Source organism: Panicum hallii, chromosome 7 (assembly GCF_002211085.1).
Source record: "Panicum hallii strain FIL2 chromosome 7, PHallii_v3.1, whole genome shotgun sequence".
In the NCBI taxonomy this organism is placed as follows: domain Eukaryota; kingdom Viridiplantae; phylum Streptophyta; class Magnoliopsida; order Poales; family Poaceae; genus Panicum; species Panicum hallii.
This window is the reverse complement of record NC_038048.1, coordinates 36,039,652-36,310,451: the sequence shown is the minus strand read 5'-3', so window position 1 is coordinate 36,310,451 and position 270,800 is coordinate 36,039,652. Positions and strand designations below refer to the sequence as shown.

General features: G+C 47.6%; 42 protein-coding genes, 1 long non-coding RNA gene, 1 other non-coding gene and 4 pseudogenes across 72 annotated transcripts; 24 read left to right on the top strand and 24 right to left on the bottom strand.

Moving 5' to 3' along the window:
* LOC112899184 overlaps window positions 1–786 on the bottom strand; it is a 1,488-nt pseudogene extending 702 nt beyond the window's left edge.
* Window positions 787–2,262: 1,476 nt separating this feature from the next.
* Window positions 2,263–3,844, bottom strand: LOC112899183 (basic 7S globulin-like). The gene has a single exon (XM_025967544.1). The coding sequence runs from the start codon at window positions 3,824–3,826 to the stop codon at window positions 2,528–2,530; it is 1,299 nt and encodes a 432-aa protein (XP_025823329.1). The 5' UTR covers window positions 3,827–3,844; the 3' UTR covers window positions 2,263–2,527.
* A 3,832-nt stretch (window positions 3,845–7,676) lies between these two features.
* LOC112899182 (basic 7S globulin-like) lies at window positions 7,677–9,238 on the bottom strand. The gene has a single exon (XM_025967543.1). The coding sequence runs from the start codon at window positions 9,194–9,196 to the stop codon at window positions 7,898–7,900; it is 1,299 nt and encodes a 432-aa protein (XP_025823328.1). The 5' UTR covers window positions 9,197–9,238; the 3' UTR covers window positions 7,677–7,897.
* Window positions 9,239–9,757: 519 nt separating this feature from the next.
* Window positions 9,758–15,961, bottom strand: LOC112899185 (deoxymugineic acid synthase 1-D-like). Of its 6 annotated transcripts, none has more exons than XM_025967549.1 (7): window positions 15,732–15,961; window positions 15,255–15,304; window positions 14,725–15,175; window positions 13,944–14,187; window positions 11,324–11,500; window positions 10,653–10,949; window positions 9,758–10,041 (listed from the first exon to the last, which is right to left on the bottom strand). In XM_025967549.1, exons 3-6 carry the CDS (start codon window positions 15,156–15,158, stop codon window positions 10,722–10,724), a joined length of 1,083 nt encoding a protein of 360 aa, XP_025823334.1. In that variant the 5' UTR covers window positions 15,159–15,175; window positions 15,255–15,304; window positions 15,732–15,961; the 3' UTR covers window positions 9,758–10,041; window positions 10,653–10,721. The 6 variants fall into 6 exon arrangements, with proteins under 6 accessions (XP_025823334.1, XP_025823332.1, XP_025823331.1 ...); XM_025967547.1 differs by lacking the exon at window positions 15,255–15,304 and adding an exon at window positions 10,382–10,567; XM_025967546.1 differs by lacking the exon at window positions 15,255–15,304 and having other exon boundaries at window positions 10,382–10,949.
* Window positions 15,962–18,743: 2,782 nt separating this feature from the next.
* LOC112900278 (glutamate decarboxylase-like) lies at window positions 18,744–21,356 on the top strand. Its single transcript, XM_025969082.1, has 7 exons — window positions 18,744–18,864; window positions 18,979–19,183; window positions 19,277–19,477; window positions 19,597–19,811; window positions 19,895–20,148; window positions 20,258–20,310; window positions 20,723–21,356. Exons 1-7 carry the CDS (start codon window positions 18,776–18,778, stop codon window positions 21,152–21,154), a joined length of 1,449 nt encoding a protein of 482 aa, XP_025824867.1. The 5' UTR covers window positions 18,744–18,775; the 3' UTR covers window positions 21,155–21,356.
* A 1,545-nt stretch (window positions 21,357–22,901) lies between these two features.
* Window positions 22,902–27,371, bottom strand: LOC112900116 (putative lipoxygenase 5). Of its 2 annotated transcripts, none has more exons than XM_025968857.1 (7): window positions 26,761–27,371; window positions 25,772–26,311; window positions 25,237–25,560; window positions 25,025–25,110; window positions 24,471–24,883; window positions 24,106–24,372; window positions 22,902–23,949 (listed from the first exon to the last, which is right to left on the bottom strand). In XM_025968857.1, exons 1-7 carry the CDS (start codon window positions 27,152–27,154, stop codon window positions 23,196–23,198), a joined length of 2,778 nt encoding a protein of 925 aa, XP_025824642.1. In that variant the 5' UTR covers window positions 27,155–27,371; the 3' UTR covers window positions 22,902–23,195. The 2 variants fall into 2 exon arrangements, with proteins under 2 accessions (XP_025824642.1, XP_025824643.1); XM_025968858.1 differs by having other exon boundaries at window positions 25,772–26,308; window positions 26,761–27,370.
* Window positions 27,372–39,390: 12,019 nt separating this feature from the next.
* Window positions 39,391–41,514, bottom strand: LOC112901609 (pentatricopeptide repeat-containing protein At1g09900-like). Its single transcript, XM_025970558.1, has one exon. It carries the CDS (start codon window positions 41,432–41,434, stop codon window positions 39,647–39,649), a length of 1,788 nt encoding a protein of 595 aa, XP_025826343.1. The 5' UTR covers window positions 41,435–41,514; the 3' UTR covers window positions 39,391–39,646.
* A 366-nt stretch (window positions 41,515–41,880) lies between these two features.
* LOC112901705 (peptidyl-prolyl cis-trans isomerase FKBP53) lies at window positions 41,881–45,720 on the bottom strand. Its single transcript, XM_025970669.1, has 12 exons — window positions 45,498–45,720; window positions 45,344–45,417; window positions 45,021–45,238; window positions 44,711–44,816; window positions 44,535–44,631; window positions 43,574–43,871; window positions 43,261–43,479; window positions 42,936–43,158; window positions 42,607–42,691; window positions 42,481–42,522; window positions 42,350–42,398; window positions 41,881–42,269 (listed from the first exon to the last, which is right to left on the bottom strand). Exons 1-12 carry the CDS (start codon window positions 45,511–45,513, stop codon window positions 42,191–42,193), a joined length of 1,506 nt encoding a protein of 501 aa, XP_025826454.1. The 5' UTR covers window positions 45,514–45,720; the 3' UTR covers window positions 41,881–42,190.
* A 41,395-nt stretch (window positions 45,721–87,115) lies between these two features.
* LOC112900353 (myc-associated zinc finger protein) lies at window positions 87,116–88,167 on the top strand. Its single transcript, XM_025969179.1, has one exon. The coding sequence runs from the start codon at window positions 87,311–87,313 to the stop codon at window positions 87,716–87,718; it is 408 nt and encodes a 135-aa protein (XP_025824964.1). The 5' UTR covers window positions 87,116–87,310; the 3' UTR covers window positions 87,719–88,167.
* A 2,539-nt stretch (window positions 88,168–90,706) lies between these two features.
* Window positions 90,707–93,751, top strand: LOC112899118 (probable signal peptidase complex subunit 2). Its single transcript, XM_025967466.1, has 5 exons — window positions 90,707–90,902; window positions 91,024–91,175; window positions 91,303–91,384; window positions 92,538–92,680; window positions 93,427–93,751. The coding sequence occupies exons 1-5, from the start codon at window positions 90,795–90,797 to the stop codon at window positions 93,518–93,520; spliced, it is 579 nt and encodes a 192-aa protein (XP_025823251.1). The 5' UTR covers window positions 90,707–90,794; the 3' UTR covers window positions 93,521–93,751.
* A 211-nt stretch (window positions 93,752–93,962) lies between these two features.
* LOC112899117 lies at window positions 93,963–96,209 on the bottom strand. The gene is made up of 4 exons (XM_025967465.1): window positions 95,933–96,209; window positions 95,434–95,586; window positions 94,430–94,605; window positions 93,963–94,250 (listed from the first exon to the last, which is right to left on the bottom strand). The coding sequence occupies exons 1-4, from the start codon at window positions 96,089–96,091 to the stop codon at window positions 94,148–94,150; spliced, it is 591 nt and encodes a 196-aa protein (XP_025823250.1). The 5' UTR covers window positions 96,092–96,209; the 3' UTR covers window positions 93,963–94,147.
* A 2,093-nt stretch (window positions 96,210–98,302) lies between these two features.
* LOC112899114 (pentatricopeptide repeat-containing protein At2g06000-like) lies at window positions 98,303–106,575 on the top strand. Of its 14 annotated transcripts, none has more exons than XM_025967460.1 (6): window positions 98,303–100,209; window positions 100,480–100,973; window positions 104,523–104,593; window positions 104,694–104,766; window positions 105,209–105,504; window positions 105,761–106,575. In XM_025967460.1, the coding sequence occupies exon 1, from the start codon at window positions 98,442–98,444 to the stop codon at window positions 100,101–100,103; it is 1,662 nt and encodes a 553-aa protein (XP_025823245.1). In that variant the 5' UTR covers window positions 98,303–98,441; the 3' UTR covers window positions 100,104–100,209; window positions 100,480–100,973; window positions 104,523–104,593; window positions 104,694–104,766; window positions 105,209–105,504; window positions 105,761–106,575. The 14 variants fall into 14 exon arrangements, with proteins under 14 accessions (XP_025823245.1, XP_025823247.1, XP_025823241.1 ...); XM_025967462.1 differs by having other exon boundaries at window positions 100,480–100,634; window positions 105,761–106,574; XM_025967456.1 differs by lacking the exons at window positions 105,209–105,504; window positions 105,761–106,575 and adding exons at window positions 102,319–102,355; window positions 103,683–103,785 and having other exon boundaries at window positions 103,884–104,593; window positions 104,694–104,739.
* Window positions 102,444–103,931, bottom strand: LOC112899116 (protein LURP-one-related 6). Its single transcript, XM_025967464.1, has 3 exons — window positions 103,675–103,931; window positions 103,065–103,307; window positions 102,444–102,703 (listed from the first exon to the last, which is right to left on the bottom strand). The coding sequence occupies exons 1-3, from the start codon at window positions 103,897–103,899 to the stop codon at window positions 102,572–102,574; spliced, it is 600 nt and encodes a 199-aa protein (XP_025823249.1). The 5' UTR covers window positions 103,900–103,931; the 3' UTR covers window positions 102,444–102,571.
* A 4,508-nt stretch (window positions 106,576–111,083) lies between the features above and the next one.
* LOC112901254 lies at window positions 111,084–111,993 on the top strand. Its single transcript, XM_025970123.1, has one exon. The coding sequence runs from the start codon at window positions 111,198–111,200 to the stop codon at window positions 111,537–111,539; it is 342 nt and encodes a 113-aa protein (XP_025825908.1). The 5' UTR covers window positions 111,084–111,197; the 3' UTR covers window positions 111,540–111,993.
* Window positions 111,994–113,310: 1,317 nt separating this feature from the next.
* On the bottom strand, window positions 113,311–116,767 carry LOC112901660 (sm-like protein LSM1B). Its single transcript, XM_025970619.1, has 5 exons — window positions 116,475–116,767; window positions 114,959–115,027; window positions 114,753–114,868; window positions 114,603–114,665; window positions 113,311–113,587 (listed from the first exon to the last, which is right to left on the bottom strand). Exons 1-5 carry the CDS (start codon window positions 116,533–116,535, stop codon window positions 113,510–113,512), a joined length of 387 nt encoding a protein of 128 aa, XP_025826404.1. The 5' UTR covers window positions 116,536–116,767; the 3' UTR covers window positions 113,311–113,509.
* Window positions 116,768–118,503: 1,736 nt separating this feature from the next.
* LOC112898725 (3-oxoacyl-[acyl-carrier-protein] synthase I, chloroplastic) lies at window positions 118,504–122,399 on the top strand. Its single transcript, XM_025967002.1, has 7 exons — window positions 118,504–119,106; window positions 119,830–120,261; window positions 120,483–120,656; window positions 120,968–121,081; window positions 121,182–121,283; window positions 121,742–121,808; window positions 122,053–122,399. The coding sequence occupies exons 1-7, from the start codon at window positions 118,675–118,677 to the stop codon at window positions 122,118–122,120; spliced, it is 1,389 nt and encodes a 462-aa protein (XP_025822787.1). The 5' UTR covers window positions 118,504–118,674; the 3' UTR covers window positions 122,121–122,399.
* Window positions 122,400–123,289: 890 nt separating this feature from the next.
* On the top strand, window positions 123,290–125,105 carry LOC112899981 (trihelix transcription factor ASIL2-like). The gene has a single exon (XM_025968670.1). The coding sequence runs from the start codon at window positions 123,623–123,625 to the stop codon at window positions 124,841–124,843; it is 1,221 nt and encodes a 406-aa protein (XP_025824455.1). The 5' UTR covers window positions 123,290–123,622; the 3' UTR covers window positions 124,844–125,105.
* Window positions 125,106–126,076: 971 nt separating this feature from the next.
* Window positions 126,077–126,149, bottom strand: TRNAA-CGC. The gene has a single exon. It is a non-coding gene; the product is annotated as a tRNA-Ala (tRNA).
* Window positions 126,150–126,417: 268 nt separating this feature from the next.
* Window positions 126,418–130,119, bottom strand: LOC112900067 (kinetochore protein SPC24 homolog). The gene is made up of 5 exons (XM_025968795.1): window positions 129,667–130,119; window positions 128,584–128,725; window positions 128,392–128,493; window positions 127,924–127,997; window positions 126,418–126,823 (listed from the first exon to the last, which is right to left on the bottom strand). The coding sequence occupies exons 1-5, from the start codon at window positions 129,845–129,847 to the stop codon at window positions 126,726–126,728; spliced, it is 597 nt and encodes a 198-aa protein (XP_025824580.1). The 5' UTR covers window positions 129,848–130,119; the 3' UTR covers window positions 126,418–126,725.
* A 338-nt stretch (window positions 130,120–130,457) lies between these two features.
* Window positions 130,458–131,256, bottom strand: LOC112901309. The gene has a single exon (XM_025970192.1). It carries the CDS (start codon window positions 131,188–131,190, stop codon window positions 130,633–130,635), a length of 558 nt encoding a protein of 185 aa, XP_025825977.1. The 5' UTR covers window positions 131,191–131,256; the 3' UTR covers window positions 130,458–130,632.
* A 1,322-nt stretch (window positions 131,257–132,578) lies between these two features.
* On the top strand, window positions 132,579–133,389 carry LOC112900434. Its single transcript, XM_025969295.1, has 2 exons — window positions 132,579–132,812; window positions 132,965–133,389. The coding sequence occupies exons 1-2, from the start codon at window positions 132,595–132,597 to the stop codon at window positions 133,170–133,172; spliced, it is 426 nt and encodes a 141-aa protein (XP_025825080.1). The 5' UTR covers window positions 132,579–132,594; the 3' UTR covers window positions 133,173–133,389.
* A 1,660-nt stretch (window positions 133,390–135,049) lies between these two features.
* On the top strand, window positions 135,050–136,909 carry LOC112900717 (scarecrow-like protein 33). Its single transcript, XM_025969536.1, has one exon. The coding sequence runs from the start codon at window positions 135,050–135,052 to the stop codon at window positions 136,907–136,909; it is 1,860 nt and encodes a 619-aa protein (XP_025825321.1).
* Window positions 136,910–137,825: 916 nt separating this feature from the next.
* LOC112901263 (scarecrow-like protein 33) lies at window positions 137,826–140,775 on the top strand. The gene is made up of 2 exons (XM_025970136.1): window positions 137,826–140,013; window positions 140,647–140,775. Exons 1-2 carry the CDS (start codon window positions 138,102–138,104, stop codon window positions 140,682–140,684), a joined length of 1,950 nt encoding a protein of 649 aa, XP_025825921.1. The 5' UTR covers window positions 137,826–138,101; the 3' UTR covers window positions 140,685–140,775.
* Window positions 140,776–145,295: 4,520 nt separating this feature from the next.
* On the bottom strand, window positions 145,296–146,284 carry LOC112900213 (23.2 kDa heat shock protein-like). The gene has a single exon (XM_025968994.1). The coding sequence runs from the start codon at window positions 146,104–146,106 to the stop codon at window positions 145,471–145,473; it is 636 nt and encodes a 211-aa protein (XP_025824779.1). The 5' UTR covers window positions 146,107–146,284; the 3' UTR covers window positions 145,296–145,470.
* Window positions 146,285–154,690: 8,406 nt separating this feature from the next.
* On the top strand, window positions 154,691–157,929 carry LOC112899260 (potassium channel KOR2-like). The gene is made up of 11 exons (XM_025967663.1): window positions 154,691–154,896; window positions 155,027–155,090; window positions 155,191–155,530; window positions 155,620–155,915; window positions 156,017–156,097; window positions 156,196–156,294; window positions 156,435–156,656; window positions 156,724–156,912; window positions 157,164–157,239; window positions 157,367–157,661; window positions 157,771–157,929. The coding sequence occupies exons 1-11, from the start codon at window positions 154,865–154,867 to the stop codon at window positions 157,865–157,867; spliced, it is 1,791 nt and encodes a 596-aa protein (XP_025823448.1). The 5' UTR covers window positions 154,691–154,864; the 3' UTR covers window positions 157,868–157,929.
* LOC112899261 lies at window positions 155,005–157,501 on the bottom strand. Of its 2 annotated transcripts, none has more exons than XR_003230022.1 (4): window positions 157,361–157,501; window positions 156,035–157,205; window positions 155,778–155,927; window positions 155,005–155,705 (listed from the first exon to the last, which is right to left on the bottom strand). It is a non-coding gene; the product is annotated as an uncharacterized LOC112899261 (long non-coding RNA). The 2 variants fall into 2 exon arrangements; XR_003230023.1 differs by having other exon boundaries at window positions 155,005–155,701.
* A 152-nt stretch (window positions 157,930–158,081) lies between the features above and the next one.
* Window positions 158,082–163,767, bottom strand: LOC112899258 (translation initiation factor IF-2). Of its 2 annotated transcripts, XM_025967661.1 has the most exons (7): window positions 163,498–163,767; window positions 163,302–163,392; window positions 163,131–163,197; window positions 161,589–161,919; window positions 159,956–160,990; window positions 159,687–159,836; window positions 158,082–158,958 (listed from the first exon to the last, which is right to left on the bottom strand). In XM_025967661.1, exons 1-7 carry the CDS (start codon window positions 163,522–163,524, stop codon window positions 158,524–158,526), a joined length of 2,136 nt encoding a protein of 711 aa, XP_025823446.1. In that variant the 5' UTR covers window positions 163,525–163,767; the 3' UTR covers window positions 158,082–158,523. The 2 variants fall into 2 exon arrangements, with proteins under 2 accessions (XP_025823446.1, XP_025823447.1); XM_025967662.1 differs by lacking the exon at window positions 163,498–163,767 and having other exon boundaries at window positions 161,589–161,905; window positions 163,302–163,361.
* A 1,083-nt stretch (window positions 163,768–164,850) lies between these two features.
* LOC112898959 (PHD finger protein ALFIN-LIKE 7-like) lies at window positions 164,851–167,720 on the bottom strand. Its single transcript, XM_025967286.1, has 5 exons — window positions 167,343–167,720; window positions 167,205–167,237; window positions 166,314–166,542; window positions 165,513–165,630; window positions 164,851–165,419 (listed from the first exon to the last, which is right to left on the bottom strand). The coding sequence occupies exons 1-5, from the start codon at window positions 167,449–167,451 to the stop codon at window positions 165,144–165,146; spliced, it is 765 nt and encodes a 254-aa protein (XP_025823071.1). The 5' UTR covers window positions 167,452–167,720; the 3' UTR covers window positions 164,851–165,143.
* A 170-nt stretch (window positions 167,721–167,890) lies between these two features.
* Window positions 167,891–172,810, bottom strand: LOC112898958 (ferric reduction oxidase 7, chloroplastic-like). Of its 2 annotated transcripts, XM_025967284.1 has the most exons (9): window positions 172,373–172,810; window positions 172,174–172,264; window positions 171,191–171,388; window positions 170,272–170,506; window positions 169,638–169,965; window positions 169,279–169,549; window positions 168,924–169,179; window positions 168,383–168,815; window positions 167,891–168,283 (listed from the first exon to the last, which is right to left on the bottom strand). In XM_025967284.1, the coding sequence occupies exons 1-9, from the start codon at window positions 172,605–172,607 to the stop codon at window positions 168,093–168,095; spliced, it is 2,238 nt and encodes a 745-aa protein (XP_025823069.1). In that variant the 5' UTR covers window positions 172,608–172,810; the 3' UTR covers window positions 167,891–168,092. The 2 variants fall into 2 exon arrangements, with proteins under 2 accessions (XP_025823069.1, XP_025823070.1); XM_025967285.1 differs by lacking the exon at window positions 171,191–171,388 and having other exon boundaries at window positions 172,373–172,809.
* A 2,715-nt stretch (window positions 172,811–175,525) lies between these two features.
* LOC112901650 lies at window positions 175,526–177,289 on the top strand. Its single transcript, XM_025970608.1, has one exon. The coding sequence runs from the start codon at window positions 175,672–175,674 to the stop codon at window positions 177,067–177,069; it is 1,398 nt and encodes a 465-aa protein (XP_025826393.1). The 5' UTR covers window positions 175,526–175,671; the 3' UTR covers window positions 177,070–177,289.
* Window positions 177,290–177,636: 347 nt separating this feature from the next.
* Window positions 177,637–180,932, bottom strand: LOC112899837 (26S proteasome non-ATPase regulatory subunit 11 homolog). 2 transcript variants are annotated; one of them, XM_025968466.1, is made up of 2 exons: window positions 180,714–180,932; window positions 177,637–179,265 (listed from the first exon to the last, which is right to left on the bottom strand). In XM_025968466.1, the coding sequence occupies exon 2, from the start codon at window positions 179,254–179,256 to the stop codon at window positions 177,976–177,978; it is 1,281 nt and encodes a 426-aa protein (XP_025824251.1). In that variant the 5' UTR covers window positions 179,257–179,265; window positions 180,714–180,932; the 3' UTR covers window positions 177,637–177,975. The 2 variants fall into 2 exon arrangements, with proteins under 2 accessions (XP_025824251.1, XP_025824252.1); XM_025968467.1 differs by having other exon boundaries at window positions 180,819–180,917.
* Window positions 180,933–181,698: 766 nt separating this feature from the next.
* Window positions 181,699–185,856, top strand: LOC112898779 (MLO-like protein 1). 2 transcript variants are annotated; one of them, XM_025967069.1, is made up of 14 exons: window positions 181,699–181,899; window positions 182,000–182,054; window positions 182,145–182,362; window positions 183,246–183,362; window positions 183,488–183,539; window positions 183,644–183,735; window positions 183,826–183,900; window positions 183,970–184,058; window positions 184,177–184,226; window positions 184,353–184,393; window positions 184,567–184,782; window positions 184,914–184,981; window positions 185,072–185,084; window positions 185,271–185,856. In XM_025967069.1, the coding sequence occupies exons 1-14, from the start codon at window positions 181,777–181,779 to the stop codon at window positions 185,457–185,459; spliced, it is 1,398 nt and encodes a 465-aa protein (XP_025822854.1). In that variant the 5' UTR covers window positions 181,699–181,776; the 3' UTR covers window positions 185,460–185,856. The 2 variants fall into 2 exon arrangements, with proteins under 2 accessions (XP_025822854.1, XP_025822853.1); XM_025967068.1 differs by having other exon boundaries at window positions 185,072–185,132.
* A 37-nt stretch (window positions 185,857–185,893) lies between these two features.
* On the top strand, window positions 185,894–188,805 carry LOC112898780 (annotated as a pseudogene).
* A 2,285-nt stretch (window positions 188,806–191,090) lies between these two features.
* LOC112901097 (protein AUXIN-REGULATED GENE INVOLVED IN ORGAN SIZE-like) lies at window positions 191,091–192,985 on the bottom strand. Its single transcript, XM_025969929.1, has 2 exons — window positions 192,608–192,985; window positions 191,091–192,162 (listed from the first exon to the last, which is right to left on the bottom strand). Exon 2 carries the CDS (start codon window positions 192,044–192,046, stop codon window positions 191,537–191,539), a length of 510 nt encoding a protein of 169 aa, XP_025825714.1. The 5' UTR covers window positions 192,047–192,162; window positions 192,608–192,985; the 3' UTR covers window positions 191,091–191,536.
* A 1,468-nt stretch (window positions 192,986–194,453) lies between these two features.
* LOC112899863 (calmodulin-binding protein 60 D-like) lies at window positions 194,454–199,104 on the bottom strand. Of its 3 annotated transcripts, none has more exons than XM_025968506.1 (9): window positions 198,958–199,104; window positions 198,629–198,781; window positions 197,767–197,842; window positions 197,616–197,683; window positions 197,026–197,519; window positions 196,781–196,941; window positions 196,485–196,688; window positions 195,817–196,051; window positions 194,454–195,378 (listed from the first exon to the last, which is right to left on the bottom strand). In XM_025968506.1, the coding sequence occupies exons 2-9, from the start codon at window positions 198,754–198,756 to the stop codon at window positions 194,768–194,770; spliced, it is 1,977 nt and encodes a 658-aa protein (XP_025824291.1). In that variant the 5' UTR covers window positions 198,757–198,781; window positions 198,958–199,104; the 3' UTR covers window positions 194,454–194,767. The 3 variants fall into 3 exon arrangements, with proteins under 3 accessions (XP_025824291.1, XP_025824290.1, XP_025824292.1); XM_025968505.1 differs by having other exon boundaries at window positions 198,863–199,100; XM_025968507.1 differs by having other exon boundaries at window positions 194,454–195,375; window positions 198,863–199,089.
* A 2,659-nt stretch (window positions 199,105–201,763) lies between these two features.
* On the bottom strand, window positions 201,764–202,657 carry LOC112898837 (zinc finger protein 1-like). The gene has a single exon (XM_025967140.1). The coding sequence runs from the start codon at window positions 202,655–202,657 to the stop codon at window positions 202,166–202,168; it is 492 nt and encodes a 163-aa protein (XP_025822925.1). The 3' UTR covers window positions 201,764–202,165.
* An 8,453-nt stretch (window positions 202,658–211,110) lies between these two features.
* Window positions 211,111–212,419, bottom strand: LOC112898971 (E3 ubiquitin-protein ligase EL5-like). Its single transcript, XM_025967297.1, has one exon. It carries the CDS (start codon window positions 212,112–212,114, stop codon window positions 211,215–211,217), a length of 900 nt encoding a protein of 299 aa, XP_025823082.1. The 5' UTR covers window positions 212,115–212,419; the 3' UTR covers window positions 211,111–211,214.
* Window positions 212,420–219,366: 6,947 nt separating this feature from the next.
* LOC112900714 lies at window positions 219,367–220,845 on the bottom strand (annotated as a pseudogene).
* A 3,847-nt stretch (window positions 220,846–224,692) lies between these two features.
* On the top strand, window positions 224,693–228,307 carry LOC112898970 (annotated as a pseudogene).
* A 3,485-nt stretch (window positions 228,308–231,792) lies between these two features.
* On the top strand, window positions 231,793–233,290 carry LOC112899765 (protein BEARSKIN1-like). Its single transcript, XM_025968365.1, has 3 exons — window positions 231,793–231,984; window positions 232,106–232,383; window positions 232,483–233,290. Exons 1-3 carry the CDS (start codon window positions 231,816–231,818, stop codon window positions 233,047–233,049), a joined length of 1,014 nt encoding a protein of 337 aa, XP_025824150.1. The 5' UTR covers window positions 231,793–231,815; the 3' UTR covers window positions 233,050–233,290.
* A 2,478-nt stretch (window positions 233,291–235,768) lies between these two features.
* LOC112899766 (COX assembly mitochondrial protein 2 homolog) lies at window positions 235,769–236,923 on the top strand. 2 transcript variants are annotated; one of them, XM_025968366.1, is made up of 4 exons: window positions 235,769–235,851; window positions 236,287–236,355; window positions 236,455–236,559; window positions 236,691–236,923. In XM_025968366.1, exons 2-4 carry the CDS (start codon window positions 236,311–236,313, stop codon window positions 236,790–236,792), a joined length of 252 nt encoding a protein of 83 aa, XP_025824151.1. In that variant the 5' UTR covers window positions 235,769–235,851; window positions 236,287–236,310; the 3' UTR covers window positions 236,793–236,923. The 2 variants fall into 2 exon arrangements, with proteins under 2 accessions (XP_025824151.1, XP_025824152.1); XM_025968367.1 differs by having other exon boundaries at window positions 235,792–235,851; window positions 236,264–236,355.
* A 390-nt stretch (window positions 236,924–237,313) lies between these two features.
* Window positions 237,314–241,956, top strand: LOC112899764 (putative 12-oxophytodienoate reductase 13). Its single transcript, XM_025968364.1, is given in 5 exon segments — window positions 237,314–239,260; window positions 239,928–240,208; window positions 240,598–240,747; window positions 241,026–241,129; window positions 241,131–241,956. Coding segments are annotated over 5 exon segments (1,077 nt in total). The 5' UTR covers window positions 237,314–239,201; the 3' UTR covers window positions 241,614–241,956.
* A 569-nt stretch (window positions 241,957–242,525) lies between these two features.
* Window positions 242,526–244,870, top strand: LOC112900092 (putative 12-oxophytodienoate reductase 11). Its single transcript, XM_025968826.1, has 5 exons — window positions 242,526–242,660; window positions 243,107–243,247; window positions 243,325–243,455; window positions 243,730–243,906; window positions 244,145–244,870. The coding sequence occupies exons 1-5, from the start codon at window positions 242,587–242,589 to the stop codon at window positions 244,726–244,728; spliced, it is 1,107 nt and encodes a 368-aa protein (XP_025824611.1). The 5' UTR covers window positions 242,526–242,586; the 3' UTR covers window positions 244,729–244,870.
* Window positions 244,871–247,346: 2,476 nt separating this feature from the next.
* Window positions 247,347–248,822, top strand: LOC112900713 (putative 12-oxophytodienoate reductase 11). Its single transcript, XM_025969534.1, has 4 exons — window positions 247,347–247,435; window positions 247,525–247,838; window positions 247,949–248,125; window positions 248,224–248,822. Exons 1-4 carry the CDS (start codon window positions 247,347–247,349, stop codon window positions 248,820–248,822), a joined length of 1,179 nt encoding a protein of 392 aa, XP_025825319.1.
* Window positions 248,823–250,978: 2,156 nt separating this feature from the next.
* Window positions 250,979–252,832, top strand: LOC112901733 (putative 12-oxophytodienoate reductase 11). Its single transcript, XM_025970701.1, has 5 exons — window positions 250,979–251,181; window positions 251,329–251,469; window positions 251,573–251,703; window positions 251,790–251,966; window positions 252,076–252,832. The coding sequence occupies exons 1-5, from the start codon at window positions 251,090–251,092 to the stop codon at window positions 252,669–252,671; spliced, it is 1,137 nt and encodes a 378-aa protein (XP_025826486.1). The 5' UTR covers window positions 250,979–251,089; the 3' UTR covers window positions 252,672–252,832.
* Window positions 252,833–255,440: 2,608 nt separating this feature from the next.
* LOC112899256 (putative 12-oxophytodienoate reductase 11) lies at window positions 255,441–258,911 on the top strand. Its single transcript, XM_025967658.1, has 5 exons — window positions 255,441–255,893; window positions 256,533–256,673; window positions 256,780–256,910; window positions 257,071–257,229; window positions 257,462–258,911. Exons 1-5 carry the CDS (start codon window positions 255,613–255,615, stop codon window positions 258,052–258,054), a joined length of 1,305 nt encoding a protein of 434 aa, XP_025823443.1. The 5' UTR covers window positions 255,441–255,612; the 3' UTR covers window positions 258,055–258,911.
* Window positions 258,912–260,966: 2,055 nt separating this feature from the next.
* Window positions 260,967–262,977, top strand: LOC112899257 (MADS-box transcription factor 26-like). 2 transcript variants are annotated; one of them, XM_025967660.1, is made up of 6 exons: window positions 260,967–261,263; window positions 261,357–261,438; window positions 261,705–261,766; window positions 262,058–262,160; window positions 262,253–262,432; window positions 262,644–262,977. In XM_025967660.1, the coding sequence occupies exons 1-6, from the start codon at window positions 261,079–261,081 to the stop codon at window positions 262,737–262,739; spliced, it is 708 nt and encodes a 235-aa protein (XP_025823445.1). In that variant the 5' UTR covers window positions 260,967–261,078; the 3' UTR covers window positions 262,740–262,977. The 2 variants fall into 2 exon arrangements, with proteins under 2 accessions (XP_025823445.1, XP_025823444.1); XM_025967659.1 differs by having other exon boundaries at window positions 261,016–261,438.
* A 4,824-nt stretch (window positions 262,978–267,801) lies between these two features.
* Window positions 267,802–270,452, top strand: LOC112901032 (putative 12-oxophytodienoate reductase 11). Its single transcript, XM_025969847.1, has 5 exons — window positions 267,802–268,024; window positions 268,576–268,716; window positions 268,832–268,962; window positions 269,266–269,442; window positions 269,670–270,452. The coding sequence occupies exons 1-5, from the start codon at window positions 267,951–267,953 to the stop codon at window positions 270,260–270,262; spliced, it is 1,116 nt and encodes a 371-aa protein (XP_025825632.1). The 5' UTR covers window positions 267,802–267,950; the 3' UTR covers window positions 270,263–270,452.
* The last annotated feature ends 348 nt before the right edge of the window (window positions 270,453–270,800 follow it).

The window sequence follows — 270,800 nt, the reverse complement described above, 5'->3', positions numbered from 1 at the left end:
CGGAAGTATTAGGCGCCGTTCCTGGGTTGGTGAGGAGCGGGAGCGGGAGCGGGTTCTGGCGGAGGCCCTCCGTGAGCTCCACGGGCGGGGAGGCCAGGATCTGGAACGGGCCGCCGCCGAAGATGGCCGCGCCGGTCTGGCCCCCGCCGGGGATGCAGAGCGCGAACTTTTGGCCTGGCGACCCTCAGCCTGGACGCGACCTGGGACGGCAGCGACAGCGGCGCCCTCGACAGGCCCGCCACGCCCGCGGCGCCCGCGGGGAGGAGCCCGTCGGGCGTGTGCACGTCGCGTACGCGGGGAAGGACACCGGGAACAGCGGGGTCCTGCCGTCCGTGGCGTTGACGGACAGCGGCGCGGCGGTGAGGTCGCCGCTGCCGCACTGGCCGCTGGCCGGGTTGTACGGGGTACGCGGTGCAGGCGCAGCCGCTGGCCGGTGCCCGCGTAATCGCACCCGGCCGGGCGGTTCCGGTTGGCGACCGCGCACACGCTGGACGTGCACGGGATCCTGGCGTGCGATGGCGGGCACACCGACCAGACCAACGGGCCGGCGAGGTCGAGGACGAGCGGCGCGCCGTTCTTGACGGGGATCGTGTAGAGCAAGGTGGCGGAGTCCTTTGTGATGTGGGTCACTATGGGCGTAGACGGCGGGTGCCCATCGCCGCCGGCTAGCGTCCCCGGAGGCGACAGCAGTAGTAGCAGCGGGAGCACGGGCGAGCTGCGGCGGCGCAGCGACATGCATGCTGGAAGCTGGAGGCGTGGTTTGCTTCACGTAGTCCGGTCTAGTAGTGGAACACTTGTGTGAAATGGCTCTGAATCCATCAACGCCGTGCCACTTTTATAGCATAGCGCCAGTGATCAATAGCCTCGTGGACTGGATGATAATAATTTGGTCAACTGCCACGCAAGAATCTCGTGCTGGATTACATGCCAGCTAGCTTGGACTCGCTGTATCGATCGTAGCATTAGAAGCCGGCCGGACACGTGCGTGCGGCATGGGCGCCTGCCGGCTGCCGCGTCCGTGAAGCTTCGACGCGCTGCGGCAAAGCAACGGCGTGCCCTCCGGCTCCGGCTCCGGCTCCGGCGTACTTACCCACCCAGCGTCATGGCTCCTGCGTGGCCTCGCGAGTGGCAGCAGCTCGGGAGACGCGTAGGCACGACGGCCATCAACGCCGCGGTCCTGGCAAACTTAGGCAGATCTGGAAGTACGCCGCGGCAACCGATCAAGAAACAATCAAGAAATAAAGGTTGCGTGCAAAACGATGTGATCTGGGCCGGGGCTAGAAAGTTGCATCGCCCCGATGAAATGGAACTGGCGTGCGCGGTAGGGGGCGGGCTGTGAAACCGTCCTCTTTGCCGGCAGTGGTCGATGGAAGCTGGAGCACCGACGGCCTGTCACCTGTGCGGGTGCGTGCGTAGTGGGCCGCTGCGCATCCCTTCTTTCTTTTCAATTTTGTTCGATCCGCACTTGTCTTAAATCTACAATAGCGTCTTCATTTAAGACAAGCGCGCTGAGGGAAACATACTGTATGTGCCAACTGTTCAGCAGTATACCTGATGAGCAAAGTGACATACATACAGTATCTTCTCGCGCCACTTCACTGCAAACTAGATACCTGCAATAGATGTGTTCTTTTTTAAAAAAGTAACTAAACAAAAAATTTTACATAGGAAAGAGAGGACATTTTCATGGGGATCAAAAAGCCCTAGATGGCACAAGTGAAAGTAGTGAAACAAAGTGCACAGTTTCATATCTATTTTGGCAAACACTGCACCTCTCCTTAGAGCCCATATTATCGGTTTTTAGTTTTAAAACACAGCAACAATGGGGGGATTGAGACATAGATACGGTAGAAACATTTACTCTTCTCAAAAAAGGGAACATTACCTGCAAAATCGATTCTGTAGATACAAAACTACATGAAAATTTCTAATGTTTTTTTTTCTCTTATGTAGGGCATCATTTTACAAGTCATTCCATGAAGTTTGAATATAAAAGTCAACTTGTACGTGGAGAAATGAAAAAAACTGATCTCAAATAAAGATAGATTGAACTATTTCAATTTGAGGGACTAAATCAAGCCTAATTTTATTCAGGGTGTTAAAACACACAAATTAGATTGCTCAGGATAATAAAATAAGCCTTTTCCCTTATTTTTATCCTTGGATGTGTATCTTGGACCTTATGGTTGTTTAGGATTTTTTTTCGCGACCGTGTCTCAGCATGTTTTTCATTAAGAGGGAGATAAAATAGGTACAAATGGGTTGTCTTAACTGAAATAATAAAATTTTCATAAAAACTGACGATAAAAGGGAAAGTATCAAATATTGGTAGCATGCCAACTCACTCAAGGAGTCGAGGCATTTTTATTTCCATTGCTAAAACGACACTAACAGAAACTAACAGATGCGCTACAAAGTACTGTATAGAGGACATGGAAACGGAGAAACGAAACGGTGGCGGCGTGGCGCTGGACTCATATGACCATGCATGGAAGTTGAAAGGTCCTCCTCTGGCTACTCGACACTTCTACGAGCTCCCCATGGCGAAGTTGAAGTTGCCGCAGGTGGTGCGCCTTCCCAAGAGCAGCCCGCTGATCCCGACTGTCCCCTTCTCCAGGTCAAACAGCACCAGGTTATTCTCCATCTGGTGCGTCCCGATGATGACCGCCGGCGAGTTAGCCACCGTCGACTCGGACCCCATGCTTTGGAACGCGAAGCACAGTGTCCGCTCGTCCACCTGCACCAGCGAGCTGGCGCCGGGCAGCGTCCAGGTGCGGCCGCCGTCGAGCATCAGGTCGATGTTCGCCACGCCGGGGCCGACCCGGGTAGAGCTGAACGCCGACGCCTCGTAGCACAGATCGTACGGCGGCATGGGCTTCCGGCGCGGGATGCCGCTGGTGGCCGCGTCGAACGCGTTGATCAGCGGGCTGAAGATGTCGGAGCGCAACGTGGTGAACCGCGTCACGGTGCTGAACACGACGCCTCCGGTGCCCTGGCGGCGGTCGAGGTCGAAGGCGCCGCCCGGCACGGGCACCTGCGCCTGGTTGACGGCGATGCCGTGGACGCGGAAGTAGTAGGCGCCGTTCTTGGGGTTCACGAGGAGCGGGAGCGCGTTCTTGCGGAGGTCCTCGGCGAGCTCCATGGGCGGGGCGGCCTGGAGCTCGAACGGGCCGCCGCCGAAGATGGCCGCGCCGGTCTGGCCGCCTCCGGGGAGGCATAGCGCGAACTGCTTCGCCACCTTGAGCCTGGACGCGACCTGGGACGGCAGCGACAGGGGCTGCCTCGACAGCCCCGCGACGCCGGCGGCGCCTGAGGGCAGCGACGCGAGGAGCCCATCGGGCGCGCAGGCCGCGTACGCGGAGAAGGACACCGGGAACAGCGGGTTCTTGCCGTCGGTGGCGTTGGAGGACAGCGGCGCGATGGTGAGGTCGCCGCTGCCGCACTGGCCGCTGGCCGGGTTGTACGGGTACGCGGTGCAGGCGCAGGTGGGGTCGGGGGACCCCGGTTGGCCGGTGCCCGTGTACGCGCAGTTGGCCGGGTGGTTCCGGTTGGCAGCGGTGCACACGCTGGACTTGCAGGGGACCGTGCGGTGCCCGGGCTGGCATGGGGACCAGACCAGCGGGCCGGCGAGGTCGAGGACGAGCGGCGCGCCGCCCTTGACGGGGATGGTGTAGAGCGAGGTGGAGCCGTCCTTGGAGATGGGGGTCACTATGGGCTTGGAGGGCGGGCGGCCATCGCCGCCGGCGAGTGTGCCCGGAGGCGACAGCAGGAGCAGCGAGAGCACGAAAAGCGGGAGCCCGGGCGAGCTGCTGCCGTGCGGCGACATGGTGGAGTAGTAGTGGAACACTTGGGTGAAGTGAATGGCTCTGGATCGACCGCGCCGTGCCCCTTTTATAGCATAGCGGCGGTGAGTACTGACTAGTAGCCTCGTGGACTGGACACTGGAGTTGACCATGTTCATTTGCGCGCACACGCCATGGCGCCTGCCGGCTGCCGTGACCCCGCGTTCGTGAAGCTTCGAGGGCGCTGTCGCGAGGCAACGGCGCGGCGTGCCCACCCAGGGGGCCGGGGCGCCGATCGTGAACGTGAAGCCCGGAGACGCGTGGGCGAGGCCGGTGGCCTCGAAGAAATGGGCGTCGGTAAACCGAGGTCTCGTCTGCGGTGACCATCAACGCCGAGGGTCCTAAAGAAATGGCCCCGGCAGATCCTGTAGCACACCGCGGCGAAGCACGTGGTGGCCTGGAACCAAGAAAGGTTGCGTGAAAAACGATGTGATCTGGGGCGGGGTTTAGAAAATTTTGCATCGCCGAGGCATGCAGGGGGCGCAGCGGAACCGCAGCGATGGATGGAAGCTGGAGCACTGACGGCCACCACCTGGTGGCAGTGCCTGCGTGGTGGCTGGTGGGCCTCATGATGCTCATCGAAATAGCGTGCATGGTTACTGTTTTCAGTCTACTAGTTGAGTCAACGCACCAGAGATTGTAGCGAGTACCAAGCTTCCTGCATTGTGATCAAGCCATTAAACAGGGAGCAATTATACTCTTCCCATGATTTTTTTGTAAAACAGAAGGATAATCTCCTACCAGTTATATATTAAATATTAATAAAAAAGAAAAGGAAGAGTACAGGTAAAACATAGGAGTCTCAAGAGACAAAGAAAGAAACAAAGAAAATCAACAAGTTTACAACAGGATCTCTATCCATTGCTTCGTGTTTCTTGACGGGATAGAATTGGTAACCAAAGAACATAGAAAGGGCGCTTTAAATGGAGAGGATACATATGCCCGTCTCTCTTTCAATTTTAATTTCTTCCAAAATTTAGAATAACATATTCTATATGCTCGATCCTCTTGAACCCAAAAGTTCTGTAATTCAAATTGTTGTATCCAGCTCTTTACACCTCTCGCCACCATCACAAGCTCTCCTATCACCATTTAGGTGCCAACTGTTTTTTTTCGAACACGTAGGAGAGCTGTGCATATCAAAGTAAGCACGTATGCCAACTGACGAGCAGTAACCTACGTGCCGACGTGATGGGAAAAGTAACACACAGCATCTCCTTAAACCTCTTCTTTGAAAACTAGACAACTGCAATAGGCGTGTTAAAAAAATTGAAGTAACCCGGAGGGAGGTGATAGTGTAGAGAACTGATGGTGCAGCTCACTAAAAGGCATTGCCGAAAAATACAAGAGTGAAAGCTGCCCCTAGCGTGGCATGTCTGGAAAGAACGGAACCGTAGGATTTCAAGGGGAAAACAAAAGCAACCAGTCAAAGTGGTAAGACAGATCAAGGAAGAGATCACCCTACGGAGAAAGGCTTGTGGGAGCCCAGAGTTAATGTGAATTTCATGAATAGTAACTTGTAAGCTAAGAGTAATAAGGGTGTGTTTGGTTGGACTTTCCAACCTGTTTTTACTTTTGCAAAAGTCAAAAGCTAACAAAGGGCTTAAAAGGTCTATATGCTTTTGTCAAAAAGCAGCTTTTACTGTAGTACAAATGCAAAACCACATCTCCCCTGCTTTTAGTGGCTTTTGAAGTAAAAATTACCCACATGCCATTGATTATGAAAAAACGATTCGCTTCTATTCTCCCACCCATCCGACTCCCACCCGCCTTCCACCCGCACCTCCGCCTAGACCGCCTCCAGCCCCGCCAACCGCCGCCCCGCCCCATCCCGGCCGCCGCCCCAGCCGCTGCCATCGCGTCCGACGGGCTCTGGGACAAGGTGAGCAACCAGGAGGCCATCAAAGTCGTCTCGAGGAGCCGGAACGCAGCGGTGACATCGTCCGTGGCGCGTTCCTGCACGGAGCTAGTGGACATGGCGCGGCGCAGGGACGACATCATCGTCATGGTCGTCGACCTCGAGAGGTTCGTGAGATAAAAGTGACAGAGTTGATGATGGAGGCATTAACTGAAGTGATGAGCTTAGTTAGCAAATTTGAGCTGATGGAGGTTAAACGGAGCTTCTTGATTGATTTGTAAAATATAAGATCGGGCAGGATTTGGTTAGTGCGAGAGAAGAATAGTTATGTTGAGATATATCATAATTTTATGAGTCCTTTATCTTGTGTAATTGCTACAGTTGTATTTATGTGGACTAAATAGATGAAAAATTTAGAAAATTTAATATTTTTCTTTCCACAAAATATATTTACATGCGAAATAGTGAACATATTAGGTTTGTACGAGTATTTTGTATATAGATAGTACCACGAACCTTCAGAGATATTACACGTATTTCACCCATACAGTTTCCCACAACTCACAGCTGCTCTAACCATATTTCACCCATACAGTTTCCCACAACTCACAGTTGCTCTAATCAAATGGTCTTCCACTTTTCCCACAACAGTTTTTTCATAGCAGCTTTTTCACAGCCCACAGCTCACGACAGCTTTTCCAAAAACTACAGTCCAACCAAACACACCTTAAAAGTACTACTTATCTATGTAACACTTTATTGTGACTTGTATGTTTTGTTCTTCTTATATGATAAGACAGTGCTTCTACTTATTTTTCAAAAAGGGTAATAATTAAATAAAAACGAACAGAAGAAACAGAACATATTTCCATGGGGTTTAGAAAACCCTAGTTGTTATAAGTGAAAGCGCTGAAACAAAGCACACAGTTTCATATCTATTTCGGCAAACACTACACCTCTCTTGAGAGGCGAAATTATCAGTTATTTGTTTTAAAACACAACATCAATGGATTGGCACATAGATATGTTAGGAACATTTAGCAAAAACGATTCTTCTAGATACAAAACTACTACATGAAAAATTCCTAATGTTTCTTTTCTTATGGATGGAGGACATCATTTTACAAGCCATCCCATAAAATTTGAATATAAAACTCAACGTGTACATAGAGAAACGAAAAAGACCAATCTCGTTAAAGATAGGTTGAACCAACTAAAATATTTGGAGGGAGTAAATTAAACCTAATTTAATACAAGATGTTGAGCGGACAGAGTAGATTGCTCAGGCTAATAAATCCACCTTTCCCTTATTTTTATCCTTGGATGTGTATGTTGGGCCTTATGGGTGACTAGGAATGATTGTAAGTCTTTCGAAATATTGTAGTCTCTTCTATAGAGACCGTGATCTTCCGAATGGTGTCCTTTATGTAGCGATTGAAGCAGTTAAACAAGGAGGAAGATGGACTATGGATAGAGAGGGGCTGGAATACTTCATTGGCCGCAGCTACATCAAGAGACATCTGCAGTTCTACCAATTGGTGTTAAAAAAACTAAATTTCTTAAGAAAATCAAAACTTGTATTATTAGGGGACTCTACAAGTAGTATTGTGTTCTGTTTTGGATAATACTCCTTCCGTCCCAAATTACAAGTAGTTTTGGTTTTTCTATAGGTACATAGTTTTTTCTATGTACTTGGATTTACAGATTGGATGGAGTCTAGACTAGGTGAGATGTTTCTCTACTCCTTGGTCAGGAACTAGAAACTCATAAGCTGATATTGCTACGATGGGGTTTCTATTCTTGGATATGTAAGACCAGATCTAACGTGTCATTGGCTAGTCTGATGGTTTTGGTGAAAAGTGAATCTGGATTTGTGGTATCTTTGGTTGCAAACTCCCGTGTATTTTTGCTGCGAACCAAATCATCAAGTGTTGCTTGGAAATCAAACTTTTTAAAAAAAATGGCGAGAAGAAGGGGAGTATCAAATAGTGCCAACTACCTGAGGAGCCAAGGCATTTTTATTTCCGTTGCTAAAACGACACTACACAGAAACTAACTGATGCGCCAGTGCGCCACAAGTACTGAAACGAGATCGTGGAAACAGAGAAACGACACGGTGTCGGCGTGGCGCTGGACTCATACGACCATGCATGGAAGTTGAAAGGTTCTCCTCCCTATGGCTACTCTGCTGACACATCTACGAGCTCCCCATGGCGAAGTTGAAGTTGCCGCAGTGGGTGCTCCTTCCCAAGAGCAGCCCGCTGACCCCGAACGTCCCCTTCTCCAGGTCGAACAGCACCAGGTTATCCTCCATCTGGTGGGTCCCGATGATGACCGCCGGCGAGTTGGCCACCGTCGCCCCGAACCCCATATTCTGGAACGCGAAGCACACCGTCGAGCCGCCCACCTGCACCAGCGAGCTGGCGCCGGGCAGCGTCCAGTTGCGGCCGCCGTCGAGCATCAGGTCGATGTTCGCCACGCCGGGGCCGACCCGGGTCGAGGGGAACCCGGACGCGTCGAAGCACAGATCGAAGGGCGGGAAGGGCTTCCGGCGCGGGACGTCGCGAGTGAGCGCCTCGAACGCGTTGATCAGCGGGCTGAAGATGTCGGAGCGCAGCGTGGTGAACCGCGTCACGGTGCTGAACAGGACGCCGCCGGTGCCCTGGCGGCGGTCGAGGTCGAAGGCGCCGGCCGGCACGGACAGCTGCGCCCCGTTGACGGCGATGCCGTGGAGGCGGAAGTAGTAGGCGCCGCTCTTGGGGTTCACGAGGAGCGGGAGCGCGTTCTTGCGGAGGTCTTCGGCGAGCTCCATGGGTTGAGCGGCCTGGAGCTCGAACGGTCCGCCGCCGAAGATGGCCGCGCCGGTCTGGCCGTCGCCGGCGAGGCACAGCGCGAACTGCTTCGCCACCTTGAGCCTGGACGCGACCTGGGACGGCAGCGACAGCGGCTGCCTCGACAGCCCCGCGACGCCGGCGGCGCCCGCGGGGAGCGACGCCAGGAGCCCGTCGGGCGCGCAGGCCGCGTAGGCGGGGAAGGACACCGGGAACAGCGGGTTCCTGCCGTCCGTGGCGTTGGCGGACAGGGGCATTTTGGTGAGGTCGCCGCTGCCGCACTGGCCGCTGGCCGGGTTGTACGGGTACGCGGTGCAGGCGCAGGTGGGGTCGGGGGACCCCGGCTGGCCGGTGCCCGTGTACGCGCAGTTGGCCGGGTGGTTCCGGTTGGCGACGGTGCACACGCTGGACTTGCAGGGGACCGTGCGGTGCCCGGGCTGGCACGGGGACCAGACCAGCGGGCCGGCGAGGTCGAGGACGAGCGGCGCGCCGCCCTTGACGGGGATGGTGTAGAGCGAGGTGGAGCCGTCCTTGGAGATGGGGGTCACTATGGGCCTGGACGGCGGGCTGCCATCGCCGCCGGCCAGTGTCCCCGGAGGCGACAGCAGGAGCAGCGAGAGCACGAGCAGCGGGAGCGCAGGCGAGCTGCTTCCGTGCGGCGACATGCTGATGAAGACGACGGTGATGGTTTGCTGCTGGGTACTGGATCAGCGGGTTGCTGTGTGTCTGATCGACGCCGTCGCGCCCCTTTTATAGCATGACCCAGCCGGCGACTGGCCGCGGGGATCGGAGTGGATGAAGTTAATTTGGTCAACCACGCGCGCATCCTGTTGCGCCAGATTGTGCGTGCCATGGGTCGGCCACCTTGATCGAGCTCGAACTTTGAAGCCAGCTGATGGGTCGCATTGATCAAGGCCACGTGGTTTTTTCCATGGGGAGGGGACTGGCCGTTTTGGATGCCGAAGCTTCTCTGCGCGCTAGCAATGGCGCTACACGTGCGCCGTGTACCCAAGCCGGCGGCAGCGGGCACTGTCGGATCGTCCTTTCTTCGAGTTGATCGATGGATAGCTGGAGCACCGAGCCACAGACGCTCCGCTGCGAGTGGATGCGAGCGACCAGTGGACGCCATCGCAGATGGAGATGTTAAAAAGAACCAAGCTCAGATTTCTGTGGTGTACTTGTCAGACTTGCAGTGCGTTGCAAGCCATTCAACAGGGAGAAAAAAATTCCAAGTTTCTGATGGGAGGCATCTGGATAGGATTCATTAACGAGAGGAAATATCTCCACATCTCCATTTCTTTACAATTTTGTCAGTTCAATCTGCGCTTAGGTTCATAAATCAAAATGTACAAAAGCGTCTCCGCTGTATGTTCAATTTTGCTCCATACTCCTGAACACCAGAAGTGGTGCTATTCAAATTGGTGCAGCAAGCTTTTTACGCCTTTGGCCCCGTCACCAAGTTCTGTGAAAGATTGGTCCTTGCGCCTCTTCATCGTGAACTAGATACCTGCTATAGATGTGTTCTCCCAAAAATAAAGTAAATAAATAATAGTACAGAAGAAATGCAGCACATTTTCATGGGGATCAGAAAACTCCTATGGGTTAAAAGTGAAAACAGTGAAACAAAGTGCGCATTTCCACATTGATTTTTGCAAAAATTAGACTCTTAAGAACCCAAATTATCAGTTATTAGTTTTCAAAACAGAAATAATGGATTGAGACATAGATATGAAAACACTGTATGATGTAGACAATGAAATTCGACTTAAAATGCTCAGTGAGCTGAACATTTCAAAATCCAAGGGCAACTGCAACCTCCATAGGTAGAACCAAACAAAATAACTGCTTACTGGAAATGAGCAAGCAGATGAGGTCAAGCCAACAAAGGGAAAGGTTACACCATTAAGCAGCCTTAGATTCAATGATAACCTATAAAACATATCTAGATACAAAAGTCAGCATGGATGGTATATGTGCTAGGGAAAATTTGTGCAATTTGATTTTTTCATAAATTATGTAGAGCAGAGTCAGGTAACCTGCAAGAAAAGCAAGGTCGTGGTAACAAAGGATTAGCCTATGCCAATTTGCTTGGGACTACTTGTGAAACAAAAGAAGCCTCACCTGCTTCTAACATTTAAAACACACTTTACATTATACTCTTCGTCCACCGCAGATAGGAGCAGGTCACAGCTACATTTCAAGAACATCAACATCTGAGATGTCCACACTGGAGATGCCTTCAGGACAGAGAAGATTTTGTACTGTGATCAACTTGCACTGTGGTATCTGACCAATCTTCAACCGGTCTCCATCACTTAATTCCCAATCGAAGATCTCAATGTTCTCCTTAAGCCTCTCTCTTTTCAAGCTTTTCACCACCATGCTTGCGCCTTGCTCGTAGATCCATCTCAGTGAAATCTGGGGGGAAGGGGAAGTCAGTTGAGTTGGTAAAATTACATAATATTAGCAAAACTGCAAGAATGCGAAAGATTGCCTGTATTGAATTCAGATTTCTGTCACATTTTGTTCAGAACACATATTAGATCGTTTTATTGTGCTGTTGTGCGTTTTTCTGAAGTCTTTTATGCTTGAATAAATACATATTAGGTGCTCTGCCGAACTGCATAAAGCTATTTAGCCAAGAAATACTGTGCAATTCTAGTAAAATCATCAACAGTACTACACCAAAATCGATAAATATGTGAGAGTTTTCGAAGATCTTGAGTAGTTGAGTTTGGATGAGAAATGAAGTGAATTGCTATAGTAATGTATTGAGAGAATACAGTTCATACCTGAGCGGCTGACTTCCCTCTAGCCCTTCCAATCTCTTCCAGAACGTCAGATTGTCGTACTGGATTCATTTTAGGTATTCTTTGACCTCCCAGGGGAGAATAAGCAGCAACTTGAATACTCCTATCCTTGCAGAATTCAATTAGTTTTTTCTGCTGCCAAGTTGGATTCAATTCAACCTGCAGGGTTATCACATACATGACCACACTGATGTGACATTGAGATGATATGGAAGAATTGAAGTTATAACAGATACAACCTTATAGAATGAGCATTCATCAACTCGGCTCAAAGTTCAGTATAATGAGTTTGGAACTGGAGAATTAAGAGATTTTATCCACATTATCTTTATATGAATTTTTGACGTTTCCAGAGGTTATAGACAATACAATGGTTGATTTGTTGAAAGCTAAATTGCTCTTGAAAATTTGTGTGTTCCTGTTGCAAGTCTGTAAGTATAGGATTCAATCAGCTGAACCGTTGTTGAAGAACTGGCCAAGCACTACTCATTACTGAGTGCAAAGAAGCATAGCATGGCTAAAATAACCAATCATATAGTGTTCAAATACCCCTTGGCAGCATTTGTGTGGAGTATGTGCTTTCAATGACAACATTTCCCAGTTAGCTTACAGAGCTACCAAACACTACTGGATCAAGTTCAAAATAAACAGCTGAAACAGAACCTTATTTCGTGCTTGGATGTGTATGTTGGACTTATGGTTGACTAGGAATGTTTTACACTTTCAAAATATTGTAGTTTCTTCCACAGAGACTGTGAACTTCAGTATAGTGGCGGAGTGGCCCTTTCACAGCGGTTGAAGCAGTTAAACAAGAAGGATGATCAGCGATGGGTGGACAAGAAGCTGGAATACTTGAAGGGCCCTGTCGGAGGATTTCTCCAGCAGGGTGGCGGAGTGCACCCACCTAATCCTAGTTTAGGATGAGTTTGGGGGAAGTCAAGGAATGCTGGATCAAGAGGCGTGTGAACACGGAATGCACACAAGGGTTTAGAGTGGTTCAGGCCGCCGGAGCGTAAAACCCTACGTCCACTGTGTGTTGTATTGCTTGTGAGTTGGTGGAACTTTTTAAAGTTTCATTCTAACGTGCGTGCTCTCCCTTTTATAGACTTAAGGGGAGCGCGTACACTGAGCGGGGTCCCGACAGGTGGACCCGGCGACATATTAAATAACGTACATATTGGAGCCTTAAATGCCACAGATTCGGAAATCTTCCTCTTTGGCTCCCATGCGTATCCTCTACCAAGGTATGGTCATGTGCCGACTCGCTGGCACAGGGTCTCATGTCAATGACATGCGTAGTGGGAGACGTGCTGTCACTGTAGGGTCAGTTCCCGCTGACAGGCGAAGGGGCTATGTTGACCTGTCGTGCTATAGCCTTCGCGCACTGTAGCAGCGCACGCCGCAACCCTCCTGCAGCAGGTCATAATAACCCTTCGCTCATGCGCGCGGCGCTGTGATGTGACTACACGCCACTCGCCCGCGCATGCGGCGTGGTGATGCGACGCGCCGCCTCGGTAACTGGAGGGCTTACCGTGGTGTCAGCATACCTGCCCAACGTGTCAGTGGGCGGCCCATGCCCTGTCTCGGGCACGCGCACCCCAACCACCCGCATTTAACGCGTTAGTTAGGCTGGCTTCTCGTAGAAGGCTGGCTGCCACAGGACACGTGGCGGTGCTGGTTTAGCGGCCACTTCCCCAGGGGCACGTGGCGGCTCCGGACCTCCTCCCCAGTGGGAAGGGAGGTCCGGGCTGCCCTGGCCGGCATAGGCGCCCAGGCCCCCTGGGGGTCCGGCTTCCACACGTAGGGGCCCAAGACCACGCCGCGGTAGTCCGGGCCCGCAGTAGCCGTTCCCGAGGACCTTGTCCTCGTGGGCACGTGGAGGCACCGGACCTGCTAGAGCGTGGGGGGAGGTCCGGAGACCGTGTCCCCAGCTGTCAGGCCCGGACCATACACCCCATCACCCAAAGGCTTAGTGCGAGGTTATGGATAACCTCGCGCCCCTCGGGTTGGACACACTAGCAGGAGGTACCCCTATCTGTATGTACCGACAGGCCCGCTTGCGAGGTTACATCAAGAGACATATACAGTTCTACCAGTTGACGTTGGATAATTGATGTGGTTAAAAAAGCCAAGATTTCTAGTAGGGGATTTCTACAAAAAGTACCATGTTTTCTTTTTGTTGTCATGGATAACAATATATTTTGCATTACAGTTTGGAGGGGCTAGAGTGAGAGGGTTTTTAGTCCTTCGTCAGGAAACTAGAAAACTCATATTAGCTGATGTCATCATCATGATATTTCTTAGTCTCCTCTGTTTACATAGGCCTAGCAAGATATGATTTTTTTTGGCTCGTTTTTGTAAAGCTGCTAACCCCAGTGGATGATATTTCTTTCTATAAAGCTGGGCCAAAACCAAAAGCCTTTTGTCTAAAAAAAATATGGTACAATAATTTGGTTTTATTTAACATGAGGTATACAAAAATGGATAGATAGTCATAAAAGAAACGGATATGACAAACTTGGAAAAAAAAAAGACTGATAGCTAACAGGAGAAGTCTAGAAGGTTATTGCCATCAGTGATTATGCAATTGATTAACACAAACCTGATTTACTGCTGGAGGTATTTTTGCAATGGAAAGCAGCTCCTGCAGCTTCTTTGTTGTGAAATTGCTAACACCAATCATTTTAGCAAGGCCAAGCTGATGACATTCCTCCATAGCCTGCCAAACACCCCTCAGATCCATTGGCACAATATCCTCCCTTTTCATTGGGAAGTGAGGCTTGCTAGGCTTTACAGCCATGGGCCAATGAATCAGGTACAAATCAACATATTCCATTTGAAGGTTCCTGCAGATGGAGAGTTATCTTGTCGACCACCAAAGTAGATTATTTCTATAGGTAGTGCCAGCTACTGCAGAATTGGTTATATGCAATAACATATCTAGTGCCAACTCAACTACAAACTTTGTACTAACTTTAACGCTGTGAGATTTATGAACTAACAATTGAAATTGCATATTTGCTTTCAGTGTAGACTGATTTTTTTTTTATCTCAAAGATGGTGTAACAGTTCAATTTTTAAAAATTTTACAGAATAACCTTAAACCCATTAACTTGATTGCATCTACAACAGGGTTGATTTCAACTTCTAGTTGTGAACTGTTTCCAGATTCCAAATTCAAAAATATTTTGAGCTCTGGTTTTAAATAATATTGGTTAGCTGCAAGCCTGAAACAAAACTAACAATAAGATAGGCACCAATACGAATTCACAACACCAACCTCTCTTATTATAACCTAAGTCAGAAATTAGTTTAAGGAAACCGAGTATTTAACAATAGAGTCCAAATAGTAAGGGAAGCAAAATCAAGCTCAAGAAACTTACTGCAAGCTCTCCTTGAGGGATGGAAGCACAAGCTGGGGGTGGCACTGCGTGCACCACACCTTGCTTGTCACAAAAAGGTCCTCCCTAGACGCCACAATCCCACACCGCACCGCTTCAGCCATGGCCTCACCGACAACCCGCTCAGAGGCGTAGAGCGCCGCGGTGTCGATGTGGCGGTAGCCGAGCTCCAGCGCGGTGAGCACCGCGGCCCTAACTTCTTCCTCCACGAATGGGTGCGACGCCGTGCCAAGCCCCACTGCAGGCATTGGTTGCCCGATAGGGCCCACCAAGAACTCTGGAATCTTGGAGTGGCGGGTGCTGCTCCTCCCTGCCGGTGATGCCATGCCCTGCTGTTTGTGTGGTCCTCTGTGCTTGTGTGGTGTAGCAGGGATGGTATAGATAGCGTTTGCAGGACTAAAATTCAGGATATGCATACGGGACCTACAAAAAACTGTTCAAACAAAATTTATACACAATTGGAACAGAACCAAAGCGAAAAAAACGAGGAACTGATGAGGCGATGATAATACCCAAATGATGAATGATTCACCAATCACCAAAGATAGCTCGCAAGTATGTCCTAGTCATGATATGCATGTCAAACTTTGCAAATTGAGCGATATAACCATAACTTTCCAATCACTACAGAAACCGAAAATAGAATGAATTTTCACCCTTCAAATGCGTTTGACATTTTTATGTTCCACTACTAAGGAAACGAAATAACCCCTGCCAAGCTAAATGTGAATAAGCAATGGTTGGAGACTTGGAGTCTATCGACACGAGTAGGATGATGAGGCAATTCCTATTGGGCAGGTCGTGTGCTTCAGTACTATCCTATTCTAAGAGATAAGAACAACTAAAAAAACAGCAGCAATATTCGGCGCACGTATTGGTATTCAATCGAATTCGCCTCGATTGTGCGTCTAGCGCAGCTGCAATTATGCATCGGACTATGAAGGCAGGACTGATCAGTTGGTGGGTCATTGGAAATGTGGAATGCGTACCTGCTCAGTGCTCCCCTCGGCCCGCGGTGCTGCGGCAGCTGCTTGATGGTGCCGCACTGCCACGAACCTGCCGCCGCTGCTGCTTTCAGGTGCCCTGTGCCCGCCTTCCCACTCCCCGCCGCGCGCAGGTGTCTCGCCGGCCGCCACTGTTACTCGCTTGCTAGGGTTGCCCTTGCTCACGGCTCACCTGAATCGTTGGCCATGCTCGTTCAGACTAGAGAGGGGAGAGAGACGGAGAGAAGCTGAAAGCGGTTTGCTGGCCCAGTACCCGGTAATAAGGCCCATCACTCTGTTGCATCCAGTTGTGCTTTCAGTCTGTCAGCCTCAGCCCAGGCCAGGTAATGGACTAGCAAATTATATCCCAAGGAAGCAGTGCCTTTCATTGCAGGCTGTAGAATTACTGCATACTGTACTAGTATATTTGTCACTCAGACTACATGAATGCACGATATAATAGTCTGAGAGATCATGATTACCATGAGTACTTGGAATAATTGTTCATGTTTTTGTAATTAATTCATCATGCAGTGGTGATCATGATCCTGGTATAATCTCTGTTACATATACCAGACGCCGTTAGTGCCCGGACGTCCTAGCATCGGAAGCTATGTTATCCTGCGTGCAGCATGACCAGCTTCTCTTCCTCATTTTCACATCATCTGGGCACGGCCTCGAGGTGAGCCATCCCACCTGACGAACTCCTTTGGGTTCCCATCACCAGAAAACCATATGCCTGTCAATCATATATTGTTGTTGAAATAATATCTCACATGGCCATTGCAACATTTAAACATGTAAAAGCTCAACACCGAAAATCACTATGTGCAACACAGTGCAACATTGAAATTTATAAAAAAAATCACTGCAACACCTTGCAATATTTGTATACGTCTACTGCAACATGGAAAAATTGCTAAACCCATCACCCAAAACCATCTGCTTAAACAAAGTCCAGAATCACCATCGCGACGTGGAAATCACTTATTGCAACAGCACATCACATGTTGCAACATCGTAAAAATCTTGGTGTTCTATGGTAGTATCCACCTATCCGGTGAGATGCGCTTGTTGCAGCGGTCCTTGTTCGTCTAATCAAAGCTTCGTGGACTCTTCTGAGTTGAATCATGTCAGTAGCTACGACATTTAGCTTTTTAAAATTTCCACGCCAAATGGTAGCTCCCATCTAATTCCGCCAGTTTTGTGGAGGTACCGCCGCCCCCTCCGGTGAGTGCACGGTGTGGCCCTCGTCCAGGGAGAGCGTGGTTCATAATGGGGACGGCACGAGGAGGCATGGTGGATCGAGGCAGCGGGGAGTGCTGACGGCGGGCAAGATGGCACCGAATAAGAAAGGTGCGGGGCTGCAGCTTGGGAAGGCGATGCAGGAATAAGAGAGCACGCAGAGAAGCCTTAGCCCAGAAAAATATCAAGTGGAAGAATAACGAAGCACATACACGTGTGGTGTGAGGATGGACACGTGTTATGCGGGCTGAGCGGTGCGCGCGATGTTTTTTTTACCGTTGGACGTTCCAGCTAGTAGTAGAATTACCAAATAATTTTTCATGTTTTTTAATTAATTCATTATGCACCGGTGATAATGATCCTGGTATAATTTCTGTTGGCACACAAGCATGGATCAGATACCTCAACTTGATGATTGGCGGCCATGGTACGTTGGTTGGTGGCGAAGTTGCTGGGTTAGGAGCACGATTTACCATCAGTGGTCAGAGGATATTTTTGTTGACATTGCACAGTAATAACTTTTGACATTGTGTCCAATATTTTCAGATCATAAAATCGTGTCTAGTCGTAAGGCTACCTATAAGATAATTAGTCGTCGATCAGTTCGATTAGTCGAGCCTGGTCGGTTCTAGTCGTAGTCTAGTCATCCCAGGACCGATATACCATATATCAAATTGTTTAAAGCAAAGATCAAGATAATATTAACAAATATTGATGGTCAGATGGTCACTAACTTACTAATTTGTGTGTTTTGATTTGTAAAGTAGACTAAAGAACACTAGACTGGAGCTAAAACAACAGCTGCGACGGCGACCGGATGAAGCGGCTGCTGACTGCTGTAGGAAACAACGGACTGAATCCTGCGGGCGGACGGCTGTTGCTCTGGAGATCGGAGAAGTGAAGGGATTCGGATTCGCGGACGGACGAGCGGGCGGCTTGCAGCTAGAGGCTGAGCACACACGGACACTCACCTAATGACAAGACTCATGGGCATCAGTTTAGGCTGTTCCCAGCGGTTGTCCCATTCCGATAGGGAAAGAGCGCAGCAACAGACTTGGGGCCCGCGTGATCCGCACTGCTATCGGAGAGATTGCTATCGGAGAGATGCTCCCAGCAGCTTGTGGAGGGTCTCCCGCATGCAGCTTCCTATTGTACCAGACGATATGCCTAACTCCACGTGTCGTTTGATTACATATCAGAATAGATGGGATATAGGAAAGAGAAGGTGCGGAAGAGGGAGCAGGAGAGAGAGGATTCCGTGTTTCAGACACGGGATGCGTTCGCTGCTGGGGAAGCTACCGTGGCCATCCTGCCTCAAGTATCGCATGGGGGCCGGTTTAGGGGAGCTGCTGGGAACAGCCTACGGCCCAAAAGGCCAAAACCACTGATAACCCAAAAGTTATCCAGAGCTTGCTGTAAACTAATAGTCCCCACACTAATCGGATGACTAATCATGGTTAGTCAGCGATTAGTCGTTCTAATCGAGATAGTTGCATCGGTGGGTACGATTGGTGCTGGCGAACCGATAAGTGCGATTAATCACAATTAGTCGAACGACTTAAAAACATTGATGGTGCCTGCTCGAATGGAGCGCGACGAGGCAGATCGATCGGGGACCCGAGTCCAGCGCCGAAACCCCTGCGCCCCTGCCGGGCATACGAGCGGACGGCGTGCACCTCCGCAAGAACCATGGTGCCCCGGCCACGTCGCCCATGCCAATCCCTTTATAAAAACCGCTCCTCACACGGCTCCGCTCTGTCCTCTAATCCGCTCCCCCCCGTCTCGGAAAAACTCGGTCGGGAGAAATGGCGCTGTCCACGGCCAAGACGAGCAACGGCGAGTCCCTGCACTGCTCCACCTTCGCGTCGCGCTACGTGCGCACCGCGCTCCCGAGGTAAACAGCACGGCAGCGATCGCGACGGGCGCGCCGCCGCGCCGCCGTCCCTGGTTTTGTGCTGCGTAGTATCCGGGGTGGTCTGATCCGTCGGCCGGCGGTGCGCGCGCGCAGGTTCAAGATCCCGGAGCAGTCGATCCCCAAGGACGCGGCGTACCAGATCATCAACGACGAGCTGATGCTGGACGGGAACCCGCGGCTGAACCTGGCGTCCTTCGTCACCACGTGGATGGAGCCCGAGTGCGACAAGCTCATCCAGGCCTCCATCAACAAGAACTACGTCGACATGGACGAGTACCCTGTCACCACCGAGCTCCAGGTACGCACGCACTGCGCAAGGGATCGATCTCTCGCTCTGACCTGCTGCTGGGGTCCGGGTGGACATCTCTGATCGGCTTGGTACGGGGAACAGAACCGGTGCGTCAACATGATCGCGCACCTCTTCAACGCTCCGATCGGCGACGACGAGACGGCGGTCGGGGTGGGCACCGTCGGCTCCTCCGAGGCCATCATGCTGGCCGGATTGGCGTTCAAGAGGAAGTGGCAGAACAAGATGAAGGAGGCGGGCAAGCCCTACGACAAGCCCAACATCGTCACCGGAGCAAACGTTCAGGCACACACCATGCTCGTCTCGTATACTGCAGAAGAACAGCATCACTGGCTGTATGCATCAGCCATGAGCGGAATGAACGAGGCCGAATGCTGATTGATCCTACTCGCACGGGCACGCAGGTGTGCTGGGAGAAATTCGCCAGGTACTTCGAGGTGGAGCTCAAGGAGGTGAAGCTCCGGGAAGGGTACTATGTGATGGACCCCGAGAAGGCGGCGGAGATGGTCGACGAGAACACCATCTGCGTCGCCGCCATCCTCGGCTCCACGCTCAACGGCGAATTCGAGGACGTCAAGATGCTCAACGACCTGCTCACGGCCAAGAACGCCGAGACAGGGTGAGCTAGTGCCAACGAAAGATCGTCGCAGGCGTAGCCAGGTTTCGATTTGGCTGACCTCGGTTGGTTTTGGCTTTGGGCAGGTGGGACACGCCAATCCACGTGGACGCGGCCAGCGGCGGCTTCATCGCGCCGTTCATCTACCCGGAGCTAGTGTGGGACTTCCGGCTGCCGCTGGTGAAGAGCATCAACGTCAGCGGCCACAAGTACGGCCTCGTCTACGCCGGCGTCGGGTGGGTGATCTGGAGGAGCAAGGAGGACCTCCCCGACGAGCTCATCTTCCACATCAACTACCTCGGCGCCGACCAGCCCACCTTCACGCTCAACTTCTCCAAAGGTACGCTGCACGGCTGCCTTCTCCGTTGATCATGCATGCTGCTTGATCAGTTTCAGGTTTTCAGTGAGCAACTACTCAGTTCATCCGTCTGCTCTCTTGCTTTGGACAGGTTCCAGCCAGATTATCGCCCAGTATTACCAGCTCATCCGTCTTGGATTCGAGGTAATTGTTGCAATCCACATCCGACCAACATGCCCTGAGGCTTGTTTGTTGCTTGTGTTCCCAAGCAACACACAGAAACATGTGTTGCTTGTATCTGCAAGCAAGCAAACACGCAATTCATGCATTTTCAGTTTCAGTTGGCTGTTGAGTCTGTTGGCGTACTGTCCGGTACTTCTTCATGCCATCCGAGTGTTCTTCTTCAATCCATCACCAGCAGTCACTTGATGTCATTGAAAAAAAAGAGAGGCGATCGTAGCTTATGCAAACATGCAGATTAAAAAAAAGTTTTATTAAGCTTGCTGCGATCCATGTGTTGCAAAATCAGGACACTCTCTTATAAGGCAGTACTCCTAAGTTTTATGATCTGCAAACTGATGATCTATCTGCGGTTTCGCCGCCGATGCCGTCGCAGGGTTACAAGGACGTGATGCAGAACTGCCGCGACAACGCGACGGTGCTCCGGGAGGGCGTCCAGAAGATGGGCTACTTCGACGTGGTGTCCAAGGACTCGGGCGTGCCGCTGGTGGCCTTCTCCCTCAAGGACACCTCCAAGTACACGGTGTTCGAGGTGGCCGAGAGCCTCCGCCGCTTCGGCTGGATCGTGCCGGCCTACACCATGCCCGCGGACGCCGAGCACGTCGCCGTGATGCGCGTGGTCATCCGCGAGGACTTCAGCCGCGGCCTCGCCGAGCGGCTCATCGCCGACCTGGGCAAGACGGTGGCGGACATGGACGCGCACTCCGGGAAGGCGCACAAGAAGTCGGCGCACGAGATCGAGAAGGAGGTCACCACCTTCTGGCGGAGGCTCGTCGCCAACAAGAAGAAGAGCAGCATGGTGTGCTGATCGATGCGCCGGTCGCCGCCGGCAACAATAACGAACGTTCCTGACCCCGGGCTGCTCTTTCTTCTTCTTCTCCATATTTTTTCCTGTCTGTGCGTTCGAATTCGAGCTTTGATTTTGTTCGGTTGGATTTGTTCGCGCCAGCCGCCAACTGACGAAGGGATGTAGGCATATGTACACGTGTCGAGTTGAAGTGCAATAATGGACAAGGATTTAGTACACCAGAAAACCAAAAATGATTTGGTGCAATAATGGGCCGTCGAAATCAGAATCGTCGTAGAATGCTGTGGGCCGCCACAAGGAAGGGAAGGAAGCCCAATGGATTTCGTGCGAGCCGCAAATCGACAAGGACAAATCGCGAGCCGCTAGGGTTTGCAGCCCCGCCGCCGCCCGCTCTCTATATAAGCGACACACCTGACAGCCAATGCCGACGCCTCCCCCTCGCCCGCCCGCCGCCTCCACCTCGCCCGCCCGCCGCCTCCACCATTCTTCTCCGCCCGCTTCGATTTCCGATCGATTTCGCTGCCTGGTTCTCTCTCTGTTCGTTTTTCTTTTCTGTGATGTTTCCTTTGGTGATTTGGTTCCGTTGGACGATGATGATTTGCTGATATATACCATCAAACTCTGAACAATCATACGCCATGTTGATTGCACAAAGCTTTCGTGAGTCTGATGCAACCTCTTCTCCTTTTTTTTACCCCTCGAGTCTTCGTTCTGGATTCAGTAGTTCGCTGCGCTTTGTATTTCTGAATTAGTTTCGAGGCAATAAATTAGAGTCTCTGATGCGCTTCTTTCAGTAGCGTTTTCAGCGCTGTACGTTGCCGAGACTGATCGGGCTAAGATTCTGGCACTCGCTATCCATTCGTATGGCCTGTGCATTCATCCTGTCCGTACAGTTCTTCCATCTGCATGATTTGGCCTTTTTATTCGAATAAATCTCTTGTCAATCTTTTCTCTGTTTTTGTCGTCTATTACTGCTAAATTTTCTTGCAGACAGTACGATTAACGTTTGCCTGAATGATGACTGAACGAAAATAAAAATGGTTGTTAATGAATTACCATGGAGGCAATAAATTAGAGTCTCTGATGCGCTTCTGTTAGTAGCGTCTTCAGCGCTGTACGTTGCCGAGATCGATCGGGCTAAGATTCTGGCACTCGTCATCCCCTTGTATGGTCAGTGCATTCAACTTGCCCATACAGTCCATACAGATTGCTCCTTTCGGTTCAGACTTCCAATAACCTAAGACCTACTCTGAATAAATCCGCCTCAGAATTTGGGGGGTGAGAGAACTGAGAACAAAAGAAAATATTTGAGCTCTTACTATGTCATGTGCGTGAATTTGACCATCTTCTTCAATAATCCTTATAATCTTGGCTATCAAACTTAAAATTTGACCATCAGTTCATGTGATGCGATCAATTTTGTCAGAGTGCAGTACCATTCGACGGTAACACAACATGAGTAAGATACAGCAAATTAAATAGTTCCTCCTATTTGGACCCTAAATCAATGTGGAGAATTGTAGCAAAAAAAATCATCTCATGTGCTGCTTTGAGCTCTTACCAAATCACGTGCTAAGTTAATTTTGACTATCATAGTGAGAACTGAGAACTCGAAGGAACTGATTTGAGCTCTTAAAGGACACTTTCAATCTGCTCAAATAATACTTAATTTTTGACGATCCGCTTATATGACGCCATCAATCTGGTCAAAGCAAATGCACCATTCGAAGATAACACAACAAGAGCAAGATGCAGCACACTAAACACTTTCAAAGACAATGATACCGATAGGTTTTCATGAGAGAACTCTATACGACTATATTCCATTGCTTGTGTTATTTACACCCCCACTCTACAATATCAATTGCTCCCACCCCATGTCAAAATCAAGATCCTCCTGTTCGGATTCCGGAACCCAAATCAATGGGGGGGGATTATGGCAAAAATCATCTGCTTCTGCCTAGATTTCTCCCCGCCAGGGGAAAAAAATTCACCTCCGAATCATCTCTGTTACCCGCCCATGGCTGCTGCTATACCGAGACTAAATGGTCACGCTGTTGGGGACGCCGCGGCAGGTGATCCCCGGTCCGGACGTGGGCGCCATGAGCTCGTACGGCAGCACGCCGGCGCCGCACCGGTTGCGCCGGCCCGTGTCGGCGTTGCGCCGCTCGATCTCCTCCTCGGCGCGCCTCACCTCGTCCGCGAACTCGCGCGCCGCCGCGAGCGCGGCTGGGTCGGCCGTCCACGCCTCGTCGGTGCGCTCCCCGAGGTACTCCTCGTCGGCGGAGTGCGTGGACAGCGTGTCGATGACGGTCATGAACGTGGTGGTCTGTGTCAGGCTGGGCAGCGCCGACAGGAAGAAGCGGTGCGGGTCCGCCACCAGGTGCGCGTACTCCGGGTCGCCCTCGGCGGGCACCAACCGCCGCATCAGCGGCGGCCGGTTCGGGATGTACCCGCCCAGCGGGTACTGCCCGAAGTTGAGCGCCGCGTGCTGCGCCGAGGTCAGCCACACCAGCGTCGTGAGCAGCGACGCCAGGTCCGCCGGCGTCGACAGGCGCGGCCACCACGGCGCGTCGCGCTTGTCCGCGTGCCCCGTCCGCACGGCCTCGCCGTACCAGGCCTGCAGCTCCGCGTCGACCTGCACGGACTCGTCGGACGGGTAGTACATGGCGACGTAGGCGTCGCACCACCGCGTGATGGCCGACCAGAGCAGCAGCCCGTCGGTGGCGTACGGGTAGTCCTCGATGAGCAGCCGGAGGCCGTGCGGCTGGGTCGGGTCCTCAACGGCCATGCCTCTGTGTCAGCAGAAAAAGAAAACAAATGAGCTGAGAATCCAGACCATTTCTGTGGTATCTGCACATTCTTGTAAACATTTTTTGAAAGGATTTTTAAGAACATTTCAGAAGCATTATTTCAGGTGATGCAATCGACATTGCAAATGTGTGGGGTACCTTCTGATGAGATCGGCGGGGAGGCCCTCCTGGTCGATCCGCCAGAGCTCCCGGTAGGCGAAGGCGCTCATTTCCATGCAGTAGCGGCCGGGGGTGAAGCCGGACTCGATGACGCCGTCGCCGTTGATGAGGATCTGCCGCGCCAGCGCGTTGATCTTGAGCGTGTACCGCATGTGCGGCTTGAGCAGCTTGAAGATGGGGTGCATCGCACTCAGCTGCCGGTGCGCCGCGATGATGAACGGCTCCATGCACGCGTGCGTCCTCAGCCTGCACGGGCGGCGCATCGATCAGTTGAGTTCGTCTGCATCAGCCGCTGATGGAAATGCACAGGCTCACAGTGTCGGCAAGTCCAGAGGCGCACGTACCAGTGGTTGATGAGCTGGTGGACGCCGGCGTCGTTGGAGCAGACGTGCGCCTTGGCGAGCTGCCAGAGCCAGTTGCTGGTGGCGTCGGCGGGCGGCGTGAACACCCGCTTGGCGCGCTTGCAGCCGTCCGTCATGGGCGGCAGGCAGAGCTCGATCGCGATGGGCTTGAGCGTGCCCGCGGCCGTCAGGAAGAAGAGCGTGCGCGTGCCGTAGGCCTTGCGCCCGTCCTGCGCGTTGATCCGGTCCAGGAACGGCAGGAAGATGTCGTGGTAGTCCAGCATGTACAGCCGGTTGTCCTCCAGCGCCTCCCGCACCGACATGCCGTCGAGCTGGCCGATGATGTGCTCCTCGGTGATGGCCGACTCCGGCGGGCCGTACACGGCCGGATCCAGCTTGCTCACCGGCGGGAACGCCTGGAGAGGGGGGACGCGACAAGTAAGCGGCAAGCACGGCGGCGCCTTTCGGCTCCACCCCGCGGACAGCAACGGCCGAGCACGCTGGCGCGGGCGGTTTCAGTGTCCGCGGCGTGTCTGGGCGTGACGGTGACGGGTTACCTGAAGACGCTCGATGTTGACGGGGTTGATGCCAGCCAGCGCCTGCCTCGCGAACTCGTCGTCGCGCAGCCACGCGAACTTGTCCTCTGCCACAAGGAAGGGGGAAGGGAGGAAACAACCAACGACAGCATCAGTACAGCAATGCCGTGCTCCGAATCTTATCGTATCGGATCGTCGAGGATGCATGGACATGGACATGGTGGCTCGCTTACTCTTGATGATGTCGGGGGTGTCGTAGCGGAGGAGGCCCTCGCTGTTCTCCTGGATCTTGCGCACGAAGGGGATCTTCTGGAACAGCTGATCCTGCAGCGCCTGCTTCAGCCGGAGCCCCTCCTTGAAGAGGTTGTCGACGTCGTGGAAGCCGGCGAAGTCGCGGATGTCCGGCGACACGGAGCTCACCAGCAGCGGCATGAAGTTGTGGAGCAGCGCCTTGAGCGCGCCCTCCGACAGCATCTCGTTCTTGCCCTCCTCGAACTCCTCGTCCCGGGACACGTAGATGGGCTCCGGGTACTCCACCCTGCTCTCCGCGCGGTCGTCTGCACGGGCCGCGAGGAAACGTTAGCGCTGCGCCGGTCAACGTCGCCGCGATCGGGTGGTTCGGATACGAAAGCCACGCGCGACGGCGACGGCGGCCTCCCGCCATGCCAGGTCGGCCACCGTTACTGTCGCGGAATTTATTGGACCGATGGCTGGCGGTGGTGACCGAGGAAGAAGGCCAGGCCGGTGAGAGGGAAAGCGGGGGCTTGCCTGTGACGGTCTTGGGCCGGCCAGTCCGCATCCGGCGCGGGTACGGCAGCTGCTCGCCGCCGAGGACGGGGCGCGCGAACTCGGCGCCCTTGTCCGGGTTCCCGAGGTCGTTGTACACGTCGTACTCCCACACCCGGTCGGTGAGCCTGCGCTCGCTGTCCGCGGCGCCGGCGGCGGCGCCCTCGCCCCTCAGGTCGCTGAGCTCCTGCCGCCGGAGCTCCTGCAGCCCCGGCGGCGTCTCGTCCGGCAGGTACGGCTTGTTGGTGAAGAACACGCGCGGGCTGCGGTCCACGCGGGTGGGCTGGACCCACGAGTTGCAGGTGAAATGCGCGGGGCCGGAGGGGAAGCCCTCGACGACGATGCTCTCGATGAAGAACTCCCGCTGGTGCCGGTTGAGCACGGTCACCGCGCCGGGCTCGCCGAAGGACGCGTCGACAGTGAAGTCCGCCGTGTACACCACCCGCTCCGCCTTGACGTCCTTCTTCTCGAACCACCCCACCAGCGCCGATCGCTTGCTCTTCTTGGGGCCCCCTTTCCCTGCTACCACCAATTCAGCAAGATTCAGTCAGCTCAATTCCTCGCTTCGCAAAATTCCATTTACTAGCATCGATGCGCTCGTACGATGCGGACGCACGAGACGGTAAAAATTCGCAGCTTTCGACGCAGATCAAATCGAGAGAGACAGCTCCACGTGCTTGCCCATTTGGAAATGATGACTCGGGGGACAAGGTCCCAGAGGTCAAGGCGCACCAGCTGGAATATTCTTGCCGCGGGTTCCATGAAGCTCAACAAGCAGCCAATGGAAATTCTGAAAGAGAGGGGAGAAGAAAAAGGGAACCGAATTGTGCTGGGACAATTCAATGATGCAACGCAACGCAGGGAAAGGGATGCGCCGTGGAATTCCAAGCCGTCGCGAAGGAAGAAGCATCGCGAGATGGTGGCGGCGGCGGGGATGGTGGTGGAAGAATCACGGAAGCCCTTTTACTTACTTGGGTCGGTCTCCGTGCTGACGAGCTCGAGGAGGACGCTCCGGCCGACCCTGTCGGCGTAGGCGTCCAGCTGCTCAGCGACCCGGCGCTTGGCGTCCTCCTTGCGCCTCCGCCGCACGGTCACCACGGCCCGCGCCGCAACGCTCTGCGGGTGCGGCAGCTCCTCCGGCGGGGCCGCCCCGGCCCTCTCCGCCGGCGCCGGCGTCACGACGACCCGCTCGGCCAGCGCCCCCACCGGCGCCGCCGACCGCAACGGCCCCCTCCTCCTCCTCCTCCCCTCCCGCCCGACCGCGGCGAGGCAGGGCCCGCCTCCCCGCTCCCGGCCCACCGCGCCGGCGCCCGCAGGGCCCGGCAAGAAGGATCTCCCCAGCATCTCCATCGCCGCCGGCGTCATGTGCTGCGGAGCTGGAACTGGAACCTTCCTCCCTCCCTCACCCTCGATCGATCGATCGTAGCAGTTAAAGGTTGGCGCACGGGGAGAGAAAAAGAAAGAAATCGCCGGTCAAGACAGCTCGCGTCAGCAGCGGCGAGCGGAGGGTGGGAGGAGTTGTTCCGGAGTATTTCCTTTCTTTTTCCCTCTGTCTGTGCGAGCTACCTTTCCGGCAGTGGGCGGAGCACCATATATAGGCGGGGGCGCGCCGCCCGCGCGCGCCGAGGTCAGTGGGGACCGGGGGCGGGCCCGGGCGAGCAACAACCGACGAGCTCGTGTCTCGTCCGGACGCGCAGCGAGGGGGATTCCTGCGCCGGCCACACGTGTTGCATGCGTCCGATGCGCCCGCGGGGGGAAGAAAAAGGAGGCGGACGCTGCGGGGCCGAGGCTTCGGCGCAGCTGAGGTGCGCGACGCGAGCGAGCGATCGTTGCGGGGTGTGTCAGTGTGTGGCTGGTGATCCGGACAACGATGCCTTGCCCCGGCGTGGCCTCGTCGATCAATAAAGCCGCGCGGGCCGCCGGAGGTTGGGTGCACGGCGGCACAGATCGAAACGGTCAAAAACGATGGGTTTCTGGGGGCAGGACCGGAGGAGGATCATCAGTTTTGTTCAAAAAGAAGGAGAATCGTCACGGTTTTTTGGCGGTTAAATCTTTTTCTTTTATACTGATGGCTGTCAGAATTGATACTCCCCCATTTAAAATGGTCATTTAGTCTTAGCTACATTTGTACATATATTAACGATAAATTAGTTGCAATAAAATTTTGCATATTCCAATTTAGGAATTTGGAGGAAAGGGGACAAAGTTTGAGATATGTGAGCATATGGTCGACCACCAAAGTGACATGTGCAGAGTACTCATAAAGTATGTTTCTCTTATAATAGCGATCTTTATGTGGTAACCGTTAACGTGCCGTGCTAAGATTAAAATTGGCAAGCACGACACAAGCCCATTGCTAAATTGCATGACAATACATACCGTTTTCGAACAAAATCAAGTTGCCACATGATGTGCTCTACCTGATCTATAACAAATATCATCTTAATGTCCAGAATAGTAGTGCTGAATGCTGATAGGTAAAAGTCAGCTCGATAGAAGTTGAACTCACTTCCTCCCTCAATTGCAAGCATCTGAGTACCACAAATAGTTCCTTCTTTTAAGAGATTACTACCATAAATAGTTCAACCATTGCTTTCCTCATTCTAAAGTATGGGACATTTTATCTTCATATACTTGTACACTCGTCTAGTCTAGGGTGGCATAGAAAGATCTACAGCTAAAATTGATTGATAACTGTTTTTCGGAATGGACCAGGAGTCTTGTCCATCTGAAAAAATTGATATTTTCTTCTTTCAGGCACCCAAATAGGGTTTCTCCGGTGTAGTAGGCATAGAAAGAGTACCTACCAAAACAAAAAAGTAATATTTTTTCTTGCCATGTAGGCTGCAGCCTGCAGCCTGCAGAGGGTCTTATCTTGAACCACTTGACGATGAGGCTCAACAAGTCCTCGCAAATGTTGCTAATAATAGAACATGCTACCATCAAGGCACCTACCAGGTTGTACTAATTTGGGTTGAAAGGGAGAACATTTACATGGGCACTTGATTTGATATTTGCTACAATCTTTCTATTTAAGCAGTGAAATATGAACACCATGTATGTCTGGAAGATTCATAATCCTCATGAACAATCACACAGCTACAGATTACAGGATCATCGATCGCTATCCACTAATTATACAAGCAGACAATACCTTCTTCATTATTTAACTAGTTTGTTGAATCTTAGTTAATGTTTTTTCTCTAATTCTTAAAATGATACTCCTGGTATCAATATTGGCCTCCCTTTAAACTTCAGAGTCCATACCTTAGGTTTCACAAACGGTTGGAATTGTATATGGACAAATTAATCAAGGCTAGTCATAAAAGTCAAGCTGCAACCACTGAATATGTGTGGGCCCGAGAAACACAATTGCAAGTTCCAAGTGTCAGATGGATACCCTATGCTTCTAGTTTAGTTTGGTAGTTTGGGTGGTTGTGCACGCGAGCTGATACGGCAAGTTGAAATATTTGTTTGGTCTGTTCGACAAGCGACGACAAGGTGCACGAGACATTGTACATACAAATTTACTCCCTACATTTGAAATTATAGTACCATTTCCATAGATGTTTTGGGTTTCTCCTCTAATGAAATGGTAGAATTCCAACGAAGTTTCTCAGAAAGGAGCAACCAGTACCAGAATTGGTGCCCAAAGTGGTACCATACAGACCTTGAAAAGTTGAAATACAAACTTCTTGTTTTCTTTCCTGACCATGCAGATGCTGATGTGCATGATGAACTGTAGAAATGAACAAAGATTTTCAACGTGTGTTGATATACAGCCTCCGATTCTTTTACCACAGGAGTTAAATTTCTAAGCATAAGAGAATTGGGACCATTTTCCGCGTATATCCTGGATTTCACCAGTAACGAAATAGCACAATTCCACCCGAACTTCTTGGAAAAATAATTTCTCATGTCATTGTCGCACCTTATCGACCTTGAAAAGTCGAAATAAAGGTGGCTTTTCTCTCTCTCTTGAAAAGACTAGCGATGACGATGTACATGATACAGAGTGAAAATGAGCAAAGCTCTTCAAGGTGTATTGTATTGCTCATACCGAGTATCCTTTCCACGCCTCGGTGCTATACACAGCCTTTGATTCCTCAGTCCAAGAGGTAAAATTTCAATCGCAGGTGAGGCTGGTTCAACAGCACGTGCCATTTCCGTATGTGTATTGGGTTTCTTCTCTAAACGAGATGATAGAATTCCTGCCAGACTTCTTAGGGCGGGGGCTGCAGCAGTCAAAGAGGTACCTTTACCATACCATCGACCTTGAAAAGATGAAATAAAGTAAAGGCTACTGTTCCCCCCCCCCCCCCCCCTCTCCTGACAACCGTGAGCGCAGAAAGATGGCTTCTCTGGATCGACACACTTGCGTCGCCTATCCTGATAACCGCCCAAGCAAAAAAAGTAGTAACAGCCTAACAGCAGATACGTACGGCTCAACACCACGCCGTCGGCGTACCATGCGTGATGGGCTGACAAATCATTGCATCTAATCTTACCAAAGCACAGATGCGGCAAAAGCTTGTTGCATCACAGCTGATTGGCAAGCTAGCTTGCTAGCTAGCTACACTATGCCGGCAGCTTCCAAATCGCACGCAAAGATTCTTGGCGGGTGCGCTGCCAGCCAGTGGAAAGGGCCTCGACGCCCAAAGGGGAAATAGGCAGGTAGATCCTGGCTGCCAGGAGGACGTACGGAGCCCCCGCCCGGCCGGTCGCATCCAGGTTGCATCAACAGTCAGTCAGTCACCTTGTTTGGCTCGCAGCTGGCTAGCGAGTATAGCTAGGCTGAAACGGTGCGGAACTGACGAACCGAACCGCAAGCGAGAAGGCGTCGCCGCCGGATGGATCGACGCATCGGCGTGTGGGCCTGTGGGGCGGCGACGCCACGTCGGGGTACCGGTACGGCACGGCATGGGGGGCGAGGCCGTGCCGTCGTGTGTCCGATGACGACCACGCCGCGTTCATCTTCACCCGGCTCTAGTAGGGGGCCGGGAGTAGCCGCTGGGGACCGCGGCCGGTCGACGAGATGTCGCTGTCCGCGGCGATCTCTTCTCCAGTTCGCAACAGGATGCATGGGTCGCCGGTCGCCGCCCTGCTCCTAGATAATCGTCGGTCTCCTCTCCTCATCCTCTTTCCTCCCCGGTACAATTCGATTCTGTTTTCCTCCAGAGGATCGAACGCTGTGGTGGGCACGTACACGGTCCGGTGCACAGATGCAATTTTTATTTTCTGATACGCTGAAGCGCGTATCGCCGTTATCTGAAGACGGTGGCGTAGCAGCAAGAACGGTGGGTCAGCTTTATCGGCGACCCTCCGCCGGCAGGTCGCCGGCCGCCGTTTGCATGCCCATCCCCGCGGCGTCATTGATCAACAATGATCGGGGTGGCAGAGAGTGGCAAGGTTGGTGCGCACGGAAGGCCGCCATCGAGTAACGCGGGTACGTGGTTTTCAGTAAAGTTTTCCTGTTTTTTTTACTCCACCATGATCTGTGTCACACTACACAGGCCATGCTCGCGACGGCACGCGTGGTAGGAATATGTAGGAATGTGCTTGCCTGTGCCTGCCGCACGAGAAAAACAACGGCGCCACCGCGCCGGCGAGTAAGCGCGATGACTCCTTATTCTTTTTACTCCAGCTCGCCTCTTGCCGATCGCGTCGTGGAGGAGTCAAGGCGACGGCGACGCAGCGGCCAGCGCCGATCGCACGCGGCCGTCAAAGCCGTGTGCCGGACCGGGGTCCCAGCAGGCCGCCACGCTGTTCGCCTCGGGATCGAGGAAAAGAAACTCCAAAAAAGAAGAGATCGAGAGAGAAAGAAAGCCCGAGGAGCTCGGGGGCATGTGTGAGAGACTGTGAGCGTGGCAGAATCTACACAGGATCCAACCGCTGAAATGGACGGCCCTTTTGGCAAAGCTTCGATCTGTGTCCTCTCAAAGCTGAGTACTATGATGCAGTGGCTTTGTTTCCGCTGGACTGCTGGTCCAGGGTCCCGCCACTAATCTGCTTGATCTTTGTTGCCCATGAAAGTGGACGGCAGCATTATTCTTCTTGAGCGACCTCTAGATGCGCATGTCCTTTATCTTTTTTGTTTGTAAGGCATGCCAGTTCTCTGAAAAAGAGTATAGTTTTATTTTGTGCTCCTTTTTCGTGGTGTTGTGCTGGGGATTCGACATGTTTTAGGTGTGATCTTGGGAGTATCCAAGAATAGTACATGATGTTGAGACAATATTACTAAAGTACTCACTCCGTTCCAAAATGTAGGTCGTTTTAGTAAATCTAGATGCATAGATTCTGCAATGCATCTAGATATACATTATGTCTAGATCCATAACAAAAATTATACATCTAAATTTGGTAAAACGACCTACAATTTAAAACGGATGGAGTATTATATTTTAAAATACAGATCCCGCTTAATGGATCTAGTGTCACTGGTATCATACCACTGGTTTTCTAGTATGTTCTTCACGGTCAGAATTTGTACCCTCGTCTTTATAGACCATTGTATTCCGAGGAAAATAGATGAGCATAAGATAAAATCGTATACCATTTTTGAAAAAAAAATCAAAAGAAAACGACTCTTTATTATTCCTAAGATGAATGGAAGAAGAAGAGGAGTGGCATGGACGCTAGATCCACCAACCTCCGATCCTACCATTAGCCCCCGGGGGATATATAGAATAACTGTTTGGAATCCCATGTTCAAGTCCCGAGTCCCAACCCGCGCAGCGCGCGTACAGTGAGCCAGCCGACCGAGATGCCGCACCGGCGCGGAAGTCAGTGGCCGAGCCCGATGCGCCCACGGAACCACCCCTGGCCAATCCGGCGGCGGCCGGCGTGGCTCCTTTCCGACGGGCTGAGGGTAGCCACTGCCCCCAAATCCGGTGACCAAACCTGAACTCGTCTCGTCCCTAGCGAGCGCAACGGCCGCCACGTGTGAAGAGCAGACTACCAGCAGCACCATTGGGATGGGAAGAACCGAAGAAGGACCTCGGAACCTTCTGGACGGGCGGGCCACGGGCCGGCGTCCGATCAGCCGGCTTCCGCATCCCGCCCGCCCAGCGGCCGGCTAGCAGAAACGTTTGCACGGCGACCTGTGTCCTTGGAGCACTGCGCAGGAGTGGCCCCAGCTGTTTCGGGGCGTCGTGCTCCATCCGTGATCCGTCGGTACTGGGACGCGCAGTGCAGAGCAGGGCTATTCGGCCGTGCGTTTTCCCTGCTGCTGGGGATGCATGCCCTGTTTGGCTTCCCGTCACCGGATCAGGATCACCCTGACTGGAGTTTCAAAAAGCCTCGTTGGCATGAAGAACCGGTACAGGTCAGGAGGAAGTTACGGTAGCGCGTGGAAGAAGAAAAAATGCTGGGCGTCACCGGATCTGCTGCGTATGGCGCGTTCTACATGGGAAAAGGGACCTGATCCTGCGTGACTGGTGAAGCTACAGTAACTGTGCAGTGCTGTACTGTGCTGCACGCCTGTCGCCGGAGCTGTACCTCCGCACCTGCTCCGTCAGCTAGCAGCGTAGGGGCTTTGTAGCTGTCTCCTCGTCTCTGACCTGGCCTGGCCATATGGTCAACAACCAGGTGACGGTTTGTCAGTTTCATGGGATCGGAGAACCAGTACCATGAGTTGTACTGGGATTCTGCAACGTAGTTCTGGTACGTTTTACAGTTTACACTTACCGCATCGCACACTGGTCACACGGAAACATGGCAGTACATACGCCCATGATTAGCACGTAGTACATGCTACCTCCAAGAAAGTAGAAACATTTTAGTACCATCTCAGGATGGAGTAGCACGCACAGTATGTGAGACAGAAGTTGTAGGGACTAGCATTCGATCGGCAGTTGCGGTGGCACGCCGCGCGATGGGAGAACGCTGTCGCCTTCGCTGGCCAGCCTCCCAGGTCGCGCGCACCGCGGCGAGCGCGCGGCTGCGTGGCACGAACAGCGCCTCACGCCCGCGTGGTTAGTTCCGGCCACGGCGATCGATCAATACGATCGGCACCGCCGCCCTGCCTCCTCTGCCCGGGGGCGCCGCGTTGACGAACGAGCAACGCATTGAAAGGCCCCCGACGACGGAGGGGTTGCCGGTGAGCGACGGCGACCGTCGCCCGTTCCTGGTGAGCAGGGGCGGCGCGCGGCGTGCTGATCGAAAGCCAGCCAGCCAGCCAGCCGCGGGATGGGTGGATCGTCCGCGGTTCGGTGGCGGGTGGTTGAGGACCCGATCGATGGATTGATGATTGATCGCCATGGAGTAGACTCAACTGGGTGTCGTGGTCAAGGGTTTCGTTTCGCCGTGCCTGCGCTGGCGCTCGGGTAGCTGTGGGAAGTTACAGCGAATAGTCGAGCGAGCTCGGTGATTCTAGACGCTGAGTTTCGACCGGCCGTTGCCCGGGGCAAGACCAGTCATAGCGAAGGTTTCGTGAGGAGGGGAAGTTTTATAAGACGAGAGAGGACGATGGTAATGTATAATAAAACTGTGCATTGAAATTGGTCCCTCGGTCCAGAACGATAAGGCACCGTAGGAGGCATTCGATTCGGTACGCAACAGGCAACATCCGAATCATTGGAGCGGATCGTTGTAGCACTCCACGTCTCCACTACACAGGGGAAACAAATACAATCTGGACCGCAACCACAAAAGATAGAGAGAGAGAGAGATGAAACAGGAGACAATGATTTGACCGCAACCATGAGAGAGAGAGAGATGAAACAGGAGACAACGATTTGACCGCAACCATGACTCCATGAGAGAGAGAGATGGAGAGAGGAAATAAACAACGAGTAGGCAATGATTTGGAGGATCGAGAGATTGAGGACAGCCAGCGTCGCCTGGCCACACCAGTACACCACACCACCGATGCAGTTCGCGGCGGCAAATAAAATCCGGTTGACTTAAAACCGGCTGGGACCCCGACGGCGACGGCGACGTATCGTACGCACGGCCGCGAGGCGCTAGCACGCTAGCCACCTTGCTATACACACATGGAGCCCGGCCGCGCGGCATGAATGCTACTATGCTACTGCTCGGCGGAGCACGCGCGCGGCAGCAGCGGCGACGCGGCCGCCTCGGCGAACGCACGCTCCGTGCGGCCGCGGCTGGCTCCAGCGCGCCCCGCCCGCCCCCTCGGTCGTCCTCGACGCGTGAGCTGTCACGGTGCGGCGGCGGCACACGTCGCTCGCGTGCCGGCGCGGGCCACCGGCGGTGATCGGGTGGCGGTAGTGTGACGCGACGCGACGCGACGCGACGGGGGGATGTTTGCGTCGGGAAAGCGGTGATGATTTGCGCATCGGCGCGGCCGTAGAGAGACGACGTGGGTACGTGCGTGCTGCCACGCCGGGGCCGGTGGACGGTGGTGGCTGCGGCCTGCCCTGCGGAGACAGAGGTTCTGGGGGGGGTCACGTCGCGCGGCGGCCGGCTTGCCACTGCCAACGTACGTACGAGGGGGCGGTCCGGCTGGCCGGGTGGTTGCACGCACACATCAAATCATATCCCGGCGCCGACGCCGACGAGGCTAGCTACCGCGCGCGCGAGGGACGTGAGGCGCGCGGGCCCGATCGAAGCGCATGGGATGGGAGGTTCCCCGGCTCCTGGACGTGGCCGGCTATCTGCGGGCGGATCATTGGCGGCGTGCCGTTGATCAGCAAAGGTTTGACGTGCCGTTGACGGGGGCAGGCTAGGTAGGGGGGAACTGATGAGGGAGCTAGTGTTCCGACGGCGTGGGGCACTGACCTAGTACGTCCGACCCGTCTCGCGCGCGCATGCGGCGTGCGTACGCCGCCGGTGAAGTCACGGATGACGACACACACAAAGCTGTCGGAACGAGTTGTTATTAGTGCTACAAGAAACAGAACCCGCGCCCAGCGAGAAAGTTCGCTCCGGACTAAAAGCTCATCACCGTCAGCTTGGACCCGTCGTCGCGGTAACCGGTCAAAAATTACCGAAAGTAAACTCGGCCACTACTATACTACAGCATCAAGGCGTTTTCAGAGACTGGCCGTACCGACCGCACACAGGCGCCGCCGACGAAGCCCGAAGAAACGCGCCCACAGGATCCCGCGTTCCCATGGGAGCTCCAGGACCCCGAGCGCCGGCCGCCGTCCATGCGTGCGTGCCTCTGAACGGGGGGTGGTCGGAGCTTGACCAGCAGGCAGCGGCGGCGGCGTGCCGGGGGAACGAGAGGCCGCCTGCCCGCGCGGGGTGCGCCGACGTGTTGGAAGAACCCCGGGAAGGTCGGCGTCCGAACGTGGTGGCCTCGTGCGGCTTCGGCGGCCTGCTGGGTCGTTCGAGCGTTCCCATCTGGGCCTCGCGGGCCGGCGTTCAGATAGGATGCAGCAGAATCTGTTGCGATATTGTACACATTGAGACCTGACCAGTGACCACTCTGATCTTCGCACCCGGGATGCTTCCGTCAGGTATTGTACCCGGTGCATTTTCTGCCGGACAGGCAGAGGCAGCCACTCGGGAAGATTAGGCAGGTGTCTGAGAGCCAATCAAACCAGAACCAGTTACTCTCAACTCCAATTACTACTGCTGCTCTTGGGTCAGCGGTGAAGCTTTTTTGGGGGTGTTTCAGTTGGAAAAGGAAGCGACTTTGCTACCCAAGAGCAAGCGAGTTCCATGCCTTTGGAAAAGTGTAGGGCATGGACACATGGTCGCTCGCGACGCACCAGGAAGACGTGAATCGGGTCGTTACGGCGTGCGTTAGGTTAGACCAAGTCAGCAAACCCACTGCAGCGCCCACGGTAAACGCTCGAGAAGAAAAGAAAAGGTACCTCCAGTGCAAGCAGCATGAGATTCAGAGCTTTCGGTATTTAATTCACCAATCACCACGCTGATCCGCTGACGGTGACCACGGTGCAGTAACCGGAGTTTTTTCAGACCTCGCGGCGAAGTCCACTGTGAACAGCAACGGCTTTTCCAGAGCGCTTGCCGGAGAACAGCCGCGCGCGAGTCGCATGTGACGGCGACGGGCAGGAAGGACTTGGGGGTGCAGACGAGCAGTACAGTGTCAGTGTGTACTTGACGGGTCTTGCTGCTATACTAGTTACTCCTGCTCCTGCTACCACCTGTCAGGCTGTTAGTAGCTAGTGGTAGTCCCGTAACGGGAGGCGGTGAAACGGGACACGTCACGACCAGCGGAACGGCAGCGCTACGGGCACAGGGTCTGAAACCGCGACGGTAGCGTAGCAGCCGTACCGTGCGCACGTCAGCTCGGCCGATCGACCCGGTGTGGCGTGTCCGTTCCAGAGTCCACAAATCCACGGTCGTCGTCAGGTGTGAAAGGGCGGAGGGGCAGGTCCGCGTTGACGCCGAGAATGTCAGCACTCAACACCAAAGCGTAGCATGCATTCCATAGGCTTGACCAAACTCGGGGGAGCACCGACCGGGTTGTCAACGAGCGAGACCGGAGGAGCTCCTCCGGCCACGGCGCCGAGCGCATGCGGCGGCCCGGCCCGGCACCGGCACGCAACCCTTGCTTCCCGGTGTTGGCTATGTGGAGCAGCAGCAGAATCATCGGCCTGCTTCCAGACTTTCAGAGGGCCTCACGGTTCCAGCTTCCAGGTCCGAGTTCTTATGCTGGTCCGTGGTCAGCGAGCAGGCAGAGAGATAAAAGCAGCCAGCGAGGAAGCCCAAAATGCTCTTGGACTTTGGAGTTTGAACAGTGGCTTAATAAGAACGAGCACCAGCCACACATTGCACATAGCACACAATGCCGTCTGCTCGTCCAGTCCAACATCTCACCTGCTTTCTTTTAAAAAAGAGTGGAATAGTGGATGTACATCGGTGACCAGACCAGTAAAGCAAAAAACGAGTTGGAGAGAAAGACCAGACGGTACGCATGCATGCTGTCATGGTCAAGTGTTCAAGTGGGGGTCTGAACCTTTCACAGCGCGTTGGTGCTTAGGCAACTTTACCTACAACTGGAGACACCGACAGGAAGGGCATCTGGAGGCGCCTTTAGACACCTGGGACGATTTACCTGGAGTTAATTGGAGCAGCGAACAGTTTGAGTAGAAGAGAACCCAAGCAACCAGTGCTCTGGCCCCAGAAACTACCACGCCATCCATGCTGCTACTTGGGCCTCCGCAGGTGTAAGGTACTAGCAAAGAGCGCTGAATCAATATGAGGGCATATATTTTCCAAGATTCCACTCGAGAGAATAAAAGTCTGAACCTCTTAGTAGATGGCAACCCGAGTAGGCAAGTGCAGTGCAACCTTTCACCACTTTGGCACTAGAAAAGAAGTCTGAGAAAGTTAAAAATAGATTAAACCAGATCTATTCAAACACATATTCACAAAAGTAACTTTACCGGACCATATTCAGGAGGACTATCCCCTCTGAATCGACCAAAAGGTGATGACTACACACACACACAAAAAATTTGGTCAAAGGAAGATGATCATCCGTATGAGGATCCACCAAGAGATAAGTAAAGGGTGATCATCCATACCCCAGATTCGGTCTTTCCAAGGCATCCAGGCTGAAGAGCTTTCTGCTGTCGTGCAGACTCTGCACAATTCATGAATTGCACCATGGCATAACAAGAATTTCTAAACGATACTGCATGCTAACCTAGCCTAACAAAGACAAACTAAAACTCTCACAAGTGGACAAAGCAAACCAGTCTAGGGTGTAAGATATAAACATGGTAAAATGGTAATCAGTTAATCACCCATAATGATTGCACTAATTTGGTACCATGGATGTATGTAGAAGAAAAGATATGATGTAGTCGTAATAGAGAAATGTGAAGACTATCAGATAATGCGATATCAATAATATTAGTGCTTATATTGCTACGGTCAAAGCATATTAGCTGCCTTATGCCCTAACACCTAACTGCAGCAACAGAACAAAAAAAGGGCCATGTATATGTATATATGCAGCACAAGTGTTCGAGAAAATATGCAGCACTAGCATAGTTTCACTTAGGAGCCAATAGTTTAATATGACTGGCAGGTGCAATTTACTCCAATTCAATTGAAATAACTAACTCAAAAGAGCACGAACTGACATTGTGATTATCAGACTAAGCAAAATACCACGAAGAGGTTTATCTTGAAACAGCAGCATAGTACAAAATGGGGTCCAGGACACCTGACAAGATAGCCCTAAAAAAGAAAGACACCTTACAAGATAAATTGCCATCCATCAGAAGTAACTTGAGCCACAATTGTATAATTATTCTTTAAATGTTACTTCTGTTATACTAAAGTAAGCAAATCAGAATTAGGAATTGACTTCACATTAAGGCCAGACTTTTTTCTAGTCTGAAACAAAGGAACACTTATTATACAGCTCTCAGAGGCCTAATATCCATTTTCGGTTTTATATAGAACCACTAAAAATTTGACCTCTTGTTTCTAAAGAAAGTACTCCAGGAACTCCTAGAATACTATATAGGTGCAGGCCTACAATATTCCTGCTCCTTAAACCTGATTGCACATGCAGCTTAACTTAAATCCTAGAGAAAATATCTCCATCAAACATAAACTAAGAATACTGATCCAAAAGTCTAAAATGACTTATATTTTGAATACGAGGGTGTATTAACCAGATGTGCATCCAGAAAGTAATCATCAAATCATGTTTGCAATCCAATGTGCTCATATTGTGTAAGTATGCGTAAAAATTTGCGACTACAATCAGCCAAACAGGCATGATATTGGACAGCATTGTTACAGACAAAACTTAAACAGATGGAGAACTAAGCTCTACACTACAACACGTCTGAAGCAAAGAGAACTTACAATCAAAATTGAAGCAATGTGTAAGTGCTAACCTACTCCACCACTATATGTAATGTAGTTAAAAGTGCAGCCATCCCTCGAATTGATCATTACTCAAGAAGAGTGAATATTTTGACCTAACAACAAAGCTACATTCTTGATCAAGCTGTTAGAAAGAACATCTCTAGAGCACAACTTGCTTAGCAATTCTCTTGCCTCCTTCAAATAGCCCTCATAAGCCAAACCTTCGATGAGTATAATGTACGTCAATTCATCAGGCATACAACCACAGGAGACCATATCAGCAAACATGTCGATAGCATAATCTGTTTTCCCATTTCTGCAAAGCCCTAACAGTAATGTGTTGTAGAGTACAGTGTGGGGTGATATGCCTGCATCTTGCAGTTTATGAACTGCCTGAACCACCTCTTCAATTTTATCCTCTTTATTCAGATACTCAGTTAACAAGTGATACATCTTATCTGCATTGAATCCTTTGCTGGCCATTTCATTTATCAACTCAAGGGCCTGTTCCAGCTTGCCAGCCTTGGCAAGTCCACATATTATTGTACTGTAAGTGATTGAGTTCGGATTGCAGCCTTTCTCAGGCATTTGCTTAAAGACTTCAAGGGCCTGCACAATCAATCCCTTTTGACACAGGAAATTAATTATAGTATTGAATGTCATGTTATCTGGGAGGCAATCATTCTGGGTCATCTTAGCCATTAGCTCCTCAGCATCTTCCCATCGCTCAGCACTGCACAGACCCTTCAGCAGAGTGTTGTAGGTGACGATATCAGGCTTACAACCATAGGATTGCATGTTGCTAAGCAACTCCAAGGCACTATCCACATGCCCTTGCTCACAGATCCCATTGATGACAGCATTGTAAGTAACAACATTTGCCGCACAGCCGTGTTTCGACATTTTCTCTAGATACCGAGTAACCTTCTGGAGCAATCCTTTCCGACACAAGGCGTTGATGATCACGTTGAGGGTTGCCTCGCTCGGTGGGCAATTCTCTCGGACCATCTCGTCTAGAAGCTCATCAGCATCCTCCCATCGTTCGGCGCTACAAAATCCCTTCAAGGCAGTGTTGTAGTTGATGGTGTTGGGCTGGCAACCTCTAGATGGCAAGCTGTCGAGGAACTCGCGTGCCTTGTCCACATCTCCTTCCCTGCACATGGCGTCGATGATGACATTGTACGTCACGTTGTTGGGCTCGCACCCCTCGGCGCGCATGAGGTCGACCAGCTCCATGGCCTGCCGGTACCCTCTCGCCTTGCACGCCGCCTCGAGGAGGATGTTGTAGGTGACCACGTCTGGCGCACACCCTCGGCAGAGCATGCCGTCGAGCACCCCGAGCGCGTCGGCGACCCGCCCCCGCTCGCAGAGCGCGTGGATGAGCGGGTTGTAGGCGTACGCGCTGGTGGCCCGCACGGCCGCGGGCATGCCACCCACGACGCGGCGCGCGTCCTCGAGCAGGCCCGCGCGGCAGTAGCCGTCGACGAGCGCGCCGTAGGTGGCGGCGGTGGCCTCCGGCCCGCACGCCTCGACGACGCGCGCGGCGTCGGCGGGGCGGCCCCGGCGGCAGAGGTCGCGGACGAGCCGGTTGGCGAGGGGCACGTCGGGCGGGCGCGGCGAGGCGCGCACGAGGCGGAGCGCCGCGTCGAGGTCGCCCCGGTGGACCAGGGAGCTGAGGCGGCGGTCCGCCTCGTGCAGGCGGCGCGGGGGCGGCCTGGCGCCGGTGCTGGGCTTGGGGAGGCCCGGCGGGCTGGGCTTCGAGCCGCGGACGCGCAGGCGGTGGGGCGCGGGGTGGTGGGGTTGGCCGGAGGTGTATGGGGAGGGGGAGAAGGGGAGGAGGAGAGCGCACGCGGTGGGGGGCGGTGGTGGCGAAGGCATCGTGCGTTTGGACTTCGGCGCTCGGGAAGCGATGGGCCGTGGCTGTGGCCGCGTGGGCGCCCGGCGCGCCGCTTGGTGCCACTCACTCCACTGCCTACTCATCCGCTCTACTAGTGGGAACTGTGGAAGTCGCATCGGACAGCCGCGTCGAACAACAGCGCAGGGGAGGGGGGATGGCTGATGGCAGACATAACTATCAGGTGAGCAAGTTAAACAGAAAATTTAGCTCTCATTTAGGCCAAAGAATGATCAAGCCCGATCTACGCAAAGGGTAAATATGGAGCACGCGGAAAAGCCACCCCAAATTGGGATTTTGCAAGGAGATTCGGTTTGGAAAGCGAGCAGCAAAACCCAAACCACTCCAGTCAGCGACATCTCTCACTAGGTCTGTCTCTATGACTTGGAAGCAGCAGAGTTAATTGACATTCTAAAAACGCAGCAAAATAAACTCCAATAGTGCTAATCAATTCATCCCAGTAGGTTTCATATGATACTAGAGCAGATGATCAAATCAAAACGGACCAAAAAGGATCAACCGCCGTATGATCATGCGCAAGCAGGGTAAATGTTGCGACACGGCAATTAGCCAGGATCGCTCCTGTTTTACAGTATAATGTCAATAGAAATGAAGGCATCGAATTCACTGAACATGTCCCTACGGCTATGAAATAGCATTGCAGAAGAAAATCGGTGCTCCAAAACTTGCGAAACTGCCTCAGTTTATGATGGACCTTCATGCCATCTTGGTCCTCAGCTTCATTTTACGTTCACTAGCTCCACATCAAAGATGAGAGTTGAGTTCTGCGGTATCTTCCCCACTCTGTCGCTCCCGTACCTGCAAACGGAGCTACAAATCAGGACTGGATCGGAACGAGCAACTGCTGGTGATACAAATCAATGTCATGGGTATCTTACCCCATTGAAGGTGGTATGGTGAGTCTCCTTTTGTCACCAACCCGCATACCTAACAAGCACCAAGCCAAAACCATGAAAATATGGACTACATGATAATCTTGTGTTTGACAACAAGATGAAGGTTCATCTACCATTGACGCCGACGTCCCATCCTTTGATAACCTGCCCAACACCTGCAGGAAACTTACCATTAAAATCAACCCCAATACTCTTCTTGAAAGATGGTAAAAAGCAAGACATCAGCAAGAAGTAATTACCTAGTCTGAACTCGAACGGTCTTCCACTAACATTGGAGTCAAAAATCGTGCCATTCTTTAGCTTGCCAATATATCTGACAGCAACCTAAGGAAAAAGGTGGGCCATAGTTCTCAGTAAAAGTAAACATGGAATCAGACAATGAAAAGTTTCTTTAAAAGTCCAATCATAACCATGCCCAATCATGCAACTAATGCCGATATAAAGATACTGAAACTGGAGCATGCAAATGCCAGCATTGCAGGACTCAGTGAGAAGTTTGCAGGAGTCAGTGAGAAGTTACAATAGTAAAATGGTAGCTTGAAGCTCCAGAGAAGCCAAAAATGTTTACCTTCTTTCCATTGGTGGCTTTTTTACCATCAGGTTTGCCCAACACCATCTCCTGAATTATCATACCATTAGCAAAGGTTCGTGTTTGTAGTGGCTCCTTCTTGTTCTTTGACTCTGCAATTGCAGTTGGCGACTGATTCTCGCTTGTGTTTGCGTCCTGTGTTTTCTTTTTCTTGTTCTTTTTATTAGCCTCCTGAGAAGTTACCTCCTCGCCATCTTTCTGACTGGAATTATGTAAAAGGTAAGGTTGTCAAATAGTATAGAACCATGTGAAACACATTTCTATGTGAAAAGTAAAAAGAAATGCAGCATCTTAAGATACTTACATATTGTTTTTCTTAGCAGATTGCTCAACAACACCAGCCTCAGAAACACTTGTGTTCTTGTTTTTCTTCTTTTGTTTTGCGCTAAAAGGATCAGCATGAGAACCTTGTTGCTTAATCTCCTTTACATCATCATTTACCTTTCCGTTGTCCATAGCAGTGCTTTTGTCCTTGGTCTTTTTCTTTTTCTTTGAAGCTCCATCATTTTCAGCCTTTACATCCCTAGAACCATAGGTAAATTTGAAAAGCATTAGGGCATGTTACCAGGCCATTAATTAATGACAAATTCTGGGGCAACACATGAGATAGCATGTACCCTGAAGAGTCGCCAAGATCGCTAATGGCTCCACTTTTCCTTTTCCGGTCTTCATTGCTAGCCTCCTTATCTTTTCCCCCTTTTTTCTTCGACGCACTCTCGGAGCTTTTCTTTGATTCAGAGAACGATACAGGAAAGCCATCTTCATCTTCACTTTCCAAGGATTCAGTAGCAGGAGCCCTCACAACAAGCTGAAGTTGAGACTTGTCACCATTTTCACTGCTCTGCTTCTTGTTTGATCCCTTCTGCGCTTCACCCGCAGAAGGCTTGTCATCCTCTTGAATTTCCTCAATAACAACTGCAAAATTTAGTAACAGGTAAGGAAACCCATAATGCGATCCTGACTGGGCTTAGGCATTCAATATCCCTTGCATATGAGGTAACTTCAATGCCAATGAGAAGTGCAAATGAAACTAAGTGAAACGAATGGAAATGTATGATTTCTCTAATGTGATGGGAAAAATGGGGCTGTAGTTTGCAATATTAATTCCCCATAAGACTTTCCGTAACCTCACCATGCACATTTGAATACTAGAGAAGTTTCAGAAGAAGTTCCACTCTGGCAATATGCATAAGCAAAAGAATTCCACGACATCTTTCTATGATATATTTTATAATGCATATACTATCTGTTAACATGCTCCTATGTAAACTTCAAATCAATGTTACATTTGTTTTCATCAGTTATTCACTGGACATATGCACTTACAATCCCTACCACTACCAGTTCATATCATAGCTTTGGCTCAACTGTTCTCCCTCTGTCAACCCCAAAATACAAGGCAAACACAAGGCTACCAACACTAATGACTATGAAAGGAAAAGATAGACATCTAGCGGTAACTAATTTAAGGTCCAAAACAATGATCAGTGAGCCGGAGAATACTAGTAGCATACATACATTTCTAGAGGGACATTCTTTGATTGTATGCAGGGCAATGGAACAACATGCAATGCTTACCTGAACTTTTGCCCCTACGCTGATTGTATTCCATCTCTTCATCATCAGACTCTGAATCATAGTCTGAATCATCTTCACTGTCTGAATATCCCATAACCTGACAGTAACATACTAACATGAGTTGTGCAACAGGATAAGATCTGTGTATTGCCTGTTGTCATGGGGTCGATCATTACCATGTTATTATCATCATCATCATCCTCCAAGAAACCATCTTCATCTGAGCCTTGAAGAGAGTCACTCTCAGCATCGCTGTCCCTCATATCTTCCTCATACGCATCACTAACAAAAATACTTAAGGAAAAACAAGCTCCACAGCAATTCCCAACACAAAGAGCATCCTACAGCAATCTACTGCAAAGAAAGATAAGCAAGTGAAACCATCCTACAGCATACTAGAAAGAACGATAATCGGTTATAGCTATCCTACAGCAATCTACTGCAAAGAGGTCTATAATCAATTGAAACTAATGCAGCGGAGGATACGCGATATAGTATCCAACGAGATGGACGCTCCTCTGCCCGATCACTGAAAAAGTGACTACCTCCTCATCGAACTCGAGCTCCAGGTGGCATGTTTCGCACTGCTCCGGCACCAGGGCACAAAGGTAAACGGGGTCCTTGCTCTCGACACTGCACTGTAGCACGCACTTCTTCCGGCCGGCACCCTTCTCCCCCTTGACGACCTCATCCCCCAGCGTCGCCTGAGTTGCCATTTGTCAATCCAACCAAAAAATTTCACATTCGTCATTCGTCACACAACATCACAGATATACGCTGCTGCCGTCAAACTGCGAGAAGAAGCGAACCTGGGTGAGGCGCAGGCGACCGCCACAGTCGTTGTTGGTGAGCGTGAAGGGCTTCCCTGGCTTAATCTCCACGCCTGCGAAGCACGCAACAATCCGGTCAGACCGCACAATGAAAATTGAAAGTAAAATCGGTGGCGGCGGAAACGATAATTACCCCAGAACGTCGACATGGTTGCGGCGGCTCGGCAAGTACTTCGCGCGGCGGCGTCTCAATGGCGACGAGACGGGAGGGGGTTGGGGTTGATATGGGTGGGGCTGTGGAGCAGTGGAAGCTTCGAGAGGGTGGTGGAAGCGGCGGGGAGGGAAGCGTCGCGCAGCGGCGATAAACCCTAACGAATGGGGTTTTAGGGGAGCGGCGGCGGAGGGGAAGACTGGGAGAGAATGTGAGGGGTGTCGTTTTGTACTTTAGCCCTCGAGTATGTATGATATTGTCTAACCCATTTGGGTCGGGCCGGTCGTGACATTGAGGCCCATTTGGACCAATAAACTTTTTCCGATTTGACAAAATTCGGTGTAACTCGAGTGAAATTTGATCAGTTCCGAGTAGTCCCTGATTATGTGTGACGGAAAAAATACGAGGGTGAGAAGTTCCTGTTTGACATCAGGCTGCTAATCTATTCAGAAACATTTCAGATTAATTCTTAAACGGGGCTCGTGTTTCGAATTCATCAACTGGGCAGAGTGATTATGCTCACGTGCCGTTCACTTCCTTTCTTTGTCCGATATCACCTTGTTGCTATGTAGATGTAGATGTATAGGTTAGGGTGCGGTTCACTTCCTTTTTTTTCCCTGACATCACCTTGTTGGCATATAGATGTTCATATCATAAGAAGTATTAAATATAGACTAATTACAAAACTAATTGTATAAATGGAGACTAATTTATAAGACGAATCCATTAAGCCTAATTAGCCCATGATTTGATAATGATATGCTACAGTAAACATATACTAATGATGGATTAATTAGGTTTAATGGATTCATCTTGTGAATTAGTCTCCATTTATACAATTAGTTTTATATTTAGCTCATATTTAGTCTCCCTAATTAGTATCCAAACCTTCGATGTGACCCGGACTAAAAGTTCCTGGATCTAAACAACCCCTTGTACTAAAATTTGTTTAAAGTTGTATTGTGTGGGTGTGGCATCTGAGAAGTAAGAAATTAATCCATTCCATGTCCTCTTAGCTACATCAAGATCTAAACGTGTATTTGTTTGCTTGGCCTAGCTCGATTGCATGCATGAGCATGTCTACCGGCAATGCGCCATCCCATGATATCCGCTAAAGGTGCAGGCAATATGCATTTTTTTCCTCAATGCTATGTGCAGCATTTCTACCAATACAAGCAAAGTATACACATTTGTATTTCCCTTTTAACTATTTTCATCTCGCTTGCCACTTTCTTCCTCATATTTACATATGAGAAAATTCCTTATTCCACGCTGAAAAACTGACTCGTTCCTTCCTTCACATTCAAAAATTTTCCGTTCCTTATTTGATACCTACTTTATTTTTCATCCCCAAAACGACACTGCTATTAACTTGAGAGGTTAACTGTGTTAAATTCCACATGAAAAGACCCATTTGCCCCTCATATATTTGGAGTAGTTGTAATGCTATAATGCTGCACGTTTTTTTAGCATCTTTTCTATTTGCGCCTGAGATTAATGTAGCTGTAATGTTCAACGTATTTTTTTCATCTTTCCCCTTTGCAACATATTTACTTTTTGTATATATTTTCTGCATCACTTTTTTGGCATCATCGTTAATCAAATTTGCTCCAATTTATTTGCATCATTTATAACCAAATATCCAAACAATATAGCAGTATGATGATACCACATAGATAATAAGATGATAAGGTTCAAGTGTAACAGCTAGATAGATCCATAAATAATGGTCACAAATTCAACAAGTAGGTTCACACATAACTAAAGTTTATAGAAACGTGCAATTTCACACACGTGAAACCAAGTCCACAACCACGTAGACATGAGAGTCACAGATCTAAGCTGGCATACATACATATAAGTTCAGATAGACAAAGACAAGTCCACATGAGGATCACAGACCGAGCCTTCTCTTGCTCCTTAGGCTCATTGCAGGGCTAGCGGAATCCTTTTTTTTTGCTTCTCGTGCTCCTTCAAAGAAAAATATGGAGTCAAAAACTCACCCTTCAAAGGCAGCAACCGCTCCTGCTGCTCCCAATCCTGCACCTGTTGCTAAGCCAGGGGCCAACGGTGCTGGAGGCAGCACCTCCCCCAGCCTCAAATGCCCACCGCGGCTTGCATCCACCAAATAGCCAGGGAACGGCGGCGCCCGCCCTGTGCCCGCAGCATACAACTGTCGCCAACCTAGGGGAGGACGGTGCTGGAGGGCGCGCCTCCACTTGCTCCGCCCGCCTCCAGCTCGCGCCCTGCAGCGGGCGCCGGCCTAGGAGAGAACGGCGCTGGAGGGCGCGCCTCCGCTTGCTCCGCCCGCCTGTTGATGCGCCCCCCTCCAGATCCGCCTTGTTGCCTTCCGTTTGCGCCGCCTGTAGCCGCCGCCGGCAGCCTCCCCTAGCTAGGGTTTGGTGGGAGTCGAAGGGGAGATTGAACGGGAGAACAGAGTCGTCCCGGGGGAGGGTGTCAGGGATAGATCCCCCAGGTACCGCAAGGAAGCTACCTGTGAGGAAAAAAAGTCTGATTCCTATTAAGATTCCACTGTAATCCTATTAGAACTCAAACCTTGTAATTCTACTAGGACTCTAACCTTGTAATCCTACTAGGAACCCCGTCCCCTGGGATATATAAAGGATGGCAAGGATACCTAAATAGGCAGAGAACCATCAGAGAACCAACAGAGAACCAACAAAGAGCAGCCAACAGGCAACTCAACACCCAAGCGCAGAGCGCAATATACAACACCCCAAAATAGGATGCAGGGTATTATGCTACTTTAGCAGTCTGAACCCGTCTAAATTTGTGTCTTGTGTCCTTGCGTTCACCTTCAAGTTCTAGATCCGGCGATCCCTCACCAAATAATCACCTACCTTAGGGTATCCCTAGGTAGGCCGACGGTAAAAACACTGACAGAGGGGGATGAGTGTTCTCGGGTCAGGGGTAATTTTGTCTAGTAGAAATTGTAGTTCACGGTTTGGGTAACGGAAGTGACGGTAGTGTCATTTTGGGAATGAAAAATGAAGTGGGTGTCAAATAAGGAATGAAAATTTTTTGAGTGTCAAGGAAGGAACGAGTCAGTTTTTCAGTGTCGAATAAGGAATTTTCTCTTTACATATACACCAAGGGAGCCACTTGACCATTCTTTTTTTCCTACAACAACTAGTTGAATGCCCGTGCGTTGCTATGGGAGGTAAAAGATCAAGTGTAAAAGATGTAAATCTGCCAATAAATAACAGTATTCATCATAAAAAATGTTGTCGTTACAAAAAGTATTAAGATAAATCAAACCCATAAGTACACCACTATCACCAAGGTCAACTAAATATGCAAATAAACGTATAAGAAATTCTAATTTATATCCCTTCCTATGATGCGGCTAAGATAATCTTTTACGTTTGCAGGAAGTAGTTTTTGATAACAATTCGTGTCTGACGCCAACAAATCGATGGTGAAGTACTACAGCATAGCACGGTCATCCTGTGAACAATTCAGACATATAAATATACATCCATATGTGATTAATAGAAACAATTAAAGATAACAAAATATTTTTTACATAAAGTAGTATACTCACTGTAGAAATTTATGTGCTTTCGGTACTCTTCTACGTAGACATGTATTGCAGAACTATGTAGCTCGTAGAATACCTATGACAGCATTCCTATCAATCATATTGTATAGAGTAAAACAATTAAACAAATATAAAATATATTGTAAATATAAATATATTATCTCATCTATAGCGTTAGGACCTCCTTATATACAATATTCTTTGTGTATGTACCATTCCTCGTCACTGTCTTTTTATTCTTGCTATCAGATGTTTTTATCTTCTCCTTCACACTAGGTTTTTTCTTATCCTTCTTCTTGGAGTTCTTCTTATCCTTCCTTTTATCTTCTTCGTTGTATTCCTCAGCATTAGGTGGGAGTGCGAGGATCTTGATGTTTGATTTGGCGGTTGCTCTAGATAGCGCAACGTACAACTGACCATGTCAGAACATGAGTTCAGGCAAGTACACACCCCCGTTAGGAATAGTTTGCCGTTGTGCCTTGTTAACTGTCATGGCAAAGCTGAGCCTAATAGGAAATTGCTTCCTCTTAAACTGGAATGGGAACATCTCATCATTAGATGGATATAAGGGTATCCGAGGGAGGAAAACCTGCTTTCCAGCATGCTGCCCCGATACAATTTCTGCGTTGATTGTGTGTTTCCAAAATCCTCATACCACCAATCTCATTCCGTTGCATAGTCTGTTCGCAAGGTCGATATTCCTAAGCAATATGATTGGACAACCGATCTTGAGCTTTAGCACGTGTGGAGGTAGACCATTCGGGGTCAAGGTGTTAAGAAACTCTGAGGGGTAATAGTTATACGGATCATCAACTGCAGAGTCGAAGTTATGGTAAACCATCTCATCCCCTCGGAAACTACTGATCATCTTCATACTAATCATATCCACCCGCTCATTTCGTGTTGACAAAATCACCCTCGAAGTGACGTAGTCTTTGCTTGCCATGTTTTCGTTCAGCCTTGGAAATATGCATTCGATCAATCTATCAAGATCTTTACTATCTCCTGTATAAGGCACGCGAATATCATCAGGGAGAAGGATATCACCATCACCGTTTACCTCCTCTATCCCACCACCGATGCGCAAGAGATAATCTGCAAACCATGGGTCGCACTGTGCCCTCATGTTGCGCATCAGCTTTAAGGGCCGCATGGAATCCCAAAGGTATGACCTCTGCAGCAAAGCATCGACTATCTGAGCCCTCGACCCCTTCCGGACAACAGGGAGGACCTGCTTGAAATCTCCACCGAAAACAACAGTCTTTCCACCAAACGGCAGCTCCGACCGATCCATTATATCCCTCAAGCTTTTGTCAAAAGCTTTCCACCACTTGTCTCTTTGTCATAGTGGCCTCATCCCAAATTATAAGAGATGTTGTATGTAGCAGCTTGGCAGTACCACTTTGTTTTGTGAAGCTACAACATCCACCATCCTCAATAGTAAGGGGTATTTTGAAGTGTGTGTGGGCGGTTCTTCCACCAAACATGATGGAGGCGGCAACACTAGATGTAGTTGTCGCCACAGCAAGCTTGTTCTCACTGCGTACTTCAGTGAGCAGTGCCCTGTAAAGAAAAGTATTCCCAATACCACCAGGTCCATCCACAAAGAATAAGTCACCTTCGTCCGTGTCAAAAGCAGACATGATCTCATCATATGCAGCTCTCTGCTTGTCGTTTAAGGACTCTGACAGAGCCACATCATCCGCACCAGGTTTGATGCTTGCCTGCTCAAAAATCTCACGTGGGATACCGCTTGCTGTGTCATAGGTGTCATTGATATCTGGTAGAGGGAATGACTTTATATCCTTCCCCATCGATTGCAACATATTTCTAAGGTCAATCAGCACCATTTGTTCCATGGCCATTGAGGAAGGATAGTTGCGCTGATAGTCCTCTAATATTGCATCTAGATATTTCTGCCACAGTCCAAAAATATCACTTGGCTCGCAGAATACCAAAATTGTTGCAAATAGCCGCCGTAGTGATGATGGCATCTGGTACAGTGTGGCTTCTTAAGGCAATCATCAAGTGTGGTGTCTTCTTCGATCAGGCCCCTTTTTTCTACGGCTTCTTGGAATGTCGGCTGGATCACACTGTCCACCATCCTCAGACGCTGATATGACGTAGTACCAGTGATGTGGTTTAAGAGAACCCGGAGATAGTAGCATTCACTTTCAGCCGGATGAGCCGAGACAATTCTACCAATTTGGCTATGGTTTTCATATTTTCTCCATCGCCAGAATTTTCCATTAGATTGCCAAGTAAAATACTTGGGGAAGTCACGATAGAGGATTCCACGTGCATTCTCGTGTAACCTATTTGCCTCGAAGTACGCCGTTAGCATTGACTGTTTGGTCCCTGGATAGTTAACCACATCTTTGATATTCTGGCGTTGATGGAATAAGACCATGTGCATGTAGATGAAGTTGCAATTGCTTTACAGGTGGATGGACCTTACTCAAGTCAAAGTCATATATCCTCTGCAGCACTTCTGGAGGAGTAACCCACCTAGCGTCCCTGTACTGCTTGATCTCATCAATGTTTCCTTTTTCATTTGCCTTGTCGGCCTCCCTCACAGCCACGGACGCCTGGTCATATCCCTTGTATATGTATTTGAACAAATATTTCATAGACTTAATGCTCCCACATGCCTCAACATTGATGTGGTAGTTGAACAACCACAGTAGGTAGGGGTTGTAAGGGACAACCCATTGATTGTCCAGCTCATGGCCTCGCATTTTTTCCTTAAGCCCATCATCACGTTGCCTACAAATGGGATAAGAATCCTTGCCCTGTGAGGTGGCCTCGCAGAAAGGGCGCGGGTAACGGTTCTTGCATGAACCACGAGCCTTCGTGCATGGGCAATTCATATTTAGCAAACCGCATGTGCCATGCATCATATGCTTGGTGACCATCTTGTACAACTCCAGGTACTTCTTCTTATTTGGTAGCTCGGCTGATATAAGAAGGTCATACTGCTCGGGGCACGTGAGTTTGAAATTCCTGTGCATTATAAGCAACCAATGGGCATGCGGTAATCCCCTCTTCTGAAACTCAATGACATATACGTAGGCTTGGACCTCTCCAAGGATGTTATCTTTGAGCAACCTTCTCTTCATTTCCTCAAGTTTTGCCTTGAAGACCCGGGTAACGAGATCTGGGCGATCTTGTGGTGTTTGGCCAGGGTAAAGTTCACTCTTGATCTCATCCCAATTAGGGTTGCAAGTCATCATGAGAAATATATCATGTCTTCCATACTTCCGCACCAATGCCATAGCGTCCATGTACCGTCGCCTCATATCCCGAGGGCCTCTGATGAATGACGTACCTAGCATAGTACGCTTGCCAACTGCATCTCCTCGACCCTCGCCGGCATGAAGGCTGTCAACAAGACCTTGGTATAGATCAGCCCTATCTCATCCTGGTTGTTACGAATGTAGTCTAAACGAGAGCTCTCGATCTTGATGTATGTGTCCACAGCAAACTGCTGGAAAAGACGCTTGCCATGTAGTATTAGGTTAAATATTCCTGGCCGCTTCTGAAATTTGTAGCAGTAGTAATCACGTACAGACACACATGTATTTCTAGCATTCCTTGTACATACAAGAACATTGTATTAGTGACCATGATTGTACGTTCTATGAGGTACACTGCATGAGTTACGTCAAAACAAATTACCTAGATCATCATCACTATTACCCTGAGCACGTTGCCTGCGTATCACTTCTTCCGTAGTAACACGAGCCTTTGGAATCATGTTGTGCCACCCAAGTTCACCTCTTGGGAAGAACAGAGGGTACGAAAGTGCGTCGTAGCACCGGTGATATGATCGGATGCCATGAATAGACTTATCCTTCCCATGCAGGACAAAACTATGCTCAAATTGACCTCGACGTTCGCTCCCTTCTATCCATACAGCGGCCACTTCTGATGTGATCGTTATGTTATATGTTCTTTGGTCTAACCGCTGATCAAGGTTCAACCCCACGTGATAGTCTACAAGATTGTCATTCTGCCCCATACTCCTAAGATGTTTAGAGTACGGGTTGCCACGCATGATGTTGACCAACTTCCGAATCACCTCCCTATCCATCTCTAAGCTCTTTTCCCCGCACTTGTGGTACCGATACTCAAGGCTGGGGTCGTCATCATAGAAGTAAAGTTTGAGGTGTCTAGGCTCCATACCATCTTTACCAAATGATCTAATGTCGTGGTAAATTTGTCCATACGCACGAAACGTGTATACCCCAGCGGTCCTCGTACTGGTGGTGACACAATTGAGCTGACAGTACAGTGAAGTGAATGAGAAATAACCATTGAAATATCTGATATTCGCACGAAAGTGCCTAGCATCAGCATATGAACTTGACCACAGCCTCATGAGCTCAGGTGGTGTATCAGGTGTAGATAGCTTAATCTTCCTACTGTGATAGCAGAATTCAGGGGGCTCAAACTCAAACTTCTTTGCATTGCAATGTGGGCAGTTCTCAACAGGTTCCAGCATGTGGGTATCTTCATTCATATTGGCATACACTGCATCATACGGATCTGGTACATCTGGGATAGAACCAAAGTCATCATTTGCATCGTTGAGTATGACTTCCTCTTCAGTATCATCATCTAAAGTGGAGTATTTAAACAGTAACATGTTACATATAGTTAGTGATGGTATGAAAGCATCTTGGAATTTATCTTCATATAAGTAGCTTGGCCTGCGAAGAGGTATCCTTCAGACTCTTCTCCGTCCTCCTCAAATATCACGTCCTCATCGCAATCATCCTCGGCTGTGAGGTAGGCACACAAGTCAATGAAATGGATGGTATCGTGGGTGTAGCAAATAATATTTTTAATATAAGAAAATAAGGAAGTTACCATCATCTATAACATTTGTACATGTTGGAGCCGCTGCATATTTTGGTTGGCTCTGATCAAGAATATTTGTGAAACATATAACACGATTTCCGGTTAAGGCAGATTTTAAGTTATAATAGACGTATCAGCATAAATTATGTAGTAACTGTAACTACCATTGTTAATAGCAGCCGATTGAGTCGGGGGTTGCGATAAACTCTCTTCTTCTTCATTATCTTCATAAATTCCTTGATCTTCATGTATTGTCCGACTGACTTTTCTTGCCATGTTTGACATAAACTGTCGAATCCGATGTGTTAATAATGAATGTCTTTCTTCATGTGTTACATGATGCCTATGGGTTAAGCGGCCAGCAAGCATATATGGAGCCTCGAGATCAGGTGCGTGTTCTTCAAGTGGTGGTATGTAGACTGGCATCCGGTCAACTCGGGCATAGTCCAATCAACAACGCTTAGTTCTGCACTATCCTTAGTTGGATGCAAAATTTCAGGGATATAACATGGATTCTCCATGGCGATGGAGCGAGGGTGCAGTCTGTTATTTCTCAACACATTTTGTCTTCTTTTGTGCACTCTCTTCCCCTCCAACCATGCCATCTTCTCGCACTCATTTCTGGCTTTCCTTTGCTCTGGGGTCAGTCTTTTGTACCACTCCCTTTGGTAAGTGCTCTTTCTTGTCATAATACGGGATACAGAATCAAGGTTGTTTCTGGTTTTGTCAGACTTCAGGGGACGGTTCAGCAGCACGCTTGTCACCTAGCTCTGGTGATTGGAAGGATGGGTCATGATTGTCAGCATCGCTAGGTTGATATGAATTGTTGATAATGAGACGGTCATTACTTTTATCAGGATCACCATTTTCATCATTCAATGCACCAGCATCCTCTACAAATAGTTTGTACAAATATAAGAACAAAAGGTAGTAAAATTCCAACTAAAAATTGCACCATCAAATAGAGTTCCTGAAACTCTAATTGGCATCGTATTCTTTTCCTGATATTATGAGAACCACACAAACTCCAAAACCAAAGTAGATATACATGAGTTAATGTTACGAAGCAAATCGAAGTATTAAAAGATCCAGCTAATTTGCAACAACCCTGAAATATTGACCCATCCAGATTACATGTAATGTATCTGTAACACCACAAAAATGACATGCATCTAGCACCTTTATTTTTCTGATGCACTTCACGTTTCCTCAGATTTCTTGCATTCTTCTCTTCCTGAGACATTGCTGCATACCTTGTTCTCTCTCTTTCCCGCTTACGATGCTCAGTACTATTGTTTGCTAACTGTAAATTGGATTCACTCTCAGCCCCTGCAGTTTAAATAGCAGAACATATATAGTCAGTGCGTCTATCTTTTTAATTCAAGTAATCCCTTGTATCATGTGTATTCATTAGTTACCTCCATTAGTGTGGTTTGTCAAATCACCAAATGGAGCAGGAGAACCATTTGTTTCCATTGGATTCTGATATTCTGTAAACCACACATAATCAAAAACCAAAGTTAGCCGCACACTATAGTAAATACAAGTAGAAATACATGAGTTCATGACATGAAGCAGATTGGAGTATTAAAAGGTGCAACTAATTGCTCTAGAGTCTGGTCATTGGTCAGGACCTGCAAAATATCTGGATGGTCAAGAAATAAATGAAACGGGCATAAGATGGAAGTGGAGATGAACTGATTACAAGAAATGAATGAGTGACATCCAAACTGACGAAGGCCTATAGCACAAAACACCCTAAATTTGGAGGTGAAAATGATGAAAGGGGCTTATGATCGGCATCCTGAGATTCCTCACGAATTAGCATGCAACCAAAACTTAATCTAGCGGAAGGCAAAAAAGCCATTTTATTGCTGATACAACAACAACAACAAAACATCAAAGCAGTTCCTACATATGTGCTATTTTATTGCTATCCTGCCACACACTAAGTTAAAAGAGCTTTTATCTGCATTTGTGCTGTTACTTCCATACAACAACATGAACTGAATAACTACAGAAAGGCAACAAAAAAGAAAGGAAAAAAAGGCATGTAATGCATCCAATGACCAAACTCCTTCCTCAGTTTGACTGTAGCACCAGAAATATGTAATGCATCCAGCACCTTTTTTTTGTGACGCGCTTCATGTCTCCTCTGATTTTTTTGCATTCTTCTCTTCCTGAGACATTGCTGAATGCCTTGCTCTTTCCCTTTCCTGCTTACATTGCTTATTATTATTGTTTGCTGATGGTGAATTGGGTACACTCTCAGCCCCTACATTGTAAATAGCATAACCAATATACTAAGTGACAATCCGCCGTATCATGTTTATTGAAAAGTTACCTCCATTAGTGTGGTTTGTCAAATCTCCAAATGGAGTGCGAGAACGATTTGTTTCCATGGGATCTTTTTTATGGTTCTGATAAACATATAACAACCAAGCACAATGAGCGCTAAAGATGCAAATATTTTAATGACTTTGCTTGAACCATAAGATTTTTATTACTGTAGTAAACTTACGGTAGTTGCTCTTCCAATATCTGGATGTGATGTGATGGGCCAGTCCTTGTTAAGAGCTGCAAATGTCATACACCAATCATTTTCATGGAAAATATAGATTGTGGCACATTCAGTTCAAAGTGCCTGATATAATATCAAATGTATCAAAGGATTACTTAGACCATGACAATTTACCGAGCTGCAACCAGCATAAGGCATGAGTCAAAGAAAACAGATAAGCCATGAATCAAAGAACTCAACACAAACTGCAAGTTTTTTTTAATATAAATAATATTTAGTCATGATCTATCATGGGAAAACATGTAGAGTTCAAAAAACAAGCATAGGGATTATCATGGAAAAACATGTCAAAAACTCAAAAAACAGGCATAGGATGATTCTGTACCATTGCACTAATTGATTCAGAACTGAACTTCATTCAAATATGTGCAATCCTGAAGTACCACTACACAAATATTCTCAAATAGTAAACTGCCAGTCAAGAACGATTCTACAAACATTCAATTCTGCATACACTCAATTTTTAAATATGTTATTAACTACACCGTGGTGGACTACAGATATATAGCACAATAGGAGAAGCTAAATAAATAGAAACCTTGAGCTTTCAGTTTCAAGAATAAAGGCATGGCACGTATCCTACACTAACTAGTTGAATACCCCGCGCGTTGCTGCGGTATAGCATTGGAGATATACATGTATATAAGATATATGATTAAATACTGAAGTCAATGTAAGGATAAGTTGAAGTTGCTGAAACTCATAAAAAGAGGAACCATAATAGGTAATAAGGTTGCTTTAATTTTATTCTAGGAGGAAATGGAAATGTCTGCATCATTTTGTGAAGTGATTGAACTTTGTATCGACTATCTTGGATAAGTGAAGTTATGGATTCTCCACTATCGTTATCTGCATTGGTGTAGGATAATAGGGTGTTAGTAATGGGTGTGATAAAAATGAGTGAGGGAGTGAGGGATGTTAGCACTTACATTATATTTTTGACGTTTTGCATCATCTCCCGTGGATGGTGCATGTGTTTCGCTGAATTGAATGGTGTAATATCAATACCAGGCAAATTGAAAAATTTTAAAAAATTGCAATAAGTAGGAGTGCTTGAACAACTGTGTACCTATGATCAAAGTCTATAGTTCTCTTCGCAGCAGAACTTGGTTTTATGTTGAAAGAAAAAAAATGAAATAGTTAGAACATATTAGAAATACACATGAGGTAGTTAATTTTAAATTGTAATTATTTAAAAAAACCTGGTGACGCTGGATGTGTCATTAGTTGCTGGAAGAGGTAATATAGGCGATGCAGGTGTGTTCTGAAAACACATGTTTTCCATAAGATATGGTAATAAATATGACATGATACATTCAGAATAGTTGGCTAACCTCATTATGTGACAGAAGTGATGTTGAGGGTGGTTTGTCGATTAGAAAACTCTTCCGGATGACATATTTAATGGAGAAGTTTGATGACATATCAGTACTCATTCCTATGTGGAATAGTTTTATTTTCCCAACAGCTGTTTGTAAAGACGCTGCATGGTCTGTTGCATGTATCTTCATGTTTTGAGAAGCTCGGTATGCATTACGCTCTACTAAATCTTCAGCTATGGAAGAGAAAGCTATTGCTTCTATGCTTCCTGTATCATCTGTAAGTGCAAGAGGAAGCTTGAACCTGTTGTACTGATACAATGTTAGCAATGTGACTAATATGTTGGTTTGGAATTTTTTGAAAACATATTTGAGAAATAAGGAAGTTACATAGGCATGGGCTGTGAAGTAGCACAATCACATCTTGGAGTTTCTGAAATGCTGTTGTATCCTATTTTGCAAGTTAGGCAGGCTTTGTAGTACCATTTTATTGACGGTACTATGGCTGTTATCTTTGCGATGCAGCTATATGTAGCACCCCTCTGTTATTTGCATGGAAGAGAAAGGAATGAGAATATGCAGTAGTATAATTTGGTTTAGGACAAACTCATTGTCAGGACAGAATAGTAAAGAAAGAGCAGACTATGTTTGACTAAACAGTAAACAACTCAATGTACGAAAATTAGCTCAAAGTCATTGCTACAGAAGTAAGGTAGCAGTTCCAGAAATCGTTATGTGATGAGGAACATGTAGTGTTACCTGGAAAGAGGAAGGTTGCAGTGCAGTTAGCTGCTCAATCTTGTATATTTGACCAGCTGCTTCAATTGGTGATTTTTGTAGAATTTGAGGTAAATGTCGTTGTAAAGCTGGAGGTTCCCATTGGTAGCTTGAGAAAACATTGGTATGTATGTATTAATTTGTTTGCTATAGTTTTTTGTTTCACTAATATTGGAGATGGACATTTCTAGAAACATACCTTTCACGAAATTTGATGATTTCCTGAAGGTCCGAGTCAATGAATACTTGAGTTGCAGAACTTGATGATGCCTCTATTTGTCCTATAAAGTATGATGGTATTATAGAGGGCATATATGCATAAGGTTAGTTTTGAAAAAGAATTATTTAAATTACTAACCTGAAAAGTTTCCTACAGTTAAGCCTGCAAATATTGCCACCACAATTCCATTTTTGGATTGTTGAATGATGTTGTCCCCATCAAATGATTCACCATGTTCAGACCAGAGGAGCAATTGTTGCGTTTGTTCCCTATCATAGTACAAATATTCATAAGAAGGATAGTGGTCAGGTTGCTAAAAAATCATATCTTTGTGAAGATGCATACTCTAGGTCACAAATTTGGATTTTTTGCAGTTTTTTATTTGATGTAGGGCTAGCAAAGTCATATGGACCAACATCAATGATGACTCCAATTAAATCTGTAAAAAAGGAAGCTTTGTTAAGATATATCGGTACAAACAATTCTAGGTAAAGATAGAAGGGCATGAAATACCTATGAGGGGTTTTGAGCGGATGTTTTTTGATGGAAGTTGATCAAATGGGCATAAATTGAATGCAAATCTGGGGATGGTTCCTCCTCGTGTTTGAAGACGATTAACCGTCGAGGTGTGTTGGAACTGGAGCATGTAGTCCTGATGGTGATATATATATGCCTTTTGTTTTGTATCAACAGCAATGAGGTTTGCAAACATATAGACAGATCCTTGAGTGAGTGAAGGTCGAAACTGTTTTTCAAGTTTTTTGGGGACACTAATGTGAGCCATTTTTCCCTGGATCCAAAAGGAAATGGAGGTTTTATTATGCTTAATCCGTATAAATATGTGCAAATTAGCTGGAAAAAATAAAGTAAGCCAATAGAGAATGTACATCTTCGTCAAGGATGACACCATCAATGCTAATGAGGGGATCCGCAGCTCTAGAGTTCATATTTTTAGAATCCCATAGTCTTGTAATGCGGGCTAAGACCTTGCAGTTTTGCTGCCCTGAAGTAATGTCTGCAAGATTTGTCATTGAGCTCATGTCTGAGGATCGTCTGAAAGAAGGGCGAAGATAAATTAGAGGAATTTATAATGAAATTACATAACAAAAATAGCAAGCAGCAACTGGGATGTAACTGAAGAAATACCTGTAACAAAAGGTTATGATACTGGTCAAATTTGTGAGAAGACTTCACCATATACTATGTTATGAGTGCAATCTTCAAATAAAGGAGGGCTGTTTTCAATTACTATTCGCAGACCCTTAGGTGAAGTTACTTGGGAAAAAGCAACATATAATTGACCATGTGAGAAGACAGGAGATGGTAAATATGCACCGACTGTGTTTAGTGTTTGTCCTTGGCTTTTGTTGATGGTCATAGCATATGAAAGTCGTATCGGGAATTGGCGACGTTTCAATTTGAAGGGCCATTTGGATTGATTTGATGTAGTAATAATGCGAGGAATGTATGCTTTTGAACCCCTAGCTTTTCCTGTGATTATTTCACCTTCAATGACACGAGTTGTAAGCTGAGTGACAATTAGTCTGGTCCCATTGCAAAGGCCTCTGGAGGGATCAAGATTGCGTAGAAGCATTATAGGAACACCAATTTTCAATTTTAGGACATGCTCTGGAAGGCCATTGATTGTAATAGTATTCAGGAATTCAGTCGGGTATAGTGACTCCAAAGTAGAATGGTTGGCTGAGGTGTCGTCTATTGAATCTGAGCTATAGTATGACATCTCATATGTTGTCAGCTGAGAAATTATTTTATTGTTTATTTCTGTCACAACTTCATTTGTAGGAGCTAAAATTGCACGATCACAGAAGTAAGATGGTATATCTGTAGGTTGACATCCAGATGAGTAAACAAAAGAAATCAATCCATCAAGATTTCTATAATCTGGGTGCAAAAGAAGCGATTGTGGTATTTGTATGTAAGTACTGCTGGGTTCATTTTGGATCTGAATAAAAGGCTCTGTACCATTCCCAACATGTAGAAGCCATTCAGAAAACAGCCGAAGGTCTTCTTTGTCAGAGGGTGTAAGGAATGTTGATGTTAGTCTCATATTTTGAGTCAACTGTAGAACTATGCAGTGCCGCCATAAATAAGAATTAACTATGCAAGCTCTTAAGATTTGGTGTTTTGTTGCATTCTGGACAACAGGAAGAGTTTGTCGGAAGTCTCCACCAAGTGCAACAGTTATACCACCAAATTGTTTATCTTGTGCATTAGGTCTGTTCTCTGAAAGTATATCCCTAAGTGAGCGATCCAATGCCTCAAAAAGATACTTATGGTTAACTGGTGCCTCATCCCACACTGTCGGTACACACAGATAGGGGTACCTCCTGCTAGGGTGTCCAGGCCCTGGGACTTCTCATAATCCACGCTCCCCCTCGCCTCTGGGCCACGTGGCATACGGCCTCCGGACCTGACAGCTGGGACCACGGTCTCTGGACCCTCCCCGACCTCCGTGAGGTCCGGGGCCTCTGCACACCCACGTGGGCGGGAGAGCTCTCGGGTAACCCCTGCGGACCCGGCCTCCCCTGGGAGGTCCGGGGCCGCCACGTGTGATGGCCAGACCATCACAGGCCAGCCCGCTCCGGCCGGCCACGGGGGCCCCGGACCCCTCTTTCCCCCGGAAAGGGGTCCGGTGCCGCCATGTGCTGCCCGGCGGGAGGAGCGCGGCTGACCCCGCCGCGTGCCTGCGGCCTGAGGCCCCTTACGGGTCGCCTCCTCACCTACCCGCATTCAATGCGGTAGCTGAGTCGGGCGCGCCAAAGTCAAAAGGTGCGGCCTGCCACTGACACACGGGGCAGGTAAGCTGACACCACGGTAAGCCCGCCTGATCTGAAGGCGGCGCATCATATCACCGCGCACAGTACGCGGACTGTGTGCAGTCCCGTCACGGCGCTGCGCGCGTGATGATGGCCTGTAATAGGCGAGCCAAGGCGTGCGCTGTAACAGTGCACGCGCCACGGGACAGCTCCTTCTCGCCCTCTGACCGAAGGTCCCATCCCAACAGTGACAGCACGGCTCCACTGTTGGGTAACGCTGACGCCGGACACTGTACAAGACAAGGCTGTACACGGCCATATCCTGGCTGTAGATACGCACATCAACTTCTCGATCGAGAGGACTACGGAGAGGAGCTCGAGGAGATGACCTCTATATCTCTCGTAGAACAGCTCCTATTGGCCGGGCCCACCTGTCGGGGTCCTGCACGGTGTAAGCACTCCCCTTGCACTATAAAAGGGAGAGTGTACTCGTTAGAATACAAGGTTTTCAACAATCAGAAACACAGCCAATACAACACCAAAGTGGACGTAGGGTATTACGCTCCGGCGGCCCGAACCACTCTAAATCTTCGTGTCCTTCCTGTGTTCATCGGCCCACCGATCGAGCGCTCCTAAGTATCCTCCAAACCCATCCTTAACTAGGATTAGGCGGGTGCTTTCCGCCACCCGGCTGGAGAATTCCTCCGACATTTGGCGCGCCAGGTAGGGGGAGGGGTTTGGTTTGCGCTCGGTCGACCTTCGCGACTTCAATGGCGCAGGAAAATGGTCACCATGACCTCCTAATCGGTGAAGAAGTGGCGTCGACGGCGCCACACGCCTCGCGCCATCCCGCCTCCAGAGTGGCTCCGCGTGCTGCTCCACCATGCGCAGCGGGGCGGGACTCCGTGGCCCAATCGGTGCTCCCACCGAGCGGGCCCCTCATGGCAGCCAGGGAGTTGCTCCGCAACCCCCCTGGTGAAGCGGCGTCGCCAGACGCGCACAGACAATGGCGTGACGACGTCGACCGCCTCCTCAACCTGGCACAGGCTTCCCCAGGCTCAGCGGGGGGGTCTGTATCCAGGCAGCGCCGTCGCCAGGGCGGTGCATCCGGTTCTGTGCACTCACCATCAGTAAGGAGTGCACGGACTGTGGACCTCCGGGCAGAGCTCAACCGCAGGCATGCGGGAGAGGATGCCAGGATCTCCATCGAGCGAGCACGCAACCGACGGCTCAATATTGAGGGTCGGAACCTTGCGCCCGAGCTCGATGTGGCAGGGGCCAGGTCGCAGGGACTCCCCCAGGCACCGGTGTCGGGCGTGGGCTGCGCAGCGCTCGCAGGCCACCTCCGAGCAGTCGCCTGGCCGTCCAAGTTTCGGCCTCACCTGCCGGAAAAATATGACGGGTCCTCCAACCCGTCAGAGTTCCTGCAGGTCTACATCACTGCCATCACGGCGGCTGGGGGTAACGAAGCCGTCATGGCAAGTTACTTTCATGTAGCCTTGACCGGGCCGGCCCGGACCTGGCTCATGAACCTTACCCCGGGATCCATCCACTCCTGGGGAGAACTCTGCGCACAGTTCACTGCGAACTTCGCCAGTGCGTATCAGCAGCATGGTGTGGAGGCCCACCTCCACGCCGTGAGGCAACAACCCGGGGAAACCCTCCGGGCCTTCATCTCCCGCTTCACTAAGGTACGTGGAACTATCCCACGTATCTCCGATGCATCTATTATCACGGCTTTCCGACAGGGGGTCCGAGACGAGAAGATGCTAGAGAAGCTGGCGACCCACCAGGTGGAAGCCGTCACCACCCTGTTCGCTCTGGCGGACAAATGCGCCCGAGCTGCAGAAGGCCGTGCGTGGCACTCTGCAACTCAGGTAGGACCTGCTCAAACGAGCGGGCCCAGTGTCGCTGCCCCTGGCAGCGGCAAGAAGAAGAACAAGAAGAACCGTGGCTTCGACAAGTCACGGATCGGGGGTCCGGCCGTTGCGGCTGCAACGACCGGGGGCCAGAACTCCCGCGGCAAGCGCCCACGACAGCAGCGCACCGACCCCGGGTCGTGCCCTGTTCATCCTGGGGCTCGCCACAGCGCCGCTGAGTGCCGCGAGATCCAGAAGCTCGCGGAACGCCTCAGCAAGAGGCGTGACCAAGCCTCCAAGGAAGGCTCCTCCCCTCCGCGGCGGTCCGGCAAGGAGAAGGCCTCTGATGCCGACGCTGCTGCGTCAGAGAGGGAGTTGGGGTATCAAACCCCCAATAAAGACCTCAAGGGACTGTTCCAGCAGTCCGATTCCGAGTCCGGCGGGGATGAGCGCCGCAAAAAGCTATATGTTATGTACGGTGGCAGTTCGGAGCTCGTCTCCCGACGGGACGTGAAGGCCCTTCGCCGGGAGGTCCTCTCGGTGAAACCAGGGGTGCCGAGGGCGGCGCCCCACCAGCGGTGGAAGGGCATCACCATCTCCTTTGGGCCATCCGACTGCCCAGAGAACATGGCGGGTGCAGGGGTGCTGCCGCTCATCACGACACCCACCATCGCCAATGTACGCCTTCACCATGTGCTGATCGACGGAGGCGCCGGCCTCAACGTCATCAGCTATGCGGCGTTCAAGCACCTGCAGATCCCGGAGTCCAAGCTGGCTCCATCACGCCCATTCTCAGGAGTGGGCCCCGATCCCGTGTACCCGGTAGGGACCATCACCTTACCGGTTACGTTCGGGACGGAGGACAATTTCCGTACCGAGAACGTGCAGTTCGAGGTCGCGGAAGTTAACCTCCCCTTCAACGCCATCATCGGCAGACCGGCCCTGTACCGGTTCATGGCCGTTGCCCACTACGGGTACCTGGTCCTAAAGATGCCCTCTCCGGCGGGCGTCCTCACCGTCCAAAGCGATCGGGCCGCTGCTGTTGTAGCGGTCGAAAAGCTCCATGCGCTGGCTACGGGGCTTGCCCCTGCAGCTGGCACCCAGGGGTCCGACCCCTCGACCTCACGAGCCAAGGCCCTGGCCAAAGCACCGAAGGTCCGTCCGTCTGACACGGACGATGTTCCCGTGAAGACCGTCCAGGTCGGAGCGGAGACCTCCCAGACCACCCGCATCGGTGGCAACCTGGGAGAGAAATAGGAAAGCGCGCTCATCGCCTTCCTCCGGGCAAATGTTGACGTGTTCGCTTGGGAACCGTCACAGATGCCCGGGATCCCTAGGGAGGTGATTGAGCATCATCTGAAGATCCACCCCAACGCCAGGCCGGTCCGGCAGAAGCCACGTAAGCAGTCCATCGAGCGGCAAAACTTCATCCGTGAAGAGGTCCGCAAGCTGCTGCAGGCTGGCTTCATCGAGGAGGTCTACCATCCTGTATGGTTGGCCAACCCGGTTGTAGTCCCAAAGGCCAACGGGAAGCTTCGGATGTGCATCGACTACACCAATCTAAACAAGGCGTGTCCAAAAGACCCTTATCCACTTCCGCGTATAGACCAGATTGTAGACTCCACCTCCGGGTGTGATTTGCTGTCCTTCATAGATGCCTATTCTGGTTTCCACCAAATCAAGATGGCTTGTGATGATAGGAAGCATACAGCTTTTGTAACAGTGGATGGACTTTATTGTTATATAGTGATGCCTTATGGGTTACTTAATGCTCTACCCACCTTTGCTCGAGCAATGAACATCACTCTAGGTGATTTGGTTAGAGATATAGTCGAGGTGTATGTTGATGACATCGTTGTCAAGACTAGAGAGTCGAATTCCCTCTTAGAAAACTTAGCTCAAGTCTTCGACAAGTTACGGGCGACCTCCACCAAGCTTAACCCCGAGAAGTGCGTCTTCGGCGTATCGGCGGGAAGGCTCCTTGGTTTCCTGGTCTCCCACCGGGGGATCGAGGCCAACCCGGACAAGCTCCGGGCGATCGAGGCAATGAGGCCTCCTGCACGCCTCAAAGATGTACAGAGGTTGGCGGGGTCCCTTGCAGCCCTCAGCCGTTTCATTTCGAGGCTGGCGGAGAGGGCGCTTCCCTTCTTCAAGTTGATGAGGGGGTCCGGCCCGTTTGTATGGACTGAAGAGGCAGAACGTGCCTTCCAAGAGATGAAGCAGTACCTTACCTCCTTGCCGGTCCTGGTCGCTCCGGACCCAGGTGAGACACTGTTTCTTTATCTTGCAGCAACGACCGAAGTGATCAGCATGGTGCTGGTCACCGAGAGGTCCGAGTTTCCCTCGCAGGGGGCCCCTGTGGACCTCCCTGCGGGAGAAGGAGGTCCGGCCTCCTCCACTCCAGCAACTGGCTCTGCTTCGGAGGGTCCGGCCGGGCTCCGACCCGGAGAAGCACTGAGCAGCTTGGGGGCCGAAGGGTCCCCAGCCCAAATTGAAGGATCCAGTCCACCTGGCAGAGTCAGGACCGTCCAGAAACTGGTCTACTACGTCAGTGAGGTCCTTCATGAGACAAAGGCCAGGTATCCTGAAACGCATAAGCTCCTTTATGCTATACTTGTTGCATCCAGGAAGCTCCGCCACTACTTTCAGGCCCACAAGATTGTGGTGGTGACCGCCTATCCATTGAGGGCCATCCTCCACAACTCCAACGCCACAGGCAACATTGCCAAGTGGGCTGCAGAGCTCGCGGGGTTCCAGCTCGACTTCCAGCCGCGTCACGCCGTCAAGAGCCAGATCCTGGCTGACTTCATCGCGGAATGGACGCCGGCACCAAGCGCCTCCGGGGGTTCGGACCAAGGGACGGACCCCCCGCGTCCGGAGGACTGGGCTCCGGTCTTCACCAGCCCTCACTGGACCCTCTTCTTTGACGGGTCCGCCCGCAGCAAGAGGGCCGGGGCTGGCGTGGTCCTCATCGACCCACGTGGCGAGCAGCTAAAGTACATGGTGCACCTTGATTTTGAGGCCACCAACAACATGGCGGAGTATGAGGCCTTAATCTTCGGACTTACGGCGGCTCTGTCCCTGGGGGTCCGAGAGCTCCTGGTCAAAGGGGACTCCCAACTCATCATCAGGCAAGTCCGGGGGGAGTGTTGCTGCAACAACCCCCAGCTCGCGGCCTACCTCATTCATGTGAAGAGGCTCGAGAAGGACTTCGTTGTGCTGGAACTGCAACATGTTCCACGCGAAGGCAACACAGCAGCTGATGCACTCTCCGCGAGCGCATCGACCCAGGCACCCGTGCCTGAGGGCGTCTTCCAGAGACGTCTGCTGAAGCCTTCCGCCCAGCCTGCCGACCTGGGCGAAGGGGGTCGGACTAGCACCTCGAAGCTGGCGGTCCCGGCGGCGCTCCATCCGTGGAGCCCGCCAAGGGTCGTGTGCTCCCTTGAGGGTCCCGGAGACCTCGGGGAGCCACGCCCAGTTTCTCAGAAAGGTCCCGATGCATGGATCTCTAAGGTCCGGGACTACCTGAAAGATAATTACCTTCCTGAAGATCAAGCATCTGCTGAGCGCATTGTCCGGATGGCTAAGCGATACACAGTGGTAGAAGGGGATCTCTACCGCCGTGGCGCCAACGGCGTCCTCATGCGGTGCATCACCCAGGAAGAGGGCCGTGACTTGCTTGCGGAGATCCATGGAGGCGAGTGCGGAAGTCATTCTTCATCCCGCACGCTGGTTGGTAAAGCTTTCCGGCATGGCTTTTACTGGCCGACAGCACTCCAGGATGCAGCTGAGTTGGTAAGGTCTTGCAAAGCGTGTCAGTTCCACGCAAAGCAAATTCACACTCCAGCTCAGGCTCTGCAGATGATTCCTCCCTCTTGGCCCTTTGCGGTATGGGGGTTGGATATCTTGGGACCTTTCCCTAGGGCCGTTGGCGGGTACCGGTACCTCTATGTTGCCATTGACAAATTCACTAAGTGGCCGGAGGCAACCCCAGTGGTCAACATCACCAAGGCGTCAGCAACTGCTTTTCTCAGGTCAATTGTGTGCCGGTTCGGGGTCCCGAACCGCGTCATCACAGACAATGGGACCCAGTTCACGAGCCAGTACTTCCAGGAGTACTGTGAGGATATGGGCATTCAGCTCTGTTTCGCCTCAGTGGCGCACCCCAGGAGTAATGGCCAGGTTGAGCGGGCCAACGCTGAGATCCTCAGAGGGCTCAAGATCCGGACCTACTGTGACCTTGAGAAGCATGGCGCAAGGTGGATTGAAGAACTCCCAAGTGTGTTATGGGGGAACCGGACCACACCTAGCCGGGCAACAGGGGAAACCCCTTTCTTCTTGGTTTACGGGGCCGAGGCGTGCCTTCCCCCGGAGATCACCATGGGCTCTCTGCGAGTCCGGTCTTTTGATGAGGGAATGCAGGAACAGGAGCGTCGTCAAGATGTGGACCTCGTCGACGAGCGCAGATGGCGAGCAGCAGTCCGAAACGCACGGTACAACCAAGCGCTCCGGCGCTACCACCAACGGTTTGTGCGCAGTAGGGAGCTCCGGGTCGGGGACCTAGTCCTAAGGCGGATCCTGAACCGAGAGGGTATGCACAAGCTCTCCCCCAGCTGGGAGGGGCCCTTCAAGGTGACAAAGGTGTGCCGACCCGGATCTGTTCGTTTGGCTGCGGAGGATGGAATGCAACTACCCAATCTATGGAACATTGAGCACCTCCGTAAGTTCTATCCCTAGGACCTGGTTGGGAGGAAATTTTTCCTTTGTAATTGGTAGCATTGCCGTGCGGACCAGGGCGGTAGAGGTCTGCCCTCGTAAATCCGGCCCCTGGCGTACATCGCACAACTCTTCTGTACCAATTCATTTAAGGGGAAATTTGTTCTCAAACGCGTCCTTGAACTCTATGCGATTCTAAGGTTTTTTCGCATTTTGTTACGCTAACCCCCCACGTGGTGTTTCGCGTCTGTGTCGTGTCGAAGGTCCTACTTAGGTTGCTACACTATGTCTCTGCCCGGGACCCCTGTCTCGCGGAAGAAAAGGAACTGGGCACCCGGGAACTGGCTTCAGGGAGGCGTGCTCGTTCTTTGCCGGGGTCCAGGGCTGTGTAGCCGCTTAGCCTGGTTCCGTACCCTAAGCCTACACGCCCTGCCCCCCTAGGACGGGTATCGTTGTACCTTGAACAATGGACCCGGGGGCCGGGACCCCTTAGAATCCCGAACTATGGCTCCGGTGCTCTGACTCGTTACGCAACGAAGTAGGCTTTCGCTGGCCGGACCGGTACCTCGTAGGGACGTCTACTAAGCGTCGACCTAAGTCATGTGCAGGGGACCTCGGTTCTATGGCAGCTAGTCCCATCCTATCGCGACTACCTCCCAGGGGGCCACACGGGACCTCGGTATGCACAAGAACACCTTACAAGCCGACAACAGGAAAACAGCTAAGTTTTTCACAAAAATTGCGTTGAATACGCGTAATATTATAAGGTTATCTTACAATAACAAAAGTTATATTACAAAAGAAATAACTAAAAAATACTAGCACTACTGTTCTGGCGGTCCGGAGGCGCTTCCACTCTCTGAAGGTTCGGGACGTCGCCGGAGGCGGGCCGCGACCATGTCCACCGCTTCCTGGACTCCTTCTCGCGCGGCGGCCGCTATCGCCCGGAGGGGTCCGACCAGGACGGGTGTCAGCTGGACGGCAGGATCATGGCTCCGGAAGCTGGTGAGGATGTACTCCGCCACCCCCCGGGTGACTGCTCGTCCCTCTGTCTCCAGGAGGTCCTGGAGGCCGGCCTTCGCATCCTGCAGCCGCCTGGCGGTGGAGTCCAGCAGATGGAGTGCGACGCCGTATGGTGAAGAGGCCTCCGGCATCCAGATAGGGTTGGCCCCGAGCGCCTCTAGCAGAGGGTTCACCGCGCCAACCCATCTTGTTAATCGGTTGGCGCCGGCGTGCTGCTCTGCCAGGAGCCCCTCCACCTTGGCCTCCCTCTCCTGAGCGCTGCCTCGCGCTCCTGGAGCCTCTGGTACCCAGCTGCCAGCTCCTCCTCCACGGCCTCTTCCCGCTTCTGGAGCTCCTGCAGCCGGGCCACCTCCTCTGCCTCTCGGGCGGCCAGCTCTTCTTCTTCTTTCTTTGCTGCCGCCGTCACCTGTTCTGCGAGGGAGGCCTGTTGCGCCTCGGCCGTTGTAAACGCCTCCCTCGCCGCCTCCGCCAGCTCCCGGGCGGCCCGCTCCCTGGCCGTCGCCGCCTCCTTCAGCCTCTCCGCGACGATCTGCGCCTCGAGGGCATCCTTTTCCCGCCGGTTGGCTGCCTTCTCCCGCTCGAGCGCTGCTGCCTCTCGATAGCGCGCCTGCTCCAGCTCCTCCCGCAGGAGCTCGCGTCCCTGTGCGAGCTTGGCGCGCTCTTCGGCGTAGCGGGCGGAGACAGTCTTGATGCGGTCCCCCAGGCGGATCTCCCAGTCGGAGAGCCGCTGGCGCTCCGCCTCCAGCTTCTCCCACTCCCGGCGCATGCCAGCCTCTAGCTCCAGTTGAGCTTGTTGGCATTTGGCTATGAGCTGGGAGAGTGGGACCTCCGCTGTGCTCGGGAGGAGATACCTTCCCAGTACCACCTCCGGTTCCTCCTCCTCCGCTGGTGGGGCGGCGCTACTGGCGACTTCGGCGGCCTCCGGAGCCGCAGCCTCTGCTGCTTCCGGAGCCGCAGCCTCTGCTGCCTCCGGAGCCGCCACCTCCGCTGCCTCCGGTGCCGCCGTCGCCGCTGCCTCTGGCCCAGCAGCCTCCGCCGTAGCAGCGACCCCCTCAGCTGCCGGTTCGGCTAGGGAAGGCCCGACCTCGACGCCCGGCGCTGTTGCCGGGGCCTCTGCCGCCACAGTGGGCCTGATCGCCTCCTCCTGGGGGGCGGCTTCTGGACGTGGTGGCATGGTAGCCTCCAGCTCCGGACCACTGGGCCCGGAGGCTTCTGGGGCTACTCCTGGCGGAGGCCCTGCTGGAGCCGATGCCGAAGACTCCGGCGCTGGCTGGGGGCCGGCTCCCCCAGTTGGAGCATTTGAAGGTTGCGGCCTGCCGTACCACCTGTTTGGTTAAGCACCGGAAGCCGTGGAAGGAAATGAAAAACCTTGATAAAACCACTTACGGGAAGTCGTACCACTCCCATCTGCCCCGGGCGGCCGGGGGGACCTTCCTCCCTGCCGAGGACCCCCCAGACCTCTGGGGGCCGTCCCCGACCTTTGAGCCTCCTGGCGGCGGCGTTGGGGACGGTGGTCTGATCTCGGACGGAGGCGGTGGTGTCGCTGGCCGCGGCCCTGGTGGTGGTGGCGGAGGAGCCTGTTGTCCCGGCGGAGGCCGGTACTGTGATGGAGGTGGTGCAGCTCCGCTCTGTTTCTCCACCCCCGTTGTCTTCTGGCGCTTGGGCGCCGGCTCCCCCACCAAGGAGCCATCGCCTCGCTGGAACCTCCGGGACTTGCTCCCTTCAGCTTGGCTGCGCCGCTCGGGTGCCGCCCCCTGAGCTTCGCCGCTCCTTTGGGCCGGGGCCGCACCCGCACTGTCTTTCTGCCGGTGCTCTGGCACCGGCGCTTTCTCTTTTCCCTTCCCGCCGGGGGCCGGACCACTGGGTCCCGGCACCCCGGCACCTCCGTTGGGGCGTTGCTGGCGGTCCGGTGTGGCGCCAGGGATCTGGAGCCCGCGGTTGGGGTCGCCCCCCAGTTGCCGGACCGCCAGGCCGCCCTCGTCCAGGGTCGGCATCGAAGACAGGACCGATGACCGCAATGCCTGGTCCTCGCACAGGGCCTTGACCCCGCTCGGGAGGACCAGAGACTCCGGGATGAACGCCTCGCCGGTCATCGCCCGGACCGCTGCCTCCAGCTCCGCCCTGGTGAAGTCGCCGCCGGGCCCGCGTGCGATCCTGCAGCAGTCGTTCAGCCCCGTGTACACGTAGGCCATCCGGGACCGCTGCTGCAGGGGCGCGATTCGCCGCTTCAAGAAGTCGCCCAGCACCATCATAGAAGTCAGGCCACTCCTTGCCAACTTCTTGATCCGGTACAACACTGGGTCGAGCTCCGCCGGTATTGTCGGCCTGGCCTTCCAGGTGCTCCGGTTGCTCTGGGGGCCCTCCGTTGGCAGCTCCAGGCGGTCATGAGGCTCGTCAGCCACGATGACCCAGCCTTCACGCCACTCCTCCCACTTGGAGCTGGAGAAAGCGGCGATGTAGGAGCCCGCCATCCCGTGCCGGAGCTGGAAGTAATAAGCGCCAATCTCGCCGCGTTTCTTCCCGGTCCCGACTAGGGAATAGAAATGTTTGAAGATGATGGTGCAGGGGCGCACCCCCCATGAACATCTCCATGAAATGGGCAAAGACCGCCGCGAGAAGGACGGAGTGGGGGGTGAGATGATGAAGTTGGAGGCCGAACTCCTCCAGGAGTAGGAGGAAGAAGGAGGAGATCGGAGGAACCAACCCGCACATAATGTACGAATTGAAAAGGACGAATTCCCCCGCGGCAAGGTCGCGGAGGGGAGCCTCGCCGGCCCTAATCTTCCCGGCGTTTGCCGGCGCGGTCCACCCCAGAAGGCGCCGTACCGCATCCAGCTGTTCCCGGGTCTGGAAGCGGCGCGGGAAAGGAAGTGAAGCCATGGAGATTGTTGGGGTGGATCGCGAAGGGGCAAGGAGGAGAGAGGAGCCGGGCACAAGGAAGCTGATCGCGAGAAGGGATGCGGAGACGAAGGGGCGCTACGACGTCTGTTGATGGCAAGAGCGAAAAGGTAGCCGTTCCCTTCGGCGCATACCTTTTATGCAAAAGGCTGCTCCCCCCTTAGCGTCCCGCGGCGGCTGAGGGGAAGCCGAGCGGTCGCCAGCGCCGCCTTCCCCTACCCTCACACTCAATGACCGGTGGGCTCGGGTCCACCAGTCATTGGCGTGGGTACTGGAGGATCGTGGGAAGGGCGGAATCCGAACCGCCCAAGCCGCGCGGCGGGCTCGAATGAGACAAGAATCTGAACCGTCTGACGCGCACGGTGCGCGCGGAAGACGGGTCCCTCGGGGATCCCGCTACGGACGAAAGGACATCCGTGCCCTCGCCTGGCGGGAATGAGCTGTACACCCGGCGCGATGCTGGGATTTGACCCCACCTGCGGGTTCATCCCTCTCCCGAGGTGGGCCCGGGGGCCTCTGTCGGTACACACAGATAGGGGTACCTCCTGCTAGGGTGTCCAGGCCCTGGGACTTCTCATAATCCACACTCCCCCTCGCCTCTGGGCCACGTGGCATACGGCCTCCGGACCTGACAGCTGGGACCACGGTCTCTGGACCCTCCCCGACCTCCGTGAGGTCCGGGGCCTCTGCACACCCACGTGGGCGGGAGAGCTCTCGGGTAACCCCTGCGGACCCGGCCTCCCCTGGGAGGTCCGGGGCCGCCACGTGTGATGGCCAGACCATCACAGGCCAGCCCGCTCCGGCCGGCCACGGGGGCCCCGGACCCCTCTTTCCCCCGGAAAGGGGTCCGGTGCCGCCATGTGCTGCCCGGCGGGAGGAGCGCGGCTGACCCCGCCGCGTGCCTGCGGCCTGAGGCCCCTTACGGGTCGCCTCCTCACCTACCCGCATTCAATGCGGTAGCTGAGTCGGGCGCGCCAAAGTCAAAAGGTGCGGCCTGCCACTGACACACGGGGCAGGTAAGCTGACACCACGGTAAGCCCGCCTGATCTGAAGGCGGCGCGTCATATCACCGCGCACAGTACGCGGACTGTGTGCAGTCCCGTCACGGCGCTGCGCGCGTGATGATGGCCTGTAATAGGCGAGCCAAGGCGTGCGCTGTAACAGTGCACGCGCCACGGGACAGCTCCTTCTCGCCCTCTGACCGAAGGTCCCATCCCAACAGTGACAGCACGGCTCCACTGTTGGGTAACACTGACGCCGGACACTGTACAAGACAAGGCTGTACACGGCCATATCCTGGCTGTAGATACGCACATCAACTTCTCGATCGAGAGGACTACGGAGAGGAGCTCGAGGAGATGACCTCTATATCTCTCGTAGAACAGCTCCTATTGGCCGGGCCCACCTGTCGGGGTCCTGCACGGTGTAAGCACTCCCCTTGCACTATAAAAGGGAGAGTGTACTCGTTAGAATACAAGGTTTTCAACAATCAGAAACACAGCCAATACAACACCAAAGTGGACGTAGGGTATTACGCTCCGGCGGCCCGAACCACTCTAAATCTTCGTGTCCTTCCTGTGTTCATCGGTCCACCGATCGAGCGCTCCTAAGTATCCTCCAAACCCATCCTTAACTAGGATTAGGCGGGTGCTTTCCGCCACCCGGCTGGAGAATTCCTCCGACACACACAATTAGAGATGTTTGCTGAATAAGTTCAGCAAGATGTGTGTTTTTCTTAATACTGCACATAGAATTCTCATGTATGTCCAGAGGAAATTTAAATCGTGAGTGTGGTGTTCGACCACCTGGAAGTAGTAGGGATGCAATTCCTGATGATGCAACAGCTAGAGCCAATTTTCCTTTGCTCCTAACAAAGTTAAGCAAAGTTGTCCATAAGAAAGTTTTTCCTGTACCTCCGTATCCATAAACAAAGAATGTTCTGCCTTCATTATTCATAACAGAACTGGTAATGGCATCAAAGACATCCTTCTGATTGTTATTTAGCTTTAGAATATCATCAGCTACAGATGCTTCCAAGATAGGCATATCATAGCTAAGCTCATCTAATATAAGTCTATTGTCTGAGGATGCAGTACCAATATATTCAGAGATGGGTAAGTTAAAATGAGATAAAGAATATCCAACATCTTTCAATAACTTATCCAATTCAAATAGGAGGGAAGAAGTAACGAAGGAGTCCAGAACAAAATTATTTGTTTGGGAAGAGTTGCGATTGATCTGGTATAAGATATCTTCACTCATATGTGATGCATGGTCGTCAAAAAGTTTTGAAGGATTTGTTACTTCACAAAATAGCAACAAAGTGACAAAAAAGTTGTCGCAATTGTTTAGCTGTGGCCCACTGTGCAGCATCAGTGAGAGCATGGGACCACTCTTGATCATCTCCAAGAAGACCTAAAGCCTCACATGTTGCACAAAATGTAGGGTACTGGTGGCCTCCTATAGTTTGTATTTCAGAGAATGATTTTGCGCCTTTGACTATGTGGAGTAACATGCGCAAATAATAAGTTTCACCCTTTGCAGGATTGACATGTGCTATACGACCAATTTTGTTGGATCCTTTTCGTGTATCCCAAAATTTTCCATTTGAATGCCATGTGAAGTACTCAGGAAATTCAATGTATGTGCGTTCTCTTGCTGCTGGGAATTGATTGTTGGCTTCAAACCATGCAGTGCGTTTAGTAATCAAATTGTTTGGATTTTCAATGACTTCTTCAAGATCATCTTCTTCTGTAAAGACAACACTATTTTCAAAAGGCAGGTGGACAGGGAGCCTCTCTACTGATGGATCTGTATGATGGATGTCATATTGAAGCAATCGCCAAGCAGCATCATGTGGTGTCACATAACGACACTCTAGATAATTCTGTATTTCATTAATAGTGTCATTGGATGAGCCTTGGGTTGAAGAATTGCCATGAAATCCAACTCTAGCACAATCAAATCCTTTTGTTACATACTTGAAAAGGTACTTGTGCATACCATCATGGTTAACTCTCTCTACATTTATGTGAGCTTGATACTTAACTACCAGGTCAACATTGTGAGGAACAATAAATGTGTTGTCAATATCAACATTGTTTTTGGTGACAACTAAACCATTTTTAGGGCGGTACTGGACAAAACCATTTTCAAGGATGGTTGTCTTCTCACAAAACTGTTTGGGGTAGAATTTGGAGCATTTTCCTTCAGACATGCATGGGGAAGAGGTGTTTAGAGCACCGCAAGGACCATGGACCATGTGGGAAGAAACAGCCGCATATCCAATTGGATCGGTTGTAGGATCTGGCAGTTGGGCAGAGATGAAGTTATCTGTCATTGCAGCATCAAAGGGCCCTTCTTTTGCTAACCATATAATAATAGGCACATGGGGAAGACCACGTTTCTGGAATTCAATTGTGTAAACAACTGCACATAGATATATTGTTTTTAAAGATAGGGAAATTAAGTAATGTGAACAAAGCATAGGTAGGGAAATTTTTACATGCATTGATGGGGCCAAAGAATTTTCTCTTCTTTATATCATCCATTAGAATATTAAGTTTCATTTTGAAAATTCGATCGATAATATCTGGTCGGTCAGAAGGTTGGAGGCCTGGAGGTAGAGCCTCCATAATTTCAGGCCAAGCAGCATTAGAAGTAAATGTGATGAACAAATCTGGGCAACCATGCTTTCTGCAAATCCCTATGCAATCTTGGTATTTTTGATATAAATAGCGAGGGCTTCCAGTAAATGAGGCTGGTAGAATAATTCTTTGGCCAACGGAGGAAGCAGATCTAATACCACTTGAAACAGAGTTTGCTGAACTATTGTATGGTGCTGATCTATATTTTCGCTGGAAACTTGGGGTTCGATAGTGATCAATTCTTTCTCCCTCAACTGAGCAGTAAGCATCCACTTCATACGCTTGGGTTAATCTTCCACACCTTAATGGAGTGTTGAAATCTGATGGCCTATCATGTAGCCTATAAGCAAAGTACTCAGCCATAGTTGCCTTTGAACGCTTGAGAGAGAGAGAGCTTCCTATTTGATGATACATAAGTGATTCATGGTAACCATCCTCTCCATATGGAAATAATATTGGATATTGCATGGCCATGAACTTGCAATGTTGTTCATTTATTCGTTGCAACCTTGAAGAGCGATCCTCTATGATGATATCCCTACCAACATCAGTTTGGCCAATATCACCAACTATCAGACCAACAACTTCAGATGCGACTGGAGCACTATAGATATCTCCATGTGCGTCCGCTTTACCAAATAGCCTAATGTGGTACTGATCAGATGAATCACCTAATAATCTTTCTCTTGCTGTTCTAAATAGCTTGACAATTGGATTGTGCATGTCTAACATTTCTATGAGAGAAGCAACGATATTCTGATTGGCGTGAAATGGAGCGCGAGAAGAAGATGAAGCAACATTTATTCGATTGGAGACCTCATGCTCTGTATCAAATATGTACAGCTGAGCATATTCTGGTCGATGGCCTTCAGATGGCATTAAAGAACCCACTCGATGGCAGACCTGACCACTTATCTTGAAAACATATGGAGCATGGCCATCATTTATGGATTCAATTACTTTAGCTCCCATTGATGTCATTGCAAACATGGTGTTGTACTGTCGGATATGGTCAAAGAAGTGTCTTGTAAGAGGGTTTCCATGTTGCGTTAACAAATCTATGAGGGGTTGTGGGGGAGGCTGGTATGGTGGAAGAAGGATGCGGTCATCTTTACAACATAAATTATATTTTGGGTTTGGTGTGTTCCTATCACGTCGAAGACGCTCTTCATACCAAAACAAAGCACCACAATGTTGACAGGAACAACGGGGACCTCCAAGATTTAAAGCACTGAAGATTGCTCCTAGGAAAATATGCAGGTTAGAAGAATAAGATGTTGAGGTGTATTAGGTCACCTAATTGAGTCTGTAATGAGAATTATTACTTTTGTGGTTAAATATTTGATGAATGGGAGGCTGTGATGGTACCAATAATACGGTGCTGGGTGTGTGAGGCTGATGTTGATATCGGTGAAGGAGGTGTCCGAAAGGTGTCCAAACTTGTAGTGTTTGATGTTGACATCGAGGAATCTGTAGGCAATTTTATAGAAGATATTTATTTGCATAATGCTAAGGAGCAGATTGGATTGTGCGATGAAGCAAAAAAGGGTTAAGTAGAAAATATCTAGACAGACCTCCTGTTCTCTTAGCATACATAAGCATCCGTCGTTTAAGGCGATTTTGATGAGCAGCTGCAATGTCAGGTTGCGGAACCAAAATTTGTGATGCACGGCGGCGTGGACGGCCACGGGTAACTGGACGTCTTGAAGCACTTGGTCCTTCGTCCATTATGAACTGATTTCGCATGGTTTTTTTTTTGTATTTGGGAATGAATAAGACTGAGGTAGGAATTTCTTTTTTTTTAAAAAAAGCAAAGTAGAAGAATAACACTAAGTATAATATTTCAATTTCATCAAAGGTTTCACTGCAGTGTACACGAAGTAGTACTAACCTGATTGCATATGTTTTTTAGTATTTGGGAATGCATAAGACTCAGGTAGAATTTTTTTTATTAAAATAAAGGAAAGTAGCAACATAAGACTGAGCATAATATTTAATCAGAGGAATGACTGCATTGTAAATGAACGATTACCAACCTGAGGCTTGCGTATCCACGATCAGGAAGAGGTGGTGCACCTGTCCCAAAATGAGATCTAGAATGGAAGAGTAAACTAAATTAGAATGCAGTTAGAAATAATCAGAGAAATCATTAGTACGGTAGCAAGAATGGTTTATATATCAGTAATAACCTAAACCAAATAGGAAAATGTTGGATATGCTAGCTAAACATTTCAGCAAACATTTAAGAAGCATCAAAGCAAATAAAGAAGAACATTAGCAATTTAATGTATCGAGAAGGTAGGATTCAAAGAGACTGAACAAAAAGGAATAAGGGAAGGAATATGTCCCTGCTAGAGGCTGACGAAACGGAGGGGGATCTGTAGGCGGAAATGAAGACCAAGCCAGCACAGCAGCCAATAGTAGAACACTTGTGGGAGCAGCAAGCTGGGAGTCGCGGCGGCAGCACAGAGGAAGAAGAGAATATCGACATAACGGAGGAAGAATAGAAGAATCACAAAAGTAATTTCATCAATTGTTTGGGGGCTGGGTGCCGGGGTTGGAAAAGGGGTGCGGGTTTGGAGGGAGGCCGCGGCTAGCGGTCGGCAGTCGGCCCGACGGAGGCGAGGGCGTGGTTGCCATCCGGCAGGCGCTAGAGGTCGAGGCCGCGGCCGCGGCTGGCAGTTAGCCCGACGAAGGCGAGACGGCGGCCGGCAGTTAGCCTGAACGGCGTGGGTGCCGTCCACCGTCCGGCAGGCGCTGGATGCCGGTAGGGGCAAGGGTGCCAGCCGCCAGGCGCTGGATGCCGGTGGGGGTGGGGTAGGAGGAGGGCGAGCAACTGAATAGGGTCGGCGTAGGAGGTAGCCTGAGCAAGTGGTGCAAGCGGTCGGCCCCGACGCTCGACGACGGTGCCGGCGGCGGGGGCATTGGCGGCGAGTAGGCGGTGGAAGTGGTCGGCTGCGACGGTGCCGTCGGCCCACGACGCCCGGTGACGGTGCCAGCGGCCTAGGTGTTGGCGGCGAGGTGAAAAAATAAAGGGAATCAAAACAAAAGAAGAATCATCATCTCTTACCTCAACACACAGCAGACGGAGGAGACATATTGCTACACTGCCGGTAGCAGGAAAAAATGCAGGGGAACAGGAAGGATCCAGATGCGCTGGGGAAGAGAAATAGAGTAGTAAAATCTGTTGGGGAAATAAATGAATCATAATTTTGCATGAACAAACTCTTGGGCTCCTGGTAGATGAATGGCTTTTGTATGAACAAACTCTTGGGCTCCTGGTAGATGAATGGCTGAAGCGTCCTCCCATCAGGGAAGACTTAAAAGTGTCACTTTATCAGTCCCAGGAGGCTGATAACACTTTTATTACATCAGATGGTACATCACCGTACAACTCTACGCGGTAATGGGCAGTGAAGCGCCACTATCGCGAGGATTACAACCAGAACCCACACAACTACACTAGCTACGAATAAAGGATCATCAGAGTCTTGCGCCATGCGGAGCTCCAACGGTGACCTCACCCACAGGCAAGACTGGGTGCAGGACGGAACCCTACTCGTCGTTCTCTGGGATGTAGTCGGGATCCTCCACTGTAGAGTAAAAACGGGGTGAGTACAAACGTACTCAGCAAGTCCAATTACACCCACGGGGGGGGGGTTATAACAGAATTAGATGCACAGGATCATCCAAGGATAAAGCTACGGTTCTTTTGCGGAAACACAATTATATGCAAGGGTTCGTTTTAAAAGCATTTTTCAAAACAAGTGTCTAAGAACGCACAATGTCGATCCTCGCGGATCCAAGTTTCAAACCGCTACCGGACTCCCCGTCCGCCGTAGCACCAGCACTGTTGCCGGATACTTTTCAAACAACTCACACCAGATCAACCCTTCCCGGAGTGGAACGCTAGTTATGTGACCACACCGTAACCTGCCCAATACCGTGGGCACGGCTATTCGAATAGATTTCTAACTCTGCAGAGGTGTGCAACTTTACCCACAGGTGGGGTACCACAGCACGAACACCTTAGTGCCGGTGCAGATCCCAACAAAGCCATTACCCACCTTAGCTAGACCTGACTAGCCACCACGGGATCCATCAAGGGGTCATTCGACCTATCTCCGAGGTTTAACCGGGGCATAAGTCACACAGAGCTTATCCCTTCTCCTTGATCACCCGTTGCTCTCAGCTCTCCTGGTGGCTATCAGACCAACTAGTGGGATTTATGCTAAGCCGTTGCCCATACAACGGTCAAGTGGTTCGCACGACAAGAAGCTAGGTGAGATGTCACATCAACTCGGTCCTTAGGGGTGACAGGATGGATATCTCCCTTCCTCGCTCAACCACACAGGTACGAGCACACCAACAGCAATTCACACAGAAATGCCATCCATCCCGTCCGACTCGTTTCTCAAATCCACACTTTACCCTTTCCCACACACACGCATTTTTCTTTATAAAATCAGGTATTCAAGGTATGGCTATCACGGCAAGGGTGGCTATCCTACCATGTTTTCAACACGCAAAACAATGCAATTTTATAAAACAGGCCACTGGGTTGTGTTTATAAAAACTAGGACAGAAACATGCATCAAAGGGCGGAATTGAACTTGCCATCGTCAAACCCTTGCGGGAAGTCCTGATCGAAGCACTGTCCTTCGGGTTCGGGGTCGCAGTACTGGTCCTCAGTTGCTTGGTCGCGGTCGGGGACCTCGTCGTTCACTCCGCGTCCTACGACGCAAACAAACAGACACACAATCAAGCGAAAGAACTAAAAGCTTTTACCGATAGGCTTGAATCGGAAATAATTTAGTTACGGAGTTAGGGGCAATATCTCTGGGTGGTTTCTTAATGGCATGACTAAAACTATACTAGAAGCGGAGTGGTAAAGTTTCGGGTCAATCGGAGGTCGTTTCGCACATAAAATGACGCGCTAAAGGTGGTTTCAGGGCTTAAACGGGGGTCCAGGGACCTATTCATAATTATCTAAAAAGGGTAGGGACTTATTTGCGAATGCTAGGGGTATTTAGGGTATGCTAACGGGTGTCGAGTGTAATTAAGTTCGTGTAATGAAGGGTTTATTTGAAATGTCCGATAGAGCAGGGTTTCTTTTGCGAAAGGAAATGTCTTATGGTCATTAGAGTGAGAGGGGGGGGGTCTCCTTGAAAAAGCAGGGAAGGCCAGGGGGTTTTGGGCAAAGTTGCCCTCCTTCTTCTTCTTCCCGTTGACAGAAACAGGGGAGGGAAGGGGAAGCTCGGGCCGGCCCCAAATCCGGCGGCCTAGGGGCCTAATCGGCTCGGGTGTGTGGGGGAAAAGGGAGAGGAGGAAGAGGGGGTTCCACTTTGGGGCTCACCTCGGGCGGGGGCTGTGCGAGGCGGCGGGCCGGCGTGGGGCAGGCGGCGGCGGCCGTGCGGCTCGGGCGGGCGGCAATGGGGGCGCGAGGAGAGGCAGGAGGCGGCGGTGGGGGGGTGTGGGGGAACGAGGGGCCGCGGCCGGCCTACTTATAGGCGGCCGGCGGTAGGGGGAGGCGGTGGCCGGCGGGCGGCTCCACGGGCGGCCATTAATGGCGCCCGTGGCGTGCGGCGAGGCACGGCCGTGCACAGCCGTGCACGTGGGGGGGGCCGGGCGGCGGTGTGCGGGCACAGGGGCGGCACAGGCGGCGACACAAGCGGCGAGGCGGGGTGCAGCGGCGGGCGGCGCGTCGCCACGGCTCGGCCGTGCGCGGTCGGCACGGCGGGCGGCGCGGCACGCGGTGCACGCGCGCGCGCGCGCGTGGGCGCGGGCAGCCGGGCACAGGGCAGGGCCAGCGCGCGGGTTCGGGCATGCACGTGCGCGTGGGGGGGAGGGCCGTGGTGTCCGGCCAGGGGAGGAGGCGTGCGGCCTCGGGGCAGGAAAGCCAGGAAAGAAAGAGAGAAGGAAGAAGAGGAAAAGAAAGAAGAAAGGAAAAGGAGGAAAAAGGAAAAGAGGAAGAAAAGAAATGGGAGAGGGAGGAAAAAGAAAAGGAGAGGGAAAGAGAAAAGAGAGGAGGCGCGTGTTGGCGCCGGTCGCGGCGACAATCGCGGCCGGTCGGCCATGCGCGCGCGGGGATTCGCGCGCGGCACGAGGAGCGCCAGCGCTAATTGCGGCAGCGGTCACGGCCGGTCGGCCACGCGCGCGGTATTCGCGCGGCGGACGGTCGCGAGCGACGCGGAACGGAACAGCGATCCGATTAGGGCTAGGGTTTTGACGTCGAACCGTTTTTACGAATTACTCGAGCGCATGATTTTAATTAAGTAAATTTTCAGGGCGTCACAATGGCCTTGTGTGAGATGGTGGAAATAGACGTACAGGATAACAGGGAGGATGAAATCAGACGGTGTAGACTTAATTGATGACGTGGCTTGATGTGGTTGCAGCAAAATAAGAGTTAATGATGTTTAGTGGGTTCCATCTATATAAGATATATAGATTATTCAGCTATCAGAAACTTCTCGGAGAGCAAAACACGCATATAGGATGGCAAGATACACAGTATAGCAGATAAATGTGAACCAATCACTTGAAAAACTCTTCCGAACTGAATTTAAGTTATCAAATCATTTGCATCAAAATAACCTGCATCCTGCCTGTCATACTGGATTGAGGGGAAAAAAGGGCATGGCACCTATTGAGGAATGTTGAGTACTCTATCCTGCCTGTGATGAGTGAATTGTCAACCGTGCGGTGTGATCATGCGCTCGGTCTTTGGATTGCAGGTACACGGGCGTCGAGTGTCGACGTAGAGTTGCCGTGGAGGAGCTCGGGGTGGGCGGTAGCTGTGGCGTCCACTCCTGGACGCAAGCGGCGATGGAAGGCGGGTTTCTTGGTTTGCGCCACAAAACCAAGGAGGCGGACGGCGGTTGAAGACGCCAAGTCGTGGAGGCACGGGCGTCGGTCTCGGGACTGACGGAGGCGACGGGCATCGACGGCGTCTAGGGCCTCGCTGCGGGCGAGGAGGTGATGGGCGTCGGGTGGCGTCTAGGGCCGTCAGAAGGCCGAGGCGGGAACGGCGTCTAGGGCCACGGCGTGGAGGTGGAAATCTTCCCGCGCGTGGAGTTTTGACGGTTTTCTCAAAACCGGCCACCTACCCGGGTTTTGCGGACCCTCCAAAACCGCGGACCGGATCTTCGTCCACACGGCGGCATCGTGGAGAAGACTTCGACTCGAAGAAAGAACCTCGGCCGTCGGATGAGTCCAATGTATCTTTTCCGGTTTTGCCCCTACGGGCTTTCTAGTGTCTAGTTAAGTCTAGGGGTATTTTAGTCTTTAGTCTAGAGAGTTAGAGGGGTTAAAAGAGAGAGGAGGGCAGCCAACTCAAGAGTCCACGAGTTCCCGTCGCCCCCCTTCGGTTTTCTTTTGTTCTTCTTGTTCCTCCTCTCCTCCTTTTTTTCCTTTCTCTAGGGTTAGGATTTGGTGATGGAATTTTGAGAGCTTGTATCACGGATTCATGGGAAAGGAGGCCCTTCCCTCCTAGTGCCCTCCGGGCTTTTGGATCGATTCAATTCGTGTTGTTTTTCTCGCTGTAGTTTGGATTCCCGTTCTTGTTTTGTATCTGCGCAGGCACCAGGAGGAGCGCACCAAGCGCTAGGGAGCTTGCAGTAGTAGCTGCTATGCAGCGTGCAAGGAGAACAGGCAGCCTGCAGTGCTAGCACCTTGGCCTTGGTGCACAGAGGCAGCAAGCAGCAGGGAGGTGAGCAGCGGTGGGGGGTGTTTCGGCAGCAGCAGCAATTTGATTGTTTTAGTTGATATGCAAATTCCAGTGACCCCGGGCGACAGTAGAGATAGCAGTTCAGGATGCTTGTTTGACGCACAGCAGCTGTTTGATGAATTGCCTTACTAGTTTTTCCTTTTTTTTACTGATTTTGCTAGATTTGTTTTAGGCCGCAAATGTGTAGTTAACTCTTGTTCTAGGGTTGTTTTCTAGCTCTAGTTTGTTTGTCCCCTCACTAGATTTATTTGCTCGCTCTAGGTTATTTAATTTTCTGCTTAGTTATATCCTGAAAAAGCAAAACACAAACTAGTTGTTTAGTGCTCTTGCTAATTAGTTTTAATTCTATTACTATTAGTGTTTGTTTTATCTGTGCACTAACTCGGTCTTGTCGAGTTCTTGACGAGTTGAGCTTCCGATGTTTTCTCTCTGATCAGTTTCCGTTCGGTTGCGCGTGTGTGCGTTTGTGAGATTTTTCACCGCTTTGCTTCTGAGAGTGTGTTTTGGCTCCGGTGAGTGAATACTCTTAGTGCTGATAGCCGTCCTGTGCTATGCAATACTGATACTCACTGTTTGAGGCAGTTTGGGTGCTTTAGGTATCGGATCATCTGCGTGGTTGAACTTGTGAGATTTTGTTTGGACTTTTCTCGATCGAGCTTCCGACTGTGAGTCAAGAGTATTCCTAGTGCTGATAGTCGTTCTGAGCTATGCGGTACTGATACTTTTCGTCCGAGGTGCGTTGGGTGTAATCGGAACTTTTCTCTTAAGTTTTTCAAATCAAATTTGAGGCTCCCGTTCACCCCCACTCTGGTCGCCTATATGGTCCTTCACCTATGCTACAATGAAGCTAACAGAAACATATCATAGTGCAAAACATACATATGCGATGGCAGGACAAGCAGTAGAGTAGACAAATGAGAGCAGATCATATGGAAAACTCTACCGAACTAAATCTAAACTATCCATCCGTTTGCATTAAAATCACTGGCATGCTGCCTGACAACCAAAATTGAGCTGAAACACTGACTTATAAGTGTGCAGAAATAAGTCTTGCCATCCTATGCTAATTAATTCAACAATTTGTTGATTCTAATTAATTCACCCCCAATCCAAGGATTAAGCACTACACAGAAACATCTGATAAGAATTACCAACTAACTATCCAAACCTAACAACTGACGAGACTTCCGGATAATATCTTCTCATGGTAACTGCAGGCCGTTGAATGTGTTGCTTGGTAGTTCGCAACATGTGCTAACATGTTCTGCTTGCTATTTGATAATTCTGAATGTTTTCCATATATATATATATATATATATATATATATATATATATATATATATATATATATATATATATATATACAATGATGGATCAAGCAGGGAGTAAGAAGCACGAGGAAAGACAAATTACCTGAGAAGATCAAGATGAAGATGATTTTTCCCTCACGCGGTTATCACGTCCAGCATCATTTTCTGCATGCCCTCCCTAGCAATGGTCCAATCACTGAACATGTTAGTCTCTGACTTGCAGTATGCTGATAAAATTACAGCAAACTTTCAGCTTCTTAGGTTCACACACATTTGATTTAGGGTTGCAGGTAACACCTTCTATCCAATGGACCTAATGTGAACCCTAATTCACATTTAATTGTCTCTTTTTTAATATCAATTAGCAGGCTGAAGTATCGCAGCACTTGGTGCATTACTTAAAACTGTCATCCCCAGTTGGACAGTTGTAAAAAAAACCCTGTATGCTTTCTTCAAAAGCAGGGGACTTTTCCTTTTGTTTGAAAAAGGGTATTACCAAATCTGCTAATACACATATCATTTTACTGCTTAACCATGAAATACTGAAATCTCAAACTATTTCAGACAATACAGCTTGGTTTCAACAAATACTTCATGCAGCTAGTGTTCTTGTATCACAAATTTCAAAAACGCCATGTAACTGCATCATGGCATTGAGAGAACAAGGCACTTCCAAGGGGGAAAATAAAAGAGAAAAAGGGGTACATATTAACCTCTCAAGTTTCAGAATTATTGGACTCGAGAACATAATGTTGACCATGACAAAGTTGAGCAGAGGCATTTACTCAATTGTGGCATCACAACAGCAGAAATAATCTTTTAATTTGTTTGAAGGACTTGCACAATAAAATCAAAAGAACAAATTGCACTCCTATCGCCTCCTGCAATAAGTGAAAATATGCAATAGCCTAAATATAGCATCAGGCTTAAATTGCTCACCTATATGCAACAGTGCTACTTTCTGAAGAAACCATACAGACGTGTTGCAAGCAAGTTCAGGTAATTCATTGTGGATAAGTGCAAAAGGATGATAAAGAAAAAAAATGAGCATATGAAACATAACAGGGAGTATGCTCACATAAATAGATATTGGATTGTTGATTATGTGGTGCTGACTTGGGATTTGCCGCTATAAAGGCCATTGCAAGGCAACGGCATATCTGCCATCATTATGTACAGTAAGACCATAGGTTTGCCATTACACACCATTTTAGAACAAGCAGCAGGAAAAAATAACTTAACATATCCTAAAATTATTTGTAAACAGCAGTGCGCGCGGTCGTTTCGCGCTGGCAGGGTCCGTGGAGCTGCCGTGCAGTATGCGTCATCCCCCTACGAAGCAAATCTGTTGCCCAACACTCCAACAATTTGGTGTAACAGACTGTTGTGCATTTAACCCCTCTCATGCGCTGCTGCTCGTGTTCAAGGAGACTTACTACGCCCGCCCAGTCGTTGCACCTCTTCTACCGTCATGCATGCTGTTCTACGGAGCTTTGCTGGACAACGATTTCAACAACAAAGGCATATTTCTGGACAACCTCGAGCTGCTCGACGAAATGGCAATAAGGAAAACTGCAAATGGCGTCTTCAGCTATAAAATTGGAGAAGTATTTTTTTTGCTGCCATTTGATTGTGAGCTGATAGTAAAAGGAACTACTCATGTCATCTATCAGAGAAGATTGTATAATGTTAACTACTGATAAACTTGATATTGTTTGATTGCTCCAATAATCAACCTATTTCTGGATGTTAGACTTTTTTCTATGTCAATCTACAGTACTCTAGGAAGAGCTGGCTATCTATCAATATAGATTGCTTCGTAGATATGACTTTCGAATAGAGGCATGAAGACTGTAGTAGTAACTTCCAGCCAAATCCAAAACAATAATTTTTTGAACATTCATTGCAAATAGAACTTTAGAACAGAAACAATATTCTAGGCATGTAGCCCAGGTTAAAAAATAATCCATTCTAGAGGGTCTCAGGACATCTTCTACATTACTACTCTTAAGGTAATTTACTAAACAAGATCAACACATCAGGGCTAACCTTCAGAGGCCAACCGAGCATTACTACTCACGCGCATTGGAGCTGCTACCTCCGCTGCACAGCCGCGTCTCCGCCATTACTGCTACGCCCGACAGGTACCTGTCGTCTTGCCACAAGCCTACACGCTACGGCGGTGTGGGCTCGTGGCCGTCCGGTCGTCCGGATCGGCGACTGGCCGGCGGCACCGAACTTGCAAGCGATGCCACCCAGCCAGCCGGGCATGTGCCGCCTCCCACCGAACGCACCTAAAAAAACAGGCAGTGAGAAAACGAACCACGCGTCCAGCTCCCCCTCGCCTCGCTCCAGCTCACCTCAGCTCTCCGCCCAGCGCCCTCGAGCCTCACCTCCCCCTCAGCCGGTCAGCCCTCTTCCCTCTTCCTACCACCACCACCTCTCCCCAAATCCCACCAGATTCGCCTCGACGCCCCCACCTCCCTCCCTCACCTTGATGCCACGCCCCCTCCCATGGCGCCACGCCCGCGCCCGCGCCCCTCGGCACCCGCCCGAGCCGCGACCCTGACCCTCCTCCTCCTCCTCGCTTCCGCCTCCCTCTCCTCCTCCTCCTCCGCCGCCGCCGCAGGTGTCCCCACGCCCCTGTCCGCGGTCCCCGCCACGCAGCGGCAGGTCGCGTCCACCTCCGACCCCCCGGCCTCCCCTCCCCCTCCGGCTCGGCGGCACCGGCACCGGAGGCACCGTCCGCCGCCCCCGCCGCCCAGGCGGCGGCGGCTCAACTTCGGCGAGCGGCTCGGGATCGCCTTCGCCGGCGTGGCCGTCGCAATGCAGGTCTTCCTCGGCGCCTTCCTGGCGCTGCGCGCGTGGCAGCTGCGGCGGCTCGACAGGGCCGAGGTGTCCTCCTCCACGCCCCTCACCTGACGGCCACCATTTCCCCCCGCCTCCGCCCGCGCCAATCGAAGCTCGAGCTCGTCCGGGTGTCAGGTCCGTGACTTATTTGTGATCTGATCTGATGCCGCCGCCGCCGCCGCTGCTGTAAAGGGATCCCGGGGTGCAGTAGCTGCCGCATGTCCATGTCGGACGCCATTCTTTTCGTTCTCTGTTGTACTACTACCGTGTACAATATGCTGCTCCTGCTCCGTGCAGGCTCTAGTTGAGAGGCTGTGTGATATGAGAGTTGTGCTCCTGCTTTGATTGTTGCCGTCCCTTACCTGATCTAGATGGTTAGCTGCTGCTGCTGCTTCTGTGCTGTTCCAGTGTTAGAATTGCATACTTAAGGCTTGGTGGCTAAATGGGCTCCGGTGTACTCATGTACAAAGCGATTTGTTCCAATTATTGCTGGTACGATATAAACTAACCTGTCAGTTGCACTTTTCTGTTTTCACAATCAAGATCAGTCCATGTGGATTGATTGAGCAAACAATCAAACAGGTAATGCGCACTTACGATTCTGATCCCGATTCCCACATCGTCCTGGGACTCTGCTATTATAGGAGAGCTTAGTAGTTTGTAAGATTTTTAATTTCTTTCCCATGGTTTCAAGAATGCCATTTCCATCCCCTAGGAAAGTACAGGATATCTTCAGCATAGTAAATCTGTCTAGTGAACATTAATTTTTTTATTTGAACAGTCCATGTTAATGCTGCTCCCAACTCCAAAATTCAAAAGAAAACGTACACAGAGCCTCAATAGTCTTTCTTGAAGTGCAAAAACTTTCTTATGCACAGAATTCCTTAAGATAAAATTTGTTGGCAGTTCTGCAAATGCACCTTTTCATATTATGCCAGGCTGGATAATTTTCGTATTTTCTGTGTTGCACCCAGTGACATCAGGTAAAGTTATGCAGAAACATGAAAATAATATGGAATGGATATCAAATAATCTGAAATTCTCTGTCCATTTACATTATGCAAGGAACCAAATAAGGTATATTGACATAGCGGTCTCAGTTGCTGGTTCATTTTCACAGTCTATGACAGAACTATGTCCCAAGTTTTGTACAATCTTTTATGTATTGCAGGAAGAAGTGTATGCATAATGCATGCCTGTTCTGCTCAAGAATGTGTTAAACACATTTGCTCATAGGTGCTATTTCATCTGAATTGCACAGCAGCTATTCTGACTAAACAAAAAAATAAGAAGAAAAAACTTTCCAGCTGTTCAAGATCAAATGTTTTGATTATGAAATGTATGTGAACAGATGGTGATGCATGTGAAAGACAAGTCAGTCAGTAGTTGTTCACTCGTATATTCTGGCATGCATCTGGGACAGCTCGACAAATCTCATCTTTTTTTTATAGTGCTCAGATCCAAACTCCCCAGGTCTCGACATCAGAAATGTACTGACCTCGAAAGAGCAGCTGTCTGCTGAATTCCAAAACGTGGAATATTCTTGAATCTTGACTGGTGCTTGAATTGTGACTACTACTCTATATCTTTCGAGAGCATGCTTATTATGAAGTGAGTTTATAGAAGGATCAGCTGAGTGATTATTGCTGTCCAGCTTTTCATTGTTAATTGGATGCCCATAAACTCATTATGTTAGCCAATTCTGTTGTTCCAAGATTACTACATCAATAGTAAGCATCCCTGGTAACTTCTGCTTCGCTGTGCGGTGTGCACTTATCATTCAAGCCAAAAGTTAGCACGGTTGGTTAAGTCTGTGCAAAGAGTTGTGATTAAATCCTCGGGCAATCCTTGCTTTTGTCTTGTTGATCATCAGATCATGTAATGAAAGGTGATCGATTGTTTGGCACGCTCCTTGTCAGGCTTTTCATAGGGCATATGCTAGACAAAAAGGTTCTACTTAGGCTTTTCCCAGTGCTAGATTTCATTGCGAGGTTTTCAAGAGTGCCATGTCATCTTCAGATATTTGAAATGATGAATGAAACTAGATGGATCTCCTTGAAATGATGTCATCTTACAAGCTTTATATTATACATGGATCTTGGAGCTAGAACTATGTTAGATAAGGCCTCACTGGGAAACCAAATTGACCCAAGTTTTGTGTAAGCCCTTTTTTTGTCTACTCTCTAGCCAGTAACCACAGCCGTCTATTAATTGCTCCAAATGTGTGCAAGGAAACCTGAGGTCGCCTTTACAATACAAGGTTGATAAAAAAATAAAGTGACTCTAACATGAAGTTCATCATGTTGGAAAACTTTTCATGTATATTGTGTTATATCCAGACGTTCCTTTGAAATGTTTTCAACAATTTAAGGCTCTTTTGGAACAAAAGAAAATCTTAGGACCACTTAGACATTAGGTTTTTTTAATCGTGTAACCAGTTGATCTAGGTTCAGTCTTAGACTAGTAACAATACTCACATTTTCCTAGATTTATTATAGCAGTTACTTTTGTGGTGATTTCATTTATCTTAAGAAAAAGAATCATAAAAGCGAGTACGTGTATGTATGTACTGTGTTTCATAAAAAAAGAGGAAAAACTATAAAAAATCTAGAGAATTAAAACCTTATGGAAAAATTTGTTATAGGGCCCTTGGAAAACAAAGGATTACATAGCATAAATTTCCTTCGAATCCTTATAGAATGCATAAAGATGAGAACTTTGGATAAAACGAGATGTTTGAACTTCGAACCTATGGAAACTTTAATTTAGAAGCTCTATTGGAAACGTTCTGTATTTTGAATTCCCCGTAGATTGCAAGTTTTGTGTAACTCTGATTGTGTGTTTTTATTATTAGCGTGCTATTTCTATTATGAATCGTCCCAATTGCTGGCCAACTCGATTTTTTTTGGAATCACAGTGTGACATGGCGCTCCAGTGACGCGTTCCTGATCTCCCATTGGTCCGCCACTATCAGCGTGGCAGACCTTGTCCAGCGTACACTGACGAGCCGGGCCACAGTACCACCGCCCCCACCCGTCATCGACTGATCTCGCATGTACCCACCTGCCCCGCATCTCTCTTCCCTCACTCGCCCGCTCCGTCTTCACCACTTCCTCCTCGCCGACGATCTCGCGGAGCAGCGGCGCAGATGGCGAGTGACGGCGCGGCGGCCACGCCGGCGAAGGTGACCCCGAAGAAGGCCAATCTCCTCGACCCGCACTCCATCAAGCACCTCCTCGACGAAACCATCTCCGATGTACGGCGCTTCACCCTAAACCCTAGTCCCTCCTTCCTCTTTCTCGCTCCTTTTCGATCGCTCCTCTCACTTGGTTCCTTTAGAATTCCCATCTGACGAGGTGGTTCCGTGGTGCGTGCAGGTCGTGAAGAGCAAGGGGTACACGGAGGACACGCGGCTGGGCAACTTGAAGCTGGGGATCGGGGCGGCCGTGATCGCCGTCGCCCTACTCGCACAGTTCTACCCGAAGAAGTTCCCACAGAACCGCGAGTTCCTCCTCGGCTGCATCGCGTTATATCCTTTTCTTCGCTCGGTTTGCCCGCTCTTTTGCTGATGGATCGGCGCTAGATCTGATTTCGGTTGAGAATCGTGTGGAATTGTTGATTTTCGCTGTTGGTCCTTGACTTGGATGGGTCGATACGTATGTGGTGTTGAATGTGGTGCTGCTGATCCTTAGCTACACCAAGGAGAAGGATGCCATCCTCTTCACCCACCCTCCTATGGTTAGTCACCATCTCCGCCTGTTGCTCTTGAATTCCATGTGTAGATGTTATATGCTATCCATTCTACTTTCTTCATGACTGTACTGTATCAGAATGAAACTTAGAATTTTGATTTTCAGTTTGGGTATCTGCATCAGTTAGATATGGTTGATCATGGGTAGGAAGAAATTCTGATACTGACATTAGTAGGAAGTTCCTGTCTATGTTCCATCTTAAAGTTCTGACTTGAGGTGGTTGTGTTTTTTCTAAAAAAATCATCTGAAGAAGTTGCTTGTTGAAGAAAGTGTTGAATAATGTTATATTTAACCAACTGAAGCGGCTGTTCTTCAATCAAGTATCCATGCAGGGGAAGTCATTTGCCCATGCTGAACAATGTTAAGGAGTTTTCACCTGTTGCAAATTTTGATGACACAGATTACTGCTATCTTATTTGCAATCACACTGGAAGTTTCTGGATTTTTAAAGTTGTGATATGTTTCCTAAATCCACTTTATGAACATTTTTGTTGTCATTGGAGTAGCTTTTTCCCATGCTTGTTGAACATTGGACAACTTGACTTCTATTCTTTATCCTTCTCTTAGGGAGCAAATGTGCAGCTGTGTATTTTGCTTCCTCATTGCTCAACACATGCCTTCGATTTTGAACTTTTCAGTCCAAGTCACAGTGATACCCTATACGAATTAGTTGTGATCTGGAGTGATACCCTAATACTCTACGCTGAGTAGTTGCAATATTGTGCACTACTTTTACTTGAATGCAAAACTACTTTATTCAGCCACGACTTGCATGATACTATAAATATTGTCAATTTAGAAGAAAGGAAACCAAGGGTGTTTATATAGATGATTTGGCTATTTTGCTTCCAGAATTTTGACCATAAGTTCAAATTTGCTCTGCTATCCAGTCCTTATAGTCACTAAAGCATATGTTTCATAAAGCAGCACTTGTTATTTGCCCAACAATTCCTTTTGGTGTTTGTGTTGCCTTCAAGATGGATGTAGTAGTGAATGCCCCGCTTATTAGATAGTGAAGTGATCTTATTTTGAACTATGGAGAATTGTGATTGCCAGTTTCTTGAGATGTCTGTTCTTGTTCAGTATTTGTCATAATGACACGATGTGTATACCTTTGCTAACTTATTATTTTCTCCCAGGGTTCTTTCAACAGCACCGGCCTCATCATTTCTTCTAAGCTGCCAAGGTTCTCGGACATGTACACTCTCACAATAGCCAGTGCGGACCCGCAGTCTATCTCTGCAAATAAGCCAGTCCATTTTACTAAGAGCGTGACAAAGTGGTATGTATTAAATAGCATTCAGTTGAGAATTTTAATTTTTTGACACTGAAGATGTAATTCTTTTTTAAATCTGGATTATAGTGAGGCATGTCTTTCTAGTTATATTTTAAATCTGACTGAAATGCTTACTATCCAGAGTGCTATCAACTGACGCATCTGTCCTACTTTAAGATAATCTAATTAAGTAGCTCACGCATGGCTGCTACAAACTATATTTTTTGTATGATGTACCCAAATTCCTTTGCAATTCCATAGTATATTAGGTGTTAATTGAAAATCATAGTGGTTGCTTTCTGGGTCTTATTCCCTTACATGAGAAAACACGCAAGCTCTAGTGCATACAGATATCTTATTGTTTGAACTTGTGTTCTAGTTTTCCTGAAATGCAGTTTGCCAGTTTTTATTGTATGTCACTGCGTAAAACCCTATTAGAACATCCTTGTGACATACTCCCTCCTTCCCAAAATAAGTGCATTTCTAGTTTTATCCTATGTCAGGCCATCTTAAATTTTTTCAAAAAATTACCTATATTTATGACACCCCATAAGTATCATTAGATTCATCGTGATATATATTTTCATAATGCATTTATTTGGTGTCATAAATATTGACACTCTTCTTATAAACTAAATCAAACCTAAGATAGTTTGACTTAGGACAAAGCTAGAAGTAAGTAGTAGCTATTTCCTATTTCCTTTTCTCCTGAATCTTCATTTGCACACATACTAACAGTATTCCTTTGGCAGGTTTACTAAGGAAGGGGTTCTTGTGGAAGGTCTATTCTGGAAGGATGTTGAGAAGCTGATTGATGACTACAACAGCGAGCGCAAGAGTAAATGAATCGGTAGCTCGAGTCTCTGACCATCCAGAGAGACATTGATTGTCTAGGGAAACCCCTCTTATGGAAGAGAGCTTAGCGTAATCTAAACAGATTTTTGCATACTGTACTGGTTGATCAGTGAATGAATACCGTTCAAGACATAAAACCTTGGTTCTGTGTTTTGTGCCGCGTCTATCCCAGTAACTATCTGGCACCTCTATATTCTATAGAACCGTGGTGTGGGCGTGCAACCGGTTCGTCTGCTGCCCTTGTGCTCAGCATTTTTCAGAGAGGAATGAAAACCGTTGTATCACGTATTTCCATTCTGCGACTTTACGCAAGTTGTAAGCGAACACAATACAAATCCGTATGCCTAAAGATCATGCACGAGCAACTGCTAGTGTGGAATAAGGTCACAGCTATGATAGTGTAAGCGAGCATTTTCTTTGGTAAACGTCCAAGTGTCAAACACAAGTAGTTCCAACATTATTTTATTATGCTTTCAGAAACAAGAAAAGCCGCGCAAGGGTTTGGAGAATCTCAAGATGCTTCTCGAAGTTTTTCTAGTGTGAACTTTTGCTAATTGCTGTACATCATACACAGAACTTCAAAATGCTCCTTTGCCTTTTGACTTCCACCATGGAGGATCAGTACCGATCTGACTGCGTAACGATAGCTTCAACCCGATCTATTGAAGCATGCAGCCGCCCATAGTCCATACTGAAGGCAGGTTCTCCTGTGCCAACAGCCCTGCGTAGAGCAAAGATGACAACCACAGTTGAGTTACGGTCTTGAATCGAAAAAAGAAAAATGTTCGTGAGTTCAAATTGCCCTCATGTAGTAGGTTTTCGATGGATATGAGTCTAGGATCCTGCACGAATGTTTCTAACGTTCAAGCAATTTTAGTGTTAGTATTGACTCAGACTCACCCATGAATCTCAGGAAGCACATATTCAGCTCTCCATCCAATCCTCAAATCAAACCCTGGGAACATGCTGATTTTAGACTTGTTTCTTATCTGAGAGACACCATCTCCCCCAAGACAAGTAGAAAGCTTCCATTTCCATCCAGTTGCATTCAGATGAAAATTATGACCGATGCCAACCTGTGAAACCCATGCTGTTAGAAATTTCATGCACTATCAGTGCCCCAAAAGGAACTTCTAAATTCAAAACGATTAAGCCTTTCTGGGTTTGGCCATGTTGATCATGGATGGCATGGCAGCCTGGTGCAATTTTTCTACCTTTATGGCATCTATATTAGAAGCTGATGATTACTGCACACCTTTCCTAGGAAAATGGTATATACTCTGTTCCTAATGTAGCATGGCAATTTCAGGACCATTTACAATTACCAATTTTCTGCTACGATAAATAACTAAGCATGTAACCCTTAATCATCAAATCACACATAGGGATAACTAGCATATCAACTAAATTGTGCTCTCAACCCTCATTTGCTCATGGAAATGTTAAATAACAAAAGAGAAAGATAATAGACATCTACACAGTATTCCAAGGAGCAGTTTGTAAAGAATATGCAACCAAAGTTGGCGCATATACAAGAGGCAGCTTGCATTTTGTACAGATAATAATTATTCTTTGCTGGGGTGTATTGAGATATTTTCTTCAACATTATGCTATCAGAATCAAGGCAGCAAAAACATAAGAATACTTTTACCGGTCTTTTTATTTCTAACTTCTACTTGCATAAATTCCATGCGTTCACTTAAGCATCAAATGCATAATTTTTAGTCACATTGACCAATTAAGATTGGTAGCCCCACCATCAGATGCATGTTTCATGGCCTATATCTATCAATAATATAAAGTAGCTAGCTGCTGTTTGCATAAAATGATTTCCCAACTAGGTAACCGTACTTTCTGTCACAGAACACTGTTCCAATTAACAGGATTCTGCAGAAGAACAGAACCTGTAGATTTAGAAACTTTGTAACTGGTATCTTCTTGGAAAGCAGCTGTATGTCACCGCTGATGGGCTTGTACTGGAATTTCCACTTCCGTTCGTAATCTAGAGGCTTCAGTACTACCTTCGCCTCAAAATCATTCACCTCAAGATTGTAGAACTGCAAAGACAATATATCATCACATTTAGACATTATGAAGCAGCAGAAACGATTAAACCAGAATAGTAAAAATCACTATGGGGACATAACTCTAAGATTTCCAGATCAGTAACATTTTTGTCGATGTGTAAGGGAAGGCAAATTCATGAAAATACTATTTCAAACGCACAGTCATTGCGAGGGTTTAACATTTCCGAAGCCAAGGGAGCTTGCGGGGATCAATTTTACTACCAGAGGGAAACGATTGGACGGAACGAACAAACAAATCTACGTGTGACGAAAATTCATACCCAGCAATTTAGGGTTTATGACGAGGTTTAGGATTTAGCATGGATCGAGATGAGACCTCGAGGTTGAGGCCGACGCGGAGGCCCTGGAGCTCCTTGCGGAACTTGAAGTGCAGCTCCGCCGGCACCACGTTGATCTGGTACAGCTCGTCCAGCGTCGTCGGACCCTCGCCGACCCCGCCTTCCGCTCCAACGCCGCTGCTGGAGCTCGAGGCCATCTTCACGGAGAGAGAGGGGAACTTCCTTTATTTCTCTTTCGGCGGTGGATTTGGGCGGCGCGGCGACGGCCCGGCCTCTCGGGGCACGATGGAACGGAGCGGCCGGCCCCACGCCACCCGGCCGTAATCTAGTTGGGTGTTTTGGTGATTTTCACATCGCACCTTCATATTCTTTAGATTCAGCGTGTAGGGACGTTGCGTCTGTTTGAAATGTGAGCAGGAAGCTGGGGGCGGAGCCAGAATTTCGATTCTGGGCGTCAGGTGAAATTATCCGTAGCGTATGTGTGTTGAACTATCTATATCGTGGTAATACTTACAGCCTCATCTAGCTTCGTTACTACTATTTATGCTTGTATTCATCAGCTGTATTATCAAACTTAGAGGCTTTGGCATAGCTCCAACTCTAGAAAATTCGTGGAGTTCTTGGAGCACCTCGTACCCAGCTCCATAAATTCTTGAAGCTAGAGTTATAAATAAATTAAGAGTCTTTTGTTGAGTCATTATACTTTTATTTTAGATTTAAAATAAAAATATAAAATATTTTACAAACTTCAGCTCCAGCATGGAAGCTCCATGCTAAACAAGCCCAAAAACTCATAGACCGAACTGATAAGAACGCGGTGATTAGTTAGACCTTCACTAATTTCCTTTTTCCCATTCACTGAATATTGCCATATATTAGCTCAAAATCTACAACCTTGGGAGGGACCATGGTCCCCTACTAGCCACCCCTGGCAAGAAGCATTTTGTATATTGATTTCATCGAAGATAGTTTGTAAGAACTTGAACCAAATTGTTATTTGGATGTTAAAGAAGCTACTTTTTTAAGCAATTTTTGAAAGATGATAAGTTCATTCTATTCATATGAGGTAGCTGTTTAACTAATTTATTTTGATCTTATCGATAAGTGGAAAGTAGGGGATGATAATAGGACTATATTTTAGGAGGATAGTTGGTTTAGGAATTTTAATCTTGTTGTTCAATTCAGACACCGGTATATTGTTCGAAATGAGACATTGTTGATCAAATATAGGATGGTGCTGGTTAAAACCGAGGTCGGTCTCCCAAAGAGCCGTACTTCAATAGGAAGAGTCTGTACATATTGCAATGCATTTTACTTATTGTATTATTTGAAAATATAACTCAACTAGACCACACTCAGTGCAGTCTCCTTACTCAATTCTAAACTTTAGGGGCTGTCACCTCTCATTCACATATTCTGTTGTGTGAGGTTTGAATATGCACCCTCTAGAGTGCATGTTTTCCTGATAATAGAAACCAACCTCATAACAATCCTAGTGAGAGAAGAAATGTGGAGGTAAATCCTACTTATTTTGCAAAGAAAAATTTGTTAATAGCTTTTTTTATGATGCGTTGCAATCTTTTATGTGAGTGATCATCTCGATAATTTTTAGTAAATAATTGGAAACTTACTCTAGTTCAATTATGGATTGACAACAATAAGAATAAAGTGTTAAATTCTGTAGATGCTATGCTTTGTTGTATTTTATGAAAATTGCAACAGTCCGTGTGTTTTTAGGAGGGAAGCTGAGAGGATCAGGTTCTGTGCTTAGTCGTCAAGATGTTGACAAAATGGTTCTCACTGCTCAAGCCGATCAAACACGCAAGAATATTTACCAATGCATCTATCCATGTAGGAGAGAGAAATCGTACCATCAAGGATCTTAGGATCAACTCTATTTTACGTCAAATTCTCAACTTCAGGAGCTTTTTATGGGAGCGCTGTGGTAGCGTCAACATCGACGGCAACTCATCTTAGTTGGGTGGATTGTTAGTGATCAATATGATGAGATGGGTTCAGAATCTTAATAAATTTAGGTGGACGCTTCTCAGACACACTTAAGTTCAAATATTATAAATTTGTATTGTACTTTTTTTAAATAAAGTGGGGTTAATATTTTCTCTAAGACAAAGAAATTCATGATCTCTTTTTTTCTATTGAGTTTTTGTTGGTATGAAAAATTATCTAATTTTTCTTTTTTTAAGGATCATCCAGTTTCCGGGAAAAAGAAAATTTATGAGAAATAATGTCTAAACCAAATTTAAAGAAGTCTGTATATTTTTAATTGGACTCGTGTTGATCTGTCCGTGCATCAAGAATCGCGTTCGCCGTGTTTCTTCAAACATGATCTCGCATTTGCTGAAAAATAGCGCCCGGCTTCGCTTGTGGTTTCCACCGGAAAACCCTGCTCGTTCAGTCCTCCCCCTCCAACGCGCACTCTCCCCTGACATATGCCTCTTCCCCGCGCCCTGAGTCCATGACCTCCTTCTCCTCCGCCGCCGCCGCCGCCTCGTACACGCCCCGCCGCCCCGGCCTCCGCATTCCCCGATGTTCCTCCTCCACAACACCTTCCTGCTCGTCCGCATCCGCCTCCCTCCTCACCACCCCCTCCGCCTCCTCCACTACTCCTTCAGCCCCAACGCCCACCTGCCGCCGCAACATCCTTCCACGGTCCCGGCCCCGGCCCCGCCGCAAGCCACCGAGCTTTGGATCGCCAAAGCGCTCGCATCAGCGGCCCTCCTCCGGCCGCACCGCCTCCCTGCCTTCCGCGTCCTCGATCCCTCTCCGTTCGCCGCCGCGGCCGCGGTCCGCCTCGCGCCGTGCGCCGCCGCCGCGCTGTGCATCTTCTCCTGTCTGCACTCCCCGCCGCTCTCCCTACCCCCTTCTGAGCACTCCTACCGTCACGTCATCTCGTTGCTGTGCCGGTCTGGCCGCCACAGCGACGCCCTTAAGCTGTTCGACCAAATGATGGGCCAGTCGGGGTACTTCCCCGATGCGGGATTCTTCTCGTTCGTAGCAGGATCCTGCACCAATGCCGGCCATCTTGATGCCGCAGCAACTTTGCTCGCTAAGGGCTCCCAGTTTGGTTGCCACATCGAGCCGTATGCATATAACAAGGTCATGAACTCATTTATTGCACACGGCCGCACGCAGGATGCTGTTGCTTTGTTTGAGAATTGGATTCAAGAGGGGCTGTATTCTCCGGATGTCTGGAGTTTTAATGTCGTCATTAAGGGGGTGTGTCGGGTAGGGAATGTCCAAAAGGCACTCCAGTTGGTTGAAAGGATGGATGAGTTTGGGTGTTCACCAGATACCATCACACACAATATTCTTGTTGATGGGCTATGCAGGGTTAAGGAGGTGAACAAGGGCCGTGAGGTATTGAGGAGGCTCCAAAGGGATGGTGTTTGCATGCCCAATGTAGTGACATACACCTCAGTGATCTCAGGTTATTGTAAGACTGGCAGGATGGAGGATGCTCTGGCAGTATACAATGACATGCTTGAATATGGGACAAGACCCAACACGATCACATACAATGTGCTTATTAATGGATATGGAAAGACTGGAGATATTGAATCTGCATTGGGAATGTATCAACAGCTTATGCTCCATGGCTGCCCCCCTGATGTTGTGACATTTAGTTCGTTGATTGATGGATATTGTCGGTGTGGACAGCTTGATGGTGCATTGAGGGTTTGGAAGGATATGGTTCAGTATCATATCCAACCAAATCTGTACACTTTCTCTATCATGATACACTCACTTTGTAAGCAGAGTAGATCAGAGGAAGCTCTTAGTCTTCTGAGAGAATTGAACATGCGGGAAGACATTGCTCCACGAACTTTCATATATAACCCTGTGATTGATATACTGTGCAAGGGAGGAAAGGTGGATGAAGCAAACTTGATCCTATTGGATATGGAAGATAAAGGGTGTCATCCTGACAAGTATACGTATACTATTCTAATAATTGGGCACTGTATGAAAGGTAGGATATCAGAAGCAATCACCCTTTTCCACAAAATGGTGGAGACTGGGTGTTACCCTGATGCTATTACGGTTAATTCTTTTATTAGTTGTCTTTTGAAGGCTGGGATGCCTAATGAGGTGGATCGCATAATGCTTATTGCTTCAGGACATGCTTCATCTAGTCAGAAAGTTTGTTCTCTCCAGAGCCAAAGACTAGATATTTCAATTGCTGTATAGTTGAATCATACTAAAATAAAGAATGCGGGGAAGAGCACCTTAACTGTATCAGGTGCTTATTGCATCGTAGAACTGGGACTTATCTTGATGAGAGCAACAGGCTCCGGTGAGTTTTTTTTTTATCAGTTGCCTCCTGCATCATAACTGTGCTAGTTAGTAAATTTTGTTTTTTGAACTACCTCTATCACTCTGATTCTGTAAGCTGCGTTAGATATGCACACTTTACTGCCTCGGTCATAATGTCACTATTTCTAAATTAAAGACCTAATTGACATGTTTCCTTCTTATTCTGTTAACGTGCCTCATCCTGTGAATCCCACATTCTCAGTTGAGTTTTGTTCAATTTATTCAATGAAACAAAATTGTTGTTTCGCAGGACATTCATCTGAAAGAAACTCAAGTGTAAATATTGAGATCTTGGTTGCACCAAGGCTACCTAATTATCGAGAAAGTAATCAAACCAAGTTCATTCTGAGTAAGAATGGAAAGGTTAAGCTATTTGGTGCACTGCGCATTCAGTGGATTGATTTGGTGAGTCTCATCAAGAGGAGTCAAACGAGTGTCCATAGTGCTGCTCTGCTGCAGTGATGCTACAAAACTTGCATACATGATGCTTGACACACTCCTGTAAGCATTATATCTGAGCATAATCTCTGTCAGTCACTTTGGGCATTTTGCCAAGATTCAAGAGCAGCTATGATCAGGAGATTTTTAACCGAATAAAATTGAACTAGCAGTTGACGACTCAATGTTTGAAAGATTGTATGGAACTAAAGTTACTCCCTAGCAGAGCTACTTCAGTTAAATCCTTTCTTCAGTTGAAGATTATGCTTGAAGAATTGGATGGAAGTGATTTACTCTCTAGCAGAGGTACTTCAGTTGTATTATTTCTTCTCTGTGTATTGTTCATCCTCATATAGATTCTTTTTAGGAAAGAGTATGCACAAGCCTACAGTGGCATCGTACACAATTTTTGCTAGATATGTCTACACAAGCCTGAGTATACGGTTTTTCCGCTGCAATTTTTAAACTTGCCTTTGAGGTGCTGAGTAGTTTCTAGTTTTACTAGCATAATCAGTCTGTTGAGGAGCTGGAATCAGTTAAGCCATGGAAGGATTTCGGTCTCTTCATGAAAGTTCCACATTGGCTTGTCTGCTAGGCCTCAAATATCACGCATTTTGGGAGGACTTCAGTTTGTTCCAGCATTAAAATTAAGTTTAAGCTGTCCAAAAGAAGTCCATGTTAAGGTGGTAAAGTTATTCATAATTTCAATTACTAACTCAAGACATTCCCCATCTTTTTCTGAAGTCCAAGTTAAGGTGGTCGTAAGTCATAATTTCAATTGCTAAGTCGAGACATTTCCCATCCTTTTTCTGTTTTCACCACTTAAGGGATATCCTTGAGCACTACTTTTGACTGTACAAGGCATAGTCACAGAATTTGGGATAGATGTCGCGTTCCCAAATCCAGGGTCAGGATGTAGCAGGGTTGATGCCCCATTTCTGCCTGGGTCACCACTCCGCAGCAGCAGGAGCATGTGTGCCGTACATAGAAACAGGGGAAAGGAGGGAGGGTGGGATGATGTGGGTTTGTTTTGCTGAGATGTGGGACGACGGCCAGCGGCTGATAGGACCACACGACTTAGGGAGCAGCAACAGCCAACGCAAAATAAAAATGTCTCCAACAAAACTTAGGGCACAAAATGGAAGAGGACACCATGGGCAATCAATTTTACTACTGCCTGCTGCGAGATGTTGGCTAGCAGTGGTTGATTTGTGGATTTCAGAGGTGGGTTGCCTGAGAGGAGAGAGAAAGCGAGAAGCAAGGCAGGACCGCAGGAGGCGGCTGCATGCGTGACTATTTTAGGGTTACATTAGGTGGGGTAGTTGGCTGGATGGGCCGGATGAATTTACTTCTTTTTTTTTTAACTTTTTTTACTTTGTATTGAACCTCTATAACTATAACTACTTATGCATGACATATCATATAGACACCTGCTACCCACAGGCCGGTCGACCTTGACCCAGATTTCTAGTGACCATGGACCATGGTACAAGGTGTACACATTTAGCAATTTTGTTGATAATTCGTGAAAATTGCAATTTTGTTTGTTGAGTTATAATACATAGCAGGTGAGTAACATTGGAATAGGGATGTTCTATGCTTCTGTGCACTTAGTCGGTTTGTCCTCTTTTTCTTTTTCTCGAACACGCAGGAGAGCTGCGCATCAATATAATAAGAAGAAATAGTCGGTTAGTCCTCTTGCTTGTTATGTGTCTCCCTTTTTATTAAAGAAGCAAATGAGTGGCAGTGAAAGGCTCATATCAGCTGGTCTGTAAATGATATTCAGTGCGGCATACAATCATATGATGGTGCCAGCATGCATTTGTTTCTGACTTGAAGATGAAAGTAGGTTGCAAGAACAGTGTTATTGAACATGAGTCTACTCTATTCTCTCATTCATGCTATCAGCATCTGGTTGATTCTCCATGGATGTTGTCAAGAATTGCCATCACCCCAATGATGAAAGCTTGGTCATATCCTGACTGCACTTCCACGTGGTAGAAGTCCTTGCCTCCTATCAGTTCTTTCCTACCCATCTGCAGACAGATACCATGCGTTAGATCTCAATCCCTGGTGCTCGAATGTTGGTGGCATGAATGCAATGCTGACAATACACTTCTACACTTTCATATAGACAAGTGCATGCAGATTTAGATAACAGAGTAGCAATATCGCTTGAGATGATTAAGCACTTTTCTTAGTCCAACATGATGACTGTAGATATGTAGAATATATTTCGTTTTTTCTGTTGTCATGGAATAATTCTTGTTAACCATGATCTGGATTAGTTTATGTATGCCTTAATCAATTCAGTGACAATAAAAGGAATGTCTGAAAGATAATTTACTACAAAAGCTGAGGTAAGAGTATGCAACTATAATGGTACGGATGGCATACCTGGGCTACTATTTTTCTGGTGCAATCAACTATTGTACAGTCTCTATCTGCAAAAGATCCACCAATTTCGAAATCCCAATTTTTGCAGTGCCTCTTGGGTTCAATATGAATTCTAATTGGAGCACCTTGTGCTATGCATGATTTCGGATCAGTTAGGCTGAAGACCAACTTGTCTTTTCCTTGGTAATCCATCGAGTATCCATTCCATTTGTTCCTAGTGCTTAGAGCCTGGACAATTCCTCCCTGCGGTGTAGAGTATTAATAATGTGAACATCAAAGAAACATAGGAAGTGAAGGTATTGTAGGACAAATAGTTGTGTTTCTTTTTCGCAGTTATGTTTCCTCCATTTCTCAAGAAAAGTATATGAAGTTCTCGAATCCTTCTCACTATTTTCTTCTTGAAGAGCTAGTCTCCCTATTGTAAATGGGAGCTGGAACATAAAGCTGTTCCCACATCTAAAATTTAAGAGCTAGCCAGTGCGAGAGAAGTATGAAATGACGTCATAGAATTAGATCAACATAATATTGGTTCTTCTTCACCATCTTAGTTCAAGTGAAGCACTGAAAATCAAGAAAGCATGCATCATATTTTGAAGTTATGATCCATTACCTTTTTAGAGATGAATAGTATTGGTTCTCCTTCACCATCTTTGACCATAATCTCTCCCTTGGATCCAAGTATTCCACAACCATCTACGATGAAGACAACATTATGACTGAGGTCAGTAACAACAAAACCACCACCATTCACTACAATGGGTCGTCTCCTGATCATCAGCATTGTTGGATTGCCTGAGCAAAAAATCTTGCTAACTACAGGAATGCTGTTGTCCATTTTGCTTGATGGTTGATGCTGCTCACAAAGTGGAGGGAGAGATCTGTTGCTTGGATCTGAACCCCTGTTTCTGTTTGCCCACCTTGCCTCTAGCAAGTTCTGTGGCCAGCAGGCGAGTATTTATGTTGGGGCAAAAGACGATTGTTTCAAACAAGACAGTCTCCCAAGCTGAGAAGCAATGAGGAAAATCCAGTAGGTTGGTGTGGTTCAGAGTCTCTTTACTATGGAAAGTCACTGCAAGAACTTTTCTTGCAAGTTGGACAAAAGCCCTGCATAAAGCAATCCTGGAAAAAGAAAAATGGTTGAATATAGTTTGTCTAACTTTCATAAAGCAGCATCTTTCTGGTGGTGTTGCTCAGAAGTTTCTCCTTTGGCCATTGTATGTATCTCTTCTGTGAGTGCTTATTATGCATTCTAATAATTTCATTTGAAGTTGCAACACTGCCTTTGATTTTTTTTTGTTCATTTCAAACTTCTTAACGTCTCAAATATAGAGCGCATGGCACTATTAGATGATAATAATTTTACCAGAAGGCAGGAATATTTGTCACTGGTGCATTTCTTATTATGCAGACTTTTGTCTGAATGAAGTTAGCCTTGTGTAATCCATGTCCTTGCAATAGTATTTCTGGTGTCTGGGCTCTGGGCACAATGGCGCATGCTCTCTACATGCTACTATTATTTGTAATCCCAGGTGATTAATAACTTCCTTTTCTTTTTAATTGTTAAAGCTTTCATTTGCTCATGAATTCATATGTCATGAAATTTGGTAATCTCAAGAATTACATATACAGAACGGGTGGATTAGCATGGGAGCAGATAGATTTTGGGAGATCATCAGAAAGAAAAGAAGACGTTGGAGGAGAGGTAATGAAAACAGGCAACCTGATTTTGCTAGCCAATCCAATTTGGCAAAAGCTTGGCTGTGCAGGCTATTAACCTATTCAAGGAAAATGCCAAAGCTTTACCAACAACGAAATGAGCCTCGCATCTTGTTAGCATGTCGTTCATTGGTGCCTATAATCCTGTATTTTTGCGCGTTTTCAAGAGAATCTCTTTTTAGCCTGTCTCTTGAGTGCAACTATTAGAATTTAAAAGTGCAGGAATAGAAGCCCTTTTTGTGTGCTTTTCATTCAAAAAAAGTGCAAGCAATTGAATTCTGAAGTTTACTTAACCTAGGTTATTTTTTGGTTATTGCCATTCCACCGGTTGACTTTGGTATCCTATCTTTACAGCAAAAAATATTTTCACTATTGTTTGCATCATGTCCTTTTGTTGTCGCTAACTTTTTCCTTTTCTTTGTTTGAAGGACGATATCTCTTGGGTGTCCCTTTCATGCAATCAATCATGCTGGCCCGAGCCGTTGAATCTTAGGATCCTTGATTTCTGAGGCACTTTGCAAGAAAAAGCGCACTGCATTTTCTACTGTTGATGCGAATATCGATTGGGCTGAAAAGGATTGACTATATTACATCACTGGTGTTTTCTGGTGGCCTCTAAATGTTCGTGACCTCCATTTTTAGGCTAAAAGAATGCATTGATTAGCCTATATTGCTGTTCTTCACTGGTGATCAGTGAACTATTGATTTTGGGGAAGAATACGTGGTAATTCTTAACATTCTGTAAAGCCAGCCACTAATTCTACAGCATAATTTTGTAATTAATTTTTGTGTGTGCTAAGCTGCATGCCCTCCATATCCTGACATTGGTTAACAGGCTATGCCGTTGCAGTAGAGTCGATCAACCATTACCTAGAGCTGTGGCCTTTTGTTGCAACCTCTTACCTCCATGTTAGCTTTGGTACAAAGCGCCTAACCCTAAATGATTCTCTTACCTAACCCTACTGTTTATTCATGGCCAGGGAAAGCCGAACAGTGGCTCTGCCGGGGCATCGTCAACTATTTCTGGCAAGCGAAGCCGTAGCCAGTTAACAAGGGCGGGCGTGTTGACGTGCTGAGTGGCCACCAGAGGAATCGCCGGCGAGCCCTTCCGACCGAACCTTTGGGACTAAGCAACCAACTGCTAAAGGAAAACTTGACCGCATCTGTTCTCCGCGAAATTCAGTTTTTGCAGATGGAATCTGCGAGCACTGCTTTTGTTCTCCTCCTACCTTGACTATGGTAGATGAGCTACTGTTCGTCGCGGCGAAAACGCTGGCATGATCATTGGTCTGCTGCTGCGAAGTGGACGGAAGATTCAGAGAGTTTCGTGGAGACCGGGGTTACGCCTTTAGCTAGCCTTTGTTCCCTCCGAAGCCTTTTTGGTTGCACAAACAATGTGTGAGTGTGGTGATGATTGGCGCTCTGGGAAATGGGTTGTTGGTAAGGGCACCCGCAATAGTACAGAGAGCATGCTCTCTATAACATCAGCCACGTCACCTACAGAGAGTATAGTAGACTAATAGAGAGTATAGTAGACTAACCTCCAACAGATTTACTGTAACATTTATGGCTAAATTTTGGAGGGCTCCGCACAGCAAAAATTTTTTAACCCCATTCTGCCCCCTCTCCCCCACCAATCTTCCCTGAGCACTCCACGGCAAGTTAGGCCCGCTCACCTAGAAGTTTGTGCAGCGGCTCTCGCCACGTTAAGCGACACTTTTTTCTCTCTCTTAGTTTCCCTCTCCCCAAATGCTGACACGGAGCTCTTGTAGAGAGCTGACCTGGCCCGTTGCAGGTGCCCTGAGGATGCAAGCCAGTATTCAATGGTATTTTCTAGTCAGCTAATTAATTACGATAGCATGCTACTCTAGTTTATTTCTCCTTTCAAATTATTTACGCAGAATACTCTTCTGATTCATTTTATCAATTATCTAATGATTAAAATATATATAACTTGCATTTGTAGTTGCTGAGCAATGCGGTTTCCATCGGACAGTGATCTCCGGCATTTGCATTTCTTTGTGAAGAGGGGTAGGGGTGTGTGGGGGCCTGGGGGGTGCCAGGTGCGAGCTGATGCCCGTAACGTCATCGCGACCGCGCGACGGCATGTGCTATCCTTCACGGAAACAGGCAGCGGAGTCCCGTCGCGTGCGCGTGCCCTGCAATTTGTAAAAGAGCTGCGGCCTGGGGCCTATCTAGCTGTGCAAGTTCGCAGCCTGCGATCGGAAATGGCTCCCGCACCGGCCGCTGGCATAGTGAGTGGCGCTGGCGCACGCGGCGGCGCGCCGCCACCGCGCGCACCGGCTGCGGCGGCCGGGGCCGGCTAGTTACGCCACCGCACTCCGAATCCGCGGCCAGTCTGGGCGCCTGGCGGTGGCTACCCACCTGCTGCATCGACCGACCGCGTCCGCCGCTCCCGTCGTTCCTCCCGGTCTGCCACCGGCGCACCGCGCGCAGGCTGAGGCGCGTCCGTGCCTGCCAGCCCGCGTCTGAGAAATCGGCCGCAGCAGGCCTGCAGCGTGTGCCGGGCCCGCACGCACGCGCTGCTGCCGCCTTGGCAGCATAGCCCACCAGCCGATGGTTCACTCGACTTGGGCCGGTTAAAACGACGTGACAGACCAGTAGCCTACTGTGCCGCCGTACACAGAGCCTCCTCTCGACAAGCAGCCGACGGGCAGGCCAAGCGAAGCACTCGTCTTGCCCAAATGTCGCTCGCTCTTGGCAAGCTGACACGTGCTCCTGCCGTCCCGAGCTTCTCGTTGGTCGATTGACCCGGACCAGCCATCACCGCCAAGGCAACGGACGAAGCGAGGACGGACGGGGGCTGACGCTTCTGTTTGTCCCAGCCCCCAGTTACCACTCACTCCCTTGGAGTTAACCCTGGAGCACAACGCTGTCGCATCGTCGCACTACTCCGATGGCCTTCTTATCTTATCTGCTCCTACCTTGGAGTGCTTGCCATCTGCCGATCCTTGCCGGAGCGGACGCACCTGCAAAAACACCGCCGCTCTGTTCACGGACTCGTCGGCGCATCTGGCTTTCGAAGGGTACGCGATGTTACGCTACCTGCCTTTCCGTGCACGGGAGCCTGAAAACCGGTGAGAACGGAAGAGCGAGGGATTGGAAGATGACCTCGATCGATCGAGCAGGCCTGATTGATTGGTCGCGCGCGCCTGCTTTTCGCTGCGGAGTTGTTGTGATCAGCTGACACTTCTTTGTCCAACGACCCCATACGCGAACCTTACCTTGCATTGCATGGTTACCCAGTAGTAGTACGTGTCGACGCCTTTCATAAGCCTCCAATGCCGATGACTGGCATGATTGGGGTGATCCATGATGCTCCTGTTTCCATGTTGGCACCAAATGCAGCTAGTCCTACCTGTCGATCGCCTACGTGGTCCCAATCTGTTTCCTTCCTCCTCGCCGATGGAGACAACACCACCATTTTGTCTTAGCCTACAAACAAATCAACAGCCATATGATTAGGATGCATGGATCTCACAGATTTCCAATGCCCATGGAACCCCCCCCCCCCCCCCCTCTTTTTTTTACAGGAAATATACTAGCAGTACACGAGAAACCCCAGCAACTCCAAAATGTGGCTGGTCTAACTTGCAATGACGAGGGATCCAAACACATCAAGCTCCCCCCCCCACACCCTCACACGCGTCGCCCTCCCAGGCGGCATGGGGGCGATCCCACGCCACCGCCCACCTCCGCTTCGTCGGTCGCCTCCGGTGGCCGCCGCTGCCGCCGGCATCCGGCCGGGCGGTGGCAGCGGCCTGCGGCTGGGGCCGGAGCCTGCCCAGCTCGCCTCTTCCTTTGTTCTCTCCTCTCTTTTCCCCAACCCCCCAAACCTAGACGTCCGCCTCCCTCGCCGCTGCCGGTCACCGGGGGACCAAATCCGGCCATCCATTCGCCAGATCCGGGTGCCCCCTGGCCTGATCCAGGCGCGGTGCCTCACCCTCGGCCGTCGCCGGGGGCACCCATCCCGGCTCCCTCCTGCCCTCTGGCGCCCGCGGGCTTCTCATCGCAGTGGCCGACTCTCTCGCCGCGGTGGCCGCCGTCCTCGCCGCAGTGGTTGGGGTCTCGGTCGCCCCTGTGCTCCCAACACCCCCCCCCCTCGCGCTGGGGCGTTGCACTCCTCTATGGGGCGCCCGGGCCGCTGCCTTCCTTAGTGGGGGGGGGGGGGGTCCTGCTTCGCCACCATGCCCCTGCCGCTGGTGCAGTACCTAGCCTTGGTTTTACCCCGGGTTGGCGCCGGCCGTGGTGCCTGGCTCGGGCCGCCCGCGGGGCCGTGGTTCCCGGTGTGTACCACCCGTCGCTGATGGTGCCACCTTTGTCAGGGCATGGCCTGGGTACCCTGCCCATGTTTAGGGTTTGCCCTCTCTGCGGTGGCTTTGTGGCTGGCGGGCTGTCCCGGTCTGTGTTGTGGCAGCGCTCTTCGGCTCCATGATGACGCTCTGGGGGTTCCTTCGGCTCTGGAGAGGGAGCGGGGTGCAGGCTAAAGCCTTGGGCCTGCCTGCGGGTCGGTGACGCCAACGCCCTCGGACACCGTTTACGTTCCTGAAGGCATCACTCTCTCCCCCTCCTCTTTCCTCTCTGGTGTGATTTCCGAATGAAAACCTTGACCTTGTTGGTCGAACGACGACGGTGCCTTTGGCGTCGCTCCCTCCCTTGAGGCGTCGCCTTGGAAACTCAGCTGGTTGTCGATGTGATCGTGGCGGTCGCCGGCCCCTTTTGCCTATCTTGGCGGTGGTCGTCGGTTTTTCTCTAGGAGTTCCTGCTTCAGCGCCTTCCTTCGCTTTATCTCGTCCACCTGGTTCGGGTTGCATAGGTCGTCGTCGGGTGGATGCTTTGCCATCGTTTCTTTGCTTGCTCTGGCAAATGCTTTGCCGCCGCCGTTGTGTTGCAGTGATCGTTTTGGGCGGATGCTTAGCCGTATTGGTTGTGTTGGTTGGGTGGATGTTTTGCCACCTCTGTTGAGTTGTCGACCTTTGCACCCTTGACGATGTTGTATCTTTTAGCAGGTTCAGAGGTGTGGTCCTATCCTAAGATATGGTCGTGTCTAGGGTTGTGGGTTGTTTGTGTTCTCCCATTGTTCTTGTTGTTCTTATTCGGTATTGGGATCGCCCACCACTTGCTTGATGGTGCTTGTAACCACCTTAATAGCCTCGGCCTATTAAGATTTTTAAGACTTGTAACGGTTGTATTGCTTTCGTTTTAATAAAATACTTTGCGAGAAAAAATTTGCTAAGTGATGACCGACCCTGTGTTCTGAAAAGAAGAGATCATAATCAAAGAAAGAGACCAAGCATGTGCCCGGCTGATCATTCATATAAAAAGAAGAAGAAGCAACTGAGATGTGGTTGTGCAAATAAAGAACGAAAAAGAAAAGAAAAGAAAGGCCTTGGTAGTACCTACACAACACACATGGTCCTCGTCTGGAATTCCCTTTTCCATTTATTTCGCGCAGCTTTTCCTTTTCTCTGCTCTCCACTCTTTTTATTTCACCAACCGTGAGCGCAACCTGTCCTGAAAAACGTGTCTGAACTACCCCCACAGTCCCATGCACTGCTGGTAGCTACCCCGTACGCGTCAAAGGCATGAACATGTTCAGAACAATTGTCCTATTCTTTCCGAAAATAAAAATTGTCCTACCACACACACACACACACACCTGATTTCATTTCATTTGGTAAGGTTTATGTGCACAAATGTAGATGATTCCATCTTTGATCAGCTGATGAGGATTTGTTCGGAAGGTAGATGAAGATGATCCTCCAAGTACAATGGTTTCTGTCTTTTTAAGCTCCGGTTTTGCTCAAATTCCGCGACCTCCGTAGAAATACCTCCAATAACTTTCACAAAATAAAATCAAACATGATGGTATCAGAAAATATGTTTCGGTAGCAGGCACCTCGGTTTCTTAGCACCTGCAATTTGAACTCAGAGAGCGTAGCTTAGCTCTGGTTTCTCCATTGTCTTAAGAAAGACAACCCTCCCTTTCAAAAAAAAAAAAGAATGACACCCTCCAAATATAATCTAAGAGTTTGTTGCGCTCCAGCATTGGCCAGCCAGCTTCGTCATAGAAGTTTTTTTTTTCCTGAAAAATCGTCCTAGCGGATTGAATATATTGTCTCGCTGCTACTTTTTAAGTACTTTCCCTCGCTTTTTGTTTTATTATTTAATTTTTAAAAAAATACGCGTGCACGCTGCGCACTGGCCCAGCTCAACCGCGTGTGCCCCTCCTCCCTTTATATACTCGCACGGGAGCACACGAGGAGGCAAGGCAACCCAAGGCCAACAGGCACCAGGGAAGAAGCAGGAGACCCACGACAAGAGGAAGAGAGGAGCTTCAGGGCGAGCAGAGCGAAGAAGAAGATCACTTGATCACAGCCAAAGGCGCGCGCAAGAATGGGTGAGGCGCCGTGCGTCGTCGTCGGGCCTCGCCGCGCCGCCGCGACGCACTCGTTCCGCCTGGCCCGCCGCGGGCGCCGGAAGGTCCACGTCGTCCGGCTCGGCGGCGGCGGCCCCGGCGCGCGCGCACCGGCGCGCCGCGGGTTCCGGCTCCGGCGGTGGCTGCGGCGCGCGGTGTGGCGCCTCGCGGAGCTCTGCGTGGCGGCGCTGGCGGGCCACCACCCGGCGGGGGCGCCGCCGCCCTGCGCCCACCCGCCGTGGACGGGCGTAGAGCCCTACTTCGCCGCGCCCTTCGTCCCCGTCGCACGTATGAAGCGCGCCGCCGGCGCGCAGGCCTAGCTGGAGCTTGTCTGGCCGCGCTCTCCGCAACGCGGGACTGACGCATTTGCTGCCGTCGACGCGCGTCGGCGTGCGGTGAACTCCAGAGACCGCTCGTGCATGGTGTGCGCGTCTGACAGCAGGTGGATCACGTACAGGCGCGCGCTGTGCTCTCTTCTTCTTCTTCTTCTTCTTCTTCTTCTTCTTCTTCTTCTTCTTCTTCTTCTTCTTCTTCTTCTTCTTCTTCTTCTTCTTCTTCTTCTTCTTAAGGCAACGAAGAAGCATCTGCAGCAGCACCGCGGAACAGTGCGCTGCTGCAGGCAGCTCCACTCATGGGCGTTACAGATTTTTATTTTCGATCGATTCCTTAATGTAGCTTAGAGAAAAAGTAGGCCACTGTTCTACGGCATGTATTGTTTGTACTTTTGTACTGGCTACTGATCAATATTAATGCAAGTATAACCAATCTCTGACATCCCAAGACCGATAATGTGAACGAACCACTCCTGTTCGTGCATCCAGACGACGACGACGACACTTCCCGTGATCTTCTTCAGTTCCGGCACGAGCAGCTAGCACGACTGGGGCAGGCTTTCCAACAGCGTATGGTAGTTCGGTACGCGACCTGGCGGATCGCACGTGAACCCATCACGCCGCCGCCATTGAATTGAACGCCTGCCAGATCCCGCGCGCCCGTCCCGTGCGCTCGCACGGCAGGTGAAGTTCGGCCGGGGACAAGGACGGACCTACCGGCGATCCGCCCGCCGCCGGTGGAGCGAGCCGAGACCGCCCACATGCACGCTGCCCGCTACCGGCTTCAATGGCCGGCCGGCCGGCGGATAAGGATGGTGGATGGAGCGCGGCCGCGCAGATAGGGGCAGTAAGGATCTTAAAATTTATCTAGATAATCTAAAACCGGATTTAAAAGGATCGGACTCTAGTCTAGTTACCACCCCGCGCAGGCGCCCTACCGGCCTCGCACCGCCATGTGCGCTGCGCCGCTGCCCAGCACGCCGCATTAATCAATGGAGGCGCCCGACCTACCGTGCGTGCAAGTGCAAGGCAACCGAACATGGCTGGCTTCTCAAACTGGAGGGATATGGGATCGATCGATCTGCCCGTCAGTACTGACTACTACTCCTAGCTAGCTCCGCTGATCAGTGGGCGAAATGCCCGCTCGTTTCAGCGTCCTGTTCGCATCAGGGAGGTTGGAGGAGGCCATGCCACGGCCATGGGTGATCGGTGTCGGTAAACAGCGGGGTCACGGCTCCTCAATGCTCGTTGGGTACCAGCAGCGTGCGTTATCGTGCTACAGTGGTGCCGTTGGCGACTGCGCTGTTCCTGACGGGGTCCGCCGCCGCCGGCGTCTCACTGACTGGCTGACAGGCCGGCCTGATTGACGCTACGGCTCCGCTGATGAAAGATTCAGCGTGTTTTTGATAACGAAAGATTCAGCGTTATCTCTGGACGGTGAAAGGAAGGATAGCTAGGAGCAGGGAAAGAGACGCTCGGAGTGGCTGACATCCTCAGCTTCACTTGAAAGCTGAGCTGATCGAGCAGCAGCAGCACTAGACCAGGTCAGCAGAGCATGCTGAGCTGCTGATTGGCAGCCCGATTGATTGGCTCGAGGATCCCAGCAAGGCGTGGCACCGGCCCCAGATCCAATCAGGCGCACAGTAGCGTGAAATATGGAACCCCGATAACGCATGGGCACTGCGGGTTAGAAGGCATCTCTTCATGCAAGCAGAGAGGTGACAGTTTGTGTGCAGGGGCAGAGGGGCTCTGAAGGAACTGTAACAACAAAAGCAAGCGGCACTGCTAGGAAAGAATCTGTTTTTCATCAACCCAAAGCGTTCTGGTTAAACAAGGAGCATGCCACTGGGATACAGCGCAATCATCAGGCTTCCAATTGCCGACATGTATAGCACAAGCCGCCACTAAAAACAACGCGGCCACAATAGGGGGCAGCAACTACCATGCCACGAGAGGATCTAGTCGAAGTCTAGGAACTCCATCCGTTTCCTCATCGTGCCTTTCAGGTCTCTTGCCTCCCTTTCTGCCTTCTCAGCCTGGTGAGGGATAGGACCGTATTAGTTGTGGTAAAATAACAAAACCAAAGGAGTCTGGTAAACCAATCACAAATACTTCAATGCCTCATTGCAAATTGTCAAACATTTGATAAAAAGAATACACACAAAGAGCTTAATGTTCTGTCATGCTTTTTATCCTAGACGAGTGGAGTTTGGGGCCAGGGGGCGCCATATAAAAGAGATTTGAATTGTTTCTCCTAGAAGCTGTGTCACCCATGCTGTACCCTATGGTTAGCCCACAACTTTCGAGTTTCAGGGTTTGCAGTAGCATCAGAAGACTAGATGAAAGAAGCAAGCTTGAGAGTGCTATGGCAGGCTTAAGGTGAGACTACAACTTATGCAGGGGTTTGAAGATAGACAGCAGGCCGGAATTGGGTAGCTTTGTTCTGCTTCTGTGATGTTCCCAGGCTTAGATGAGCACTTAGTTGTTTAGCCAGGTTAACAGACTTATTTTCTCAGATTTGATTCAGTAGAACTGTTGCATCCCTGTAAAAAGGAGTCTTCCTTATTTAATATTAGCTGATCGTTAACTGAAATCCCTAGTCCTCTAGACCTTTTGCTTTCTATACATAAAAAGCGACATCCCAATGTGTTTACCAACTAATCCAAGCAAGTCTACATCCCAATTATCATCTGTTTTTCCGTAAGGCTGAAACCATGGCCATGGCTGGAACGGCCAGTAGAAGAGCAAAACAATGGACATTTCAGAGCCACCTTTTGAATTAGCCTTCAGGGGAAAAAAACAGAACCGTTGATCTGTATCACTAGGATATCAACATACATGTAACCTGTACATGCCTATAGACAGAGACTAAAGGCACTATATTGAGTTGGAGACAAGCAGTAGAGCCCATTTCAATATTAGCGAGAATATAAATGCATGGAATATAAAAGGTTAGGGTGAAGGATAGAGCTAAGTTGCATTCGAAGAAAAGAATTAGCTAAACACCAACAAATGCTTCAAAACAAGAATAGATCGAGTTAAAGTGCATACCTTTCTAATTTCTGCCTCTGAGACACAGGTCATGTGAGCAGGGAGTTCCTCCTTTTCGCGGTCCTGCTCAATGCAATACCATATTTATAACATCAACATGGAGATATGAGTTTTACCATGGCCACTTTCTAATGCAACAGAGGTCATTACCAATTCTCCAATTAAAACAACATTCTCTCCCCGTATCACATACAGACCAAGAGGAACATCACAATATTGCTCCCCAACAATTACTCGTTCACAAGCACCCTGAAGAACAACATTTGCTGCAAAGTAAAATAATGAAGCAGAACATTAATGGCTGAAAATATAACTGGAAGCAAACGCTAAGGGAAGTGGGTGTAAAAGTGACATACCAAACTGATCAAATGAGCATAGGGTGCCAAGCAGTTTCCGTCCATCTCTTAGCAGCACAATAAGCTTCTCTGCAATCAGGATGTGCAATAATTAGTAAAATAGGTTGCCAAATAAAAAAAATGTTTCCGAGACAAATCAAGTCATAGAAAACAGTCCACGCATGCAGAACATATATGCAAGACTGTTGTTTCCTGTGTTATAGTAAAGGAAAGTGCAGTAACATGGCTCATACTACTGCTATATTTTGGTTCTAACTGTTTCAGCAACAACAATAGTTTTAGCTCAAACCCAAAGATCATATGCTATCCATGAACTTGCCAATTGGGAATTATCCTTCCAAGGATCTGTAATCACTCTTTTGGCCTGGATAAAGTCGTTCTAAGTAGGAGGTTTAGATTGGCAGAGATGGTAAGGTTTCTGGTTTCTTCATAGAAGAACCAATCCGATGCTTGGTCTGTAAGCTGTAACCTCAAACCCCCAAACTTTTGCTTTCCATAAAGAGCAGAGCCAAGGCCTTTGGTCTAAAATATCCTTCCAAGGTAATGACAGTGGACAAAACAAACTTATCCAAATGTGCTTCTAAGTAACCTACCTATATAGGGTGAAAGATGAAACAAAACAAATCTTACATTGTGTGCCGTGCTCTAGGAAAAGACTGATTGAAGACACTACAATTGCATGATCAATATCCACTTGAATATACAGTATATCAAAAATCACTACAAAAGATTTGAATATGCAGTATATCATGATAGGAGTCTATTAAACCAACTGAATGGCCCAAATGCAATACAGTTGTTAGCAAAAAACAGCTCAAGATAAGCGAAGAATAATTACCCGAATCATTGTGAAACCGTCAAACTGAACAAATCATGGAACCTAAAAACCTTTTACAACACAATATAATCCACCAGTACTAATTACACATGCTTAGTGTGAACCCACAAGAGCTACCGCCTTCATATGCCACAAGGCACAAACAATTACATGTAAGATTTCCATCAACAACCATAAGGCATTCTTATTAAGTACAGGCGCATAGTAACATTCAGACATTGGCACAAAACGCCCACACAAAATCTGCAAACCCATGAACATATCCACACAAATAAACCTACTGAAAGCTTTCACAAGGTTCAACACATCCACACAAATTTGAAGCAACTTACAGGAAAATACAATGTTTTGTCAAAACCACAAACATGAGCTGTATCAAGTATCAGTGCCCGCATAACCCATGAAAGTCTCTTATCCAACTAACAAAGGCTACAGAGATTTGCAAAGAGTCACACAACAGTGCCTACTTTTGGCCTGAGCCACTCATGGACAGCAATCGTCGGCACAAAAATTTCACTCTGGATTAGAATCGCGGACTATACAAGCCGGAAACTAGGCCCATCGGATCTACGAGCCCTATAAAGATCAAATCTAGGCGCATCGGCTCAGTAACAAGGACCGATGTCAGCAACCAGACAAGCTCAGGGACATCGCAGTCAGAGGATCTCAGTAACTCACTGTCCAAGAAGCCGGCGAGGGAGGTGGAGAGGAGGATCTCGTCGGGCCCGGCCCACGACATCGCGCCGATCTCAAATCCGGCGCCACAGACCGGAGCTGGCGGCCCCAACCCGCCGCTGCTGGGATCCGAGTTGCTCTGACGGCTTGGACCAAAGCCGCTTGGCCGGGATCCCCAGGGGAGGAGAGAGCCGCTGCTAGGGTTTGCGTGGGAGCGGAGTGCTCTGGCGTGGACGGGACGGGAAGCAGGGAGGGAGTAGAGTTCGGTGCTTGAGATACACGGACAGGGAAGGGGAGCAGATCGAATCGAAAGGACTTGATAAGAAACGAGACGTGCCACTGCCCAGTGGGCCCGAGAGAGCTCTCCGTTCTGCGAACACGTAATAATCAGATCACGGTAAAAGGCATTTCCATACAGTCGCCATAGTGATCCTAATAAAATAAAATAAAATCACCATAGTGAAAAAAAAACATATTCACTGAGCATGTGCGTTTTTAGCACAACAGTCTGTGCTTATGTGATTACTAATTGATACCAAAACACTGTATTCAGTTCATTAGGCTGGATAAAAAAATGTGCTTAATGCTTCTTTGGTGAATTCTATGAGTGTCTATATTGATGTAAAAACAAGGTGAACATTGGTCTTGTAAAAAAAAAGTTTACTACCTGAAAGACGGTTTGACCAGATTTGAGAACTTATTTGCAAAATCCTTGGCAATAAGTAGTATTTTAATAAGGATAGAACAATTTAATTGTTCCCTAAAAGAATCATTACCATCGATAGAGTGCTCAATCAGTTGATGAATTTCATCATTTTTTAACACTCCAAACAATATCCAAATCTATATGCTGGAAGTATGATAACATATGAATTGTGTGAAGCACCAATTCAAAATGCACACGACAGCGCAAATGATTCCGTGTAGGCAATCTTGATGCTACAATGCAATGTGCATTTCTGTTTTGAGAAAGATAAGCAGTGCGCTTGGATCTTTGTACTCGAGTACTCAACTATCCACCGTAAAACAGGGAAGCACTACATATTGGATAATTGAAAAGAATCAATCATACTTTGCACACTCCATGATATGATTAAACAATTGACCTTCAAAGTTTTAAGACTTATGCATGCGGAGGAGCACCGCTGGTGATCAATCATTAATAAGGGCACTATGTTCAAAGGTAGGACGAGTGATCAATGCAAGTGTCATAACTATAGTGCTATTATTATTGGGAAATATGAGGTGCTTTTTTTTTCCAATGGATTAAAAACGACATAGAACAATAAAAGTAATTGATACAAGGGACTTGTGAGAGCTATGCCATTTCTAGGCGGCCAAAATTCATAGTGGATCATCGTGAACAATTAAATCGACCTCAGCGTATTGCTTTTTTCCCTATCTATTTAGAATGTGTCTTTTTTCTTCTTCTTTTTCTAGCTCTTTGGAACAACTAGCTCCTTGTTCGCCTTTCTATCTTTGGTAACTACCACCATTATTTCCTTGCCTCTCCACCTACGTGCCTATAGTTATCCTATATCATTTTTCTTTCCTATGAGCCATGTCTCGTCGCCCTCAAAGAAAAGAGGAGCCATGTCTCGTCACTTTATCCAAAATGATTTCTCATCTTCGGGCACGGTCCAAAATGATTTCTCTCAGTATGGCCCGTTAGGAAAACGTGCACTAGTTATGTGGTTTTTCAGGGGACGCATTGTTTCTTGAAACGCTTATGACCTCATGAAATACGAGTACAAAAATCGTGTTGTATCCAAACTAAAGTTTAGAAAAACGTGTAGAGTGTACCACTAGCCTGCCTAGCTCCCCCAATCCTATCCACGATTCCGTCTCCCTCCAGCACCCACACATCCTTTGCCACTCTCGCCGTACGGTGCCCGTCTCAGCATCAGCCACAGCATCGCTCGTGCTTCTTAGTTAAAAAAGAACAAAAAGGGAAAACGTATAGAGTTTTGTACTTGCCTGCTACCAAGCCAGAAAGGGATAGTAGCTGGCTAGCTGCCTACCTGGCTACCCCAATCCAATCCCCAAGTCTTTCTCCCTCCAAAACCCACACATCCTCTGCCACCCTCGCCGCGCGGCGCCTCACCTCCGCCTCCGTCTCCGTCCGCCGCGGCGTCTATTTAACCGCCATAACCGCCGCACCCCGCCTCACTCCCCATTCGCCGGCCGCAGCTCCGTCTCCGCCATGCAAGCGCCCGCACACACCCTCGGGCTCCGCCTGCCCCCTCCCTCCTCCTCCGCACGCCGCCGCGCTCGCCCGCGGCCGGCCGTCCGCGCGGCGGCGGCCGCCACTCAGGCGGCGCCGCGGAGGGAGACGGACCCGAGGAAACGGGTGGTGATCACGGGGATGGGGCTGGTGTCCGTGTTCGGGAACGACGTGGGCGCCTTCTACGACCGGCTCCTGCAGGGCGAGAGCGGGGTCGGCCCCATCGACCGCTTCGACGCCGGCAGCTTCCCCACCCGGTTCGCGGCCCAGATCAGGGGGTTCTCCTCGGAGGGATACATCGACGGCAAGAACGACCGCAGGCTCGACGACTGCCTCCGGTACTGCATCGTCAGCGGCAAGAAGGCGCTCGAGAACGCCGGGCTCGCCAAGGGCTCCGACGCGCACGCCAAGGTGAGTGTGTGTCGGTGAAACAGACCCCATTTTTTTCGCAACACGCTTACTATGCGGGAAACGAAAAACGATAGGTTGTTTGTGGACTGTGGAGTTGCTTTTGCAACTCATGCTTGAGAACAATTCAGTGCATAACACTTCAGGAAACGATTGGATTTTACACCGTCTCTACTGAGTTTAGATCTTGCTAATGAGCACTTGGATTTTGGTTGAAATATATTGACCTTTTCTATGATTTTAGAGATTTGAATTGTATTTAATTATTGGATATCTGTTCCGAGGAGCAACTATTTGATGTCATAAAACATTACGATCTTTCGATTGAAGCATTCCTGCACAATGCGCCAAAACTTTGGGTTTGCTTCAGGTATATATGATTTGTTCAGAATGTAACTTGTGTATGGATGGTTGAAAGTCCAACGTCAACATAATTTGCATAGAAGCTACTAGATTGTTCTAGATAAACAACCAGAGGAGTCCTGAAAACATTAGTAAGCTTAATCAAAACCCAATTATCTCCTCTGGATTTTTGTAGTATTGTGGGCTTCAGAGCATAGAAGTTGTTTGGCATCATTGACAAAGCAAGATGCGCTAAGCAATTTTTCTACCATATTGCCTGCTAATGAGCACGTAGCAACAAATTCATACCTGTCGTATGTTTCATATTTTTAGAACTGTTTTCCTTTTCGTATACTTTTTTCCTGATTACGTTATGGTTAACAGCTTGACAAAGTGCGTGCTGGAGTTCTCGTGGGGACTGGTATGGGTGGCCTTACAGTGTTTTCTGACGGCGTTCAGAATCTCATCGAGAAGGGATACAGAAAGATTTCACCCTTCTTCATTCCATATGCTATAACTAACATGGGCTCAGCATTACTTGCAATGGATGTTGGTTTTATGGGTCCTAACTACTCAATTTCAACTGCATGTGCTACCTCCAACTATTGCTTTTATGCTGCTGCAAACCACATACGACGTGGTGAGGCTGATATAATCATTGCTGGTGGTACTGAAGCTGCAATTATTCCCATTGGCCTTGGAGGTTTTGTGGCCTGTAGGGCGCTATCACAGAGGAATGATGACCCGACAACTGCATCTAGGCCATGGGACAAGGAGAGGGATGGTTTTGTTATGGGTGAAGGTGCTGGTGTACTGGTACGTGTTGTTACTACCAGTTTTTTTGACTCCTTAACATGTTTTGAGTCTTTGCATGATTTTCGTCATTTCCACCAATGTTTGCTGCTTGTTAAGTGTTTCTTTTCATGTTGCTCCTCACCATGAATGTGGTCATTGCTTTGAGCAGCCTACTAAGAGTTTCTATTGAGTAACATGAACTGCTGTAGGTACTTAATCAATGATAATTTTATTGCTAATAGGTTATGGAGAGCCTGGAGCATGCAATGAAGCGTGATGCACCAATAATCGCAGAATACTTGGGAGGGGCAGTGAACTGTGACGCTTACCATATGACTGATCCTAGATCAGATGGACTGGGTGTATCGTCCTGTATCACAAAGAGCCTTGAAGATGCAGGTGTTGCACCTGAGGAGGTATCTGTATCTATCTAGAAAACAAGTCTGAGCAACTTTTAATCCTAGACATATCAAAAATCCAAAACATTGGTTTGGTTTAAAAATAAATCAATTCTTTCATCCGGGGACTGGTTGGAGGTCGAAAGGTCCGTACAATGTGCGATCAGAAATGAGCTTAATTGGAAACACATTGCTATTGCAATTATCACATCACTTTATTGTTTTTATACCTTTTGTTCTAATACCTAGCTGCAGTTTTAATTTTTGATATTCTTATCGTTGACACAGATCAACAATCTGCCTTTTTAATTTGAGTATATGCCTTTTAGGTGAACTACATAAATGCGCATGCAACTTCCACGCTTGCTGGTGACTTGGCTGAAGTAAGAGCCATTAAGCAAGTCTTCAACAATACATCCGAGATAAAAATTAATTCAACGAAGGTTTACTCACCTCCAACTGGAATTTGTATATTTTTTTAATTGGAAGGATCCATTTTGTTGTATCTTACTCCCTAATGGTGTTTTCCTCCTTCCTTGCCAGTCAATGATAGGTCATTGCCTAGGTGCCGCTGGTGGATTAGAAGCTATTGCCACGGTAGAAGCTATAACTACTGGATGGGTGCATCCTACAATTAATCAATTTGTAAGTAACCATTGTAAATTTTTTGTCTCCTATTTATGCTGAGTGATGATTCAAAAAACAGCAAAACTTAGGCAAAAACAATGCTGGCAAATATAAACTTTTATTTATATTTGACTCACTAGTGTTTAATGAAATATTTAAAGTGATACAGGTTTAATACGAGCGACCAGTGCCACAAAGATACTAAAATAGCTTCATTTGATTCTTGCCATTTATCAATTCACTGAACAGTGTCAAGATGGGAGATAGTGACATTATTGTGCTCCATGATTTGCTCAAGGCATGTAGCGTGTGTTCTGAGGTTGAGTTGGGTGTGCCAGGGTGAGGGAGTTCACTCCCTCTCCCTTGTACTTATGATACACAACTATCTTGCATGTTTGAGAAAAAAAATGATATGTTTGCAGAATTTCTGGTTATTTGTTGCGAAACTTCCTCATTTTTCAGTTACAATCTTGCAGAACCCAGAGCCTGAAGTTGAGTTCGATACAGTAGCCAATGAAAAGAAGCAGCATGAAGTGAATGTTGGTTAGTGTTTTAATCCATGTATTTCTTGAAGGAGGCTCATGTGATGCTCACAGGGCCGTACACAAAAGTTACGTCCAGATTGCAAGCTAAAAACAAACATATTTAAATTTCAGTTTTGACCACGACAGTCCAAAAAATCTTGCTCGTGATATATATTAACCAATTTACCACCCACTCTTAAATACAGACAATTTTTGTCCCTGTCCTTCATGTCTAATGCATATTTGCCATCTTTAAAATGCAGCCATCTCTAATTCCTTTGGATTCGGAGGACACAACTCGGTGGTAGTATTTGCTCCATTCAAGCCGTGATCCATCCTTGCTACATATTTATACAGCCTGCAGCACCGTCTCACGATTGGTAATTTAGAGAGGGATTTGTTAGATGTAGCATACGATTTTTCCTCTTCTTTTTCATCGGCTTCAAAGGAACAAGTTTTGATTCATCGAGTGACGCTGTGATAAATGGACACATTTGTTTAGATGCCAATTCTTTTGGGCGCTCCTGATGTATGTCTTATATTGTGCTTGTACGGAATATGTGAATGTAAATCAAACAGTAATCCATTTAATCTTTATAGTTCCTTTGCTCCTCTCCTTAATATTATTGTTCCTTATAACTTCACATAACGAGGAAATAGCTCTTGGCATAAAAATGTGGCCAAATGACCCACTTAAGGGGAACTTGTGTGTGTGTTTGTGTGTGTGTGTGTGTGTGTGTGTGTGTGTGTGTGTGTGAGAGAGAGAGAGAGAGAGAGAGAGAGACCTATATATGCTTTTCATTTTGCAAAAACAGTAGAAGCACTCATATGCATTGAATATTTACCTTGTCAACATTGAAAGGTCTTTCGATGCTCTGAAAACTTTATTTAAGGGTTATTACTCTCTTTTCTTTTAATATAATGATACGCGGATCTCCCGTGTGTTCAAGAAAAGATACTCTCAAAACTTTTAGGATAAAAGAATTCGGATCTAAAAGTCTCCTTACCCCAAGAAGAGCGATGTTATACATTATGGGATATGGGTTATGAGTATGAATTTTAATTTTCTTCATAATTGAAAGCAAAGATGTAATCAAAGTATATGGCACGATTGTTTTTAACTAACGTATAAAAACCTCTAGCATGCACTCCATTTGGTCCATCACGTAAGTTGTTTAGTGACACGACCGGTTAATTTGTTTTATAACTTTGGTCGTTAACACTTAACATAGACATAATTATGCAGATTGAAAAGATGAGCCTGGTGTTATAGATCTAACATGAAAATTTTTATTGCTAATTAAATTGCCACTGCTCTAAACGACTTATACTTTATGACAAAGGGAGTGTTCTATACTCCATTGAGTATCGTTGCAAAAACTTGCTTCGTCTATTCACTCCAGTGGCCTCGCTCGATCAGGTATATATGCACTGCCAGAATTGATTTTTGGCGGGCAAATAAAGCCACGGTTTCCCATCTCCTCCCAATGGTGATGCCTCGAGGAGAGCGAGAGGGTGTCGTACCATGGACGGAACGTGGAAAACCGGTCTTCCTGCCGGCCGACGCGTCGGTTTCCAACCAGCCCAAACCACCCCCGCCGCCGGCCGCACCCTCCACCTGACGACCTGCGCCGGCCCATCCTCCCGGCCTGGCCCAAGCCAACGCGCCCCGCGCTGCCCTTGCCGTGCCGAGTCCCAGCCGGATCCCCCTCAAAGCACGACAACCCCACGCCGCCGGCACCGCCGCACCACCGAAACCAACCCTACCCAAACCAGATCGAATCCGATCCCGCCCCTCCCCCCTCCTCGCCGAATTCGCTCCGATCCGCGGTGATGGACGACGACGACGACGTGTCGCCCGACGCCTCCCCGTCGCCGGCGTCCTCCCCGGGGGCGCCGTCCGCCGCGCTCCCCGTCGCCGACCCCGTCACCGTCGCCTCCGCGCCGCCCGGGGGCGCCTACGCGGTCGCGCTCCCGATCCACCGGACCGCGGCGTCCCTGTACGCCACCGCCGGCGGCGGGGGCGGCGGCGGGAGGGAGGATGCGTGGAGCGAGGGCGCCACCTCCGCGCTCATCGACGCCTGGGGGGAGCGCTTCGTCGCGCTCGGCCGCGGCAGCCTCCGCCACCCGCAGTGGCAGGAGGTCGCGGACGCCGTCTCCTCCCGCGACGGGTACTCCAAGGCGCCCAAGTCCGACGTCCAGTGCAAGAACCGCATCGACACGCTCAAGAAGAAGTACAAGATCGAGAGGGCCAAGCCGGTATCCTCCTGGCAGTTTTTTGACCGCCTCGACTTTCTCCTCGCGCCCACCTACGGCAGCAAGCCCGGCTCCGGCTCCGGCGGCGGCGGCGGGCACAACTCTAACAGCCGCAGCCCGCTCCCTGCGGCGCTGCGGATGGGCTTCCCGCAGCGCAGCCGCACGCCGTTGATGCCCTCCGCCGCAGCGGCGGCCAAGCGGAGAGCCCCTTCGCCGGAGCCGTCGGTGTCTTCCGAGTCCTCCGACGGCTTCCCGCCGGTGCCGGCGCTCCCGGCGGCGAACGGGAAGAGGAGGAGGACGGACGAATGGCGCGCCGACGGTGGCAGCGGCGGCGACCGCACACAGGGCCTCCGTGACCTGGCTCAGGCGATACGCCGCCTCGGCGAGGCGTATGAGCGTGTGGAGGCCACGAAGCTGGAGCAGGCAGCCGACATGGAGCGTCGGCGAATAGACTTCGCGCGGGAGCTGGAGTCTCAGCGCGTGCAGTTCTTCCTCAACGCGCAGATGGAGCTCACGCAGTCCAAGAATCACGCCTCCCCTGCCGCGGCCGCCATCCCTGCCGGTGCCACCACTGTTGGTGGCTCGTCTATGAGAATGTCGATGGCTACCGATGCCGGTGGCAGCAGTAATCACCATAGCCGGTACCGCGCCAGCCATAGGGACCGGCACCATCATGCCCCGCGTTCACATTACCAGCAATACCATGACAACAATCACGCTGCCGCCGCCGCCCCCGCAAGTGAGGGTGAGCAGTCCGAGGAGGAGGAGGACGATGAGGAGGAAGAAGAGAGCCAGTAATTTTGGCGATTCGCCATGTTTTAAGAGTTTGTATCGGTATCACCATAGAAGTATTGCATTGCTCCAATTTAACTTATATGCGATCTCAAAGAAGAGATGATGACCTGGGAGCAGTGGAAATTGATCATCTTAGTAGAAGTACTAGTATTAGCATTAGATAGTCCTTGCTGTACCACGATGTTAGTCAATTCGTTGCTTGTTTCTCCACACATTGCATTAATAACATCTGATGTGATCTCATTTGTGCCAAGAATTGGCGAAACTGCTATTCAACGGCATGCTGGGACTGGGAGTTGTACCAATGCTGGTTCTTTTTGGAACAGCATTCAGGCATGAGAGTTGATGAACTGATCCGTTGTTGGAATGCCGTGGTTGTGAAGATTGTTTGGAGTAATGCTTTGCCATTTTAGTTTTACAGAATGAGTGAGACCTTATAAAGGGTGGAGTTCAGATGATGCCTGGCAGATTTGCTCTTCCAATGTCAGGTAATGTTGCATCTGCTTCAGTTTTCTGTGCTGGCCAAGCGGCTGCATAGAAGAGATGGAGTGGGCACTGCGGAAACAGTAGCGTAAGTGCAACCAATCATAAAAAAGGGAAGGCTCTTCATCTCCTATTCTCCTGCCACTACCAGCCAGTAGGAAAAGAAGCGGAAAGCACCGATGAATTGGACTTTTCTGCAGGATCTAGTTATCAGAAGGCGTCGTTTTAGGTTCTGGCACAGCTTTGTGGATGGCTTCACGGATAGTTTTATTTACGCCGTGCCAAACGACTATTTTACTAGCAGCTTTATTCACGAAATATCTGATAAAGCTGTTTTCGGTTTACACTGCTAAGGAGAAGCTAGAAATTATGGTTTCGATCAGCTTCGATCGGAATAAACTATTTCGCCAAATAACTTTTAAAATAGTTTCATCTTCATCAGAGAAGCTACTTTCGAATCCGTAGTCATACCAAATGGGGCTTAGCTATGTATCGGAAGAGATCCGTTGCGTGAATTATTATATTTTTCTTTCAACAACCAGTCAACCGTAAATGGATCTTTGTACAACATACTGAGATGCTGACTGCATAAGATCACTTTAATGGATGGCTATTCTATACAAGTCAAGGACTCTGGTTTGGGGACTTGGGGTGAGAGTGAGGGAAAAAAAAGAGCAAAATGTGGAGATCTGTCCACGCTCTGAATGCATAAGATGCGTAAGATTAATTTATTTGAAAAAAAGCATAATATTGTGGAGACGCGGGGAATCGAACCCCGTGCCTCTCGCATGCGAAGCGAGCGCTCTACCATATGAGCTACGTCCCCTTGTGCGGAGTTGCACGAACTAAAAGCTACTTAACTCGTTTATGTACTGCGTTCCGTCCGCATCACCGTCCCCTGTTTACCGTGGTAGATCGATGCTTCCACCGTTTTTGTTAGCATCGAGGAGTTTGCGGCTGTGGACTGTGGTAGCAAAACCAGATGGTTCAGCCAGACCAACAGCAGTAGTGACTAGAGAGAGGCTACAAGCCTGGCAGTTTTCTTGCATTTCTGGGGGTCACACAGCACAGATCGTTGTAGACTCAGAGGCCACTGGATGCGAATTGCAAACTAGAAGCAAATTCTTCTAAAAGAACACGCATTATTTCAACAAAAAACAACTAACAGCTCTAGAACTTATTCAAACATGACTTGCTTCTCCAGCTAATGTCTAGTGTAGATCTAGTAGTGTCCACACAAACTAGGAGCTAATCTGACCGGTTAACTGGAAACAGTACAACAATGTCACGGAACTAATGATTTAAACAACATGGCGAACTGCATCCTGGTGGGAGGTCCACCACCTGCGACAATATACAGAAGCAGTCTTCGCCGTCTTACAACAATGGTGGTCTGTGCGCGCTAGATCTTCTTCCAGAGCTTGTCACAGATCTCGACCGGCAGTGTCGTCTTCTCAAACTCGAACTTCTCTATCTTCTTCCCAGTCTTGTCCACAATGTCTGATCGTAGCTAAGGACTTCCATACATCCATAACTTTTAAGGAAATTTAGATTCATACCATTGAAAAATTTAGACTTTAGAAAAATACCATCAAAAGATCCAACTTTAGAAAAATAGCATTGAAAGTTGCTCCGTTGTTGATTTGTACCATCTCTGTGAACTTGCCGTTAACTGCTGATAAGAAAAAACGCTGAGAGCACTCGCCTGCAGCACGGCCCAAATCTCTCTCCCTTGCAGCACAGTCGCCATGGCTAACTCCATGCATCGCCGCCCTCCCAAGCACATGTCCACCATGGCCGAGGTGGCTCCCTCCTCTCGGCGAGTGAGCAGGCAGCAAGCGGCACCAAAACTCCTCTCTTCTTATTCCCCCTCATGCAAGCACCAATCTCTTTTCCTCTCTCCTCCCTTTCTATTTTTCCCCACCGAGATGCAAAAGCTGCAAACCCTTTTTTTTTTCCCTTCCTCCCTGTAGTGTTCTGTCCACCGTAACCCGTCTTCAATCGAAAGCCACTAGAGAAAATCAGCACCTACCTCACCAAATCCAAGTCCATAGCTGCTGATTGCTTTCTCGTGAGCACAAATTAGCAGGAAGCAGCACCCAATATATAAGCCACCTCCTGCTTCCTTCTCCTGTTCATACGAAGCACCTAAACTACCAAGCCAAGAATCTCTGCTCCTCCCTGCTTGCTCCTGTCGGGAGGCGTCAAGTTCTTCATGCCTCCATCAGTGCAAGCAGCTGCACCCCCTCCTGCCGTGCCTGCTGGAGGTTAGGGATGACGAGTGGGGCCCAAGGTGTCATAGGGAGAGGGAGGTGGCAGGTAAGGCCTGAAGCTCTCGTGCTGTACTGATGTTAACGCTGAATTCACGGAAATGGTAGAAATCAACAACGGAGCAACCTTTCAATGCTATTTTTCTAAAGCTGGATCTTTTATGGTATTTTTCTAAAGTCTGAATCTTTTAATGGTATGGATCCAATTTTCCCTAACTTTTATTGTCAAAGGTGATATCAAGTACAAAGACAGCACCAAGCACAGCATAGATGATGCAAAAAAAATTCTTTTCTATGAATAGGGAAAACAGTAACAAATTGGAAGGATACAGCCGGAAATCTTTTCCTGGTCTTCAAAATTTGGCATGATGTTCGTAACTGACACACACATGGAAAGTGTGCGTCTGCATGAGAAGTGTAGTCAGTCACTTATTTAAACTCAGAAACAGGTTGCAATAACAGAGGCAATGTCGCTAAAGACTGAAACTCAATTCATACTTAATCATTAGACATCATTAGATTTTATAGAACAAGTACTAATCCATTAACTTTGGGCAGCGTTAGCTACATTCTAAAGTTGAGGAAAGCTAATGCAATCACAATGTACAAGGGGGAGGAAAGATGAGGCAGGAGGCAGCACAGATCAGCATTGGTCTTTTTCCAAAATTCAAGCAGCAGAGCACTAGTTGTTAATGTCTAGCTCTTCTAGGATGGAATTTTCAATAATTTCAGCATCCAGGAGTCAATAAACTGAGTAAAGTTATGAAAGCAAGATGTACTGAGAAATTCACAACTTACTCTGCCTTCTGCATGTCTTTCTTTTTCTTCTTGACAGCATCCTTTCTTTCTTCTATAGAAGTTCTTTGACGGTCTAGGTTATCAAGTTCATCACGCAACACTGTGTTGACATCATATGTACATAAGTAACTCGTTTTCTTAATCTTTAAAATACAAGTTTAGATCAATACTGATGCTGAAGAAAGAACTTATCTTAATTCTTGGCGAAGCTGTTTCTCTTCCTGGAGTTTTTCTTCCATCTTCTTTTGCAGTGCATTCAGTTCATCATCAGTAATGGTTTCAGATTTTGCTTTGTCTATCTTTTCCTTACAGGAGTGTATTTTTTCCTGGTGTTCTGTTAAGCAAAAGGAACAAGACATTAATATGGCAATAATGTTCTAGCTATGAAGTTTTTCGTTCCACAGTATGTTTTAGGAGCCACCGCATAGTGTATTGTTAATTCTATCCCAACTAGTTCTGCACATTGAAGTCTTAATTCCCTTTTTTGTAAAGATATATATAGGAAAACACTCATTTTAACATACATGTGCAACTATCATGAGCATACACCACCATCAATATTTAGGTCTGTATATTAATGAATGAAATGAATTTAGAGAAGAATGCTCGTTTCCAAAAGCTAGGAAATATTCAGAAGGTGCTAGCATGTTGCTCGGAAGGGAGACTGTATGCAAGGATTTGGTAGTAGAAAATATTAGGTAAATGCTAGACAGACTAGCATTCTTTTATCCCTCTGACTGTTGTAAGCTTCCCAAGTGATAGAGGGCAGTTGGCCGTTGTAAAGGGATAATACTGCAGTGCTATGGTACGGGAGAAGAAAATATTCGATTAATGCTGATAGGCATGTGTGCCTTTACACTCTGTCTATTTGTAGGCTTCTCATGCAATTGATCACCAGAAGTCCAGAACAGGTATATCTAGCACTGGATCTTTAGTTAATCATTTGCAGGTGTGGAAAAGATTGTCACTTCTAAGTTGATTCTTGAACCCTGTGTAAGTGTTTGTATGAAAGTCTTGCTCAAAACTCCCCAGTGCAAATGAGGATTCACATCAATGGACCGATAATGAAATTGACGATTTACCCAGTTTCCTTGTGAAAAGGAAATGCGTTTTTTATGCTAGACTAAACCTTAAGTGCCCAAATTACTAGCGAAAACGGCTAAAATTTTTCTAAATTCGTTCTTGCAAAGTCTCAACTAGAGCAGACGCGCATGTGAACCACACGGCACGACACAGAGCGAAAATAATTCCCAGCAGGGTAGGAGAGAACCGGACCTCTCATCTGCAGCTCGAGGTCGTCGGAATCGGATCGGCAGGCGGATAGCAGCATCCGCGCGCCGGCGCCGGTCTGCGCGTTGGCGTCGCGGTCGTTGCTGGCGCGGAGCACGCCCACGAGGTCCTGGGCGAAGGAGAGGACTTCGTCCACCGCCAGCCGCTCGCCCGTGTCCACCGCCATCAGACTGGTCGCCCCCGCGCCCGCGCCGACAGAAACCCTAGACCCTACTCCCCACCTCCTCCCGCCTTCGCACTCGGCGCCGGTGAGGAGAGACGCTGAGAGGTGCGCAGGTTAGGGAGTCGGGGTGCACGGTGGACGGCTGCGACAAGGAACCGCCCTCGCCGCCGGCGTTCAGGCGCCGCCGCTGCGGTTACTGGGGGGTGGGGTGGGAGATCGGAGGGAATTTTTTTTTTTTGGAGGGATTTGAATTGGAGTGGCTCGCGCAGCGCTGCTCACCTGCTGCCCTGCTGTTGTCCACCGATTTGGGGGAAGGCCGGGTATGCTACTATGCTGAGAAAGTTGGGCCATCTACGTGGTTGGGCTTTCTCCTAATGCCTAAACCGCGGCCCACTCTATAGTCTGGCCCGTTCAGCATAGCATTACGTCACATTCTATCTCCGGCGGGTCACGGGCAGATTTCAGGGAGAAGACGACAAGTTCCCCGTATTAATTTCCGCACTGGATACGTCTCGATCAACAGAGCCGCTTGTGTTGCGTGCACTTGTGGTCACTGCTCAATACAGATGTACTACGATCTCATGCAATTTTCCAGAAGAATTATAGAGAATATTTTGCTGGAACAGGAAGAACTGACGAACATGTCATCATGGTTCATTCAGGAGCAGCAAAGGTTTGGTATCTTCGGCACACTGCTGTTATTCTTGACCAAAACAGCTCAAGATCACAGCTCAATCGCTACATTTTCCGTCGAATCAGCTGGACTAGGCAGCGCCGATGATCCGCCCTCATTTCTTCAGCGACCTGACGATCAGCGTGGCGACGGTGGTGAGGTTGACGGCGTCCTCGTCCACCTTCCGCAGCGGCGACGACCCGCCGCCGGCGTTGGCGGCGCCGAACGCGTCCTCGCAGTCGGTGGCCGCCTTCCCGACGACCGCCATGTCCGCCGCGTAGTCCTCGAGCCTCCCCACGGCCAGCGCGTGGACGGCGCTGTGCACGACGTTGAGCGCCTCGATGTACCGCGTGCGGCACGTGGCCAGCGCGCCCCGCTGGGCCGCCGTCCAGCCCCCGCGCCGCTCCAGCGCCTTGATGGTGGCCACGGCGGCCGTGTAGTTGGCCAGCGTCAGGTTGGTGGCGATCGCGGCCAGCCCGCGCGCGTCGGCGCCGTCGCTGCCGGGCGCCGCCTGGAGCGACGCCACGCAGAAGGGCGCCAGGTCCGAGTGCGCGCCGCCCGACGTGGCCTCGGCGCAGATCTGCTCCACGGTCTCGGAGGCCAGCGCAGCGCGGGAGCCGGCCAGGACGAGGAGGAGGAAGGCGACGGGGACGGAGACGAGGCTCGCCGCCATCGCTGCTTGCTGGGACTGGGAGGGTGCGTGTGCTGGCACGTTGGTTTGGCGGTGCTGCCGCTTTGCCTGGAAGCTTTGGATGGGTTTTAAGCCGTGTCCGGATGCGAAAATCTTTGCCGAGGATTGTCTCTATTAAGGCTAATCATAATAGGGATTTTATATTCCTATTTCTAAAAATGCCACGTCAGCTTGAGAGGATGAATGAAATACTATGTCTTAATGGAGAGTTTCATTTCACTGTTTACTAAGCTAACCAGTGTAATTAAATGCTAGTTGATCTAGTGTGGCACAGGATCCCCTATAAAACAACGGCGATCACAGTGGTCATTTCACGTTATTTCCAACGTCTTGGAAACAAGTTAGCAGAATGTCGTGGGGATGAAACTGGTTCCTTCTCTTCCCTCATTAAATTAATGCCACATTATCAAAAATATTGATGTGTCATGGTAATTAATGCTATGAAACTTGTTATAAAATCCCATTATAATTAGCCTAATTGATGCCCAATCTAGGATTTGCTGTACGATGGAGGCATTGATGTACTATGAAAAGGATTCCCTTTCATTTATGCACTGCATTGATGAGTGCCCAAGCGAGTACTCCCTCCTTTTAATTTACATATCATATTAGATTTGTACTAAGTCTATAGAAAAGTTTATAGAAAATATAGTAACAACTATACTACCTAACATATACGCTATCAAAATATATTTCATGGTAGATTTAATAAAATAAATTTGGTATTAAAAATACTATTATTTTTTAAATAAATTTGATCAAAATTAGTTAAATTTAATTTAAGACAAATTTAATATAATATGTAAATAAAAATAAAGGGAGTACTCGTGCTGTACTGGGCATGCTTTGCTTTCCACTGCTAAGCTCGTTACGCAACTCGCCACTGTTCCAATTTCCAACAGAAGAAGAAAAGGAGAGAAGGGAGAAAAGAGTATAAAAGAAAATCTCGTTTCTCCGTCCGTCTTGTAACGTAGCGTTCCATCCTGGGGTGCGTCTGCTTTGTTACGCATTCGTCTGCTATCTCCTCAGCTTCCGAGATTAATGGGCTGCGCTGCCTGCGCACATAAGCTAACGGCGCAGCCCATTTTGTGAGTTTTTTCTCAGCTTTCTCATAAGGCCTTTCTGTGAGTTTTCATCCTTTTGCCTCCCGGCTGCGGCTGGTAAAATGAGTAAAAAAAAATTTTTAAAAGGAAAATGAGTAAAAAGTCCCTAAAATGTACCCCCGACCCCGACAAAAAAAAACGAACTCTGGAGCAGAAAGCTCCAACTCGAGGATAAGCAACGAGTGGGCCTGATGAGGAGAAAACCTGGGCCACTGATCGCTGAGCCACGCGGTTCACTACTACGGCGCGAAGGCCCAAACAGAGGAGCAACTTGTTGAGAGAGATGGCGAGCCCGATGGTGGCCACCCCGGTCCAGCTCCGCACCAACACCGGCACCGGCCGCCTCCGCTTCTCCTCTTCCCCCAACGCAGCAGCCAGGCGGCGATTCGCGGCGGTGAGGGCGTCGGCGGAGGCGATGGCCACGGAGAAGCTGGGCATCAGGGTGGAGCGCAACCCGCCCGAGTCCCGCCTCTCCGAGCTCGGCGTCCGCCAGTGGCCCAAGTAAGCTGCTGCCCACCCGAACCCGCCCTCCCCGGGCATCTCAATCTCTCATCTCCCCCCGCTCCACTGTGCCGGCGCCCCTTGCTGCTTACTCCACTGTGCCTGCGGCCCTTTCTGACGGCGGTCTGCTGGTGAATGGACGAATGGACCAGGTGGGGGTGCGAGAAGAGCAAGTTCCCGTGGACCTACTCGGCCAAGGAGACGTGCTACCTTCTGCAGGGGAAGGTGAAGGTGTACCCGGAGGGCCACGGGGAGGAGTTCGTGGAGATCGCCGCGGGGGACCTGGTCGTCTTCCCCAAGGGCATGAGCTGCACCTGGGACGTCGCCGAGGCCGTCGACAAGCACTACAACTTCGAATAGCTGCCGCCGCCGCCCATGCCAGACTAGCCTGGTATGGTACGCAGTAGCTGTAATTTGGTGACCGCCTAGTGGGAATGTTTGAATTGCTCCTGCTTTTCCATTCCTGCCTGTTGACTTGCTGTGCTCTGAGCTAGTGATGCTCCAGTCCAGTGTTAAACAGCATAATAAAGCTCTGGATTAGCGAACTACAATACTTGTGTTTTCTTATGTTTTCTGTCACTATCTGTTTGATGAATTTGGAGGCAGTGAAGTGCGCCTATTTACATTGAAATACAAGCAGGTGTAGAATCCTTACCGAAAGTGGAGATTCATACCCTTAACCTGCTTCACAAGTAATCGTTCACTCTTCTGCAGCCCATCTATACTGGGGCATGAAACACCGCTTTCTAGTCCTTGTAAAGATCAATACCTGCATTGTTTACAACTGGGACTAGGATAAATTTAACAGATAACACATTAATGTTTAGTTTCACACAGAGAGGGGAGGAAGACATCGGCATACCTAGGCCATCATGGCATATGCCGCAGGTGATTCAGCCCTACTACTAGCATTCTTTTTAGAATGACTGGAATACACGGTGCTAGATAATATTATTATTTGCTATTCTAGTGCTGTAATCTGACACGGTCACAACCACCGATCCTAAATTTGGATGTGCTTAAAATGGTTAAGCTACACTTGAACTGGCCTCTCAAAATCCATCAGTATGTTCCGACAACCATCTACTCTAATATTTATATTCACTTGTAGCCATAGCTTCTTATGTTATGTTGTTTTCCTTGCTACATTTCCAAGAAATAATTTTTAGGACAGCAACAGTATTATACTCATGTGTTTCCCATATAACCAACCTAGACACTTTATCTTAGCCTGTATTGTAAACCTTATTTAAATGTTGTTGTGAATTGTTCAGATATCCTTTTGCTTAGCTATTTCAAAAAAAATGACTTTGTGCAGTAGCTAGCCAGTGACTCTATTACCAAAGTGTAGTAACATTGGAATTATAGCTAATTAGCTAGCCACTGTATCCAAGCGTCATTGGAAGAATCGAACACTTCAACTTCCAGATCGTAGGTTGTTGGAACTACAATACAATGCCAAGGTCTGTGTCCGCATAATGATATAAGAAAAAGAGCTACCACACATCACTATCACCAATGGTCATCTTGGCCACCAACCTGGAAGAAGGAACCATACCGGGCCTATCTGTATTTCTCGGTGTTGAGGACCCAAGGATGACATTGATGATAAGCTCTTGTATCAATACTCTGATCACTCTGGACATCTCCAGGAACAGCAGGCCTTTGCCCAAATTCTCTCCTCCTTCCTTGGACGACAACAGCAGCACAAGCAACAAGGGGAACACAGAAGGGAGTGAGGATTTGTTGCAGGGTGCTATTGATGATCCTAGCACGGTCAGCTTGGCCTTTCTCCAAGGGTGTTGGTGCGGTGGGAAAATTCTTGGTGAGGTGGGAAAATTCTTGAAGGGCATGGAAGAGGCTAGTGACTTCTTGCCTTAGGGAGTAGGGACAACAGCTTCAAAAAAGACAATTGCACATATTTGTTCAGTAATGCTTCATATCAGCTTGCACAGCTTATTTAAATATGTTTTGCATTGAACAACAGAATATATTCTTGCTTTCTCAGCTTCGATAGGTAAAATAAAATAGGATAACTTTGTTTGATTTGTGCAGTATCTAGCCAACGAATTACAACATTGGGATCATCGAACACCTGCACTCCAAATACCCACAGGTTGTTGAAAACATCTAGCGCACCACCATACCCATTTACAATGTCTAACCTCCTCGTGATTGATATATTAACCAGAAGCTCCTAAGCCCACACCACAGCACTCCCACCGCTGTTTATCACCATGGCTGCCACCCCAGAGGAATTCTTTGCTGAGGGTCTCATGGAGCCTTCACCGCCGTCCCCGTCTGTCTTCCTCGACCTTACCCCGGTACCTGATCCCAATACTGCCAATAAGGGCCAGCCCTCCCATGATGACCTGGTGCTCCCTTACATCTCACGCATGCTCATGGAGGACGACATCGATGATAAGCTGTTGTGCCAATACTCTGATCACCCTGCACTGCTCCAGGCGCAGCAGCCCTTCACCCAGATCCTCTCCTCCCCTTCCACCGGTACCAACATGGATGACACAGGCAACAAGGACACCATGGATCAAGTCAATGATTTGTTGCTGATTAGTAGTGGTGATGAAAGCACTCTCAGCTTGGCCTTATCCGACAGTGAGTATGTGGTGGGGGAGTTCTTGAAGGGCATGGAAGTTGCTAACAGGTTGTTGCCAGGCGACAACAGCTTTATAAAGGACCATCAAATGAGTCAAATATTCATCAGAAGCAAACGTAAGCATATGGAGGAGGAGGTAGGCAGGACCAGCAAGATTATGATGATGACGAAGGTGCCAGAAGAGACAGGCATCCGTGAGATGCTTGACAATATGATGATGTCTGGACACGACACATTGATCAGGGACATGGAGAAGTTGCGTATCGCCATGGACAATAAGGAGGAGAAGAAGAACAGAGAGGGTTGTAGCAAGGCTACGAGGGATATGGTGGACCTAAGCACTTTGTTGATCCGTTGTGCGCAGGCAGTGGACACAAACAATTATTTGATTGCGGGTGAGTTGCTGAATCAGATCAAACAGCACGCTTCAACAACAGGGGATGCCACACAACGGCTAGCTCAATGTTTCTCCAAGGGGCTGCAGGCGCGGTTGATGGGAACAGGAAGGCAGCTTTGGAAATTGCTCATGGCAGAGCGTCTTTCAGCCATGGAGGTCCTCAAGGCTTACAACCTTTACATGTCAGCCTGCTACTTCAACAAGGTGGCACACATTTTTTCCGCACTGACCATTGCGCAAGTCATGAAGGGAAAGAGAAGGTTGCACATTGTAGACTACGGTATCCATTGCGCATTCCAGTGGGCAGGTTTGGTCCGCTGGCTGGCAAAGAGGGAAGGTGGACCGCCGCCAGAGGTGAAGATCACTGCCATGTGTTGTTGCCAAGCTAGTTCTTTTCCGGTTCAGTGGAGTGAGGAGCAATGGTACCGGCTCAGCAAGTATGCTAGTGAGCTTGGTTTGACATTCGTGTTTGAAGCCGTCACAACAGAGTGGGAGAAAGTTTGCATCGAGAGCTTGAACTTAGATGCAGATGAGGTGGTTGTCGTGAGTGACCTCTTTAATCTCAGCACCTTAAAGGATGAGAGCATATTCTTTGATAGCCCAAACCCTAGGGATACTGTCCTCAGTAATATCAAGAAAATGAGGCCAAATATTTTTATCCAGAGCATTTTGAATTTCTCACAGGGATCCTGCTTCTTGTCACGGTTCCGGGAGATGCTGTTCTATTACTCGGCACTGTTTGACATGTTGGATGTAATTGTCCCACGGGAGAGTGAATCACGATTGGTGCTGGAGCAGGACATATTTGGGCGTTGTGTACTGAATGGCATCGCCTGTGAGGGTGCTGACCTTGTGCAACGCCCTGAGAAGTATAGGCGGTGGCAGTTGAGAAACCAACGGGCAGGCCTGAGGCAGCTGCCACTGCGACCAGTCGTCATGAAGGTACTGAAGGACAAGGTCAAGAAGCACCATCACAAGGAGTTTTTGCTCAGTGAGGAAGGCCAGTGGCTGCTGCAAGGATGGAAGGGGCGCGTCCTCTTTGCTCACTCAACATGGGTAGTGGAAGACGGATCTTCTGAATGAAGCTCTAGTTTCTCGCTGCTTAGCGATAACTTAAACTTCCGCATCTCCCTGAGAAACACCTGGCCGTGTCTACCGTTTGTCGAACTGTTTGGTCATTCAGTGCTGGTGTAACGGCTGCTGAAAAGCATTTTATGTTATGCCCTTGTTATTTCTGGTATTCAGGACTTACTATAGACAACTATCAGCACCTCTGTCCATGTGTTTTGATCAAGTAGCCGAGGAGGACGTCGGACTGTTCGATTCGGCTGTACATCTTGTTCTGTAATTACATTTTTTTCAGCGACCTGTTGCTCAAGTACATGTCAGAATGTTTAGTTTTGGCATTGAACTCCGAAGAAGAAAGGTATTCGGCACTAGGTTCTTGCACGGTAATGCTAGTGTCCGAGAAGTAGTTTCACATGTAAGTTTAGGGCGCGACTTCTTTTTGCAGAAGTCAGTCAAATTTACTGTGTGCATGTGTTGAGTCTCAGTAAGACTAAGCTAAAGACCCTTTCCAAAGGGTAAATTTACTAGTGCCACAGTATCAAATTCTTGATGAATTAGGCAGCATTGTTGTATCTGCTGTTCAGTATTGATGCGCACATATTTGTTTCTTGAAGAACATTTTTCCAGGCAGCATGCAGGAGCTGCATATTTCTTGCCGTGTAACGTTGTTTTCCTTCTCCCTGTTTCTCATGATCTCAACTCAAATAGGGAGCATGTTGCTTGTTTGCTAGCTAGAAGGTGAATTGTTCATCTGTAAAATGGAGGAGACACACAAGATCAAACAACTTGCATGGTTTGTCCGCCCAAATTACATTTTTTGTTGCAACTAGCCCATGCAGTCAAATTAGCTCCGGATTTCGGAAAGTTTAAGGGAAAAGGTTCAGTAATTTATAATCGGAGAGTCATTCACTGCGACTTGAGAAGGATTTGCCGGTAGCTTAATTTGTTTTCTGAGGAAGTTTCCCCCTGTGACTCAGTCAGTCAGAACAAAGGACGCACGAACTATATACTGTGTCGTGCCATCCTTGTGAGCTCCTCCTCTTGGCTGTGGCCTCATGTTGGATTCATCGAGCACATGACGGTAAAGCCAAATGCCTCCAGCAGTTCAAGTCTATAACTATAATGACCTCTCAGCTCATCGTCATCACCGCACCAGCAATGGCGGTCACACTCACAGCGGAGGAGTGAGAGCTCCAGCTGGGGCCTCATGGAGCACAACCAACCGTCCTCCGGCTGCATCTTCCTCGACATGCCCCCGGCGTCCCAGGTCGACGGCGGCGAGGATGGTGACAGTGTGCTCCCCTACATTTCGCGCATGCTCATGGAGGAGAACGTGGTCGACAAGTTCTTGTGCCAGTACCCTGACCACCCCGCGCTCCTCCAGGCCCAGCAGCCCTTCACCCAGATCCTCTCGGATGCCCGCGCCGCACATCAGCCGTGCAGCTCCGTCGAGCTCTCCGCTGTGCAGGCATCGGCGCCGGCGCCCTATCGTTCCTCTTACATTGACGCTCCCGCCGCCGCCGCGGCGCCGTCCGTCGCCCAAGGCAACAACACCGAGGATCCGGCTCCGGCCTTCTCCTTGAATGTCATGGCCATGGCCACGGACACGGTGGAGCCCAGTAGCTCGCTGTCAGCGGAGAGCAGCAGCAGCTGCTGCATGGACGTGGTGAGCATGGCATTCTTCAAAGGCATGGAGGAGGCCAGCAAGTTCTTGCCCGGCGATGGCGTGCCGGCGGGCGGCGGTAGAGGCCAGAAGAAGAGGCTGGACGGGGACGACGAGGCGGAGGCCGGAGCGGGCAGGAGCAGCAAGCAGATGGCAGCCGACGGCGAGGAGTCGGAGGAGGCTGCCGCGCGCGAGATACTGGACCAGCTCATGCTCAACGGCTGCGAGCCAAGCGCCGCCGACATGCAGGAGCTACGCGCCGCCGTGGAGATGGAGAAGACACCGCGTGGGAGTAGTCGCGGCACGAGCGCGGCGGGGCAGGCGGTGGACCTGCACACCATGCTCATCCGCTGCGCCGAGGCCGTGGCGGCCGACGACCGGCGTGGCGTGGCCGACCTCCTGGAGCGGATCAGGCGCCACTCGTCGCCGGCGGGGGACGGGACGCAGCGGCTGGCGCACTACTTCGCTCTGGGGCTGGAGGCGCGGCTGGCCGGCACGGGGAGCCGGCTCTACCGGTCGATCATGGTGAGACGCGGCTCCCTCGCGGACTACCTCAGGGCATGCCAGCTCCACATGACCGCGTGCTGCTTTCTCCCAGTGATCTTCCTCTTCTCCAGCGACGCCATCTGCAGCGCCGTCGCGGGGAGGAAGAAGCTGCACATCGTGTGCTACGGTTTGGGCCACGGGCTCCAGTGGCCAGACGTGCTCCGCCGGCTCGGCCACAGGGACGGCGGGCCACCGGAAGTGAGGCTCACCGGCATCGACTCCCCGCTGCCCGGGTTCCGGCCAGCCCAGCTCATCGAGGAGACAGGCCGCCGGCTCAATGACTCCGCGCGCCGGTTCGGTGTGCCGTTCAGGTTCCGCGGCATCGCCGCGAAATCGGAGGACGTCCTAGCAGGTGACCTGGACATTGATCCCGACGAGGTGCTCGTCGTCGCGAGCACGTTCCATTTCAGGTCCTTGATGGACGAGGGCGTCGCCGGGAGGAGCACGAACCCCATGGACACGGTGCTCAAGACCATCAGGGAGATGAGGCCGGCCGTGTTCATCCACGCCATCGTCAACGCGTCGTACAGCGCGGCGTTCTTCCTGACGCGGTTTCGCGAGGTGCTCTACAGGTTCACGGCGCTGTTCGATATGCTGGACACCGTCCTGCCCCGGGAGGACCTCAGGAGGCTGGTGCTCGAGCGGGACGTCCTGGCGCAGTGCGCGGCGAACGTCATCGCCTGCGAGGGCGCGGACCGGGTGCAGCGGCCCCGGAGCTACAAGCAGTGGCAGGCGAGGAGCCGGCGGGCAGGGCTGCAGCAGCTGCCGCTGGACCGCGGCGTTGTCCAGATGCTCAGAGACAAGGTGAGGAAGGAGTACCACAGGTGCTTCGAGATCAGCGAGGATCAGCAGTGGCTTCTCCCGGGATGGAAAGGGCGGGTGCTCTACGCGCTCTCCACGTGGACGGCAGGTGATGATGACCTGGCATAGATTTGATCTTTGTTCATGTCTTGGCAATTGGCATAGGCTCGGTTGGAATTTATGATGTAGTATAATCTAGGTTTCATCAATGAGATAGCAATTACACATCCACACAGAAAATCAGAAATTTTAAAATATACAAATTTCAAATAGACGCACAAGGTCCACTGCATGCACCCCATGTAACTACTAGGGGTGCAAATTGGTGACCCTTAGGTGCACCTCCAACTCTCTTTAATTCAAATATTTGTACTAATTTTTTAAAATTGGATCTCATTTTGAAGAAATAGCATAAATATTTGAACTAAGAGGGGTTGGAGGTGCACCTAAGAGTCACCGATTTGCATCCTGAGGTAATTAAGGAAAGATTTTAAATTGGTACAGCTGCCCCCAGCAAGAATAAACATTCACCCTTGTGCATTGAATTTTCCATCAACTGGCAATTTCAACTGTCCTCATTGTCAAGGACATGAAAGTGTCCACCCTTAAGCTGAGCTCACAAGGGGAATTTTTGTACCCCATCTCGTTTCCATGCATCCAATAAGATTTTGCTGACCAATTCCAGATGCATGCAAGTCTTATGACCATGCCTCTAGCTGTTTCATTGACACATTCTTTGCAGGTACAGAAGCAGCTAAATACTTGCATTCTATCCGATAATAGGGTATCCCATAATACTTGCATTTTCTTATCCATGCTGTGTACATGGGATTTTTGTGCGGTGTATGTCTCTTTTCTTAGGATCTACGGGTTGAGCCCTTCCTCACTACTCTCGGGGCAACCCAGGCTAGTCTGCATGCTAGCTCGATTTAGCCCATTTGAGGTACAACGCTAATCAACCTGGCCTTTTTCTATGGAGAGCCCACATATGATCCGTGTATTGATGAACTCCGTGCAACCCTCGGGCTAAGGTGGCCCATTCTCGCTCGTTCCTTTCTAGCATGCCGCTGGTTAGCTATATCTCGCTTTTTATTTACTTTGTTCCCATTTTGCTTGTTAGCGTTTCCTCTCGATTCATGTGGCTCCATTGTTGCTACGGCCATATGAGTTTGTATGTCGACCGCATGAGAGTCATCATGTGGGAGCTGTCTGAGTAATGCGTGGCAAGTTTGTGATCATGGGATGGCACGATCAATCGTGCCTGTGTACTGCGCATTTATGGAAGGCTAGTTGCCGTGTTTAGCTTTTAAATATTCCTTCAAATATAGTTGATCAATCTATCTAGAAATGCACCCAATTTTTGCAGCACCAAAACACCTATATCCTTGGTTTGTGTTTGTGTGAATTCCAGGAGTTTGCCGGCAGCGAGGTTTCACGTGAGCTCTGACAATTGGCATCAGAGCCCTTATAGTTCCGAACAACCATGAATACTCGCTCATCTCTAAAACGACCGATCGTCTATGCCACTATGTCATTGCCGAGCCTCAATTTTGTTATGCCATGCCGAGGTCGTCATATAATTTATCCTTAAGGAGACGGCCGACACCGTGCAATACTTGATGCTCACATACTAACTATCAATAGCGGTCATTACGTTGTATATGCACGTGAACCCACAATCCCAAGACCCTATCAGGCGGCGGAGCTTAAGGAGGACAAGATCGTTGAATGCTCCTCCTCCAACTTCACTACCTCCTAGAGGTCATGACACTGTCGGTTCACGTGTATCAACAACGACCACTCTTATTAGTCGATGTGTATGGGCATATGGTAATACATAGTGGTGACTGTCTCCTTGATGATGCTGGATGACAACCTTAATGTGGTGTGAACGAGAGAGACTTGGCAACGGTGTGAAATAGCGTAGGCAATCTGCCGTTGTTTACAGCTAATTGAGTCGACATGGCTGCCTAGAATTGTAACGTCTCCGATGCCAAATGTCTCATGAAATGCACGCGAACACAAACTGAGAAGACATGCGTTTTGCCGCTGTAAAATTCAGCAGCTTTTCTAAATATATTGAGCAACTATTTAAACGGAAATTTACAATCTACGCCTTCTAGCTTTCCTTGCTTGTGTGGCATATAAGCACGATTGATCGCGCCATCCCACGACCACGAACATGCATGCCATGCGTGAGTCAGACTGCTCCCGCATGAACCCGCATGCGTCGAGCCTAAAAAATCATATGGCCACCTCAACAACTGAACTAGAATTGAGATTAAATGCTAACAAAACAAAATGACTCTATGGACTGGTGTTGCAAAACTCGCTTGGCTCTATTACTATAAATGCGGCACCGTTACGGGTGAACCAAACTAGGAAAATCCATGCATGAACACGCATGCATCAAACATGTACGTATGCTCTCAGCTCAGCTACAACTGTGCACATTATGGGAACTAAGCAAACGAAATGCACTACAGCTAACGTAATGACCAGAAACTCTAAACTGTGGTAGGATTATCGAACAATCTTCTCCTATACTTGCAACATACTCAATCATCATCGACACCTGGTACTTGCAAGTGAACCGTGCAAGTATTAGGGGGAGATTGTGAGATAGTCCTGACACAGTTCAGAGTCTCCATTATTTACTATGTTAGCTTAGTGCGTTTTGTTCTCCTGAGTCGAAAGCGTCCGTACATACCCGACGCATGCATGTTCATGCAGGGACTTTCCTAGTTTGGTTCACTCCTAATGTGGGGGCATGTCTTTGAGCCGTGGGATGATGGCACGGCTTGTGCGGAGATGTGGCGTGCATCACGCACGCGTCATAGTGATCATGGCTACTGCTCCGAGTTTGTACTGTATGTTAAAGGAACAAAGTCCAGAAAAAAAATATGGGTTTTGCGACATCAACCCATCGAGCTTGCCAAATAAGGTCTTGAGAACTTTTTTCAACGGATTATCATATCCTACAAGTATAGTTGGCAATTCGGATCGCCCGGCCTGGCCCGGCCCGATTAGTTATTCGGGCTGTACTGGGCCGGCCCATGTGCCGAGGCCTTAGCCCAGGCAGGGCACGAAGGCATATTTTCCATGCCGGGTCAGCCCGATCAGCCTGTTTGGCTGCAACAAGCCCGATCGGCCCGCTTGGCATGGAGGGGACGGGTGATAGAGCGGAAGGGAGGAGCAGGCGCCGCTGGCCGCCGCGCGGCGATGCGGGGAGGGAGAAGGGAGCGGCGCTGCTCGCCGCGAGGCCACAAGGGGAGGGGACGAGGCGGCCGCAGCGTGGTGGAGGGGCAGCGCCGGCTGCACCACCGCGCAGGGAGAGAAGGTGCCGCGCGGCAACGCGAAGCAGGGGGCGACGGCGCTAGGAGGGGAGGAGGGAGCAGCGCCGGCCACGGCACGGGGAGGAGAGGAGGGGCCGACGCCGGCCGCGACGCGTGAAGGGAGGAGGGGCAGCACCGGCCGTCGGTGCAGCGAGGGCGGTCGGCATCAGCCACGGTGCAGGAAGGGAGGAGGGGCTGCTGCCGACCGCCGGCTCAGAGCGCGCAAGGGAGGAGGGTTCAGCACCGGCCGTGGTGCGGGGAGGAGAGGAGGGGCCGACGCCGCCCGCGGCGCGTGAAGGGAGGAGGGGGTAGCGCCAACCGAAGGCCGGCTTCAGCCGCGGCGTAGGGAGGGAGGAGGGGGCGCTGCCAGCCGCCAGTGCCGCACAGGGCGACGCCGATTGTGGTGCAGGTAGGGGAGGAGTGGGTGGCGCCGGCCGCCGCACTATCGCGAGGGAAGGGGAGCAGCCGGTTGAGGAGGCGGCGGCGGTGCGAGGAAGGAAGGAGATGTGAGGAAGGGAAGGGCAGGGGAGGCCTCCCGTGCTCGGGCCGGCCTGGGCCTGATTAACTGCGTGCCAGGCCGTGCTCGTGCCAGGCCAAAAAGCCGGGCCGTGGGCTTCGGACCAGATGGAAAACTATACCTGTAAGGCATAATCGCGGACACTCTCCAATGATATAGTCTTTTCAGTTCGATTCAACTGGTCAGTTTGTTATTTGCATTGGCTTATTTTATTAATTACGAGATTAATTCCCATATGCAAATATAAACAAGCTTCTTGCGCGCTAGTAATTAGCAGCAGGATAATCACACTAGTATGGCAGCGGTACTACTACCCGAGCACAACTGAGAACCAAAGATTGACAGTTCAGACCAGGAACCAAAGGCTACACTAGAATGCAGATCAGCAAATGACTGAACATAAACGGCCATATGGGATAAACACTTACTAAAAATAAAACAGATGCACAATCGCTACTGACTTGAGAAACAATAAGGAGACACGATGTACTACCCTGAGAAATTGTTGGAACAAATCAAGTGTCCTGCGCTGCAATCAGGGATGGATCAAAAGCTCTGAGAAAACGACGGTACCTGAACCATGAGGCAGCTGTCAGAGAAAAGCAGAGAACACTTGCACACTCGCAACGTTACGCGCTTGCCGGGGGATGCCACCCCGAGCCGCCGGCTGGCGCCGCAGCGTTCATCAGCCGCCGTCACAGGAAGCTGCGCACAGCACAGGATGGAGAGCTGGCGATTACGGAGGAGTTCGTAGGAGGGAGGTGGGCTCAGGTTCAGCGCGTCGTCGTCCCTTTATGGGCGTCGAGGCCGTGGTGATCGGATCGATCGAGCTCCGCCAATGTCGCCCGAGGACGGGAACGAGTCCTCCTCGACGTAGGGAACGAGTCCTCTGCCCTCCCCTGTCCCCTCGTTTTTCATTCTCAATGACAGGTGGCCTCGTTTTTCATTCAGAGCACGGCGACAAGCGAACACAGGTGGCAGGTGATCGATCCATTAGCTCCGCAGATGATTTTCCAAGCCTTTTTTTAGCTGTTGAAATTGCTGCGCAGCAAGTGCTCTAATAGCGTGTGACTAATTTTTTTTACCGAATTCTACTAATTAGAGAAACAAAATATAAGATAAATATAAAATTAATTTGTACGGAGACTAATTTATAAGATGAATCTATTAAAGCTAATTAATTTATCATATAAAATTAATTTATATAAACGGAAACTAATTTACAAAATAAATCTATGCACTAATTAAATTTTATAAATTCCTTTCATGAATCAAAGCTAATTAATTTATCATATAAAATTAATTTATATAAACAGAAACTAATTTATAAAATAAATCTATGCACTAATTAAATTTAATAGATTCCTTTCATGAATCAGCTTTTATTTATACCGTTAATTTTATAATAATACATATTTAACATTTTTAATTGGCGTATACTTTTAATTAACGATGGAACTAAACATAGCTAACATTTTTCTTTTTTGGCAGATCGAGGATTTCGAATCATGTCATTTGCACACAATCACAAGGTCTCCATTTTTTTCCTCGACGAAAGGAAGATCAGAGACTTTTTATTCCCGAGTTAACTTCGCACATTTACATGGCAAAGTATGACACGCGACACACTTCTCTGTATACAGGATACACGTAGACATCCAAATCATGCCGGCAACGAGCACGCGTACGTCAGTCACCCTCCTCAATTCACTACTCACAGCTCGACCTTCTTGGCCCGATGCTCCTCCCCGGCGCCCGCACCGATGCTCTTCTTGGCGTCGCCGTCGCTGTCCCCGCCGGCGATCCCGACGACGCGCGGGCCCTTGATCTGCTCGGGCGCCAGCTTCCTGAACCGCACGGAGAGCACGCCGTTGTCGAGGCTGGCGGCGACAGAGTCGAGGTCGGCGTTCTCGGGGAGGCGGAACTGGCGCCAGAACCTGCCGTAGGAGCGCTCCTCGCGGTGCCAGTGGTCGCCCCTGTGCTCCTCCGCGCGCCGCCGCTCGCCGCTCACCCGCAGCACCCGGTTGTCCTCGACCTCGATCTTGAGGTCCTCCTTGCGCATCCCCGGCACGTCGACGGCGATCTCGTGCGCATCGGGGGTCTCGCGCCAGTCCACGCGCGCCAGGGACACCATGGCCACGTCGTCGCGGTCGAAGCCGAAGGGCACGTGCTCCAGGATCCGGAACGGGTCCGCCAGGAGGCCCAGGTCCGACAGCGGCGACACGGCTGCCGCCGCCGCCTCGTCGCGCCCGCGCCTGCCGTCGCCGAACCACGGGAGCAGCGCGCCGTCCGCCACCGCCGCCATCACGGCGAGGCACACGAGCGCAAATGCCGCAGCTCCCTTCGACATCACCGCCGATCCAAGGAAGTGTCTGCGCCCTTCACGCGATCGAGCAGAAGAAGACCAGCTGATCAACAACAACCCCGCCCGATTAAGGTCGCTAGGATCGACGCGATCAAAGCTGCCGCTTGCTTTGTGTGTGCTCTTGCTGGTGTGTTCTCGCTTGGTATGACGCGATGGTGACGGGACGTTGTGGGGGTTCATTTATAGGGTGGTGAGGGGATCGGAGAACGCAGCGCGGTGGCGAGCGAGAAGGTTCGGCGAGCTCGAGAGTGTTCGAGGGTGTTGCAGAGGTTGCCGCGCGGCTGACGACTTGCCCGATGGCGGGAGAGATTTCCCGAAACATCTCAGCCAGCCACGGCCCGCCCACGGGCAGCGTTTCTTGTGGGCTGGGCCGCCTCGCACAACTTTGGTGGGCTTCACAGTACCAACAACAAGTTTCTACAGCTGCCAATTGTTTTTTTTTTGATAAATCTGCCAATCGATTGTTTTTTGTTTTGAACGGAGCCAATCAATTGTTGAACAAACGGAAACGGATGAAAGGCAACCATGCCATGAAAACCACAACATCTAGATCTCAAAAGAAGAAGAAAAAAAATCACAGATACATCCGCGAATCCAAGATAACTCAGTAGCAACTTCTATGAACAATTGAACAGAGAACAACACTTTCATATTACAGACACATCCGCGAATCCAAACTACACTCATGGAGTGCCGACAGAGAAGTACACAGGATACTTTTTTCAGAGTTCCAGCAAAGCTGGTTACAGTAGGGCCCAGCAGGCCAGTCCCCTGGGTTCACTAGGATGGGCTGGGTGGATCTCGTGAACTAAAAAGTAGGTGTGCCTTAGCGTAACCAGTGAAATAATTAAAATGATACTATTAGGAGTTTGTTTCACCGGCAGTAGGACCAGGACCAGTGAAATAGTTAAAATAATACCATTAGGAGTTTGTTTCAGTTGAGAAATATAATATAGTAAGATTAGAAGTTAGATAAGTAACGCAAATATTTTAGTTTTATCAGATACCCATGCTTGCATTTGTTAACCGCTTAGATTTATTGATGTTTAAATGGATTTATTTATCAAATACGTTGAAATGACGAATCATCCAGTGAAGGAGTCGATGGGAACTCTGTTGTAGGTTGTCTATAAACTGTTGATCCATAGAAGAAGCTACTTTTATTTTGGTTCAAAGAGTACATGGCAATATCAATATTTTGGGAAATGAAGGGGTGCGTGTAATATTTTCTAAAGCGCTTTATTCACTTATTCATGTTCCACAATGTAATACAAATTAAACATTGTGATTTACCAACTGTTGTAACATAATTTTTTTTAATTTTAGTGTCGTCGTACCTTCTAGTGATTTCTTATAAATTCAAGAATTAAATAGAGTCTTAGATTGCTATGGGTTGGTTCTATAAGATATGGAGGTTCCTTTTTGAAGAACAACGTGCCATTAGGTGAAGCATTGGCTAATTTTATGCAAAAATGAGATTACTTTTGTGAAGCAGTGAAAACAACAAACTGTGGATTCATTTTATGAGTAAATGTGGTCTATTTTGTAAATTAACGAAGGGATGGGTGGTTTGCGGGTTTATTTCGTAGAAATTTGAGGTTCTTTTTTGAAATAACCAAAGACGGACTGCAGGTTGATTTCAGAAAAATCTGAGGGAGTTTTCGTAAACAAAACTGAGAGGGATCCTCGGACTGCGGGTTGATTTAAGTGAAGCTTGAGGGTGATTGTGAAAAAAAGATATGAACTACTCTGACTGCAGGTTAATTTTTAGTACATAGAAGGGTCTTTTTGAAAAAAAACTCAAGATTTACACGATCTGAACCGTCCGGCCGGCCGATCCTACAGCTGGGAAAAGCAGGCTGCGTGGCCTGCTTCACTTGCCATCTTTCGGTCCGTGAATGGTAGTAAGAGATTGGAACTGCAAACGGTAATAGAAAAGGTCTTTGTGGAGGTGGAAAGCTTGCTCAGCCACGCTTGAACTTGCTACACATGAGATATCTCTACATGCCACACCTGACAAAGCAATGCTTATCTCTTGATTCTGTAGTACCGGCTACTCATAAGTGAGACAACAAAACAGAGGTAAAACTACCTGATTCGAGCCTACATAGAAACATCTATTTTAGAACCTAAAAGAAACGAAAATAACTAAGAACGGGTGGTAGCTGTAGGAAGACTTTACTTCGTTCATTTACATTGAGATAAATGAGTAACTACTGCTTTCTATTTTAGTTTCTACAATCACCATGGAGGGTAGCCTCCACGATGAGCAATTCCTATTTTTCCAGTAATACCATCTTCCTATTTCGAGAATGCGGATTAGGTCATGAAGATAGAGTATATGTTGTGTGTGAAAACTAGATCGATTGGAGGCATAATGCTCCCAAAAGTCACTAGGATTTGCTCTAGTTCAAGCTTACCATTTTTCTATATTTTGATTATCCTAAGGAATGATTGCAAGTCCTACAGCGGTATCCATGCATGGCTTTAACTCTTATTTCTTGCCCCGCAAAATAAAGAAACGATAAGCTTAAAATATAGAAAATTTAAAATATCATTCCATGGATATCACCGCAAGACTTGCAATCATTCCTTAGGAAATTGAAAATATAGAAAAACGATGAGCTCAAACTAGAGCAAATTCCCGGTGACTTCTGAAAGCATCGATCTGGTTTTCATACTCAATCATATGCTTCGACTTCAAAACACAATCCACATTCTTAAAACAGGAAGAGGGTGTTGCCGGGAAAAGTAAGAATTATTCATCGTCGAGACTATCCTTAACGGTGGCCGTAGAAACTAAAATAGAAAAAAGTAGTTACTTGTGTATCTCAATGTATATGAATGAAATCACTTGGGCTTCCTATTGCAACCACGTATCCTTACTTTTCCTTTTCTTTTTTTCAGGTGTAAAGAAGAAGAGGTTCTATTAGCAGGTGTGGATCCGGTAGCTTCTACTTTATTCTGCTGTCTCACTTATGAGCAACTAGTATTACCTGATCAAGAATAAGTCTTGCATTGTTGGTTTCTTTTCTTTTCAGGTGTCGTGTGTAGAGATATCTCATGTATCAAGTTCAGGTGCAGTGTGCATCAAGACCTGCAAAACAACCGCCACGTGCCAGTTTAGGAGCAATACAATTATACAACCATAAGGCAAAGTTATTAGCATTGGTTTCATTGTGGCCTTTGGAAGTTCAACATACAAAGCTGAATCTGAAATGAGGGTTGGCAGAGACAACTGATCCTAAGTTCCTAACACAACCCAACCATCAGCACGACGCGATGGATTTTTCTGCCAAAAGCATAAGAGAATCTCACGTACTTTGGCAGACCACTAGGATAAGTAGATAATCATCAAAGCACACAACTTGGGGAATTTCTACTCTGAACAAAACATTCTCTGTATCTTTAGCGAGCGGAAAAGGGCTAGCCAGTTTCAGAGCCATTAATAACATAGGCAAAGCAAAATAAGCTCTCGCGGTCGCCTCTAAACCAAGCAAACTAAGCATTATGAATGAGCAAGCATCAAACTTTACCGAGGGCGAGTCCCTAAACGTCAAAATCTGTATGCTAAAACCGCACACATCGGCTGCAAGATCTCAACATCTTGACAGGCGCGCCATCTCATTCAGCTACAGGAAGGGGAAATAAAGGAGGCGTGGGAGATGATTCCCTGGCCGGGGAGAGGGGCTCTCTGACTTACCGCAGGAAGCTCGCTGGCCGGAGGAGCCGTGGAGGCGGTCGTACGCGGCCTCGCCGACGAGGCAGGCGACGACGGCAGCGAGTCCCCGGCGCTCAACCCTGTGACAAGTGTTCTCAATATAAGCAGAGATTATCTCCTCCAAAAAGAAGAATAAAGGCGACGATGGCGATGCCCAGGCCCAGCCCCGGGGTGGAGCGGCGCATCTGGTTTCCCACCATGGGTGTGCCTCCGCCGCTCGTCGCTCAGCCGGAATAACTCCACCGTCGCGTTCAGCATCTTGCCTTCTTTATTCCCGACGCCATTGCCACTGCTCTGCTTCGCTCTCACGCCACGCGCGGAGCGAGTGGCCGAGGGGGAAAATGGGCTGGGCTGCTGCCATTATGGGCTATAGGATGGGCCTCACTGGCCTCTATAGGATTTGGACCTGGACGGATTTTGCAAGTTTTGCTCTCACTCCACAGTCCAGACTCCACTCAAATCAGAAATTGCTACAGTTTAACTGAACAATGACAATGAGCGCGCCCTTTCAAAAACAACAACAACGAGCACATTATATTTTTTTCCTTAACAGTGGATCAACCAATGACGTCCTAACCAAGAAATTGCACCGAATTTATGTGTGTTTGATATTCATCAACCATTTAAAAAGGAGTTTTTTTCAGAATCGATTTTATACCAAAAATATCTCAAGAATGGGATCACAGGATCAGCTCTTCCAGGATAACTCCGGATCACAAAAAAATTCCTGACCAATGTGGGACGAAATATTATGCTTCCAAAGTGCGCTCTGCGCTTAAATAACATGCATAAGAGAAATGGCAATGAACATAAGAAGCAGATAGCGATCATATCCCCATTTAAGAAAGGGGAGAACAAAGGTCCATAATCAGAGTACATGATTAGTGTTAATGCTTGATTGTGTGGATGACATGTCTAGACTCTAGAACTTACTTCTAATTAACGCATCTTGATATCCCGAATCATCGCAAAATGCCAGAATGGAAAGAGAGAGAGAATAAACCAAGGCATGAGAAGGTGTGGACTGAGGTGGTCTTCCTCTCCTTTGGGAAGAAAAGTGGAAGAAATTTTTGTGGATGCTTCTTTTGCTCTTTATTATGTAGATCGAAATATAGAGCTTTTGGAGTAAGTTTCCCCCTGCATTATAATTCTGGAGGTGCAAATTCGTTAACTTTAGGATATCCACTGACCATGTTTGGATCAATAGATAATATTAATTAAAAAAACTAGGACTATTTATCAAAAAGAATAAAAGATGGTCGGTGGATACCTTAGGTTAATGAATTTGCACGCCCTATTGCAATAGCATAGCAAATGCTTGTGTTCGCCCATTAGTTGTATGAAAATTCTATGCATTTATACCGTCAAAGTACTAGGTACATGACATTGAATTATTTTCCTTTCTGGAGAATAGCTTAAAATGTACTATTAGTGCCCCCCTTGCCCATGTATATCCAAAGTGTATGAAAGTTGGAGGCTTTGTGCAATGTATACTGCACAACAGGTACAATGCAATGCAATGCGATGCGATGCGCAACAATTTAAACAGAGTATCAAATCCCTCCCGCATTTAACACGGTAATCTGTGCACCACACATTAGTTTATCACTCAATCAAGTTTGCACTAGCCCAAGCAAAACATTAGCATTATCATGCTCGCACAAACATGCTTATAAAACCAAAGGAACAAAGCACAAACCCCTCAAGTGAGTGTCGGATGCACTACAACTTCGTCCTAATCCGGACTTTCCATGCCCAAACCACAGCTTCAAAAGCTAAACCCCCCTTCATCAGACATCTCACCAGTTTCCCAATTGTACTCTAATCCCCATTGGCACTCATTAGTGGAGCAACCTCCCATGGCCATCCATGTCCCTTGCTTCCACTGCTTTTTTCGCAGTGTTCTTCCCTTTAATAGTTTAATTGCCGGGCATAATGCAGCTAGTTTAAGACGGTGGTGCATCCAAAAGGACCCCCAAATTGCACTAAGTTGGTTGCAAATATTTGTCTTGGCGAGAGAATGCAGATACTGTAGTGATCAGAAGCTTTTGATGGATTGTTCGTTGTGGAGCAAAAAGACGTTGCCGTTTGTGTCTTTTGTGAGGCTGCTTTGCCTTGGATGGAAATGCGAACCAGCTGGATTTAGCATTGTTATATGATTGTTTAAGACCACGTATGGTAATGTTTACCCATGGATGGAAGGCCTTGTAATGTTTGGCAGTACATGGTTTTGACGAAAGGTGCTGTGACTTTTTTCTATCTAGTTCTATATGCCAATTGGCGCATAAAGATTGAGCTGTTAAGGAAGGTTGAAAGTCTACTATGGCGTGAGAGCTTCTGACATCTAGCCAAAAGCCTATGGCATACTCTGTCCGGTGATAAATACTTAAAACATTTAATTTGGTAACACAAAGATCATAAAGGTAGATTTATCTTTAAAAACGTTCACGATCTTACAAAATTTGTTAGATATTGTAACTATATTTAATAAAAGTATCAGTCAAAGGTGCAAGTATTGTTTTTTTTTTACTGAAGGGAGCATAACACATGCCAAAACTTGAGAAGTCTTTTTAGGTAATAAATTCCAGGTTACCATTTAGTTATTTCTAAAATTTTAAATGCGCAAGTACGCACTTTTTATCTGGAGGAGAAACAAATTAACAATGTAGAAAAACATTCGTGGTTAATATATGAGTTATCCTCCTCGCAATGGAAAAAGCATCTGAGTCAGCATTGTAATTTGATATTCATGTCAACGTAAAAGCTAAGGTTAGTGAAAGGACTACGCTGATCGGCTCATCGGGCTAGTGTCACAACTCACTACCACCTTTGACCTCCTCCCTGATCTTCTGTGGCCCAACAGGACTCGGCGGCGGCACCACCGAGTACTCTGAACTCTGAAGCTCTGAAGACGACACGCAGGATACGCACTAGCAAGATGCCCTGACAGTGACTGACCTACACTTTGATTCAGCTTTGACCCGTTTTTACCGGCAGCTGAACTTCCCTAGATGCTGAATCTGCTCTCGAAATTCTATTGGAATAAGTATAATTTTGCCAGTTCTTTCATCCGGCACAGCCCGCAGCTGATGAATTTGGTTGGTTTCCATCATCCAGACGATCTTATTGTTCTTGTTTGATCCTAGCTAGGCAGGCAAATTGCCCATTGTTGCTGGTCTGGTTGGCGGCAAACTTTGGGCATGGAAATTTGGCAAACACCTCGATCTGAAGTTGCGCATGCACGGTGCACTCGTGGCTTGTTTCGAAGGCACGAATTCATCAAACCCAGCGATGTACCTGGCCGCATTCCAAACGGAGCCTGAAATCAACACTGACAGGATTCTTGAGGCACGCTGCTGGCTGCAGAAAGCCCCCAAAATCAGCTGATCCCTGCAGGATCTTTCACCAGCGAGCTATCCATGTGACTCGTCCTTGAATTGCAATGCAGCTAAAGTGACTTGCTGAAGGATGCAGAAAGTTTGAGAAGACCATTGCAATGCAATGTTGCAGCAATTGAGCTGAAAAACATGTAAAAACTTGGCTGTGCGCGGTCGAAAAAATTGCAATGTTGCAGCAGCAGCAACCATCAACAGTGGTCATGCAGATATAGTAGCTGCCTACAGCTGCAGCTGATGCATAGTATGCATTACAGAAGCAAACTTGAATACAGTTCCTGCATCGCAACTTGCAATCAAACTTACGGCATTCAGCAAAAGCGTATTGTAGGACACTTGGGTTTGGTCAGGAACAGAACGCTCGGTTTCTTTTTAAAATGATCATCCATGTCAGCACGCCGTGGAAACTGGAAACAAGCAGCGTTAACAGCAAGCTGAAACCGCACGGAGGGCGAAAAAGGCGCCGGCCGGTTTGCTCCATTGAGCAGAAGGTAAAGGCGAGTGCGCCATGCCATGCGCTGCAGGGCCTGCAGATTTTAAAAAGGCGACGAGATGACAACATGTGCTGCGACTGGAGTGTGGAGTCTCCCGGCGAGGCCATCCCCAGATGAGCCCCAGCGCCCAACAAACCTTCTGCCGAACGCCGGTGGCTAGTGGCGTCTGCCTGTGCAGCGCCCAACTGCCAATTGCTCGCTCCATGCGCAACAACCACAACTCCACAAGTGGCAGGGCCACACCACATTGACGCCACGGCCATATTTGTACTTTATATATATATATATATATATATATATATATATATGCGTTGTGTGTATATGTGTGTGTGGCATTCTGGACTTGCATGGCACTGCACAGAGGAACGCGAAAGTGGTAAGAGACTAGAGAGAGAGAGAGAGGCGTCATGGAGAGAGAGATGATGTCCGAAGAGTATGAGCTGAACGACGAGATAGATGCCGACACCTTGCATGGCTCTGTGGGGAGCAGGCTCTCCCTGGTTGCGAGGGAGCTCAAGTCGAGGAGGAGCTGGCACAGTAGTAGCAGCGCCCTGAGGCTTCCACAGAGCTGCTATGGCAGCTTCGTCATACACCCTAATGGAAGGTAACTAAGGATCTATCTCATTCTCATCAGTTCATCAGCTCTGTTCAGTTTGCGTCCCAGGCTGTTAGTAAATTTGACTGAAGATAACTGAAGCTATACCATTTCATGCAAAAGTTAAGCCTTTCCACGTGTGTGTGTGTGACAGGAATCATGAGAGAATGAGAGCGATGTTTTGTTTATAGCCAATCAGAGAACTTCTGCATGGAATGAGATTTCCTGATTAAGACAGGAATCATGCAGAGTAGCTGCGTACCATTTCGTATTATTTTCAGATCGATGTCGTCCAAAGATATGATGCCAGTGTTCTTGATTTGTTGCTGGCTGATCCATCCGTTGCAGGTGGTACAGGATATGGTCAAACGCGATTTTTGTATGGTCCATCTACTCCACCTTCTTTACCCCCTTCGAGTTCGGCTTCTTCCGGGGCCTCCCGGAGCACCTGCTGGACCTCGAGTGCGTGCAGCTCGTCTTCCTCGCCGACGTCGCCGTCCACTTCTTCCTCGCCTACAGGGACGCCCACACCTACCGGATGGTCTACGACAAGCGGAAGATCGCGCTGCGGTGAGGCCGTAGTACTGCCAGTTGCTCTGGCCGGCCTGGACACCATTGTTCTTTTCTCAAAATTTCCAAGAGACCAAGACCTAGCTTGCATCTCTTTCTCATTGTCTCTGAATATGATGTTCTTCTGCAGCTACATCAAAGGAAGCTTCGCTCTTGACATCCTAGGTTGCTTCCCATGGGATTTCATATACAAGGTGGCATCTCAATCCCTGCAACTACAATTACCACTGAGCGTCAGAGAGGAGTTTCTGTTCATCACAATTCACAAGACTGTTCGTTCCCTGTGTCTATCAGGCCACGGGAAGGACGGAGATGGTGAGGTGCCTGGTGTGGCTGCGGCTGTACAGGGCCCGCAAGATCATGGCCTTCTTCAAGAAGATGGAGAAGGACATCCGCATCAGCTACCTCTTCACGCGGATCGTGAAGCTCATCACCGTCGAGCTCTACTTCACGCACACCGCCGCCTGCGTCTTTTACTACCTCGCCACCACGCTGCCGCCGGCGCGCGAGGGCGGCACCTGGATCGGGGGCCTGATACTGGGGGACACCAGGTACATCAGCTTCAGGGAGATCGACCTGCTCACCCGCTACGTCACCTCGCTGTACGTCGCCATCGTCACCATGGCGACAGTCGGTACGACGGTGCTCTCGATCGGTCATCTTGTCCATCATGTGGATCGACAAATCTGCAGTAGTTTCTGATCGTGCAAAGGCATTCTGCAGGTTACGGCGACATCCATGCGGTGAACCCGAGGGAGATGACCTTCACCGTGGCGTACATCTCGTTCAGCATCCTTCTCAGCGCCTATCTGATCGGCAACATGACAGCGCTTATCGTCAAGGGCTCCAAGACGGAGAGGTTCCGGGACAAGATGACAGACCTCATCAGGTACATGAACAGGAACAAGCTGGGCGCCGACATCAGGTCCCAGGTGAAGGATCACTTGCTGCTGCAGTATGAGAGCAGCTACACCAAGGACAGAGTCGTCGACGATATCCCGGTTGCTGTTCGATCAAAGGTAGACAATCTTCTGCATAGATCAGGAGAGATTCAGCTGATGTTTTGTGTGTGTGTGTGTGTGTGGAGATCAGCATCATGAGCCTTTGTTTCGTTTTGCAGTTGTCCCAGACACTGTACCTCGACATGGTTTCGAAAGTGCGCCTGTTCAAAGGATGTTCAGAGGACTTCCTGAGCCAGATTGTAAGCTTTTGAGTGGATTCATGTTTCTCACTAGTAATTCGTAAATATAGTTAGTACAAGCATGGTATTCATTCAAACTTTTCCATCTATAATTTCAGGTGGTAAAATTGCATGAAGAATTCTTCCTCCCTGGTGAGGTTATCTTAGAGCAAGGCACTGTGGTGGACCAAATTTATATTGTCGTACACGGATGCCTGGTACTAATTTTCAGCAACAATTTTATAACCATGATTCTAAAATTTCCACTATTCAGTTTGAAGGAAAAGAATACATGAGTTATGAGAAAACAGAACTCAGCTGTATCACTGTATCAATCATCCTATTATTACTGTCACAGGAAGAGGTGGCCGCTGGAGAAGGTGGATCAGAGGAGATCATCTCAGAGCTGCTGCCTTACGACATCGTCGGCGATGTTGCTGTAGTTTGCAATGTTCCACAGCCACACACAGTTAGGGTCTGTGAGCTTTGCAGCGTCCTGAGAATCGACAAGCAGTCCCTGACCAGCATTCTGCAAATTTACTTCAAGGATAGCCGTCAGATCTTGAGCAACCTGCTGAAGGTAACATGTCAACAACAGCGAGTCTGGATCAAAACTTAGCTGCAAATGAATTTTTTTATTCCTGTAGTGGAGAAAAACCAAATCCAGAGGGAAGCAGCTCGAATCAGACATCACATACCTGATATCAAGGCAAGAAGCAGAACTAGTTCTCGGAGTGAACAATGCTGCTTACCATGGAGACTTGTTCCGTTTGAAGGGTTTGATCAGTGCAGGAGCTGATCCTAGTAAACCCGATTACGATGGAAGGACCGCACTGGTATGTGAACTCTCTCATATAGTAACTGTAATTCTTTATTTCGAAAAAAAATTGTAATTCAGAGTACAGAAGTTCATTTTCACTGAAACAAGTGCAGCATGAAATACATTTTTTCCTCCTTTCTGAAAATATGAAATAGCATATTGCAAATTACCTCCTCTTTTGGATAGAACCATGTGAAAGAAAATACCTGCAATTTTGAATAAATTGTAGATTTACCAAACTCTTTCCTGGACTTTACGTTATTACAGCATGTGGCCGCGTTAAGAGGATATGAAGATATCGTCAGGTTCCTGATTCAGAGAGGAGCAAACGTCAACAGCATAGGTATGCCAGCCAAAAAAAAATCTTTGAGAGAAAGTATGCAAGCAATTTATCCAAGGCAAACACAATATTTAAAAACAACATTTTTATGAATCTTTCTTGTGATAGACGATCATCTCTGAACCTGCAGATAAGTTTGGGAACTCAACGTTGCTGCTAGCCCTGAGATCCGGGCACGACAGGATCACCTCCCTCCTGGTGAAGCACGGCGCAGCCCTGAACCTGGAGGATGCCGGAGGGTACCTGTGCAGGGTCGTGACCGACGGCAGGATCGACCTGCTGAATCGCCTGCTCAGGTTCGGCGTCGACCCTAACTGCAAGAACTACGACCAGAAGACGCCGCTCCACGTCGCCGCCGCGGAGGGCCTGCACCTCGTCGCCGGCATGCTCATAGGCTTCGGCGCGGATGTTCAGGCCAAAGACAGGTACCCAGGACGCTTGGATTTCACAAGGGTTCTGCAGGAATTCCAGAGGAAATCGTGTGGTTCCGGTCGGAATCTGTTGAAATGAAATTGATGAAATGGAATGGTGCAGGTGGGGAAACACGCCGTTGGACGAAGGGCGGAGGTGCAGCTGCAAGCCACTGGTCAGGATCCTGGAGCAGGCTACAACAGCTGCAGTCGCTCAGTGATCTGGAAATCTGCATCCTGTGTTATTGTAGGAATTGCAGGCAATGAAATATTCTTTCTGAAACGATGAAAGTATCTGTCACAAATGCTGGCCTCAGAAAATCTGCAGCTGAATTTTCACTGAAAACGGACATACCACAAACATTTCCGGTCACACAAGAATTAGCATTTTTCGAATGATAGCAACATATAAAATGACAATAATCACACACTAAATTTATTCCAACACCGCATCCACCTTATGTTATATAGAAGCAGCTTCAAATTTCAGGGCATACAGTTAAGCTTACGAGCGTCTTCCATACAGTAGAGTCAGCATGCAATACAGCATACATAATACGTACAACATAAAAAGGCTTCAGTTTGGCTCCACAGAGCGGGGAATCAATCAACTGGTGTGGCAATTACATAGTTTGGATGAATTATGAAAAGGAATATACAACCCACTGATCCTTCTCACGTAGGCATGACCCGAAAGGCTGTAAAAGCTCCTGAATGAAATAATAATATGCTACTTCATATCAGAATATGTGTTGGTCACAGTTGCAACAAGTCACTAGCAACAAAATCTTGTTACACTCAGAAACCTTGGTCAGTTCAGCACAACTGTCTGAATTAATAGAAACCCAAACAGTGTCAGCCACAAAGAATTATTATATTAGCATTCAATCCGAACTGAACCGCTCTGTGTTGAGATGAACTTGGGCTTCCTAATCACCTGCTCCAAGCACTGAATAACATCCCCAACCTGGAAATCATCACAATCCTCAATCACCAGCCCACAGTCGTTACCCTTTTCTATTGTTTCTGCATCCTGCTTCTCCCGCTTCAGAGATGCACAGGGACCCTCAAATACAACATCTCCGCTCCTCAATAGTCTCATGGTTCCAGATTTGCTAAAGTGACCGTCAGTTATACGGCAGCCAGCAATTTTGATGTCCGGTCCTTTCGACTTGCTGCGCCCTTTCAGCTCGAATATGTTCAGAACCTCAGCCTCCCCCGAAACCTGGGTTTCAGCAGTCCCTGGTGCCTTCTCTACAATGGCCCTTCCCATTTCCTCAAGGAGATGATAGATAACCTTGTGCAGCAAAACCTAAAGATGAAACATTAACAAGTCAGATCCCCTCAGACGTATATAAAGATTAAAGATCAACTGAGAATATACAAATATAACAATGAGTTCATGGAACTACATTAGAACGTAGAGTGGTCATTGATACTTCAACATTTGGAGATACAGCTATACTAACAGACTAGGTCCCATATCACCATACTCAAAGCAAACAACACATGACACGACCAACAATAGGAAACCAGATTTTCGTAATACTTGAACACATAATTGTTTCTTTGTGGTATGATACTATTTAAAAGGGTATTTAAAAATGTATATGAGGTGCTGAAGCAGTGGAAGAAGCAAACAGATCTGAAGCTCAGGCTACTGTTCAAATCCAAGCAACGAAATAAAGGGAACAGGCCATTCTACATTCAGAATGTTACATCTGTATTATGTACTTGAATTTTGTATCTACAAACCACATTTCATTTCAATCCAACTAATTCAATGGTAATCGTATCCTCATTCCTCCAGGAGATAAATTACCATGATATCATCCTCAAGAATGATTCCCATATCATCTAAACAATATAATATTGTTTACCGTGGCAAAAGAAAAACAGGTGCATGTATAATCTAGATTCTAGCATCTCTGCACAGAACCAATGTTTCCAGAAAAGATGCCCTCAAACCCAATGCTAACATCAAACTCACAGAAACATCACAACTGACATTAGAGAAATAATGATTCATGAACATGGTACCTTTATGTTGGCTCTTGCTGCTGCTTGAGTGATAGCAATAGGTGGAGTGCGAATGTTGAAACCAACTATATACGCTCCGCATGCTTGTGCCAGATCAATGTCATGCTGACTAATTGGACCAACACCTACATGAACAACATTCACAAAAACCTGCAGAGAGCAAACTATGTATTAACATACAAACTCAACAAAAAAAGGGTGATGTAAACAGAAACATATACCAAGAGATTCACAATTGGCACTTGGGAGTTGATTGAACATAAAAATACCTGTGCACTATTAAGACTCCTTAAGGCATCTGTAACAGCTTGAACACTGCCTTGAACATCAGCTTTGACAATAATGGGCATTTCTACTCTTTCAGGAGTCTCTTCTTTAATTTCTAGCTCATCTGCCATGCCTTCATCAATCTTTCGAAGTCTATCTTTCTCCTGCTTCTTCTTCCGCCCTTGACTAAGCATTCTTGCCCTTTCCTCTGAATCAACAACCACGACATCATCCCCAGCCATTGGAAGGCCCCTTAACCCCTCGATCTCAACAGGCATCGCAGGTTTTGCAGACTCTGTAATATTTCCTGCTGTGTCTCTAAGAGATCTAATTCTTCCCCACTCTGCTCCTACAACAATGTGTTGCCCACTAACTAATGTGCCAGACTTGACTATAGCTGTTGCCAGTGGACCCCTACCCCTGTCCACCCTTGCCTCCACCACAAAAGCCTGAGCAGGGCCATCTATTCTGGCTTTCAGGTCCATCATCTCAGCTTGAAGGAGCAAAGCCTCTTCCAATTTATCCAAACCAGACTTTGCTACTGCAGATATTTCAACAACCTGCACATCCCCACCCATATCCTCCAAAAGCAAGCCTTCTGAACCAAGTTGAATTCTGACCCTCTCGGGATCAGCTCCAGATTTATCACATTTGTTTATGGCAACTACAACAGGAACATTTGCTGCTTTTGCATGAGACATAGCTTCAAGCGTCTGAGGCATAACACCATCATCTGCTGCCACCACAAGGACTACAATATCTGTAACAGCAGCACCTCTAGCCCGCATAGCACTGAAGGCAGCATGTCCTGGAGTATCAAGAAATGTGATAGATGCTCCTGATTGCATCTCAACAACAAAGGCACCGATATGCTGAGTGATACCACCAGCTTCCTTAGCTGCAACAGATGTTTGCCGGAGAGCATCTAAAAGCGATGTTTTACCATGGTCAACATGGCCCATTACCGTTACAACAGCAGGACGTGGTTCATTCGTGCCTTCAGCAGTGTGCATTCTTCTGGTATTAACACCAAGTTCCTGAGGAAGAGGCATGAAACATATGTGCTCATATTATAAGAAAACATGATTTTCCTAGTGGTGCTTGAACATTTCATGATGGCAAAGCTTGCCATTAAAATGCAGAAAATTGGAAGTATTTGGGACTATGCTACTCAAATGGAAGCTAGCATGTGTATTTTCAAATAAAAATTAATCAAATCAGTAGTAACGCGTACTTAATTTTGTACTGTCGAGTCATGGAATATACCACTGCCAGTCTGCAGTATTTCACATTTTCTATCATTGGAAAGAACAAACCTAATAATGCAAGCAAGCTAAAACTGTTGCTGATGGATTATAATAGAATGGAGGGAAAGAAAGCTGCATTGAAAAGAAGAACCAAGTTTGCTCAGCAGACCATTTTTTGTGGTAGAAGTAATAAAGGCATATGGTGCTTCCATAGGAGGTTGCAACAAAACCATTTTTCTATCATATCATTGAGTTGCATTAGCTCGCAGTGTATAATGAAATAGGAGAGAAGAAATATATCTATCGCTCATTTCTTGTATGCTTCAGGCAACTGAACGGAAAGGACAATACCGGCTTATGCAATATGAAGAGAATAATTAAGACATACCATAGCAACCAACTCAGCAAGATCAATGCTGATAGAGTCAAACTCTGATTCAACCTTTTCACCAAGATCTGCAAGTATGCCTTGAAGTGTACTAATATATGCACCAGTTCGTTTAGAGAGGTCAAGCAATGTCATCCCATCAAAAATCTCAACAGTTTTATCTGGTGATTTGGTAGCTATCTTCGGTTTTGGTGCAACATATGGTGCTTCTACAGGAGGTTGTGTTCTATTTTCTTTCTTCACTCGCTTCTCCTTTTTAGGAGCTTTCAGCCCTACAACATCCTCCTTTTTCCGACTCCATGTTAACATATAAACACCTGCATGAAAATTCCTATAAAGAAGATGGTATAGTCACCTGACATATAAAGCCTGAAATCAAGAAAAAAAGTAATAGTAACAAGAACCCTACTAAAATGATGCTTGAAGTTCAATGCTAAACAATTATACAACATGAATTGTTTCAAAGGACGAAACAGATAATGAGACAAAAGGGATACAGAATAAGGCAGGAGGAAATGTGAGAAATCTGGAATACTAGTTACGAAAATCTCTTCGACTACACAAGGCAAACAAACTGATTACATTCCTTTATTAGTCCACAATGTTAATCATCATGATCCACATGAGTTAAACTCAGAACAGTACCCTACATCAGTCAGTCATCAGAGGACAAAATTAAAAAAATATATGTTTAATAACATGCCATGTAAGCAAGCTCAAAATAGACTCCGGCACCATTTTCATGGAAGAAACAACCCAGCATCATGCCAGAGTGGTCCATGTGTCAAATCTACCTACAAACTTTCTCTTTAGAGGAATGGTAGCTTCAACCCACCCAACAATATTCACTTTGTACTTCCCAGTTCCCACTAAATGAAACAGATCTAAGATAATCAAAACTTCACATCCTCATCGGTCACATATATGACTTTTAAGAATCAGTGATAAACCTAATATGATGCACTATCAGCAGTGTCATGTCATCCAAAGGCTGCAGCTTGCAGTTGACTGTGTCGAGTCGGATGTTTAGCCAACCAATGAGTTGGTTGACCAACTAACAGGTTAACCAGTGTGTTGGAGTTCACATAATTGTCTAGCAATAACTGAGGTTACCAGGTCACATACAAATGTGTCGAATGGCACCTAGGATACATGTGACAAATATAGCATACAGCCATTTATAGCACACATCTGTATGCAACCATCATCAAATTTGAACAAAAAGGATCCTTACCCCATGAGTTATCACATCAATTTTAGTTTCTTAATTTGCGGTCACATAAAGTCAAATAAGATAAGCGGCAAATTGTGCCATGCACAAGCTGCAACCATCGCTGAGAAGTTTGGATGATTAACAATAATGTTCAAGTAAGTTCCGTCCAGAGGCGATTTCTGATTGGATCTAATAAATCATTTTGTCCATCTCTGATAGAATCCAATAATTATTCATTTATTTGTAATACTTGTGCTGGATACTTCAGATGTCTTGTATGTTTACAGAAAATGAATGTGCAGCCATGTAAATCACACAGATAAACATACCTGATAGTGAAATGGTTAGAGGGCATGCAACTAGCAGCATGTTTGGGCCTATCACTGCGGTAGAACTCTGCATTTCGGAAGCATATAAAACAGATGTAACCCCAATACTTCACTCTCTCGAGAGGTTTATGCTAAAGTCGACAATGGGACCAAAGACTATAATCAACTTACGTGCCAGATTTCCAATTGCTCCATTGGTGAAATGCTTCTTACCCCCATGATCTGCACGGAACGCCAAATTCAGAAGGCTCGTTTGGAACTCCTGCATTACCCAGGCGTCAGTACTGCCGCTGCGAAGCCTAGTGCTGGAAAAATCGGAGTCTCGTATGGACGCAAAGTACGCCCTCAGCTGTTAGCTCCGCCGTACCTTCCTCCGTAGCATCCGCCACGCCATTCCTCCGGCCGCTTCGGCGCCGACGGGCTTCAGCCCGGAGGCTTCAGATTCAGGCACGCGAGAGTCGCGCTCGGCCGCCGCTTGGCGCGGGGACGCCGGTATATTAGGGTCGGCGCAGGCCGTCGGCTGGATGTCCGGCTGGGGCAGCCGCACGCCGAGGGGCAGCGGACCTGCGGCGGCGGCGGCGGCGGCTAGGGAAGAACAGGCACGGAGAGGCGGTTCTGTGCCTGGGGCTGGGGCTCCGGTGTCCAAAGTCTGGACACATAAAAAAAATCCTACTAATAGACAGACGGTCAGGATCTTCTGCGGTTATGGATGGAGCCACCCGATGTGTGTGTGGGGTTGGTCTTTTTTCCCTTTTACAAGCGTGTTCGGAGAATGAGAGAGCCTTTGCCTTCGTTAAAAAAAGAAATCTTTACAGTGCATCTTCAAGCTCCGGCGGGGGGCGAAGATCCAAAGGAAGAAAATGATCAGAAAGGTCTTTGATGTAATTTTGTTTCCTATGTTGCCAGGCGCTTATGCATGAGGGCTTGAAAAGATTGCTATGGCATCATTATGCACCAGTATTTAGCGTCTTGTTAATCGCCTTGTTCGTATTCATTAAGGGATATTTGGTTTAGAGAGTTTTATTATAAGCCCCATCAATAAGTCTCATTTTAGGCAAGTCCATAAGCCCATAAACCCCACCAAGAGATGTTCATAGGGCTTATTTTCTGTGCACCCCACCAAAATATCTCCTCTTTCCTCCCACTACCCTTGTCTCCCTCACCTATAGAGGCATTAATAAGGGGTAGAAAAATCATTACCAACTATAGGAGCTTTTTATTTATCTGCTACAACCAAATATCACTTTAATTTTAAGCTCGTAATAAACCCCTCCATACGAGGAATTTATGGGTTTATAATAAGTCCCTCCAAACCAAATATCCCCTAAGCTTTGGTGGTCAAATTGGCTCGTTTAAGCGTTGGTGCTTAAATAGGCTCATCCACCTTGTTAGCACACTGTAAGCAATCGCGCTAGTCCATACTTTAAACATCTTGACGTTAGTAGTTCGTTTTGGCCATCCCTCCAACTTCAACGTTTGGAGGTGATGAGTTCGACAAAACAATGCTAGCATAAGCAGTAGGCACGTAGCCCAATCTGATTCCTTTATTTTCTGCAAGCAAGTGGCGTACGTAGCTAAGCTAGTAGATCCGTTTTACTCTTCTACCTCCAGTGTCAACAACGACATCAACTTACAAAGCCACTGCTAATGTAATGTTCCTTTCCCGATGAACCATCTGAATCGAAAACGTGCATACTGATTAAAGCAAAGGCATCTCTTGTAAGTTGTAACACAGGAATCAAAGCGGTGCGCAAGTAATTGGTCATTGCCCACTAAGATACCACTTCGTTACTCTCACGGAGAGTTTTGACAATCCATTAACATAACACTTCTAGTGCACTAGGAGAGCAGCATCGGTCACTACAGTACTAACAACTACGCCCAATGCTTAGATCAAACTAATACAACTGCTGGGGCAACTGGCAGTCTGCCGCTGCTGAAACAGCAGGAAGCAAGAATCCCCCGGCTCAAGCCCTACCAACCCTAACTACATCAGCCAGGAGCGTCCCGCGCTCACTCTCTGCTCCTCTTGTTGCTGCAAGCCGGGCACTTGTACTGCTTTATGTGCTCTGCCTTGGCAGGAGTGATGCGGACACAATCACCATGGTACCAGTTCTCACAAATGTCGCAACCTATCCAGAATTCACCATTATTAGAATAGCTCCCTCCACATGTTCCGCACAGGTAAGCTTGATCCTTGTCACCTCCCTCTTCTTTGACCATCTGTTCCTCCTGCTTTGGCAGGGGCTGCTTTGCTGGCTTGCTGTTTGAATTGGGTTTCTTGGATGGCTGGAGTTGAAGGAAAAACGATCGAGTTGTCAAGAACCAGTGTGAATATTTGAACAAGAACCAAAGCATGTTATGTTGAGCGTGTGTGCTTACTTTAGAACCTGACTTGCTTTTGCCGTTGCTGTTGGCGGGTTTTGATTGCTTCTTCCCACTTCCTGTCACAACTTCATATACAGTGGGAAGATTACTGATCATCGTAAAGAGCCGTCTCCTGTAATGGCCAACATCAGATTTCCCAATAAATAGTAACTTTTAGCAAACACAACAATGTGCTACTACCTCAGAAAGCAGGTTTCTTCACAAGCAATAACTTAAACGTGATCATGCAAATAGAACCAGAATCTACTATTAGTACTTTTTTAAAAAAAAAAGATACTATTAGCACTTGGATTTTGGAAAATAAAAAACAGCTGGTCCCAACTCCCAACTCTTTACTGCTATGCAAGAATTAAGTTTATGTCAGTGATGGTGCCTTCATCTTGTGTGATCTTTTATAGATAGACCTGTGCATACATCTGCGCCCTAGGAGGTAGGATCATATGGATATGTACCACATTTTGATGCTTGTTTATGGTTCATCATTGCCTCCTGATTTATCTTTCAGGAAACAATTGTTGTGCACGATGAATATTGAATAGGTTGACAGTTTATGGTTACTACAGATATATGCTGGGGAGACTCAACTATCCTTTCCAATATTGGCAATGCCCGTAGCAGCCTAGATTCACAGATCTAATACCATGAAACTGGAACCTAACATACAAGGCATTTCTGAATGACATCCTGAGAAGAACTGTAGCAAGCAAAGTAAGCATTCTCTAAAACAATCGTATTCGAGAAGTTTGGACTTTAGAAATAGAATATAAAGACATTTCAATGTAAAGTAAACCAGACCTGGCATCTTTATCAAATCCAAAGCGAGCTCCAAAGTAAAATGCCACAGCAATTAACCACGCATCACTGTGTACAGCAACTAGCGTGAGCCAATCTTTCTCGGCCATTCCATCACGAGCAAAGTTTATTCCCAGTGCTGGCTCTGGAAGTTCAGGAGGAACTTCCTCAGCTGGAAGGGTCACTTCCCAGGTTTCATTAGATAGCCCATAGAGGCACAAGTTCTCCTTCTCTGGAAAAATAAAGACCACTTTACATCAGCATTATGAGTACGAAAGAGACAACAAGGCCCATGACACAAAATGGCACTTATAATGCGTAAGAGAGTAGTAGTAGGTTGATTAATTAAAGAAAACAAGGAAGCATATAAAAGCTATTTCTGCCAGAGCCAACAGAACAACTAATGTATCTTGCCAGAAGCCAGGCTCAATGCAATGCAATGCAATTGGGACAATTCTGCAGTTTCAGGCACAAAAGGCCTGTCCAGTCTAAGCTTGTGGTCAACTGGTCACTGCCCATAATTTTTTTCCCGGATTCCCAGGTAAGCATAAATGCAAGTGAACGCTAGCATCCTCTAACTCAGATTAACAATGGCCAAAGGTCAGATAAACAATACAAACCTTCATGGCGCCCTACAAGTGGCCCAAATTTGCAAGTATTTACATAGACTTAACGCCCTCACTACAGTTGACTAACTAGTAATTCCACTCCGTCGACACAGACGCCCGTGCATCCTAATCGATTAACTAAACACCACAGAAAGCAACCCTGCCACAGCAGGCGCAGTGGAACTTCATTTAGCGCCACAACAGCAGTCCCAATCCAGTACCCCTAAAGCTGTAAAGCAGTTGAACACCGAATCCAGCGAAAACAAAGAAAGAAGCAAATCCTCACCTGGGTCACACATCTTGTAGAACTTCTCCACATCTGTGCACCACGAAAACAGCCAAGCAAACGAAACCGTAAGCCACGAATCCCGCACCAAAATCCAGAATGAGGAAACGACCGCGGGGGGGGGGGGGGGGGGCGCACCGGTGGTGAGGGCCTTGACGATGCCGGCGCGGCGGCCGCGGAAGTCCCTGAAGACGTCCTCGGGGGTGCGCACGTTCGGGAAGATGGGGGCCGAGCCGGACTCGTCCATCGCGGCCGCCCGGCCGCCCGGGAGGAGCGGCGGGGGCCGAGGCGAGGCTAGGGTTCCGGCGGGAGAGGAAGCGGAGACGGCAGCGGAGGTGGTGGGCGGCGGTGGTGGGAGGGTACTGGGTAGTGGGGGCGGAGAGGATTATTAGAAATTCAGACCCGGGTGGGCGGAAGTTGGAGGGGCTCCTCTAATTTTGGTGAGGGAGTGGGGGATTGGTGAAGAAGGGTGGACTCGGAGTGCCTCAGGTCTGAAGGTGGGCCTGTCCGGGCCGTATCTATTCGTGGGCCGGATTAGCTAACATGTTTTCGCTGATTCCTCTAGTCAGGTTGACCTTTGGGGCCCACCGGATCCGGCGAAGGGAGCGCCGGAGACGAAGGGAGAAGACGAGGGCACTCAAAAATCATCTCATGCAATGGCATATAGGTTTTCACACAGTGCGATGTCCAGTACTACTGCTCAAACTCCTTTTACCTTAACCTCTGCGGCTCTGTGTTTCGACCATGCATGACTATGCTATACGCGTACAGATACACATGCTTGTCTAATTAACCTTTGTAACCATCATCTACTTGTAACAATATACACTAACTATACAGCATAATTACAGAGGCAGCATGTAACATTGAACAACTGTGCGCTGTTGTTCAAAGGTCGAAGCTGTGGCTGTTGAAGTGGAAGACCGCGCGGCGGCCGCTCTTCCCCGCCCCGCCGCCGCGGCGGAGGTTCCGAGCCCGGCACTCCCTCGCCACGCTCGTCTGCAGCCCCTGCGGCCCGCACACCAGCACGCCCACGTCCGCCGCGTCGCCGGCGCGCTCCGCGAACGTCGCCAACTCCGCTGAAAAACCAATCCACAAACTCACAAATTAAACCCGGGCCCGTTCACCCGCTGCAACACTGCCACTTGATCGCCGCAGTCAGCTTCAGTTTCAGTTACCTTCGAAGTCTGGCCGGCACCCGTACCGGGTGGTCCGCTGGGCGGCGAGGCTGACGCCGTCACCACCGGCGGCTGCGGGCGGTGTCTGCTCGGCGCGCCGTGACTGGGAGGCGGTGGCGTCCCACTTCTCGTCCTCCAGCCTCCGCTTCTCCGACAGGTGCCACAGGAGCACGACGAGGCCGCCGGGGAGGGCGACGCCGGCGGCCATGCACAGCATGAACAGGAGGCCCAGGTACCACCACGCGACCACGTTGTGGGGCTTCACGTAGTACACCTGCACCAGGGCGTACGCCAGGAGGAAGCCGAGCGTCGACGCCAGGAAGTACATGGCCGCCCAGAAGTTGTCACCCGTGCCCACCAGCCCGGACATGGTCGTCCCGTTCTTGACGAACATGCCGGGGACTTTCCGGTCGTCCCCAACGATGCCATCCTCCTGCAGCGCCAGGTGCCATCGCCATGGAACAGTGAGCTACTTATTCGAGAGGTCGTGGATAAAAAGGTAAAGCGAAATTCTTTGAGCAATAGACTGCGTGGTACTTACCAATGGAGCCTGGGATTCTTGGGTCACGAAGGCCTGGATATCCAGGCGCAACTTGTCAGAGACAGATGAACTGATGGTCTGCGCATCGACGGCCGACAAGAGAGAAAGCTCCTTGGACTTCTTCACTGACCACAGGACCAGCACGTTCTTGGGCATGCACTGCTTGCCCTCCTCGATCCTGTGGATTATGTCACTCAAGATCGCCAAGAACGGCGATATTCCGATTCCTCCTGCCACCAGGATGAGATTCTCGTACCTGGATGTTTACCATGCAAAAGTCAAGAACTTGAACTTTTAACCAATGGCATTTTTTCAGCTAGTAGCTAGAAAGTATTTGGGTTAACTCAAAACTTACATCAAGTGGTAGGGAGATTCATGTCCATACGGCCCTTCCACACAGGCTGTTATGCGGCCACATTGCAGATCGGAGTCACCCCTGTTCTGCTCCTGGACATCGGTGATGATGCTCCTCAGTTTTTCAGTCCATGTGCCCAGTACTTTTATGAGAACAGACATGTGGTATCTCCCATCCATTGGACTCGAAGATACACTGAACGGATGCCACTGCAAGAATGACAATTCGCGCACTTGAATGAAGATGAAACTGAGTGCATTGTAGCGGAGACCTGTAGAACAAGAAGCAACTGTTAAAGAGACAGTAACAGCAGAAATGAAACAGTGATTAATGCCGTACAAGGAAAGTAAGCACTTTACTTGCTGGTTTTGAGAAGACTAGCTCCACTGTCCCGCATGGGCGGCAGGCAGCTGAAATGATGTCAACTTTGGCCCTTGACTGCCAAAACCTTAGGAAGCGGTCGAGCATGAAGAGGAAGACGGCCCCAGCTGAAATGCTGAAGATGAAGTCGCCGACGTGTAATGCCAAGAACATGATAAAGATGACGTAGAGTTGGTGGGTGTAGAAGAAGAGCTCAAAGAATCTCTTCCTCACTGGGTGAAGTGAGGTCACCCACATAAGTAGGCCGGCTGCCAAGCTGATCACGCCAGGGAGGTTTGCAATTCCAACTTCCTTCCATCCTAGCATCTAGAAAGACAGAACCACGTACACACTTAATAGAATCACAAGTTCTGAGATATAGAACACTAGTAACAACAGACTACTTTGCTATCAGCCACAACTTGTAAACTTTTTGAGATCTGAAAGGGTTTTCAGTCATATTCTAGTTGTTGACCGTCAGTATTTTCTATGTTTCAGACACATTTCCAACATGTATTCACTAGTCAGTAGACTGCAATTTCTTATAAACCAAAACAACAAGATAAAAAATAGGTAAGGCATTGACCATGGAAAACCATAATCCGGAATGATTCTATATCACTTTGTACTTACTTTTTTAATTAGGAGCCCCTGCATGGACCATTCGATCACATAGCACAAGCCATGCAATGTAAAGAGAGCCATCGTGAGATGTCCGAGCCAGACATGGTATCTAGTAGCATGCTCAAATGGAATGTCGATAAGCCGAAGAAGAACTGAGCCTCTCGCAACTGGCAGGAACAGGAACAACATGCAGAACAGCCCAACTGAGCCTAAGCGGAGGCCGATGACATGCAGTATCAACTCACTGCAAGGAAAAACTTATAATACTTAGAACTTTGCTGATCAGATCATCAACTAACCTATGTCACCGACTACATCATGCTATTCAATTTTTAGTTGTACGATCATGGTACTTATCTTCAGACTCAATAAATCATCGTCAATTGTTCTTACTAACAGAAGTTTTGCAGTGAACTACATTCTCCCCAGCTCTTCCAGCTATTTTTAGAATACTTTTACTATCTACTTCCACCATTAAAACATTATATGCATCATTTTCTATATATAAGTTATTACAAGGTAAATGGGACAGGAATCTCGTAATATAAATAAATAACACGAGACAGAAAAACCAATGAACTAGTATCTGTGCATGCTCCACAACTCAAGCAGTAACACTGCAATCAATATATAATCATGCATCATCCACAGCAGTATTTTCTGAAAAAAAATAAACGGAACTTCATTGTGGAGCATTAGAAATACAACCTTTTAGCATCAGCAATGGTCAACTATATATAAGTGCCAAGGTACAAATGATGACACTAAATGTAAAACTTAGTTCTTGAGCCTAAAGTGTTGCTGGCATGCCTAACATTGTTGACTACTTGACTTCAACAGGCTTTCAGTCTGGGCCACAAAATTTAAAGAAAAGCAGAAGAAAAGGGAAATGGCTTTCAAGCAATCTATCCTTCATCATTGTACATACCTATCAGTCTTTGATGGTATATCGAATTTTGAGACGAGGCTCACACTCTCCAAAGCATAATAGGTCATTGAGTAGACGACATAAACGATAAATAGGACAATTCCGATGAATTCAACTGCAGAAACAACTCCAAAAGGGCCGTCGACAAGAACAGGGAATGTCCAGAGACGGAAACTCAATGACCTCAGCTTCCTCTTCCTGGTATACAAGTAAGAGTAATGATGAGTTATGGACATGAACCAGAAGCAGGCACAGGCCACTCTTCGAGAAATCTATGTAAAAGTCCTGCAGTTCTGTGATCTGAACTTAAAATGTTCAGATTGTTCTGAGCTTACAATTTCAGAATCTGAACCATCGCGCTGTGTTTTGCGGTAGAATGAGAACAACTATTTACCAGTGTTGTAAGCCTGCAATTTCACCTAAGAATTGGACTAGAATGCCTAGATTTGTTTTAGTTATTGAAATAATTTAGTACAGCACACTAAATAAAATATTCCCACAATTCAGTCTCTTCTAAGGCCCTCCATAATGTGTGGCTAAAAGTGATGCCCAAAAAGGAGAGAGAAGATTGGAGCATCACTCTTCCCGCTGTGGCTTGTGATGCTAAGTTCAAGTGATGCTCAAAAAACTGGGAGCGGAGCATGTACATGCACCGGTGCTCCATTCCTAAACAATTTTTCTTCTGCTCTTGTTGTTGCAAGCTGAACTCCCTACCGCCTGATGCATGGGAGCAAGATAGCAATATTTTATTTCCTGCGGATCCCGAGCTTTTACATAGCTGCCATGCCAAACTTTTCACACGCTGAAGCTTTGGAGAGTGATGCTTATTTTCTTGCAGTGGGGCCAATTTATTTTCAGGCTTCACTAGCACATTGTGGAGGGCCTAAGGCCCCTAGGATTTCTCCAACGCCTATCAATGGAGCCAATGACCAAATTCCCCCACAAAAATCTCATAACTGCATGACAAGGGGGAAAACACTTACTCCACATGATCACTCGGGAAGAAGGAGATGTACACATATGCCAGAAGCGCAATGATCAGGATGGGCGCGCTGAAGGTCAGAAAAATGCCACCTGCAAGAACCAGGAACAAGAAAATGGGGAAAGACCAGTCACTTACTTTCCCCTACTTTCACATCGGAAAAGGAAGAAGAAGAGTACGATTTCTTGATGAGAGCGTACCGGCGATGCCAAACGCGGAGTCCCTGGTGAGCCCGACCCACTTCTTGAACACCGCCTGCGCGGGCTTGGTCGGGTAGAGGAAGATTCCCGCGGCCCAGGTGAGGAACACCGCCCACATCAGGAACTTGAGCACGGTCCTGGCCAGCGACGGCAGCGGGGCGGCGGCGGGCGCCGAGGACGAGCCCTTGGCACCGGCGGCATGGCGCTGCAGGAGCGGCTCCCGTTCGTGGGCCATGGCGCGGGGAAGGCCAGAAGAAGAAGAAGGTAAAATGGAGGGCTGGAGGCGCGAGAGAATCTGGGGCCGCGCTAGCTTGCTCGCCCCCACCAGTGGGGCTAGGCCTCGCCGCTTTTATACGGCCATGGTACCAGGCGCAGGCGACGCCGTCCGCGACGGCGACGAGTTGGCGCGGAGGGCGCGGCGCGGCACGGCGCGCAGGGGATGCCAGTGCCATTATCAGGTGGTTGCGGCTGCGGCGTCGCTGAGCAGAGTGGCGCAGTGAGCCAAGCCACACAACCAACGTGTGCTTCAGGAAGGGCCACCCGTGAGATCGGAAAAGCAAACGCCCACGTCAATCCCAGGTGAAAAATTTTACAGCAAAAGATCGTTTCCCGGAAAATTTTTCCATGGAGCTCCTTCGTTTCAACCAGCGCTGTCAAAAGATGCTCACCGAAGTAGAATCGGTTCACCAGGGTCGAGGCTTGAACGCGCTGACGAGTGCCACAGAAAATTCGAGTGGGAGCATTTCTCTCCGGATAAGAGGAGAAAGGGTCTTCATTTTTTAAGAAAAGGGGAGAAAGGATCTCCTTTTTCTGAGGTAAAAAGAGAATGAAATCTAGCATTCACCTGTCATCATCCTTCCTCTTGAACGCCGTAGGTGCGTTATCTTCCCACGAAGAATTCCCACTGATTGGAGCAGGGACCCTTTCGTCCAGCGACATCGCATTCATCCTCCGATAAAGACCCCATTAGCTCTCCAGCTAAGCTCCCAGAAACGAAGAAGGAAAGGAAAAGAAAGAAACTCCAGCCACGGGAATTAAGGTGGCTGCCGTTGCCGGGGGAGACCGTGCTGTGCGGTGGCCGCCGATCGACCATCCATCCATCCAGCCCCAGGCTTGCTGCAGAGCGACTTGGCCGTCCATCCGTCACGGCGATCTCCTTTCAACACCACGGCGATGGATCAACTGGGACCTCCGAGGAAGACAATGGATAGAATGACGATAGATCGGGGATGGCCCTACGCGGGGCGGCGGGTGAGAGACGAGGACCGGTGGGCCCGGGCCGTAGCTCTCGCCGGTGGCCCTGGCAAGCGACTAGTACTGCGTGGGCCCGTCGGCCCGTACGGACCGAAATGGCTCAGCCACACGTCCCCCGGGCTCTCTCCTGGGCCACTAGTCTTCCTGGCTATTTTTTTGCTTCTGGCTGACAGGAAAAAAAAAATCAGGAGACGGACGGATGGGCCGCTGCGGAAGACGACGAAAGCCCATACACGTGCACGCTGGAATACCTTACGAGTTGGGCTGGTCTATTAGATGGTTTACAAGGCCGGCGCATGTCTTTTCTTTTTGTTTCGAGATGCCAACCTGCTCTTAAGCACAGTAGATTTTACGCCTGGTGGAGATGATCCACGATTCTATGCCAAAGGGCAAATCAAGCTCACGCTTTCTGGAATTTATTTTTCACTTCTTTTTAAGTTGAACCTTCCTGCTTTTAATAGAAGGAACCCCTCAAGAATTGACAAAGTCTAGATAACCTCCTAAACTATTTTATGTTTCAAATTTACTCCTAGTCTCCCACAACTATATCAATTTGTTCAATTTACCCATAATGAGATTTACCTTTTTTCTCCATACATAACTGGAGTTTTAAGTTAAAATTTTATAGGATAAGACATACATCATAAACATATTTTTCAAAATATTTCATAATTCTTTTTGTCATTTTATAGGATAGGCCATCTAATAGTAAATTAATCTTGGGATAAACAATTGTAAAAAAAGTAATGATGAAAAAAATCATAATATACTTTTTAACATAAGTTATGATGTCCACTATTAACCTACAAAAAACAGCTTTAAACTCCATATGTACAGAAAAAAAAGAAAAAAGGACAAATACGGAAAGGGTTAAATTGGATCAATTGACATAGTTGTAGGTGTAAATTAAACCAAAACTTAGTTTATGAGGTTATATGGTTTCGTCAGGAAATATTTTGAACCTTTTCTTTCACAGAAAGCACATAAAGTTTAGGGGTACAAAGATTAGTAATTGCTGGGATTACCAGCTCATATGAGGATACAAGCTAATAGCCATAACCTAAGCAAAGCGCTACAAAATATTTCTCGAATACGTAGGAGAGCTGCACATCATTATATACATATTTCTCGAATACGTAGGAGAGCTGCACATCATTATATACGATCAAAGTTTCTCTTGTACCCCATAAAGCCAACAGCTTCTATTACCTTTCCAACTCCGTTTTCAGAGTCACACCTGTCTGAAGCTTGCCTTGGAACGCCAAACAAAAGAAAGACTTTCAGCTTAAGCGGCATTTTGTTCTCCCAGAGTTTCTTTACTCTCTTACTGACAACCCCCTTTTCGTGTTTTTGGTCTCTTGGTTTGCGGCCAACAATTTTTTGGAGTCCTTGGAGCATCTTGAAAATACATAATGTTTGCCTGTATTGCTTCCCCATAAGAAAACGGGGTAACAAAACTCTAAAAAACTATTTACTCAACTTTCTTCAAGATCAGAGTCAATCCCCGTCCTTTCCGTGTCTTCACCCCAGCAATGGCGGAGTCCCCTTTCTTGGCCGCAGACCAATGCCCGAGGACGTGAAGGTCATCCGCTAAACACTCGCCGCGGTGGCGGGCTCACAAGTCGGCCACGGAGCTCGCCCCCCAAGCGATGGAATGGCTGTGCCCTGTACTGCTGTGCACAGTGCGTCAGCGACGTACCAAGAACAGGAACGAGCTCCTGGCTTGCAAAGCAAAAATGTCCACCCTTTTCCCCTCCCAAAGCAAGCGCCCACGGCGATGAGAGGGCGCCGATGTGTAATCTGCAATCCACGCACACATGCAAGCGCATCCAAAAGTCAAACGCGTAATGCACCTGCACTTCACATCTGGAGACTCCCCCAGCTTGATCGTTCGGTACATTGCGCACGCGCCGCTCTGCCGATGCGTCAGGAACAGCCATTTCCCATGTCGAATTGATCTCGGTGGATGGTGAGCACCGAGCTGATCGACGCGCGGAGCTAGCCGATCGTTGTCGCCGATCGCCGGCGCCATCCGCCAGGTGGCCATGTACGCGGCCAAGCACCGGGGCCACTCGTCGCAGCATCAGCAGCAGCACGTCGACGAGGCGGTGATGGGCGGCGTCGCCAACGGCCACGGGCACCGGCCAGCGGCGCCGCGGCCGGCGCCCCGGCGCGCCAAGCTCAAGATCCTGCTCGTCGTCATCGCCACCAACCTCGTCTCCGTCTACCTCTTCTCTGGGGCGTCGCTGTCCGTGCACCTCCCGGCGTCGGCGCCGCGGATCCACCTGTGGGACTCGGCCGCGCTGCTGCGGGACCTCAACGCCACGCGCGCCGCGCTCGCGGGCGCCCGCGCGGAGCTCGCGGCGCTGCGGGCGCAGTGCAACGCGTCGTCGCACCTCCTCGAGTCCGTGCTCGCAGGCCTCGGCGCCGTGCACGGGGACGCGCCGGAGGCCAGGGACTTCGGCGGGTGGCCCGAGGAGCCCACGGGAGAGCTCAAGCTCGCCATCGAGCCCCACAGGCTGCCCCTCGGCTTCCACGCCAACTTCGGCACCGACGAGCTCTTCCCGGGGCTGGGCTTCGCCTGCCGCAACTTCCAGGAGGAGCTGGCGCAGTACATGGCGTACGACGCCGGCGCCGAGTGCCCCGACGACGACGCCCTCGCGCTGCAGCTGACGCTCAAGGGGTGCGAGCCGCTGCCCCGCCGCCGTTGCCGGGCGAGGTCGCCGGCGGGGTACGTGGAGCCGGCGCCGCTGCCGCGGAGCCTGTGGTCCGTCCCGCCGGACACCACCGTGCGCTGGGCGCCGTACACGTGCAAGAACTACACCTGCCTCGTGCAGCGCGCGCGCACCCGTGGCGGCGCCTACTTCTGCAAGGACTGCTTCGACCTGGAGGGGAAGGAGCGGCGGCGGTGGCAGGCCGACAACGGCGGTCCCGGGTTCAGCATCGACAGCGTGCTCCGGTCCCGGGCGCCTGGCACGGTGCGGGTCGGGCTCGACATCGGCGGCGGCACGGGCACGTTCGCGGCGCGGATGCGGGAGCGGAACGTGACGGTGGTGACCACGACGCTGGACCTGGACGCGCCCTTCAACCGGTTCGTGGCGTCGCGCGGGCTGGTGCCGCTGCAGATCACGCTCATGCAGCGGCTGCCCTTCGCCGACGGCGTGCTGGACATCGTGCACTCCATGAACGCGCTCAGCAACTGGGTGCCCGACGCCGTGCTCGAGGCCGCGCTCTTCGACATCTACCGGGTGCTCAGGCCCGGCGGCGTCTTCTGGCTGGACCACTTCTTCTGCCTGGGCCCGCAGCTCAACGCCACCTACGTGCCCATCTTCGACCGCGTCGGCTTCCGGCGGCTCCGATGGAAGGCCGGCCGGAAGCTCGACCTCGGCGCCGAGAGGAACGAGTGGTACGTGTCGGCGCTGCTCGAGAAGCCCATGACTTGAGTCTATTGTTGTCCGGGCGCCTGCCGTCGCTTTTCGTAATCCGTTTGTTGTTTGTTTCGTCCCTCCATTTGCTGATGCTCTTTGGATTGTCAATTTGGCATGACACGGGCCTGAGGAAAAGAATTAGCATTGTAGGGAGAAAATGGTGAGACTGTGACAAGAATTATAGACAGTTTTTAAACATTTTTTCATGAAATAATTCAGCGAAGCTGTTCCCGAACTCTGACTGCTGCTGCGCATGCTGTGTGATTTGTCGTCAAAAGTTACTAGGTCTAGCATTCCCACTCTTAACTCTTTCCATCATGTACTCGAGCAGCCATGTATACTTGGCACCATAGGTAAGGTGGTTGGGTAAGAACATAGATTCATCAGAAACTTGTTTCTGAGAAATCTCAGCTCTTCAGTCTGAAGGTTTGTCAGCTTCAGAATGAATTCAGATGACGAGCATAAGACAGTGGGAGTACCAACAGACTTACATTTCGATAACATAGCAGAATCTTCAGACATGGAACATGTTGAATTAGGCCGATTATGAACACTGATACTTAAAAACAGACAAGTATTTCATGCCCAATTAACCGCTCGTTCAAGTATTCAAGAATAAATGGTCCGCATTTCGTCTGAATCTGTAGTGTTCAAAAAGAAGACAACCCTTTAGTGTTCAAAAAGAAGACAACCCGACCGTGGGACAAATGATAACGCAGTCAGCACAACGAACCATAATGCTAGGGCAGTATTTCCACCATGCACGAACAACAAACTGTCTTGCTCGTGAGCAAGATGGTATGTTTCGTTCAACTAAAACGAGGGACCAACATGCAGAGTGAAATGTCAATATTACGGACTAAATGTCTGAAGACACCAACAGAACTGAAACATGGTGAAATCAGAGCAAACAGGTAACTCTCAAGCCATGATCTTGGCCGACCTCATGTAGAGGCTGTCCACAACCTTCCCCACGTTTGAAATGGTCTCGAGTGTAGCAGGGAAGATTTCCTCGGTCTTGGGATCCTCAAAGATGATGAGGCAGCCTGCACCTTGATCTAGGGTCCCAGCAAATTTCTTGTCAAGGATCATCTGTGACAGCTTCTTCTCAACGTGGTCAACTGGCAATTCAATCATCTCTGCTATGTGGGCAATCTCCACCCTGGAATAGGGCTCAATCAGCCTGCAGAGATTCTGTTCCAGGAGCGTATCATACAGAGATGAAAGATGCCTGTGGACAATAGGGTCCTCCTCCAGCTGGGACTTGTAATCGCGAAGGGCGGTTTCAAAATACTTGAGAGATCTTTTAGAGTATGCATCGGCTACAGCCTTCATAGCATCAACATCAGGACCCAGATACTTTAGGCCAGCCTTAGATGAGATTATTCCTGCAACATCATCAGCTTGGTTGACCATTATCTTGCACAAGAGCATGTACTTCAGGCTGAAGATGGCCTTTGGGTCCTCCAGGGCACTGAAAGCTTCAAATGCTTCAAAGAAGTAGCTGTAAGCAGTCTTGTAATCCTTCTCTTCAGCATGGAGAATTCCACTCTGGAGATCAATAGTGCCCTGCTGAGCAGGTGGAACATAAATGGCATTTGCTGCTGTTCTAGCAGCAGTCAACGAGGCTTTGGCCTTTGGCAGGTTTCTCAGGGAGAAGTGAAGTTTGCTTTCCAGAAGGTCAATGTCCACCAGAAGTAACTTGTCATCAAGCCTCCTGACTTCCTTAATAAGACTAGTAAGGAGGGTAAGGGCTTCCGTATACTCCTGATTCTCTAACAAGAGAGCCGCCAACCTCGCCTCCACTCGCTGCCGAAGGAAGGTACGCTTCTCTGCACGGGTCCACTCCACCATCTCCTTGCAGAGTGAAATCTGAAGATCAGATGTTCCAGGTATCTTGGCAACAGCATCAATTATCCCGCGGACAATTTTTGCAGTCTTTGCCTTAGGAATCACTGCAAAAAATGGCCTGAGCTGGGTCAAAAGATTACGTAACTCCTCAGCTCGGTTCTCTTTAGTGAGGTAGTTTGTAAGATTTGTAATTGCAACTTCTTTTGTTCTCAGTGCATCAGCAGAAGAAGATGGGTCCTGAATGACACGGTAAAGGATTGAAATGGACTCTGAAGCATCCTTAGCCTCTTGAGCCTTGGCTAATGACTCAGTTGTAGCAGGAAGGTATGATGATTCCATTGAAGAAGACATGATTACTCCCTACAAGCCAACATAACAAATATAAGGTACCAGCTGTTAGAAAATGATGAATCTAGCAAGCATATATTTCTTTACAGCCATAAATTACGTGTCAACATAGTGGTACATGCATGAGACATATGATCCAGCTACCACCATTTACAGATGGCCTCTGGCTCCAAGGAAATCTAATTTTGTGCTATTAATCATTTAATTAAAAATGCACGATTGATCTTATGTGACACCAACAAGTTAGCAGAAGAAACAACAAAAAGAAACACATGCTTCCATGTTATGACTGACAGCAGCAAAGTTACAGACTCAGAAGGAGAAAAGCATAATCAGGTTTTGTGTGCAAAAAATTATCAATGCGGAAAAGATCAACCATCCAGAGTTACTGTAAGTGGAAGATTGGCACAGCAGCAAATAAATTATCATTGAGAGGCCACTACATCTAACAACATTAGATGATACTTCCAAGTCTTAGGAAACTTCAATGCCACTATGACTGACAACCAAATACTATTAACTTAATAGATAACATCCAGGAAAGTGGTAGATATAAAAGCTTTTCAATGGGTGCACACACTAACCAGAGTAGCAGAACTAACAACTAAAAAATTGCAATCAGAATTTTGGACAAGATTCTAGGTGCACGTGTAATTGCTCTCTCTTGGTAAAAAAATTATAATTTGGAGGCCTCATGCCAAAAGCAAGTTTTGAATGGGAAAGATTTTATAAAGCTTATCTATGAAACCTCTACTACCACCTGATTCCAATCAGTAATCTACCAGTGTGAATCATCAATTTACGGGAGTCATATCATCGGAGAGCAACAGCAATTGTGCTGCTACTTGTTGGAGGTTGAAGCCTCATCTAATTGAAGTGGAAGAGTGCTCGTTGGCATAGGTAAGCAATGGCTTCAGGTTTGAGCGCCAGGCTAAACCACATATATTTTGGCTCATCTGTTCACTGGAACACCACCAAGCTCTACATTTCTCGGTTGGACTCCACACCTACTCCGTAATACCTAGTAAACTTTATAAACTTTTGGGTGTGCCTGGGCACACTCAGTGACCCTGTTGGATGCACCCCTGCCAGGAATCAACGTTGTGCAAAACAGCTATCTTTAAACAGTGCCCAGAGAAGAGTGTAGGGGACAGCTAGCTACCAGACACCAGAATAGGGGATAATTTAGCTAGTTTCCACACAAATTGCTAAACCTGGCGGCCATAATCAAATACCCTAAACCCAAATCTAGCCAAAATCGAAGCAGCAGACCTCAACTGCCAACTCCACTACCAGCAAGATCGGATCGGCTACCCTGACACGCAGCAGACGAACCCACGACGGGGACCAGATGAATTCTGGAGCCCGGGTGCGGTGCAGCGATCCGGATCCCTCACTCGCGGAAAGGAAACGACGGAGCGGCCGATGCATCCAAGCCAATCTAGGGTTTACTTGCTTACCAACGAGAGGAGGGGTGGAGCAGCGTGCTCCGGGGGGGCAGGGAGGACCCAGGCACCGACGGAGGCGTGCGCGGCGGAGAGGCTGCTCGGGCGGTGGCGACTTACTTCGAGAGGAGGCGGGCCGGCGTCGACGGGATTGTCGCCTAGCGTCGATCGCCACAGCCGGCCGGCGCAAGGGGGAGAAGGATATTAGGAAGAGGACGGCGAGTTCCACTCGACCGGGGTTACCGAACCGAAACCTTTGCTTTTGAGTGGGCTGGGTTGCAAGCTAGTGTTGTTGGGTTTCATCAGTTGGTTATGGGCCTCGCTTACATCTGGGCCAGGACATACGGTCCTAGTACGTTCCGGCAAGGCCCACGCTCCCCCTGGCCTGCTGCTTGCTGCTGGTCCGGATCTCGGTTCTTCGTCTGGCCTTAGAAAATTCACATTCTTTTTTTTTGTCAAAAATAAATAAATCACATTCAGCTGCCTGTAAGTATGTAGTGGCCAATCAAATACCATTTCCTTTTCTAAGAAAGATGAATATCTGTGCTACAAAAAGACCTTTGCATTACCAAAAGCTTATTTTCTCGCGTGGGGCCCGGTGGGAGCACCTGATTCCCCTCTGCAGCGTGTGTAGGATTACATGTTCTTCCTGCTGATGCGCTGGCTTACATTGCATGCTCTCGCATGCAGGTTGCAGCCTTGCAGTGGAAGTAAACGCTAGTGCCATGCAGCGACGCGAGCCTTTTCCGCGCCGATGGATGGAATTGAAAAACCAGGCGGCCTTTCATGCACCCGCCTTTTTATAAAATTCCCTCGGTTATCTTAGGACTCTTCCTTTATATCGCCTTTATTAGGGTGTTGGTTAGAAAACTACAAGGAGCATACCAGTACAGTATACACCGAGAAAGCATCTAAAAAAATACACTGAAAAACAATGTGCACGAGGTCCATGGTCAAAAGGGGGTGATGAGTGGCTGGAGCACAATCAGTCGATCATCCACCTGCGTGAACGAGCTTTTCAGTACTCGGCTAGCACCACTTCGTTTCAGGAGCCAGCTGAGATCACCCGTCGCCGTCGATGTCGGCCATGTCGTCGGAGGCGACGCTGGAGCAGACGCCGACATGGATCGTGGCGTCCGTGTGCTCCGTCATCGTCCTGATCTCCCTCGTCTTCGAGCGCGCGCTCCATCACCTCGGCAAGGTGAGGAACCCGCGCCCGCCCGCCATAGCTTACAAGACATTGCAGGTCGATCATGGGAGCTAGCTGACAAGTCGATCGAGATGCGTATCGCTGAGCGCAGGCACTGGAGCGTCGGAGGTTGACTCTGTACGAGGCGTTGCTGAAGCTCAAAGAAGGTTCGAGATGGTCGTCGTCGTAATGTCCAGCGTTTAATTTGCCTTGTAGATGCTCTGAGCCGTGGGACGCTCCTGTTACCATTTTTTCAGAGCTGATGCTGCTCGGGTTCGTCTCGCTGCTGCTCGTCGTCTTCCAGGACTTGATACAGAAGATCTGCATCGACGAGAGCCTCATGGAGCACTGGCGGCCGTGCCGAGGTGGGAACGAGGCCTCGGCGGCGGCGCACTACGGGGCCGCCTCCACATTCGCTGGCGGCGGCAGGAGGATGCTCAAAGGAGGGGAGACTTTTGGTCACTGTTCAAGCAAGGTAACCCCGTCGTAATATAAGCGAATTATCCACTTTTCTATCAAAAGTTTAAAAGTTTTGGGTTGAACTGGTAGTAAGTAGGTGCGTGCAACAGTCCAATATGATATCGCGGTAAGATGTCTTGAGTTTGAATACCGGTAGAGATATAATTTAAATAAATAATTGTGCTTCATCAATTCAAATTTTTAGGTTACATTGGTTTGTGCATACGCATTTCATCCTCGGTCCTCATGCTAGGAACGATCATGTTTTTTTATTTCCGGAAGGAGGGTAGAATTATATTAAGACTATTTTTTACTACGACATTGCAGAACTACAGCAAGTAAATTTCAGCTTGTAGTTTAGTCAAATTTGTGTTTCCTAGAGGATTTATATTGGAAAAAAATGCGATTTCTTATTTGTGTTTCCATGTCTCGATATATAGAGGGACTAGAGGTATTTGCACTCGGGCTGGGGACGATCCTAACCTAACCTCACTAATATTAGGCTAAAGGTGCTTTAAGATTCTTGGTAATTGTTTTGCAGGGATAGAGCGGTTCACTTTCGTTAGGCATCCATCCTTGCTTTTCTAAAGAACTTGACCCATACTGCTTTTGGTGGTTGGTAGTGCAACGTTTGGAATATTTCACCCGAACAAATTCATTACAGTTTTTTTTTTCATTGCATAAAGCAAAGAATAATACAATGCTACTCTCTCCATCCCAAATTACAATTCTTTTTTACTTTTTTAGGTACATAGTGTTCATCTAGGTGCATATCAAAATATATGCATTTAGAAACGTTAAAACGAACTGTAATTTGGAACGGAGGTAATACAATTTAATAATGTGGAATGAGAACTAACTAAAAGATTTCAAACGTGATCCTTTTTTTTTGTTCTCAGGGTAAAGTCCCGTTGCTCTCGCGTCACGCCTTGGAACAGGTGCACATCTTCATCTTCGTTCTGGCCATCACGCATGTCGTTCTCAGCGCCGTCACCGTGCTCCTGGGACTCCTACAGGTCCGTCCATTCCATGCTTGCTGATTCCATCTACACCCAACGGCCTGATCTCTCTAAGTTCAGAAAGTTAACATGCAGTTTGACACTCCATATGAGAATCAATTTAATACTGTGTACATGTTCAGATGAGGAAATGGAAGCACTGGGAGAACAGCATCCAGGAAGAGGGCAGCACTGGTAAGGATGAGCATCAATTTGAAGTTCATTATTTTCTTTGCGGAACCGGTTGGCATCTTCGAACGATGAGAATATCTGAATAACTGATGCGCCATCAACTGCAGCTCCGAAGATGATCAAGCGAGTGCAGAAAATCAAGTTCATCCAGGATCGGTGCAAGGGGCGCGAGAAAGTAGCCTGGGTCATAATATGGATGGTCTGCAACTGTAACCTCATCATGGCTTTGGTACTAATTACTTGATGATGAGTGCCTGAAGTTCACTAGATGTGTTCTTCTTGCTTTCAGCGATCGTTCTTCAAGCAGTTCTACGGATCAGTATCCAACGATGACTATGTCGCAATGAGGCTTGGCTTCGTCATGGTAAGTACTGTCATTATTCTGTGTGAGGCTTGGTTCTGTACTATGATCTATGTCTCTCCTGGTTGACAGGAGCACTTTAGGGGGCACCACAAGTTCAACTTTTATGATTACATGATCAAAGCTCTGGAGAAAGATTTCAAGAGAGTAGTTGGCATAAAGTAAGTTATAATTCTTTCTTTTTTGCTGTTCCTGGAAATTATGCTTTTTTCTTAGGAAGCTTCTGAAGTTATGCTACAACTGGCACATCAGTAACCGCCTTCGTACGTTCTAATGCAGATGGTATTACTGGATATTCGTGATGATCTTTTTGCTGGTCAACATCACTGGTGCGCTTACTCTTTCTGCATCATTTCTCATTCTCATGTTTCTCATTACCTAATACATTTTTAGTAGCATGCATAACACACAAGTTGAACAATGAGGCAATGATTTGTTACAATCTCTTGGTTCAGGGTGGCACTCCTATTTCTGGATCTCGTTGGTCCCGTTATCTGTAAGTTCCATTTCTGCACTATCTTCCAGAGCTAGAAGCAGTACATATATGTTCTCTGATACAACAGCTATCTGTTGCATAGACGGCCTATACTGTTCTGATGATGTATGAAACGCTCGTTTTTTTTTTGTTGTTTTTTTTTGACTCATGCATGTTGTTTCTCCTGTTTGCAGTTGCTGCTTCTGATCGGGGCGAAGCTGGAGCACATCATAAACAAGCTGGCCTACGAGGTCGCCTCGAAGCACGCCGCTGGGCAAGGGGAGGGGGGCATCGTCGTGCGCCCTTCCGACGAGCTGTTCTGGTTCCACAGCCCCCGGCTCGTGCTCGTCCTCATCCACTTCATCCTGTTCCAGAACGCATTCGAGTTCGCGTATTTTTTCTGGACACTGGTAAGCCTGCCTAAGACACCGTACAGGTCACCCTTCTCCACACAGTCCAGTCAATCGCTTTATTACCGTTGGGGATGCTTCAGAATAAACCTTGACATCGTCCTCCTTGACCGTGTGCTGCTGCAACGCAGGCGACGTTCGGCGTCAACTCCTGCATCATGGACAGACCGGGGTACAGCGTGTCGAGGATCGTCATCTGGTACGGTGGCTAGATCCTGCATGCGTTCAGTCTCCTCTTCAGGTCAATGCAATGCACATCGACCTGAAGCATACTTGTTTTGTTCTCCAGCGTCGTCGTCCAGGTGCTCTGCAGCTACAGCACGCTCCCCCTCTACGCCATCGTCTCTCATGTCAGTAGGCCGCCATAGAAGAATGAAGAACCACGCGTCTCATGCATAAATCCTTTATTTCCTGATGATGGAGGCTTACTGCACGGTTCGTAGTTTTTAACTCTCCTGTTTGTGGACTCTGTGTGTGTGTTCGATCAGATGGGGAGTTCGTTCAAGAGCGCGGTGTTCGCCGACGACGTCGCTGACCATCTCCGGGGCTGGGCCGACGGCGCGCGGAGGCGCATGAGAAGGTCTGCCACGGCCGGCGACGCCGCCGGCTGCCTGGGAGCGGAGCGGAGTTTGGAAGGGAGGAGCCGCCCAGACCAGCTCCGGAGCATCTCGTTCTGAGGAGAGAAGCCGCGCGCGTACTCTGCACTCCCGGTTCGTCTTTGGCCTCTTGGGTCGCACACCGAGCCGTGGTTAGCTTACGCACGGCTGGAAGACGAGGCTGGTGCGTGTGGTTGTGCTTCCGCTTCGTGGCTAAAGGTTGCTAGAATGCTAGCTAGTTGGATTTGAGAGTTGGATTGGCTCTGTTCGTCTGCGTCTTGGCGTGTGAGCGTGTAGCATCCTGGATGGGTTGCTTCTATCCATTTGTGTTTACCAATTACCATGAGAACTGTGGTAAAGGATACCTGTGTTCAGGGAATTTTCTATTTTTTCTTAAACGAGCCGAGACAGGAACTGCCTGTTATATACGGTCCACCAGTATGGCGATAAAGGAAAAAGGCATGGTTTCTACTCTCTCTGAAGCTACTCGCGCTAGTCATGGCGCTCCTGCTTCCTCTAATCCTCTTTGATCTTTTGTACGCCTGCAAGTGGATCTAGAATCTCCGTTCTGTAGGAGATGCCTCAGCAGTTTGGTCCAGATCTATATCGAGCAAAGTAAAACGGCATCGATGCCCAACGATTTCGGTGACGACGGTGGGCATCAGAGCTCCCTTGCGCTCGTTTCGGGGGAAGGTGGCTCTGTCCGTAACTTGCTCGACGTCAGCTCGTCAGTGCACGCCTCGGCTTCATCGCGTCACGGCTGGAGATAGCCGGGGCTGGAGGCGCGTCCCGGGAGAAAGAGAGAGGCAACGCTACGTTCTGCTTCGGAGTTAGGAGCGCGTGGCCGTGCGCTCCATCGCCGTGCCGCAGGTGGTCTGCGGGTCGCCGTCCGTGCGATGCCGGGCGGCGGCGCCCGGGTGCGCGGCAGGCAGCCGTTCCAGGTTCGTCTCCAGCAAGAGCCTTCATCGCGGCGGAGCAACGGCGTCTTCTGACCTGCCCCGTGCTCCAGCAGCCGGCGAACGGCGGCGGGAGCGGCGGTGACCGTGCCGTGGGGGCGGTCGGCGTCTCGTTCCACGACCACGGGTGGACGGTCCGTCCACCCCTGGGGTCGCGGGAGCCGTCGGATCGGCGACGAGCGGCAGGATCCGAGCGGAGGAAGGCGCGCTGGTGCGTGGGTTTGAAAGCCCAATAGAAGCCCAGTGATCACCCTGGGCCGTTGTTCCTGATACGCTGAGCTGAGGACCCGCGCGCGCGAGCCGGCCTTCTCCTGCCTGTGACGATTCCAATGGGCCAGATGGCGCCACTAGGACGTACGTGTCGCGAAGCAACTGGCGCGACATATAGGCCTAAACTATAAGAAGAATCCACATGGGCCTTTAAATCTTAGTTGTTGGCTTAAATCCTGTACGGTGCGCATTAATCCACCGAAAAAGGGAAAAGAGAGTATATGCCTGCTGCTTTCTTGGAAAAACAGCAGAGCTTAAAGGATTATATATATCGGAGTTGATGCCACTTCAACCTGTCGCCGCATCGGAAGTACGCTAGGGGGATCACAAAGGGGCTTTTGATCCGATTCCGGGACCCTGGGAGGATCTGGAGATCGGCCGCCGGCGGCGATGCCGGAGGAGGCGTCGCTCGAGGGCACCCCGACATGGATCGTGGCGTCGGTGTGCTCCGTCATCGTCCTCATCTCCTTGGTCTTCGAATGCGCGCTCGATCCACCGCCTCGGCAAGGTGCGTGAGAAACCAGCCGTCCTCCTCCCGTTCCCGTACGTATCCTGCAGAGCTTCGCGATCGAGCTGCTGACATGGCCGAGCATGTGCAGGCGCTGGAGCACCGGCGGACGGAGACCTTGTACGAGGCGTTGCTGAAGCTCAAAGGAGGTTGCTTCCTTCGTCGTTTCTGGCTATATAGCAGCGGCGGCGAGTGTGCATTTATGTAGCGACTGCTCGTGTGTCTCATGGTGATCGCTGGCAGAGCTGATGCTGCTCGGGTTCGTGTCGCTGCTGCTCGTCGTCTTCCAGGACGTGATACGGGAGGTCTGCATCGACGAGAGCCTCATGGAGCGCTGGATGCCGTGTCGGGGCGTCTCGCCGGCGGCGCGCCATCGCGGCATCATCTTCTCCATCTTCCGTGACGGCGGCGCCGGCGCGAGGAGGATGCTCGGAGGAATGCGAGCCTCGGGCCACTGTTCAAGCGAGGTATTGGTCTATTGGATTTGGATACTACTACGTACTGTCCCCTTCGGCCCTTCGTGCTCAGGGCCATCAGATGCCATAAGCCCATAATCTGGCATCTAGGCCACACGGCCCACACCGCCCAAGTTTAGGCCCATTTCGGCCTTTTGTGAAAACCTGGACCTATTATGAAAATCGGCCCACACAAAATTATCCCCTGGTACACTTCATTGGATTGTTTCATTTTGAACGAACCCCATTATACATTTTTGCAAAGGTACCTTACTCAAGAGAAAGAAACTTTAAAAGTTTACTAAAACACAGTATAGTTTGTTCTGCATTGAACACAATATAGTTTGTTCCGCATCGAACATTAGTCCCACTGCTCTGGAGAAGGATTTCAAGAGAGTAGCTGGCACAAATTAAGTCACGAATGGCGAATAAGTCCCTGCCTTTTTTGTTCAACGGCAGATGGTATCATTGGATATTCGTGATGATCTTCCTGCTATTCAATGTCTCCGGTATGCTTTGGTTTTCTTACATGGCCATTATTTTGCTCTCACGTCTGTCGGTTCTGCATCCACGCATGGTTCTAGTAGCATTCACAAATTAAGGTAACGTTTTACCGCAATTTCTTGGTTCAGGGTGGCACTCCGACTTCTGGATCTCATTAATCCCGTTGGCTGTAAGTACTATTTGGGTGATCCTAATACACAAACAGCTAGTCAGCTATTGATTCCTAAACCCTGAACAAAAGAACTAGTGTTTCAAGGTCTATAAACCATTTCAGCTGTTGCCAACAAAAAGCTCAAGATTGTTTTCCCTTGCAGCTGCTGCTTCTGATCGGAGCAAAGCTGGAGCACATCATAAACAAGTTGGCTTACGAGGTCTCCACGAAGCACTTCGCCGCCGACGAGGAGGGGAGCACAGACATGGTCGTGAGCCCTTCAGACGAGCTGTTCTGGTTCCAGAGCCCCCGGGCCGTGCTCGTCCTCATCCACTCCATCCTGTTCCAGAACGCGTTTGAGGTCGCGTACTTCTGGACGCTGGTAAGCACGGGCATCAGACACTGAATTTTGGGGGCACCGAAGCACCGTTGCGTTTATGCAGGCGACGTTCGGCTTCAGCTCCTGCATGATGGACAGGCCGGGATACAGCGTATCAAGAATCATCATATGGTAGCAAGAACTTTAATTACTTCATCCTCTTCGTGTAATCTTGTGATGTGAATGAAATGAGTTGCCAATCAATCATCCAAATTTGGGAGGTCGACGTACAAGGATCTAGCTAACACTTGTTTCTGCTTTTGTCTCTCTGTCTCTGTCTCTGTACTTCAGCGTCGTCGTCGAGGTCCTCTGCAGCTACAGCACGCTCCCTCTCTACGCCATCGTCACCCATGTCAGTAGCAGGCTCAAGAAACACACGCCTCTCCTCCTTCACTTGCCTAAGACATGGTTATTCCACGGTTCTGAACTCAGTCTGCGCGGGTGCGTTGCAGATGGGGAGCTCGTTCAAGAGCACATCAGAGGCTGGGCCGATGGCGCCCGGAGGCGCAACAGGGTAGCCGCCGCGGCTGGTGGCGGTGCCGGCGGCCTTGTTGGCCTGGGTGCGGCGGCGGCGGAGCCGAGCGAGGAAGGAACCAGCTGCAGCAGCAGAATGCCCGAGAGGAGCCCGCCGACGACTGAACTAGCGTGAGACCGTGAGTGTTTTGGCTATGACGGATACATCCGTAGCTTCGGTATCCCTCCCTGTGTGTGCCTATTGGTGAGGCGGTGACGGATAGCCGCGGTGGTTCACCGATGAAAGAAGTGACTGGCCCCACCGGGGCACCGACGGCCACCGGTAACTTTACTCGTTGATGTACGTGCAGCGAAACACGTCACCACCCTGCTGGTGCCCTCGTTTCGATCCAGGCGCCCGTCCTTTTTGTCGTACGTGGCGCTCGATCGTACGCCTTTTGGTATAGGAGGGGGGCATCCGCACTTCCGCGTAGCTGGCTGCTGGCCTAGCGCGACTGACCGTCCCGTTTGGTTTACGATGGCTAAAAGCCTAAGAATTTTATCATTTAAAGTATTAAATAAAATTTGCTAATTTTTTTATACGAAACGAATTTAGTGAGCCTAATTATGAATTTGTAACACAGTGATGCTACAGTTTCATCTCGTGAGTTAGTCCTAAAATTATATAATTAATTATATAATTAAGTTTTATTTAATACTTCTAAATGGTAAGATTTTCTTTGATGTGATAGGGCTAAAGCTTAGTCATAGCAAACCTGTGTGGTTTGAAGGGAACCCAAGTGCAACACACCTTGACCATTCAATGGGCACTGCTCTGACATGATGCAAGAGGTTATCATGTACGCATATACGTGCAGAATACCGACATCTTTTTGTTTGCCAAAAAGAAAAAGGAACGATGAAGCTACAGACATGCATATGTTTCAGTCTCTACCGTTCGCTAAGATCTCTACAGGGGTACAGGTACTCAAGACTAGATCTACTGCATCTATCAATTCGTTTCAGAGAGAGAGAGAGAGAGGGGGGATATCATTTTTTTAACGCAGATACATCTATCAAAAGTTTTGTAACTGTAAGCGTTCGGTAGCAGGCGTAGCATGTGCCACCACTCAGTGAGGCCACCATCTCCTTCGTCAAGAAATAATGTGAAAAAACACATTGCATTGCTAACCATCTCTTCGCCAAGAAATAATGTGGCGGATTATGGCTGTGTCCAACCAAAGTCAAATCTTGGTTCCCTACTCCATGGTTCTAACCCTTCTTATCAAGGAAATATGCACAATCTCATGCCCATTCATTCAAAAAAAACCTACATGGTTCTAAGACGCAAGAGATCTTAATTTATCCTAGATCAAATTAAGTTTTCTAAATTTAACAAAGTTTGTAGAAAAATGCACCAACATCATCATAATTTTGTTGTTAAAAAACTATGAAATATGTCTTAAAATTACATTTATTTTGTATCATAGTTGTTAATAAATTTTCTATAAACTTTGTCAAAGTCTAAGAAGTTTAAATTAAGACAAAATTAAAATATATTACTAAAATAAAAGTTTTTTGAATTGTTTTTCAAAGTCAAGTAGAGCGGATAGAAAATAATAACTATGGCAATATATATTTATCCTGAAAATTTCTGTATGGTGTTGTGGTGATTCTATCTTATTATGTTTGCTTCTTTTATCTTGAGTTGCTCAACATTTTTGCATGATCACTAAGTTGAAAGGCGTCTCTATACTCAAACATCTTGAAGTACAGTTGTAGTTGTTATATCTGAACTTTGCAATTGCACTTGCTAAGAGGCCACATACGCCCTTGCGTATGTGTTCCTTTTGCATTGTTTTTTTAAAAGTCAAGTAGAATGGGTAGAAAATAATAACTATGGTAATATGTACCTATGCAAAAATTTCTATATGGTGTTGTGGTGATTCCTTTTTGTTATTATATCTTCTTTTATCTTGAGTTGCTGAACATCATTGCACGATCAGTAAGAAATCACTACTCCCATACAGGAGGAAATAAATAAAACCTTGGGATATATTATCATAGAAGACTATAGTACCTTCCATAATGGTATTTATGAGTGGTTTCCTCATGATGTGCTCATATTTTTTCGCCCATATTCGATCGTGTAGCTGCCATGATGGTCTCAACAGTATCACCTACTCACCTAGAAACTATTAGCGTTTGATGTAGCCTAGCTACGTATAAATAGTATGACTAGCTAGTACAGTCATAGACTGGTAAAAGAAATTGCCATGTTGCAACTATGTAAATAAACCACTCGATATATGTAGTATATACCACTGAACTTTGTGTGTAAGCATTCCATCTGTAACTAGATTTCACATTAATTAGCCGAACAATGACGAGGTAGGATTGATCCATCATGCATATTACCTATCTCTATCACAAAATCCAAACGAAAGGACAGAAAAAAAAAAAGAGTACGATGTGATGATATCTACAAGTAGGTCTGGCCCGCCGCACCGCGGCCGGCCGTCGACGTCGTCGGCATGAACGCCAGCACGAGCAGCAGCGCCAGCATTGCCACCGGCACCAGCATCAGCATCGACGGCGGCGGCGGGAGCGGCGGGAGGACGAGCGGGAGGATCACCAGCGACGCGGTGACGCCCGCGAGCAGCAGGAACGAGACCGAGGAGTACCTGCCCCAGAAGCCGCCGCCGTGGCTGCTAGGCTCCGCCTCCTCCCTGTTGGCCACCACCCTCTGGTCGGACGCCGGCGTGCGCGACGATGACGCGCCGCCGCCCCTGCCGCTCTCCATGTCTCTGCTGCTGGGCGCGGGGGGCGGGCCGCGGCCGGGACCGGTGTTGTTGACGATCAGCTGTTGGATGTCCTCCGGGGGCTCATTCCTCGGGCTCAAGAACATGAGGGATCGGAGCGCCGGAGCGCCCGGTCCAGTCGTCGACGCCCTGCCCTTTGCGTGCGCCTTCTTGAAGTCCAAGGCACGCATCCACAGTAGTGCACCGCCAGTAGCCAGTAGCTAGCTGACTGGAGTCGTGGAGCTGAAGCTCTCGATCTCGCGTTAACTCTGACTGCCCGATCGCCGAATCAGACCAGATCTAGCTCCTGCGATTTCGCCAAAGAAGATCTCATCAGCACATGAAGCGATCGATCGAACTGATGGATCGGGGGCGGCTTATATCATGCGTAAGCTGTACGTGTGAGTTACTCCTATTTCACGAGCAGGAAAAGCTGGAAAGAGACGCAGACAAAGGGAAGAAAAACTCGTAAAAAAGGCAGGTAGGAGGCGAAAAGCCATCCAATTCCTTGTTGTTTCAGAAAAGGGCGAGACCAGATAAACCCGGCCGGCAACTCGTTAATTAGCTGAAAGAATATACACGAAAGAGGTCGATCGATCGAGTAGCAAAGATCAGTGAACTAAGCTTGTACACAAGACGATCGATTAATAGCAACTAAAAAAAAGGGCGTACGATCACATGCAGGAACATCGGCATCGAGCAAAAGCACTAAAGCAGGCAGCGAATCCGCGCCTCGATCGTCGGGCGCATACCTGGCGAGACCGATGGCGGCAGCATCTTCCCATGCCAGATTTAGCTTCGGTATGAGGGAAGGCGGCCGGCCGGCTGGCGATCGCTGCCGGATGGGCACAGCGACGCGGACAGATAGGCAGGCAGCAGGCTAGGGGAAGAGAGACGAGACGGGTGAGCAGCCTGAGCTCGACTGCGAGAGAGGAGAGAAGAGAGCCAGCAGCGGATGCATTGCACCTGGCGCGACTAGTCGTCACCCGGGGTGCAAGTTGCGGCGATGGTGGGCGAATATTATACTGGAGGGAGCGGAGAGGGGGCGGGGCTTTCCGACGGGATCCAGGCCGGGGTTCGTCTCCCCTGGCCAACCTGCCCTTGTACGTGCTTGCCCTGCCATCTCCTGGGGTTTTTCTATGCGCCCGGCCGCCGGCCCCCACACCCCTTTCGCCCTGCGCCGGCCTGCCAGCTCCGGGGTCTCTCCCTCCCCCTCGATGCTATCGCCGCCACCCCGGCACCCCTCCCCGCGCGCGCGGTTTTGTTAATGGCGCCGGAAATCTAGGGGCGCGTCGGATTACTTCGATTATTAGTAGTCTCCACGACGCGGGGGGGGGGGGGGGGGGGGGGGGGCGGGCGTGTTAGCGTTAGACAGGTCGTGGTTAGCTGCTGGCCTTGGCCTTTGCTTCCGAGAAACGGTGGCTGGCTGGCGTATTGTTTGTGTGGTGGACTGGTGGCAATGCGGACTTGTTCTTGTTCAGTGGTGTGCTAGTACTTCTCTTAATAATCGGTCGCGGATCAAATGGTGGTGGCGTGCCGTGTGCCCGTGTCTCGTGCCTGACGATGCTCTGGTATGGTAGCTAGCGCCGCTGCTGTGCTGTCTCTGTTCTGTGAACCATGGGGACTGACTGGAGCGGAACAGATGAATGAATCAGTAGCTCACCTAATCCGAGTCAGCATGCCCGGCCCTAGGCGTCTCCCGGGTAGTTTTACAGTGTAAGTCTATCTCCAACCGTCGTTGTCTGTATCCTTCTTTATATCCATCATTTACAGACTTCTCTACAAAATTCTCTCCTCTATATCTCATTTCTCTCCAACAACGTTCTCTAAATCTCGTTCTCTATACATTAAACCCTATATTAGAAACGTATTTTGTTTCAAATTTTTGTACGTACGTATTTATCATACCTCAAATACTATGGACATATTTTATTTTTATTTAATCCAGTGTTTAAAACGTAAAGAAAAAATAGAGAAGAGGAGAGAGAATCTCTATATATAGAGGAAACCTGTAACGTTCTCTATGACCACTTAGAGAACGCTGGAGCATGTAGAGAACGGAATCTTATATATATATATAGATAGGGTAGAGAACGGTCTAGAGTCTCCCATTGGAGACAGCCTAACCTCGCCCGTGCAGGTTGCATTCAAATTTCGAATCATTGGGCATTTTTGGCCAGAAAACGTAGCGCCGGCCCTTGAAAATGTCAGTATTTCAGCTTACGTAAAGCTACAGCGAGCACAGAGAAACTGGCCGTCCTGCTGGTACATGCGAAAACTAACACGTTTTCGTGGTGTTTTAGGATGCACGGGTGTATTGCAGGAGACAAAATGACCACGTGTTCCTCACTTAAAGCACATTCTAGAAGCCTCGATCGATTTGGTTTTACGTTCCGCGTGAGTCACGTGTCAAACGCTAATAATGATCAGTTTCACAGTGGCTATGCTACGCGTGCTGGGACCGCGAGTGCATATCCCCATCAGATATAATGGGCAACAACACAAAGCTGCAGCTGAAAAAGATCTATACCGATGATAGCAATAGCATGGAGCCGAAACTCAGAACTTTTCCCTTCGATGGCTGCAGAACGAACGAGCTTCCCTTCCCTTAATCCTCCCACAATTATATTTCACAGCAAGGTTACAGGCAGAGGATTATCGAGGCATACAGACACGACCCCTAGCAAAACCATGACAGTGACCATCATATCGGACATCTATACAAGTATACAACCAATGTGAGTTCATTCGTAAAAGCTCAGGGTCTTAATCGTCATCCCATCCCATGTTGCCATTAGTATACAAATATCAACGAAGCTACTGTGCAAGGGAGGCGTGTTACCATTACAACATTGCAGCATCTGCTTGACCTCCGTGGAAATAAGCTGAACACTCCAGCCCCGGACCCGCTGCTAGTCTTCAAGCTCAACAAGCTGAGCTCGTCTCTCGGCCGCTTTCCTCCTGACAAAGATGCCCCATCGCATCGCGGCCTTAATCTTGAGCCACCCGACAACGGCTTTACTGGACGGGCGAGAGCATTCATCCTCCAAGCTGAAGGCTGGGGCAGGCGATGGGTACGAAGGGAAGCTGTCGACATTGCTGAGGCCGGTCGGTGCCCCGCCCATGCTCAGAATGCGCAACATCTGTTGCATCTCATCGTTCTCCAGTATCTCGTGGCTCCTCGCCCTTATCTCCTCCATCAAGTAGTCATTGACGCCTCCACAGTTCTCCTGTAACCGCGACCAGTCGTCGAAAGGGTTGAGAGCTGAAGGTTGGGTCGACTGACCACCAAGCCCGGAGAACTCAAAGTTTTGCAGCGGCTGCTGCTGCTGCATAGGGCACAATGTTAGCGTGTTGGAGCTTCTTGAAGCTTGAGTCTGGATGGACGAACCGCTGAACTGGCCTTCAGGGGCCAACGAACTCGTGTCAAATTGCATGGTCATACTTGGTGCCATGTCCTGAGGATTGGCTGCATACCCTCTTGCTACTTGGTTCCCGATGGATGCGATTCCAGTTGCATCTGACAGAGGAAATATGCTTATAAGCTCAAGCTAGCAGTAGTCAGCGATTGGCAATAATTAAGTGAAAAAAGGAACAAGTCAACACATAAATGCAGAATAATTGTCAGCAGGTAAATAGTTGATTTTTTTTCCAAAATGACATCAGTGTCAACGTTGCTTTTGAAGCATTAAACTAAATTCAATCAGGAACAACTACTGATATTGTCAGACAGTCAGACTCAACAAAAGAATCCATGTTTTTGTGTTATGTATAGGTCCTATATAAACGTATAATTCAACAGATACAGAGCAATGTAAAAAAATTGCATAGAAGAAAGTGGAATGCTCTTTTTTATAAAAAAATAAATACTGCTCAAGAAATACTATTAGAAAAGCAAAGGGAGTGCACAAGAAACATACTGAAAATGAATGTTAAGCTACATGAGTCCAAATCTAGATACCTTCACTAATATTGCTCAGGGAAGACTGCTCAGCATTTACAGGACCTCCTACCAATTGTTTCTGCGAATGCATTAAACCATTTGATGCAGGGTAGCTTGATGAAGCCTTTGCTGTTTCACTTCTGGTCATAACGGATTTCTTTTTCTGCTTGAATCTCAATAGTGCCTTCTCATCATATTCTACAACATTGATCCAATCATCATATGCTTGCTTAACCAACGTGTCAGCAAAAACCTGTGATCAGATAAGTGAGCTTGTGACTTTTGCAGCAAATGGTTTTGTATTTAATTTATCATCATACAAAGTATTAAAAACTTCACATCTTATACGGATAGCAATTTGGGAGAGAATCAGGGAGATAATTGAAATTTCTTGGCTGCATGAGAAAACACTGATATATAACTGAAATAGCGAGGCGGTTTGTTGCAGAAATGGAGCAGTTTGTTGCAAATGTGTGCCTAGGTCAAAATAATAGCAGAACACTCGAGCCAAGAGTGGCAACAGAAATTCATGGACCATGAAAGGAGAAATATTTATGGGGGCCATGAAATTTTGTCAGCGATCATGAGCTCAAGAATCTCAATCCATAGACTATCAACTATCAAGTGCTGACAAGATATGAGATTCCCAAGACCAGCGTTATAAAAGACACTGAAAGGACACTAACCCTCTGGTTTTCAGTGAGATTTTCAGCTGAAATGAACTGATCATCAGCGATCAAACCAGTGAATTCATATATGTTATTGAAAATTGCACCAACACTTCTGGCATCACTTGAGTAATATATATAATGCTTGCCGCTCAAAACACAAGTCTTTGCATGCTCAACAAGGCTTTCCCACATCCTATTTGACATGTTACTGCCAAGAATCTGTCAAAGCAGCCAAAAAGTAAAAGAAGTATTGGTTACAAGACTACAAAGTTAAGTTGATGAACTGTAGTTTACTAGAAAACTAGACTTACACTTCTTAATTTCTGCTGGTCTCTAACAAGAAATTGAAGAAAGTGTTCAACTGTATAGATTCCACTTGAGTTTAATCTCTTGTGGAATGAACCATCCTTTCCAATCTTTTCTAATCTCCATACCTCATCCTTTAGTGCAGGAGGATAGTGCTTCTTGTACACTACAAAAAAGTCAGATAACATATTCATGAATAAGAACTGTATGTTAGATCATTAAACAATGACAGCACAGTAAATGAACATACATTCGCCTCTGTGATCTTTAACAGTAAAAGCCTCTGTTTTTGCCTCCATAATCCGAATTCCTTCACAAAACCCTGGAGAAACTCTCAGCCCAAGTCTAAATTTCCGGCTTCTTATCCAGCTGGAATTGTCAGTGAAGATAAGCTCTCCAATGGTCCCAACACCTTCTTTAAGGATCACCTGTAGGTCACCAGTTAAAAGAGGCCTCTTCCCTTCACGTTCTTTAACTATGTGACTTTCAAAGTCTTCTTCAGTCCAACCCGCATCTTCCTCTTTATTAAAATCACCCTCAAGAACTAGAACATCCAGTTTCACAGATGATTCAGGTCCTGCAGTAATGGCATGTCCAGTGTTTGCATCTAGCAGCACAACATGAATTGCTGCTCCCTGCTCGCCTTCTACTTTCCCTCCAGTAAAGAGTGGGAGAGATAACCTAGTCCTAAACTGAAGCTGGAGATTTCTACCATCAGGGCCTTCAATTTGCTTGGGCGAGCTCCTGTTTTTATTTGGTATGCGAAGTTCACAACTTATTGTGGCATATCCAGATAAAACTGCAGAAACACCATAAATGATCAAGTTCCAAATTCCGTACCTTCCTTGGATCCTAGCAGGACCAGACGGGGCCAATTTGGTTAAAGCACGCTCTACTTCTTCACTGACCTATAAAGCAAACATTAAGGCGCTAATGATCAGAAAAGCTGTCAGATGGTTATATCAAAAGTCGTCCTCGGGCTTCAACTCACAACTTTGCGTAGAATCGGCTCCAGTGATGAGCAAAGCTTCTGTAAACTGTCCACCTTGAGGGCTTCTACAATGACACTGCAACCACCAGGAAAATATATTAAAGTGTTGTACATATAGAACTTATCCATCACAAAAATAAAAATTTGTTTTAGTGTGCAGATATTTGTTGCAGTATAGATTATCTAGATTAAATTCTTAGCTGAGTAATATTTCACTGGTTTTCAAATGGCCCTAGAAAAATGGATATCCAATGACATATAGAAACTAAAAAGTAAACAAGGAAATATCTATTAATAACACTATTCAGCATTTAAAACTTCATATAATACTCCATAGACAGCACCATTGATTGGCTCATTTATAGATATACTACTTCAAAAGGAAAACAACGTGGTTTATGTCCTGATTAAGGGTGTTATAGATCACAATAAATGCTGCCATACATTTAGAAAGTAAGGTGTTTGAAAGGGCATGCATGGTGCTCATACACAATCCCAAATTTTGAGGCACAGATTCTACGTGGACGAAACTACAATACTGAGTTCATACCCATCCTTTTAAGCACTTCTGTGAGATAAATTGATCGATCCATGACCTGCTCTACCTTCACAAACAATGCTTCTGACCCATTCTGATTAACTGGCCACTCAAGTTGGGATCCACAGAACTTGCACTGCATTAGAGACCGAACTGACTATCAAGTGCACGATTTACGCATCAACGTTTGCTTCTAACTGCTGCTACTTAGCCAAACAGAGTCACCAATCCACACACTAAGCAGCACGTGCACATCTACATGGACAACGAACCATCAGCAACCACTCCGCAACAGTCCAACCGCGCCAGGTTCAACCCACTCACCTCGCGAGGGCGGGGACGCGCGGGCGCTTAGGCGCGCGGTCGTCGTCGTCGTCGCCGCCGCCGCCGCCGCCATGGTCGAGCGCCCGCTTCGAGTTGGACCGCTCCAGGTGCCGCCCCTGCCTCTGCATAGCTGCGACGCCCCGCCAGTCAGATCTGCACGCGCCACCAGAAGCCCGGATCAGACAAAAGGAATCCCCCCGCCCGCAAAAAAAAAAACCGAGGAAAATCCATAACCGGAAGCGCGACCGCGCGGCGCAGGCCGCAGGGACGACGAACCGCCTACCCCTCAGCAGCCGCCGCAAAAAAAAAAAAAGAGGTCCGCAGCGAACCGTGACGCGTCCAGCGGGGCGGAGCCGGAGCTGTGGAGGGAGAGACGCGCGCGCTTGCGCGGTTCTGCTCGCGTCGGAGCTGAGCTGGGCAGCGACTGGGCGACGACTTGGGCGAGCGCGAGCGACGGCGACGGCAAGAGGGAGGGAGGGAGAGAGAGAGATGGAGATCTGTGGATGGGTGTGCGAGCGGGCCCGCTTTTCGCCTTTGGGCACCAGTTTGTTTACTGCTTTCGGCCCGCGTACGAGGCTCCGTCGACCGAGCGCGTCGCTGACGGCCGTGGCCCACGGGAGCTCCGGGGATTTGCTGGTACGGCTGGATGCTTGAGTGACAGGTGGGGGCACGGACGAGCGGGACCCGACGCCAGTGACGGGGAGACGGAGCTGGGGGCTTGGCGGCTGGGCGGGGATGTTCTGACGAGGACCTTTCTGCCACGGCGACCGGGCACTCCCGATCGGAGCCGCCCTGCCGCTGACAGGTGGGACGAAGGCTTCGCGGCCCACTGGTCAGTACGCAGTAGAGTTAAATGGGGGAGACGAGTCGTGTCGTGTCGCTGACATGTCGGCCGCCGCTGGGCTGGGTCCGTGAGATGATTGGGCCGCTAATGGCAGTGCGGTGGAGCAGCACAGGTGTCGCGCAGGTGGCCGCGCCAGATACTTGTCTCCCGCCGCCCGAGCGTGGATCGTCTGCGCGCGGGTGCCGAGCTGCTAACGCTGTGCCGATCGGGCGCCATACATGTGAGCACTGCGAGGGACAACATTGTGGTTGTTTTCAGACGCTAAAGGCTGCGGATTGGGTGCACCGCTGCATGGCATGAAACATGCGCCCAGTTTGCTAGCACATGGCACACTATTGCGAAGTTGATTTTGGAAGGAAAGGGGAAATCAATAATGACATGTGTTGAGAGAATATTTGAAGCGGTGAATAGGTGTGCATTGCGGCTAGTGTATTACATATCCAGAAGAAATTGCGTGGCTTCTTTATCTAGAATTTATTTCGAGGGACGAATCTATGGAAGAATTTCCTCTGATTTTTTTTTCTTTTGGTGAAATAAGGAAGCACACTTAGAGAGAGGAATCTATATACATGTATGATGAGGTCTTCACTAGGCAGCAAGGGATACATGTATTTGGGCAACTCAGTGCTATGGATCTAACTCACAAGTGAACTCCAAGAGAAGAAAACAAGACAAGATGTACACATGGAACTAAAGTTTTGACCTATTACATAAATAATCTTCTAAACTTTGTGTGGCGAAGGTGTTCCTTTTCTTTACCCTTTTTCAGTGCATTTTCAGACTCTTGTAGGCTACGAACGATCGAAAGAAGAAGACGAGGATAGAGATCTTCAGTGTAATTTTAATTTTTCAGAGATCGTTTCGTGTCAAGTTGTCGTTTTTATACCCGCTAGAACGTAGCTCTACAGTACAGCGTGACTATCGAACACTCCTAAATTTACAAATAACAAAAAGATTAAGAACACACCACTTCTCCACACGGTCGTTTTTTTCCTGATGCATTAATAGGACCAGAGAGAATCTTTTACAAAGCTGAATAATTTTCAAAATTAGTTTTTAGCCCCCATACTGCGTAGGGACGACCATGTTTCTAGCAACACCAAGAGAACCTTTCACAAGATAACTTGTATGCAAAACTGATTTCCAACCCCATATATGTTTGTCAGAATCTTGTCAAAAAGGATGTTCAAACCTTAAATAATAGAATCCTAATGTTTTTTGGTTAAGAAGAGGAAAATGGGGAAAAAAGTGAAGAGATGTATAATACTGGATTTTTTTCGAAAATGAATTCAAAATATATAAAATATAAAGATATTCTAGAAAGTACTACTGATTAATTGTTGTCTTAAAAAAATACTTATACTACTAGTTATAAACATCTACCGGCATAATAAGATTTTATTGAAGTTACATCTTTCACAGATCGAACATGAAATGCAAAAACATCAAATAAAAATAAAACCGAGAACTTGATAACTAGCTCCGGTGACTTATTTTTGCTTCTAAAAAACAAGAAAGTGCAAAGTCATAAGCAACCAGTTTTACATCATTTTCGCAGCATCAAAATTAATTAAATATTTTCAGCTCGCGTCATCCATCTGCGGCACACATATACTCTCTGTATTCAATTATATATGCAATCTTTCAAACAGTAATTAGTGGTATAACATCTAGAGAGATCAAATTAAACGTCTGAAAATTAGATAGAATGAGATCGAAGTGCAGACATGAAACATGTCTATATATGCTGGCGCTGTTCTTCCATAGTGGTTCTGTCAGCTTCCCTGCTCTCCCTTCCGTAGCACATAAGACGGGTTACCTGATCAAATGTATGCTGGCTGTGGTAATCTATGTGCATACTCATAAAAAAGAATTTTTCACCAGAAGGTGTTGCACTTCATTCAGATTTGGTCAGGAGTAAAGCAGGCAAGCTTACATGTATATCGGCGTCACATATGGCTGTGACTACTAGCTAGTAGTCTACTACTGCTGCACCTGCTACTACCAGCTTATGTGTGTCCAATAACGAAACTGAACTAATAATTCAATAATCAGCAAATATATGGACTCAAAAGGTACATCATGAAGCAAGAGCCACATTCCTAAATAAAATTTTTTATTGGGAATCAAAGTACATCTAGTATAGTGTTTGCCCAGAATATTTTTCAGGAACCACAATCCGAAATGAAAGCATGGAAAAATGGGGTTTATCAGTAAACAAAAGCATTAGGCACGAGTTACATGAGGTTTATGACACAAATTGACTACTACAGAAGGACAAGCAAGGAGAGAGACGATAGCCATGGAAGAATCAAGAATCCCTAAAGCAGCAAGCTAAGCAAGCAGTTATCGATCTGAGACCTCTGGAAATTAAGCTAAGCAATTGTAGCAGGACAGAATATTTTCAGAGCGATCAGCACTAGCAGTACAAGGAATTCATGAAGAAGCTTCTGATGAATGCACCTAACTATTACTTAAGTTAATCCCTGCGTGATCCCTGAACTGAACATTATATCACAATCTCTAAATGAGGATGAGCAGTCCATATTCCATAAGTTGATGAGACAAGGAATAACACGTACGACAGATCAAGCAAGAAATAATGACGTGATGAAGAAACTAAGCAAACTAATTGAGGAGAGGAGGAGGAGAAGGAGGAGCTGCTGCTGCTGCTAGCTCATGCATGCATGAGCTCATAGCTTCAGGGACAGGTCAATAATCTCCTCGGCATCATCTCCGTCGCCCCGTGCACCGGACGAGGCTTCCGCTCCTCCCGCCAGGCCCTGATGAAGATGATGCTGACGACGGTGCCTCCCCTCCCCCCACGCGTCGCCGGCTGGCTCCGCCCTGGAGCGCGGCGCCGGCGCGCTCAAGCTGCCGGACGCCCTGCTGTTACCTTGGTCGGCTGCCGACGGCGGCGGCTGCGGCGGAGGCGCGGGCGGCGCGGAGGCGGCCTCCCGGCCGCGCCTGGCCAGGTTGCGCTGCAGCTTGTGCGCGTTCTGGTGGCCGCCGAGCGCCTGCGAGCTGCGGAACTTCCTGGGGCAGTAGCAGCAGGCGAAGACCGCCTGGAACCTTGGCGGCGACGACGGCGACGGGTGCAGCGACAGGCTGAGCTCCAGCCCCTCCTCGTCCCTGTCCGCCGCCGCCTCCATGCCCGGTATACAGGAGCCGAAGACCCTGTCCATTGGCGGGTTTCTACTACCTAACCAACCTGCCGCTACCGAGCTCAGGCCAGGCCTCACAGGGAAGAAACCGGCCGCACGCAGCAGCCACACAGCCAACGGGAACCCGGATGCGTCCGGGCCAGTGTTGTGGCAGCTCCCCACTGGAGGAGGGAGCCGCGGGCGCGCCATGATATGATATCATGGGGGAGCTGAGGGGAGAGGCCTGCCTGCCGCATGGTGGGGTTCCGCCTCGGCCTGTCCCTGTCGGGGAACTGGACGCTGGATGGACACAACAGTTTACGATGCCCCAGAAAACGCTTGCAGTAAAATCATATCGGCGAGGCAGGCCAGGCCAGGCCGGCCGGCAGGGGAATCGAATCGATCGGTCGATCGAGCAGAGGCCTAGGATGGTTAGCTCGCGGCGCGCCTTTCTTTCCTGCTCTGGTGGATCGCCGGACACCACCACCACCGGGCGGCAGAGAGAGCAGGCTGGGGTAGGCCAGGGGGGCGCTGCTAGCGCTAGGTTACTTTCGTCTCGATCGACTCGTGCCGTCTGTCTCTGCTGCGCTTGCTTGCTTTCACCTCTCGACTGTGGACGCATATGTGCATGGCACTGTGGCGCCCTCGCACGGGGACGGGGGCGGGGAGGACCACGCCAACTGGGCGGGCTAGGGTTCGCGGCGTAGGCCACCGGAGGCGGACATGGGCGATGCTCCATTATTAGGAAGGCGCTGGAACGAAGCCGCAGAGATCCAGTCATCCGCTCGACCCGACCGTACCGGCCGGGCCGAGCCTTGCGCCGCGCGTACACCGATTAATTTCATGGTCTCCTTCTCTGACTCCCTGTCTCCTCCCCCCTTGTACTACATGTGTTATGGATCCATCAACCGATCTCCTTATTATCCTCTACTACTAGATATATATGATTCACTACCTTACTAATGATCGATCTGGGGCTTGACTTGTGGAACAGCGACAGTTGAACCGCCTGTGATCTCACTCATCACCCATAGCTAGATTCATCGGATCCGTCCACCGCCTCGTCGCCATCGATTCTATCAGTATGTGATCTTTTTCATCTCAGTAACTCCCAATTGTTGCATAGCCGTAGCAGTACTACTGTGTCATTAACAGTTTGCTACTCCAACTTTTTCAGATATACAATTCATAGTAACAAATTGAAGCATATAGTACTCAGAGATGGATGCATGGATGTACTGCTCCAGTGAAGTAATCGGAGATGGATGCATGGAGATGTACTGCTCCAGTGAAGTAATCAGTATATGATCTTTTATTTTCATCTCAGTAACTCTCAATTGTTGCATAGCTGTAGCAGTATTGTAAAGTGTCATTAACAGTTTGCTACTCCCAACTTTTTCAGACATACAATTCAAAGTAACAAATTGAAGCATATAGTACTCAGAGATGGATGCATGGATGTACTGCTCGATCCAGTGAAGTAATCAGAGATGGATGCATGGATGTACCTACTGCTCCAGTGAAGTAGGGGAGATTAAACCTCAGCTCTGGAGGAGCTAGCGAGCTGAGCCCATCCGGGTAGAGGAGGAGGAGACTGATCAAGCAGCCACAAGAGGACCGGGCCGGGGGCGGAATCCGGAGAGGACAGTTCAGAGGCCTGTCGGCACGTGCGTGGTGGGCGTGCATGCAGTCGCTAGGGCAGGGGGAGCGTGTGTACTATGAGGAAGTTAAGGTTACCAGGCCTTGGGGCCGGGTGGTCCAGCGAGTTGCCTGAGCGAATCAGAGTCGACACGCTGTTCCATGAACAGGACGCTTCACCACCAGCCACCTGCTGGGGGAATCCATCGACGGGCTAATTATGGGGAGGAACATGGGCTGGTCTCTCTCGCCCCTCGCACGCATGCATGCGGCCGCTACCAGGCGTAGGCCGATGGGGGTAGCTAGGCGCATCGGCGACGACGACGAGCTTGTTGAGAGTGAGGTCGTAGAGCCAGCCAGCAGAGGCTGCAGCTGCAGTAGTACATGGTGACCAGGCATGAGCTTTTCTAGGGCGTAGGCTAGTAGATAGGCTACATACTGTAGTACATATACGTCTGACGTCTTTCTCCCTTTCTCTCTCTCACACACACATACACCACACGCACACACACATGGCTGCCTGTAGTATGTGGCTGTATCGGAGATTCAGAATCCTGAAAAGTGTACAAATTTGTCTGCTCCCAAGGACACACATACAGTAGCAGTCGTGAGTCATAAAACCCATAATGCATGCATACGGACAGCTAGCCTGGTAGCTAGCTACACGAGATCGATGGATCGATCGACGGCATAGATAGACAGCTATGGCTAGGCTGATCTGACGATCCATCTCCCAACGAAACAGCTTCTCTCAGTAACAACATAGTTACTCGAATCGCCATGTACCCATGCATATGCCGTAGCTGGCGGCCCCCTGTTGCTGCATCTGTACGACGTACGCATGCGCCCGTCCATGTGTGGTATCCTCGCTGGTGGGGGGAGTCTCCTTTCACGTGGCTGCGCCCAGCAGCAGCAGCCGGCCGGCGCCACACGGCCGTACGGGCGCCGGCCGGCCGGGCACCAGCTGCTGATGAGCTGCGTGCCGGCTCGTTCGATCAGTCCCGTCACCGCTCACAGTAGCCGCGCGCTGTGCTGCTACAATGCTAGCAGCCCGATCCATGCCCGCTGCGCTGCGCTCGCTCGGATCGCCGTCGCAGAGCTCGCTGCCGGCCGCCTGCGCGCGCTGCGCTGCTGGCGGAGGGAGAGAGACGACGACGACGACGAGCGAGAGATCAGATCAATCGAACGGCGGCAGCGTCACACGGCGGCCGTGTCGGAGGCCGGCCGAGCTCGCGATGATAGGCCCGGCCCGGCCTACGCTTGCCAATAAAGAGTAGGATCCAGGATTGGGCGTAGGGCGCCAGGCGAAAGTCGATCGGATGGCATGCTCACTTGCGGGGTGCTTATATGACTGTTCATCACCGCCACAGTGGCCGGTGTTCCAGCAGGCCCGGCACAAGAGTTAACTGCTGCTATGCTAGCTGCCCAAAGCGCTGGGGGCCTCCCGCAGCTCGTGCGAGCAAGTGCATACCACTAGAAACGAAAAGGAGACTATCTTCAAAAAAGAACAAGAAGAAAAAGAAGAAGCTGCGACTGTGAGGCCGCGTTAGCTAGCTAGCATGCACGTACTCCGTTTGAACTCGCGCAGTGGATAGCGTGATAGCTACTATAGTAGGGAACATGTACTGGGAGCACCTCGTCCGTCCATTCCAGGATTTTTCACGTGGCAGTACATGTGTCGTGAAAACTTTTTGCTTCGTAGTACGTTCCAGCCTGTTGTGATCACTAGCTAGTGTGCTGTGCTACTAATCAGTTCCTTTGAAGATAGATAGATAGATCGATATAGCTTTGTGCTCTAAATATGTCACGTGCATCCCCTCCACTACACTGTTGAGGACGAGAGCCGAGGGGAACTGGCCTAATGTGAGGGCAAGTATTGGAATTGCAAAAGTTGGAACCTGGAATGCGCAAAGGTAATATGGAATTAAGCATGGAATTATTGTAAGACTAGTCCCAATAGAATTTCATGAAAGTTTTATAAGCATTAAATTATATGATACATCAACGATTTTGCTGACTTCAAAACCTGGTTATGACAAGAGAAAGGGGAGAGTTTCATCCCCATTAAACTAGATCTGCTCATGGTCAGGGCAGGGCTGGGTCGGGTAAAAAAATCTACTATTTTTTTCTTCGGTTCGAACGTAGCTCGACCCGACCACCAGACTGAATTTTTTGTACCAAACCCGACAGGTCAGGTCGGGTTAAACCAAATTTTTAATGTATAATTTTTGGGTCGGGTCAGGTCGGACTTTTTTTTTAGATTTTAAAAAATCAATCTGTGCCTGGTCCGTATTTTGTTGCGGGTTCAAAATTTTGACCCGAGACTGACTCACATATTGGTCGGGGCGGGTCAGCCCGCATATTCCGGCTCCCTATCCAGTCCGATCATATCATCACGAATACAACATTCTCCCCCCTACCAAAAACAAGTCATTCTAGGAAATTTATTATAGATTAATAGGAAGGTAAGATGACCTTGTTTATCCCTATATATTAGCTGTATTTGGTACTAATTGGTTATTGCATGCACATGCATCTAGCTACTAAATAGGATAAAATGACTTTTTTTTGAGAAAGACACCAGAAAGATATCTCATATCTAATTCATATCATAGAAAACAATTGGAGGTAAAAAAAAGGACAACTTGACACAAAACAACATGAAGAAAATAAAATTACATAAAGAGTTCCCTGTTCGTCTTCTTCATTCGATTGTTCGTCGTCCATCAGAGCTTGAAAAATGCACTGGAAAGGCAGCAAGGGAAAGGGACATCTGCAAACGCCATCGCAACACAAAGCTTTGAAGATCGCAAAAACCACTCGCTGCTTACAACGAGATCTAGCAACAGCCGAAAGAACATCGGCTGGGGGAACACCCCAAGCAATGCAGGCTTGCAATCCTTCACCACTAAAACAGAGGGTTGAAGAAACCAGATCTTGTCAAAGAATAAATCGAAAGAAAAGGTCGAAGTTGCCACAACAAAAGACAGCCAACTGTGTCTCCTAACTGACGCACCAACTGCAAAGATCTGGAGATAACTTTTAGATCTAGCAGAACCAACTCTCACTAGCCCTTCGTGACGCCTGATCGGGCGTTGTCGAGGTGGAGAGAGGCCGGAGAGACCTTATTCCACAGTATTATCGTTGCCACCACCTCGCTGATGTCGCTAGAGAATAAAACCTGGAAGAAAACTAAAAGGTTAGATCTATGAAGAGGACGGATCCCCGCTCCTCCGCTCACCGGCGAGGCCACCAGAGGGACAGAGGAGGGGACTGAGGGGGCAGCGACGAGAGGGCTTGACAGTGGCGGCTGTTGCGACGCGAGAAAATCTTATTTAGGGTAAAAATCAGTTAGAATGATTTATTTTTAGAGCGAAGGGAGTAGATCTTATGGTGGTGATGTAGCTAAGAGATCGAGGAAGGAGCCGTGGATATGGTCGTGGAGAGAAGGTGCATGCTGCCGACCGAAAGAACTAATTAACACAAGCACACGCGTGCATGAAATCAACATGATCTGGCCAAGTACCTCAACGGCGATTGTTTGGAGGTTGCGGTTGAAGTCGCTGATTGGAAGCGACAGCTACCACTGGTGACAAAGGGGAGAAGGACATGAGACGAGGCACGGTGGAGCCACTACCCGAAAGGGGCAGCAACTCTTTTTATGTGTAACGATGGCACATATCCACTGCACGCTTACCAAATGCTGGTGATGCGATGGTATATAAGGTTTGTTTGAAGTAGCTAAAATTAAATGTTAAACTTTAGCATATATTAGCATTTATGCGCATGCTAAAATTTATAAGTCTTGGCTAAAGTTTAGCCCACCTTATTAGCACTCCGATCCTGTTTGGATGAACTATTGCTAAAGTTTAGCATTTTCACCCATTAGTATTTGGATCCAAATAGAACCATAGTCGTGGACGATAGCTAGGTTGGCGACGATGATCCAACATGTGAGAACTACTGGCTAGTAGATGGGCGCTTGTTGTATGGTCGTCGAGGAGGAGGACCATGCATGTATGTCGACGAGCACGTACACATGTAGCCACTACGTCGTGTTGTCATGGGGATCGAGGAGGAGACATCGAGGAGGTCGAAGCCAATAGTGTATATATATAGGGCCATACGAAACCAATGTATGAATGACCATACAAAACAAATTATGATTACGAAAAGTTGATCTAAAGAAGACCTAGAAAAACTCTAGACTAGTCAACTACGGGCGCTAGCTAAAGAGCACCAACACTATGGGTGGTGCAATCCCTCGTGGAGATCATCGAAGACTATATTTCCCTAGCTAGGGGCTTGCTCGGAAGCTAGCAAGAGGTGGTGGAGGTAGGACGACGATGAAACGAGCTAGTAGTAGAAAATGGTGCAATGCAATCGAGAAGCTGCATTAGTCCTTGACGGAGAGTATTGAGTCGCAAGGCTTATTTATAAAAGGCCTGGCCTGTTTGAAAGAGGACGTTTGCTCTGGGAATTTTTGGATTTTAGATTGAGTAATTTATTCTAAATTCTAAGAATTTGGATCCAAAACCTCCTTCCTAAGCAGGCCCTATATAGTATTACAAAACAGGGATCACAATTCTACCGTTCCTATCAAATTTTCCAATAATATTCTTTTTGCAAAAAAAAAATCAAATTACAATGTACGGTTATCCGGAGAATATTCTGACATCATCCGCTTCAAGCGCAAAAGGCAACTACACTGGCGGTGCTCGGGCTCGTATCATATCAGCCGGCCGATGGAATTCTGGAAAGTGGAAACTACAGACTGGGCCAACATACTGTAAAAGGAAAAGCGAGAGCCCGTCCAGTGGCTTAAGTGGGCCAAAGGTTGAAAGAAAACTATAAAGATCATTTTCCTTGCCATTTCTTTTATAGATGTAACATTTTAGCTATCTTCCTATTTGGTATGGCTTCTCCACGGTCTTCTTTAACGGCTTTCGCCGGAGTTCTACCAAATGAGTAAAAATAAAACAGCTTCACTTCGAGAAACCCACGTGAAAGCCCCAAAATGATTTACATTATTACTCTGACAACATGTACAGCTAGCCCCATAAGTAAATTAAAGAGAATTTCATGGAGATAAGAAAAAAATAGCTTCACCTGTGTCTCCGTCCTCCGAAGCATTAAGTGTTGTTAAAATTAATACATTGCCAATAAGATACTATTTTGCCAGATAATTTCTAAAATAACTTCACCAAGTCAAGACCAAATCATCTTAGAAGGAGCTGGTGTCCTACTAAGTACGCCAGAACTATATATCGCTTGTGCCGATAAAGCCTTCTCCATCGCCTGAAGAGAATCTTAGGTGGGCGTAGTAGTAAATTAGTACAACGGAGAAGCGCAACACTTGATAGACTATATCCATGTATGTGAAGACACCTAAGCGAATCTTAGGTGGACCGTAGAATCTTAGGTGGGCCGTAGCAGTAAATTAGTCCAACAGACCAGTGCAACACTTAATAAATATATCCATGCATGTGAGGCCGTGTGTGAAGGTGCAAGTGAAGATATTTTTACTATTGGTGGCAGTCAGTTTTAGAGTGTGTAGACTAAATAGCTAGCCACTAATTAGGTTATATTGACCTACATGCATTCTTATTTGGTTTCTTCTTTCCTTTTTCTTAGCTTCTCATCTTTTATATTTTTCTGTTTCTTATTCTTTTTTCCTTCTCTCAGGTTCATATAATTTTTTTCTTTGTCTTTGTTTTTTCTTCCTTGTTTTATGATAGTTTTTTTTCCTATTTCTTTTCTTTGAGTTGATATAAATTTATTTTTCTCTCTTCTATTTTTATTTTTCTATTCATTTATATAAATTTCTTAATACAAAGTTATAGTTTTGTGACTATTACTTGATGCCTTTCCTATTGGTTTGTTCTCTATTTTTAGTTCTTTCTTTCATTTATTTTTTCACTTGGTCACTGTCTTATGATTCCTTTTCTTTTTATTTCTTCTTTTATTCTTTTTATTTATTTTTTATATATCCTCTTACTTTATTTTTATTTAGATTTCATTCTTCTCTTAGAAGATTTATAATTTATTTAGTTTTCAATCTATCCATTAATTCTTTTTCATAAATAGTAATATTTTGTTCTATGTTTATAATATAATTATTCTAGGTGTATAATTTATTTGTTCACTTGGTAGATTAAATTGTTCAGCATGTTGACTGATTTGTTCGTGATATTTATTTTCTATTATTTAGTCTATACGTTCAAATGTTCGCGATGTTTAACGTTTGGTTCGTTGTACATTATTATTTGTTCGTTATGTCTAAATTTTTTTCGTAAAAATAATTATTTATTCGTGTTGTTAAATTATTTGTTCCTAGTAGCCGAAACTAATTATTTAATATTTAAAAAGTACTTTTAAAAAATATCGTGCAAACATAGGCAAGTGTGCTCTTGTTTCGAAGATCTTATCATAACAAAGATAACGGTCCAATTCAAATTTAATCTACATGCTCGATTTAATAGTTATAGTTTTTTTAGTTTCGAATTTGTATGAACATCATTGTTTGTTATCTTTTTCTGCACGTATGCGCAGATTCTCTCCTATTTAGCTGATAACATGCACGCTAACGCTAACTGATAACGGATGTAATCTATAGCCCAAAACTACATGCGCACCCGCAGAGAATTAAATCACGCCTCCTTAAGTTTGTGGTTGGTGAACCATCACCTGAAGTAATGCCTAATTGCGTTCTACCAAGTATGCCCTTCATTATGGCCAAATCAGACGCCAACTGAACATGCGCTAAATCTCGAACACATTCGTGTGGAGCTTAGCACCAAAGGGCAACCTGGTAAATTCGATCCTCAGGGCATGTGCATCAGAAGATCACAAGGACGTGGCAGGTCGAATTCCGCTCTATATATGACTGTTAAAAAACACGTTTCATCTTGTAACACACACTCGACTAGTCGACTGTGATCTGAGCGCACATGCATCTCTCTTATGTAAGATTCCAAATATCCAGCGGCCGTGCCGGTGCTTGCTCGGTGCCATCACCTGCAGTGCCTTGGCGGCAGGAACTGGAGCTCGCAGCCGCCGCATCATGCCTCCCTCTGTTCCACAGCCTCCTCAGCGAGCTCAGCATCGCCAGGTCCTGCGCCTTCCCCGCGTCACCTTCACGCGGCGTCGGCGCCGTCTCCCGGTCCCGGACCTCGATGACCAGCGCCGCCGGTGGTCCACGGGAAGAGCTCGTCGGGCCGGCGGCGGCAGCGGCGGTCGTCACCGTGTCCTGGGATCCCCAGAACAGGACGTTAGTCGGAAGATTCGTGGGGTAGTTCGCGGGCTCCGGCAGCGCCGGCGGGAGGGCCAGGGACGACGGCGCCGGCGGCGGGGCGCCCGTCTTGTCGACGTCGACGCGGCAGAGCGGGCAGGTGGGGTGGCCGCGCAGCCACAGGTCGACGCACTCGGCGTGGAAGCCGTGCCCGCACCTGGGCAGGAACCTGGCCGCCTCGCCGTCGGCGAGCTCGGCGAGGCACACGGCGCACTCCAGCGCCTCGCTGCCCCAGTCCTTCGCCCTGTACACCGTCAGCGGCAACGCCCGGAGCAGCGCCGTGTCGACGCCGCCTCGAGTGACAACCGCGGCATCACCTCCTCTGACCGTGCCGCGCTGGTGGGCGCTCGACGACACCCCCACCCCCACGCCGTCACGCCCGCCGCCGCCGCCGCAGCGGCGGCTGACCGTGAGGTAGTGGTACACGACGAACGCGAAGGCGAGGGCGAGGAAGAGGAGGACGGCTCCGGAGAGCACGACGTCGCCGCCTGCCGGAGAGGCCGCGGTCCACGACGCGACGGGCGGCCCGCCGCTGCCCGCGTCGACGTCGTCCTCAGGCAACGACGACATGGTCCCTCGCGCGCGCCCTGCTGGATCGCCTTCGGTGCGAGCTCGTTGTGGTGTCACGTGGCTGCGACCGATTTATGGGGAAGTTCGTTGGCGTTCTTGGAGAGGTTTTGGTGAGCTTTGGAGTTGGAGCGGCCGGTTGGAGTCGGTGTGATGGCGTGGGTGTGAATTTGAGTTGAGCAGCTTGAGCTCATGGTTTAGTATTTCCGCGACCCCGATCAACGTCGATGACGCATGGAAGGGGCTAGAGAGATACGGGAAGAGCATCGACTCAGCAACGCCTAGAAGGTTGGGCACTGGCTTCCAGTAGTTTCCAAATCTAGAACTAGAAGGTGCTTGGATGGGCCAGAATTGAGTTGAGTGGACAAACTGACCATTTTCCAGCTCGTATTATCATTGTTGCTTCGTTCATGAAAATAACAATGAAACATGGCCCAAATGACGAATGTTGATCATTACTGTTTCATTCAACTCGGGCCCACACGACAAGTTGAACTTGACCATTTAGATTGCGAGTGCCAGATCCAACTATGCCTCATATGGTCAGGCCCAACCGCCCAGCCGCATGTCCATGTCAATGGGCCTCGGATTGGTTCTACCAAACAGGCCCGTAAAAGTCCATGGGAGTGAATGAATGAACACACTAAATAATACTTGTCTATTTTTTGGGTTAGCATAGAGAAACATCTTTTTTTTTTGCGAGTAAGTCATAGCAAAACATTGAACTTAGTCATGTGATGACGTGAAAGGCTGGACCTTTGCAAAGTTTTTTTTACGGGAAGGACTTTAGTAAAGTTTTGGGAAAGAAGCGAGTGCCCCTAAAAGAAATCTTCGGTACTAAAATTATAAGTCCGTTTTCCATGTAAATCTACCCAAATGAATTTTATACTCTCAAACTAAATATTTAAGAAGTGTTGGCCATGCATCTAAGTTTTAAACATGTGAAGTACTTATCACCAAAGGAAGTACGGAACTTTTTTATTTTTAAACTTTTTAAATTTTATATTAAAAATAACCCACCGAACAAATATTTGCAGATCTAGCCCTTTTGGTCACGCCGGTCCGCGTGGCGTGATAAAAACACGCTCTCGCGCCACATGCATTGGTACGAAAAGGTGTGCCATGACGGAGCGCGCGGAAGGGGTTTGTCAGCGCCTATTCCACGTATCAAGCTTGTCATGCCACGTCCACCGGCGTGACAGTACCGTCCTGTCACGCCACTCCCGCCAGCACGACGAGGTTTCACCTTAGAAAAAAATATATCTTTTTCATATGAACTCGGATGAAGATAATTTTTATATAAGAATTATAGCTTTAGACGAGATCTACAACTTTGTAGTTTGGAGGTTTTTCATTTGAAATCAAGAAGATGCTAGAATAATTAATTTAAACTTTAGACCTCGTATTAAGCACTTGTGCTGCTATCGAATTGTCTCCACTTTGACATGTCCAGCATGGTTCCACCAAGTAAGTTTTATATAGCATTTGATAAGTACTAATGCAAAAAAAAATCGAACTATCTTATATACTTATTAAGTATGGAATATAATGTAACACTAGATGTTAATAATAGCATTAAACTAGATCAAATATCTTGACAGTTGCTACGGGAAGGGGTGGTAAGCATCACCACAGCGTCCTGGTGCTTACAATAGGAGAAATGTATAGTCAACACGACATGCACTTGTGGATAGGTATGTAATTGCTGTGAACAACTTAAAAAGTTTATAAATTTTTGGAGTTGATGGACCTAAGTGATACACTTACACGAGTTTACGATGGAATCTAACAAGCAAGCAAGAAGGTTTTTGTGGATGAACTTTTTTGCTGCCCTGGCCTGCGTACACTAGAGATTTCGAAGATCGTCTCTACTTCAATCAAGCTGCTGCAACATCAACTCGGTCTAGCTCACATGACCATACATCTTCAATCTTCTACTACCACGACAATCACACCATTCGAGACCGACGAGGCCATACGACATACTTCAGTAGAGACGATCATCATGCATAGAGAACATGAAATAAAGATCGAAGATGACGACCACAACAGCAGAATCGGAGGTACTCCGGCAAATCGATCTTACAAAGGTTATTAACGTCTTGTTAGGTTCGGCGCAGTTAATGCTGCCTCGCGCCTTTCCCAGGAGATTTTGGGGTCGGCACCCCTCTCGGATCGGCCCTGGCCTCCCGACCCTTGCTGCGACGTCGCGGGTCGGGTGGGCGCCACGTGCCCCGGGTTTGACCGTTGCCAGGCCGTGGTGGCTTCTTTTGTTGACCGCTACGCCCCTGCTTGAGTGGGCCAGGCCGCCTAGCGGCGGTTGACTGATCTCTTGCTTAGGCCCTTGAGGGCCGTACTTAGGCGTACCTGTGGTACTCAACCCCGTCACCATATCGCCAAGTCGGATCTACCCAATGACACGCTATGGAGCGTATATGTGTAAGAGGGAACCGGTATTTGTATTTTCAAAATATTAGTAAAATATAGGTTCCCTATATTTGCTTATTTTTATCTATTTATTACAATGACACACCTGTAACTTTACTCCCTTATAGATAAATCTCTATGTGAGACTTTTCTCTCCAAACACATGTGCTTTAGCATGGAAGAAAACAACTTTAAAATTTGGAGTAAAAGGTGGATAAATGTGACACCTTAAGATTTTAAGAAGGGATTAAGCTCTAAATGATTATTTGAATGGACTAAGTGGTATTAGAGAAAAATTGTCACATGCGATAATAAGTTCAAAATCTAGCCAAATTTGAGCTAAATTTAGCCTAAGTGAGGAACCTGAGAATTTAACATGTGAAATAGTAAAAAAATAGTATAAATAGGTGGACAAGGCTAATACTATACCAAATGAGTGAATCAAGTTCAAGTATTGATCAAAGAGATTTGAATTTGGATAAGTGTTTGAAGAAGGGAAATATGACCAATAAGTCATTTTGGAGAGTTTCAAGTTTGAAATTTAGTTAAATAGTGAAGTTGTAGCTAATATAAAGTTGTAGTATGCGTCACGTACTACAACATGGAAGTATTTAAGTTGGTTTTAAATAGATGAAACATGATAACATTGCCAATTTTGAGATGAAGTTAAAATAACCTAAGTGTTGGAATGCAGTGAAAAAGTTGGAACTTTGAATGGATTTCAGTTAAAAGTTTGTGAATGAAGTTTGAACAACAAGCACACCTTAATAAAGTAGAAAGTATATAATAATTGTTTGTTGGTCTGGCCTTGAACATACTGATCACATGTTGGTATATGGAACCAGTAAATCTATGTAAACCATTATTGTTCGGTTTTAACCACGAAGAGCTCATAATCAAGCTTTATGATAACTTTTAGTAAACTTTTACAGCAAAACTTAAGTCAGTAAGTCCATATAAAAATTTATTTATATTGATTAGTTGGATAAGTCTTGCTCAGTATCTCTGTACTTAGTATAATATTAATCCTGTTGTAGCGAAGCCCTCCGCAAAAATGAAGAGCAACCATATTTTACCATTGTAACCATATTTTAAGGTCTTAATCCTTCATCAAGTTACTTGATCTACTTAAAAATATCATTAATATATAGTATAACATTATATTCAATACTTGACAATTATATAGTTTGAGTTTTTACCGTATTGGTTCTTATCAATTTATTATTGGTTATTCTATGACATTTCATAAATCAAATGCTATATAGAACTTACTTGGTGTGTAACGCCCGCGTTTTTATCTTATTTAAATTGCATTACCAATCACTCGCTTAAAAATCTTTTAAACCTTTTCCGCCGCTTAAGCTCCCGAAGCCCACCTCCCAATTTTCTGCCGTTCCGACATCGCGCAGTCTCTTCCTCTTTTTCCGCGGAGCTGCCCGTCCCTTTTCCTTTTCCACTAGCCCCGCCGTCCCGTCACATCATCATCGTGTCGTGGTCGGCCACGTGCGCCTGCCCGGCCGCGATCGTCGGTGCCGCGCGCGTGTCCCCTCTTTTCTTTTCTCATATTTTTCTCAAATCCATTTTATTTCTCTCTTCTAAATTTTTTCCCAGACTCTTTTTTTTTACGCTGGCTTCCTCTTTCTTTTTCTCCCATGTGCTGCCTACTACCTGCTCAAGCTGTAGCCCGCTCCTTGCGCGCACGCGCGGGCCAGCGCATGACCCGCCGCTGCCCCCGTTGCTGGCCTTGCACGCGCGTCACGCTGCCCGCGTCATGCCACGGCCACTGCTACTCGCTGTGCCGCTGCATGCCTGCTGCCCGTGCACGCCAAGCCGGCGTGCGGCCCGCTGTTGCGCCGGCCCGTCTCCGTCCCGTCCCCTCGCCCTCGCAGCTTGCGCCTTGTTCCCGAGCATCCCGGCCGCCATTAATGGCGAGGCTCCTGTACTGCCCGTGACCCTCCCATGCCGGCCATCTCCCCTCTTCTTCTCGGCCTATAAATCAGACCCCAAGCCGCCCCTCACTCCGCCCACACCGCCCCAGCACCTCCCCTCCTCTAACTCACACTGCAGCTCGCCGCCGCCGCTCACCATTGCCGGCCACCACCCATCTCCGTGGACAGCCCTCCGTAGACCGTCTCCGCACGAGGTGAGGGCCGGAACCGGACCCCCTCGGCCTCCTCTCCGTTTTCCCCTCCTCCCCGGGCATTGCCATGCACCAGGGGGCCGGCGCCCAGGGCCTGGCCGCCCCCCCTCCTACCGTTTTCCCCCCTCCTGTTCTGTCTCAAGGAAGAAGAAAGGCAGACTTGTGCATAACCCCCTCCACCTTTCCTCCTTATGCAGTCCGCAGCCCTCCATTTCATGCGAGATTATATTCCGAATCGATTCCAAACTCCACCACGCATCAAATATACTCTCCAAGTCTCAGGATCCACATCTGACAAATATAATAGTCTTCTCTATCTTTTTTAATCGAAGCTCTCTATTTCTCTCTTTTTTTTAGCTCGTCGGCGAACTTTGTTTTTATTGTGTGATTGTTTGTGTGTTGTAGCCGACGGTGTGACCGAGGAGGAGCAGGACCACGAGCCGAAGCCCGAAGACCCGTACCTCGAGGAGGAGCTTCCGGAAGGCTTTGAGGACGGCAAGTCCAATCCCATCCTTTGATGCATAATTATCCCAGTTTTATAAACACAACCTATTGGCCTTTTTTATAAAATGCATTGTTGCGAGATATGGTTGGATAGCCACCCCTTGATTGCTATGACGATTCCTTGATGACCTAGATTAATGTCTATATAGGGTTTGCTGTGCTGGACGTTAACTACTGCTAGAGATGCTTAGGACCTTTTATTCCCTTTATTATATTTTAATCATGACCACAACATGTTTTATCAAAAATAAAGGCGTGGGTGTTATAAAAGGTAAAAATGGGATTTCGGGAAAATAAAAGAAGGATATAATTTGATGAGATGGACGGTGTTTCCTATATGAAATGCCACGGGTGAGCTTGTACCTTTGTGGTTAAACATGGTTGGAGATGTCCGTCTTGTCAATGTAAAGATGAACTGAGGTGTCGTCTTGCCTAACCCACTTATCGTACAACCACTCGACCGTTGTGTGGGCAACGACTTAGCATAAACTCCACTAGTTGTCTGGTAGCCAAAAGGAGAGCTGGTGAGCAACGGGAGATCATGGAAAAGGAATACGATTTGTGTGAGTTATGTCCTGGTTATGACTTTGTTGATAGGTCATTAACCCCATGGTTGCTTCCGTGTTGGCTAGTTAGATTCAGCTAAAGTGGGTAATGGCTTTGTTAGGATCCACAGCGACACTAAGGTGTTCGTAGTGCGGTATCCTACTTGTGGGTAAAGTGTACAACCTCTGCAGAGTGTAAAATCTATTCGAATAGCCGTGTCCACGGTATTGGACGAGTTACGGCATGGTCACTTCAATAGATATTTTAGGATGGTTGGTTATGTGGCGTGAGTTGTTTTGAAAGTGTCCGGCAGTTGTGCCGTGAGCTACTGTGGACGTGGAGTCTGGTAGCTTTAAAACTTGGATCCTTTGTGTAGGATCAACCCCACTTATTATTCGAATACTACAGAAATATTTTGAGAAAACTGTTTTATTAAATAAACCTTTGCATGTGCAAAACCTCGCTTTATCGCAAATGAACCCTAGCCTTACCCTTGATATATCCTGTGCATGATCTTTATTACCCCCCCTGGGTGTGGTTGGATTTGTTGAGTACGTATGTACTCACTCTTGCCTAGTTTTTACAGAGGAGGATCCGAACTTCGTTCCTGAAGACATCGAGTAGGTCGCCGTCCTGCACCCAACCTTGCCTGTGGTTCAGGATCTCCACAGGAAGCTTACCATGGCGCAAGACTCTGATGTTATCTTAGATTTTATTGGCACTTTAGTTTGGCTTGTAGTCCTTATGTTGTCCCTCTTGATAGTGGCGCTTCAGTGCCTGCTATCTCGACGGTTTGTACGGTAATGAACCATCTGATATAATAAATGTGTTATCAGCCTCCTGAGACTGATATTTGTGTCACATTTAGTCACCTCGGATGAGGGGACGCTTCATGGTGGAACCATGATGGACATGTGAAGTTGGAGACGATCCGATAGCAGTACAAGTACTTACTTTGTTGTCTAAAGTTTAAATTAATTATTCAAGCATCTTCTTGACTTCAAATTGAAAAAACTTCAAACTACAAAGTTGTAGATCTCGTAGAGGAATACAATTTTATACAAAAATCATCTTCATCGGAGTTCATATGGAAAAGATATAATTTTTCTAAGGTGAAACCCTGTTGCGTCGGCGGGTGTGGAGTGACAGGACAGTACTATCACGCCGGTGGGAGCGGTGCGACAAGCTCGACATGTGGAATATACACTAGCGGACCTCTCCTGTGCACTCCAACGTGGCATATCTTGTCACGCCAATGCATATAGCGCGACAGCGTGTTTTTGTTAAGCCACGCGGACCGGCGCGATAAAAAAGTATTAGATATGCAAATATTTGTTCGGTTGGATTATTTTTAATATAAAATTTAAAAGGTTAAAAATAAAAAAATCAGTAAGTACAAAGATCAATTCGTACAGCCCATATATTCTTGGGCTTACAGAGACGGATCTTCATGGTCAATTCTACCACACAAACATGGTCGCTGTACTGGTACTGGTAGTTTTGTACATACACCAGGCGCATAGCATAGCGTCTGCGTAAACGTTGCATAGATGCACGCACGGAGCACGAGGCGCAAGCAATCACATCCATTCGGCATGTTCCTTCCTTCGTACGACATGGCGAGGCGCGAAGCGATAATCACTTCGCCGGCCGCGCCGCTGCCGCCGCGGCCGCGTCCCGCGGCACGAGGCGCGCGCGTAGCGGGCGGTCCATGACGGTGAAGGAGGACCCGTGGAACTCGGCGAGATCGACCTCCTCGCCGTCCGCCTCCCACCACTCGAACTCCCTCGCCAGGTTCGCCACGAAGTACTCGAGGTAGAACACCGCCGGCGCGAGGCCCGGGCAGATGCGCCTCCCGGCGCCGAACGGCATCATCCTCAGCCCCCTCGCCCTCGCCGCCGGGCATGAACCGCTCGGGCGCGAACGACATGGGGTCCGACCACGCCGCGGGGTCGCGGCCGATCTTGCCGACGAGGAAGTTCACTGTCGCGCCGCCGCCCGGCAGGCGTGGCACGCCTAGCGCCCCCGCGGTGGCGTCCGCGTCCTGACCTCGCACGTGGCGCAGCACGAACAGCACGGGCGGGTGGCGCCGGAGGCTCTACAGCACGACGGCCTTGAGGTACGGCATGCGCGACAGGTCGGCCGCCTCGACGGTGCGGTCCCGGGAGGAGCCGACGGCGGCGTCGACCTCGAGGCGGAGCTTTCGCTGCGGTTCGGGGTGCTTGACGAGGTTGGCCATGGTCCACTCCAGCGCCGAGGCCGTGGACTCGGTGCCGGCGCCGAGGAACTCCGAGATGAGGCTGACAAGCTCGCCATCGGTGACTGCCCGGTCACCATCTTCGTGGACACGTAGCTCGAGGAGGGACTCGACGTACGCCGTGAAGGTGCTGCCGCGGCGTGCCTTTGTCTTGCGGTTCCTGACCTCGGCGACGAGAGGCAGGAACGACTCTTCTTGCTGCCGCCGCAGGGCGAGAAGCTGGCGCCACCGTGACGGGTAAAGGAGCTTGCCGATCCTCGGCTACTTCACGAACAGCCAGAAGGAAGGCAACGCAAGGAGAAGGTCACGCTGGAACCTGAGGATGGCGCGGAGGCGCGCCTCCCCGAGCTCGGAGACGACGTCCTCGCCGAAGCACATCTCGGCGATGACGGAGAACACGGCGAAGTGAAGGCTCTCGCCGGCGGGGGCGCCGCTCCTCAGCGCCCGCACGAGGTCGCCGAGCTGGCCGAGGCGGGACGGGTGCAGCGCGCCGGCGGCCACGTGGCCCCGTACGGCGCCGGGAGGACGTTGTGGTGGCGGCTGCGCGCGAGGATGGTGCTCGGCACGGAGGTCGCCGGGCGGTCGAGGAACGCCGCGCTGTGCTGCACCAGGGCGCGGCGCGCCACGGCGCGGTCCGTCACGTGGATGGACAGGCCGCGCCTGGTGCTGCGGCCTCTCCTGCGCGCCGTGGCCATCACCGGCGCGGAAAGTTCACGTCCAAGGCTGCCCGCTGCATCATCGCCGGTATTGTGGCGGCGGATGACGAGGAGGGACGCAGCCGTGAGGAGCAGGAGCAGCACGGTGACGACGCCGGAGAGATGGGGCGGTGGTGCTAGTGCAGCGACGAAGTCGTCGTCCATTGCAAGATACGGCTCAGTTGGAATGGAGAGGCGGTTTGCACTCTTTGGTCTAGCTAGTAAGCAAACACCCGGCGAACGCATGCACGTGCTTAGGCAGACAAAACGGCTGCAGTAATTGTAACGTGTGACGTGTGAGCTCCAGGATATATTTTAATTCTGCGCCACGAACTCTGGCCATGAGCCTCGCGGTGGTCGAGAGCAACTCACCCCAACTGCATGACAATATAATAGAGAATGACTCTCCCTAAATTCATGCTATATGAGATTTATTATAATAGCAACACTAGAATAGAGTAATTATTCTCCAGAAAAATAAATTGACATACGTAATATTGTAAAACTAGACTGGGATCTAAACTGATGTTAAGTTTTTTGTATACTAAGTATAAAGTTTTTTTATATCAATTGGAACCTAGCGATACATAAATGTGATTTTTCAAATTTCTTGCATCCTGGATATAAAGTATTTGGCGCATGGCATAAGAATTTTTAACTATGAGTTAAACAGTTTTCAATATTCAAATAGAAAGATTCTAATATGCATAACTTAAGTAGAAAATTTTTCATTTGCAATTTAAAAGTTATCAGTATACATGTAATAAGGCCTTGACCATGAAACAGAAAGTTTATATGCTGAAAGCATCTATGAAACAAGCGAAATGTGTTTGGCATGTGTGTGTTGAATTATGTTCAAAGTTTTTGTAAATCATGCCCAAAGATTTCTGGTACTCCTGATTTGGGAGCACCACATTCCTCATGTATACTGGTGGGATGGGCTTAGAAATTAAAAAAGTTTTCGATACATAATTTTAAAGTTATTCTAACCGATCCGAGGGTACAAAGTTTATAATGTGCATGTGCTAGTAGAAAGTTCCCAAATTTGGAACATGAAGTTTGGAAATATAAAGGTTTAAGTTTTGTATACCCAATATAAAGTTCTAAATATATGATTTCAAAGTTTTTTGAATTCCGGATAGAAAGGGTTTTGATATGTATAAGGTATTTGATATATAATATGAAAGTTTTAAAATCCTAGATACAAAGTTTTTGATACGTAATTTGAAAGATAATGATATGCAAGAGCTTTTGATACATATAAAAAACACGATAAAAATGTGGAACATGCGCTGCAAAAAAAAAATACAGGAGAAGCTAGACATTGGAAAGGAGAAACGGTGGGACGTAGCGAGAGGCATGCTTGGGAAGATATCTATATTCGCTGCTAGCTATGCACGTGTGCCGCTGGAATCCTCCTACGCTCGTTCGCCGCAAACGCCCTCGCAGCGAACGATCGCCAGCTAATGGCCCCGAGTGGGAACGGCCCGTGCAAGTGGCGTGCGTGAGTTGCGTGTGTGCTCCTCCGGCTTGCAGCTACAAGAGGGCAAGCAGAGGATGAATTGGGTTTCAAACATATCACGACATTATCCCTCGAATGGAACCTGTCGGTATTTTACCGTCACGCCCACTGAAAAATATCTCCAAGATGATGAGTTTGTAGGTAGGGTGTCGCCGAGATTAGAAACTCGAAGGCGAAAGTAACACAAGATTTACACAGGTTCGGACCGCCGAGAGCGTAATACCCTACGTCGTGTATGATCTGTATTACTTTTGATGATGATTGGGTGATCTTCCGGGTGATTTCTTGGATGATCTGATCGGTCCTCCCTAGAGGAGATTTACATGGAAATCCTAGTCGAATACATGCTCTAGAGTTCTACCCGAGTACTGGTAGTTTCCTACTGTATCTGACTAGTTTGACTACTGTAAGAGCAGTTCTACTAGACTACGAGTAGTTACACAGATGTAGAGCATGGGCCATGTCCCAACACTTATTCTAGAAAAGTATGCCACGTGTACAGTCCCGTGTACCCAGATCTGACAAGCCTCCGAGCTCTTCGTAGCCGAGTACTGCAGGCGTCCGAGTACTTCTGAAGGCGTCTTCAAGTTCTCCCGAACTTCATCTTGAAGATGTCCTCCAAGTACTTCCTTAACTGCATCGAGGCTGTAAGGTGCCCATGCTCCGAGCAATTGTCTTCTTTTATATGGGGTACGATAAACTCGCATTCCATATGGAGTAGCCCCCGAACCTTAGGTTGACTCGTAAAATCAGGCTGAGGGTCAATTCAATTTTGAGTCTTCTGCCTTTATCTTCCAGAAGATTTAAAAAACAAGTCGCTGATGACACGTTTCTCGTAGCCTCCGAGCTTTGAATCCAAATCCCTAAGTTTTAGAATAAAGGATCCAAAGAATCGTGGCATGTAAACTTCATTGCTGAGAGCCGTGTCGTATCCAGCCCCCGAGCCTGGAAGCTAGATGAGTCGCATATGATATGCCTATTAGTCGGTGGCGCCAGCCCCCGGACCTAGGTATCGGTCAAGTTGCCGCTGAATCTTGAATTGTTGATGAAGCCAACTAGTCGGAGTTGATTTCGACTAGTTTTATGGGCAAGACGAGTAGTCAAAGTAGTCACCAATGTAGTGCCAAGCAGAGTCACCTCCGACTAGTCTTGTAGGCGAAACGAGTAATAGAAGCAGTCGCCGGCGTATCGCCGTGCATTCTTCACGAAGTTAAGTAGTCGCCGACGGTTGTTGATGAACCCAACTAGTCGGAGTCGAATCCGACGAGTAGCCGCTGTAGTTAGCGACGCGTAGGCGAGCGTTCTCGCGAAATCAAAGTAGTCCTTGACAATTGTTGATGAAGCTATCTGATCGGAGTTGAATTCAACTCGCCCATCATCATGATCCAGATCAGATCCCCTGCAAGGTAAATATAAAAGTATGGTGTAACTGATATACTGATATCATGTTGGGAGCAAATCCTAGCATTGTAAAATGCATGTAAATTTTTCGCGTTGTACTCTTGCTGGGTCGCATAATAACGCCGGGTAGGTAGCCTGTTACGCTAAGCACCGGATCCCTAATTGCCGTAAACCATTGCGCAGGGAGCTTGGCCGCGTGCACGCGTAGTTGCATAGGCGTACAAAAGAGTCGAGGTGTCACGATAAGCGTACTCTACCCGGGTATTATAGCAACCATTGAGAGGAAACTAAAGCAGTCGGTGCTGCGCGAAAAAAGAGAATGCTCGTGGAGCACACTTATAGAGTGTAACCCGATCGCCCATGTTGCAGGGCGGACCGTGCAGGCAATCAGGAATAGGCATGACATGGCCTGTGAAGAGAATCCGCGTTGCGCAAAAACAATTCGATCCTGTGAAGAACATGTCAGAAATTGTATAAGTAACTTAGCTTGATTCGTGGACGATTGCCGACGAGCCACAGCAGCTGTCGATGGAGCCGCGATGGTTTGTTGATAAAGCCGACTAGTCGGAGTCAATTCTGACTAGTTGTTGACGGTGTGAAGCCATCTCCCAGCTAGTTTTCTTGCCGAAACAAGTAGTCGGAGTAGTCGAATCACGCCCACTTGTGGATGGTTGTCGATGAAACCGCAGCAGTCGACGATGGAGCCGCGAGGATTTGTTGAAGAAGCCAACTAGTCGGATTTGATCCCGACCAGTTGTTGGCCGTACAGAACTAGTCGCCAAGTAGTTTAAGGCTCGTCCACGACCAGTTTCTAGTCGAGACGAGTAATTGAAGAAATCGTTGGCGATGTAGATTTGTCGAAGTAGTCATAGCCGGTGGTAACAGTGCGTCTGCGCTGCGGCGCTAGCCGAAGTTGAGCCACATCATCAGGGTCGGCGGCGATGGCGCATCGCCGTTGTGGCACGAGCGGAATTCGACTTCGTCACGTGTAATAGCCGGGTTGGATCTAGACTCGCTCTTACAGTTTCCGATTAGATCGGAAAATCAAATCCAGACTCGCTCTTACAGTCCTAGCTGGGTGGAAGAAGCATGTCGAGAATGGTGGCTCCGTCCCTTCCTCTGTCCATGAAGCCCCCGTCGCTGCCCTTCTCCCCTCCCAAGAAGCCAACGCCGATGCCGGTGTACAAGGATCTGCACTTCAACCGTGACCTCTCCGCTACCAAGAAGCTCCAGGCTGGGGTGGACCTAGTGGCGCGGTTGGTGGGGGTCACCCTGGGGCCCAAGGGGAGGAACGTAGTGCTTGGCAACAAGTATAGCCCTCCCAAGATTATCAATGATAGCTAGACTGTCCTTAAGGAGGTAATACCATCCGACATGAAGTTTTTCTGCAGTATGCTGCTATTCAGTGTCAGCTTCAAGGAGACTGAATCTGGATTGACTGCATTCATCCAAAGCCATAAAATGTTAAACGTGTTGTTCACTCCAGTGGTTGCTGTTCAGTTCTTGACCATTCTTGTTATCTTATTTTACTGCAATAGTAGACCCTTTTTTACTGTGCTCACTGTTCTATAATAAGCTAGTAACATAAGTGGGACAATGCAATTTGCTATTGTTGTCGGTTTCTGGCACTAATGTATGAGCTTGCTTATCGTTCTTCCCTGAACATGTCCTACAACTTTCAATGGTTGAATGTATCAATCTAATTGTGTTGTTGGAGATCGAATTGGAGGATCCATTAGAAAATCTTGGAGTAAAGCTGGTCAGGCAGGCTGGTGCAAGGACCAATGATATTGCAGGAGATGGTTGTACCACTTCCATAATCCTTGCTCGAGGCCTGATTGCTGAAGGAATGAAAGTATGGCCATCTCTTTCCTTGTTCTAGTTTTCTACAATGTGAAGTCTGGTAACAGGGAATAACTTGGGTGCTATAATGAATTCGCTGATACTAAAATTCAGAATTCTGAACCTACATTGCTTCTTATGATTTTTTCATAAATTAGGTTCTTGTAGCTGGAATCAACCCAGTTCAGGCTGCACGTGGTATTGAGAAGACTGCTGCCGCTTTGGTGTATGAGCTCAGAGTAATGTCACGGGAGGTATGATTTTTTAGTTTATCTAAGTAGTCTTTTGTATTTCCCTTGTAAAAATATATTAGAATTGTGTGACATGTTTTTTGAAACTTAATTGTGTGACATGTTGTCATGTAGATTGAAGACCATGAACTTGCACATGTGGCTGCAGTTAGCGCATGAAATGATTATGCTGTTGGAAATATGATTTCTGATGCTTTTCAAAGAGTAGGTAGAAAAGGAATGGTGAGAATTGAAAATGGAAGAGGCACCGAAAACAGTCTAGATGTTGTTGAAGGAATGCAATTTGAACGTGGTTACCTCTCGCCCTACTTTGTTACTGATTGTGCAAATATGACAGTGGAATTCACTGACTGTAAGGTAAGGGCAAGTTACCCGTTATACACTATTGGTCTGCAGAATGACTATAATAGTTTTTTTTCTTTTTGTAGATTCTGTTGGTTGACAAGAAAATTACTGATGCTGGTGAAATTATAAGGATACTAGACAGTACTGTCAAAGAAAATTATCCATTGTTAATAGTTGCTGAGGATGTGGAAGAAGCAGCAATGGCTCATTTGATAAAAAAAACAAGCTGAAGGGGATAATTAAGGTTGCAGCAGTTAAGGCTCTCTCTTTTGGGGAGCAAAAGACTCAATGCTTGGATGATATTGCAGTCATGACAGGAGGTATGGAACTTAATCACCAGTCTAACCAATGTAATTACAGTCATCAACAAATTCTTGTTGGTTTTCAGGTACAGTAGTGAGGGATGACATGGGATATTCATTGGAAAAGGCAGGAAAAGAGGTTCTGGGTTCTGCTTCTAAGGTGGTTATCAGAAAAGATTCAACACTAATTGTTATAGATGGAAGCACTTGTCATGCAGTTGAGAAAAGAGTTGCTATGATAAAAGGACAAATTGAGGTATAGTTATTCCAGTTGAAACATGCAAAAGTGCCATGTGACTTTCTGTCCTCTACATGCATCACTTTTTCTGGATAAAATTATATCTTTTAATTGTTAACTCTCAGAATTCAAAGGAAAGGTACAACAAGAAAATATTGGGTGAGAGGATAGCAAGGTTATGTGGTGGAATTGCAATCATCCAGGCACCACATATTGTTTTAGTTCACTGCTCAAAACATTTTAGGGGTATCAATTTTGCCATGGGAATGTCAGAATTTGAAATTTTAGCACGAAGCTAATTACAGGTTGGTGCTCAGACAGTCATTGAGTTGAAAGATAAGAAGCTGAGAATTGAAGATGCTCTCAATGCAACTAGGGTATCTTGATTGATCCAATCTACGTGCGTATCATGTGTGGTTCGGTAACTATTTTGAACAATTCTTTTTTTTAATAATTCAGGCAGCTACTGAGGAAGGTGTTGTAGTTGGTGGCGGATGTAGCCTACTAAGATTATCGAAGAAGATTGATGCAATCAAGGAATCATCATTGGATAATATAGAGCAAAAGGTCATACTCTATTACTTGTATTTGAGAAAAAGGGTATTTAATGAAATATTTGGTAAGTTGAGGCATTAGCAGTAAGTCGACCTACTTGTGTAACTCTGTTTTGTAGTGATTGTCAAGGTATATTGTTCCGTTGCTTGTTCCAATGCGATGATTATGTCTTGACTCTGATTTGTATTATACTTGTTTAGATTGGTGTTGACATCTTTAAGCAAGCCTTGAGTTACCCTACCTCACTGATAGCAAACAATGCGGGGATGAATGGTAATTTTGTCGTTGAAAAGGTTTGTTAGCTGCACCGGTAGCTCTATTAGTTACAGTACATGTTATGCATATTTTTGCGTCCAAAAGTATGCAGATGCCACCATGCAATATAACTGCACACATAATTTTTTCTGAACTCATTGTCTGGATCTAACTTGTGTTTGATTGTTGCTCTCAAAAGATGTTACTGAATGACAACACAAATTATGGTTGCAATGCTGCCAAGAACCGCTATGAGGACTTGATGGCTGCTGGAATACTGGATCCATCAAAGGTTGTAGAAAAGTAGTCTGTTCTCACTTCTGATGTGGTGGTTATTGAGGCAAAAGAAAGCAAACCAATTCAAATAAGACCACCAATGCCACCTAGGAGCTTGATCCCCCCAATACCCGCCTCAGGTAATTCTTGAAACTTCATATGGCAAAGGTACATTTTCATCTGAATGTCAAACTTATTAGCTTAGTTTACTGCTATGTTTTCAGTTTCAGGTATGCGAGTGTAGCAAGCTTCATTTTCACAGATCGACCTCAATATGACAAAAACTACATTGACGAAATTCTTTTGCAAAAATTGCAAACATAACAAAGCGGAGAAAGGTTTCACCTCAAAAATTGCTTTGCACTATTGATCCAAGAAGCTCTATGTGTTCTGTCACATCAATGCAACAGCAATGGTTGATAATGCATGTAATAGAGAAGAACATGCTGGAAATTTCAACTGATATTCTTATCTCCTCCCACGCTCTGTGGATATCTTTATCTTCTTTGGGGGCCTAGCTATGTAAATAGCTCGAGTCAGTTTAGATTGTTCACATAAGTTACAGTGTACGACCAGAGTTGCTACTCATTTTGTAAATATTTCTAGCAATTTCCTCAAATACTTATGTATATTTACCAAATGAGTAGAAAATTCACATAAGCTACACAGTTTGGTTGACCATCATGACTGCATATGAATTACTTGTGTTGTAGAAAATTCTAGTTGTGCGTTAGATTTGTTTTTTTGTTTTTGTTAAGGGAATTAGTGCACTATACAGTCACGTAACATGCACGCAGATAAGAGCACGCAAGAAAGGGGTGGCGCATGCATGGCTGAAGATAGTAAACGCTTCTCTACCATCTATAGTTCACATGATTGACTTTGTGGGGATTAACTATTAAACATCTTTGATCATCTTCAACGAACCCACTTTAGGACACTTTGAAAGAAAGCAAAACTTCTTGTGTAGTATCTAATGCTAATATCTTATTAGTCGAGTTGAGGTGTCCGTCTTACTCTTAATTAGAATAGAGAAAATTGGATAGTAAATTAATCAATCCTCTTAGAAAATTTCCCCTCTATTTTCTGACTTGTTCTGGAATAAAAGCACAATGAGGTTTTCTTTATTGTCATATGCATACCAATGTTTTCTTAAACTAAGTATACCCAATGGTTTGCTGCCTGTTTCTGATCATGCTAATTACAAGGAAATTCAGAAGATTTACTACACTATGGCATTCCTCTTGCACACTTTCTGCTATAAGCATCGCCCGCATCCTTTGAGAGATTGATGGTGATGGGAGTGGTGTATTTGTAGAACGGTGTAACACCAACGCACCTTATATAAGTAAAAACAGGTGCGCAGTTTATATTATTGGCATCTGAAATGGGAAAAGGAAGAAGCAAATATATGAACAACTATACTGAGAAATATATGAAATTTGATCAAATGAGAACATGGGAAAAACGACTTATTTTATTTTCCTTGTGACGTGTTCTGAAACATTTTTCTTGATCACTAAAAACCTCTTTTCCATATTTTTCTCTTCTTCCTTTCTTTTCCTTTTCCTAGGAAGGTTCAATAATTCTTGAGTAAAAGTATTGAGCTGTTCTATGGACCTCGTGATACACCAAAATTTGCACTAACGCTGTCTCCTAATTCTGCCATATAGGTACCTCATCTTGTACAGGGGGGACTAGAAACAGTAGCTAACACTACTATGGTTTCTTACATTACCAGCACAAGAACAGTAAAACACTGTAGTGCTGGTTGCACTCAGATCCGCTTGACCTTTCACCCTGTGGGAAGCTTGCCGCCTCGACTAACAGAGCACATACCTGAAGCATACATGCATTGACACGGCGATCGAATTGGCAAGTTTAAAACCGAGGCAGGATCGGAGCCTGGAGGCACAAGTTTTCATGGCAAGTACGTACGTTTCACCCGCCACGAAAAAAAAGATTACCAGGGGCAGCAAGCAAATGGCACAGGAAGCAAGCTGAGACCAGCATACACGGCTCGCCCGGCTAGGTTCCTATCCTAGGTGGTAACAATCTCAGAGCTGCCTCCCCTGATGAGGTTGGTTGCGGTAAACTCCAGCAGGCTAGGGGCTCCCCGGCCCTAATCATTTGCCGCAAGCTCGCGTTAGCTTCTCTCAGCTCTCACTCAAAGCGCGCGCGAATGGCGGCCGGGCCGGGGAGGCCCCCGCGGCCTGACCACTGGGGCGAGGTTTCTTCTGCCGATCGATCGCGTGCTGCGCGTGCAACCGCGTGCGAGCGCGCGCCCCGCGCACGCACGAGCTACCCCGGCCCTCCGCCGGCCCGGCGGCCTCTCGGCTGGCATCGGGAGCCTCGCCGCAGGCGGGGCGGAGGCGCGTCAGGGTGACGGCGGAGCAGTAGGCCTCACTCAAGGTGCACGGGCTAGCCCCCGTGTCCGCACAGTGCGTGGACGACGACGACGACCCCCACGAGTCGTGGCTCGATTGGATCCCTGCCCCTCACATGGAGTGGCCCTTAACTCATGCTTTGAGTAATCATGCTAGTTCGTTCTTCTTCTGTTTTTTTTTTCTTGGCCAATTTCTGTGATATTTCAGTTGATGGGTACATTATTATGGATTCAAGCTAGCCCAATCTCTACGCATGAACAAATTTTGAGATGGTCGATGAATGCGAAACGTTGTGCTTACGAACATTTGGAGCGGAACTCAGAACCAACTTTCAGATCAGATTCATTCTGAATACTCTTGAAGGGTGAACTTGCCTGCATCTGCATGATATATGTGTGTCCATTTCCCAAGTTTGTAGCTGTAGCCTGCAGGCTGTTTTCCAGTTCAGTGATTTAAAAGTTAGCTGTTTGATCGATAAATTGGGTGAAGCAGAATTCATATCAGTAAGTACTAGTTTAGTGGCGGAGGGTGGATGTCAACTGATCCTTCAGCTGCAGTTAAGCTCAGTCAGTTAAGGTTTAGCGGAAACTGTGCCTGCCTGCTGCATGTGTGTGCATGGTGCTCGATCCCTAGGGAGACTGGTTGGTTTAGGTTGCAGTACCAAGTGCGCGTTGGACTGCGTTATCGATCGTCTAGTTTAATCTGGCCATAACCACCCTTGCCTCCTCCGATGTGCAAGTAATAAGAAACCCCAAACAACCACAAGCTTTGCATCAAATCCATGCGTAGCAAAGAGCAGCTACAACATAAATCTCACTAATTTCTTCCATGTTACTGGTGCGCAATAATCGGCAGCTCTTCTGCTTGGTCGTCGCTTAATTCGGTAGAAAGTTCCAGGTTAGTAGTAGTATAGTTCCTAATTCCACTTGATCATGCATATTTTCTCTGAAATCCCATTTGATGCCTGGATGCATGCCACGTAGATGGCTACATATGAATGGGTTAAATTAGCTAGGTCAGAATCCAAATCATTTATGGTGCGTATTGGATCTTGCCCTACCTGCTTGTTTCCTAGCTAGTCCTCAAATCCTGTGCGTGAGCATGTTCATGAAAAGGATGCATGCCAATCACTCACTCACACTAGTACTACTATTGTCTAGATCTAGCAACAATCTCAACTTTTAATCTATGATTTACACGAGTAAGTATAATACAAACACATCATGCAAACCATCATAGTCGAGTGTCAAAGGAAGATCTATATCCAGTATTCCGATTCATCTTCAGTTCTGTCCATCATCAGATGTGAAATTACAGAAGCATATATACACACATATATATGAATAGCAAATAAAGATTATACTAGCTACTAGTGGATCGGATAGCAGCTCTCCCAAAGCCAGGCCAGCAGTTGCTTTGAGAGCAATCAAGCGATCCCTAAACAACGAGCCTCGGGATCGTTAACGGGCGTAGAATAATGCAGCTGACCGCTAGGCGATCGAGCTCCTGCCTTCCTTCCTACGCGACCAACTTTATCTCCCCGTCCAGCGCCGTGGCGGCCGGCGTCAACTCTCCCCACCACCCCCTGCTGCGCTGCAGTCTGCAGCCAACAGCTGCCTGTGCGGCGGCAGTGCTGACGACGCACCTGCTGCCCGCCCATGGAGGTCGGCCACTCGTGTATATATACGCGCTACAGGCCTCTCCCGCGTCAAAAATGAAGGCTTGACCGTACCGGGGGAGCTGATCGATTGATTGGATCACATGGCGGCCTTCTCCTCCAGCAACGGCGTGCCGCCGGGGTTCCGGTTCCATCCGACCGACGAGGAGCTGCTGCTCTACTACCTCAAGAAGAAGGTCGGCTTCGAGAAGTTCGACCTCGAGGTCATCAGGGAGGTCGACCTCAACAAGATCGAGCCATGGGAGCTGCAAGGTAGTAAACTAGACATGCAATTAAATTTTGATCATGCATGTCAGTCTTGATAATTCTCCATGATGATCCGTATAATTGATGTGTCATGAATAATTATGGGATGGATGGATGCACTATGCAGAGAGGTGCCGGATCGGGTCGGCGCCGCAGAACGAGTGGTACTTCTTCAGCCACAAGGACCGCAAGTACCCGACGGGGTCGAGGACGAACCGGGCCACGACGGCCGGCTTCTGGAAGGCGACGGGCCGGGACAAGTGCATCCGCACCAGCTACCGCAAGATCGGCATGCGCAAGACCCTCGTCTTCTACCGCGGCCGCGCCCCGCACGGCCAGAAGACCGACTGGATCATGCACGAGTACCGCCTCGAGGACGCCGACGACGCCCAGGGCGGCACCAGCGTAATAAGCTCTCTCTCCCTCTCTCGCTCTCTCCACAATCCACGCTCCCTTAGGGTTTCGATCACTTTGCTCATTGTTGATGCATGTGTGGCCGTGCAGGAGGACGGATGGGTGGTGTGCCGCGTGTTCAAGAAGAAGTGCTTCTTCAAGATCGGCGGCGGCGAAGGGAGCACCAGCCAGGGCGCGGACGCCGGCGGCCACCTGGCCGTGTCCCCGCCGCTGGGCGGCCACCACGACCAGGCCAGGGCCGCCCTGGCGTCCCACTACATGCACCCGCACCAGTACTACCACCACGCCTCCTCCTACTACTCGCAGATGCAGGCGCCGGCTCCGCACGCCGCCTACTCGCACCACGTCCAGGTCCAGGACCTCCTCACCAACCACCGGCCCGGTGACGACGCTGCCGGCGCCGGCTACGACTTCTCCGGCCTGCCGGTCGAGCATCACCCAGGCGGACTGGACGTCGGCAGCAGCGACGGCGTCGCCGCAGACGGTGCCCAGCTGGGCGAAGGGAGGGACCAGGCGAGCGGTGCAGCCGCCGAGCAGTGGCAGGCGATGGACGGCTTCAGCAACGGCGGGGGCGCCGCGGTGCAGCAGATGGCCGGCGCCATGAGCTCCGGCGCCCAACGAGGAGGGGAGATGGATTTATGGGGTTACGGGAGGTAAAAGCTTAGCTTGCTGACATGTCTGATCGGAGACACGATCGAAGAACAAGTGAGCATGCAGCAGCGTCCGTACATGATGAAATCGTGCAAATTGATGCAGGTTTCTTGCATTGGGAGCTTATATATAACCTGATTTGTTTGGATTAGTTTTGGTGTTTTACGATGATGTGTGTATATGTTGTATTATTTGTTGTTGGTATGGTGTAATAAGAGCCAAGGATATACATACACATGGCGCGTAACTGGTGACTAAATTGTGTGTGTGGGCAATGCTGACGAAGCACAAGAATTCAACTTTATTTGGGGGTTTTCTTGTCCTGCATGCACGGGGTATTACACAGATGTAGAGCGTGTGTATTTTATTTCGACCTGCATGGAGTAGGCGGCAGAATTTGTTCTGCATGTACGCCACTTCTTCTACTCGTTTTGTGATGAGTGAACTATGATAACAAGTTGATTGTTGTATTGTAACTTCTTTTATGTGCAATGTTTCCTCCTCCATATATGCATCTTCAAGGTCGTCAATATCTATAGACATATTATGTTATATTTGTATTATATTATTTATATCAAGTTTTTTTTTGAAATGAATCCTAAAGGTGCTATGATAAGTTTTTTTAACTAGTTGTTGTGTTCTTGTTCTATACCATACATTCGAATATGTCATACGTTGAGTAGTCGGTACTCAACCCAGCCAGTCTATAGTAATGGCAACCGAGAATACCAAGGGAAGACTAGCAATAGTGTGGAGAAAATGGGTCATGCTATGCATGTTCTGATTTGTCCAACAACTCGTAGTAGATAGTAATGTACACAAAATGTGTGTCATGCTACGTATGCTATGACTTTTCCAACGGACTGTAGTAGATAATAAAGTTGTTATATATCATAAACAATTGAGTATAATGCACCTAGGTCTTTAAACTTTTCTCAAATTCTCACATTGTCTACATCTTTTTGGAACATGCAGGAGTAGAATACTGATTACATTACACCCATCACAAAATGATTATTAATGTGAGTATCTATATCTCCTTTTAAGTAGTTCACCCTAGGTACGGCATAATTCTCCAATTATAGACATGAATTCTCACTTGAAATAAACACTTTTCTATTTTAGCTAATACAACAAAATAATTAGGATCCTCGTAAAGGTGTATCCAAACATATAATAATACTTATCTAATCATAGCCTTATTATCATATGTCAAGATATTAATCGTGTTTCTATTTGGATATCCTTCATTGAGACATATGACCTAGAAAATATCAAATACTACGTAGAATTTTGGACACTATATGTCACTGATGTGGTGTAGGTTGTACTTCAATTATGATTCTATAAAGATTATTGCCACTATCATGGTAATTATTTTGCTCTATGAAAATTTCTCAAATTCGTGTAGTTGTTCATTGTTTGGATGCAAAAGTTTCCTTCTTATTCGTATAAAAAAGATGAATAATCCTGACTTATTTTGGATATAATTTTGAATTCGTTTTGAAAGTGGCATGGCTAGAAGGCCGTATCTTCCATTTTGAAAGATCAAGCTTCACACAATACAGGCATGAGTATCATGCGGGACACGCGAGTGGAAAGCTGAAAACTATCAGCTACGGAGGACCTTAGAAAGCGATTGAGAGGGGCATGTGTGTCAGATTGAGATAGCCAGTATGAGTGATTTGGTGGGATGTTTTCATTGGAGTTTTGAAAATTCAAATATATTTTTCTATCATTCATGCATTCGTTTTATGAATTGATTGAAGCAAGATGATGCTCATAATTAAATCAAAGTTAAGACCCAACATGCATTTTTTTACTTTTTAAATCAATGATTTGAAACAACTAGTTCTTGTAAAATTTTAAACCATGTGTTTTATAATGTCGACCTAGCTTTCGTAAATGTTGATAGGTGTAAGGCTAATTAAATTTTAAATTGTATCATTTCAGCATTGGATTTTTAATGTCAGCATTTTGGCACTACACTTTTAACATTTTAAACAATGATGAACATGAGTTACACTTGTATAAATATCTTTCATAAAATTTTGAATTTTTTTGATAGGTACATATTTTGAAATAATAAATTCCTGAAAGTATTAAAAAAAGTTGTCCAGATGGAATAAAATGGAAGAAAGTAAGCTAAACTGGGCCTTCTGCTCCTACTGTCTGGGCCTTCTGCTCCTGCTGCTGTCTCTCGGCGTGGGCTTGTTCGACGTGGGGAAGAAAAAACATCCGGCTGTCTGTTCCCCCACGCCTCAGTGTTAGGTAGTGCTTGGATCCAACCAGGAAAAGAGTAAAAGGGCAAAACTTTTGCCATTTGGATCCAAACACCTCTAATGGCAAAACTTTTACCACTTTTGGCAAATGGTAAAAATTTTGCCCTTTTGCTCTTTTGCTGGTTGGATCCAAACACTACCATAGTACATTTTTTTCCTTTGCTCTTTGTTTTCTTGTGTCGCTGTATTCCACAAGACAGACGCGGTGGGTGGCGGGCGGCGGAGGTCGGGCGGCGGGGGCGGAGGCCGAGGCGCGGGGTCGGACGGCGGGGGCGGAGGCCGAGGCGCGGGGTCGGGCGGCGGGGTCGGGATGCGGGATCGGGCGCTTGCTGTTTTCTTTTGCTATTTTGCTATCTGTTGTTGCTCTTTCCTTTTTGCCGTATGGTATTTGGGTCCAAATGGAAAAAAAGAGCAATTTTTTTACTAGGATCCGAACAGGCCCTTATTATTTCCTAGAAGCCGACGACAGGGCGAGGGGAGCCGCTCTTTGCCAGATCTTCCTCGGGTGTTTCGCCGGCCGACAAGGGTATGTCCGCCCATTCTCTTCCCTTCCTTTCCTGCTGTGCGAAATCGAACACCTGAACCCCTAACGTAGCTATTTGTATTCGGGATCTGACCAGGGTTTCGTATTGTACCTACTAACTTCGATTTTTCGGCCGCCAAGGGTTTTGTACTGTACCTACTAACTTCGATTTTTCTTGTGCAAAAAGTATTGGCTCCGCCCCTGCCTGCTTGGATGCATATTCTGTGAATGGGGTGTGTGCGACATGATCTTTTGTTTCCTGCAAGCAATCGAATCCCGATCATCCTTGCCGGGATGGATAATCCAAATCCATCGAGTTTTATTGCAAATTCGCTTGCTGTGTGATTATGTGAAGGGCTAGTAATTACTTAATTTTCCAAATATTGAGGGTTCAGCTAAGCTCCCATTCCTGCAGTAACATGGTCAGCGATCATGCAGGCTCACCCTTAGCAATCCCTGGAGATGCATCCTCCGCTAACCTTGCACAGGCATCCTATGTGTGCTGAGGTACCTCTCTGCTTATATCTGGCTCTGTTTAAAGCTCTGGCATGTGAACTGTACAATTTGTGCATTCTTTCATGAAGCTAATGTCCATTTGTCACCCAGATCATTGAAGCATTCCAGAAGTGCCAGATGGATCATCCTTTCAAGAAATTCTTTGGCGAATGCACAGATCTTAAGATTAAGCTAGACCAGTGCTTCCGGCAGGAGGTGCTTAATTATTTTTCTCTTTTCCCTGCATTGGAATTTATACTAACATTTATTTGTCTGTTCCAATGTGAGAACCTATGATGCTAGTTCTTCGCTTCCCTAAATGCTGTTTTGTTCTTTGTGAAATTCAGAAAGCTTTGAAGAGGAAGGCAAACTTTGAGGAGAGCAAGAAATTTAAAGAACAGCTTCAGGCGTATAAAAGGGAAATGGCTGAGGAAAACAAGGAATCATAACTTGGAATATAGGGCGGGGATCTGCATTTGAATGTTCTTTTTATCACAATTCAACAGCCTCAGCTGTATACTTAACAAATTTTTAATGTTTTAAAAAGCTATTACTAGTGATGAACTTGGAGTTCCAAACTCTTTCCTTGGTCATGCTACTGATGTTTGGTCAAATCTCAAGGAAGGAAACAACCTTTTACATTTAATCCGTGACACAAGAAGCTCTATATAGCAGAGTGGCAGAAGATAGGTAACTAAATTTTCACCATGTTGTTCTGAAATAACTTAGCTTTGAATTAAACCAGATCCTTGCCTTCTTATATGTTCACTCCAAGAAACATTCTATAATATGACTTTCAAGATAATTATGAGCTGAATTGGAATTTTGCTTGAATACCAGTGGTAACTATTTTGTTCTCTGGAATCCTACCAGCTATTGACATACTGACATGGTTACGGCTCATGGTTCATTGCCTGGTCAGGGACTTGGCATTTAGTCATTAGATTTTCACATTTTCAGTATTTTTTATCATATTTCTTTAAGATTCTTTATGTTTGTTTCAAAGCCATCTAAGGTTTGTTAGCCTTTTTTTCTTTTCTTTTGACTTTTGTTGATGTGCCATCATCCTTACCAGCACCATTTAATAAAGATGAGGACGACCATGATACTTAAAGAGAGAAATCAGGACAACTATGTAATGATGAGTGATGTGCTAAACCTTTCATTTTGGGTACTTGTATATAAAAGATACAACCTTGGAGAATAGCAAGGTGCTGGGCATTGTATTGCAAGACAATTAGACAATCAAGTTCCTTTCAGAGAGGAGCAGCAATAGGCTAATAGCAAAGGGTCAAGGGAGGGAGAGAAAGATGAATCCCGCTGTTGAGTTAAAATGGAAATTTTCATGTTTTCTCACAGGTTAATTGTCATGATCAACCTCTCTGGCTTTAGAATTTCAGTAAACATGGATGATTTCATTTGCAAGGTTGTACATTTCTCTGCTGTTTTTTTAACCTTTACTGTGTCAATATTGTTTTGTTGACCTGCAAATTTATCACAAATGTTCATGTAATGATTTGAAGTTTTCATATTCTGCTTACTAAATTGAAATTATATACCTCAAGCTACTGTCAATTGTACTGTGATGCCCTGGAGATGCTGGCTTGTTATATTTCTTTTCCCATCTATACTCTTGGAACTTTTCATGCATCAGTTGCATGTTGTTGACCTGCAAATTCATCTCAAGAAGTTTTGGTTTTTTTCTTGTTGTTAAATAAATAGAACTTTGTACCTCAACATGTTTTCAGTTGCGCAGCAATTCACTGGAAAAAATGCATGAAATGGTAATCATGCTTCATATTTGCATATCTTGTATGAACTGGTGTATCTGTATCATGATTAGTTTTCTGCTCTGTTTCCTTTCACATTCAGTTCGATGCTGTTTGGTTCTCATTACATATATTTCTTTTTCCTTAAGTGCAACCATTTTTAGAACATTACAAGCATGATCACTAAAACATTGATTATGTAAAATAAAATGATATCATGTACTCATAGCTTGATTTGACATTCAACTTATAATCTCAATGTTTGGTTTGCTCAAAATATATTCAGAACTTCTGGTGACTAAATGTTAGGTAGAACATAAACTTTTGTGAGGTCAACTTATTGTATTGCATTTTGCATTTCAAATTGGTAACTTGCATACTGTAGAACAACCTGGTAGGCTAAGTTCTTTACTTAGCGCATGCTGATCAAGATAGAGATCATAATGCAATCTTGAACAGCTAGGAAATGGCTGAATGGTGAGACATGATTACAGAAGCCACAGGTCTATTGTCTGAATCTTAAGGCATAAGTGCAACTCGAAACAAGTAGGCCTGGGAGCTAGTTGAGGATGTTGTGTTTGTGAACGGTGGGGATTGGGATATTCTTCCCACCAGATTTGGCATCTCGGAAGAGCATCTGCCATTGCTAAGATTTGCTAATATATTCCTAAGTTTATAAAGAAAGAGTACTTGATCAACTTATATTTCATCAGAGAGTTATTAAAACCATCTGAGCTTCCTGTGCCTCTCTTTTTTCCCCTCTCTCTCTTGACTTGTTTAGAACAAAAAAAAGAACATATGAGTATCTTTTTCCAAGTAGAATGGGGGCTCCAACCTATGACAGTATGACCTCAACCACCGTTCTTGTCCAGTTGTGCTTTAGAATTAATAACCTGGAAACTTGTTTATATTCAACCTACCCACCTACCTTTCCCCACCAGCAACCTTTTAGATGACAAGGATGAGTTGGGCATTCCCATCAAATCACTGCGAAGTGCCATCATATCAGGAAATGTTGTGATAAACACTAAAAGCAGCCACTCCCGGTTCCTCTTGGAGAGTGGTAGCAGAGGTACAAGGAGAGCAATCATGGAGTCTATAGCTCTTCTGAGTCCTTGTGAAATAGGAAGGTTCAGGTTTTCACACAGGTTAGTTGGAAGAGCTATTCTACTAGAGTTTCAGTAGACTTGGATGACTTTGTATGTCAATTTCTTTTCTTTCTTCTATCTTGAGAATTTCTTCTGTATCAGTGTTATTGACCTGCAAATTCCTCAGTTCTGCTATGGAGATAGGTTTTCTTCAGTTTATGAAATAGTTTCTTTCAACCTACTTGTCACTTGCACTGGAATCCACTGGGAGAAATACATATATATGATGTATGCCTGTACAGGCTTTTCTTGTATGAATGGAATATTTGTTCTGAATCATAATTATTCTTCCTTTCTTCTGCTTGTTCCCTGACTTTGAGGTAACAATGTTTTGTCTCATGGAGTCATGGTAAATTTTGTGGAACTATGATGATATTGCTCAAATGGTACAAAGATTGATCTTAATGTGGGAATTTTAAAATGATTGAACTTACATACATAATGTTTTGGAATGGACAATAAATGTAGAACTTGTGTTAACTAAATGCTGGTGTGAAATCTTGTTTTTTCTGAGCAATAATTCACTCTATATCAAGTATAAGCAACCATGTTCTCAACACACTGATCCTTCAGGATTAGAAAACTCTGAGGAGCCTTATACCTGAAATATCATGCCACATATCTCTGTCATCTTCTTTATGTTTCACTTTCTTCAATATTGACACAGAATTGTGCTGGCACCTTTAACAAGAAGCAGATCATATGGCAATCTTCCACAATCACATGCCATACTGTACTACTCACAGAGGGCTACAGAGGGTGGTCTTCTGATTGCTGAAGCAACAGGGGTGCCATCTGATGCTCAAGGGATGAGTTTAATTCCGCACACCCCAGGGATATGGACCAAGGAACAAGTTGAGGCCTGGAAGCCTGTTGTGGATGCGGTGCATGCTAAGGGTGGAATATTCTTCTGCCAGATTTGGCATGCAGGAAGAGTATCTGATATGGGTATATGTTTCTTACATGATTCCTTGCATTTGTTTATCCTAACCACCATAATGAATGTAATGGCGTTTAGAGAATGCTGTGCTCTTGTCACCCTTGACACTACCCTGCACCTGCTACATTTGCTTCAAACTTAATTTGAGTATATGTGGTTCCATCATAGCTTTTTTATAGGACATTTTGCATCTTCTGCTGCAAGGAATGTTCTTTTCAAGTTTGGTGCAAGCACAGGAGCTTCACCAACTCTCTTCCTGTTCCAAAGCTGAACTGGAAAAAAGAATATTTCATTAACGACTCTACTCTAGTCATTTGGCTAAATAAGTTCTGAATATTTGGAACCAACAACTCTTGATAGGTGGTTATCCAATTATCTTTGTATTGCCATTTGCCAGAGAAAGAGCCCATCTCAAGCACAGATAAGCCAGTGGAAAAGAATGAAGATGACCACGTGGACTGTCCCATCCCAAGATGCTTAGCTGTAGAAGAGATCCCCAATGTAGTCAATCACTTCAGAGTTGCTGCAAGAAATGCTCTGGATGCTGGTAAGTTGATCATCAACTAAAGAGAAAAATATATGCAAGTAAATAATAAAAGAAGACCAACTATTACTGTGTTCAGTTGTTCACAATATCATCGTGGTCAAAAACATAACTGGCTTCTGCAGAAAATAAGGTGATTCAATTTGTAGTTGATCTCTCTAGATAGTTTCTTGATTTGCTCGCTCATAAACATTAGATATTATTTGACTGTGCTGTACCCTCTGAAACATGTACAAGGACCTGACATGATCAACATGATAACCTGTATGTATCAAATGCAGGTTTTGACGGGGTTGAAATCCATGGTGCCCATGGCTTCCTTCTTGAGCAATTCATGAAAGATAGTGTCAATGATCATACTGACAAGTATGGAGGCAGCCTACAGAAACCGCTGTTGGTTTGCCCTTGAGGTAGTTGAAGCCGTGGTGGCTGAGGTTGGGTCTGACCATGTAGGGATCCGCCTCTCTCCTTATGCCAACTACCTTGGCTGCAATGACTCGAACCCAGATACATTGGGTGTCTACATGGCTCAGGAACTGAACAAACACAGCATCATGTACTGCAGCGCAGTGGAACCTGAGATGGTCACGGTGGATGGCAAGATGCAAATTCCACACAGGCTGCACGAAATGAGGAAGGCCTTCAATGGAACATTCATGGTTGGTGGAGGGTATGACACGGTGGAGGGAAACAGAGTTGTGGCTGATGGATATGCTGACATGGTTGTATATGGTCGCCTGTTCTTGGCGAATCCTGACCTGCCGAGGCGATTCCATCTGGATGCTCCTCTGAATAACTACGACCGATCAACATTCTATACCAATGATCCTGTTGTCGGCTACACGGATTTCCCGTTCCTTGATGACTGAGCCAGTGAGCTCCACATGCGGGGAGAATGGTATTTAGCAGAACAGAGGCAACTAGGGGAGAGCTGAATTGCCTTTGTGCAACTTTTGCCCCGGAATCGGAGCAGGCTTGATACATCACTGGAAAGCAACAATTGGATGATTTTCATTTCGTGAGGTTGTTCTTTAACATTTCTGGATTAAATGATGAAAAGTTGCAGATTTGAACAAATTTTAGGTATTTCAACATATGAATTGATGATTTGGTCACATCTGTATTGAATGGTAATATAGTGCAGAAGGTGCAAACGGTTCTGTGTATTATTGCACCTTGTAGGATTGAGACTTGAAAAATCTCATATTACATCAAACCAAAAGAACACATTGAGTTGGTGGCTTTTGGATTATAAGTGATGCGAAATTAAACTCATCTACATCACACTTATGTCCAGCTTCTGATTGTAATAGTTTCTGCCATCATATATCTGTCACCTATATTGTCATGGCTTCGGTGTGAGCTTTGCTTCTTTTTTTGAAAGACCCGGAACATTCAAGCTTATATTAATAAGAGAATAGACTTTTACATGCACAAACCTGCGCACAATCACTTAATCGAGCAGCAGGCAAAAAAAAAGTATATAAAAAGAAACTCTTCCTGGCTGTGTTTGTAAGCACAGGAAGTTTATGCATGCACGGTGAGCTGGCACCTTTGTTCAGCAGTTGGACCTGTCACTGGTTGGGTCCAATCACTATAGTGCTGCCTAAACACGGATCAAGTCATAAAGTACTGGAACTCTTGTAGTGGAGTGGAGACCACCTGTTTAAAAATAGAGGGAATCATCTCAAAAATAAAAATAAATAGAGGGAATCTGATCGGACTCTATGGCCTCATCAAATACACTTGGGGGCGCCCCCCAGCTCGACCTCATCTTTTTTTTTCAGAGATTACAACTCTCCACGAAGAGCTCGAGCTAGAGAAAAGTAACGAGAGAAGAAGATGAGCAAGACCTCTGATAGTACAATTCCGCTGCTCACCCCGTACAATATGGGGAAATTTGATCTTTCACACAGGTCTCCCCTTCCTCCCCTTCTCTATCTTCTCAAACCCCAAATCCCAATTGCTCTGGAATGATCAGCTTTATCGAAAACAATTTTCGTCAGAAATTATTTTGCATTGATGCTAAACAATTGATGAAAGAGTCACTGATTAGCTTACTGTATGTAAAGCAAATGTAACTCGATCTAACACTATCTTTGCTTTTTTCCAAGTAGCACATTCTAGTAAAGGCCACAAAACAAAGAACTGTAAAAGATAATATACATGCTCTTTGTTTTCAAATGATATTGGCTGATCAACTTTCCATGACTGATTTTAATAGTAGTGACTCTCAAATAAATTTCATCAAGAACAACAGATGATGTGCAGCTGCAATTATGCCTGATTGGAGAGAAATGCCATCACACTAGTTTTGCATAATTGTCCATTTGCATCTGACAGCACTTGTTCTACTGTTTAGGGTAGTTCATGCACCATTGACAAGGCAGAAATCCTTCGGTGGTATTGCCCAGCCGCACGCCATAATGTATTATGAACAGAGAACAACCAAAGGAGGCCTTTTGATTGCTGAAGCTACTGCAGTTTCAGATACAGCTCCAGGGTGTGTGCGTGGTATCCTTTTTGGCTTCCTGCAACCAAAATACACAATGTGACGATGTTTCCCGTATGCATTGCAAGGTACAACAATGTTCCTGGTATTTGGACAAAGGAACAGGTGGAAGCATGGAAACCAATTGTAGATGCAGTTCATGCGAAAGGAGGCATATTTTTCTGCCAGATTTGGCATGCAGGAAGAGTCTCTAGTTGCAGTATGTTCTCGATCTCAAATATAAAGTTGTTCTTAAGACAAATGTGTACTGGTAACACAGTTGTGTCAGTATGAAAACCCCAAATTGGCATCAGTGCCATCTTTTGCATGAACAGTGGAACTCTTTACAAACAATTGGAATTTACTCAGATAAGAATGCTATATATGTTGCATCCAAATCTGTAAAAGTTCAGTCCTATTTTAAATTGTACAGCAGTTTTTTTGAAAAAAATCAATACATAGTAATAAAATGTATGTTTAATTCCCTGGTGCAGGTTTTCAACCTAATGGGCAAGCACCAATATCAAGCACCGATAAGATACTAAAACCTCAAGTGAGATCTAATGGCATAGATATTGCAACTTTCTCAACTCCCAGGCGATTAGAGACTCATGAGATCCCTTCAGTTATCAATGATTTCAAGGTTGCAGCTAGAAATGCAGTTGAAGCTGGTAAGTGCCTGTCCACCACATTAAGTGTTAGAATTGCGAAGGAACAGGAGTGCAAAATAAGTTTTTGCTTTTTGTATCACATGAGTTTATTCATGCTTGTAAATCAGGATCAGAAGAAATCTATAGAAATTTTTGATGTTGTACAGACACCTAAGTGAGCTATTCTATAGAAAAACATCAATTCCTGATTTACTGAGGAAAAGGTCACTCTAACCTTAATTCTTTATATGGTGTGTAGGATTTGATGGTGTTGAAATCCATGGAGCTCATGCTTATTTGATTGACCAGTTTCTGAAAGACCAAGTCAATGATCGCACCGACAAGTATGGTGGAAGACTAGAGAACCATTGCCGATTTGCACTAGAAGTAGTCCAATCTGTAGCTAATGAAATTGGAGCTGATAAGGTTGGGGTAAGGCTCTCACCCTTTGCAAACTACAATGAGGCATCAGACTCAAATCCAGAAGCTCTAGGTCTGCACATGGCAAAGGCATTGAATAAATTTGGAATTCTCTATCTTCACGTGGTTGAGCCCCGGATGATCACAGTTGGTGAGAAAACTGAAACTCCACATAGTCTTCGCCCCATGAGGGATGCTTTTGAGGGAACATTCATCGCAGCTGGCGGTTATGATAGGGAGGATGGGAATGAAGCAATCTACACTGGCTATGCTGATTTAATTGCATATGGGCGTTGGTTTTTGTCCAACCCTGACCTTCCTCAAAGATTTGGATTAGATGCTCCTCTCAACAAGTACAACAGAAGTACTTTCTACACCCATGATCCAGTTATCGGATACACTGACTACCCATTTCTTCAGTAAGCAGGGGATAAACAAGCCAAGTGAGGAGGGAATTTCACTCTTCATAGTATCTAGTTGTATTAGCAACTTGAGAGTAATAAGTTCATTTGCTTCAATGACTTCTGTGAGGATCAATATGGACTTTATATTTCATAAAGACTGTGTGGGCTAATATCTTATTAAATGGTATGGCCGTTGCAATTTAGAGACACTGATGATCTGCAAACAATAAGAACCAAGAAAGGAAGTAAGAAGTTGATCAGAAACTATTAGCAACCCATGCTTGCTGCAAAAGCAATTTAAATCCGTCGTGTGCAACTGCTACGATTCTATGATCTTTTTTTTTCAGGATAAAGGCATTGACCCTGCATTATAAAGCAAAAGGATGCTAGGGATATGAGCCTTACTGGTTTACCGATACAAACTCCAAAAGGAAAACAATTCTAAACACAAAAGGACCAAACTCAAGCGTCCTGACGGTAGAGGACAGGCCATTAGGTAGAGATTACATATGCATAAAAGGTACACACCTAATGAAGTCTGCCTACTTCCCCTCTTTTGTTCCTAGTACAGTAGTATATGTGAAGGGGTCCTTACTTTCCTTCCTATGTTCATGTTGTGCAGTCTGTATCCCAAAATCTCTGTGTAGTAGGACTCTGCATACAAATAGGTCATCTTGGGAGAAAAGAAGAGAGGAAAGCAAATAAAAAAAACAAGAAGCATTCTATGGCTATGCAACTGAAACTTGAGCAGTGAATGGGAAAAAGGAGCATATGTATCATTGCATAAGAGAAATACATGTCTGATTTTTGCTAGAATAATGATTACTGCAATAGCGAATCATCGCAGCTTAGGGTGTGTTCGTTTCCGATTAGAGCCCTCTAAAAATTTTAGAGTGTTACCTCACTCTAAAGAATCGCAGTCTTATTAGAGGCCGAATTAGAGGGCTGTTCGGTGCCGGACCTCTAAAGTTTAGATGTTTCGGATTTTAGAGGGGTGAAACGAACACACCCTTATTCCAATATTTCATATCTCAGACTCGAAAAAGGTTACACTGTTGCGGGAATGTCCAAGTCCGAAGAATTCGTCATGTAACACATGATCTGAAACAAAGAATCATGCGCCCCTACATTGTTCTTGTTAATTGTTATTTGTTAAGCCAGGTCGTGGAACTATGGAAGGTACAGTGCTATCTAGAAGATTTTTGCAAGTAGCAACGGTGATTTGCGGCTTGAACGGAGAGCGATCCTGGGAGACCAAATTGGTGGCCTGCGCTTACGGGAGTTTGAGCTACTGCCCAATACCCGCCCTGTGCTTCGAACTAATCAATCTCTTTGCCTCTAGAAATCTCATAACTGGTTGGCCTGGCCATGAGGAGCAGTCAGGACTCAGGAGACATGTCGTACCTCGTACGAGAGCTCACCTCCGGATGGGCTCGCGGAGGACGGGGACGGAGCGGAGCAGGCGGGAAAATGAGGATCAACCATGTGGAAATCAACAATTTATTATCATGCTTTAGGCACCTATATTGCCTCTCAAGTGTTAACGGCCCGTAAAAAAGCATTGCAGTGGTGATCATCGTACCATATGGTAGTATGTTGTAGTTGTACGGTCCGGTTAGGATCTGGTCCAGAAAATTGTACAACCCCTATAAAAAAGTCAAACTTCATAAAATTTAATAAATAAGTAGTCTCGAAATGCTCTAAACGGGAAATAACTTAGTAAAAAAAACTATACCGACAAATTCGTGTTTCGTAAAACAATTCTATTATTGAACCAATTTTTTTTATTTTTCGTAAAGAAAAATTAGTGGTCTGCTAGTGAAACAATTCCATCATTCTTAGAGCAATTTTTCTTATTTAGGGACTCTTATTGTATTGAAAGTTTCGTTTCAAATTTTGTCTAGAATACTGTTTGGTAACGAAGCCCATGAGCCCGGAGGAAGTGATAAAGATTGTTATAAGAATAATCAAAGGTGTGACAAGGGCAGACACTTCACATGCGCATCGCATTGACTTGGTGGATCGCACGATCGAGTTGCAGCTTTGAGGTTGGCCGGCCGGTGATGTACCACGATCCATCGATGCGTGGTCGACCGTCGAGAGCTCGGCCGCTTCTTCGGCAGGCTGCCTGACCTTCATGGCTCGATGCAAGTGTCTGCGCCACAAGAGACCAAAAGGCCCCGCTCTGTACCTCCGTCCACGGGCTGGTAAAAAAAAAAACTCGACCCCTAGGTGACCTCCCCGAGGTTTAACACGAAACATAGAAATGTTCTTCTCTTCTGCAGGGTTGAGAAAAGACCATGAACTCCGACTAGAACGTGCCACTTATGGCGAGGACTCGCCTGCGGACGTGTATCACACTACAACCGTCACGGGACCATGCATTTCCTGTTTAACAGGACAGCGAGTGACTTTTTTTTTTTATTCCGCGAGAAGGGGGAGTCGAACTGACCTGCAGGATGCATAGCTGCCGCCCTACCACTGCGCTACGCGTTCTCCACGTGCCTGTACAATCCGCACATACAAAAAGGCAGGCTGTCGCCGACTTTGCATGTCCACTTTGTCCAAGAATTCGACTTGTTGATGATCAAGTGCGATCGAGAAGAAGAACAGGTTGATCATCGGAGCAGCAAGAAGATGGGTGACGACAATGGCGAAGCAGGCAAGGACGCCACGATCCCTGTCCTCACTCCCTACAATATGGGCCGCTGCCAGCTCTCCCACAGGTCCGTGAGCTCAACGCCATCCCAGATTCCCGGCACCGTTCAATGCAAACCGGCCGTTTGGTTCGACCTGCAGTATGCTGTGCTCGCAGGGTGGTCCTCGCTCCCCTGACACGGTGCCGGTCCTTCGGCTGCGTGCCGCAGCCGCACGCCGCCGTGTACTACGCCCAGCGCGCCACCAATGGCGGCCTCCTCATCGCCGAGGCCACCGGAGTCTCACGCTCCGCGCTTACCGAAATGCTTGCTTTTCCCCGAGATCAAGGACCGGAGCTCAGGTATCCAGACAGCCCTGGGATCTGGAACCGGGAGCATGTGGAGGCGTGGAAGCCGGTCGTCGACGCCGTGCACGCCAAGGGCGGAGTGTTCTTCTGCCAGCTATGGCACACCGGCAGAGCGTCCAAGTGCCGTATGCGATTTCCTCTCCAATCGTTTTGAGCTTTTCTATAGAAGTTTTTCACCGCCGCTCAAACACTGCATAATATGATGCTGACTGGTGGTTCTGTCTTTGTCCATCAGAGTTCCAGCCGAACGGGCAGGTGCCCGTCTCCAGCACCGACCGGCCCATCGCGCCTAGGCAAAGCGAGGACGGCCTTTCGGTGACAACCTACCCCGTGCCGAGGCGGCTGGACGCTGAAGAGATCCCTGCCGTCGTCGACGGCTTCAGGATCGCCGCCCGGAACGCCATTGAAGCCGGTGAGCAAATGACGGTCAATCTCCACAGTGATCACACTCATCATCAGTCCGTGAACGTACACTGATGACGGTTCTGAACTTCTGATGTATACTTGCAGGGTTCGACGGCGTGGAGATCCACGGGGCGCACGGCTACCTGATCGACCAGTTCCTCAAGGACGGCGTCAACGACCGCGCCGACGCGTATGGCGGCAGCCTGGCCAACCGCTGCCGCTTCGCGCTCGAGGTCGTGGCGGCCGTGGCGCGCGAGGTCGGCGCGGGCCGCGTCGGCGTCCGGCTCTCGCCCTACACCGAGTACATGGATGCGGCGGACTCGGACCCGGACGTGCTCGGCCTCCACATGGCGCGCGCGCTCGGCGACATGGGCGTGCTCTACCTCCACGCCGTGGAGCCGCGCATGCTGCGCCCCCTCGAGCGCGGGGAGACGAAGCACAGCCTTCGGCGGATGAGGGACGCGTTCCGCGGCACGTTCATCGTCGCCGGCGCGTACACGAGGGAGGACGGCAACCACGCCGTCGCCAACGAGTACGCCGACCTAGTGGCGTACGGGCGGCTGTTCCTGGCGAACCCAGACCTGCCTCGGCGGTTCGAGCTCGACGCGCCGCTCAACGGGTACGACCGGAAGACGTTCTACACGCCAGACCCGGTCATCGGGTACACGGACTACCCGTTCCTCGATGATCTCCCCAAGCGATGACCTGATTCATGACCTAGGTCTATATATCTATACCTATTTAGGTTTCCATTTAAAATTTTTATTTTTGACTGGTCCGCCTTGTATCATTAATAAGTGGGCTTTAATCCATCCCATATGCGAGTCGGATCAGTGCTCCTTCCACAATTCAATCACGTATATCCCAACACTAATTAAATTAGTGTATGTACAACTATATCAACTTTGTTCGTACAACATACAGACATATTTACTAGTGTAGCTATAAGTATCAATAAGAGTCTCACTTTATCTAAGAGGCTCAGTGAATACTGATTGACTGAACAATGTGTATAAACATCACTGGATCATCCTGAAATAGAAAAAAAAAGAAGATGGCAACGAGCCCACAACTATACTAGCGAAAGGTCTCATTAGGAGGTTGGTTGATGTACCAACACAACAGGTGCAAAAAATTTATTTAGCGCATGCATGCGCCTAAAGTTTGGTCCAAAACGACCTAGAAACAAAGGAAACCTCCGTGACAAATCGACTTCGAATCATGGTATCTATTTTTTAGTTACATAGTACAATTCAGACACTCACAACGTATGCACACTCACCACTATAAACGTATGTACGCAAACCCTACCCCTATGAGCATCTTTGAAGGTTGAGCCGGTAAATCCTTGAGATTGACGAAGTCACCACAAGCACCTTGATGTCGATAGGATGTCGCCTACCACTGAAAGTGCAACGCCGCTAAATCTTAAAAAATTCGCTCCCACAGAGAGTCAAACTTAGAACCTGAGATGCCAGTGAGACTTTTGTAACCACTGGACTAAATGCACTTTCGCCCTGACATCCATTTCTACTGTTGTAGTTTGGACGAGCTATGCGACAACCCAGCCAAGCTAAGGATGCAGGCTCAAATCCCTTACGGAAAAATAAAAAGTTTCACGAAAGAATCTCTAGCCTAATAGCCTAACAATGAGTACCTAAGTATCATCCAAGAGGCTTATAATGAGAGCAAATTAAAAGTAAATTTGGATTAAATAAAATTCATATAAAAAATAGGCAATGGCCTCCCATATTGTCTTCAGTCAAAAAAAATGTTTCTCGCAAATGATAAGTGAAATGCAAAAATGAAATAGAGAAACAAAATGTCACTGCCTCTGTATATCAATGTAAGACATATCAATACTAGGGAAAAGTAAAACTTTACAAATTTTGACCAACAATTAGTCAAATTATATGCATGCTTATCGTGCATTAAACAATAGATTAATATTCAAATTAAGTGGCTTCAAGATGAGATTAATTTTGTAGCCATTTAAATATATTGCTTGTTAGAGAAATCGAGAGTCAAAATACACTTTGAAATTAAAGAGTCCCCCCTACCAGAATGTGCCTTACATCAATGGACAAAGCTAGTAATGTTCAAGCGAACTTATTATTTTTCATTTTCAAACATATTTATTCATGGTTTGGTACGATCTTTTAATTTGATTAGCACTTTCCTTTTAATAACCTACTGGTGGAAAGATTTTTCTTGCATTCTAGGATATCTTTTTATTGGTTTGGATCAACATTTTTAGTGGCCTGCTGGCGGAACAATTTTTCTATATTTATGGAGAAATTTTTCTTAGTTTGGAATAATTTTATATTTGACATTTTTTTATTTTTGTATGACGAATTGTTAGTAATAGCTTGCCGTTGGCAACGAAGCCCACGGGTCCAGAGGAGGCGAGAAAAACAATCATGGAAGATGTGTGGAGAATCGTATGCTAGTTCAAAATTGGTCATATTTAAAGATGGGCCGAAGAGAGTAGTGGGTTTTGAGCCTGGTACGTGATGGGAAGCAGGCCAAGTTCGTGCCCGAATCTGTTGCAGCAAGGGTGCAAGACGAGGCGGCCTGATCGAGGAACAGAGGACAGGGACTAGAGCGGCCGCGTGCGCCATCTCTTCCACACAAGGACAGTCACTCGCATTGACTTGGAGCTTTGAAGTTGGCCGGACGGTGAAGTAGCTACCACGATCGGTCGATGCGTGGTCGTCCGTCGAGAGCTCGGCCGCTCCGGCACGCTGCCTGACTTCGCATGGCTGCAAGCACCTGCGCCACAAGAGGCCGAGAGGCCCCGCTTCGTCCACGTCGATCATCGGAGCAGCCAGTACACAGCCACATACAAAAAAGGCCTTGGCTGTCGCCTACTCTGCTTGTCCACTTTGTCCAAGAATTCGATCGGCCTGTTGATGATCTGATCGAGTGCGGTCGAGAAGAAGAACAGGTCGATCATCGGAGCATCAAGAAGATGGGTGACGACAATGGCGAAGCAGGCAAGGACGACACCACGATCCCTCTCCTCACTCCCTACAAGATGGGCCGCTTCCAGCTCTCCCACAGGTCGGTAACTTCCATAGTTCCATGGCATCCCAGATTCCCCGTATCATTCAAAGCTGTGCCTTCCTCGAACACCATCCTCCTATCCTCAGCTCAATGCAATGCAACATCCCGGCCGTTTGATTCGATCTGCACATGTCGTGCACGCAGGGTGGTTCTTGCTCCCCTGACACGGTGCCGGTCCTTCGGCTACGTGCCGCAGCCGCACGCCGCCGTGTACTACGCCCAGCGCGCCACCGAGGGCGGCCTCCTCATCGCCGAGGCCACCGGAGTCTCGCACTCCGCCCAGGGGTGAGCCGCCGCTCATTACCGACATGCTTCCTTTCCCCTGAGATCAAGGATTGGAGCGCTCTCAGAGATACAGATACTGTTCGTCTGTTCGCTCGCTCGTCAGGTACCCAGACAGCCCTGGCATCTGGACACGGGAGCAGGTGGAGGCCTGGAAGCCGGTCGTCGACGCCGTGCACGCCAAGGGCGGGGTGTTCTTCTGCCAGATATGGCACACCGGCAGAGCCTCCAACTACCGTATGCGATTTCCTCTCTGATTGGCGATGCATCTCTGCTTAGAACGCTGCCTGCTGCTGAGTGCGTGGTGGTTTTGTGTCCGTCAGAGTTCCAGCCGAACGGGCAGGCGCCCGTCTCCAGCACCGACAGGCCCATCGCGCCGACGAAAAGCGAGGACGGCCTGTCGGTGACAACCTACCCCGTGCCGAGGCGGCTGGCGGCTGAAGAGATCCCTGCTGTCGTCGAAGACTTCAGGATCGCCGCCCGGAACGCCATTGAAGCCGGTGAGCAAACGACGGTCAACTCCACAGTGATCACAGTCATCATCAGTCCGTGAACGTACACTGAAACGCGACGTCGTGACGGTTCTGAACTTCAGATGTGCGCTTGCAGGGTTCGACGGCGTGGAGATCCACGGGGCGCACGGCTACCTGATCGACCAGTTCCTCAAGGACGGCGTCAACGACCGCGCTGACGAGTACGGCGGCGGCCTGGCCAACCGCTGCCGCTTCGCGCTCGAGGTCGTGGCGGCCGTGGCGCGCGAGGTCGGCGCGGGCCGCGTTGGCGTCCGGCTCTCGCCCTACACCCAGCACATGGACGCGGCGGACTCGGACCCGGACGCGCTCGGCCTGCACATGGCGCGCGCGCTCGGCGGCATGGGCGTGCTCTACCTCCACGCCGTGGAGCCGCGCATGGTGCGGCCCCAGGAGCGAGGGGAGACGCGGCGCAGCCTGCGGCCGATGCGGAACGCGTTCCGCGGCACGTTCGTCGCCGCCGGCGCGTACACGAGGGAGGACGGCAGCCGCGCGGTCGCCGACGGGTACGCCGACCTGGTGGCGTACGGGCGGCTGTTCCTGGCGAACCCGGACCTGCCACGGCGGTTCGAGCTGGACGCGCCGCTCAACAAGTACGACAGGAAGACGTTCTACACGTCGGACCCCGTGATCGGGTATACGGACTACCCGTTCCTTGACGATCTTCCCAAGTGAAGTTGCAAATGAGTTGTGCTGTTGTCTGGTATACCGTTTTATAGGTCTACATGTTATATTATAATGATTTGGCAAGCAACATCTACAATAAGTCCATCGATTATGCGTATGCATGTGTAATGTGGCTTGCCAAAAAAAATATACCCATCCGAGTTATATCAGCATGAATGGAAGTATTTACAGCTAATCATAATTATACTAATAAGGGAGTGTCAAGAGAAGTCACCACGTTCACCAAGAGAGTCTGAAAATTCCCATGTTAATTTAAAAAAGAAGAGAAGAATTCGTACAGTTAAATTTTATGAAGATCTAACGGTCTAACTGACTCAAGAGTCCATATCAAATATGATTAATAAATAGCTATTTTCGAATTTAAAAAATTAAGTAAAATTAGGATATGACCAAAGAGACCATGGCGAATACGATTAATAAATATTTAAATTCGAAATTAGAAAAATATGAAAATCAGGACTTAACCAAAGAGTCTATATCGAATACAATTAGTAAATATCTAAATTTAAAATTATAAAAATAAAAAATAGCATTAGCATTAGCACTTGACAAAAAATAGTTACTGTTTGCAAAACAGTTAAATTCAAAATTAAAAATATAAAAAAATTAGTAGTCAATAAATAGATAAATGAAATAATTAAAATATAGAAAAATTAGTAGTTGATTTGTATAGTGATTAAGACACACTAAATAAATAGTATATATCAAATGCAAATAATAAAATCTAAAATTTGAGTATAAACGGGACAAGTTCAAATATAGTTAATAAATAGCTAAATTTAGAATTATAATTAATAAAATTAGTAGTTAATTTGTATATGAATTTTAAACAAGGTGTTAAAAGAAGTGATTACGTTTGCCGAGAGGGTTTAAAAATTACCACATTAATTGAAAAAAAGAAAAAATTGATGAGTTAGGCGTGAAGAAGTTTAGCCTAATAGTAGCATACTCTGCACAATTAGAAGATAGAAAAGTTGCTAATAAGTGATTTAAATTTGGAAAATGATGAGCAAATGAGGGTCTCTAAACATGGAGAACACATAGGTAATTAGCGTAACAAATTAGAGTCACATCAATGTATTGCACGGTGGTGCAGCCATATCGTATCCACAACATAATTTTAGCCCAGTCACTAAGTTGATGATTACTCTAATATGGATTGTATTGTCTCTCTTACCAAAGCATGGCGATCACCACTAGCAACAATAAGAAGAACCGAGACGGTGATGTTTTGTTATGTAGCATTATTATTTGTTAATGGTCAAGAGCTAAAATTTGGAAGAGAAGGAAGGATAGATGATACGATCACTGTGGAGTGATGATGCGAGATCTAGACCGAAGCAACTTGAAAATCGATGTTTGACATGCACGGCCGTCCATAGCAAGTCACAGGATAGTGTTCGAAATAATGGCGTGCACTATTAGTAATGCATCTTCGATTATCATAATATAGCGGGCAAAGATTGTCTGGAGTGTAATAGAGATGGCTATACCTAAAACAATATGAAAGCATGCATCACATGGCTATATGAAGGGGTGGAGGATAATAGAAAAGAAAATATATTATACTTCTGGTGGTATCTGTATTGAACCATTTATCTAAATCTTCTTCTAAAAGTTTAGGGATAATTTAGTTATCATGCACGGTAACTAAAATATAAAAAAATTATAGATCGCAAGTACTTTTTTTAAAAATATTCATATCAATATATATATATATTTTGTTATTTTCAGTAAATATCCAAAAGAAGTATTTCTATGGGCTATATTAATGGGTGATTGGAGTATAATGAAAAGAATGTATATTATATTTCTGGTTGTATCTATAATAAATCACTTACCTAATTTTTTTCTACAAATTTAGGAATAATTTATTTACATGGACTAGAACACTCATGAAAAATTGTACATCGTAAGTATTCTTTTCTAAATGAGTAATATTCATATCAAAATAAAATATATAAATATTTAGTTATTTTCAATAAATACTCAAAAGATGTATTTCTATATAAAGCATTCATTTTTCTTCTAAATTATTATCCAAAAATACATCCCAAAGTATAACAAAGAAAAAATAAAGATTGCACCCATGTCTGGACCGACCATTAGGACAAAACAATTACAAAGATACAATCTAGTTTAGATTCATCTTTTTTGAAGTAAAAAAATTCAAAAGTTTATGAAAAAACTAGGTACCCACGCAATTTATGCGGGGCACCTTGCAGTTGTTCTTACACGAACGATCTCAAAATAAACGCACAATCTTGAAGTGGTCTGGGGTGATTTGTTCATATAGATGGTTCCTAGTATGTACTATTTTGCTTTCTACTGTTTCCCTCTTGCTTATCACCTACTCTCTCCGTATTATGAAAAGTACAGTTCTAATTATTCTCAGACAGATTAGTGGTGGCGTGAAAAAGAATTCAATACCCTTATTTGTTTGCCATACACGGTTGTTTGCCATATGCAGTTAGTTTTGGCATAAAAATTAAATCTGAACACTAATTAGACAGTATTTGAGATCTAATCTCTAGAATTGCACTTTTTTAGATTTTTTTCCAGCGCAGGATTGTACATTTTATGCGACGGAGGAAGTTATTCACGTGGGCCCGAACGACATGAATCGCTCGATGGAAACGAGAAAACTGGATGGGAAGCCGATGAGATTAGCGCGTGAGCTGGATGAGTTTCGTATCGGGTCGTTGTTGCCGTCCCTCTGCCGATCATCAGTAGAGGGTGTCCGGACTCTTTCAACCGCTCAGACATCCATCCCTGCGCTCGCCCGCCCGGACGAAAGCGAGATCGAGATGAGCCGTGGCGTCGTGTTCGATCGCACTGAGGTCGTGCCGTCGAAAGGAAAAAAGCGGAGCCAGAGCCTGTAATTTCATCCGGCCGGCCGGCCTCCGCCGGCTGCTATCTCCATCGCTCCATGACTGCATCATCAGTGACCTCACCAGCCACCACCAGAGCTGTGCCTGATCCTGATGTTCTTGCATTGGGCCCCTTTCTTTCTCCAGCGATCTTTGGGAAACGAGCCGATCAATCATCACCCGTGAGGCCCCATCTTGGCAGCATAAAGAGACAGGGACGCGACGCGAATTGGGGAAGAGGAAGAGACGGAGACGGGGGAGAGAAGATGAGCAACGACGGTGCTGACGCTGTCCCCCTCCTGAGCCCCCACAAGATGGGCAGGTTTGATCTTTCCCACAGGTAACCTCTCTCTCTCTCTCTCTCTCTCTCTCTCTCTCTCTCTCTCTTTTACCCCCAATTTCCTAACCCCCCATTAGCAAGTGGCGCTTTGATTAGCACGCACCTCCAAGATGTTATTCCTTGGGCATCCTCAGTTCATGCGAATTGAGCACTACGGGGTACCATAAGGCCAAGACGAGGTAAGCCTGCGTTTGCCAAAGAAGGAAGACAGTTGTGGCCGGCAGAACATCGTTTAGCGATCTTTGCTTTTCTGGAGGTGCGGCTTTATCTGCTTTCACGCAGATGCCGTCTGCTGTTCGTAGGAAGACTAGGTTCCTCGATTCCCCTCTCCTTCCTTTTCCTTTTCTTTTCTCCTTTGCCCTTTCGCGATTCCGAAGGGAGTTCTTTCCCCCAAATTTTTCTTTCACAATTCTGGATGAAACCCAAAACAAAACTGATGGTAATTGTAACCTGTAAGTTCCCCAAATTTCTGAAAGGTTTGGTTGGGGATGCCTCAAAGATGAGCTTATGACATGTATGTGGAACAGAAGTTTCATTCCGAAATTCTGATCGAGGCGACCAAAAGCAAGTGTGATACAGTAGAAAACATTGCTGTTACTGTGGTATTGCTTCGGACAGTAACTTTGCTTTCATGTGTAGGGTGGTTCTTGCGCCACTAACTAGGCAGCGGTCCTACGGTAATGTTCCTCAGCCTCATGCCATACTGTATTATCAGCAGAGAACAACTAAAGGAGGCCTTTTGATCGCTGAGGCAACTGGAGTGTCTGACACTGCTCAAGGGTGCGTCACCTAGATCCTCAGGCTGTGCGTTCTTGATATATATAGTCAGCTAATTCCTTTCTAACAGTTCAGCGTTCTAAAGATTTTTTTTCTGTATGAATACAAGGTACAAGGATACTCCTGGGATTTGGACAAAGGAGCAAGTGCAAGCATGGAAGCCAATTGTAGATGGGGTCCACGCGAAAGGAGGAATATTTTTCTGTCAGATTTGGCACGTAGGGAGAGTCTCCAACTCCAGTATGTTTACAACCTCTCTAATATAAATTTGTTCTAAATTCAGAACAAATTATCTTTGTGGTAACGAAGATATTGGCACACTCATGATGTACCCTGTACTGTTGTTTTTTAGAGAAAATATTACAGTATACCAACAAATGTTGACTGTGCTCTGGTACAGCTTTTCAGCCTAATGGGCAGGCTCCAGTATCGAGCACTGATAAGCCGGTCAATAGTGTACATGTGGCTAAGTTCACACCTCCTAGACGATTAGAGACTGGTGAAATCCCTTTGATCATCAATGATTTCAGGATAGCTGCCAGAAATGCAATTGAAGCTGGTAAGCACCTTCCTCTAACCAAATTAATAAGACTAGCAGAATGAAGAAATGTCTACTTACTTTTTCAGACTTTTCAAATTGGGATCAGTAGAAAAATACTAAATTAGAATCCTAAGGTTCTTATGGATTATGTGTTAAATGTTCAACAACCACATAGTAGCAGTTTACTGCAATCCTAGTTCTGACTCCAAAGAAAAGGGCAATCTAATCTTAGACCATATGTGGTGTGTAGGATTCGATGGTGTTGAAATCCATGGAGCTCATGGTTACTTGATTGACCAGTTTCTAAAGGACCAGGTCAATGATCGCACGGACAAATATGGTGGCAGCTTAGAGAACCGTTGCCGCTTTGCCCTAGAAATTGTTGAAGCCGTAGTTGATGAAATTGGGCCTGAAAAGGTTGGGATACGGCTTTCACCTTTTGCAAATTATTCAGGAGCAGCAGACTCAAACCCAGAAGCTCTAGGCCTGTATATGGCACATGAACTGAATAAACTTGGAATCCTTTACTGCCATGTGGTGGAGCCTCGGAAGGTAAAACTTGGTGAAAATTTTGAAAACCCCTACAATCTTGGTCCAATGAGGGATGCTTTCAAGGGAACAATTATTGTTGCTGGCAACTACAATAGGAAGGATGGGAATAATGCAATCTCCAGTGGCTATGCTGACTTGATTGCATATGGGCGCTTGTTTTTGTCCAATCCTGACTTGCCTCGGAGGTTTGAAATTGATGCTAGTCTCAACAAGTACAACAGTGAGACTTTCTACATCCCTGATCCAGTTATCGGATATACTGACTACCCATTTCTTTCGTCAGACATCTAAAGGTCTATGATTGAATAGCTACCTTCTGTTAGTAATATTAGAGGAGTAAGATCGTTGATCTGGATTCTGGGATCATTAATTGTACTAGTAATACTCTTGTTCTTTTGCTGTTCAAATTGGAAGAGGTTCTAGAGATGAAATTGGATTGCTGGCAGCCCGGCATGGCAGCCGATTCAGCTGTGCAAGCTGTTGCTGGATGATTTGTGTCCACCTGGAGTAGTCCTGAACTGAAGTTAGGAACTGATATGGTGGCGACGCTCGTCAGCCTCCAGCTTCGGCGTGTGCCTGCGTCTAGCCTGGCTCAACCGCCTCCGCCTCCACATGCCTGCGCAGCTCCTCGACCCCGCCCCCATGCCGACCAGGAGAGCCGCGACATCTTGGTTGGCTGTGTCGCTCGCCGTCGCACGTTTGTCCTGTTCAGCAGCTGCGCCTGCAAACCATACCAGCTGGCATCATCAGTCTAAGACAAGGTTTGGATGACAAACCAAAGGTGAAGAAAGTGGTGAACTATAAAACGAGGTTAAAGTCGATGGTAAATAAAGAATTTCTGTTTTTTTCTGTTCAGCAGCAAGGAAGGAAGCAATGCCGTGGGTTCTCGTGGATAATATCCGAGCGGAAGGACAAGCTTGGGTTTTGGCCGGCTTTAAGGTCATTGGGTGTGAGCATGATGCTAGGTCGCAGACGTTTGATGTGACGTAATACGCTCATTTTATTTTTGGGCTAGTTCTCTTACTCATCCGGGCGCTGACTAGATGGTTTGGGAACCGGGTTTGTTCTCGCTCTTTTCACCTCTTAATGAAAACAGCAAGAAAGAAAGCCACATTTTTTTAGTGGCAAATAAAGAATTCTCTTGGCCAGGTCTGATGTAACGTAATATGCTCATTTTGTTTCTGGACTAGTTCTCTTACTCATCTGGGCGCTGACTAGATGGTTTGGAACCGGGTTTTGTCCTTGCTCTTTTCATCTCTTAATAAAACACATGCTAAGGCACGTTCTAAAAAAAACAACAAGGAAGGAAGCTACATTTTTTAGTGGCAAATAAAGAATTCTATTGGCCAGGTCTGCCACTTTAATTTTTGGGATAAAGTGTCATGTTTGAACAAGAGCTTTTCAATATCCCCTAGTATCAAAGTAAACGTCAGATGAAGGTGAGTTTATTTTCTTTTCTCGAACGTGCAGGAGAAATGACTCAACAGCTTAGATGTAGAAGTGACAAAAAAAGCTTAGATGAACGAAAAAAAGCTGCTTTGTGTTAATTACTTAATTTTCTCTTTTCTCCCTCCAATTCTTCTCTTTCAGCGACTACACATGTACTGGATCATGCAACAAACCAGGATATATTTGTAATTCACTGAGTTTGTTGGATTCGCATATCTATGAGATCCAGCTATTTTTTTGCGTTTACAATTTTCTTCCATATGAGCAGCTGAGCTCATTTCCTCTCGTGCTGATCGTCTTAAGACAGGTAACAAACTACCGAGTAATTTCTAGTATCTACAGAGCGTTGGCCCAAGCAATTGAGCATAGTGTAGTAAACTACATAGATTCTTGATATTTCGTAACTTAGATTGGATGAGTTATTCTATATTTCAGAATTCTGTTTTATCTTTTCAGTTCGGTTATAACAAATTCTAGGGCCATATATTCTTCTTTCATCCTCTGATATTTTTAGCATTTGTTTATTTCCTTGGCAGCTTTAAACCTTCTATCACTTTAGTACAGTATAATTGATATTTAATAGACTTAATATTTCCTCAACAGCAAATACTTCAATTCCTCCAAGGGAAAAGATGCTTAGAACTGGTGGTGCTGATGTCAGCACTGTTGAAGACTCTTTCCAGTAGTGTTGTATTTGTATAAAAGGCAGAGGTAAAAAATCGTGTCTATAATTAACTAGTTCTGTGGATAGAATTTTTGGAATATATAAAAGTGACTCAACAGCTTAGATGTGTACAGTACTGTGTGTCTTCGGCTTTTCCCTCTTCGCTTATAGGAATGAAATTTAGAACATACAGTTGTTGCATCCTATTTTGTTTAGGAAATTGTGCTGCTGTAATCAGATGATGTCATAGAGAAGATGGACTTAGAACAAAGGAGCTGTAGAACCCAGGTCTGACACCTCTGTTCTACGAAATTGAGGGGCGTCTCTCCCTTCTAATCGGATTAATACATTCTAGAAAAAAGAACGAAGGACCTGCAGATCTAAAGATTTTAGTCTGGCCATTCAAAGTAGAACATATTCTTAACAGCATAAAGTATAAATTCCTTTGCTTGAGACATATTCCTTGCTAATTTTTTTTGTTTATGATCATGAACAAGTTGACTATCTAGCTCCAGGCTTCAGTAGTAATACCAAATATGAATTTTATTTGTTAGAGAAGAATTTTATAGCTTGTGAACCAGTTAGCATTAGCCTATGCCTTTCTGAATGCTTGCTGGTTAAGCTACTTACTGTACTGTGACCCCTAAAGAAGCAGGGAGTCAACAAGCAAAAGTTGTAACATGATCTATAAAATTCGAAGTAGTCGGCACGGTAAATTTTGCTTCGTCCCTACAAGCAGGGCTCATGTAAGAGTGTCAAGGCAATATTCTGATTTAAATTCTTAGTGGAAGATGTATGGTATCTTTGCTTCTTTCTTTTTTCCAAAGAAAGTGTGTTATGTAAGAGTAATAGCAAGTTGAGCTCTAGAACCATATTCGAGAAAACTTCAGCTCTAGAACAAGATCCAGCACTGTGCAGGAAACAAATTATAACATCAAAATCCAGTAAGTGTGTATGACTGAATACAGGGGAAACAGTTCAGGTCCTGTATGCAGCCTTTTGCAATGTGGAAGGACTGGTCTAAAAATTATTCCGTCCTCAGGAGCCCCCTATAAATTGCTTGCTGGCATGGTGGAGCCAAGTCGCCATTGGACTCAAGTGCAAGTGGAATATCAAATAAGTAGCTGCAACAACTTCAGAAGCTAGTCTAAACTAGTGGGAGGTTGTGTGCACAAAACAAGAAAAAACACTTGACCTGAGTAATGATGGCTCGAGGTAAGGTTCAGATGAGGAGGATAGAGAACCCGGGGCATAGGCAGGTAACCTTCTGCAAGCGGCGGATGGGCCTGCTCAAGAAGGCCAATGAGTTATCTGTTCTCTGTGATGCTGATATCGGTGTTATTGTGTTCTCCCCTCATGGCAAGATGTATGAGCTCGCCACCAATGGGTCAGTATCTCTTTCTCTACCTCTCATGTTTATCTTCGCAAAGTTACGCTGGAATTTTCCACTTTCCCTTTATTTCAAATTTGTGTACATTAGGAACATGCAAGTCTTGATTGAGAGGTACAAGACTGCCTATGGAGAAAGGCAAGGTGAAAGTAGCGGAAAGAAGAAACCTCAGGTCAGAGACTAAGAGTGTAGATTAAGTTATGTAGCTCTGCAGTTAGCAATAAACTGCAGAGCTATGCATAGGAAGGACTTTCTCTGAAACCTTGTAGGAACTTTTGCTAAGCACGCATGTATCTGTCATCTCTTTAATCAGTGGTGCTAACAAAGTTTCATATGGCATGATTATTTCAATTTTGAAGTACACATATTGGTAAAAGACAATATGCAGAGTTTAACTGCTGTACCTGTACTAAATGGTAATGTTCTTTGTTATTGCAGGCAATACCTCAAGAAGTACTAGCACTGGCACGTGAAATTGAATTACTTCAAAAGGGCTTAAGGTAAATGAGCTGTGTTAACATAAAGGACTCTGTCTCTGTAAGAACAATAACAGACTTGTAAGAGTAAAACAATGCATTCTATGTTGCTCTTGAAAACAATGATAGTTAATGTAACATTAGAAAAGGGAACTGAAATTAAGACAATGTGCCTGCAACACAATAATAGGAGCAGGATGCATTAAATGCCAAGAATCCGTAAAGGTTTTTCTAGAAAATGCATAGTTTTTAGGGTTTGGTAAACAATTGTTTGGTATGAGAAATTGATGAGCAAAGTTGAGCACATCAACGCAGGTACATGTATGGTGAGAATGATATAAACCACATGAGTCTTGATGAGCTCGAATCCCTCGAAAGTAACCTTGAAATATGGGTACAAAACATTCGTTCCCAAAAGGTAAGGTTCATGTTCTTTTCAAAATACAGATGGAAATTTTATGTAGGAGGTAGTCGCAAAGTTGTAATATACTGCATGTATATGGTTAACAGATGCAGATCATGTCTGTGGAGATTGAGATGCTCAGGAATAAGGTTGGGTCAGGATGTTCATTTTTAGTTCCTGTAACAAACTCGAGCTTACATATACAAGGGACAAGCAGTGTAGTTCCCTTCACCAATGTTTTTCAGGAAGGCATACTGCAGGCTACTAATGATATACTCCAAGAGCGGGTACTTCTCAAGTCTAATGTTCCAGCACAAAAAAATAAACTCCGTGTTTGAAATATCAATTTACCTGATATCAATTGCACTAGGACCAATCTATCTTTCTTATCTTCAAAGCCCCTCTCAACCTAACATGTTATTCAGAAATATTTTTGATAAGAAAGCATCTTGGGAGATGCCAAAACACATTACTCACCGCCTTATCTTTCGCTTACAGATATCTGAGCAGAACGGGATTCTGAACGCCAGTGGATCAGTGATGGTACCACAAGTGCCATTTCAGCTGAACAGGGGAAGTAACTGCTATTTCTAAGCCTAGATATCTGTATTGGCAAGTTACCTAGTTGGGTTCTTTTGCAAGCTCCGTTAGGCTACCATTGCCGAGATCCTCCTAGGAGCTTTGTATCTGTCAGTTCGAGTTGTGGAGATCAGCATTTGCATCTGGAAAGGTTTTGCATGTGTAAAGAAACTGCCTTTTAAGAATGGATACATACATGTCTGCATTTGATATGTTATAACTTAATGAAAGCAATATGGAGAATTGGCACTTAGAGTTCTGATTTAATTTTGACAGATGTTCCAACGCAAAATGATCCCACTAATACGCGAAGTTTCTCCCATAGGCCATAGTCATAAAGTTTCAGGGTCGATGGGGTCGAGGAATAGGGTACAGTCCTTGTGAGAGGTTTTTATAAGGCGGGGATAAGAATAACCCCGCGTTCTAGGACGGGATCGATGTTTCCGGATCGAGGAACGGCCTTCGACCTTGATTTCTGTGACTATGGTTTCTCCCCGATGCTTCTTTGCAATCACCGAAGTGTTTGACAATGGCAAAGAAAAAAGTCAAGCGGATGCACCGTCTTTCTGATTCATGAAACACAGAGACATGGTTCTGACTTCATATCATGTCGTATAACGTCTGCTCTTCTGCGGCTGCTGACGGATAGGCTGGCCTTTTTCATTCGAACTAGGTTGGAGGGCTTCCTCTCAAGCTATAGATCAGAAGCTGAAATTTATACCAAAATAATCCCTTCTTTTCATAGGCTTATGTCTCTAATCCTTCATCACCAACATCATTAAGATTTGTATATGCTCCTTCAATTATCCAAAGCATAAACCAAGGCACCTCTTGATTGCAGTATGGCTTGCAGCAAATGCACATTTGGCTTATAATAATTTACAGATGTCTGCTTGCAGCTTCATTTTTTTGGAGCAAGAGAATTTTGTATTGACTACCTAGTACCTACCAGACATGCATATATGATAAGACACTCATTCAACTGGCTTGCAATACCACTTAAAACCAAACATAAAAAACTGGCTTGCAATAACATAGGAGAACACAATACCTAATAAACCTAAAATGGCATCTATTTGAGAAAAAAAATAAAACTTCATCCTTTAGAGTTTATAGAAATGAAATTTCTCTATGTCTATCGGGTGTTTATCTATGTGGTTATCACTCGGATATCTACGGCTCAGATTTCTTCAAGATTCGTAAAACAGTTGGCGTTTTCTCCTCTTGATGTTTGTTTCGTAATTTGACCTGTTCGTTTCACCAGCCCATTAGCTCACTCGTTTCTTTTCTTTTCTGATAGATTTGGTGGGTGGACAGGCAACTGTTTTTTCTCTGAAGAGGCCGCCACGCTCCCGACGGCCAGTGGTAGAGAGAAGAGAGAGAACGGCGTGGTCGATGCTGGCGAGGGCGGCCTGTCATCCCGTGTGCTTCATGGCGGATCCACGTGTCCGGCGGTCTACCTCCCGGAGCATCTTAATAGCTCCCCTCGCCCTCTTCATTTCTTAGTTGTGTTCGTGACTTGATTTCATTTTGATTCTGCATTCATTTGCGATGCAATCATTTCTCAATTGAAGACTTCATCTGTTCTTGTGTGTTGTGTTCTGATTCTTGTTTAGTCATTGGCTATTCAGCCTCTTATTCTTTCCTAGTCAACTTTACGAATTCATTCCTCAGTAATTCAACTTTTGCAGGTTTACAAAATTTCTGCAAACCTGATATCGGTTTGTAGGTTTTGAATTAAATCTAGGATTTCATTATCTCTTATCATTCAATTTTTCATACTCAATTTAGTGCTTTTTTCATGTATTTACATTAGGGAAACTAGAATGTTGTATATAACACAAGGATTTCTCTAGAAACACAAATGGGAGAATGTACTTTAGAGCACTGCAAAGATATTGGCCAACTCAGAGATTCATTTTGTATTTCAGTCTTTGAGTATTGTCACTATGTTCTCTTTTATTCAGCTTGCATCATGTTTGACCCTTGCTTTCCTTTTCATCTTCATCGTCTCCTGTCTCATGGTCTCAGATTAGACACAGGGTGCGCTCCTACGTGATTTTATTTTCATTCTTCGCCACTACGTCATGTACCTGTATCTAATTCATTTAGCTGGCTCAAGAGGTAGAGACATGTGAGAAGAGATGTCTCCATTTTCTACGTTGGATATGAATAGCACAACAAATCGGACCTTTTGGGTGATATTTTTAGTTGCTATCACTCAATTTTATTCCGGTACGGTGAATGTTTATTGCTTTTCTGGTTGAAAATAGTATCCGTATCACTCAGTTTTCCTGTTATCTTTACCTATGACGTGTCATTATGCTCCTGGGCTAAAAAGTGATTGATTATGAACAGAGAAATCACCCGGAGGATGGGTAGCCACTCCCTTATAGAAAAGGGGGAGATTTCATCGGTTTTTGAAAGATGGATTGGAAATTCGGGCAAGGCTGTTTCAGTTCGTGCTGCCCAACAGGACAAGCCTGCTCCCTCCAAACTACAGTTGGGCCAGGGCCAGGCCAGGTCAGGCCAATTTTTCTAGGGCCTGCACACAGCTTATTGGACCCGGCCTGAATATTTTTCAGATAGCTTACGATGGTCTTGGCTGGGTATGGAACAAAGTCCAAGGTTGGCTTGAAAAAACTTCATCAGCTGGAGGAAAGGAAGTTTTGATAAAGACAAGCTCAGGCAATTCCTACATACATAATGGGGTGTTTTAGAATACTAAAAGGGTTATGTGACCATATCGATTCCTTGATAAGAAAATTCTGGTGGGGAAGTAAGCATGGCAAAAAAAAACAAGTTAGATAGCATGGGAGAAAATAACACTACCAAAATTTTTGGGTGGCTTAGCCTTTCGAGATATTGAGATGTTCAACTTGGCATTGCTCACTAGACAGGCTTGGCGCTTACTGGTCAAGCCAAATTCTTTCTGTGCACGGCTCCTTAAATCGAGATACTATCCAACAAATGATGTTCTTAATGCAACAATCGGAAACAACCCTTCTAAGACATGGAGAGGAATTTGAGATGGTGTGGAAGTTCTTAATCAGGTTCTAATAAAGCGCTTAGGAGATGGAAAAACCACAAGCACATGGGGCTCTAACTGGATACCAAGGACTGGGATGCTTAAATCTCTGTTTCCTAAGGAGCAAAATCCTCCCAGTCAAGTAGGTGAGCTCATTGACCATACTACAATGACCTGGAGAAAGGAAGTTGTGCAACGTACTTCATACAAATGGATAGTGAAGCTATCTTACAGATCCCATTGAGCTTAAGGATACAAAATGACTGTTGGGTATGTCATCATAAGAAAAATGGTATATTTTCAGTCCGTTCAGCTTACAGGATGTTAGTTTTGTCAAAGAAAGCAAGAGAAGATTACTTAGAGGGGAGGACTATGTGTTCAAATGAGCTATTTAGACAAAAGGAATGAAAAATTTTATGGGATTTAAAGGTTCCATCAAAGATCAAGGTGTTTTGTTGGCCACTGCCAGGGTTCTCAAAGGAAGAAATATGTCAAACTCATCTGAATGTAAAATTTGTGGTATTGATGAAGATACATGGGATCATGCATTGCTTCACTGTATCATGTCAAGGTGTGTTTGGGCCTTGATGGATGAAGGTATTACAGAATTATTATCATCATTAAGCATCTCTGACCCGAAACATTGGGTTTTCCACATGTGTGTCAATATAATGGAAGATGGCATTAGAATCCTAATTACTTATTGGGCAATATGGCATGCAAGAAGAAAATCTATATATGAAGGAAAATTTCAGAGCCCATTAGCAACTATGGGAGCAGTCAACCGGCTTATCAATGAACCGCAAATTTCAAATGAGATTCAGGGACGGAACTCTGGTAAAAGAAACATCGGAAAGAGGACTTGTACATGGATTCTCTCTGAACCAGGTTCACACAAATTGAGGGCCTGTTTAGATCGGCGCATAAAGGCAAAAAAATTTTACGTTTACAGCGTTTTTGTCTTTATGCATCTAAATGGACCGGCGTATTTTTTTAGCATTTGGACCCTGTAAACGTAAAATTTTTTTGCGACGGAATCTTGCCAATTTGAAGTACTAAATGAAGTCTATTTACAAAACTTTTTGCACAGATGGGCTGTAAATCGCGAGATGAATCTAATGATGCTAATTAATCCATGATTAAGCAATAATTAGCGGATGGTTACTGTAGCATCACTGTTGCAAAACCTGGATTAAGTAGGCTCATTAGATTCGTCTCGCGATTTACAGCCCATCCATGCAAAAAGTTTTGTAAATAGACTTCATTTAGTACTTCAAATTAGCAAGATTCTTTCGAAAATTTTACGTTTACGGCTTTTTTGCGTTTACAGCCGCCATTTTGCGTTTACACGTTTTTGCGTTTGCATGGCATCTAAACAGGCCCTGAATGTTGATGCAGCTGTTTCTAGGAATGGATTTGACAGGTGATGGAGCTGTTTCTAGGAATGGATTTGACAGGTGCTATAGGAGCCGTGTGCCGTAATGATCTAGGCGTATTTGTAGCAGCAAATGCTACGGTATGCCCAATGGTTGATGCTGAAATTCTTGAAGCAATGGCATGTCTTGAGGCTTTCGCGCTTGCTGAGGACCGTGGGATTCGAAAGTTGAAAGTCGCTTCAGATTGCTTAAGTGTTATCAAGAATATTAGAGACAACTGCAGATGCTCTTACATGATGATTCTTCAAGATATCCAAGAGAGAACAAAATTGTTTGACTGCACAGTTCGTGCACAACGGTAGAGACTCAAACAGGAAGCCCATATGTTAGCAAAATTAGCATGTGCTTTAGGAGATGGTCGTCATGTATGGTTGGGCTCCCCTCCTGTATTTCCTGTGCAAACATTATCTTGAATCATGAATAAACTCTCTCTACCTTCCTCTCAAAAAGAAAAAAAAAGCTGCCCGTCAGAAGCGTCTGTCGGTACGGAAGGGAACTGCAGAGCTCGCCAATTCGTCCGGCCTCTGGTGCGTCGCCTGTCCGCATCAGTGACCTCACCGCGGTTGTTGCCTGCCGTCCTTGGTTCCTCGGCTGCTTGGGTATCATTGACTCACCTTCCACCAATCAATTGCCTTCTCTGAGCGGCAACATCTTTCTCTCTGCTTACCAGTCAGCGTTCATCACGACCAACTTGCCAGCATAAAGGGTGGTGCCAAGGCAAAGTGGGGTTGTGGGAAGAAGACAACACAGGAGGGAGGGACGATGAGCAACAGCGGCGCCAACGCTATCCCCCTCCTCACCCCCTACAAGATGGGGAAATTTGATCTTTCCCACAGGTATGCCCTCTTCTTTGGTTGGACCAATCCCAATTTCCTAATCCCCAATCATCAAACTGTGTGCGATTAGCTCCGATTCGTGGGGAATCCTCTGTACATGCGAGTTGCGCAACTTGGGGTTTCATGCGGGCGTCAAAGCGGCAAAACTAGGTAGCGGCGTAGGCGCTGCGTTTCCCTAACAAGGAAGATGACAAGCCATGGGCCGGCACAAGATCGTAGTTCTCCCGTGTATGTTGTGATTTTCTTCGATTTTATTATTTGGATTGGATGCCGTCCGCTGTTCATCGGGAGAGTATGTTCCCCAATCCAATCATGTGTTTTGCAAGTTGAGGGCGGGGATGCTTCCAGTACGCAGAATCGATATGGGTCCTGAATGTGTGTCATCATGTTGAATTGCTTCGGAAAATAGAGTTATTTTGTAACAAACCGAGTCCACCTTATTCTTATTTCTTTTGAGAAAAAGTCCAATGAATCTGGAAGTGTGGCGTATGTATCAGCAATTTTCAAAGATCCATTTGGTCCTAAGAATTTCCCTTTTTCTTTGTTTCTAGGGTGGTTCTCGCCCCACTGACAAGGCAGCGGTCCTATGGCAATGTTCCTCAGCCTCATGCCATACTGTATTATCAACAGAGGACTACTAAAGGAGGCCTTTTGATTGCTGAGGCCACTGGAGTGTCAGACACTGCTCAAGGGTGCGTCACCTGGATCCTCAGGCTGCTGCTGCTTAAAGTCTATGTAGACATGTTAAGCTTCTTTTTCACAGTTTAGCAACTTCTAAAGAAGATATGTGTCCTGTTTGCATACAAGGTACAAAGATACTCCTGGCATTTGGACAAACGAGCAAGTGGAAGCATGGAAGCCAATCGTACATGGGGTTCATGAGAAAGGAGGGATATTTTTCTGTCAGATTTGGCACGTAGGAAGAGTATCTAATTCCAGTGAGTTTGCAACCTCCAATACAAACTTGTTTGTGCAGCCAAATTTAACAGTACTGTAGTTAAATTGCAAGAAAATTAGCTTCACAATTATTCATGAAGACTTCATAACAGCATTAGTTACCTTGTCATAAACGATGATATCTGCAGACTCATGCCATATTTCGACTATCCATAAAGACTTCATAATAGTATTAGTTATCCTTGTCAAAAACGATGATACTGGCACAATCATACTATATTTCTACTACTTTTTTTAAATAAAATATGGCATTATACCAACAAATGTTAAATGCTCCAATGCAGCTTTTCAACCTAATGGGCAGGCTCCAATTTCAAGCACTGATAAGCCACTAAAACCTCAAGTGAGAGCCAATGGTGTAGATGTGGCTACTTTCACACCTCCTAGACGATTAGAGACTGATGAAATTCCTTCGATCATAAGTGATTTCAGGGTTGCTGCTAGAAATGCAATTGGAGCTGGTAAGTACCTTGTCACAGTTTAAAGTTAGCCTACAAAGCATTCGCAAATGTCAATTTACTTTAGTCGGACTTATTTATCAATTGAATTAGAGCCGGTTGAAATTAACATATAAATGTTCATATGGATTATGTCTTAAGTGTTCAACGACTATCTTGTAGTTTACTGCAATCCTAGCTGATACCTGAATAAAAGGGCAATCTAATATATAACTCTCTGTGGTGTGTAGGATTTGATGGTGTTGAAATCCATGGAGCTCACGGTTACTTGATTGATCAGTTTTTAAAGGACCAGGTCAATGATCGCACAGACAAATATGGTGGCAGCTTAGAGAACCGCTGCCGGTTTGCATTAGAAGTAGTTCAAGCTGTAGTTGATGAAATTGGAGCTGACAAGGTTGGGATAAGGCTGTCACCTTTTGCCAGTTATTCAGAAGCTCCAGACTCAAACCCAGAAGCTCTAGGCTTGTACATGGCAAATGCACTGAATAAATTTGGAATCCTCTATTGCCACGTGGTAGAGCCACGGATGGTAAAACTTGGTGAAAAATTTGAAACACCCTACAGTCTTCGTCCAATGAAGGATGCTTTCAAGGGAACATTTATTGTTGCTGGAGGCTACAATAGGGAGGATGGAAATAATGCAATCACCACTGAGTATGCTGATTTGGTTGCATATGGGCGCATATTTTTGTCTAATCCTGACTTGCCTCGAAGGTTTGAAATAGATGCTCCTCTTAACAAATACAACAGAGAGACATTTTACATCCCTGATCCTGTTATTGGATATACTGACTACCCATTTCTTTCGACAGATGTGTAAATGGGCCCTTTTCAGTGAAGTTCTTTTTAGATTGAGTAGCTAATTGTTGTACTGGAAATATTAGAGGAATAAGTCGTTCCGAATGCCTAATTTTCATGTGTATGGACAAAGCAATATGATCATTGCAATCAATCTTTCAAATATTATTTGTAAACAGAGTGAGAAGCAGATCAAATAGGTTTGCATGCAACTACTCTGAGCCTGATGTAGTGAAATGGGGCTTCCATCTTTCCTCATTTTCCTTCCCCGTGTCCCAATAGTTACTAACACAGTCACGGAAAGGTGGGATGGATCTCATAGGGAAGTGTTATGGTGAAGTTGTTTACCCTGTTCTTCGCTTTCCACTAGTCATTGAGCTTATCAGAAAAGTAACTGCTTAAGCATGTCTTAGAATGATTATCCATCTATGAAGTAATTGTACCTTGTTGTTACTAAAGAAATCGGGCTTGTAGATCAAGGGAATCTTAGCTTTTAGCTTTAGTCGTGGATATCACCACCTAGAGGAGATGCTTCTGCAGTCACAAAAGGTTGTTAATTT

Coding starts and splice junctions, on each gene's coding strand:
- LOC112899117 (XM_025967465.1), bottom strand. CDS start 96,091: ATGGCCTCGAGCTCCAGCAGCGGCGTTGGAGCGGAAGGCGGGGTCGGC. Junction 95,587..95,932: donor GCGTCGGCCTCAACCTCGAG/GTCTCATCTCGA, acceptor TTGTCTTTGCAG/TTCTACAATCTTGAGGTGAA. Junction 94,606..95,433: donor CAAAGTTTCTAAATCTACAG/GTTCTGTTCTTC, acceptor TGGGTTTCACAG/GTTGGCATCGGTCATAATTT.
- LOC112900116 (XM_025968857.1), bottom strand. CDS start 27,154: ATGACGCCGGCGGCGATGGAGATGCTGGGGAGATCCTTCTTGCCGGGC. Junction 24,884..25,024: donor TCAACATCGAGCGTCTTCAG/GTAACCCGTCAC, acceptor CCCCCTCTCCAG/GCGTTCCCGCCGGTGAGCAA. Junction 23,950..24,105: donor CCCGCCGATCTCATCAGAAG/GTACCCCACACA, acceptor CTGCTGACACAG/AGGCATGGCCGTTGAGGACC.
- LOC112898837 (XM_025967140.1), bottom strand. CDS start 202,657: ATGGACAGGGTCTTCGGCTCCTGTATACCGGGCATGGAGGCGGCGGCG.
- LOC112898958 (XM_025967284.1), bottom strand. CDS start 172,607: ATGGCCCACGAACGGGAGCCGCTCCTGCAGCGCCATGCCGCCGGTGCC. Junction 169,550..169,637: donor AGTCTTCTCAAAACCAGCAA/GTAAAGTGCTTA, acceptor CTTGTTCTACAG/GTCTCCGCTACAATGCACTC. Junction 168,284..168,382: donor GTGCCGGCCAGACTTCGAAG/GTAACTGAAACT, acceptor TTGGTTTTTCAG/CGGAGTTGGCGACGTTCGCG.
- LOC112901097 (XM_025969929.1), bottom strand. CDS start 192,046: ATGCGTGCCTTGGACTTCAAGAAGGCGCACGCAAAGGGCAGGGCGTCG.
- LOC112899260 (XM_025967663.1), top strand. CDS start 154,865: ATGGTCTACGACAAGCGGAAGATCGCGCTGCG. Junction 154,897..155,026: donor AAGCGGAAGATCGCGCTGCG/GTGAGGCCGTAG, acceptor GTTCTTCTGCAG/CTACATCAAAGGAAGCTTCG. Junction 157,662..157,770: donor GATGTTCAGGCCAAAGACAG/GTACCCAGGACG, acceptor GGAATGGTGCAG/GTGGGGAAACACGCCGTTGG.
- LOC112901650 (XM_025970608.1), top strand. CDS start 175,672: ATGTACGCGGCCAAGCACCGGGGCCACTCGTCGCAGCATCAGCAGCAG.
- LOC112901032 (XM_025969847.1), top strand. CDS start 267,951: ATGAGCAACAGCGGCGCCAACGCTATCCCCCTCCTCACCCCCTACAAG. Junction 268,025..268,575: donor AAATTTGATCTTTCCCACAG/GTATGCCCTCTT, acceptor CTTTGTTTCTAG/GGTGGTTCTCGCCCCACTGA. Junction 269,443..269,669: donor TAGAAATGCAATTGGAGCTG/GTAAGTACCTTG, acceptor TGTGGTGTGTAG/GATTTGATGGTGTTGAAATC.
- LOC112899257 (XM_025967659.1), top strand. CDS start 261,079: ATGATGGCTCGAGGTAAGGTTCAGATGAGGAGGATAGAGAACCCGGGG. Junction 261,767..262,057: donor TTACTTCAAAAGGGCTTAAG/GTAAATGAGCTG, acceptor ACATCAACGCAG/GTACATGTATGGTGAGAATG. Junction 262,161..262,252: donor AAAACATTCGTTCCCAAAAG/GTAAGGTTCATG, acceptor TATGGTTAACAG/ATGCAGATCATGTCTGTGGA.
- LOC112898959 (XM_025967286.1), bottom strand. CDS start 167,451: ATGGACGAGTCCGGCTCGGCCCCCATCTTCCCGAACGTGCGCACCCCC. Junction 166,543..167,204: donor CTACAAGATGTGTGACCCAG/GTGAGGATTTGC, acceptor TTATTTTTCCAG/AGAAGGAGAACTTGTGCCTC. Junction 165,631..166,313: donor GGATTTGATAAAGATGCCAG/GTCTGGTTTACT, acceptor TGGCCATTACAG/GAGACGGCTCTTTACGATGA.
- LOC112899258 (XM_025967661.1), bottom strand. CDS start 163,524: ATGGCGTGGCGGATGCTACGGAGGAAG. Junction 163,198..163,301: donor AGCAATTGGAAATCTGGCAC/GTAAGTTGATTA, acceptor TCCGAAATGCAG/AGTTCTACCGCAGTGATAGG. Junction 160,991..161,588: donor TTGCTGAGTTGGTTGCTATG/GTATGTCTTAAT, acceptor CCTCTTCCTCAG/GAACTTGGTGTTAATACCAG.
- LOC112901263 (XM_025970136.1), top strand. CDS start 138,102: ATGGAGCACAACCAACCGTCCTCCGGCTGCATCTTCCTCGACATGCCC. Junction 140,014..140,646: donor GCTCTCCACGTGGACGGCAG/GTGATGATGACC, acceptor CATTCTTTGCAG/GTACAGAAGCAGCTAAATAC.
- LOC112899256 (XM_025967658.1), top strand. CDS start 255,613: ATGACTGCATCATCAGTGACCTCACCAGCCACCACCAGAGCTGTGCCT. Junction 255,894..256,532: donor AGGTTTGATCTTTCCCACAG/GTAACCTCTCTC, acceptor TTTCATGTGTAG/GGTGGTTCTTGCGCCACTAA. Junction 257,230..257,461: donor CAGAAATGCAATTGAAGCTG/GTAAGCACCTTC, acceptor TGTGGTGTGTAG/GATTCGATGGTGTTGAAATC.
- LOC112901609 (XM_025970558.1), bottom strand. CDS start 41,434: ATGCCTTCGCCACCACCGCCCCCCACCGCGTGCGCTCTCCTCCTCCCC.
- LOC112899981 (XM_025968670.1), top strand. CDS start 123,623: ATGGACGACGACGACGACGTGTCGCCCGACGCCTCCCCGTCGCCGGCG.
- LOC112900353 (XM_025969179.1), top strand. CDS start 87,311: ATGGCGCCACGCCCGCGCCCGCGCCCCTCGGCACCCGCCCGAGCCGCG.
- LOC112899185 (XM_025967549.1), bottom strand. CDS start 15,158: ATGCATATCCTGAATTTTAGTCCTGCAAACGCTATCTATACCATCCCT. Junction 14,188..14,724: donor TCCCTCAAGGAGAGCTTGCA/GTAAGTTTCTTG, acceptor CTCCATCTGCAG/GAACCTTCAAATGGAATATG. Junction 10,950..11,323: donor GAGGGAAGTCAGCCGCTCAG/GTATGAACTGTA, acceptor CCTTCCCCCCAG/ATTTCACTGAGATGGATCTA.
- LOC112901733 (XM_025970701.1), top strand. CDS start 251,090: ATGGGTGACGACAATGGCGAAGCAGGCAAGGACGACACCACGATCCCT. Junction 251,182..251,328: donor CGCTTCCAGCTCTCCCACAG/GTCGGTAACTTC, acceptor TCGTGCACGCAG/GGTGGTTCTTGCTCCCCTGA. Junction 251,704..251,789: donor CGGCAGAGCCTCCAACTACC/GTATGCGATTTC, acceptor TGTGTCCGTCAG/AGTTCCAGCCGAACGGGCAG.
- LOC112899837 (XM_025968466.1), bottom strand. CDS start 179,256: ATGTCTTCTTCAATGGAATCATCATACCTTCCTGCTACAACTGAGTCA.
- LOC112900213 (XM_025968994.1), bottom strand. CDS start 146,106: ATGTCGAAGGGAGCTGCGGCATTTGCGCTCGTGTGCCTCGCCGTGATG.
- LOC112900278 (XM_025969082.1), top strand. CDS start 18,776: ATGGCGCTGTCCACGGCCAAGACGAGCAACGGCGAGTCCCTGCACTGC. Junction 19,184..19,276: donor CTGTCACCACCGAGCTCCAG/GTACGCACGCAC, acceptor TACGGGGAACAG/AACCGGTGCGTCAACATGAT. Junction 20,149..20,257: donor CACGCTCAACTTCTCCAAAG/GTACGCTGCACG, acceptor TGCTTTGGACAG/GTTCCAGCCAGATTATCGCC.
- LOC112898971 (XM_025967297.1), bottom strand. CDS start 212,114: ATGTCGTCGTTGCCTGAGGACGACGTCGACGCGGGCAGCGGCGGGCCG.
- LOC112898725 (XM_025967002.1), top strand. CDS start 118,675: ATGCAAGCGCCCGCACACACCCTCGGGCTCCGCCTGCCCCCTCCCTCC. Junction 121,082..121,181: donor TAAAAATTAATTCAACGAAG/GTTTACTCACCT, acceptor CTTCCTTGCCAG/TCAATGATAGGTCATTGCCT. Junction 121,809..122,052: donor GCAGCATGAAGTGAATGTTG/GTTAGTGTTTTA, acceptor TTTAAAATGCAG/CCATCTCTAATTCCTTTGGA.
- LOC112900717 (XM_025969536.1), top strand. CDS start 135,050: ATGGCTGCCACCCCAGAGGAATTCTTTGCTGAGGGTCTCATGGAGCCT.
- LOC112899765 (XM_025968365.1), top strand. CDS start 231,816: ATGGCGGCCTTCTCCTCCAGCAACGGCGTGCCGCCGGGGTTCCGGTTC. Junction 231,985..232,105: donor CGAGCCATGGGAGCTGCAAG/GTAGTAAACTAG, acceptor TGCACTATGCAG/AGAGGTGCCGGATCGGGTCG. Junction 232,384..232,482: donor ACGCCCAGGGCGGCACCAGC/GTAATAAGCTCT, acceptor GTGGCCGTGCAG/GAGGACGGATGGGTGGTGTG.
- LOC112898779 (XM_025967068.1), top strand. CDS start 181,777: ATGTCGGCCATGTCGTCGGAGGCGACGCTGGAGCAGACGCCGACATGG. Junction 184,227..184,352: donor TTTGCTGGTCAACATCACTG/GTGCGCTTACTC, acceptor CTCTTGGTTCAG/GGTGGCACTCCTATTTCTGG. Junction 184,394..184,566: donor TCTCGTTGGTCCCGTTATCT/GTAAGTTCCATT, acceptor TCCTGTTTGCAG/TTGCTGCTTCTGATCGGGGC.
- LOC112899116 (XM_025967464.1), bottom strand. CDS start 103,899: ATGGACAACAGCATTCCTGTAGTTAGCAAGATTTTTTGCTCAGGCAAT. Junction 103,308..103,674: donor TACTATTCATCTCTAAAAAG/GTAATGGATCAT, acceptor TCTACACCGCAG/GGAGGAATTGTCCAGGCTCT. Junction 102,704..103,064: donor CCAGAAAAATAGTAGCCCAG/GTATGCCATCCG, acceptor ATCTGTCTGCAG/ATGGGTAGGAAAGAACTGAT.
- LOC112901705 (XM_025970669.1), bottom strand. Junction 44,817..45,020: donor CTCGTTGGATACTATATCGC/GTATCCTCCGCT, acceptor TATTTTTGTTAG/TGATGCGTATGAGGAAGATA. Junction 44,632..44,710: donor ATGATGATGATAATAACATG/GTAATGATCGAC, acceptor TGTTACTGTCAG/GTTATGGGATATTCAGACAG.
- LOC112899118 (XM_025967466.1), top strand. CDS start 90,795: ATGGCGAGTGACGGCGCGGCGGCCACGCCGGCGAAGGTGACCCCGAAG. Junction 90,903..91,023: donor TCGACGAAACCATCTCCGAT/GTACGGCGCTTC, acceptor TGGTGCGTGCAG/GTCGTGAAGAGCAAGGGGTA. Junction 92,681..93,426: donor ACTAAGAGCGTGACAAAGTG/GTATGTATTAAA, acceptor TTCCTTTGGCAG/GTTTACTAAGGAAGGGGTTC.
- LOC112899183 (XM_025967544.1), bottom strand. CDS start 3,826: ATGTCGCCGCACGGCAGCAGCTCGCCCGGGCTCCCGCTTTTCGTGCTC.
- LOC112900434 (XM_025969295.1), top strand. CDS start 132,595: ATGGCGAGCCCGATGGTGGCCACCCCGGTCCAGCTCCGCACCAACACC. Junction 132,813..132,964: donor GGCGTCCGCCAGTGGCCCAA/GTAAGCTGCTGC, acceptor CGAATGGACCAG/GTGGGGGTGCGAGAAGAGCA.
- LOC112899863 (XM_025968506.1), bottom strand. CDS start 198,756: ATGCAGAGGCAGGGGCGGCACCTGGAGCGGTCCAACTCGAAGCGGGCG. Junction 197,684..197,766: donor AGCCGATTCTACGCAAAGTT/GTGAGTTGAAGC, acceptor TTTGCTTTATAG/GTCAGTGAAGAAGTAGAGCG. Junction 196,942..197,025: donor TAAAGATCACAGAGGCGAAT/GTATGTTCATTT, acceptor ACTTTTTTGTAG/TGTACAAGAAGCACTATCCT.
- LOC112899182 (XM_025967543.1), bottom strand. CDS start 9,196: ATGTCGCCGCACGGAAGCAGCTCGCCTGCGCTCCCGCTGCTCGTGCTC.
- LOC112900092 (XM_025968826.1), top strand. CDS start 242,587: ATGAGCAAGACCTCTGATAGTACAATTCCGCTGCTCACCCCGTACAAT. Junction 243,248..243,324: donor GTTTCAGATACAGCTCCAGG/GTGTGTGCGTGG, acceptor ATGCATTGCAAG/GTACAACAATGTTCCTGGTA. Junction 243,907..244,144: donor TAGAAATGCAGTTGAAGCTG/GTAAGTGCCTGT, acceptor TATGGTGTGTAG/GATTTGATGGTGTTGAAATC.
- LOC112900067 (XM_025968795.1), bottom strand. CDS start 129,847: ATGGCGGTGGACACGGGCGAGCGGCTGGCGGTGGACGAAGTCCTCTCC. Junction 128,494..128,583: donor CAGCTTCGCCAAGAATTAAG/ATAAGTTCTTTC, acceptor TGATGTCAACAC/AGTGTTGCGTGATGAACTTG. Junction 127,998..128,391: donor AAAGACATGCAGAAGGCAGA/GTAAGTTGTGAA, acceptor CTTCTCATGCAG/ACGCACACTTTCCATGTGTG.
- LOC112899114 (XM_025967461.1), top strand. CDS start 98,442: ATGTTCCTCCTCCACAACACCTTCCTGCTCGTCCGCATCCGCCTCCCT.
- LOC112901254 (XM_025970123.1), top strand. CDS start 111,198: ATGGGTGAGGCGCCGTGCGTCGTCGTCGGGCCTCGCCGCGCCGCCGCG.
- LOC112899766 (XM_025968366.1), top strand. CDS start 236,311: ATGCATCCTCCGCTAACCTTGCACAGGCATCCTATGTGTGCTGAG. Junction 236,356..236,454: donor GGCATCCTATGTGTGCTGAG/GTACCTCTCTGC, acceptor TTTGTCACCCAG/ATCATTGAAGCATTCCAGAA. Junction 236,560..236,690: donor ACCAGTGCTTCCGGCAGGAG/GTGCTTAATTAT, acceptor TGTGAAATTCAG/AAAGCTTTGAAGAGGAAGGC.
- LOC112900713 (XM_025969534.1), top strand. CDS start 247,347: ATGGGTGACGACAATGGCGAAGCAGGCAAGGACGCCACGATCCCTGTC. Junction 247,839..247,948: donor CGGCAGAGCGTCCAAGTGCC/GTATGCGATTTC, acceptor TTTGTCCATCAG/AGTTCCAGCCGAACGGGCAG. Junction 248,126..248,223: donor CCGGAACGCCATTGAAGCCG/GTGAGCAAATGA, acceptor GTATACTTGCAG/GGTTCGACGGCGTGGAGATC.
- LOC112901309 (XM_025970192.1), bottom strand. CDS start 131,190: ATGGCGGCGAGCCTCGTCTCCGTCCCCGTCGCCTTCCTCCTCCTCGTC.
- LOC112901660 (XM_025970619.1), bottom strand. CDS start 116,535: ATGTCGTGGGCCGGGCCCGACGAGATCCTCCTCTCCACCTCCCTCGCC. Junction 115,028..116,474: donor CCTCGCCGGCTTCTTGGACA/GTGAGTTACTGA, acceptor TCCTGATTGCAG/AGAAGCTTATTGTGCTGCTA. Junction 114,869..114,958: donor ATGCTCATTTGATCAGTTTG/GTATGTCACTTT, acceptor TTTACTTTGCAG/CAAATGTTGTTCTTCAGGGT.